The sequence below is a fragment of the Marmota monax genome, unplaced genomic scaffold (genome assembly GCF_021218885.2).
Source record: "Marmota monax isolate L192 unplaced genomic scaffold, Marmota_monax_Labrador192_F-V1.1 WCK01_AAM20220418_F8-fsc00052, whole genome shotgun sequence".
Lineage (NCBI taxonomy): Eukaryota > Metazoa > Chordata > Mammalia > Rodentia > Sciuridae > Marmota > Marmota monax.
In genome coordinates this window covers 3,413,821-3,624,385 of record NW_026693473.1, presented here as the reverse complement: position 1 = coordinate 3,624,385, position 210,565 = coordinate 3,413,821, and the positions used below count along the sequence as shown (strand labels likewise).

Below are 210,565 nucleotides of genomic sequence, written 5' to 3'. Positions count from 1 at the left end.
GTCTGTATTTACTCCTAGGCCACCCAGAAGGTACCTGGAACCCCACATTTTCTGCTTAAACAGTGCTGAGTCCACTTCCAGGTCTCTTTCTTGGGTCTCTTCCCAAGTATGGACTATGCCACAGTCTATATCAAGAGTGATCTGGGGATGTACCTCAGTGGTAGAGCACTTGCCTAGTATACACAAGGCCCTGGGTTCAATCTCCAATTAAAAAACAAAACAAAACTTCTCAATAAATAACTACAGAGATAGATGTGGATGTGGGGGCTGAGGTGTTCACATGCATGTGTATAAGGCCTGTAATGCAAAACTGAGAGGACAGATAGTCTTTGAAGAGACCATAAGAATTGCAGAAAAGAACTGACTTGAGTTGTTCAGTGTTATTGAAGGTGGCAAAAAATCTTCAAAAACAGAAAATTTTAAAAAAGAATTTCTTGAAAATAAGGGTTTCCCCAAACCCAGAAAAAGGCAACAAAGTTTAACAAAACTTTCTGAATTTCTTTACTCAAACTATAAACTTATTTGAAATCTAACTCCAATTTCACAATTTCATATTATGTTTGTGCTTAAAAACCATTTTCCCTGCAGAAAAGATGAGGACATGCAATGTGGTCCTAGTGTTTTTAAAGTGAAGGGAATTTCAGATACAGAGAGCCTACATAGTCAATTTATAGATGCAAAGAACTCAATTGACAGACTGTACACACAAAGTGGATGGATACTTTGGAGCGCTGGAAATGAACTTCTGCAAGTGAAAAAACCTTCTGTGCTAGTAAATAAAATCCTAAGTATTCTATACTCAGACACCCTTGTTGAGAGAAAATCTAGCTTAATGTCATAACTTTGTAACTGACAACAGGAATCAGTGCCATATAGGCAGAAGAGCAGAGCTTTAAGTCAAATTAATTTTGTTTGACTGTATTCAGTTTTACCACTATATTAAAGAAGGCTTCAGACAGTTCAGGGAAGTATTAATGGAAAAAGAAACAAAGTATAAAAATAATCATATCATGAGACAAAGAAACAAAATCATTTAAAAAAATTTTACTGTAGGTAATGTCTGTTTAATTAGATCTATTGTCTTCTCATCCTCCTCCTCCTTTTTTTTGTATTGAGGATTGAACCTTGTGCTTCATGAATGCTAGGAGAGTGTTCTATCACTAAGTGCATTCTCAACCCTTATTAAAAAATTTTGAGACAGGTCTCACTAAATTGCCCAGGCTGGCCTTGAACTTGTGATCCTATTGATTAAGCCTCTGGAGTAACCGGGATTACAGGTATGTACCTCCATACCTGGCTACATGCTACTTTCTTCTTTAAAAAATCCTCACATTGGGCTGGGGCTGTAGTTCATTGGCAGAGCGCTTGCCTAGCGTATGTGAGGCACTGGGTTTGATCTTTAGAATCACATAAAAATAAATAAAATAAAGGCATTCTGTCCATCTACAACTACAAAAAATTTTTTTAAAAAGTATTTGTGCAAATCATTTAAAAAATTCCTCACATTTTTTACATATCTTAAGAATATAGAGGGGCTGGGGTTGTGGCTCAGCAGTAGAGTGCTCGCCTAGCATGTGCAAGACACTGGGTTCGATCCTCAGCACCATATAAAAATAAATAAATAAAATAAAGGTATTGTGTCCAACTACAACTAAAAAAATATATATTTTTTTTTTAAAGAGAGAGAGGGAGAGAATTTTAATATTTATTTTTTAGTTTTTCGGCGGACACAACATCTTTGTTGGTATGTGGTGCTGAGGATCGAACCCGGGCCGCACGCATGCCAGGCGAGCGCGCTACCGCTTGAGCCACATCCCCAGCCCCTAAAAAAAATATTTAAAAAAAAAGAATATAGGGCTGGGGATGTGCGCTCGCCAGGCATGTGCAGGGCGCTGGGTGCAATCCTCAGCACCACATAAAAAAAATAAAATAAAGGTGTTGTGTCCACTGAAAAAACTAAAAAATAAATATTAAAAAAAAAGAATATAGAAAAATATAGCCTACAAAATTTAAATATGCAATAATGAATTAAATTGCTATACCAGAGGACAAAAACATTATAAAAAATATTGTCATATTTTCTCACACCTATTATTTACTTAATTGATATTTCTATTAATTATTACTTCTGTCCACTTTTAGTGCTATTGCTATTTTGTTTAATAGCATGTAACAGAATATATGATTTCAATTAAATACCTATTTTTCATATTTCTACGTTCAAGGATAACATCAACACAGTTTATATTATTTTTAATTTCCACCTCGATTAGGTTGGCAAACATTTTAAAAAGTCAGGCATTTCCAAATGTTAGCAAGGGTGTGTAGAGAAGAGAATCTTGTGCTGTTTGTGGAGCATAAAACTTGGTACAACCACTTCATGAAATAATCCAGTAATATTTTATTATATTAGTTTACTTTTGCTGTGTAACAAGTTGCCATAAACCTAGTGGCTTAAAACACATTTACTACCTTTTAGTTTATGTGGACCAGGAGTCCATGTGCAGCTTAGTTCCTCTGCTCAAGGTCTAACAAAGCTACAATAAAGTGTAAGTCAGGCCATCTGGAAGCTTGATTGGGGATGAATCTGTTTCTAAACTCTCTCAGGCTGTGTTGGCAGAATTAATTTCTTTGTGTTTTATTTAAGGACCCTGGCTTCTTATTGGCTCCCAGCTAAGGGCCATTACACTCAGGGCCTACAAGTTATCTGTGCTTTCCTGCTACCCTGCCCTGTGCCCTTTTCCATAAGCAGTTGACAACATGACAACTTGCCTTTTCAAGGCTAGCAGGAAGACTGCTAAGACAAATTCATATATAATGAAATGTCACCATGATAGTAAAATCCCATCATCTTTGCTGTATTCTAAGTCTCATCCTTATTCAAGAGGTAGGAATTACATAGGACAACACTATGGGACAGAGATCTTGAGGGATATCTTAGACATTAAATATGTTGTGTTTGAGAATATAGCAGGTTCCTTGTAGGTGGTAGATGTATAGGGATATTCATAAGAGCACTATGATAAAAAATACTGTTCTACACTTTTTTTGAGGGGGGAGTACTGGAGACTAAATTCAGGGGCACTCGACCACTGAGCCACATCCCCAGCCCTATTTTGTATTTTATTTAGAGACAGGATCTCACCGAGTTTCTTAGCACCTCAGCTTTGAACTCAGGATCTTCCTGCCTCAGCCTCCTGAGCTGCTGGGATTACAGGCATGTGCTCAGCATATTGTTCCACATTTAAAAAAATTTTCAAAATATAAAAAAAATCTAGCTAGACAGCCATTAGCTTATAAAGCACCACATGTGGTATGATAACATTTTCTTTTTTTAAGAGAGAGAGAGAATTTTAATATTTATTTTTTTAGTTTTTGACGGACACAACATCTTTCTTTGTATGTGGTGCTGAGGATCGAACCGGGCCACACGCATGCCAGGTGAGTGCGCGCGCTACCACTTGAGCCACATCCCCAGCCCCAAACATTTTCTATTATAGAGGAATTATGCTTTGGGCAATAGCCTTCTTGTTTTGGCCCAACACTGCCACCACTAAGAACAACTGGAGAAAATAGAAAAACATGAATGCATTTAAAGTACCCAGGAAGTAAGAATTTGGTGGTGCAAGAAAAGGGTGCCATGAAAAGTGAGCCTGTTTTCCATCACTTTTCCAAACCTGGGTTGACTGCTGATTCTAAGAACAGTGGCTAAAAAACTGAGTAGCGCCTTTGACTGCTCAGGACTGAGGAGGCTCTGCCAAAGAGGACAAGCCCTAGTAAATACCTGAGACTTTGATTGGGAACCTACCTTGGAGTAAGGGTGAACTGAGTAAAGTCCAGCTCTGAAAAATCAGTCTTAGTTCCTGATTGGAATAGGGTGTGGCAGGCATGCTTGCCTCTAGGCCTCTCTCATACAACACTTTTTTCCCCTCTTTCTCCTTTCTCAAACTCAACTCTGATTAAAAAAAAAAAAAAAAATCCATGGTGTGTTTCTTAGAATCATGGGTTGGGGAATGGTCATGCGGGGTTGGGGAGGGAGAAGGGCCCAAGGGAGGGAATGGGAGGAAAGAGGAAGTAAGGCAGGGAGGGGGAGTAAAAATGCGTTAATCTACCCCATCTCTTTCACCTTGTTTCTTGGTGTTTTAAAGTGATTCAGTAAAACTACCCCATCTGTGAGACTTTCCCATCACCTCTGCTTGGCTGGCTTTAGTTTTGCTTTTTTTGAAGCCACGATTCCATTTGCTTCTCCCAAAAAAACAATTCCATCAAATTTAATAGTAATAATTATGGAACCAAAATTTTCGTTTGTAAGCACTAATTGAGAGTAACACAAGTACATATGTTAAAAATTAATTCTTAATGATTTCTGATACTACTTAAAAAGTATCAGGCAAAGAGGATGGAAAGAATTAAAAACCCAGAGGCTTCCTGCAATCGGGCTGCACGTGAACCCTTTGGACACGAGGCACTGACGTCACTTTTTAAATAAGCCCTCAGCCTTCAATCACGCCATCCATCATTCATCTAATAAACATGAACTATTTTAGGTAATTACCACGTGAGGGAGGTGAGGGGGATCGATCAGCCTTGGAAGAGCTTAGTAAAGACAGGTTTATAGACACCACTTTCCCACCCTTGTACACGGACTGTAAACCGAAGTCGGACCCTTTCCCTGACCCCAACTCTTCACTAAACCGGCGCTAACCACTAGCAACCACTAGGGAAAGACCGTTGGAAGACTACTTTTCCCGGCAGGCTCTGCGGCGGAGGGGTGCGCGCAGGCGCGCAGGCCGGCCCCCGCACGCAGGCGCACTCCGCACGCCGGCTGAGCTGGTCTTGCTCCTCGGTGCGCGGCGGCGGAAAGCGAGGCCTGGTGAATACTGCTGAGGCGCGGGCAGGCTCTTCGAGGTTGTGCACGGGAGAGGTACCGTGGGCGAGCGAGCGAGCGCCTCACTCTAGCAGTGGCACCGGGATCGGTTGCCTCGAGCCGGTGAGTGAGGGTGCCCCCACTGCCGCGGCCCCTCCCCCGCCCGCTGGCAGATCCGGGTAGTCTCCGGCGTGAGCCTGGAGAGGCCCGCGGATGATTGCCGGCGCCGGCAGTGGCTCGAGCTTGGGTGCCTGGGCCCGGACGCTCGCAGCGCGTCCGTGCGTCACGGCCCCGGCTGTCCTAACGGCCGTACGGTCGGCGGAGGGAAGGTGGGGGCGGGGAACGCTGGTGTGATCGCCATCAGGAACGCCGGTCGAGGCGGGGCGGGGCGGGGCGGCGGGGTGGAAGCGGTGCCGGGGACTGCGGGGCGCCGAGGCAGCGGGGCGGAGAAGAGGCGAGCGCGGAGCCTACGCCGCGGCTTGACCCGGCGCGCGCGGGCGGGGTGCGGGAGTGGGCCGCGCTGAGCTAGTGCTGCTCTTAGGGAGGAAACAGCCGGGGTGGCTTGTAAAAATCCTAACCGCGCTGGAATGGACAGTCTGGGGAATTCACAAGTTAGAGCCCGGACCGGTGTTTGGACGGAGGTGTAGGGGGCGGGGTGGAGACCGTCGGCTGCAGTTTACAGATGTCATAACAACATGGGCCCAGAGCGGCTGACGGGGGTGTGGTAATTATAGGAATGACAGAACTAAGTCTGCGCCGAGCGTGTGTAAGCAGTGATGCAAAGGAAACAGCCAAGTATTAGATTAAGCTCGAAGTGGGAGGAGAAAACTGAAGGCTGACTGGAGTCAGGCAGGTCATAAGGGATGTTTTATGGTTGAATGGAAGTGTTTCTTGTTCCACTTTTAAATGAGAAGTTTCAAAATGATTGATTTTTTTTTTTCAGGCTTCAACTCAGATTCGGTAAACACTCATGAAATACTTCTGAAACTATTTAAAAACAATCACTTTTCCATCCTCCTTAAACAATTTCTTCAAAATCTCTGTTGGCATTAGATGAATAGGTAATTTTTGTCTCCTTTTGTTACTTTAAGGCTTATTCTTGACAGTTTTTCCTTAACTTGTTCTTCCTACTTTGGAAGTGATCCACAAGTTATTCTTCCCTCCGTTTTAAAGATTGAAGATATTAAAATTTATTTTTTTCAAGAAAAAGTTTATTTTTACTGAAATAATTATTCTTGGAAGGGACTGTTTTATGTACATATGATTTTAAGGGAGTGAGAGAAGGTAAGAGAATATTTATTGAGCGCCTTTTCAAATAATGTGCTAAATACTTATATAAAATACTTAATATTTATAATAACTTGGAAGTAGTTGTTAATTTTTCCTATTTGACAGAAGAAGTAATTTGTGTAAAGTCATCCAGCTCTTGTTGGAACCGACCCTAGAACCCAGAGTGTACTGTTTTAATAATTATTTCTTCTTTCTTTTGTTATTTCTTGGTTTTACTTGCTTTATTTAATTCATTCATCCAGTGAATGCTTATGGAGTGATCATTTACCTGAAACTTGGGATACAGCCATGATCCAGACGCACTGTCCATGTCCTCATGGAATTTATAATGTCACAGGGAAAACTAATAAATAATACAAATGTTGTCTGCATAATATCTTATCAGTCATTAGAATTGAGCAGAAACTGTAAAAAAGCTGTTTACAAAGAACAAAGAAAGTTCAAATGGAAACAGACAACATAAGCTTTGAGGATCTTATAATCCTAGGGGAACAAAATACATATTCATAAAAATCCAAGAGTGGGTCTGGGGCTATACCTCAGTGGTAGAGTATTTATCTAGCATGTGTGAAGCCCTGGATTTGATCCTCAGCACCACATAAAAATAAATAGAATAAAGGTATTGTGAAAAAAAATGTTTTAAAAAATAAAAATCCAGAAGGGGCTGTAGCTCAGTGGTAGAGTACTTCCATAGTATATCTGAGGCCCTGAGGCTTGATGGACCCTCACCCCCCCAGGGTGCATGGAACCTGAAGCCATGAGGACAACTAGAATAAACTAAGTGACAGAAATAAATGTATCACCTGAAAGCAGTATACTTTTATTTTATTTTTTCTAAGGTCTCATGTAAGCTTATTCATTTCCTAATATATAGTGTTAGGCATCTTATCTAGAATCGATACATACCAAAGGGGGTCCTGAAAAAAAATTTTCTTTATTGCCATCCAGAGCACTGTTTATATATATATATATATATATATATATATATATATATATATATATATATATATATATATATATTTAATTTGTCCTTCTAAAACAGAGACAAATTCTTAAGACCCTAGTGCTAGGCTTTTATTTTTATTATTTTTTTATACAAATGACTGCCTTTCATTAGGCCATTTTTTGTTTTGTATGCTGGCCCGTTTCTCTTTACACTTGGGTTGTCAGGAATCTCATTGTGTGTTCAGTTTTTGTAATTTTCCTTATTTTATACCAGATAATCTAGAATTGCTCTAATTTGTTTCTAATGACTTTGTTGCCATTGTTCTCTGTTGCTCTCAATTGTTTTGTCCTTTTTTCTTTCTCCATACATGTGAGAGTGGGATTATATCTTATTTTTTCATCCCCTGGGTGTTTGTTGAATTAATGATACAATCTTACTGATTTATAATGTCTGTGTTTTTGGAAATGTGTATGAGTACTGTATATAAAATCAATTAAGATATTTTGATTGGCCATGCAAGTAAAGATGGGTGACCTAGTGATAAGGACAGTCCTCTAATACTCTTTGTTTTAAGATATCTTTGTACTTTGTAGGGATTATGAATTTATCTGTATTAATGGAATGGTAAACAGTTCAGTTAACTGTGTTGGGCTGCCTTTTTTTTTCTTTTTTTCCTTGTTTCTGTAAGTAGGAGGTGCCCCCAGGCCAGCTGGGGGCCAGATAGGCCTACCTTAGAAATTTTTGAGGTTGTGCATTGAAAGCAAGGATGAAGACTGATGGGATGTACAGTTTGTTTTTAAATATGTTAATGACCCTACAAAGGAGACCTCAGTGAAAAAATGGTTCTGTCCTAGTGTAGACTAATTGGGACAATTTTTGAGAGCAGGCAATAATCCAGAATGTGGATAATGGGGATAATCTCTTTCATATAACAAGAATAATACTGCCCTTCATATACAAAGATAAGTCTGCTTACTCATCATGATTGATTTTCCAGCATGAAGAGGGATATGTGCTGAGTTGTCCATGTGTCTCTATCCTCTTTGACCAACAAGGCAGCTTGGGGTCAGAATGGGGGTTTGTAGCTGGGAACAGAAAGACTCACAGAAAGTACCTAAGTCTGTTAATAGGTCAAGCCCTACAGATGCTTTCACTTAATTACCTTGCAAAACCACTCTACAGGTGGTTACATAGACAGGATGATTAGGTAACTTGCCCTACTTCTGAATAAGTGGTAGAGTTGGGATTCAAACATAGGGCTGTTTGTATTATGTTCACATCAATAATTAAACTTGATTTTATTAGCAGTTCAGTTTTTCCATCAGAAAAAAACTAGAATTTAACACCATGAAATGACACTGTAAAGGTCTGATTTACTAACTGAAAGATTGTTCAAGTTCCTTGTTTTATCACCATTTTAAAAAGTGGAATTTAAAATTAGAGTACTGTATGGCAGGTGCAGAGACACATGGCTATAATTCCAGTGGCTTGGGAGGCTGAGACAGGAGGATTTTGAGTTCAAAGCCAGCCTTAGCAAAAAGTGAGGCACTAAGCAACTGAGTCAGATCCTATCTCTAAATAAAATACAAAATAGGTCTGGGGATGTGGTTCAGTGGTCCAGTGCTCCTGAATTCAATCCCCAGTACCAAAAAAAAAAAAAAAAATTAGAGTACTGTATGAAAAATGCTGCTGTCCCTTGTTGCAGCTTCTACACTTTAGATGCTATCCTTAGCTGTTTCCTCCTATGTTATTTATAACTCTCTCTCTCCTGTGCTTTCCTCCCCTTCCTCCCTCTACCTTCCTGCTAATCAGTGAACCCAGGGCCTTGGGCATGATAGGCACATTTACTTGCTCTTTCCATCACTGAGCTTTACCCTAACCCCTGTTGATATTTCTTGATACAACAATTTTAAACATTATCTGTTGATTTTCTTCTAAGCAAAGTGTATTCCTTGGTGTTTCATAATTATCTCACCCAAACACATGCCCACTGCCTCTCCCCTCTTCTCAATATAGTTATCACAGATGTTTATTAAGTCAATAATCAATGTTTACGGTATTATAACTGGGTAAATATTCACAACAATCCTTCTTGGGTACTATGATATCATTTCCTCTCATGTTTTTCCTGGGAGTTAATACTTTTTTGTTTCATTTCCTGAGACAGGTATCCTGGAACCCTTTGGCTTCTTTAATGCAGTCTGGACTGGTTACCTTTTGAGCTTGTTTCACAGTTGTTATCCTGGGATGTTTCTTTTTATCATTCTTAAAATTCTCTTTTCCTTTCTCCTGTATAAGATCTCTTGTTTCTCATGCTTCCCCACCTTGGTTTATTCATTTCCTTGGAGTAAATGTAGTAGTTTTCTGAGGCATGATATGTGGGAATAAGAACTCTTGAGTTGTTAGTTTGAACAAAAAAATCTTTATTCTGCCTTCACATTTGATCAGTAATTTGGCTGGGTATAAAATTCTAGGTTGAAAGTAATTTCTACTCAAAGTACTCATTTCTATTCAAAGTTTAGAAGTCGTTGCTTTTCTTTCATTGTTGCTGTTGAAGTCCAAAGACAGTCCGATTCTTCTTCATTTGTATGTGACCTTCGTTGTCTCCCAATCTCTATAAGCTTTTTGGATATTATTTTTTAATCCTTGAAATTCCATGATAATGTGCTTGAGTGTGAGTCTTTTTTATTTAAGGGCAGTCAGTAGACCCTTCCAAGCTGAGAATTCATGTTCTTTTACTTTGGGAAATTATTGTTTCTTTTTTTACTTGACATTGTTTAGGATCTTTCTGTTGAGGGGGGTTGTGTATGTGTATGTAGTATGTCTAATATGGAATTTCATCTGCCACATTTTACTTTTCATTCCCTAATAAATTGATGCCTGAGTTGCTTTTCTGCAGTCACATACCTTCTTACTTGTACATCTTTATGGACCTGTGGGAAAGTTTTTTGGGTTTACAGTCTCAGGAGTGTGATTCCTGCAGCATAGAATGAGACAATTAGGGGCTGGGGATGTGGCTCAAGCGGTAGCGCGCTCACCTGGCATGCGTGCCGCCCGGGTTCGATCCTCAGCACCACATACAAAGATGTTATGTCTGCTGAAAACTAAAAAAAATAAATATTAAAATTAAAAAAAAAATGAAAATTAGTTTATGTGCCTACCAGTAGAACAGGAGGGTTCTTGTTTGCTCACACCTTTGCCTCTGCTTGTCTTTTTAATCTTTTTTTAGTCTGATGGGTATAAAGTATTTCAATTTACATTCTCTTAATTACTTATAATTTTGAGCATCTTTTTGATGATTGTTTATTTTGGGTTTCTTCTGTTTTTGGTATGTTGAAGTTCCTTGTGGAACTTTGTTGATTTTAAACTTGGAAAATATTTTCTCTAAGCTTGTCATCTTTCTGTTCATTTTGTCTTTGATTAGATATTCAAAGTTTGTATTGTTTCTTTGATAATCTCTTCATTTTCAACTTTTTGTTCTGTCTTTTTGGAATGTGTATTATTTGGATATAGGACTTCTTAGGTGATTTAGATTTTCTTTTCTTTCCTCTCCATTCCTTAGTCCTTTTTATTTTTGTTTTATTTCTTATTGGTATATTATCATCCCTTAGGTCTTTCTTTTGTTTCCCAAGAGATTTCCTTCGTGTTTTTAGTCCTCTGTTGAATTTTTAATTTCTGTCCACATTTTAATTTTTTTAGAGCTCATTCTTATATTATCTATATTGTTTCATAGATGCTATAATCTTTTTTGTGAATGTTAATGATCAACTTTATTTTTTGTTTTGTTTTGTTCTATTCATTGCACTATTTCTTCTGAGTTCCTGTGATTCCATTGCTGTCTTTTTTCTGGGTAGAGGCTTTCCCTAGATGTCAGTAATCTTATGGCTGTGCCGAAAACTGAATTGTATCCTCTGTAGGTGTGGCTTGTTGAGGGTGAACAGGGTAACTGGTTGCCATTTGCAGGACACACTGATATGTCTTTTCTCTTGGACTGATCAGTTTTCCTGAGGAAGAGAGCCTTTAGTCTCTTGCCTGGAAGATACACACTTGGCGGCCATATTTTGAAAACCCTTTTAGAAAAAGTTTTTTTTTTAATTTTTTTTTTTTTTTTTTTAAGCAACAGGGATTGAACCCAGGGACGCTTTACAATTGAGCCACATCCCCAGCTCCTATTTTTATGTTTTATGAGTTGCTTAGGGCCTCGCTAAGTTGCTGAGGCTGGCTTTGAACTCGAGATCCTCCTGCCTTAGCCTCCCGAGATGCTTTAATTACAGGCATCTGTCATGATTCGGGCCAAGGAACTGGAGTTCTTAATTGTGTTCATATACTCCTGTTTTCTTTCTTTTCTTTTTTTTTTCTTTTTAGAGAGAGAGAGAGAGAGAGAATTTTAATATTTATTTTTTTTAGTTTTTGGCGGACACAACATCTTTGTTTGTATGTGGTGAGGATCGAACCCAGGCCACATGCATGCCAGGCGAGCGTGCCACCGCTTGAGCCATATCCCCAGACCCTATACTCTTGTTTTCAATGTGGTACCTCACTGAGTTTATGTTATGTATGTATTTATTAATTTTGGGGACCTGGGGATTGAACCCAGGACCTCATGCATGCTAGGCCAGCACTGTACCACTGAGTATCCTTGACCTGCTTGGAACACCATTTTAAATTCTCCTTTTCATTTTCTTTGCAGTAATTGTCTCAACATCTGGAGGGGTTAGGGAAGAGTGATTATCTGGCTATGAAGAATATGGGAGAAAATCTGAGTGTGTGATGGTTGTTTAGACTTTCAGCTGACTTCAGTTTTTAGCCCCAGTCCTCACTTTACCCTCTGAAATATCTGGGGGATCTTCTGTTTGTGAAGCAACCTGCCTGGTGGGCGGTGTAAATCATTTGTTTCTTAATGACTCTGCCTTTGCAGGTGTTTTATTTTCAGAGTTCTCCACTTTGCTAGTAAAATGTAACTTGACCAGTAGTTTTATAGCTTCTAAAATGGCTTATATATAAATCCACCATTTACTTTTTACTTTCTCCTGGCTTTAGTTTTTAATATTAAGTGCACATCTTATATTTCTACAAAATTATATATAATTTGTATAATGGAATTAAGATGGATAGCCTTTCATCCACAAATACTATTGCAGATATTAAACGTTCAGAATATTTAGGGTGTGTTTGAGATTTACTGACTATATAGGCTGACTCAGCATACTGTGAATATATAATATCTCGACTATAATAAAAATAGAAAAAATCTATAGTCAGTGTATTTGGGATATAGATTGGTGGAGGATGGAAATACCATTAAATTGAGATGAAGTGATCTTATAGGAGAAAGAAGTTCAAACTTGATCTAAGAAGTGGCAAAGATGTAGGTTCTTATACATTGAAATAATACAGTGATAAAAGTATTGAGGTTAACCTGAGAACTTTGGGGAAGATAACTGAAAAACAGAATCTGAGGTTGGGTAGAGTCATTTAAAGCTGGTACATTTATCTAAGTATAGGATGACCTAGAACAGGTTGATGGCAGTGGAAATTGATAGGAACAGATAAATATCATTTTGGATGAGATAAGCAAATTTTAATAACTGACTAAATGGACATGAGGGAGAAAGTACAAAAATCTTCTTTTGAAAAAAACAATATATTTCAGTTTTACCATCAGGAACTTTTTTTTTTTTTAATCTTGTTTTATTTATTGCTGTTTTTGGCTTTACTTCTGTAGAAAAGAAGAGGAAAATTGGACACCATGGCTTTTATTTTAAAGTCTTCTGGGTCCTCAAAGTGTTTAGAAAGTTATTTACAATAACCTAAAATGTTAATGACTTAGGTGATAATATCCTAGAAATGTATGCTTAGGATAAGTCAGATTAATTTTCACATGCTATTTGTTTTTTCTCTTGTCATAGGCTTATATAGATTTGATTTCCTTCCTTTTTCATCAAAGCTCTTGTCAGTCCAACTTCAGCCTGCACTTTCAGATATATTTTGCATTGTTATACAACAGAACAGGTTGTTTTATATTGAATTTCAAATGTTGACGTAAATGAGAATTGATGATCTTTAAAAAGAAAACCCCCATACTTTAGGGATCTAGTTGTCTGTCTTAGATCTATTAATCAGACTCTTAGAAAGGATAGTTGAGGTCTGTGTTTTTCAGAAGGTTCTCCAGTGTGACAAATATAATCTACCCCATCCACACCCCTGCCCCACGAGAATAAACTTACCAGTCTCCTTTATGGATACTGCTGAAGAAATCTTTATGGTTTTAAATGTACGTATTTTGAAGTCTATAGATATAGACACCCCCCCCCCCCATTGGATATCCTTTATTCATCTGCAATTGTTGTTAGCCATGGTCAGGGAAACACTCAAAGATTTTTATCATGACAGATTTATTTTTAAGAAGGCTTTTAGATTCATAGCAAATTAGAATGGTAATTTCATAGTCTATATCTAATCCTTCCCTCACAAATATGCAGCTTCCCTTACCATTAGGATCCTGCACCAAAGTGGTTCATTAGTTACAGTTGCTAAAACTGAATGTGTCTCCCTTGAGGTGCATGTTATTGAGAAGATGTAATCCCCGATATGATGTTTAAAGGTTTGGACTTTAGGAGGTGATTAGGTTCTGAAAGTGGAGCCCTCATGAATGGGATTAGTGCCTTTATAAAAGAGACCCTGGAGAGCTCCCTTTTGCCTTCTGCTATGTGAAGACACAGCAAGAGCACAAGAGCATGGCTGTATGTGAATCAGGACATAGGCCCTCATCAGACACTTCAGTCTACTGAAGTGCTTTGATCTTGGACTGCCCAGCCTCAGAACCGTGAGAAATAAATTTCTGTTGTTTATGAGCTATCCAGTCTCTGGTATTTTGTTAGAGCAGCCCAAACAGACTAACAAAGGTGATGAACCAACATTGATACATCCTTACCACCCAAAGCCTGTATGTAGTTTATGTTGGGGTTTATTCTTGGTGTTGTATATTCTGTGGCTTCTGCATATGTTCTGTGGGTTTCAGCAAATGTAACATCAACCATTATTGAATCTCATAATTTTCCTGTCCCCCAAATCCTCTGTGTTCCACCTATTCATTCCTTCTTCCCCCTAATCCCCTAGCAACCATTGATCTTTTTTTTTTGTTTCCATAGTTTGCCTCTTCTAGAAGTCATAAACTTAGAATCATACCCATATGTTTTTCTAGAAGCCTTCAACATGATAAATATAATACCCCTTTTTTCTCCAAAGTGAAGAAGCTATAATCAGTATTAGTTATGGATACTGGTGTAGAAATGTTTAAGAAAGCATTAGCAGATGTAATTGCAAAAGGGTGCTATACAATGACTAATTAAATAAGAAATCAAGGATCCATTATTATAAGTCAACTGTATTTAATAATTCAAAGAAGAAAAACAACTGCCCAAAAGACATTTGTTGTAACTCAAAGAAAAACAACTGCCCAAAAGACATTTGTTGTAACTCAACACATATTTCAGATTTCATTTTATTTTATATTATTTTTTTGGGGTATTGAGTATTAAATCTAGGGCCTTATGCATGCTTGCCCAAGTGTTCTACTGAAGAGCTACCTCCTCAACTGCATAGGTGTGAGTGGATGGTACTTAGGTGTGATTTCTTTCCTTTTTTTTAAAAAAATAGCTGGAGGGGGGTTGCTGGGGTTGTGGCTCAGTGGTGTAGCACCTGCCTAGCAAGTGTGAGGCCCTGGGTTTGATCCTCAGCACCACATAAAAATAAATAAAAGAAAGATATTGTGTCCATCTACAGCTAAAAATATATTTAAAAAATTAAAACCTCAAATAGTAACTGCAACACAGCAGTAGTTCTGAAACCCCAAATGTCCATTAGCCAGTGACGAGATAAATTATAGAACAATCATACAACAGAATAGTATTCATCAAGAAAAGGTACATGCAACAGCATGATGGATCTCAGATGTATTATAGTAAGTGAAGGAAGCCACACTTAAAAGGCTGTATATTATATAGTTCCATTTATTTATATTCTGGAAAATGCAAAACTATAGGGACAAAATTAGTGATTGGGTTTGGAAGAAGTAGGTTTCCTGGAAGGGGATCCGATATTTGAAGTGACAAAAAGGTAAATTGTAGTAGTATGTATGACTGTGTCAGAATTCAGAAAGCCTTTTACATAGTAAATTTTATCGTATGTAAATTTTATGTCATAAATCTGGCCTTTAGAAAAAATTCAGAATCATGCTTGGTGGCAAAGCACTAAACAAATCAGAATCAGAAATAAGACACACCAACAAGTACCTTTCTTGCTTAACATTGTTTTGGAAGTATGAGTTAATAGGGCAGTGAAATAGGAAAAAAATGTAAGAATAGAGAAGGTAAAATTTATAAATGTTTGAAATATTAAATATTAAGAGTGTCAGCTGTGAAAATTTCAAAACAGATTTCAGTAGCAGATTTAATTCAGTGGTTTGCATAATATGGTAACGAATCATTTTCTTGTGTATAAACAATAATAGAATATAATGGAAGGAAAGTTCACATTCATTATTGCATTAAAAGAGATAAAATGGAAATGCATATTTAATTCTTGACCAAGAAGACAGAATATTTTGAAAATATTGAGTTTTCTTAATCTCTGTTTTGACTGTCATTTGAAAATCAAAGGACTTTTTCTTTTTTCTTAACAAGACAAAAGATTATTTAGACCAATGGTTCTCAGATTCTTTGGTTTCAGAATTTCTTTTTATTCTTAATGAAAATTCCAAAGAACTTTTGCTTGGATTTTTTTTTTGTTGTTGTTGTTATCTCTTAACATTTATTTTGTTTGAAATTAAAACAAAATTACACAACACGGGCATACACAAGCACATTCCATTGAATGTCAGAATGATGATGTCATCATACATCATGAAGTCTTTGAAAAACTTGTAAGAGTGAAAGTGAAAAGGACATTTGACAACTTAGTAATATTAGTATGAAAATAGTTCTCATGCGAAGTGTATTTTTTTGTGTACATTGTTGAATATGTAAAAGTTGAGTTGTAAATTCTTTGTTATTGTGTGATGGGGAGAACAGGTACCTACCCTGGTACAGCATGCAGCATTTTAAAGAATAGCTTGACAGTTTCAAAACTGTAAATGCACATACATTTGGTGTCAGTGTTAGAATTTATTCATGGCTATTATGCACAAATATGCATAAATGCACAGAAAATATGTGTTATAGCATTGTTTGTCATAGAAGAAAATTGCCAGTCATGTCTAGGGTCTGTAAAAATTAGTTATGATATTAGTAACCATAGTTTAAAAATTAGTTACTATGTTAGTTGAAAGCTCTGTAGGATTGATAGACAAAGTTGTCCAGAGTTGAAGCTAAGTGCAGAACTGTACATAATTAGCATATCAGTGTGTCATAGAAAACAAAAGGAGATGCATATAGTTATAACCAATTTTTGAAAAGACATAAGGAGAACTTGATGGTGGTTATGATTGGAAATCAGTTGAGTGCTTTTACATTTATTATCTTTTGCTTCCTAAAAGGGAAGAACATTTCAAAGGCATAAGTGAACTAAATATATGGTGATAGAAATTATTGGAGGCATTTGTGAATTCAATTTAAGGAAAAAAGGAAGAAAGAGTTTCTGGCATTGTTTTAGTTTTCTTTTCTGCCTACTGGTTTTAAAGAATGACTGCTCTAAAAAACAATACGTACTGCTATTTCTCCTTCTACCTTCTCATTTCTGTGCTTTTATTTTGTACTTCTGTTTTGTGAAATTTTCTCTTTGCCTCAACTGCTGAAATCCTATCTATCCTTCAGAAAAAGAAGACCCACCATCTTTATGAAACTATTTCCAATTACCTTAGTCAGAAGAGAGATCTTTCTTTTTGAACATTTTGAGTTATTTATAGCCATTCCCTCATTTCTATATACAGGCCAGGCAGTGTAAGTATGCTTTCATGTTATTTCTCTTCACCTTATGAAGTGTTATCGCATTGTGCAGATGGGGAAAACATGCCTTGGAGAAGTCTAGTATCTTCCCTACATCATTGTACTGAGAATACATGGCTTCAAGGATGGATTTTGCCGCAGTCTGGCTGGGCACAATCAGGAGCCACTTGTCAAAAGAAACTAACTTTATTTTTAGAACCACACACGCCAAACAAAATAGCCTCTCAGGAAAAACCCTCAGAGCCTCAACTGCCACCACCGGCTTTCCACAAGCCTCTCTCTCCCACACAAGCTTCTCTCCACCTCCCACAGTCCTCCTGCTCTTGAGGCCGATTGGCTGGGTCACGTGGGCGGAGCCAAAAAAGTCCCCCAATGAGCAGCTCCGTGGTCTGAAAGGGCAGGGAAACAGCCCAATGAGCATCACCGCAGAGGAGCCAATCAGCTAGATGTTGCTGGGGCCGAGGAGCCAATCAGCTAGATGTTGCTGGGGCTGCTGTGAGCCAATCATCAGCCGGCAGCTGGAAGTTTGCTGGGGCCCCTCAGGCTGTGGCTCTCAACAGGATTTTATCTATAAACCTGCTTTTTATGACACTTTCATAAAAGAAGCCAAGAATAGTTAATTTTCATGCTAACATTTCTTTCCTTTTTAGAGTTAAAAATTGTTTTTGAAATAATTTTAAACTTACAGAAAAGTTTCCAGAAGTGTTCAAGGTTTCCTCTGTACACATTCATGTTTCTCAGTTGTTCATTTGCTTTTGTAATTATTCTTTCCACATATATTTTTTTGTTCCCAATATTGCTTTTTCTTAGTTGGCTGTCCTTCCATTTCCTCGTTGAATACAGACTTACAGTTAACTTAAGTCTAATTGGTTTTGGTTTGTTAAGCTTTATCAAGTTCTTGCCATGTCACTAAGACTTCTTTCCTTTGACCTAAAGTTTATGGTTCTTGAATTTGGATAATCATTGCAACACTGCTGTTATGTCATTTCCGAGCCAAAATGCTGCCTGCTTTAGGAAACCAGTACTTTTCTGTATATTATTTTTGAACACCTTAAAGTATGATATCATTGGAATTATTCACAAATTCTCATCTGTAGTATACTCACCTTTCAGGCTGATAAAGCTCAATCTGACAAAATACCACCGGGTGGATATATTAGTCTGCTCAGGTTGCCATAACAAATTACCACAGACTGGGTGGCTTAAACAACACAAATTCATTTTCTCAGTTCTGAAGCCTAGAAGTGAAGGTTAAGTTCCAGCAGGGTTAATGTTTGGTGAGGCTTCTGCTGACTTGCTACCTGCATTCTTTTTTATTTTAAATTTTTTTAGTTTTAGGTGGACTCAGTATCTTTATTTTTTTTTAACGTGGTGCTGAGAATCGAACCCAGTGCCTCACGCATGCTAGGCAGGCACGCTACCACTTGAGCCACATCCCTAGCCCCTACCTGCATTCTTAATGTCTCTTCATATGGACTTAGTGTCTTAGAAGTCTCTGGTGTCTCATTTTCTTTCTCTAAGGACAGTAGTCCTACAAGTTTAGGCCCCATTCTTAAGATCTTACTTACCTCTGTAAAGTTCTATATTCAAATATAGTTACATGGGGGTTAATACTTCAACATAAAAATTTTGAAGGGACATTATTCAGTCTATAACAGTAGAGCACTTGTTTGTTTCTTCTTCTCCCCCCCCCCCTTTTTTTTGGTACTGGGGATTGAACAGATGCATATAGTTATATAACCAATTTTTGAAAAGACCTAAGGAGAACAGGTTCTTGCTAAGTTGCTCAGGGCATTGATAAATTACTGAGACTGGTTTTGAACTTGCCATCTTCCTGCTTTAGGCTCCTGAGCTGCTGGGAGTATAGGTGTATGCCACCATACCTGGCAAGCACTGGGTTTATACAAGAGACCTAGGTTCATATACTAACTCTGTCTTGAATTAAGTGTGTAACCATGGCCAAATCACTTAACCTCTGAGCTTCCTGATTCTATACCTATAAAAGGTAAGGATAATAATTTTTACCTTATTGGTTTGTTAAGAGATCCAAGTAAAACAGAAATTATGACATCACATTATGAACCAATGATTCTCAGGCGTGTGCCACCGCACGCCTGTAATCCCATTGGCTCAGGAGGCTGAGACAGGAGGGTCACAAGTTCAAAGCCAGCTTCAGCAAAGCTGAGGTACTAAGCAACTCAGTGAGACCCTGTCTCTAAATAAAATACAAAATAGGGCTGGGGATGTGGCTCAGTGGTTCTCCTGAGTTCCATTCCCAGTACTGGGGGAAAAAAATGAACCAGTGATTCTCAACCCCTATCAAAATCATTTTTAAAAAGAAAATTGTTTTAGAGGCTGAGGGTGTAGCTCAGTGGTAGAGTATGTGACTATCATGTGTAAGGCTCTGGGTTTGATTTTTAGCACGCCCCCCCCCCCCCAAGTTCCTACAATTTTCAGCATAACAAATAAGGAGCTCTGTTCTGACCCTCCCCCAGTAAGTAAAACTGAGGAAAATTATAGTATAAAGCCTCTGGAAATGGTTCTGGAACATTCAGAAGTGAAAAATGAGGGGAAAAAGCAAAAATGGGCAGAAATGAAGGGGTAAATGATTCAATAATAAGTCTGAGGAGATGTTAATACCCTACTAGGTAGAATCATAACAACTAAAGTCATTAAGGAAACAACACCATAAATGAAAGATAGTAGTTTATTATCTGTGCATGGTACATTCTAATACTGTCAGTGGAAGTTTTAAACTACATATATACTAAACCCTGAATACAAGCTGCAACAGTTGTATGACAGCTGAGATAGCATCTAAGTGAATAATGGTTAGATAGCATACATAGCATTGGTAAACTGGATGAACATAGGGGTTATTTACCTTCCTGGCAAGACAGTAGAATGGTGTGAGATTACATCAGTAATTAGAATGATGTGCAGTTTAAAACATAAATTGTTTATTTCTAGAATTTTTCTGTTTAATAATTTTGGACCATGATTGGTCACAGGTTAACTGAATACTCAGAAAGCAAAACTGCTGCAGATAAGGGGTGGACTATACAAATCAGATATGAAGAAGGACACATTATATGTGACCTTATAAAAATTAGAATTATGAAGAAATTGAACCGTTTTATCCCAATAAATTAAATGGCTTTGACATTTTTTTCAAAAGAAATACTATCAAAACTGTCTCAGTAAGGAATAGACTACCTTATGAAGGCATCACAAAACTACCTACAAAGAAAAGCCTAGGCCTATCTGATTTCACTGCTGGATTCTACTAAACATTTAAAGAAGAATTATCACTAAATCTTCACAAACTCTTCCAAAAAGCAGAACAGGAAGGAACACCTCCCAACTCATTTTTTTTAATATATATTTTAAGGTGTAGATGGAGACAACATAATGCCTTTATTTTTATGTGGTGCTGGGATCGAACCCGGGTCCCGTCTGTGCTAGGCGAGCGCTCTACTGCTGAGCCACAATTCCAGCCCCCTCCAAACTCATTTTATGAAGCTTGTATTACTTTGATACTATAACCAGAGAAAGGCATTTCAAGAAAACTACAGACCAATATTACAAATATGAACATAAAAGTCCTTGTCAGAATACTAGCAAACTGAATTCAACAGCATATAAAAAGGTTTATACATCATGACTAAGTGGAATTTATCCTAGAAATATGATTGATTTTAAATCAAAAAATCAATTAATGTAATGTATTAGTAAAATTTAAAAAATGCTGTCATCTCAATAGACACTGGAAAAAACATTTGATAAAATCCATCACCTTTTTCTGATAAAAACAGTCAACTAGAAATAAAAGGGAACTTCTCAACATGACTAAAGTCCATCATTCCTATTGATGAAATACTGGTTGCTTTGCTTTTGCTTAATCTGGTATAAGACAAAGATATCTGTTCTCTCCACATCTATTTGATTTTGTACTGAGGTTTCTAGCCAGAGAAATTTAAGAAAAAGGAAGAAACAATATCAAGGTCAGAAAGGAAGAAGTAAAGTTCTCTTACACATGACATGATCTTGTATATCCACTAAAAAGTTAGCACTCATATGGCAGAATTGTAGTCTATAAGACTAATATGTAAAAATCAGTTGTGATCTATAGGCTTGCGATGTACAGTCTGAAAATGTAAAATTCCATTTATGATGGCATAAAAATAAAATATTAGGAATGAATTTAACAAAAGAAGTCTAAACTTGTAGAAAGAAATTAAAGATGATCAAAATAGAAAAGTATTCTATCTTAATGAGTTGGAATTTAACATGCCTAAAGTGCCAATATTCCCCAAATTGACAGATTCAGTGCAGTTCTATCAGAATCCCAGTTGGCTTCTTTATAGAAATGGAGAAACTGATTTCTCAAATTCATGTGGAATTTAGGAATTCATAATAGCTGAAAAATCTTGAAAAAGAATTTCAGTAGGAAGAATCACTCGATTTCAAAATTTAGTATCAGACAGTAGTAATCAAGACTGTGGAATTGACAGGATAACACTGTGTGTGTGTGTATGTGTGTGTGTGTGTGGTGCTGGGGATTGAACCCAGGGCTTTGTGCATGTGAGGCAAGCACTCTACCAACTGAGCTACATCCCCAGCCCAGGATAACACATATTAACTTATAGGTCAGTGGCATAGAATTGAGTGTTAAGAAATTAAACCATGAAAAAAAAAATATATATATATATATAATTATGGTCAACTGGTTATCAACAGGAGTGTTATTATAGTCTCTTTGAGCAGTTTTAACAAAATACCAGAGACCAGGTGACTCATAAGCAACAGAAATTTATTTCTTACAGTCTGGAGGCCAAGAAGTCCAAAATCAAGATGCTGGGAGATTCTGTATTTAGTGAGAGCGTGCTTCCTGATTCATAGATGGATGATATTTTCACATGGCAGAAGAGTCAAGCAAACACCCTGGTATCTCTTTTACAAGGGCAATAATCCCTTTCAAGAGGGTTCTATCATCATGACCAAATCATACTGGCCCCACCTTCCAACACCATTACAACAGGAGTTAGGATTTCACATACAATTGAATTTTTGAGGTATACAGATGTTCAGTCTATAGCAGTTGCCAAGACCATTCAATGAAGAAAGAACAGTTTCACCAAATACTGCTGGGAAACTGCGTATCCGCTTAAAAAAGAAGTTTGACTCTCACCATGTAGAAATCTAACTCGAAATGGATTACAGACTTATATGTAAAAAATAACATATAAAACTCTTAGAAGGCAACATAAGTAAGGTCCAGGATTCTTTTTTTTTTTTTTTTTAAAGAGAATTTTAATATTTTTTAGTTTTTGGCGGACACAACATCTTTGTTTGTATGTGGTGCTGAGGATCAAACCCGTGCCGCGTGCATGCCAGGCGAGTGTGGTACCGCTTGAGCCACATCCCCAGCCCCTAGGATTCTTAATATTATGACACTAAAAGCATGGACAAGAAAAGAAAAAGATTAATTTGGACTTCAAAATTAAAAACTTTTGTGCTTGGAATGATACCATTAGGAAAGTGGAAAGATAACCTATACAATAAAAGAACATTTACAAATTATAGTTGATAAGACAGTTATCTGAAATGGATAAAGAATTCTTACAACTCAAAAGTAAAAATAAACCAATTAAAAAAGGGACAAAAGAATTTGAATAAATTTCATTTGGAGATATTACAGTTAGCAAATAATTAGTTTGAAAAGATGCTGTATTTCATTAAGTCTTCAGGGTATTGCATACCAACACCACAATGAAATATTGCTTCATATGCACTAGAATGGTTAGGTTAAAAATCTCAATAGCAAAGTGTTAACGAGGATGTAGGGAAATTGCAACCCTCATGCTGTTGATGGGAATTTAAAATGGTAAAGCCACTTTGGAGAAACAGTTGGATAGTTCCTCAGTTGATAAACATATTACATACCTCAGCATTCCCATTCTTATGTATATAGCATGAGAAATAAAAGTTTGCATATGGGAAAACTCATCTACAAGCATTTATAGAAACATTGTTCATAATAGCCAAAAGGCAGAAATAGCTCAGATGTCCCTCAGTTGATCAATGATTAAATATAATTGGATATGTACATAGAATGCAGTATTTTTTGAGCCATAGAAAGGTCTGAAGTACTGATACATGCTACAATGTAAATGAGAATAGTTTTGCCAGATATTGTTGGGAAACTGCATAGTCACTTAAAAAAGAAGTTTGACTCTTACCTCTCATCAGTTAATTGAAGGAAGCCAGTCATAAAATATTGCATATTATATGATTGTGATCACATGATATGTCCAAAATAGGAATGTTAGTTAAATGATACAGTGTTCTTTTTAAGGTGATGAAAGTACTCTGAAATTCACTCCAGCGATGGTTGCACACAGCTGTGAATACAGTAAAACCCCCCCTCCCAAAAAAGCAAAAAAATGATGCATTATGTATTTTAATAAAACTTTTTAAAATAATCAAATCATTTTTGGTGACTCTTTGGGGTGAGTTTAGGCATGTATATGTTTAAGACTGAGCTTGTGGAATAGCAAAGCTTATGATAGTTAACAGTAAGCTCAGCTGTTCTCTCTCCACACTTGTAGAAATCATGACCACCCCAGGAAAAGAGAACTTTCGCCTGAAAAGTTACAAGAACAAATCTCTGAATCCTGATGAGATGCGCAGGAGGAGGGAGGAAGAAGGACTACAGTTACGCAAGCAGAAAAGAGAAGAGCAGGTAAGTTCTTGTTTATTTCTTATAAAGAACTTAATGCTCCATATTAAGAAGGAAATCTCACTCCCATTTTTATTTTAACGTTTAATAAAAGTTTCCCTTCCCCTTCTATAAAATCAACATATTTTGAGGATAGGGAAGAGAAGGTACTGAAAAATGGATTAAAAAAATGGGTCAATCTCTCAGTTTCCCATTTTCTCAGTATAACTACTATTTAATATGTTGGCCTATATTTTGTTTTTCATAAATTGATGCTTCCTTCTTAAGATTTTGTACATGTTGATTCTCAGATGACCAAAAAACATTGCTTCTTGTTATAAACTTTAATTTGAAAATTTATAAACATAATACAAAAATAAAGAGATAATGAAGCTTATAAACCCATACCTGCTGCTTCTTTTTTTCTTTTTTTTTGGGTGATGCTGTGATTGAATTCAGGGCCTTGTGCATGCCAGGCAAGCACTCTACCAGTAGAGCTATATCCCCCCAAAATGTGGCATTTATACACTAAAAAATAACAAGATCATGGCATTTACAGGGAAATGGATGGCATTGGAGCAGATTATGCTAAGTGAAGTTAGCCAATCCCTAAAAAACAAATGCCGAATGTCTTCTCTGATATAAGGAGGTTGACTCAAAATGGGATAGGGAGGAAGAGCATGAGAAGAAGATTACCACTAAATAGGTGGGAGGGAAAAGGAGGAAGAAGGGGAATTGCACGGAAGATGGAAGGAGACCCTCATCGTTATACAGAATACATGTATGATGTTGTAAGGAAAAAAAAAAATCTAATGTGTCCCATTAGATTGGGTAGAGAGAAGTGATGGGAGGGGAGGGGAGGGGAAGGGGGAATAGGAAGGGCAACAGAATAAAATAGACATTATTATTGCTGTATGTATATAAGTGACTGTGTGACCAATGTGATTCTACAACCTGTACAATCAGAAAAATGAGAAATTATACCCCATTTGATTCAAATGTATGAATTGTCAAGATCATTGTATTGTCATGTGTAGCTAATTAAAAAAAATATATAGAGCTATATCCCTAGCCCCACCATACCTGCTTCCTATTTGTTTACCTTTACATTCCTTTAGTTTTAAAGTAAAATTTCAGGGAATGTATCTTTTTATTCCTGAATGATTTCTGTATTATTCATAAGAACATTTATGACATTGGGTTTTTAAATTTTTTTCCTTTTTTAAAATCATTTTTAACCTGAGAACATCTTATAAGAGCATTGGGACTTAGCCTCACTGTATCTCCCTTTAAAAGTGCTTAGGACTAGGCTGGGGTTGTGGCTCAAGTGATGGAGTGCTCGCCTAGCATGTATAAGCACTGGGTTCGATCCTTAGCACCACATAAAAATAAAAAATAAAGGTATTGTGTTCACCTACAAAACACACCACACACACCACACACACATAAATGCTTAGGACAAATGGTTCATCACTTTCTTTTTATTTTAATATTTATTTTTTGTTGGACACAATATCTTTATTTTATTTATTTTTATGTGGTGCTGAGGATCAAATCCAGGGCCTCACGTTTGCTAGGCGAGCGCTCTACAGCTGAGCCATAACCCCGGCCCAGTCTGTTACTTTCAACAGACATTTAAAGGCCTAAAGCTTAGGTGACTGTTTTTTTTCTTTTGCTAAGAATAGACTTTTGAGTCTTGAAGGACCTTTTGACCCCCACATTATAAAAACTTTATAAAGGTGAAGGCATATAAATGAGTGAGAACCCTTCATACCTGAAAAATAAGATAATCTGTCATAAATATTTTGCAATTACAGTGAAATACTTATGTGGTGCTGAGGATGGAATCCAGGGCCTCGCACATGCAAGGCAGGTGTTCTGCTGCTGAGCTGCCATCTCAGCCCCAACACATACTCTTGAGAAGCACAGCTCTAGATAATTTAGGTGAAATCGAAGAGTACATTACAGTCTCAGTGTTTTATTTGTTAGGGTTGTAGATGTTTGAATCAAGCACTTTATTATTAGCATTATCATCATTATTGATAAGGGTACTTTGTAATATTATGAAAGACTTTATATTGAGTATAGTGAATAAAGTTATAAATTCTTTCTATCTTATCATCGTTCACAGTAACTATTTATTCATAAAAGGGTTTCTTTTGGATTCTTATTGCCTCTCTCCGTCTGTGGATTTATTATCCTTTTGTTTGGATTAATTTATTAGATTCTGTTTTTGTGGTAAAGTTCCTTTTCTTTGAAATCAAAAAACATATTGTTATATACTTATATTCACCTATATAAATGTGAATGTATGCATATATGCAGGTGAACACAGGCACTGATCTGAATATAATCTCACACGTAGGGATTGTCTTTAATATAAAGCCATTTTAAGTTGTGGTAGTGGTACTCTATCATTAACGTAGTGTTTTATTTTGTTTCTTCTTGGCAATTGCTAGTTCATACAATTAAACGCTTATAAAATTTACATTAAAAATAAAATTTTCATATTGCCTGAAGGTAGATGCTCAAAGTACTTAGTATATCAGGTGGCAAGTATGACCTTCATACATCTGACTAAAACAATTTTTTATTGGAAGTTTACCATATTTATTGTATGAGATCAGAAATTGCATTAGGGCTTTTATTAGTTTCTGGAGACTGCTCTATAAAATTTTAATTTTGTCATTTCACATATACAAACTTGTATGGCCAGAACTAGTAAGAGTAAACAGGCTTCCCAATACCAAAACAGTACTTACTTCACGCCTAATTTCTAAAATAGTAAACATCAGGAAAACACAAGTTCATTCAGGGACTGTTTATCTTTGCACAGTTGCTTTGTCATCTATCTGAAAAAGTAACTGGCTTACACCAACTGAGCAGTTAGATTTGAGAGTAATATAGGAGTGGATGCTGCCAAATATACAAAAGATATCTAGCTTTTAGGGCTATCCCTTCAGTATATAAGAACTTAATATTTGTTATCCAGCAGCACTATATAAATGATCTTTGTGCAATTGGCAATGACAGACCAAATTAAAGTTTATTTTTGGTAGAGCATTTTACTATTTATTAATGCCTTTCTAATTGAGCTCTTACTTTCTCTTTTTCTACAGTGCTAGGGATTGAACCACTGAACTGTTATTTCCAGCCCCTTTTCATTTTATTTTTTTTTTTAAGATTTTTATAGTTGTAGATGGACAGCATGCTTTTACTTGTTTAGCTTTTTATGTGGTGTTAAGGATTGAACCCAATGCCTCACGTATGCTAGGCAAGCGCTCTGCCACTGAGCTATAGCCTCAACCCCTCCTTTTTATTTTTTATTTTAAAATAGTGTCTTGCTAAGTTGCCCAGGCTGGTCTAAACTTGGCATTCCTCCTACCTCATTCAGCCTCCTGAGTAGCTGGGATTACAGCTACCATGCCCTGGTGGTAACTTGTAATTCTTCACATACAGAAAGAACACTTTGTGTTTACTAGTAAAAGTTTTTGACACTTGCTGGCTCAGTGTCAGTGGGTAACACAAGTGTTGTTTAAAAGTTCATAAAAAAACAATGATGAAGAATGGAGACTTTCTTGTTATTAAGAGTTACAAGAAATATCTTCTGGAATAACCAAGATGATAAACTCTGGATAGCTAGTATTTCCCATTAATTATTTGACAGATTAGGCAACCTGTAGTCTGTAAATAAGTGTATGCAAATCATGATTTTTTTTCCCAAAAAAACCATTTTTACTTGGAATACTTTGTGTACCAAGTTGAAAAAGCCCAGTAATGCTAAAATGCTTGAAAATACTTGAAATAATTTTTCTGCTTGCTTTCTCAAATAAGCCACTTTCAGCTCTCTTCAATGTTCAGTGTGGCTTCGACTGTTACATTTCTAAATAATATGTGTATATTACTGTGTAACTTTTTCAATTTGAAGTATTATCTATTGATGTTCTTTTGTGATAGTTGAAGATTTAAATTCTTATATAACTTTCCATTTTTCCATTCTCCTAGTACAGTAATATTTCATTATGTATGTGTTATCCACGCTAAGTAGTACACTGTGGTTACATTTTCTTTTTTGTACTTTCTTTTTCTTGGAATATCCTCCCCCCACTCCTTTATTAAACTAGTTTGGCTTTCTTCAGATTTTTGGACTAAATTTTTTTCAGTTCTGAGTCTTTCCACAGCTTTGTGTGGTTTATGGACTTGTTTCTCAACAGTAATCCCTCCACAGAATTTTTAGGTTTGATCTTCCATTATAGTGACTCATGGCTTTTCTAAGCCTGCCTTTTATTGTCATAGATATGGTTAGGGGTTACACATTTCTTCTGATTTCAGTAAATTAGAATAATTTATGGTTTTTGTCTTTCTTATGATTGCAGGGTGGTGTTTCTGAGGGTAGGCGGATAGAAAGGACTGTTATTTTTAATTTGTATAACTCATCCTGAAAGGCAGATTGTTTTATTTTTGTTACTAGTGGTGTGAAAATTATATTGATTTAGAAAAGAAAAGTTGTATGATCTATTTTAATTCTTCTGTTGTAAATAATAGAGCTGTATGATCTATTTAATTGTATGTGAATAATACATTGTTGTGAATAATAGAGTATACAGTTCTAGAATAGTGCACTGGATTAATTTTAGTAATTTTGAAGTATGGATGATAATAGTTAACTATAGAGTATTGTATGTATGTCAGGTAAACACTTTATGAATTAATTCTGTCAGCCAAACTTCAAGGTGAGTTATTTTTTTATGAAATTTTATGTGTAGATTGAGCTTGTGAGCCACAAATGAAAAATTTAGATTTTATTGGATGAAATTCAATCCAGGTGAATGTCTTTAGATAATCTCTGTGATCCTGGGAAATGTATAATATAATATTTTTATAAAAAATTGAAAAGCAAAGGATATACATTCATTACTGACATTCGTAGTTTTTTTTTTTTTTTTTTAATCTCCCCTTGTGGTTGCAGCAGTTCAGTGGAAATGACCTTGGTCCTAAAGAATAATACTCTTTGTCACTTGAAGGAACCTTTGAAATCATCTAGACCAGTAATGTCCAAATTGTGTTCTGTGGAACTTTTTTTTTTTTTTTAATTGTTTGTTCCTTTCCCTCCCCCTCCCCCTCCCTCCCTCCCTCCCTTCCTTCCTTCTGTAGGTGGACACAATACCTTTATTTGTTTATAATTTTTTGTGTGGTGCCAGGGATCGGACCTAGTGCCTGATGCATACTAGGCAAGTGCTGTACCACTGAGCCACAACCCCCAGCCCTTCTGTGGAACTTTTGAGATTCTGGATGTGTCTCCTCCTAGTTTTGTTTTCTCTGAGACATTTGAAAGCTAGTATGGTAGCCACTACCCACAGGTGGCTATTGAGCATTTAATATGTGGCTTATTCAGATTGAGATGTCATGTAAATATAAAATTTACACTTGAGTTTTGAAGATACAGTAGGAAGAAAGAATATGAAGTATCTTTTCTTTTTTTTTTTTTTAAAGAGAGCGAGAGAAAGAGAATTTTTTAATATTTATTTTTTGGTTTTCGGTGGACACAACATCTTTATTTGTATGTGGTGCTGAGGATCAAACCCAGCGCCGCACGAATGCCAGGCAAGCACACTACCGCTTGAGCCACATCCCCAGTTCATGAAGTATCTTTTCTAAATTGACAACATATTGAAACCATATTCTGGGCATGTGAATTAAATATTATCAAAAATTTTTAATGTGGCAACAAGAAAAATTTTAAAATTTTATTATATTTCTATTGAACAGATGTAGATCATCTGCTGGATAACAAAACTCTGGAGTTTGAGTGATTTGCCTAAGATTATATAGTAGATTAGTGGAACCAAAAGCCTCTTGCATCTGGATTAATGCTCTTTCCACAGGATTATGTAGCATTAGGTTGATCTAATGAAAGTTATTTGGTGACTCCCTGTGGCACAAATCTTGTGTTCATTTTGCAGGGCAGTATTAGAAAGAAAGCATATTTAAAATTGATGGTCAAAACAATGTTTGAAGTACTTAGCTCACTCCTTATTAGTACTGACTATTAAGTGAAATCAGTCGTACCTTTTGGAGACTAGTAATAAATCTCTGATTCTGTATAACCCCAATTCACTTACAGAATTATTTTATTAATAATGATTTTTACATTTACTCATGATGCTGGGAACTTTTCACTCGAACAGTTGCATAACTTGCATTTTCCCCCAGCATTCTATTGCTTCATGAATTGTTTTTTCAAATTGAATATGCCATACACTTCTTTCTTCTTTTGTGCTTGTTTTGTTTTGTGATGTTAGGGATTGAACCCAGGGCTTCTCAACGGTAGGCAAGCATTCTGCCAGTGAGTTACATCCCCAACCCCTTAACCTCATTCTTAACTTTCATCAAACTAGTTTTTTAAGAACTTTATGTATGTATGTATGTATGTGGTGCTGAGCCTCAAACCCAGCGCCTTGCACGTGTTAGGCGAGTGTTCTACTGCCGAGCCACAATCTCAGCCCCCATGAAAACCAGTTTTTGTTCGTGCTTCTTTTAGGTAATAGTAGTAACTGCATGTTGGTCAGCTTTTTTCATTGTTCCGCCTGCTGTTTTGAAACTGCTACTAGAGTTTCTATCACTGCATTAGTATCATTTAAGATCTTGAAAGTAATTGTGTTTTAAAAACAAAACATTTTATTGTATTTTCTGTAATAGACTTTTCCTCCAGTAGTTTTGAATGCTGTTGACTTAGCTTTGCTATTCCAAGTCAGTTATCAGATCAGCAATTGTATTTTTCATGACCAGTTGTAATATTATACTAAAGACACTGTCTAAACATTTATAATGTCAGTAGATAAAATTTTTAGTGATTAAATATGATTTTGGGATCCATGTGTTTTATTTATGTTATATATATATATATATATATATATATATATATATATATATATATATAGTAGATGGGCACAATAGCTTTGTTTTATTTTTATGTGGTACTGAGGATTGAACCCAGTGCCTCACATGTGCTAGGTGAGTGCTCTACTACTGAGCTACCATCCTACTCCTGGAATTTTGTACTTTAAATAATCGTAAACTAAATAAAAATGAGGGGAGAAATTCATATAAACAATAAAAAAGTAAGGAAACAAATTACCTTTTTTTATTTTTTGGTAGTTTAGATGGACAGAATACCTTTATTTTATTTGTTTATTTTTATGTGGTGCTGAGGATCGAACCTACTGCCTCACGCATGCTAGGCAAGCACTCTGCCACTGAGTGCATCTTTTTTTTTCTTTAATTTTAATTAGGTATATATGACAGCAGAATGCATTTTGATTAATTGTACACAATTGCAGTACAACTTTTCATTTGTCTGTACATGATGTAGCGTCTCACCATATGTGTAGTCATACATACACCTAGGGTAATAATGTTCATCTCTTTCCACCATTGTTCCTGCCCCCATGACCCTCTCCTCCCTTCCCTCTTCCTCTCTTCCCTTTGCCCAAAGTTCCTCCAATTTTCCCATGACATCCCCCTCCCCATTATAGGTCAGCATCCACTTATCAGAGAGAACATTTGGCCTTTGGTTTTTTGGGATTGGCTTACTTCGCTTAGCCTGATATTCTCCAGGTCCATCCATTTACCTGTAAATGCCATAATTTTATTCTCTTTTAACACTGAGTAATATTCCATTACACACACACACACACACACACACACATATATATATATACACATACACACATATATACATATATATCACAGTTTCTTTATTCATTCATTTATTGAATGGCATGTAGGTTGCTTCTACAGTTTAGCTATTGTAAATTGAGCTGCCTCAAACATTGATGTGGCTGCGTTACTATAGTATGCTGATTTTAAGTCCTTTGGATATAGACCGAGGAGTGAGATAGCTGGGTCAAATGGTGCTTCCATTCCAAGGTTTCTAAGGAATCTCCATACTGCTTTCTAGAGTGGTTGCACCAATTTGCAGTCCCATCAGCAATGTATGAGTGTGCCTTTCCCCCACATCCTCGCCAACACTTATTGGTATTTGTATTCTTGATGACTGCCATTCTGACTGGCATGAGATGAAATCTCAGAGTAGTTTGGTTTGCATTTCTCTAATTATTAGAGATGTTGTTAAACATTTTTTTTATATATTCATTGATTGTGTATCTTTTTCTGAGAAGTGTCATTTCAGCTCCTTAGCCCATTTATTGATTGGGTTGTTGAAGCAAATGATCTTAACTACATGTCATGCTTGTGGCAAAGCCACTTAGAGAGGTTTTTTTTTTTTGTACCATGGATTGAGCCTAGGAGTGCTAACCATTGGGCGACACCCCCAGTCCTTTTTCTTTTTCATTTTGAGACAGAGACTCATTCAGTTGTGGAAGCTGGGTTTGAACTTAGGATCCTCCTACTTCAGCCTCCCAGGTTGCCGGGATTACAGGCATGTACCACTATGTCTGGCCAGAGAAGCATTTTCAAATACGTTTTTAAACTATATGAATTTGATTTAACTATCTGTATTGATGTATATCCTAAGAACCAAAGTAATTGTAAACAAATCTTCAAAATTGCTTTTAGCCATCATAAAATTGACAATTATCATGAAACTGTATATATGTATGTATGTGTAAACTATGTTTGTGTATGTATAATTTATATGTAAATCAAAGAGGTTAACTAGATATGAATTGGTAATAACACTAGGAAGTCTTTTTTTTTTTTTTTTTTAAGAAAACACCTGCTCTGTCCTGAAAAGGCCTAGAAATAGTGAATTACATTTAGTAGTGAGCATTCCAGCCATCCTAAGACTTAGTATTCAGAAATAGATAGTATTTCCCAAAAGAACCAGACTCTTTGAAAAAAAGTAACTTATTTCTAATCAAAAATAGGGAATACTCGAGATGAACTGTAAATTTTATATAACACAAAGAAGTTATCTGAGATTACTGAAATTGTATCGAAAGAGTCAGGAGTTAACTTGAATAGGCTTCTTAGGCCAAAAAAGGGGGGGGGGCGGTATTTTGAATATCAGAAAGGATACTATAAGGACTTCTGCTTTTGGCTAAAATGGGTAAGCAGAGCTTCCATTTACCTTCTTACCTCAAGTAACAAAGAATCAACAGTTAAAATACATGAAACAACGGTTCTATAGCCTATGTATGTTGAGATAGAGTTTAGAATATGAGAAGTCCAAGGCATGGGACAGAGTGTCAGAAAAGAAGACTTGTATATAGAAGCTTGGAGATCTTCAAGGTGTTTCCTCAAGTATTCAGTAGAGTTTACTGGTCAGCATGTGTGATTGAGAAAACTACCCAAGGTTAGAGAAAATGCTGTTGGAAAGGATATAGTGCCCGATGCTTACACAGGGCTGGGAATAGTGCCTGTTTCCACCAGCCACTCTAGGAAAACTCTTTACTTCATGGAGAATTAAGTAGAGTATTTACAAAAGTCTTGATTAGGGTTAGGGTTAGGGTTAGCTCTAGACTTAGCACTACTCACACCTACATAACAAATCATAGAAACAAGGTCCAAAAGCATCAAAATGTTTTAATATAACTTAGCTGCCTGCCAGAACAGAGATCAAGAGTATTTATATGAATACACAGTATTTAACAAGGTAAAATTGGTAATGTCTAGCATCCAAAGATAGCCAAGTATACAAATAAGCAAGAAAATATACCTGTAATGAGGAGAGATCACTTGAAACTGACAGATGGTAGACTTAGCAGAGAATGACATTAAGGTTATCGTAACTGTATTTCCTATGTTGAAAGAGTTAAGTTAGAGACATGGAAATATTTTAAAAGACAATAATTAAACTTGTGGAGATGAAAACTATGAGTCTGAGATAAAAATTACAAATGGGATTGGTGACAAATTAGAAATTTCAGAATTAATTGGTGAACTTCAAGGCATAGGAATAATCTAAAATGAAAAAGAGGTAAAAAGAACAACCACTCCTTTGTACATACATGCAAGGGGGAAAAGACTGCAATTGAGTTATGGGACAATTTCAAGAAACATTATTTATGAATAATTGGGGAGTTTCCAAAGGCAAAGAGGATAGAAGAGAAAAAAAATAATTGAAGAAATAACATCTTGGGGCTGGGGTCGTGGCTCAACGGTAGAGCTCTTGCCCCTGGGTTTGATACTCAGCACCACATAAAAGTAAATAAATAAAATAAAGATATTTTGTCCAACTACAACTAAAAAATAAACATTTTTTTAAAAAAGAAATAACATCTTAAAAAACTTTTCATAACTAATGAAAACTGTAAATTCACTGATTAAAGAAATGTAAATAATCACAAGAAACATGATTAAAACCACATATAACTAAACTCAAAACCAATCCTAAAGAGTCTTAAAAACATAGCTGGGCATGGTGATACATGCCTGTAATTCCAGTGGCTCAAGAGGCTGAGGTGGGAAGATAACAATTTCAAGGCCAGCCTCAGCAATTTAGCAAGGTCCTAAGCAACTTAGTGTGGTATCCTGTCTCAGAATAAAAACGGTTGGGGATATGACTCAGTGGTAACATGCCCTGGGTTAAATCCCCAGTGGTCCCCCCCGCAAAAAAACACAAAAACACATAAAGAGCATCAAAAACATATATTAAAGAAAGGACAGTTTTTTCAACAAATGGTGCTGGGAAATCTGGATATCCAAATGTAGAAAAATGGAATTAGACTTTCTCTCATCATGTGCAAAAGTTAAAATCCGTCAAAGACCCAAATGCAAAACCCAAAATTATGAAACTACTGGAAGAAAACAGGAGAAACTCTTGGGAAAACTACTTGTTTTTATTCTCATGCAACAACAATTTGGGGCTTCTAAGATCTCATAAGTTGTAGTGATTTCTCATCACTGACAAGCATTCAGTTCTGCAACTCTATCTGGGTATCTTGGAATTCGAATTGGATTCTGACACTGTCCACCTGGAGATAGTGTAGGATCCCACAGGTTGAAGGCTCATCTCCAAGACTTGCTTGTTCCCCTCTCTACTTTAGATGCTAGTTGCAAGCCCTAAGTTGTTTAACTAGTGCTTCAACTTCCAGTTATAAATCGGGGTTTCCACACTTACTTCCTTGGGTTTAATTTATTTGCTGGAGCAGCTCAAAGATCTCAGGAAAACCTATGCTGGTTTATTATAAAGGATATTTATGAAGAAATGCTTGGGACAAATAAACCAGTATGGGAGAAAGGGTACAGAACTTTTTGTATCCTCTTCAGGCATGCCACCCTTCAGGAACCTCCGTGTATTCAACCACCTGGGAGTTCCCTAAATCCTATTCCTTTTGGGTTTCTTTGCAAATCCAATGCTGATAAAGTGAGTTGAATAACCCAGGCTTGTGTGTTTTAAATTCTCAGCCTCTCTGTGTAGCATTCTTCCGTGGTATGGGGCAGGAAGCCTCTGGAATGAGGATTCTGTGACCTACTATCAGAGAAGGGTAGTAGAGAATTTATGGACAGCTCCAAGACAGAAAAGGGAAGAAGAGATTAACCTTCCTGTAACCCTCCTTGAGGAAGAAAAAATCTGGTTTCTGTGGGCTGCCTCAGTGAGGAAGTTATGAGTCAGAAACCATAGAGTCGAACCAAAATATATATATTATACATTGGAAAATAAGTATGTAAAAGACGCTCCATATCACAAATCGTCAGGGAAATACAAATCAAAACCATGAGATATCATCTTATCCCAGTTAGAATAGCTATACTGAAAAAGACAAAAAGTAATATGTTGGGTGGGGGATATAGCTCTGAGTTGGTAGAGGGCTTGCCTCAAATGCACAAGGCCCTGGGTTCAAACACCAGCACCACACATACACAAAAAAAAAATAAAAAATAAATTACTAAAAAGTAACGTTTACAAGGATGCAGAGAAAGCAGAATTTTTGTACACTTTGTACACTGTTGGTGTGAATGTAAATTAATATAGCCATTATGGAAAATGCTATGGATGTTCAAAAAACTAAAAATATAACTACCATATGATTCATTAGTCCCACTACTAAGTATATAGCTGAAGGAAATGAAATAATTATATCAAAGAGACACTTGCACTCCCATGTTTATTAGAGGATTATTTACAGTTGCCAAGATATAGAGTCAGTTGAATTGTCCACTGACAATTGAATGGGTAACGTGGCATATGTACACAATGGAACGTTATTTAGCCATAAAAAGGAATGAAATTATATAATTTGCTGCAACATTTTATATTGAGTGAAATAAATAAGGCCCAGACAAATACTACTTTCTCTTGCTCATAGGTGAAAGCTAAAAGTTGATTTTGTAGAAGTAGAGAGTAAATTAGTGGCCATTAGAAATAAAGAGGGTAGGGAGATAAGAGATAAAGATTGGCTAATGGGTACCAAAATACAATGACATGGAAAAGAATTAAGTTCTAATGTTTTATAGCATAGTAGGGTGACTATAGTTCATGAGAATTTATTATATATTTTGTAAAAAACTGGAAGAGAGTTTCCCAACACAAAGAAATGATAAGTGTTTAAGGAGATAGAAATTCATATTGTTCTGATTTGACCAGTCAAAATTGAATATATGGGTCAAATTATCAACACTATATACAACAAATATGTATCATTATTATATTTGATGAAGAAAATACACAAAACAGGCATATTTCCGTATAAGAGGGCAAATAATAATGGTGACATCAAATTTGTTACTGAAAAACCAATAGGAGCCAGATTTTAGTGGAGAAATATCTTTAACAAAAGAAATTGTCAACTTAGAATATACCTGGCAAAAATATTTTTCAGAGATGATTGTGAAATGTAGGCGTGTTCAGAAATATAAAAATTGAAAGAATTTACAATTAGACCCACACTACAGGCAATGTCAAAGGCATCCTTTGGGCAGAAGTAGAATAATAGCCACCATTACACTGAAGCAAATCCTAGACATCATATGTATCTCTAAAGGATAAAGACTTTTTAATTTAAACCAGAATAGTGTTATACCTTAAAAATAAACAGTTCCTTAATAACAAAATGTCTAATCAACGTTCAGATTTCCTACATTGTCTCATGATCTTTTTTATAATTTTTAAGAACAGAATCTAAACAGTTTTTGTCTTGCATTTGGTGACATATTTCTTAAACTCTCCTCTAAAAAGTCTTTATTTGTGGTTAACATCCTACATAATATGAAATTTACCCTCTTACCATTTTAAATGGACAGTTTGGTAGTATTAATCATGTTGACATTGTTGTGTAACAGATATTTAGAACTTTTTCATCTTGAAGTTATTACAGGGCTAGGGCCTTCTGGAAAATTGAGGCAGTGAGAGGACAAGCCATTGAAACCCCAGTTCTTATGCTCAAGTCAAAAAGATTTCAGACGTGTTGCTTGGAGTAACAGGCATGAATTTATTAAAAGAGATGGAAAAGCAGAAAGGGGGCCACTCCCAAGGAAGAGAGTCACTTCTCAGAGAAAGACAGCATGCCTCTCCTTGACTGTAGTTTTATTGGGGTCCCAAGGAAGTTTCCAGAGTCCTACCCAGGTCCACCTCTTGACTTTTGAGTGACAGCAGAATGACATGAGACTTTCAAGTCCCCACTGCTGTGACCACTCTAGATCACTTTGGCCCACATTGACATTCTAATTAGAACCCTACAGATTCCAGTGTTCTTATGGTTGGGAGGAATTAATCCTTCTCTTCTTGAATTCTGGAATCTGGTCTCTGTAAAAAGGGTTAAAAAACCCCCCACTTCAGGATAACTTATGTTCCTCTTATCGGAATTATTTTGGGCCTCCATATTTCTCCTGCAGATAATGGTAATTTGCTGAGGAATGTAACACATTCTGTCCACTTAAGCCAGGCAGGGCTGCGGGCGCTACATTGCTTTTCAAAGGTGAAAGCAGGGTGAAGGTCAGCACAGTGGTCTCATTTTATAGAATTACTCCTTTGATCTCATATTCCCACCAATCATGTCTTCGTCCCCTATAAAAGCTATAGAACATTAAAGAACTATTCCTAATTTCTTCTTCCCCAAGACCCCTTTCTGTTTCCATGTTTTTGACTTCCCTAGAAATCTTATTTAAGTGGAACATACAATGTTTGTCTCTTTGTGACTGGTTTATTTCATTCAGCATAGTGTCCTTAAGGTTTATCCATGTTGTAGCATAAACTACAGGATTGCCTTCCCTTTAAGGATGAGTAATATTTGGTTGTACATCTCAGTGCATTTTCTTTATCCATTTATCTGAATTGGTGGACATTTGGACTGCTTCTACCAGTTGGCCATTTTGAATAATGTTGCAGTGAATATGGGTATGTAATGTCTCTCTGATATTCTGCTTTAAAATTCTTTTAAATATATACTCAGAAGTAGTACAGCAGGATTATATGACAGTTTTGTTTTTGTTTTTTTTTTCCTAGAAATTTCTTTACTGTTTTCTGTAGGAATTGCACATTTTATGTTACATCCAGCAGTGTGCGAGGTGTTCCATTTTTTTTCACATACTTGTCAACACTTGTTTTCTGTTTTTTGATAGGGGCCATTCTAATGATTTCTCACCTTTTTTTTTTTTTTGTATCGAGAAGTAATGTTGACCATTTTTTTCATATCCTTAATGTCATTTGTGTATCTTAGGAGAAATGCCTATTCAGCTCTTATTTTAAAATTGGGTGTTGAGTTGTAGGAGTTTGTTGTATATTTTGGTATTCAAATCCTTATCAGATATATGATTCACAGTCATTTTCTCCATTCTGTAGGTTGCCTTTTCACTTTATTGTCTAATGTGCAGAAGTTTTAAGGTTTAATATAGTCCTTTTTGTTTATTTTTTTCATCCTTTGTGAGTTTGATGTCATTTCTGAGAAATCATTGATATTTGGTGTTGAAAAGATTTTCTCCTCTCAGAGTTTTGTAGTTAGACTGAGGATTAAACCCAGGGCCTTACATATGGTAGGCAAATTCTTTATCAATTTTAATCTATTTTGAGGTAATGTTTGTATAAGGTTTATGGTAAGGATTCACCTTCATTCTTCTACACATAGATGTCTTGTTTTCTTGACACCATCACTAATAACTTTCGCCACCCGATTTTTCTGTTTTCTCATTTATTCCTTGGAAAGATGGTGTTAGAGAAGACATTTTCCTTGTGGAACCTATGAGTCTGAATGAGTATGCCATTTAAAGTGTTCCTTGGCTCCCATATTTCATAAGAACTCATAGTTAAATATAAAGACTTGGTTAGATACAGTTTGTTTTTTTTTTTTTTTAACAAGGAGACTTTGTAGATGACACTTTACTTCCTTGAGCATCACATTTTTAAAAATTTGTTTTAATTAGTTACACATGACAGTACAATGGAGCATCACATTTAAAATCACTCTCTTTTTGTGATGTTATTGATATTGCTAACATGATCTATCTACTATAAAGAGGCCCCACCAGCCTTTCACCACAGATTTTAGCAGCTTTCGATGATCACTGCTAAGGTCTACTACTTTAATAGTAGCTGTAGTGATAATTCCCTCTACTTTTATTAGCCTGTACTTTTTAAAAAAAATTTTTTAGTTGTAGATGGACACAGTGCCTTTATTCATTCATTCATTCATTGGGGGGTACTAGGGATTGAACTGAGGGGCACTCGACAATTGAGCCGCATCCCCAGACCTATTTTTTTGTATTTTATTTAGAGAGAGGGTCTCACTGAATTGTTTAGCACCTCGCTTTTGCTGAGGCTGCCTTTGAACTTGAGATCCTCCTGTCTTTTTGCACAAACTGCACCTGGCTTTCAGGATTCTTAAGGATATAATGAAAAGCACTTTATTAGGCTGACTTTGGAAAGAATATTTTCTTTGCCTATGCAAATTAATCAATTCTTTTTTTTTTTTCTTTTTTTTCTTTTTAATACTAGGGATTGAACTCAGGGGCACTTGACCACTGAGCCACATCCCCATCCCTTTTTTGTATTTTATTTAGAGACAGGGTCTTATTGAGCTACTTAGGGCTTCTCTAAGTTGCTGAGGCTAGCTTTGAATTCCCAAGCTTCTGGGATTATGGGCATGTGCCTGCCTCAATTCTTTTATTTTTTTTTTTTTTTATTTTTTTTTTTTAAATATTTATTTATTTATTTAGTTTTCGGCAGACACAACATCTTTGTTTGTATGTGGTGCTGAGGATCGAACCCGGGCCGCACGCATGCCAGGCGAGCGTGCTACCACTTGAGCCACATCCCCAGCCCCCCTCAATTCTTTTAAAATAGGATTCTAGTACTCTTGTCACTGATTACTGGAGAGCTTAAGAAGGTCAGAAAAACTCCAGTCTACTGTTCTTGAGAGTTAAAATGGAAATATTAGTCATTCTTACCTTGTTTATATTCTCATTTTTCCTGATGTATTGTTAAGACGATCTTGTTGCTTACTTTATGAGGGAAATGGTCAAGTTTGCCATGTTCTTTTCCTTTCCTTTTTAAAATTTTTTCCCCATATCATGTATTGTCAGGCCTCTTATATCATCAAGTATTGGTTATACATATTGTGATATAGTTATTTGTATTAGATTATAAGACTGGAGCAATCTACAATTGTTCCTCATCAGTTAAGGGTGAAAGTAGTACAAACTTCAGGATTTTTAAAATGACTCTCAAAGAGTTCCATCCCCTTTTCTTTTTAAATCAAGTGCCTAGTATTTGGATGTTCAAGTCCCTTGTGTAAGAATTACATTAGTAACCGTCTTTATTTTTTCAGTTATTCAAGCGAAGAAATGTTGCTACTGCAGAAGAAGAAACAGAAGAAGAAATTATGTCAGATGGTGGCTTTCATGAGGCCCAGATTAATAACATGGAGATGGCACCTGTAAGTAAAACAATAACAACAACTCCTTTTGGTGTTTTTGTGATAAATATAATGAGAGCTAGCGAGAGCTTACGCGTGCGAGCTTGTGGGTGCTCTCTCTGTCTCTCTCTACTAGGGATTGAACCCAGGGCCTCATGCATGCCAGGCAAGCAACTTACCACTGAGCTACATTCCCAGCCTTTATATCTCTTTTTGAGTTTAATAAAAAGGTTAAGTTAGATAGCTACAGAAATTACTTAGCATTTCATTTTGAAAGAAACTGCATATTTGTTCTTCATGGTTTATTAAATGTTTATTGTATTTTGGACCGTGTACAATTAAACAAAATTAAGTTATAAAGATTAATTTAGCTATAAACTTAGAATATAGATAATGCTGTCATCATTTCTGTGGTAGTTGCTTTTAGAGCTTTCACAAGGTTTTTCCAATTTTTAAAAAATGTGTATGAAATGAATACAGTGTTATAGACTGTATCAGCCTGGGTTCTTCAGAGAAAACCAGTGAGAGAGAAAAGATTATTTAAAGGAAGTGGCTCACTTGATTGGGAGCTGGCAATTTGAAATCTGTAGGCGGAGAAATTAAAGAAAGAGTCGATGTTGCCAGTAAATGTTGCCAGTCCAAAGGCTGGATTCCTTTTTTGGAAATTCTTTGCTCTTAAGGCATGAACTGAGAGCATGAGGCTAATCCATATTATGGGGAGCAATCTATTTCATTCAAATGTAGTGATTTAATGTTAATCACATATAAAATAATGATATCTAACATCTAGACTGGTATTTGACCAAATAATTGAGTACCAAAATTATCATATTCTATTTCTTGTCTATTTAGTATCTATATGTATCTTCCTGGCACCATATTGTGTCTCAAAGACAAACAAAAGTTGTGTCTCCACTTAAGATGATACAATTCTCTTGCATATAGCTAAAAATATACCAATCCTTTCCCCTTGGGTAATAATGGTATCCTATAACTTAGATACCATGTTGTAAAATCTGCTTGGCTTTTAAGAGGATGAGAGAAAAGAAAAAGAGAGTTGCTTACTATATATACATGTTTGAGTGTAAGACATGGTCGTAGCAGTCATTTAGGTACCTTGGTTTATTCAGAAATTGGTCTTGCATCTTTGAAAATAGTTGCTTTTCTGACTTCCCAGAAGAATGCTTTATACATTCCCTAGTGGGAGTTCTTAATGTTACATATTGTTTACCAACCATCCAACATTTACAACTCAGTTGTTGCTTTCTTAAAATAAGAATTTTGTATCATTGTGACAAATGATTTTGAGAAGAAAGTTAGTTGCTCATACTGGGCATGGATTACAACAGGAAATGGAAAAATAATAAGGCAAGAAAATAATGGGAAACTACAAAGTTTTAATAAAGCAAGAAAGTAGTTTTAATGAAGAAGCAAGGAAATAAAATTTTTATTTATTTATTTATTTTAGGGTACTGGGGATTGAAATCAGGGGCACTTGACCACTGAGCCATATCCCCAGCCCTAGTTTGAATTTGTTTTTAAGAGATAGGGTTTCATTGAGTTGGTTAGCACCTCACTTTTGCTGAGGCTGTCTTCAAACTCTCGATCTTCCTATCTCAGCCTCCTGAGCTGCTGGTATTACAGTGTGCACCATCATGTCTGCCAGGAATTTTAAATAAGTTTAAAAGTCAGCTGTAGATTTTGGCAGTGGCTAGAATCCACAGTCTATTTTTTTAGTAAAGATTTGTTGAGCATCTACTATATGTTAGCCAATAGTGATAGAATGGTAAAATGGAGAGTCCTGATTTGAACATTACACAGTTGTGTACATGTAGTGAAATATTACATGGTATCCATTGATATGTACACCGTTTTTATGTCAGTTAAAAATAAGTCAGTTGTAGAATTGATCAGTATCTGATATGTATCAGTTAATCCCCCCACCCTCCCCAAAAAAGTGTGTGTGTGTGTGTGTGTGTGTGTGTATCTTTGGATTTCAAGGAGAAGTATCAGGAAAAATGTCTAGTAATGATGAGTTGGGCATGGAATTAAAAATAGGTCGCGTGAGAGCAGCTGCTTCAAGTTTAGAGGTCTTGAAAAACTGTCTTTCAGAACTTAACCTTTTAATTGTCATAACAAAGAACAACCAGTCATGTATTAAGCAAGGAGACGAAGATTTTTGCTTTAGTATTTACTACTGACATTATTTTTTCACTATTGTGAGCTTTTAAATCAGAATGAGAATTTGGCTTCATTGCATTACTAATCTTACACATTTTTGCATGTAAATATTCATCTACTTTATGTAATTTCTTGAGAAATGTGACAAACTAGGTAACTTGGCTATAATTTATACTAGCTTTATTGTCCTGTGAATTAAGATAGTATTTTAAATTTGCTTTTTGTTTGTGATCTCAGGGTGGTGTTATTACTTCTGATATGATTGAAATGATATTTTCCAATAGCCCAGAGCAACAGCTTTCAGCAACACAGAAGTTCAGAAAACTACTTTCAAAAGGTGAGCTCTGCATATATTGAGTCTATCTTTTTTTTAAATCTTTTTGTAAAATATTCCCATAATTTATTTTCACATCACAGATAATTTGTTTTGGAGTGTGTTTTATCAATACAAAATAGAGACACACACAGACATATAATTGTGAAAAGTGCCTTTTCATTTTCTTATTTATGGGACTACCAAGATCAGGAGGCAGCATTTTTGAACTAACTTATTATACTAGTAATCAACATCTTATTTTAATTAAAACTAAAGCTCCACCTTATTTATAGAAAAACTTAAATAACATTACTTGAAAAAGTAATAATTGCCAGTTTTCTTGTTTACAGTTTTACCAGTGTACCACTGAAAATATGGGTTTAAAAGGTGGGTAAGGTTGTACCCATTTCTGGTATAATTAATGTAGATCAGAATATCATACTTGTTGTAGACATGGGCAAGTGAAAATAACAATTGTATTAAAGTGTTGATAGCAAATACTTGAATTATGGTTATTTAGAATCATTAGTGATTAAAAAAAATTGTACATCCCTTGAGATTAAATGGAATAAAAACCTACCATCATAATTTCTTTTGCCTGAACAATTTATTAAATATTTGAAGGAGAAGTACACCTTTCTACCCCTCTAAAAATGTGTTTGTCTATTTTCAGTAAGCTGAGCCTTATGATTTTCTCATGATATAACTTTTTTTAAAAAATATTTATTTTTTAGTTGTAGTTGGACACAATACCTTTATTCCACTTATTTATTTTTATGTGGTGCTGAGGATCAAACCCAGGGTCTCACACGTGCGAGGCGAGCACTCTGCAGCTGAGCTCTAGCCCCAGCCCATATGATATAACTTTTTAAGGCCTTTTGCCATTCTTCTATTTTCCTGCTTGTAATCTAGTTTGCTAGCATCACTCTTAAATGATAATTAGAATACAGTACTCCAGATGTGTTCTTATTACTATAGAATATGGTAAGAGATTACCTTCTTTTTAAAACTATCCATTCCAGGAATTAATTCAAGTTAGCATTAGTTTTCTGAGAGTCATGGCTTAGTAATATTTCATTGGATTTTCAGCAAACTAAGTTTCCTACACTTCGTTAACTGTAATTAATTTGTGTGGGAAATTATGTAGATTTTAAAAAATACAGTTCATAAACCAGATGTTGTGGCACATGCTTATAGTCCCAGTTTATTCTTGGGGAGGCTGAGGCAGGAGGATCACTTAAGCCCAGAAATTTGCTGCTAATTTGGGCAATTTAGAACCTGCCTCAAAAAAACAGAGGGCTGGGGATATAGCTCAGTTGGTAAAGCGCTTGCCCTGGATATACAAGGCCCTGGGTTCAATCCCCAGCACCAAAAACAAATAAAAAACCCACAACAGAAAAAAGTTGCTGAATTTTTGCTTTATTCCTGTTGTTTTATTGCCAATTTTTGATGTATTCTTTTTGCATATTATTTCTATAATTCAGCATATTACAAGTAGTGTATTGTTACTATCACATTTGTTTTTTATATTTATTAGAGTGGTTAATAAAAATGTTGAACCAGATAGGGTTTATCATTAGAGCCTCCTCCTCCCCAAATCAACATTGTACCATTAGTCACTTGAGAGCCTCCTGTCTTAGCCTTCTGATTATAGGCATGTGCTATCACTCTCAGCACATTAGTCACTTCTTTAATAAGGCTAAGGCTCTCCAGATAGTACTGTGATCTGCATTTTTCAGGTATTACCATATACATTGTCAAAAACTCAGATCTCTTCCTGAAATTATTAATCTGATTTGTCTGACTTTTCTTATTTAGTCACCCAATAAGTAAATAAGTTGAGTGACTCCCTTTATAAGATAACGTTTTGTCATAAATGAAAATGAGATTAATTTGATAAATCAATTGTAGTGAATTTTTATTGGCTTCTCTTTATAACTGCACTTGTTAAATCCTTTAAGCACAGAATCCTATAATTCAGCTTCTTAAGGTAATATATAATAACAGACTAAAAGCTCATGTATGAAAAAGGGGCTAGAAGACAGTATACTAAAATACTAACAGTAGTTGTCTTTGGAAATTTTTTACCCCCTATGTTCAAAGTTTCCTAAAAAGTAGAGGCAGTAATTTTGATTTTTGCAAATTTGTAGGATTTGGGGGTGAAGTTTACCTAGCATCACAAAAAACAAAACCAAAGAATTCTGTTCACTCTTTTATTTCCATATTGTGTGAAACCTTTAAAAACTACTCTTGTCCCAAAGTGTTCAAATGCAGTTTCACTTTTTTTTTGTTTTGGTGGTTTTCCAATATGAAAGAGCTGGTAAATGAAGGGAGGAGTATTATAAATTAATGTTAAATTGAAAAGTTCTTGCACTGAAGTCAAAGGATTGTTTTTCTTCTTTCCTTTCATTTTATGGGGAAACAGAACCTAATCCTCCTATTGATGAAGTTATCAGCACACCAGGAGTAGTGGCAAGGTTTGTGGAATTCCTCAAACGAAAAGAGAATTGTACACTGCAGGTGCGGACCATTTTCATTTCTTGCGTCATAACTTAGTTTTCCTTGAACTTTCATTATGTAAATGATTTTTTTTACATGCTTAACCTGTATGAAGAGATTGAGTTTGTTGATAATGAAATTTATGACAACTGCATTGCAGGCTTCTTTTCCAGTTTTGTTAACATAGTAGACCCTTATTACACTCTCTCAAACTTATGTTTCTAGTCTTTTAAAAAGTTTTATGATGATTGTAGATGATGTAATATTTGTAGATTATAGGTAATCTAATAGGGAAACCTTTGCTGTAGAGAAACCATTATAAACAGGAATCAATATGTGAGCTACCTAAAATTTGGTTTTGAGGAATTTGTAGATTATATTTGTTGGCTTTCTCAAGATGGTAAGGGCAAGGGATATAGCTCAGTTGGTAGAGTGCTTGCCTCACATGCATAAAGGCCCTGGGTTCAATCCCTAGCACCACACACACACACACACACACACACACACACACAAAGGTATTACATGGTCTGATCATATACTTGATAATCCTGAAATCTGATTCTGATGGTCCTCCTTTTACCCCAGAAGAGCTGACAAGGAGAGATAGCTTTGTCAGGAATTATACTTTCTGGTATGTCAATTTAATCTTTCGGTATTGTGCTATAAGAATTCCAAGAGGGAATTCTCCAATTTCTGGATTGAATAATTTTCACAGTGAAAGAAACCACTGTCAACTGACTAATCCTTGGAATTATCTTAAAAATTTTAAATAGTGTGTGTGTGTGTGTGTGTTTTTTTTTTCCTCCTCAATAAAGTTGGATTTTTGGTAAAGTGGTGATTGGTCATAGCTAGATTTCCTTGAAGTAGCCAGCTGAATTACTACTTGTATCATTAACTATACTTGTGATTTCTGAATTTTCACTGAAGTATCTAATCTGAAAGACCCAGACCCTTTAAAGAGACTCTGCAACTATAAAATTTGTTAGGTACCAAGTAGATCACAAATTGGAATTATTTTTCCAAGTAAATCTTTGCCAATAACAAGTTAATCATAAAGATAATCCCTTTCCACCCACCATGGACTTTTTGCCTTAAGACTGGTGCCATGTAGGGACTGGGACCTTTTTAATGCTTTGTTGATATTTTCTCTCCTATCGTCCTATCCCATCTTTCTCTTTCTGTTTACATCATTATTGCGGTGATGAGTTTCTTCCAGAGGAAAAACAAGAAATCCAGAAAAGGTAGAGTACTTTGATGTCCCATCAGTTTTTCTTCTCCAGTTTGACATATATCAATCCCTGTGTTTATTTGAATTAAGATTCTGTTTTGCTAGCTGCCTCCTGGATTGTAATTCTGGTCCCCCATATAAGGCCAGAATCACCAGACACCTAAAACATTATGTTCACCCTGAGAGCAAGGGAAGAGAGAGACTTTTCTCAGAAAAAAGGAAATCCAGAAAACCAACACTGCAGAGAACAGAGCCTGAGCCCCTAAGCAAGCTGCCAAGCAAACCAGAGGGACCAAATGAGGAGCCTTACTGCAGTTTATCATTTGAAATTCTTTTAGGAAAAGGGAGGTAGGGAAAATTATCATTTGTTCATGCTGAAAAAAAAAAAAAAGTTTCTATCCTGACTGGGGATGAGAATAGTTGAGAGATACTGGTTTTACTCCTGGATCTAGCAGTTTTTAGTAGGTGTTTGCAGAGGTTCAATTCTTCATGCATTAAAGAAAGAAAGTATAACCTAAAATGAAAAAAGAAATAAGTTGTTGCTTAACTCTACATTGTCCTATACTCTATGAAAGTCTACATGTACATCATTTTTTCATTTAATACCTTAATCCTGGAACACACCTAAAGATGAAAGCCTTCAGAAACATCTAATTTGTTTCTATCTAAATTTCTAGGTTCCACCCTCTGCTAACTAATAATTAGGTTGAAATACTGAAAAATTATTCCTCTGGAAGTGACCACCTCATGATTTTCACCTGAGCTACTCTAAAACTGAGAAAAAAAATATTAAACCTGTTTGTTACCTAAGGGTTGTCATTTCCAGGTTTCTTCTGAGCATATTTAAGCACAAAATGGTATTCTTTCTCCAGTGTAAGTAATGGGTAACCTTGACTTCCTCTGAAGCAAGAGAAGCAAGTTTATTATTTAGGGAGACATTAGAGCCAGGAGACTTCATGGTCTGCCCTGTCTTCAAATAATTAGGTGTGTTGGAAAGCTCGTACTCTTACCTGTTTTCTTGGAGAGAACTAGAGTGTACATCCTTGATACTACTGCCCGCTTACTAGAGAGATGAACAGTATATCTTTGGAATACGGTTTTTGTCATTTCTCTTCCAGAAAGAGAGTCAATACTATATGGTTCCAATAGGAAAATTAGTGGCTCAACCCATTGATAAACTCTGGAAAATCTTAATTTCTTCATTCTATATCTAAGGAGCTATAAATCGAGTGAAGGGTGTCTTCATTCCCATTCTGTCTTCCCAAATTGGTGAGACACCTTAAACAAGGCAGCTAAAAACGCCTGCTTTGGGTGTGGCTACTCAGTTACTGACCTGCCCTCAAAGTGGAGGTTAGCATGGGTGGAATCTAGGATGTTGGCAGAAAGCAATGCCATTAGCTAAGAGCATTTCTCAAGCTTAGTGACATCTAGGTCTTAGAGGCTTTGGCATGAGACTGGTCTGCTTTATGGTATGTTCTGTGGGCCCACTTTGTTTTTTTGAATCCGGGTTAGCATCTTTGTACTGTCTTTTACAGTGCTAAGATGTTCATTCCCAAACCTTATAGAAATTTATTTAAAAAGTCTAGAAATAATTAAATTACCTCTTGCTTAAAAGCACCAGACAGGTACTCCTGTAAAATTTGTAAATTTGAATTAGGTTAGCTCAGTTTCCCCTTTTCTGCCTTTCTGTCCCCCTTAATGTGAGAAACTGCAGTAAGCCTTCATCCTCCTGTGACTTTCCCCATCTTCAATGATCTCTCTACCTTTCCTGGAAGGTTGCTCAGATGACTCAGGCACTGTTCTCTGCAGAGTTTGATATCTGGGTTTATTTTTCTGATGTGAGCCTTTCTTTTCACTTGCTCTCCAGGTGAGCCTGGCATTTGCTAGGAACCAGAGTGGAACCGGCAAAGTGGCCAGCAACAGAGTCCTGATCCAAATGGAGAAAGGGAACCAGGCGTACATCAACCTGGAGTGGGAAACTTGATAGGAGGTCAGAAGTACTTCAGCTTTGGATTCTCATTTTCCTTATTTAAGGAACTGAGCGCCAGAAGGTAGAGACTTAAGAAAGGGGAGAGAGGAAGCATCAAATCTTCAGTGTGCAGCCTTCAGTTGTAGCCTTATTTAGCAAGATCCGAATAGTGAAAAATAGCAATTATCACTGCATGATAGGTGATTTTCCTTGTATGGTACCATTCTTGGAATATTAAGAATGCAGTAGTTTAAAACAAGAGGAAGTGAAGGTTACAGTTTTCTTGGTCGTCTTTTTTTTTGTTTTTTTTTTTTTTTACTTCAGGTGGCATCATTTATTAGATTTCTTTCCCTCTCTTTTCAGGTTACTGATTTTTTTTCTTGTTGTATAATTAAACTTAGTTTTCGTCTACTTTTATCATAACTATGTATTTTTATTTGCCATCAGTTCTGGGTTTTTCCATTTTGTAACTTTCAGGTTATATTCTAATCTAGCACCCAAAGCTGAAACATTAAAAAACAAAAACAAAAAACCCTGAAAATCTCATGGAAAAACAGCTTAAATTACATACAGACTGTGATGAAAGGAAAGTTATATGGTTCAGAGCACATCCAGTTTTTAAAGAATGTTCTTACATGTTAAGTATATTTGAAATTTGCTTCTTCCAACAGTAACAGGGTTTTATAGTTAGGAGTTCTTCTGACAAGAAAGAAAGAAACACACACACACACACACACACGGTTATAGAAAATTTAACACATGCAGCTTGAGAGTTTTTAGAAGGTTAAAAACACCAGTGTAATTGGCACCCTTTGTGTGTATGTTTTTTATGGCTTATTAGTGCATGAGTATGGGTGTCTTCCGTTGTCCTCTAATTATAGTTATTCATCTACTTCTGTCCTGGATAACAATAAAACTGCTTTTTGATTTCTTTTCTTGAATCTTATTTTCATTCAGAGGCTAGATCATCATTATGCACTTCTTAGTAATAATCATAACTCTTTGACACGTTCTACTAAGATACGCTTGTTTCTAATTTTTTTACCATCCATGTTCAGACTGTTTTTCACTTATTTTTCACTTCCCTAGTCACTGTCCCTATATTTAATTTCATTTCTCCATTTTATTCACTTGAATAGCTTCTGGAATTCCCTTTTATTTCCGCAGAGATCTTTGGAGCTTAACTCAGATAGCAGTTTGTACTCTGACAAACTTAGAATTATTTAGTATTTTAAGTATTTTTTTCTCACTGATAACTTTAATATAATCTTTGTTAACCGAGGTCATCAGCATTTCTTTTGCATCAAAATCTTAATGCCATCCTTTTCCTCTTCTATATGTTTATAGTTCTCATTCTCTCCAGATTGCTTTTCCTCAGTCTTCATTTCTTTTGACTTGATCTCTGTAGTATCTGATGATTATTCACTGAACTTTGAGCCTGCCTAGGTAGGACAGTCTGCTTTTATACTGATTTAGCTAATTAATTTTTCTAGTAAAAAATTAAAGTACATTTTAGGCAAAAAAAATTTTTTATATAAATAATCTGGCATACCTCTTTGAAATTTCTTGCCCTAGTTACCCAAACTAAAAGCAATTGAAATATTCTTATGCCAGTGTTACAGGTATGTTTCTGAGAGGAAAGGTAGCATACTTGATTAGGCGACTGTAATCTAGACCTTCTCTGGCTGACTGTATATATTACTCAAATCATTAGTCACATAGTTGGAACTTTTTCTGATAGCTTCTTCATTCATAACTAGAAAAACCAGACATCTTAACATCTTTGGGTTGTTAAGAGGATCACCTCAAGAGTATGTGAATAATTCTTTGAAAAATATAAAGTACTGTACAAATGTGAAGTTTAATTCAGACGGATTAAAAAGTGTTTGAGCATTGCTTTCATTAGCAATTTAACTACAGAGATGAATGTGTAAAGTGGTTGGGAGTCATCCCCATCTGCCCCCATGATTTCATCTGTGTCTCCTGAACTTTGATTATAACAAAACATTTTCAGATATAGTTTATGTTCTGTTTAACTGTGGTATTCCTAGTCTGGGCCTCCTCACTGGTATAACATTAGTGTCTAGGTTGACTATCAAGCCATTTTATCACACCTGTGTTTGTCACTTTTATAGGTTTTTTTAAACATCCCTTATTTTAATTGGCTTCTGTGAATTTGCTGTCATTCATACAGCTTTGTACTGTGCTGGTCAGATTGACTGTCCTCATCTCCTGTCTTCCTCTACCCCCATGATTGATAAGTTTTCCCTATGACTGTTGTTTTTTTAATTAATCCAAAAGCTTAGAAAAAGTCAAATGTACATTTTTGATGATGTTATTGATCTCTTATTTAAAGAGATATACTGAATTTTTTCCTGTGTATATACTTTATTAAAGGATTAAAAGAAGATAAAATGGGGGAGGGAATTAACTTAAAATCTAATTAAGAACTCTTAATTAAGTGGAAATGTAAGCTTCACTCTTGGATTTATCAATATTAAACTAAAAAATCAAGTTACTGTTATAATTAGTAATATGCTATATTTTTTGTTGGCCATGATTTTCTTCATATCTTCTGTTTTCTAAGTTTACCTTTTCTAAGTTTACCTTTTTTTCTTTTCCTATTAAGAATGTTCTTAAAAAAAAAAAAAACTCTATTTCTGTACCTTGGTTTGGGTTCTTTTATGCTTGGGAATTATTAATTGGGAATTATTATTAATTTTATGCCTGTTAACTCCTTTTGGCCTGCTTTTCATTTCATTTTGCCTATCTTACACACACACATTTATTTTTTTTTTTAATATATTGGATTATGTACACAGTAAAAGGCCAAAAGGAACATAGGAATAGGGCTTTTCGGTTAAAGTTGTTTTTCCTATCCTCGTTTCCCAGTCATCTAGGCCCTTTCATTGGATGCATTAAGTATTTATAGATCCTTGTAACTCCTTCTGGAGATATACAATAAGTATATTAATGCATATATTACTTTTTAACCGTTTTAGGTAATATACCATAATGATATATACCTAATGTCATAGTAATGTATGCGGTTTTACATTTCATTGTTGTTATTTTTATTTAAATATTGGGAGATCATTGCATATCAGCATATGAAAAACTCCCTCATTTTTATGGTCTCATGTTAATCTTGATCTGACATTTTAAGACATTCTGAACATTTTTCTAGACTGAAGAATTTCTTCTGGAAATTCTTTTGAAATTAAAATGGAATTTAATTGATAGCTGATACATGAAAAATGATCTCAGGCTTATTTTATTCATGTACAGAAAACTTTATTGTTAAAAGTAAAAAAGAAGTTTTAAAATTCTAATAAGATAATGAAAATTATTTTTATCTTTATAGTTTGAATCAGCTTGGGTACTGACAAATATTGCTTCAGGAAATTCTCTTCAGACCCGGATCGTGATTCAGGCAGGGGCAGTGCCTATCTTCATAGAGTTGCTCAGCTCAGAGTTTGAAGATGTCCAAGAACAGGTAAAAAAAAAAAAAAAGGAAGCATATGAAAGAATAAGTTTGCATTTTCTTGGCCTAAGTTTGATTACTTGGCCATAATAATTACAGCAAATGTTCTAGAAATCCAGCCTTCAACAAAATAGAATTTTTTTTAAGTTTCTATAGGCACAATTTCTTCTAGACACATAAAACTCTTTCCCCTTTCCACCCTGACATTCTTTAAGCCCTATAGTTTATAAATTTAGATAATGTAAGCAGTTACTGATATAAGAGCTTCTCCTTATAGGAATTGTAGTGTTAGCATCAGAATAGCAGTATCTTTGCCACTTTGGAAGTAAAAGACATAGAAAATATGTTGTTTTAGTACTGTCAACCATATAAAATTTGTAAAGATAAATCACTACTAAATGATTTTCTTTTAGAGTTTGAGGTATAAATTGACATGTTATAAACTGAATATATTTAAAGTGTACAGTATGATACCCGTGGAAACATCATTGCAGTTAAGATAAATATAGTCAGCTGGGTGATGGCATGCACCTATAATCCCTTTGACTCAGGAGGCTAAGGCAGGAGGATTGCAAGTTTGAGACCTGCCTCAGCAGTTTAGCAAGGCCCGAAGCATCTTAGACCCTGTTGCAAAATAAAACTAAGAGTTGGGGATATAGCTCAGTGGTAAAGCACCTGGGTTCAATGCACAGGTGGGGGAAATAATACAACCTCTGAAAATTAATAAAGTTACTTGCATTTTGATTGCTCTTCAGTTTCTGTTTACTCTTTTGTGTTCTAAGATTAAAGTACATTTTTAAGTCAGCTGAGAAAGCCATTTGAATCTCTGTTCTGTACTAAGGGCTGTGTGGAATGTTACAGAGGAATGGAGGATGGGGTCCTCTAAGAAAAGAATTGATTTTTCTCTTTAATAAGCTTTAATTTATTTAATAAATGCCTAGATGCCTATATTTCCTTTTGTTTATTGTACATTTTAGAATATTTTCTTCTTCCCCCAATGCCACAATTGTTTCATGTTGACTTCCTGATGTGTGAATTTTAAAATATCTGTAGTTAGTCCATGTGTAATATGTTGATTGCTTTATAATTTTATAAGGGGTTAATGTGATCTGCTGGCATCTTTTTTGAAAGAATTTTGTGGGAATTAAAGTATACAATAGTCATTAACAAATACTTCTTTCACAGGCAGTCTGGGCTCTTGGCAACATTGCTGGAGATAGTACCATGTGCAGGGACTATGTTTTAGACTGCAATATCCTTCCCCCTCTTTTGCAGTAAGTCTCTATTTCTTTTTTTGAGTAACAAAACATGGGAAGTCCCTTAGAAAGCATTACATATTTGAAAGTCATTTTTTAATTTCCACATATATTCTTGTTAACTCATTTACGTCATTTCTTCAGGCTCCAGATTTTAACGCCAGTTCCAAACTTCTAAATTAGTTGCCCTAGAATTTATGAAGTTTTATTTTGGAGAAAAGCCATTTGAATATATTTATTTTATCAGTACCAGTTCAGTATTTATCTTATGCTACCAGAGAATTAATATCTGCTATATAATTAGCTGTTGTGTCATACTTGTAGGTTATTTTCAAAGCAAAACCGCCTGACAATGACCCGGAATGCAGTATGGGCTTTGTCTAATCTGTGTAGAGGAAAAAGCCCACCTCCAGAATTTGCAAAGGTAAGGACTGTGCTTGTAGAAAATTGGCAGAAAAATGCAGTTAAAAAATGTATCAACCAATATTAATGAACACAAAATGATACTTTTTGATCAAATTTAGCATGTTAGAATTTTATTGGTTTCTAGAGAAACAGTTTTTGGTGGTTTTTATTTTTTTTGGGATCCCTCTCACTGTCTGTAGAAAGCTTCAAATTCATCTTGGCATGCGCGGGGCGCTGGGTTCATTCCTCAGCACCACATAAAAATAAAATAAAGATGTTTTGTCCACCGAAATCTAAAAAATAAATATTAAAAAATTCTCTCTGTCTCTCTTTTAAAAAAAAACAAAAACAAAAACCTTAGCTTATTTTGTTCATAACAAGTTATCTAAAATATGGAATTTCCCAGCTTTGGCATTTTTGAAAGCTTCTTTATGTCTTTAGTCTTCAGAGTATAGGTTTTGACAGAGACTCTCAATCTTCAGAAGTGGTATATGTAAAACTTTTCTTCCCGAAATAATTTTTCTTAGATTCTGCCTACCATCAGCAAAGTAAAAATTGTAGGACCATTGATAGCATTCCCAAAGATGGAAAAGCCACCCAGCCCTTTGCTAGTCAAACTCTAGAAATGTAAATCTTAACCCAAGTCATCAAGTGTTTGCTTGTTAGCCTTCTTGGTTATCTCACCTTACTTCTAACTTCCATTCTTTTGAATTTCATTATCATATTATCTTCCTTTTACAGGTTTCCCCCTGTCTGAATGTGCTTTCCTGGTTGCTCTTTGTCAGTGACACTGATGTACTGGCTGATGCCTGCTGGGCCCTCTCGTATTTATCAGATGGACCCAATGATAAAATTCAAGCGGTCATTGATGCAGGAGTATGTAGGAGACTGGTGGAGCTGCTAATGTGAGATATTTTTAAGAAAGTGCTTTTTCCCCCTTGTAATAGTTTCCTAGTTATTAATACTTATATATTAATCAGTTGTTTGTTTTACCGATTTATTGTGCTTTGGACTGCTGTCTTTTGTTTATTTTTGGGGGGTCGGGTGTTTCTGTTTTTTTCTTATGAGATTTATGGAGAACCTCATATTCTTTTGTTATAGTTACCCTTTAGCAGAAACTTTGGAAAACTGATCTGTATAATTCTAGCCCACAGTGGATGACCTATTGTGCCACTAAAAATAGTCATTCTTTATCGTCTATCCAATTTAGAGTTTAATCTAGACTGGGATCAGAGTTTTGAATCTTTATTTCACTCCCTTTGTAATGCTTTTGATGATGGGGTGAAAGATTTGCTTGTGATATAATGATTTGAAATTAATTAAATTTCTAGTTAAGACTATAGAAAAGGGACTGGGGTTGTGGCTCAGTGGTAAAGCACTTGCCTAGCATGTGTGAAGCACTGGATTCCATCCTCAGCACCATATTAAAAAAGCAAAGGTCTTGTGTCCGTCTACAACTTAAAAAAAAAAAAAAACTTTAGAAGAAAAAAGTAGAGTGAAAAGACAACAAAGAAATTGTATAGTTATAAGTAACAAGAAATGTAATGGAAATTCAAATAGATATAAAGAGACGTTTTCCCAGACATGAGATGTGGAATGGATTAGACAAGTATAATGTATAGAAGACAAAACTATGGGATTATAGCCACAGATTGGTTGTAGATTAGTAAAGTAGTACTATTGTGAGTTAAAAGCAATATGATGTTGTAGGAATTACAAAACATTCAAAATCTGGGAATTAATCTTTGCATCCTTTAGATATTAGATTATTATACATTTTAATCATTTATTTTGAGCCACCCATCTTAAATGTGAAGGAACTGACAGTTTAAGAAAAGTTGACTGGTATCATTAAAGAAGAAAGAAAATTTTCTTATCTTTAAGATAAAGGGTATTGACTTATTTATCCTAAAATCCAGACTACATATTTATATTTTCTATTTTTATGTTTATCTTCTATTTTAGACATATAAATCTGTCTTCAAATATGTAAAACAGGCTTTATGAAGGGTTTCTTTTGACCAGTAAGGCAGCTTTTAGTAGGTTTAATAAAGTTTAGTATTTGAAAATTTTTAAATTTAGTCAACTATTGACAGGTCAGTTTTGCCTCCTTTTAAAATTAATTTATTGAGACAGGTGGATTGCACATTCAGAGCCAGACTCAGCAACTTAGGACCTAAGCAACTTAGCAAGACTTTTTCTCAAAATGAAAAACAAAAAGGGTTGGGGAAAGGGGTTATAGCCCAGTGGAAAAGTACCTCTGGGTTAAATCTCCAGACGCAAAAAAAAAATTATGTTAACTCTTGGTCCCCATTTATCTCAGCAATCATAGAAGATAAAGTAAAGAGGAAGTAAGCCTATAGTAAAGAATGAGAGGGAGTGCTTGGACTCCATGTAATGAAAGTCTGGAAAAGATTGCTAGGAATGTAGTGTAATTTTTTCCAAAAATTCTGAATACTGGGGAAGACAGCTATTCTAAGGGGACATAAAACATTCTGTCATCATGGTAGGGTTCCTTTAATAATAACATTGGTACCTTTCTGTTCTGAAATCTTATTGCAAATTATTTCTTTTGGACTTCAGCCCTAAAGAAAAAAGATTATGGATAGAACTACTGGCTAGGCTGTAACATTTCTTTCTTTCTTTTTAATTTTTGCAGGCATAATGATTATAAAGTGGTTTCTCCTGCTTTGCGGGCTGTAGGAAACATTGTCACAGGGGATGATATTCAGACACAGGTATGAATAAATGGTAATATTTTTTTCAAAAACAAATTCTTCAAAAACAATACATTGAACTATGTGATTGTGTTTCATTATAATATTTAATACCATATTTTTTTTGGGGGGACTGATACTTTGTTTTGCTAATGTTTGTTTAAAATGTTGGCTTTAGGCATCTACTTGCAAAATTTTTTAGTATTTGTGTTGACCTCTTACAGCAATTTTGGGTTCCCCTCTAATTAAGATTTATTTGGTTGGGCAGATTTGTTTCCTTCTACTTGTAATTGAAATGGTTTTGGGGAACACCAGAAGCCTGTAGTAGCCAGCCTCTTTTTCTCTTTCTTTAATCTTAACATCATCTTTTCTGATAGTTGCCTCCTTTGGTACATGATAAGTCTTCTATGTAAGGAAGGTTCTTTCTCCTGGCTCCTAGTATCCATTTACTTTGACATCAAGACACATTCTCAGTGGATTGTTCTGGCCGGTTTTTCTTTCAGATGTCTCAGATGCATTGATAACAATGTCTTAAAATTGTCTTTTAGGCTTCTGAGTGTTGAAATTTTGCTTCTTTGCTTTATCAGCCATCTGTTCCTCCCTTTATCAAATTCTTTTTCCTGTTTTCGTTTGTTTGTATGCATTCATAAACCTTATTTATAATTTCAGTGATCACTTTTATGTGCATGGATTGAGAATTGGGAATTACGTTTTATCCTTAGTTTGCTCTTAACTGGCTCCACCTTTTAGCAAAGCATTTAATGTTTTTACTTTTCTCATTTCTAAAATTAAGTTTAGATTTGTTTTCTGAAATGTGTTTCGCTTGTAATATCTATTTCCAATTTATTCTGCCCACGAAGGAACTAATTTCCTACTGCATACTGAATCTCTGCTTCTGTTTCCTGTCTTGGTAAGTGGCACAAACAGTTGTCCATGCCAGAAGCCTGGGCAGCAACTTGATTCTTCCTCTCTTCCACCTGCCAGTTTCTAAGTCCTATTTATTACTCCATTTTTGTTTACCCCTTGCAGTGTTTAGTTTAGATATTTTAGACAAAAGAAGAAGAAAAGAATATATGATTCAATAAAATTTCTCTGGAAGGAAATAGGAAACTCACATTGGTTGTCTCTGAGGAGAAGTTGATGTTTTGGATTCAGGAATAGAAAGGTGTCTTTTAACTATTTAGTCCTTTATACTTCCTGAAGTTTGAACCATATCAGTGTATTTTCTTTTCAAAAATAAATGTTTCTTGGTCTGAGGATGTGGCTCAGTGATTTCTTCTCATGTGTGAGGCCCTAGGTTTATTCACTGTGAGCACTCCCCCCACTCCCAAAAAAGTTTCTACATCTCCCACTCCTACCACATACTCTTATGTTCTAGTCATGTTTGTTCTTGAACTCATATCTCTGAGTTTTGATACATACTTTCTTCTCTGTGCATAGAACACCTGCCTCCATCACCCACCCATGCCAGGAATGCCACTTCACACATACCCACACTTTGCTTGTAAAGTTTTCTTATTTCTCACTTTTTTTGTGTGGTGGTGGGGTGGGATACCGGGCATAGAACTCAGTGGCACTCAACCATAGCCACATCCCAGTCCTATTTTCTATTTTATTTAGAGACAGGATCTCACTGAGTTGCTTAGCGCCTTGCCATTGCTGAGGCTGGCTTTGAACTGTGATTCTCCTGTCTTAGCCTCCTGAGCCACTGGGATTACAGGCATGCGCCACCATGCCCAGCTCATTTCTCACATCTTAATAAAAGTTATTTTCTCTGGGAAGCTTTGATCCCACACTTTTCAGTTAGGTCCTTCTTGTTTTATAAGAGCACTAATCACACTGTATTGTAACTGTCAAAAGTTTTGGATTTTAAGATGTTGGAGGTAGACTGTCAGTCATGTTCATTTGTAGAAAATATTTATTGAATGGAATGAAATTCTGAATCTATAAATCTAGTTCTGACCTCTTTCAAGTTCCTGTCTCATGTCTCCAGGTCCTGTTAGATATTTTTTGCATGTCTCACGTTTCCCAGTGTATTCTCTTTCCCCTCCAAAGCAAGTTCCAAGTCCTGATTTTTTTTTTTAACATTTTTAGTTGTAGTTGGACACAACATGTTTATTTATATATTATTTTTATGTGTTGCTGAGGATTGAACCCAGCGCCTCACAGGTGCTGGGTGAGCAAGCACTCTACCACTGAGCCACAATCCCAGCCCCAATTTTTTCTATTTTGATTAATTCTAAACTTTGTGGTCATTTTTAGTGTCTTCTCTCTGTTTACTTTGTATAGCAAATTACCAAGTCTTGTTGATTCTTACTGTTGTTGCTAGATTCACTTATGATTACCATATTTTGATCCTTGTCCTCACAAAGGTTCTCTCCCCCTTTTTTCACACAAAGGTTTTTGACATGCCCATCTGATTTATCTTCCTACTATCCCAAGTTACTCTATTTATTCCCCCTAATAATAGCTTCATCTTTCCTAAAATAGTCTCCTTGACATCATTTATTTTACTGTTGGAAACAATGAGCTTCTTTAATGGCTATGAGGTGAAGGACCTTCTCATTCTTTCTAGTTGGCATTTAGAACTAGTAGTATTCCTACTAGTAGTCTGTTCTTTTGTTCTCTTTTTTGGGCCTTTGATGGGGGTACTAGGATTTAATTCAGGAGCAATTTACCACTGAGCTACATCCCCAGCCTTTTTGTTTTTTATTTTGAGACAGGATGTCACTAAGTTACTTAGAGCCTCACTAGGTTGCTGAGGCTGGCCTTGCACTTTTTTTTTTTTTCAATTCTGATTTGTTTTTCAGACCACTTCTGATTTGTTATATATGACAGTAGAATGCAATTCAATTCATATTACACAAATAGAGCACAATTTTTGATGTCTCTGGTTGTACATAAAATAGTCACACCATTTGTGTTTTCATACATGTTCTTAGGGTAATGATGTCTGTTTCATTCCACCATTTTTCCTACCCCATACCCCCTCTTCTCCCTCCCCTTTGGCCTATCTAAAGTTCATCTATTCCTCCTAAACTGCACCCCTGCCCCCATCCCCATTATGAATTGGCTTCCTTATATCAGAGAAAACATTTGGCATTTGGTTTTTTGGGATTGGCTTACTTAGCATTATATTCTCCAACTTTATCCATTTACTGCAAATGCCATAATTTTATTCTCTTTTAAAGCTGAATAATATTCCATTGTGTGTGTGTGTGTATACACCACGTTTTCTTTATCTGTTCATCTACTGAATGGCATCTGGGTTGGCTCCACAATTTATCTATGGTGAATTGTGCTGCTATAAACATTGATGTGGCTGTGTCACTATAGTATGCTGTTTTTAACTCCTTTGGATAAACCCAGGAGTGGGATAGCTGCGTCAAATGATGGTTCCATTCGAAGTTTACTGAGGAATCTCCATACTGTTTCCAGAGTGGTTGCACCAGTTTGCAGTCCCATCAGTAATGTATGAGTGTGCCTTTTTCCCCCCACATCCTCGCCAACAGTTATTGTTTGTATTCTTGATAGCTGCCATTCTGAATGGAGTGAGATGGAATCTTAGAATGTTTTGGAGTTGCATTTTTCTAATTGCTAGAGATTGTTGAACATTTTTTCATGTGTTTGTTGATTGATTATATATCATCTTCTGAGAAGTGTCTGTTCAGTTCCTTTGGCCTTGAACTTTTGATCTTCCTGTCTCAACCTCCTGAGCCACTGGGATTATAGGTGTGCACCATCATGCCTCTGTTTTTTGTTGTCTTTTTTTGTTGTTGTTGTTCTTAACTGTAGTTTGTAATATAGGCTTTTCTATTTCTAGCTTTTAGGCCCAGCATCCTCCCTCTTCTTTGCTTCAGAAATCTTGTGTGCATTCCAAGGCTCCTTCCATGAAGTTTTTTTCTTGACTATTCTTCTTCAAGTATTCTTTTAAATTTCTGACATGTTTGTTTTCCAGACCATTTCTTTGGCGTTTTTTAAATTGCTTGTGACATCTCTTATACTTTTTTTCAAGGTTTGTTTTGATTCAGTGTAAAATATATTTTTTCATTATAGAAAAATTATCAAATGAAAGTCACCCGTAACTCTACTATCTGGTATTTTTATTGTATGCAATCATATGTACTGCTGTACATTTTAATATACTGCTCTTTTCCTGGTGTTCACTTAACATTCTGTTACAAATCTGTAATTTCCTCTGAGTAGATACGTGGGTTATTTGTTTTACCTCCCTTGCCTTTGTGAGCTATTTGATACCTGGTTCCATGTTTTTTATCCTCATATTCTTTAAGTATGTATTAATTCATTAAGTATGTATTAGTTCATTGACTGCAAGATAGAAAGTTAGCAGAGGATTTCAAAATCTGAGACTACTGTTCTTATCACTTAATATGTTTACCCATCCAGAAGAGATACCTGTAGAGACAGGAGCTGAATGAGTAATCCTAATTACTAATAATTACTAATTCTAACATTGTGTTTTATTAAGTATGACTTTTAGTAGTTGTGAAAGTATACAATGAAGCTAGTTTAATAAGTCTTAGAAATTAATTTTTACTAATGTGTGTATATTACTTATTTTTTAGATTTCAAGGGGAGGTGTTATTTCTGTATCTATATTTTTCCTAAAGTAGCTCTGTGAATTAAAATTTTACTTTCATTTGGAACAATACAGTAAGTTAAAAGTTTTTAAACTTTTCCTTTTAGGTAATTTTGAATTGTTCTGCTCTTCAGAGTTTATTGCATTTGCTGAGTAGCCCAAAGGAATCTATCAAAAAGGAAGCATGTTGGACAATATCTAATATCACAGCTGGAAATAGGGCACAGATCCAGGTAATCTCATAGCACCTTTATTTCTTACACTGTTAGTGATTGGTAAGTTTTTTGCTTTTTAAAATTCAATCTTTAAAATACATAGTTTTTATTATTGCTTTGAAAATCACTATCTTCTGTTGCTATTTCATAGTCTGCTTCTTATTTTCTTCTTTCTAGCTTACAAATGCTTATTCTTTTGAAACTTTTACTTAGGCCTTGATTTACCCCTTTGTCGTTAATATTTGATGACTTACCCAACATCCAGAAAAAAGTATATTGAATTTTTGAAGTATTTTAATGGACTTTATGTTATACAGATTGGCTTTACTCTTGCCAACTAAACAGTTATTTAAATGGTTTTTTAAATGGTTATCTACCCTTTACTTTTGCTTTTCTGTTACTGGGAGAGTAACCTAAGAGGAAGACAAGCAGTGGGCTAATGTTCAACATGAGCTGTGATCAAGGCTGCCATAATGGTTTAGAATACAGATTTAGAGGCTTATGTATCAATACAAATAAAAGTAAAAAAAAAAAAAAAAAAAAAAGATGAAGCTGAGGCTCAGAGAACTATAATAGTATGCTCAGGTACATCTCCAGTAAATGAAAGGACTAGAATTGGGTGTCTTTCCACTAACGTTTGCTGACTTCCTTCACTGGTATAATAGAAGATGTTCTTGACCAAGAAAGCATTGTTAGTCATCCCCAGAAAATTGAATTAGGCACTGAGATTCATAGCTGTAGCAATTTATAGTGTGCCTCTGAAATTTCAGCTGTAGTTGATGGCCTGTTATCACCAGGCTCGCATATACCAGTTCTCAATTTCTTGATTAGGAGAAATTATGGAAACATACTTCAGGTTTTTTAAGCCAATATGGAACATGACAAAAGCAATTTGGGGCAAACTACTTCAGTGTTAATATGTTGAGTGGGGTTGAATAAAAGTACTCTGTCCTGATAATAGGTCCTTAAATACAAATAAGGGAATTGTGGTAATTTTATTGGGAGTAGTAGCTTGGGATATGATGGTGACAATGATCATAAAGGAAAAAGAAAAAATAGTCTTGGAATGTTTCAAAGTGAGAATGATAAGGAAACTTGGTAACTGACTGAATTTAGAATGAATACAGAAATAAATAGCCTTTGTGAACTAGAAACATTTAAATGGGGACCTGATAGGAAAGATGATGTGTTTGAGATGAATATCAGACCTACAGTAAGTTGATGGCTACCCTGGGCTATAGCTTCAGTGACAAGTGAAGGACTGGAAAATTAACAGCACACCAGCAGGAATGTATGCAGTGAACAGAATGAGAGTATCAGAGGAACAGAGAATCGAACTTTTATAAATTGTTACATGGAATAGAACAACAGAGGATAATAAAAAAGAAAAGAACTAAGGGAGATTTTAAGATTTTTAGACTCCGTAGAGGTTGTCATCTATGGTACTAGGGAGTAGCTTAACAGGAATAATGAGGATTGTACTCCTTCATATCTATAATTATTGTGTGTATATGTGTCTGTGTGTGTATACACATACAAACGTGTGTGTGGGGGGGTATGTATATGTATATGTTTATTCATTTATTTATTTTGCAGTCCTGGGGGTGGAACCCTGGAGGACTTTAATCCTGAGCTACATCCCCAGGCTGTGTGTGTGTGTGTGTGAGCGCGCGCGTGCCAGTATGATGCTGGAAATTGAACGCAGGGTTTCATGTGTGCTGGGTAGTAGCCACTTTACCACTTCCAGCCCCCTTCCAATTTATTTTTAACAGGGGAAGGGTGTCATTAGTGAAGTAAACTTAAAAGTTATAATTAGTATTAGGAATATTTTTACAAATCTTATTTCCTTTTCCAATTTTAATTTTTTCTTAATTTCAGACTGTGATAGATGCCAACATCTTTCCAGCTCTTATTAGTATATTGCAAACTGCTGAGTTTCGGACAAGGAAAGAAGCTGCTTGGGCCATCACAAATGCAACTTCTGGAGGATCAGCTGAACAGATCAAGTAAGTACTAGCCAGCGTCTTGTAAATTAAGGAAAAATCATTGCTGTTTTTACATATGTAGAATGAAAAAATTGACTACATTTGAGGAATAAGGTGAAAGATGATTGTATTAAATAAGAATGCTTAATTCTGGCCTTTTGAATTATTGTTCATTTTGTCTAATTAGACTCAAATGTGTATTTAATTTCGTACACCTATTTTATTCTTTTTTGCTGAAAATAATTCTGGGATAAGAGAAATAAGGCACAGTCAAGGTTTGATGAAATAGAAATACTTACAGGTGAGCTTCAGCTTGCTGTGAAGCTACTTGGTCAGAACATCTTAGATAGTGTGGGTTATTACTTGTAGAACTCAGAGCCCAAATATAATCGTTCACCAGTTCTTGATATTTCTACTTCAGATGTCTTAATGGTAGAATTAGATCATACTTGAAATAGAGATATGTCCTAGAATGAAGTACCATATTCTTAGAGGCAAGTATCTTCTGAAGTACTTTGGTGTTCAGTAAGAAGAAAAATTTGTTGTAGCTTGAGACTTAAATGATTTCCTTGTTAGTGATTTATAATCATGGTCTCTAGAGAATGCATAAATAAAATGGGAATCAGTTTTTCAAGGGAGCATTATGCAATTAAACATTAAATTCTGGACATCCAATGAAAGAAAGTGGACAGTGGTGTAGAGAAAAATGGAACCTTTCTTTGCCCCACCCACTCCCTCCCTTTCTTCCTTATGGAACCCGGGGCCTGGAACACACTGGGCAAGGGTTCTATCACTGAGCTATATCCCCAACCCTTTTAATATACTTTTTGAGTCAGAGTCTCCTTAAATTGCCCATGCTGGTCTTGATCTTGCTCTCTTCCTGTCTTAGCCTCCCAGGTATCTGGATTACTGACTGGTGTGTGCCACCACACTCAGTTGCCTTAGCTTTCTCAGTGGGGAGTTCAGATGAAGGGATTATGGCTCCAAAGAGTGCTTCCTTATAAATGATACCAGACAAACATAACTACTTTTATATTGTTGCCATGTGGACTATAGGCACTCAACACATGCCTAAAATCTCTGTTTGAAATTATAAAATAAAAATTACTCTTAACAAATTGCAGAAATTGTTTAGGTCGAGAAGATAAGAAATATGTGTCTGAAATAATAGAACTATAAAGAGATAGCTATTTTGATAAAGTTCATCATAAGACAGTCTTCAGAAGCATAATTGTCTTTTTAAGGTCTTTTTCAAACCCTGGCTCAGGGTACTGTGATTTTAAGTGAGCCACACAAATGAGAATAACCTGAAGTAATTTAAATTATTATTTTCATTGCCCCTATGCCTGATGCACTTTCTTAATGAAAATAATTAAACATGTGCTTCTAAAATATTGCTAATACCATTCTATCTTTCATTATAAATTACTTTGGGAGCATTTTGCTCTTACAGAAGAGTAGAGTTGCTACAGTTGGTTTTTAAAATTTGGCATATTTATAATAATGAAGTTAATTATTAATCTAATAGCAGTTTCTTTGTACCCAGATGAAGTGTTATCTTAAACTATTGTAAAAATATTAGTCCAGGGGCTGGGGATGTGGCTCAAGTGGTAGTGCGCTCACCTGGCATGCATGAGACAATAGATTTGATCATAAAATAAAAAAATAAAGATTAAAAATAATTTTTAAAAAATATTAGTCCAAATTACAGAAACCAAACTGACTTTATCACCGATAAAAGAAATTTATTAAGAAATTGCCAGGTTATCTTCCATATTGGGTATCTCATCTTGAATTCTGACCAGCAGTAAGTTAATTGAGTTTCTTATTTTTCTTCTTGAGAGTTCTTTGAATATTTGTGATACCAGTCTTTTTATTAAATATGTGTTTTGCAATTATTTTCTTTCAGTCTGTGGCTTATCTTTTAATTCTTACAATAGAATATTTTATAGAGCAGGAAATTTTAATTTTAATAAAGTCTAGATTAATTAATTTTTTTCTTTCCATGGATTAAGCTTTTGGTGTTGCCAAACCCAAGGTTGCCAAGGTTTTTTCCTATGTGATTGTCTTTTTCTTTTTACCTTTTGGGGCATGCTGCGAATTGTCAGTTCTCCAACTTTGTTAATCAGTGTTGTGTTAGCTATTCTGGTCTTTAGCCTTTCCATATAAACTTTAGAGTCGGTTGGTATTTATAAAATATCTTACTGGAATTTTAATTGGAATTATCACATTGAATCTATAGATCAAGTTGGGAAGAAGCGACATCTTAACAATATCGAGTCTTCCTGTCCATGATCATTATTATGATCATGGAGCATTTCTTTGTTTATTTAGATCTTAAGATTTTGACGTTTTCCTCATATAGATCCTGTACATATTTTTGTCAGATGTGTACTTCTTTAATGCTACTATAAATGATATTGTTTTAAATTTCACATTATAGTTGTTCATTACTAGTATATAGGATAGCAGTCGAATTTTATTAACATTGTACTATGCAACCTTACCCTAACTGCTTGTTAGTATGGGAGGTTTTGGTCAGTTCTTTGGGCTTTTCTGCATAGATACTGATGATATCTGGAAACAAAGATCATTTCTTCCTTCCCAGTCTTGTTAACTTTCTCTTCTTTTTTTCCCTCATGTCTCCCCTGCACACTTTTAAAATAAGTGTATTAGCTAGGATTTTAGTGCAATGTTGAGTAGCAGTGGTGAGGGAGTACATCCTTGCCATGTTCTCAGTCTTTCCCATCATTAAGTATAGTGTTACCTGTATAGCTTTTGTTGAGGTTCTTTATGAAGTTAACAAATTTTCCTCTATTCCTATTTTGCTGCATTTTATATTTTAATTGTGAATGAGTATTAGATTGTGTTATATTTTTTATCTATTGAAATGATCATATGTTGATGTGATTGATTACTTTTTTTTTTTTTTAATGTTGAGTCAGCCTTGCATACCTGGAAAAAATCCCACTTAATGTATAATTCTTTTTACATATTGCTGGATTTTATCTGGTAATATTTTGTTGAGAATTTTTGCATCTATGGCCTTAATAGAGATTAACTTGTAATTTTCCTTGTAATGTCTGTTTAGTTTATTAGCAGAGTGAGTTAAGTGTTCCTCTGCTTCTAATTTATGGAAGACATCATAGAATACTAGTATCACTTTGTCCTTAAATGTTTGGTAGAATTCACCATGAAATCATCTCATTGTAGTGCTTTCTATTTCGGAGGATTAATTATCGATTAATACATTTTAGTCTATTCTTATTACTTATTTCTCCTTGTGTGAGTTTTGGTAGTCTCTTTCTTTCAAGAAATTGGTCCATTTCATCATCTAAGTTATCATATTTGTGGGCATAGTTATTTGTATTATTTCTTTATTATCCTATTAATGTCCATGGCATCAGTAATATTTCTCTGTTTTACAATATTAGTAATTTTGTTATCATCGTTGTCTTCCTCCTTTCTCTGTTTTTGGTTTGTCTGGATAGAGATTGATTTTTATATATTTTTGAAATTGAAAAAGCAAAGTAATCTGAGAGAGAAAGTAGAAAGTAATATAGTACACTAGCAGTAAGTTCCAAAATGACATTCTTCACATCCACAGAATGCATCTGGATTCATTATCTCTCCCTTTCTATACATAACTCGGAAACCAGAATGATACAAAAATGACATCAATATATGCCGTGACTGTGATTTTTTTGTGTGTCATAGGAGTAATTATTACGATTAATCCTGATTACCTGTTAAATTCTCCCTGAATTGGGGCTGGGGATGTGGCTCAAGCGGTAGCACGCTCGCCTGGCATGCGTGTGGCCCGGGTTCGATCCTTAGCACCACATACAAACAAAGATGTTGTGTCCGCCGATAACTAAAAAATAAATATTAAAATTCTCTCTCTCTCTCTCTCTCAAAAAAAAAAAAATTCTCCCTGAATTAAAGGAACTATCAATTCTAGCTCAAGAGTTCTCCCTACATTTGTTTTATTCTCTTCCTAGTCTTCTCACAACTTAGTAAAATTCGAATCACATTTGAATTATTTGGCCTCCTGGGTTTGTGCTGGCTTTTAGAACCAAATGTTCATGTTTGGGAAGTGTGGTTTCCTATAGAAACAAAAAGACAGTCTATTAGAACTATGCTATTTTAATTAATTAGTTGCTTATATTCAAGGTAGGAAAGAATTTTTATTTCTTACAGTCCAAAAATTGTGAAGAGAAAAATTGGAGAACTAGTTTTGGTTAATTTTTTAATAGCTTTTTTTTTTTTTTTTTTTGTGATGAAGTGTATAATTGACTGGGTACCTATTTTTATTTCTACAGTGAGTTTGAGGATGACTCACCAGTTTCATAACAGTTTTACAAATTTAAAAATTTTGTTTTGACTAAATTGTTTTTTGTATTAATTTAGGTACCTAGTAGAACTGGGTTGTATCAAGCCGCTCTGTGATCTCCTCACTGTCATGGACTCTAAGATTGTACAGGTTGCCCTTAATGGCTTGGAAAATATCTTGAGGCTTGGAGAACAAGAAGCAAAAAGGAATGGCACTGGCATTAACCCTTACTGTGCTTTGATTGAAGAAGCTTATGGTAAGATGCTTTGAGTGAAGAAGGTTGTGGCCAAGAATTAATTAGGTCATAGATGCAGTCCAATAATAACATTAATATTACTAGGTAGTGGAGGATGTGGTGACTGTTAAGGAAATTGCTATTTCTACAGACTCTATTGCTTACATACATATATTTAAGAAGTCAGTTTATAATATTAGCTTTTAGATATAATTTAGCAATATTTCAGTACTATTATAAAACATAAGAAAATCTTCATTTATATCAAGAAGACATGGTAAAATATAGTTTATTGGAAATTCCAATAAAGATTTTTCTTTATTCTTTGTTCTAGGTTTGGATAAAATTGAGTTCTTACAGAGTCATGAAAACCAGGAGATCTACCAGAAGGCCTTTGATCTTATTGAGCATTACTTTGGGACCGAAGATGAGGACAGCAGCATTGCTCCCCAGGTTGACCTTAGCCAGCAGCAGTACATCTTCCAGCAGTGTGAGGCTCCTATGGAAGGTTTCCAGCTTTGAAGCAATACTGCTTTCATGTTCCTGTGTCAGACCAGGCTACCCAGTCGAGTCCTCTTGTGGAGCCCACAGTCCTCATGGAGCTAACTTTTCAAATGTTTTCCATAATACTGTTTGCGCTCATTTGCTTGCCTTGCGCACCTGCTCTCTTACACACATCTGGAAAACCTCTGGCTCTCTGTGGTGGAATACCCTTATAATAATAGGGTAACCAGAATGGCCCACTTTAATGGAAAAATCCCTAGGCTTTGGAGATCCGCAATTATATTAGAGTCATGGGAATATATATATATATATATATATATATATATATATATATATATATATATATTAATGTGGCTCCCTTTTTTGTGGGGGAGAAAAAAGGACTCTTCCTCATTCCCTTTAAAGTGGGAAACAAATACTGACATTAAAAGATAAAACTAAACCTTTATCTTGAATTTCACACAACTACTTGTGACAAGGGAGATGTTTAGACTTGTTGTGTACACTTCAGAGTACTTTTCATGAGTTCTTCCACAGTGAACCCTTGGATTATCTGGTGGCTTTTTCTAGCCAAATTTGCATTAATTCTTACTAAGATTGGATGGTTTTCTTTCCTCTATTGGCGCCATTCTTCAGATATTAAAATTAAACCATCCACTCCCTTACCTTCAGCCTTCAGTGAATGCTTTCTAGTTGTCAGGAATGCTGAAGAATTAACACTTTGACTCTTAAATGTGATACTGGTTTGCAGATTCCCTTAAAGCAGAAAAAAGAGGAGCACGTATTAATTTGTATGGCTTTTGCTTCTCTTTGGTCTTGTGTGACTTAGGATTTGGAAGTGGTTCAGTTCTAATGCTGGTATGAAGATTTAGAGTTCTTAGTAATCAAAAAACATATCCTATAATTCAGTTACAAAATAAGGAGGAAAAATAAAAGGACTTGAACCTTCCAATTTTCTCAGACTTAACCCAGATGACTAGAGGCTGTGTTTCTGCATTACAACAAATATTTCAGGCTTTGTGGTCCTGATCAAGGTCCTCAGTAAATTGGAGTTAACCCTAGGTGCTTTCCCCCTCTGTGACTGGCAGATAACACATTATTTTAAAGAATACTTAAGAATTTTTTTTTCTTAGTCAAGTGCAGCTTGATTCTGATATACTCCGGCTGCATATATGATCCCTGTAATGTAGCATTCTTAAGAAAAACAACCATTTTTCTCAACATGACATGCTTAATTCAAATAAGGGCAGTGATCTTTTTTTTTAATAACCTCATTGTTCCCTAATAATTTTATTTCATCTACTAGTACCAACTCCCACCCTCACCCCCAATAAAAATGGTGTCCACCTTCTGACTCATTTAATTATGACTGCAGTCTACACCTGCAAATGGCGCTTCCAGTACTGTGTTCACTGATCCACATTTTGTGCTTGGACTGGAATGAAAATATAAGCTTAATTGCCAAGATAACTGCAACTGAGTTCAATACGACTTCTCGGTGCTAGTTGGCCATCTTGACTCAATGTTGGGATACACTATCAGAGAAGATTTTTTTGATGATGATTCTGTTCAAAATGAATTCTGAAGGAAAAGTTGCTGACTTCTGTTTCAGAGCATACCCTTTTAAACCTCTTTAGACTTATCCTCTTCTAGAATTCATAACCCCAAAGTGTAAAATCTATCTGGAAGTTGCCCCTGACAAGCTATTATACATCTCTGATAAATCCTGCTGAATGTAGGAGATTTTCAGAGCTTTCATACCTCATCATGATGTTATTTAAACAGCCAACTTATGTGACCTGATTTAAACTTTTAAAAAGCCCACTTCATTCAAACTAGAAAGATTCAAAGACAAAGGACATTTATCAGCCAAGAGTGACGCATTCTTCGCCTCTAGTCTGTAGTTGTGTCTGTGCTCGGGGATGGATACGTCTGATGTCTGTTGTTATTGATGGAGCAGCCACAGCAAAACTAGTCAACTCTCATCTATACTGTTACTTTTTCTAGTGCTGCTTTGTGCTGAGGAACTTTTTAGTTTACTGCACTTGACTTGTAAAAGACTTTGATTCTTTGTAATTTTAGGGATAAATTAGGTGGTTAATTTAAAGAAGAACTTTCAATGTTGCCTTTACATCACATTAAAATATGACTTCTTTCAGAAGGATAATAGAAGCACTGATTCATAGTAAAAATCTCATTTTTAGCTTTGAATTTTTTTTTTTGTGGCTGAGTTTTTTTAAATTGTAAATTACTGGTAACATCATTTCTATAGAATGTTTTGAATTATGTATCTTCTATTGGATAGTTAATTTTTTTTTCATTTTATAAACCAATTTGAATGGAAAATATAAAGCACACCAAGTGTATTGCCACATTAGTAAGAGTAGTGTATGGTGGGAATTTTTGCTAACAATAGCAGGTGTCTCAATGAATGAATTAAAACAAAAAAAGTCCATTTAACTGATGTGATCTGTTTTGTTTAAAACAGAAAAATTTACCTTGCTGTGGTCCTAAAAGTTCACGAACCTTAAGATCTGAACTAAGCTTTTATTTTTTTAAGTATAAAAATTGAAATTGACTCAAGTTATATCACAGCATAATTCACATGTGCTTGTACTTATTGATAAATCAGCCTTTTTGATACTAGAAATGGCATTTTAAGGGGTAATTGTAAATCCTATTTTATTTCTCTGGAAGATTCTATTTAGTTTGACTTATATTTTTATCACAAAAGTGTGTTACTCATTATAGAAGTATATTGATTTCAACAAAAGAAAAATTTTAGTTTTATATGCTGATGAGGAAAAGTGGCTGTTTTTCCTCCCCTGACCCCTTCCTTCAAACTTTGAAAGTATATTCTTTCCAATGAGAACTTTGGTGGGGAGAGAAAAGTGTTCAGAGAATTTGGGGTGTAAAAGCACCTGATATCTGAAGGACCAGCAGATAGATAATGGTTGATTGGAAAAATACCAGGGAATGTAAAGATGGTGGACATAAAGAAAAGATTGAGGAGACAGAATTCTCAGTAGAACACTATGTTGTCACTTATCAAAATCCTTTTTAGTTATTGCCTATGTCAGTAGTACTGCTTTTGAAGACTGTTGTCCTAGGATTGTTTCTTCATATACCTGATAAAACTGATTTGACTCTGGGATGTTTTCAGCCTTATTGTTACAGAGGAAAAATTAGCAGTTTTCCCTTAATAAATCTGAATTATTCCAGGTTGCTGCTGATTTTTGCCTAAGAAAAAAGTATGTAAGTATATTTCATCAACCAGATATGGCAACTAAATCTTCTTGTCAATGACTACCTGCAGGCAACTTTAAATTATTTCTGTAGTTCAAAATAAACATTTTGGCTGTTGGATCCCCCATCTTGGGGCATTATTATAAAAATATTTTCTTCAGGTCAAAGGATTTATTTCTATTTATTACTTGAGTGAAAATTGTCTTTTATCAATGGCAAGTCATTATAGTTGCTTTAGGGATTGAAGCTTTTTATGTAAATTGGAAATTGTGATGTATTAGGATGCTGTTCACTAAAGAAGGGGCTCACTTTTAGAAAGAGGCATTGTTTGCTTTCAACTTACATTATATGCTACCTCCTACATTCCAGATTTGCTCATTTGTAGAGATATGTGTGCCTATATGTGAAAGTCTCAAATTTAAGTATTTTGACATACTAAATTAATAGGACCATTTCCTTCTATTAAGTGAACAGATTAAGTAAATATCTGCCCATTTGGGAAATGTTTTAGATTATCTTTTCCTATCAAAAAAGTTAATTTTTAAAAAAGTAATTGAAAGCCAGATCAGACAAGTACAGTAAGTAGGCTGTAATGTGAAAAATATAACATGCTTTATTGTCCCAAAGAGGACAGGTTTTAAGAATGGATACCTGAGCATCAGAATAATGTTTGGTAAAGTAAGGTATTTATATATGAATTAAAATTATCAAATTATGTTGGGTATAAAATACATCTGAAAGCTTGAGGTAAGCAAAGGTAAACTTCTAGATGAAGTTCCATTCTGTTTTTATTAAGTGTAGGTAAAGAAGTCTGTTTTTCTGAAGGTGTCAAGGCAAAGGCACTTTGTCTTTATGTGAGCATCTGTTATGTTATGGCTAAGGACTTTCCCATTTTCTTAATCCTCCAACTGCTTTTTGAGGTGGATAGTTATCACTGTATTATAGATGACAAAATAAGACACATAAGAAATTACTTTGCTCCATGGTCACAATCCTTAAATACTGACTGTCCAAGGGAGGAGAGAAGACTTGCCAAGTTCTGTCTTAAAGAAAGCAGTGGTTGTGCTGTTCTGTGCCCAGGAACTCCACAACTAGACTTTCAGGAGCCACAGGTGGGCAAACCCATTTTGTAGGACCATTCTTCCTGACTTCCTCATCATTTTGGCTCCCTTAGAACAACTCCATCTGGTGTAAGTTGCTTTTAGTTTATACAGTCTGGTGTTGTAGGCCCACTCAGCCCAAATATCTTTCCCCTCGTTTGGTGCTAAAACTCTGTACATCAAGACAAGTACAACAGAGGTTTATTTAAAAAAAATAAAATGGCAGCCAGATGTGGTGGCATACACCTGTAGCCCCAGCACTCAGGAGGCTGAGGTTGGAGGATTGCAAATTTAAAACCAGCCTCAGCAATTTAGCTAGGCCCCAACAAATTAGTGAACCCTTAACTCAAAATAAGGGCTGGGGATGTGGCCCAGTGATTATGTGCCCTTGGGTTCAATCCCTACAAAAAAAGGAAATGATTGAGTTTGAATTTACTAACATAATTGGGAGATTTTCCATTCAAATGCAAATACAGGGAGGTGTTGACAGAAAAGGAAAACCTTTGAAATGAAGAAGAATTACTCCCTGAAGCAGTGCCATGGATGTGAACTTAATACAGTGTCCTTCCTAAAAGAGTATCATCCCTTTGAGGTATCATTTTACTGTATTTTTGCTTAGTATTTTTGTTTACCTTATTTTGGCCACTCCATGACCTTTTTCAGAGTGTTCTAACACTGATTTTGGAAGGGCTGTAATGATTCTTTTTACTTGAATGCAGTCTGTCAGGCCATGGGTGAGTGCCTTGCACATAGTAGACATCAATAAATAAATGAAGGAACATGCATTTTTGTGATGTTAGTAAAGGGTACTCGATTACAAAAGAAAATTCAAAGGAACTCTTTTATGCGATTGTTTGAAACTAGGATAAAAACTTAAAGCAAGTGTCTCAACATATGTTTTATATGTAGTTGCTTTTCAGAAAACATAATATGACCTGAAGTTTACAAAAGCAAATTCGCTAAAGCCAGCTTGGGTGATTGTTGCCCTCTTTCACTTGAATTTTGGAAAAGTAATTGTCTCTAATTTCCAATCAGTATATGTGGCCATTTTTGTGATCATTAATGTTTTTGCAAAAAATAAAATTATTCTTGACTTTTTTTAATCAAGATCCACTTAACCTGAGGAAACCAGCAGAGTGTCCATAGTAAGAATCACAATACCTTATCTACCATTTGGGTTTAGGATTATTAAAATAAAGTGATGGGTACAGAGAAAATGAAAACTCAAAAGATCACAGTGGGAAGAGAATAGCACAGGATTTGAGAGAAGCCTGGGCAGGCCTGGGTGTAAATTACCATATAAAAAGTGGAATTTTCCAAAATTAAGTTAATGATTTATGAGAAGAGACTGCTGAAGTCAGCAGTGACTGTACTGGTTTATTAGGGACAGTTCCAGTTTAAATCAGTGGGTCATTTTAATATGTTAAATATTTAAGTGTCCCCTGTTCATGGCAACATTTCTGTTTAGAATATTTGCAATTTGGTAAGGGGCAAGAGGAATAAACCTTTTAATTGTAGATTTGAGACTTTAAGTTGTAAAACTTTTATGTGAAACTTTTTTTCCACGGGCAGGAAAATTTAAAATCACCTGTCTGATGAGAATTAAGGGAAAATGTTAAAAAAAAAAGGGGGGGGGGCGGTTAACAATGTGAGAATCTGTTCTTAGCTCACATAAAGTATGATTTCTGGCACTTTGGATTTACTTGTGTCAGTATTCCTTACTCCTCCACACTCTAGCCATCAATTTCCTCATTCAAAGGAATTCAAACTGAAATTCTTAGTTTTAATTCATAAGACTACATACAACATTAGGACTAGTTGTTAATATTAGAAAATGATTAATGAATAAGTTAACCAAAATCATAGTTGTATTCTTTATCATCTTTACACAGCTTCCTGATGTTGTTTGTAAAAAATCAAAATTCCAGATCTCAAAAGTGGATTTAGTTTTATCAAATTTTGGAGAAAATTCTTTTTGTGGTTGATTGGTTGATTTTGTGTCAGGCATTTAACCCAGGAGCAGATTACCACTGAGCTACATCCCCAGGTAGGGGTGTGTGTGTGTGTGTGTGTGTGTGTTTTGAGACCAGACTTGAACTTGCAATCCTGTTGCTGGGATTACAGGCCTGTGACACTCTCCCAGCTGATTGGCTTCATACTCTTAACACATTCTTAATTTTGTCCCTCTCCCTCATGCTTGTGGTTTCTGTAGCGGATTAAATATATTCTAGCACCAATACTCAATTCAGCTTTTGTCAAATTTAGTTTTTCTGTTTTAGTAGTTTCCCTAGTACATAAACAGTGATTATGTACTAGGGAAATACAGATTTTTTCTTAACATTCTTTGAAACAAAAGCTTAATTTTTTTTTTTTAAATCTCAGCTGCTTTTAAATTGGCCTTTTAATGAGCTAACAAAAATGGAAATAGATGCTGAGTTTGGCACACACCTGCAAACTAGACTTAAGGAAGCTAAGCAGGAAGAGCACAAGTTGGAGGCCAGTTTCAGCAACTTAACTGAGAGATGAATAATAATGTTTTAATGATGTTTTTACTATAGTTAATGAATTACAAGTTAGCCAGGTATGCCTTTTGTGCTTTATAAAGGCAAAACTTTCACATGTCTAATAAAGTACGCAATAGGAGACCGTTTGTTTCCAAATGAGTTTTAATTTTCCACAGAGAAATGTATTTGCCCCCTGACTTTAGCTTGGTTACCAGGAAAACCCTTTACACAGAACAACACCTACCTCAATCTCTGGTAGGCACCCCTTGGGACTGAGGATCGAACCCAGGGGCTCTGGGCTACTGAACTACAGCTTTGACCCTTTTTATTTTTGAGACGGGCTGTCGCTAAATTGCTCGGGCTAGCGTCCAAATTATGATCCTCCTGTTTCAACCTCTGGAGGAGCTGGGCATAAGAAACTATGTTCAGTTCCTTTCTAATTGAACAATCACAAGGATGGAGAAACTAGTCCGTTTACAGTTTCTTTGTAAACTTTATTGAACTCGGGCACACAACCACTGAGCCACATCCCCAGTCCTATTTTGTATTTTAGACAGGGTCTCACTGAATTGCTTAGTGCCTCGGTTTTGCTGAGGCTGGCTTTGAACTAGCAATCCTCTTACCTCAGCCTACTGAGCAGCTGGGTTTACAAGCCTGCGCCACCACACCTGGCTAAGAGGGTATCTTAACTAGTTTACATACTTTCATGGTCATGATAATTTCTTAAAACTATGGGAAACTCTCAACAGCATATTTAAGAATAATCTTACCCATTTCTTACCCCATTGCAACAACCTCTGTCCTTCTCTGAATCCCCTTTGAAGAAATAGGAACTCTTAGACCAAAAGTGCTCACCCAACGTTTGCTGGGTTTTCCCAGTATACCATTGACTTATAGACCTCTAACAAGACTTATTCTTTATCCTTTTTCTAAAGATTTAGAGGGGAAACTTTTTGAACCAGAAATCTTAAAAAATCTGGGCATTAATTCTGCTCCACTCAATATGGCATAATGGTCAAATAGGCCCTAATGCCACCAGGCAGGAGCAAAACCAAAGCAATCTGCAGCGAAGGCGCTTGCACAGAGTCACCGGCGAAGGGTAGGTCAAAGCTTCACGCATTTCAGAAATGTGTCTAGTTTGGGTAATTTATGAGCCAAGGGTGGGCCTAAGCCTTTGACTAAGGGGCATCAACAAACTCATTTTTTCAAAAAGAAATGCATATTCTTTTTTTGGGGAAAAAAAAGATCCACTGAATCCCAAACTGTCAAATTAGGTCTGGGAAACATTCTGTTAAGATTTCCCACCCTTCCAGGAAAGGATTTGAATTTGCGGGGCGCGAGTGAAAAGGGCCGGAAACTAACATTGCGGCGCAGGCGCAGGCGGACATCTCCTATTGGCCACGTCGGTTCGGGCGTGATTGGGGGAGGGACGGTTCCCTTTTAGCCCTTGCGCCCAGCTTCCTCTCCCACTCTTGTTTGACGCGGCGTTGAGGTGCTGGCTGTTGGTATTTCGGAAGGAACCTTGGCATCCCCAGCCTCTAGTTCCGGTGGCTACGTAGGTTTTTAACTTACGAAAGCTTGTGTTTGAAGTGGTGGTCCGTTCATCCTCCAGTACTTAGTCCCTCAAGACTGGAAGGGTGGCTCTGTGTTCTCCAACCTTCGGAGCTGGGTGGGGGAGGGGCGCTTGATAAGACGTTTTGTGCAACCCCTCCCACCGCCTCCGCTTGGGACCGCCCTATACCTTAACCGAACACGCAACTTTAGTACCGGGCTTGCCGGCAGCGCCAGAATCCTTTTGATTATATTCCCGAGTATTTGACAGGGGCGACTTAAGTATTAGAAGCCGTGCTGGTGATTCTGAAATCGTATTAATTAAAACCGTGTACTTTTTAAATTGCGATTTATTTATTTATTTTTACTGCATGGGTTAGGGCCGGACGTCAACCTACTCTATTGGGGCTTCCGAGCCATGGCGACGAGGGAACCAGGAGATGCCTTGGCACAGTCCACCCTTCCCTCTTCTGCCAGTCACAGCAAGGAAGCGCCTGAAAAACCTAACTATGCTCTCAAACTTACTCTTGTGGGACATACGGCAGCAGTATCATCAGTTAAGTTCAGTCCTAATGGAAAATGGCTAGCAAGTTCTTCTGCTGATAAACTGATTATAATTTGGGGAGCATATGATGGAAAATATGAGAAAACACTATATGGTCACAATCTGGAAATATCAGATGTTGCCTGGTCATCAGATTCTGGTCTTCTTGTTTCTGCCTCAGATGATAAAACTTTGAAGATATGGGATGTGAGGTCTGGAAAATGTTTGAAAACACTGAGGGGACACAGTAATTACGTCTTTTGCTGTAATTTCAATCCGCCATCCAATCTCATCATTTCAGGATCTTTTGATGAGTGTGTGAAAATATGGGAGGTGAAAACAGGAAAGTGCCTCAAGACTTTATCTGCTCACTCTGACCCGATTTCTGCTGTTCAGTTTAATTGTAATGGGTCCTTGATTGTGTCGGGTAGTTATGATGGTCTCTGTAGAATCTGGGATGCTGCTTCAGGTCAGTGTTTAAAAACACTTGTTGATGATGATAACCCTCCTGTCTCTTTTGTAAAATTTTCTCCAAATGGTAAATATATTCTCACTGCAACTTTGAACAATACTCTTAAACTGTGGGATTACAGCAGAGGCAGATGCCTGAAGACTTACACTGGTCATAAGAATGAGAAATACTGCATATTTGCCAGTTTTTCAGTTACTGGTGGAAAGTGGATTGTGTCTGGCTCAGAGGATAACCTGGTTTACATTTGGAACCTTCAAACTAAAGAGATTGTGCAGAAATTACAGGGTCATACAGATGTTGTGATCTCAGCTGCTTGTCATCCTACAGAAAACATCATTGCATCGGCAGCATTAGAAAATGACAAAACAATTAAACTGTGGATGAATAACTACTAAAGCCAAGTTAGCAAAAAACTTATTTGAAAGATGGTTTTCTAACTGGTATGGTTTTTATTTCTTTTAAAAAATTACCTTCAATTATAAGACTTACAGATTTATAATTCAAGAATACAAGACAAGACAGTTGCGAAGACAAGTCTAGAATCTACCTGGGGCTTTTGACTCCTAATCTTGATGCCTGTTAGGAATCTCAGATATATTTGTCCCTGTACAGGTTTCTATTCTGTTCCTCTTAGTAACTTTTGTAGAGGCTTGGTTTACTTGGGAAATAGTTCAATTAGACAGCATGACTGATTGAGGTGGGCAAGAAATTTTGCAGTTTCTGATTTGGGAGGTCAAATGAACAAGAGCATGAGGCTAGGGTGGGTAATAAGAAGACTGTAGATACATGTCACGTGCCTCCAGCACTTTTAGTGATATGTGATGGAACATGAAACAGTATATAGAATTACGTCAGTAAGTTGGGGAAAGTAAGTCCTGATTTTTTAATTAAAGGACCTCTGCCTCATTAGATAGTGCCATCTTGTGATGGCAATGTATGCTACATTGAGTGGTGAGGCTGCGCTCCTTCAGGATGTTACCTATTAACTCACATACTTCAGACTCATTGTACAGAAGTTACTTCTTGTGCCATCACTGCCTGTCTCCCTCCAACCTCAGTGGACAGATGAATTAGATGTTCTTGCTTTTTCTATAATTCCTAAAACTCAAAATACATTATTTACCAATGTGTCATAATGTTTTCATGGGCCATGTTTCCAGCAGATAATGAGCTCTGTGGGATCAGGAAGTTTTGATCCCACAGAGCTGATTATTCACCTTTGTATTCTGTTTGATGAATGACAATGAATGTGATGCCACAGCTTCCTTTATTCCTGGCCTCCTTTCAATAGGTTTTAGTAATAAATTCCCAATAATATCATTATTGATTAAAAAGTGTCTAACCCTAGCCACACATATTAACTTTATTCACCAAAGCTTGCAGGAAATGTAAGGTAAAAAATATAAAGTAGAAAATGGTTTCTACCATGCAGACATGAAACAAATACAAAAAAAAAAAATCTAGACATTAAGCGAAAATTAGTACAACAGTAATTTTAACTGAAAGCAATAAAGGCATAACTGTCTTGCTTCTTTTATATTTTATAGCACCTCATCAATTGCTCATTAAATTGTATTTGACAAATTCTGAGGAATATATTATAGTGACTAGTAGAGTGCTGAGAGCTTTCTGAAGAATAAGTTACTAGTCAGGTATTAGTGTTAAGAGGTTGATATATCGGGCTGGGGATGTGGCTCAAGCAGTAGCGCACTCGCCTGGCATGCATGCAGCCCGGGTTCGATCCTCAGCACCACATACAAACAAAGATGTTGTGTCTGCCAAAAACTGAAAAATAAATATTGAAATTCTCTCTCTCTCTCTCTTAAAAAAAAAAAAAGAGGTTGATATATGAGAACATTGGGAAGAGTATAGTGTTAGTGTTAGAGGCAGGTCTGAAATTGTGGCTAAGAAATTTACATTTAACCCATAAAGAACAGTCATAGTGAGCTGGGGTTGTGGCTCAGTGGTAGAGCACTCGCCTAGCACTTGAGAGGCCCTGGGTTCGATCCTCAGTACCACATAAAAATAAAACAAAGGTATTATGTTCAACTACTTCTAAAAAATAATCCTAGTATGTTATTAAATAGAGAATAACAATGAGAAATGATTGTGTGAATGGTAACAATTATGAGCCATTAGTTTAATGAGACATTTTTAATTTTTATTAAAATAAACCTACAGGAATCACATTTAAATGTTCTTCAACAGTTAAAAATGGTTTCTATGAAGAAAGGTTAATACTTTTAAAAGAAGTACTACATTAAAATCTACCCAAATTTAAAACACTGGTTTAGGAGTCCCAAAATAATCAAGAAAAATGAATCTTCTAAAATGTATGAGAAACAATAATGCTTTTATTTTGGCAGCAGGGATTGAACTCAGGGACACTAGACCACTGAGCCACATCCCCAGTCCTATTTTGATTTTTAAGAGACAGGGTCTCACTGAGTTGCTTAGGGGCTTGATTTTGCTGAGGCTGGCCTTGAACTCTCCAGCCTCAGCCTCCCAAGCCTCCCAAGCCCCACACCTAGAACAACAATGCTTTTTGATAACTTTGCAAGTGATATCTAAAAGGAAGCTAAAGTCAGACTTCTCTAGAATAAAGTATATAAACAGATAACATCAGATTAAGAAGCTATAATGTGTTAGATTATACCTAGCATTTTATTAAACGAAGCTCCCAAACAGCAGCATATATTACTTTTTAATTTCTATTATAACTGAGGAGAACTAGCACATTGGGATGACTATACTGACTTGACATCCATTAATACTAATGAGGCATATTGAGAATAATGAAGTGGTTATCATAGAAACCATCATCCATATGTAAGTGAGACAACTTGGCATCCCAAAGTCAAAACTAAATGAGATGTAGGCTCATCTTTCACACTAATAAGAACATGAGATTTTCATAAGGAATTTAGTTTCTCAGGCAGCAGGAAAGGAATCAATTGGGAACCATTATCCATGGAGCTAGGAAGTGACTGCTGTGGCCCCCAGCAAATCCATGATGCTATAATTTCTAAGTCCCCCAAACTCCTGGCCAGACCATTCTCATCACCTTGCCAGAACATTTTCAAATAATGTTCTCCAAAGAAACTTCATCTTTGAGATCCCAAAGATACAGTGAGGTCTGGCTGCTTCTCAGGGCTTTCTCAGGAGCCAGCCTCCCCAAAGCACCATAACATTGTAATCACCTGGGCAATGTCATCTGATCCTCCTTACCCTTTAGAAATAAGTACCAGAGGGAGAAATACAGAATGAGAAGCCATTCTGGCTGCTGGAGAGAAGTCACTTTAGTAATGGGAACAAAACTAATAAATCAGATACCAGATTCTAACAGTTAATATTAAGGCTGAAGTAAGTTGTCTCATTTTTAAATTTTTTCCAAAAAGCTGGGAGACTGCATTTTACTTGGATTAAAGCCACAAAACATAAAACAAGTCTTTAAGAAAATTTATTTGTATATCTATAGCAGAAAATAGGGAAAGAGTCTGTGCAAAACATATAGTGATGAAGTGGAGCCTCACCATATCCTTTTAAATACAGGCTTGCTGCAACATTATTCCTGGATTTTCAAAATCCAGCCAGGACGGATGCTTCTCTGCTACTCTGTTTTAGCCTTCATGGCTGCTTCCTCTCTGAGACGAGCTTTCTTTTCTAAGTTCAAGCTTGTTAAAGACTCATTTCTTTTGGCAGCCTAAAATGAAGTAAATTTGAACAGGCGATTATGTCAAGTTGAAGAGAATGTCATTATCTTACAGTGAGGACAGCAGGGTCCTCCACACGTGTTCTATATCCTGTGATGCTCCAGACTACAGTAGCCTATCTAAGCACAAGATTAGTGTATACCTCTCCCTTTCTGGCCTCTTTCTATAGATTTGCAGCTTCTTTTCCTTACATTTTTCATTCCCTTGTTTTTCCCTTTTTCTTCCCTTCCTCTCCACTTCTCGTTGATATTAAGTACCTTCTCAATTTCCATTTTTTCTCCTTTTACTTTTCTTTGTTGCTACACTTCTCCTTCCCAACTCTTCTAGCTCCTTACTGGAGCTTACTTACATAAACAGATTAGTATGGTATAGAACATGAGAGGAACTCATGCACATATGGCTTGGATGGTGCGAAAAGAAATCCCAAATATTTGCTTCTGCAGTAAACAAACTCAGCAAGTTTAAACAAATATACAAAAGCAGTGCACTTTTCTGAGAATTCTGAAAACCCACATGTCCTCTTCAGAAGCTTCTGAAGGTTTCAATCTGAGAACTATGCATGAGAGGTCAAAGATGGAGACAGGGAAAACTGAAGTGGTACAGCATCAGTGTTTTCAAGAGAACTTGGCCTAGGTCAGCAATCTTGCCCCTTTGTGCACCTGTGAGGTCAGCTTAAAATGGGCAGTGTTTTCATTTAACTGCAAGACTCTAAAGAGAGCCAGAAGTTCATTTCCTTTTACTCTGAAGTCACTGAGGATAAGGAAATAGTTAACAATGGGTGTGTAGAAGAATCTTTTTAGTATCTGTTAATAGTTATAAGACATCTCTTCCAACATGGAAGCTGTAACACATAGTACCAGACATTAAAAGATAGTTTTGACCAGCACTACTGAATATAAAAATAACTAATAAGATAAAATACTAGGAGGTTTGGTAACATGCAAATCTGGATCTAAATTTTTGCTTTGATACTTTGAGTTTGGGAAAATTATTGAGCATCTCTAAGTTTCAATTTCTTCCTTTATTAAAAAACAGTAATAAGAAAACTATATCTCAGGTTCTGAGGATTATTATGGTGAGTAAATGAGCTTAAAAGTTTACCCTTCTACATGGTAAGCACTCAATAAATGGGAAAAATTTTACTCTACTTCCATTAGGCAGCTCTGTTATAAGGGAGTTGTGTAGCCTTAGGTAAGTTACTTAAGCTTTCCAGGCTAGTTTCCTCATCTATAAATGAGTACCTATCTTACAGTGCTGCTGTGAGGTTCAAATGAGACAATAATAGCCAAGTATCTGGAACGCAGTAAGAATTCAATTAGCAATAGCTGTTAATTATAATCTATTGAAAAAAAGATTTCTAGATTTTCATTCCTATGTGCTATTTAGAAGCAGTGGTCCTTAAACATGGCTACATTTGGCTGAGCCTCAAATAAAGAATCATGATAAGATGTTCATCATGATTAAGGCAGTTATAGTAAGGATAAATAAGTCCAAGTACTGACAGTGCTTTATAAATATGCAAAGTGCTTTAAAATACCACTGTCCTATTTCTTGTTTCATGTTATTTATGTTATTTATGACAACTATGATAACACTTTTTTACACAAAACTAATATTTCTTCATCATGCCAAAATTAGGCCTTGCTATTTATCCTGACACAATAGCTCATGTTTGTCCCACTTTGTCTTTTGTTTCCTATCATTTCTTGTGTAGAAAATAGCCTCTTCTTGGTCAGTAAACACAAGGGTCAATCCCTGCTTTCCTCCTGGTTCTTTGTGAAGAGAATTCAGACACAGGGGAACCCAGTCTCACCTTCTTGCCCTCGATAATCATCAGGATGCATCCTACCACTGTCAAGGCGATCATTATATAGCTAACCTTTACCCGAATCTTGTTCTTTGCAGCATCAAGCATCTCAAACCTAATAATACAATGTGATCAAGAGACAATGTTAGTAACTTTTCTATTTCTGAAGTTGCAGCAAAATATCAAGTTCTGTGTACCATAGTTCAGAAGTAAAGTGTCTATAAACGTTTAAAAAAGGAGGTAGGAACTGGAGATCTCATAGATTCTTTGGGAGGATGGGCCATTTTCATAACTCATTTATGTGTTTAACAGCAAGATAACAAAAATTTAATTCAAAATAAGTAAGAAGACAATAATAAAGAAAGAGCCAGGAACAAAGCAAACAAAAATAAAAAATAAAAAAAAACCCAACCCCCCAAACCAGCAAGGCACATTAAACTACTTTTGCTATGGTGAGCCCCAATTTTGGCTCTCAGGTTTCCAGCAGCCAACACTAAAAATGAAACCATTAGCTGATTCTCCTTTGGGTTCTTAAGAAAATATGTGATATAGTGATTGAAGAATGCCTTGGTAATAGATACTGCTATGAGCTTCCAACACAAAGTACAATTCGGAAAGAAAAACCAATATGAGAAAGTCAAACAATGTGCTCTATATAATCTGTCTTTTTGCTCTGTCTTGAACTAGGAATAGATTTGAGAATATCTGAGCCTGTAGAAAGATCCTTTAAGTGACAGTCCCTTAATGTTTATCTTTTAACTAATGATTTGCTAAAACTGAGTGAAAGTTTGCTTTGGCAAGTGCCTGGAGTATAGTAGCTCTTCTAATCTGTCCTCTTGAGTGTACACACATGTGCCCCAATAGAAAGTTGGGGGTTGGATCATCATCTTGGATGAAAGCCAAGGGGCATAACATGGAAGAGTCTAAAGAGAAAGCCACTCTATCTTGGTTATTTTGTAGGTAGACAGTGGTTCTATTGCCTGGATGCCTGTAGAATCTCAAGGCACACAGCATGTGGAGTCATAAGTGGGCCCGAGATAAAGAATTTCTGGTCTCCTCCAAAGTATACACAGGGAAGTAATCATCTTTAGATGATGGAATTGGAGTGCTTTTTAGCTTTTCCTCCCCCACATCTTTAACACAAATTATTTTGAAAAATCAGATGGGGAAATGGTTTTTAAAAAATGCTCGGAAGGAGGCACAGGGCTTGGAATGTTGCAGGTGGATAGGAGGAGGACCCTTAAATATGATATGAGCTGGGAACTACAAGGCAGCAATGTGGAAGGAGTTCGCTAGGTACCAAAACTGGGCCTGCAGTGGTAGAAACCAAGAACAACTTCTAAAGACAGTGAATTACTCAAGAGCATCTGAGATCACACTACTACCCATTTTGGCTGTATTTTATGTTAATTGGTATGTCCCGCTGAAGTGCTGTGATCCTCATGTACAGTGATATATTTTACATGTAAAGGAACATTTAAAAAAAAGTAAAATACATTTAAATAAGGCCATGATATTGTTATTCATCCCATAGGAAGCAATAAGGTTAGGCAGTACCTGTTCAGAACTACCAGCTCAAGGATAAATGGTTGCCTGAGTTCAGGAAAAAGTCTTTTGGGGTGACTCACAGACAATATTTCAGACCTGAGGTGATCCTGGAACCAACTAAAGGGCAGGCTGGGGAAGGTATTCCATAGCAAAGCCTATACACCATCAGTTAGAAAAATGTGTAGCAGCTAGAATATTCAGAAAGAAATCAGAGCACAGACAAGAACTTGATGATGTCACTGTTATTTCTAGGGTGCTCTTATTTTCCAGGAGAGTACACTATCACTTAAACTAACACAGACAAGGGTTTTTCTGCTGAAACAACCCTAGTGAAAATAACGTGCTAATCTGACTGACAGAGCAGAAGGGCTCTACTGCTAGGTGCAGGGAACACAAGCCTATAGTCCCAGCTACTTGGGAGGCTGAGATGGGAAGATCACCTGAGCCCAGGTGTTCAAGACCAGTCTGGACAATACAGTGAGACTGTATTGTAAGTAAAAATTTAAAAATTGTAAGTAAAAAATTTAAAAAATTTAAAATTCTTTTGTAAGAGAAAATAAATACTATCTTTCTGGAAAATAGTTCCTCAATGAACCCAGTTCTTTTTCAATCACGAAAACAAGAAGGCCTCAGAAGAGTTTACTACTTGAAAGAACTTGCAGGAACTTTGTGTGAAGTCTATCTCTGAGTAGGATGGTGCCCAGAGAGGAGCACGCACGTACTTCTCAGAACCCCTTCTGGCTAAGATGCCTACCAGTCAGGGTATTTGGGAACACTGTTGCCAAGTGGTATTGATTCTGACACCCAAGGGATATTTGGCAATATCTAGAGATTTTTTTTTCACCGCTAAGGGAGTGATGCTGGCTTCTAAAGGGTAAAAGCCAGGGGTGCTGTTAAATATCCTCCAACACACAAGTCAGGCCCTATAGTGGAATATTCCATCCTAAAATGTTAACAGTGCTAAGTTTGAGAAACCCTGGGTTGGAGGACCCTGTGCTCCATTATCTACGAAGTGAAAAAGTCCAGGATTATAGCCAAATCTATGTTTAAGGAAGTTAGTGACAGCGGGGACTCTTTTTTCCTCTCGGAAAAAGAATGTATTACACTGAAACTCTTCTATGCCTAACTCTTGAGTGGATTTTGTAGAATATATAGTTACTGTCACTGATATCAACATGATTTACCAAGATTAAATATAAAAACTTAAAAAAGTAAACATTATTGTTTAGTCACATTCCTGTAACTAGAAGATGAAGCTAAATATCAGCTTACTTTGGAATATCTGACAGACATAAGTTTTCTAGCACTTTTTTTTTTTTTTTGGTACTAGGGATTGAACTCAGGAGAACTTGAACACTGAGCCACATCTTTTAAATTTTATTTAGAGACAGGGTCTATTTTTGTATTTTATTTAGAGACAGGGTCTCACTGAGTTGCTTAATGCCTCATTTTTGCTGAGGCTGGCTTCAAACTTGAGACCCTCCTGCCTCAGCAGGCGTGTGTCACTGCACCAGGTTTCCAGCACTGTTTTTGTTCTAGATATTTTCCAAAAACCAATTAGCAAAGTGAAAATATTTCTGAATTTGGTTGAAAGATTTTAAACAGTCGGGACTCAGAAGTTTTCCCTGAAAACAGATCAGTGAGAAACACAAGCTGATTACAACACTGAGTTCAGCACTCACGAGATAGTCTCTGGGATTTCCTCTTCCTTTTTGAAGCGACCTGACCATATCAGGATCTTCCTCTCCCAATCTGTTGGTTTGTGTAATGGCACTCTGTGGCTGGAAGTGTCTGTGAGAAAAACAAGACAAGAAATTTTACTTCAGATTATAACTCCCAAATTTAGCAAGAGAAAAAATGCTATTTGTGCTTTTTTGCTATTCACTAAATAGAAACACTGAGAAATTTCAAGCTAATTAGAGCTTTGTTAGAATGAAATTTCTTAGAAAGCTTTGTTTTTCTTTAACTCTTTTTTTTTTTTTTTTTTTTGTGGTACTGGGGATTGAACCCAGAGGCCTTCTACCACTAACCCCAACACTTCATTTTTGACCCAGGAGCTAAGTCACTCAGCATGGCCTTGAATTTGTGATCCTCCTACCTCAACCTTCTGAGTCCATGTGATTATAGGTGTGCACCACATGCCCAGCTAAGGATGCTTTGTTTTTCAAATGAGATTCCAAAATGCCCTGAGGATTGAGGTAAAATAAAAGCAGTATTTCTCCATACAAACACTAACTACTGAAAAGGAAAAGAACACCATGAACAAAAATATGAAGGTAAGGATGAACTAAGAAGGGAACAGTAAGGAACTTTTCTGAATCCAGCAGAATGAATCTATAAGGTAAGATCAGGTTATAAAACACCTTGACCATCAAACTAAGGAATTTACACCTAGTTTGGGAACTATGTTTTGTTTGAGATGGGGTCTCACTATGTTGACCAGGCTGGTACTGAACTCCTAGGGTCCAGAGATCCTCCTGAAAAACTGGCACTATAAGTGGTGCCACCACTCCTGGCTTGGAAACTATATTTTGAAGCAAGGAAAAGATTAATATTTTAATCTACATAATGGATGGAAGAAAGAAAGGGGGTAAAAAGTCAAAACAGGATCTGTAATATAAGGATGAGGTTATAATGTTCTGTCAGTGTTGTAACCATGGGAAGAAAGGTCAGTCTAAGGATGACTGAAATTATCTGGAGACTGATTAAGACAAAGAAGGAATCCCAAAAACCCTCAAATTTGGAGGACTAAGAAAATAGTAGTATTGTTAGTCAAAAGACTAAGAAAGAAACAACAGGAAATGAAAAAACACAATTACTGTTTTTTAAAAAATTTTGTATTTGTTCTACTTAGTTGAACATGACATCAGAATACATTTCAATTCATCATACACAAATGGAGTGCAACATTTCAATTCTCTGGTTGTACATGCTGTAGGGATGCACCATTCGTGTAATCATACATGTACCTAGGGTAACGATGTCCATTTCATTCCACCCTCTTTCCTCTCCTCGTAACTCCTCTCTGCCCTCCCCTTTGCCCAGTCCAGAGTTCCTCCATTCTTCCCATGTCCCCCACCATCATAGATCAGTATCCACTATCAAAGGAAACATTCCACCTTGGTTTTTTGGGGTTGGCTTACTTTGCTTAGCATAATGTTCTCCAACTCCGTCTATTTACCTGTGAATACCATAATTTTATTCTCTTTTAATGCTCAGTATTCCATTGTGTATTTGTACCACAGTTTCTTTATCCATTCATCTATTGATGGGCATCTAGGTGGGTTCCACAGTTTAGCTATTGTGGAACTATATTCAGCTGCTATAAACATTGGTGCAGCTACGTCACTATAGTATGCTGATTTTAAGTCCGTCCTTTGAGTATAGAACAATTACTGTTTTTTATCTTATTTTATTTTTATGGTGCTGGGGATTAAATCCAGGGCCTCCACATAGGCTAGGCCAGGGTTCTACCTCTGAGCTCTATCTCAAGCCCCATAAAAACTATTTAGATTTGCTACGTATGAAGGAAATTTATGCCATCTGAGTATGTTTCATTAATAAGACAGGAGTAGAGAAAAACATTTGTGCAAAGGGTGGCCAGTGAAGGTGGTAAAGAGCAGAGGACCAAGGACTCAGCCTTAGACCATGACCCAAGAAAAGGGACAGAGGAAAAAGGAAGCAGAGGGAAGTGCCAAAGAGGCAGATGAACAGAAAAAGTACCAAACTAAAGACTATGAGGGAAGCACAGATATGCTGGAGATTAGAGTCTCATCCCATCTTTCATCTACTACTTACATTGCTCTTGCAGGTCCATCCCCTTGATGGCTACACCTCATGCCTATCACCATACTTTCGTTTATGCTGCACCTTTCACCTACCTAATCAGAAGTCCACAATAAAAGGAATAGAAAAGTTACCAGGAAAAAAGTACAGAAAGAACCAAAGGCAAGAAAAGAGGTCTGGAAGTACAGAAATAGTGCTGCTGTAGTATTATCTTTTATTTTTTCCAGCACTTGACACAATTTTCTTTATAATTCTTAAATTTTGGAAGTGATATATACCCGATAGACAATTCAGAAAGTATATATGTTTAAAAAGAAAAATTTAAATCTCCTAATTTTATTATCATTTTATAGCTATTTTATTTATTTGACATTTAGATTTACTTCTAATTTTCCATGTGTATATATATATATACGGTAATGTCTTTATACTCCAAGCTTTTCCCACAATATAGTGATTATTCCTTAGGACAGATCCTGGAAGTAACAAGGTCAAAGGATAAAAACATTTTTAAGTACTTAACAAATATTCTTTAGGGATGGTTCATTTCCATGCAGTAAGTTCTGGACTTCCATGAAGCAGCAGTAGATAAATATCAGTTTTTATATTATATAGTAGTGACAGTGACAAGGATTTGAGTTAGGGATGTGGAATGTATGTGGCTACAGTTAATACCCAAACCTTAGTCTTGATTCTGCTATATCCAAAATGTAATTTCTTGATTTGGCTTTATTTTTGGGATTCCTTAAAAGATAATTTCTAAACTATTATTTACTTTGATACATCTGTACTACTAAAGCTCCAGTTCCAGCCCTTGAAGCAAGAAAGAAGAAAATGGCAAATGTAGAAATTATTGTGCCTGTGAACATATACAATACGGGAAGCTTAAACTACAAGTTTGGGCATGATGTAGGACCCTCTAAGACTACATCTCTTTTAGGTTCTTTTGAAGAGTTGTCCAACACTTTGAGAGATACCTATTGATTAACTACAAAACCAATACAAACTTACAGGATGGCGCTTTGGGAGTTTCCTGTGGTTTAGTGCAAAATCCATTTACTCGCTTCAAATCAAAGTTTCTGGTAAACCTTAGAGATGAGGCAGCATCTTTTTCATATAACCTAAAAAAATTCCCTAGAAAAGAGAAAAATATTTTCAGAGAGAAAATTTGACGTTTTCTCAAGATTAGAAATGCTTCTAAGTTGTATGTTTAAAAATAGTAGCTCATTTAGAAAATTAATATACTATATGTAAGATACATAACTATTTAAGGTGCTATGCTTGGTGTTGTTTAAAACTATAAATGCTTTGCTGATTAGGAAATTAAGAATCTCCAACATAAATGTTTCATCAACTATAAATTTTTATTTAAGTAATTCTCACATGTGTATTGTTATGATGACTCTGGTGGCAACACATGTATTATGGCATTCAGCTTGTTTAGGTAAAAGAATAGCAACCTCCTAGAAGTGGTAAATGAAGTCATCAAGTATAGTCATATATAAATACAGTTTTACACATAAATATGTAGTTTTATATTAACTTATAAAATATATGTAGTTTTTTGAAAAATTTAAATTCAAAGCACATATAAAAATTATTACCAACTTCTACATGTTCATCACCCAGTTTCAACAATTATCAATACCTGCCAATAAATATTTTTCACCTAAATGTAATCATTCTCTACCCCCTATTGGATTACATAAAGCAAATTCCAAACATTATATTATTTATTCAATAAACACTTGAGTAAGCATCTTAAAACCACTTTCTAAAATCACATCCAGAATACCATTACTATAACTAAAAAATATTTCCTTAATACCAATATATTATGATCAAATGATACTAAGATTCAATTTCTCAAACGGGCTCATGGGTGTTATCATTATTGTGGTGGTGCTGGGGATAGAACCCAGTGCCTCACTCATGCTAGGCAAGCGCTCTAGCACTGAGCTACATCACCAGGACCCCCCCTTTTTAATAGTTGGTTTGTTCTAACTAAATGCACACATTGAATATGACTGATGCTTCCTGAGTTTTTAAAATCTACAGGTTTGTTCTCTCTTTATAACTTTCTTTTGGGGGGGACGGGTAGGAGTCATGTATTTGTTGGAAAAACTAGAGTCATCAATCCTACAGAGCTTCCCTCATTTTATATTTTGCTGAATGCATCACCACCATGTTGTGGCTACCATTTTCTTCTAACTCCTTTATTTCTTGAAGACAGATTTTTGAAGGAGATAAGATTCAAGAGGATATTTTTGCTAGATGATGTCATAGATAGTACTATGTACTTTCTATGAAATCACATGAAGAAATGTATACTGGCCGGGGTGGTGGCGCATGCCTGTAATCCCAGGCTGAGACAGGATGATCTCGAGTTTAAAGCCAGGCTCAGCAAAAAATGAGGCACTAAGTAACTCAGTGAGACCCTGTCTATAAATAAAGCACAAAATAGAGGTGGGGATGTGGTTCAGTGGGTGAGTGCCTGGAGTTCAATCCCTAGTATCCAACCCCTGCAAAAAAAGTGTACACTGGCCTGGCATGGTGGCACACCTGTAATCCCAGCAGCTCAGCAGCCTGAGGCAGGAGGTTTGAAAGTTCAAAGCCAGCCTCAGCAACTTAGTGAGGCCCTAAGCAACTCAGCGAGACCCTGTTTCTAAATAAAAATAGGGCTGGGGACGTGGCTCAGTGGTTGAGGACCCCTGGGTTTAATCCCTAGTACCAAAAAATAAAGAAGTATATACTGCCCAGCATGGTGGTGCACACCTGTAAATCCAGTGACTCAGGAGGGTGAGGCAGAAGGATCACAATTTCAAGGCCAGCCTCAGGAACTTAGCAAAATGTCACAAAATAAAAAATAAAAAGAGGGGATGTAACTCAGTGGTAGAGTACCCCTGGGTTCAATCTCCAGTACCAAAAAACAAAACCCAAAACACCCCAAAATATGTACATCAACTTTGTCTCTTTGTGATATTAAAATTGATCGGTAAAGAATTGGGAGGCTGAGTGAGATAGGAGATTACAAATTCAAGGCCAGCCTCAGTAAGTTAGAGAGGCCCTCAGCAACTTAGGGAGGCTCTGTCCCAAAATAGAAAATAAAAACAGCTGGGGATTTGGCTCAGTGGTTAAGTGCCCCTGGGTTCAATTCTTGGTACAAAAAAGAAAAAATAATAAATTGATGGGTAGATGCTACCAGTCTGATTCACCCTTTATAAAGTTCCTCATCAACCTTTCATCTAGTGTTTTTTTTTGGCCAGGAAAGGTGACTGTTTCATTAGGGAGTTACAAAATGGTAGTATTATTTTTTCACATTAATATTTGATTATCCTAAGGTATAAGTCACCAATAAAATGTTAAGATTAATGCTTCATTTTTTTTTTTTTTTGGTACTGGGGATTGAACTCAGGGGCACTTGAACACTGAGCCACATCCCCAGCCCTATTTTGTGTTTTATTTAGAGACAGGGTCTCAATTAGTTGTTTAGTGCCTCACTTTTGCTGAGGCTGGCTTGAACTCCTGATCCTCCTGTCTCAGCCTCCCAAGCTGCTGGGATTACAGGCGTGAACCACCATGCCCGGCTAATGCTTGATTCCTTTCCTTTATTTTCCAGTTTTCTAATTAGTGAATTGGGTTTCCTTGCAAACTTTTGTTTGAAATTAAAGAATATGCATTTTAACACATGTGATATACTCCAATCTGTTTCAGTTATTATTATATTAATGCTCAAATGTTCTAATCTTTAGTCATTGGGAACCCTATGAGAATGGCTCAAGTCCTTTTGAACATTGCTCAGTGATCACTGATAGCTTCCTCATCTCTGACAAGATGTTCTGGGCTCATTTTGAACATCCCTTGCCCCTGACCTGGAATCACACATTCCTCCAAGGGGTTCTGTTTCCTTTAAAGAAGAAATGGTACAAATTGGTTTTTAGAGACCCCCATAGGGAGTCTCATGGTTTGTCACCATTTCTAAGCCTTTATAATGAACAAATCAAGGAAACATTCTTCTCAAAATAATACTTTTAAGAAATTAGCTTTCAGTGTGAATCACTGAATCAATCAATAATAATCAGAATTTACTGGGTGCAGTGGCGCACACCTGTAATCCCAGCGGCTCAGGAGGCTGAGGCAGGAGGATCCCAATTTCAAAGCCAGCCTCAACAATGGCAAGGCACTAATCAAATCAGTGAGACCTGTCTCTAAATAAAATACAAAATAGGTCTGAGGATGTGGCTCAGCAATTCAGAGCCCCTGAGTTCAATCCCCAGTACCAAATAATACTAATCACCACCATCATCATAATTAAAAACAGAGAAAACCAGAAAGTTTTATGTTTTAATTTGTTCCAATTAGTTATACAGTTGAATGCATTTTGGCACATTGTACACAAATGGAGCACAATTTTTCCTTCCTCTGGCTGAACATGGTGCAGTGTCACTCCGGTAGTGTAATCATACATATATATATATAGGGTAATAATGTCAATCTTATTCCATCATCCATCCCATCCCCATACCCTCTCTACTCCCCGTCCTCCCCTCTGCACAATCCTAAACTCCTTCATTCTTCCTCCCACCCCCATTTGGATCAGTATCCACTTATCAGAGAAAACATTTGGCCTTTGTTTTTTGGGTTTGGCTTATTTCACTAAGCATGATATTCTCCAGTTCATCAATTTACTGACAAATGCCATAATTTCATTCGTCTTTGAGGCTAAGTAATATTTCGTTGTGTGCATGTACCACATTTTCTGTATCCATTCATCTGTTGAAGGGCATCTAGGTTGGTTCCAATTCACAATAGTTTAGCTATTGTGAATTGAACTGCTATAAACATTGATGTGGCTGCATCACTGTAGTGTCGGGAGCCACTCTGGACAGGAGCTATGTACACACCTTTTTTTGACGAGTTTGTGGAAGATTAATTCTAATTTTCCTTTAAATGATTGGTAAAATTCACCACTGAAGTGATCTGGGCTTGGGCCTTTTGTTGTTGTTGTTACTGTCTGCTTTTGCAGGAAGTTTTAAAACTATTCAATCTCTTTATTCCGTATAGAGTTCTATTTCTTTTTTCAGTAATTTATGTCTTTTTAGACATGTGTCCATTTATCTATGTAATTTTTGGCATATAATTGTTCATAGTATTCCCTTGCATGCTGTGTATTTGGCCACAGAAATGCTTGTTGAGCTTAGTGGTCAGCTAATTAGAGACTTTAAAATGTCTCCTACAAAAATAAATAAATAAATAAAATGCCTCCTACAAATAAGTTTGTTAGCCTTTGCTGAAGGACTCTTGAAGGTGCATTGAAGCAAGTCTTTTAACCATAGGAAGGCAGCTTACAATAATAACTTAGTCTTTAATTCCTGCTTGCATAGAGTCTAGATATGAGTCAGAGGTGAAGGTTTATGGATTTCTCAGGTCTTTCCTAGAGCACATTCACAATCTTACACATATTCCATCCCTGAAATATGTCAGATCTTTTCAATGTCAAAATGGAAATCTATTCCCCAGATTTTGCTTTCAAATTTTTCAACTGCTTCCTTTCTGACCCAGTGGTTATTGCCTTCCTATGTTATACTAAGTAAATGCTGCCATTTTCAATAAAAGCCTCAGGAGAAGCTGTTTGCAAACAGGAAGATCTAAGTCAAGTGAAAAAGAAAAGTCCTTTAAGTGGAGGTTCTTAGGGAGTCATCATGGAGATCAGACACTAAGCGTTTTCTGGAGCTGGAGCTTTGAGGAGCTCCAAACCCATTTTACCTTCTTCAGTGTCTGCCAGACTGCTGATATTTGTAACTATTGGGATTTGTAAAGCTGAGAGGAGACAGGGATAAGGCAAGATAAAACTTCACAAGAGCCTGGCACGGTGGCACGTGCCTGTAATCCTAGGGGCTCAGGAGGCAGAAGCAGAAGGATTTCGACTTCAAAGCCAGCCTCAGCAATTTAGCAAGATACTAAGCAACTCAGTGAGACCCTATCTCAAAATAAAATACAAAATAGGGCTGGGGATGTGGCTAAGTGGTTGTGTGCCCCTGAGTTCAATCCAGGGTACTCACCTCCCACACCCCTGCAAAAAAAACCCCAAAACCAAAAAACTTCATAAGACTTGTTCTTACCATGATTCAGTCACTTTTTTTAAAAATAAATGCTCCTCAGATTGTCAAGCCCCTGGTTATTTTTCAGAGTTATGAGACAGCTTATTTTTTAATAATTTCTGGCAGTGTTTTCCTTGCTTTTTTGTAGGAATGGAATTTTCAGAGGTCCTTACCCTGACACACTGGAAATTAGAATCTCGGTGTAAAAACTAGAAGTTAAACCATAGTCTGATTTCTTCCATAAAAGACCTTATTCATTTCCATTTTTTTAGTTATAAATTGACAATATCTTTTTTATTTATGTGATACTGAAGCTTGAACTCAGTGCCTCATGTGTGCTAGGCGAGCACACTACCACTGCGCCACAACTCTAGCCCCTCATTTCCATTTTCTAGGTCTGGATCCCTGAGAGCTCTGCCTGGGTCCAGGTAACCACAACATCAGTGCCATGTAGGGGAAGCAAGTGACACCATAAGGAAAGTAGATAAATTATAATTGCTCTCAGCTTGCTTCCTTATTTTAAATGTAGCAATACTTACTGCACCAGGGCTGAGTGGAAGGTTTAATGGAAAAACATACATGGGATTATCTGCCAAATGCTTGAAACACATCAAGAACTCTATGGTTAAGTTCATTTTTCAAAATTACTAGTTTTTGTATATAAAATATACCCCAAAGTCTCAGATGTTGAAGGCTTGGTCCTCTTAATGCCTCAATGTTCAAATGTATGGCATTTGAGAAGTGATTGGATCAGGCACTAATTTCATGAACAGATTAATCCATTGTTAAGTTCATAGCTGAACAGGCCATTAGGAGGTGGGGTCTAGTTTGGTGGAAGCAGGCCAAAGGGGGAGGGTCTTAAAGAGGTATATCTTGTTCCCACCCAGCCTGTTCTTCCCTTTCCCCCTGCTTCCACTTCCCAGTTGCTATGAGGTGAGCAGCTCTGCTCTACCATACCTTTTTGGCCATGATGTTCTCCCTCACCACAGGCCTATAACACGGAGTCAGCCAACCATGGGCTGAAACCTCTAAATCTGTGGGCCCAGATATATCTTTCCTCCAAGATATTTTTCCGCAGGTATGTTATTACAATGATGGAAAGCTCACTAACACATTACTTAAAATAGTAATCTTCAGAATTTACAGGGCAGTTTTTAAACTTTATCTCTAAGGTGGTCAGAATTTCTGACAATGATAATTATGCAGTTGTGAGGACATGAGAAACAAAATCCATGAAATTCTTCAACAGTTCTTCATATCTCTCAGGATTAAGACAAAATTATTGAATGCTGTAATTCTCAAACTAGTGCATATCAGTCACTTGCAATTTCTCAATCAACAGTTCTTGTGGTGGAGGTAGGAAAGTTGCATTTCTTTCTTTTTTTTCTTTAGATACTGGGGTTTGAACCCAGGGGGCGCTCTACCACTGAACTGCACACCCAGCCCCTTTTGCTTTTTTGAGAAAGGGTATCACTAAATTGCAAAGGCGGTCTTCAGACTTGGAATCTTCCTGCTTCAGTCTCTCAAGTTGTAATTTCAGCTGTTCACCACTGTACTGGCTGGGAATTTACATTTTTAACAAGTTCTTAGGGGATGCTGCTACTATTAGTTTTAGACTACACTTTAAGAACTCCTAAATTGTGGTAAAATATACATAACAAAAAATGTATCATTTAAACTACCTTTCAGTGTCTATTCAGTGGTGTTATATACATTTACATTGTTTAAACACTTCTAACATCCATCTCCAATACTTTTTCATCTTCATCAGAAAACCACCGTTTTAATGTGACCTACAAGGCACCGTCTCACACTGTGCTATCCCATTCCTTCTCTGTGGCAGGCACTTAGAAAGGAGCAAGGTTAACCTGCAGCATGCTAGAAGGACTCTGCTTTCCAAATACAAAACAGAGAAAGAATCAACAATTATTTCCTTAGATAGTTACCCTTTTCCATCCCTCTTAATTAGAACAGAGGCAGTTTAGGGGAATCGAATGGAACAGAGGCTGTTAAGAAGAGAAGACAAACTGCCACTGAGTGCAGTTTGGGTAATAATAATAAAGTAAAAAATAAAATCACAAAACAAAACCATATAAACACGTACACTTACTATCAATTATATTGAAGATATGCATACTGGAGATATTAATTCAAAAATTAATAATTGAATACCTACTATATGCCAGGCACTGCTTTAAGCAAAATACAAAAAGAATAAAAATCACTGGGCACAGTAGCACATGCCTATAATCTCAGCAACTTGGTAGATGGAGGCAGGAGCATCACAAATTCAAGGCCAGCCTCAGCAACTTAGCAAGGCTCTAAGCAACTTAGCAAGAGACCCTGTCTCAAAATAAAAAATAAAAAGGAGTGGGGATGGAGCAGTGGTAAAATTCCCCTGGATTCAATCCTCAGTACCCCTCCCTAAATAAATAAATAAGCAAATAAGTAAATAAAAACAAGCAATAAAAACCTGAGCCAGTAGGACTTAGATTCTACTGGGGAAAAAATTACATTATGTCAGATTCTGAGTGCTGGGGGTGGGGAAGAAGGTGGGTTTGAAGTGTCTGTATGTCTAGAAAGGGGATGGACACATGTGAAATTTTAGTTAGGGGAGCCAGGGAAGTTCTCTTTGAGAGTGTCACTTTTGAAGGAAGTGAGGGAGCTAGTTATGCAACTATTTGGTGGAAGAATATTTTAAGCAGAAAGAACAGTAAGTGCAAAGGCCCTAAAGTGATTTTAGGGACCACAAAGAGGAGAGTGGAAAAGAGCAAATAATAGGAAGAGAATTAGAATCTGAGGTCAGAAGTATGTGGGTAAAAGTGGCAAGCAGAAACTTGAAGACATGAGAGGTTTACCTAGATCAGAAGATATCTCCCAACTTTCTCTTACTGCATGCCAATAACTTTTACCTCCCTAAAATAAAAATGTGATTAAAATATATGCAAATACGATCTAATTATAATCAGACATATGACCAATTTAAGAATAATGTTAAAAATTTATCATTAAAAACAGTCATGAAGTACTTGTGATCTTGGTTTTTATTTTATAACAAAATGAAAGTATAAACAAGCTCTAGTATCATCAAGACCTTTTCTATCTCTTTGAGATAGAACATATTGCCCCAAACATCCAAGACAGAATTTTCCATCCTCTGGTAGATCACAATTAAAAACATAGGAACCCAAAGAAAAATAGTCCTTTAACCTTCTGGCTGTTCTTGCAGCTTGTCTCTGACTGACCAGTTCTGTGTCCCCAGGGACCTAGCAGGAAGTCAAGTTAAAGATTCATAGCTCTCTAAGGCTATGATTAGCAATGGCTGGCTAATCTTAAGGGTAGAGGTTCTCAAACCTTAGTATAAGAATCATCTGGAGAACTTGTAATAAAGATTACTGGACTGGGCTGGGGTTGTGGTTCAGTGGTAGAATGCTTGCCTAGTTGTGAAAGGCACTGGGTTCAATCCTCAGCACCACATAAAAATAAACAAACAACAACAAAAAGATTACTGGACCACTCTGCCAGTTTCTGATTTAATAGGTATGGACGGAAGAGGTATGGTTCTTACACTGTCCCAGGTGATGCTGATTTTGCTTGTGTGGGGACTTACAATTAGAAAACCAGTGCCTTACAAATATTATTGCTAGCTCCTGGCTGTATATGGCTAACTGGGATGAGGCTGGCTCAAGTATTGCCTTCTTTCCTGGTAGTTCCCTTCTTTCTACAAAAATCCATTCCAGCCTCAGAATGGGCAGTGGACAGGAGTGAGAATGCTCCCCACCCAGACTATTTTAAGATACTCCTGGAGAACAATAATGCAACATGGGACATGACAAATCTTTTGAGAATCAGTGAGGATAAATGAAGGTTCAGTAAATGCTGGAGAAAAAAAGGGAACTTTGGAAGATTATCAGATTTAGTTTTGCTTAACCTACTGTCAAGATTAGCTGCAAGTAACATGTTGCTATGAAGTTCGGCAGTATTTATTTTTAAAAAAATTTGTCAAAACTATACATTACAAAGATCCTTAACATATAAAAATTTAAAACAACAACCAGGATGCTGGGGAATACATATTTCCTAGCTCTAGTGACTGGAAGGGCCTGGAATCCGTAACACTTTAATAGCAATGCTACTGTCCAGTCAGCAGAACTTAGTTTCTAAATACCTACTTCCTAGCAAATTGAATCAGGGCTCCTTAGAGAGAAATGGCTGATCTACACCAGGACAGAGAAAATATAAGAGCCTACAGCATCTTTTAGTACCAGAACGTAAGGAAGTATTCAAAAAACAAAAGGATAGAAGCATGTGAAGGGACACAGAAACTGATCTAAAAGAACCTAAACTAGAATAATTTGAGAAAATAATGTTATAAGAGACTATAAACCCACATAAAAAGTATGAGTCCATAGTAATATAAGTAACAAGATGAATAAATGGGGAGAGGGGATAAATTTTCTTACATAACAACTATCTGCAATATAGTATCTTGGATTGGATCCTGAAAGGATATATGGACATCACTGATGTAACTGATGAGATCTGAATAAAGTTAGTACTTTAGTTAATAGTAATGAACTAATGTTTACTTTCTTAATTTTGACAAATGTACCATGGTTATATACAATTTAACATCGCAGAAATTGGATAGGGGTTTACAGAACTCTGTACTATCTCTGCAGCTTTTCTGGAAATTGAAATCATAGGTACTTGGTTATTAATGATATCTCTTTTTAACATATATTTTAAAAATTTAGAATTTGATGTTATCTCTACAAAAAATATTATTCTCACTTGCACTCCCATATACTCCTGAAATGGGAGAGGAAAATAATGGGGTGGGGCACAGTAGGAAAAGGGAACAACTCCAGGTAGACCAAGAGTGTACAGGTGAGGGTCATCTGACTAGTGTACCTTGGTGAAATAAGGTGGGAAAATGATGGCATACATTTTGTCACATTCTAAGGCCCCTTGATATCCTCACGTGTAGCTGGCATCACCTGGCAGCTTGTTGGAAATGCAGACCCTCACTTCCTACCCAGACCTATACAATCTGTATCTTCATTTTTTTATGAGCTAGCCAGGTGACTCATGAATATTAAATTTTGGTATGGAAATGGACACCCTTATTCATTCAACAGTTGTTGAGTACTTACTATGTGCCAGACCAATGCCACATATTCTAGAATAGTGCTACTCAGCCTTAGCTAGGAGCTTCACAGAAATGCAGATTCTCTGGCTCACGCCAAACCTTCATACTTTCTGAGACTGGGGAGTAGAAATCTGTTTTCATAAGCTCTCCAGATCCTAAAGTTTGAAAAGCACTGCTCTTGAAAAGTAAAGTTCAAACTTTGCATATTGGAATCTCCAGAGTATCTTAAAAAATAAAATAAAGCTCAGTGCACAGGCACAACATAGACCAATTAAATTCAACTTCTGGGAGCACATTTAAATTCCACCTTGGGCATAATTTCAAGATTCCCCAATAATTCTAATGTGCTGCCATGTTTGAAAAAAGCTCCTCTATAATACAACCATTTGTAGTCCCTGCTGAACACAGGCTATATTAATGACCAGAGTACATCTGCAAAGCTTGATACCTTTGTCTCTGGATGGATTCAAAAATCCCTCTTTTTAATAGTTAATTTATGGAAGAAAAAGCAGCTCTACCTGAATTCTAACTTCTACACATCCATATGTAATCCATTATTCTGGAAGTTTGGAGTTCCTGTGGAATGCATTAAAATATGCCCAGTTTTCAGATTTTACAGAGCATGCACTCTCTAACACACTACCCAGTACTTGGTGACAAGCAGTGAACTGTCCTACAGTTGTCTTACCTTCTCATCCCCTTTGGAAAAAAGAGATTCTGTTCATGTCCCTCATCTACAGCCTGCCTGCCCTCATGGGTGAACATGTGTCTGATTATCCCACAAAGAATGACCATAGCCCCCACAGCAGATCCTATCACAGAGATATGAGACTGTTCAGCCACTTCACTCCCTTTTTATAATGTTCCACACTACCATGACCTTGGCTGGAAGAAATTATTTCTGGGGCAACAATTCCATTCCCATGTCCCATGCAAAGAGTTTTTAATCAATGTAAAAACTTAGGAATTTCTCCAATTAGCCCACAAATGCCTATTTAATCCTTTAAAAACTGAAATAGAATATGACCAGTATGTTTGCTGTCATAGGAAAGGGCAAATGTGAGGAAGAAACTTGGAAAATGTGTTTTGTGAATCACAGTCAATTTTAACTCTCAGAAGAAAAAAGCCAAATGTATTCTTACTCCGGGGACATCCAAGTTCCCATGCATACACTAATCAATACTGTAACTTTGTAATTATGATAAAACTGCTTAATAGACCTACTAGAAGAAATGATTAATGTAGTTTATGGAAGGTGAAGCTTTCATGCCCACCAGAACTCACGTAGAATAAAAAAACACTGATTTGGTCCCACATAAAGCAAACTAAAAAGGTTGACCACAAAAACAAAAACCAAACCCAAACCCAACCCAACCCAACCCACCAACAACAAAAACAAAAAAGGAGCTGGGGGGGTGCTGGGGATGTGGCTCAAGCGATAGCGCGCTCGCCTGGCGTGCGTGAGGCCCAGGTTCGATCCTCAGCACCACATACAAAGAAAGATGTTGTGTCTGCCGAAAACTAAAAAATAAATATTAAAAAAAAATTATCTCTCACAAAAAAGGAGCTGGGGCTGTAGCTCAGTGGTAGAGCACTTGCCTGGTACATGTGAGGCACTGGGTTTGATCCTCAGCACCACACAAAAAATAAATATATATTGTGTCCATCTACAACTAAACATACATATATTTGTATAGATACATTTTATATGTGTGTGTGTACCCAAGATGAAAAAAAAAACCCTCAAACATTAACTTGGTCTGAGTTTTTTTTTTTTGATCAGACCTGAATGGATTGAAATCTCATGTCTGCAAATCTGAGAATGGATGGACACTTTTCTGGTTTCAAACACTGACTGCGGTGTTCTGCTGTGTGACACTGACTTCTGGATCTGTCTGCCAGGCTACCCAGTTGTGTGACACATACACTCTACCTCCATCTTTTTTCTCAACCTTCCCTGCAATAAGTTTCATGCTGATGTTCTGGGACTCCAAATCTACTGAGATGACACTGGCCCTACTTATTCTGGCTGTGGATGTTGTGACCATCCATGCTTTCCCACAGTAAGAGTCCTTTTATCTGTCACACACACCTCAAAGAGTTTTGCCAAATAGGCAGTGCAGTTTGAACTGAGAAATGAGGGGAAAATGTGGTATTAGTTTTTTTGTCTGGGGTAACAGGGATTGAACCCAGGGCACTTAACCACTAAGCCACATCCCCAGTCCTTTATGTTTTATTTAGAGACAGGGTCTTGCTGAGCTGCCGAGGCTGGCTTTGAACTCATGATCTTCCTGCCTCAGTCTCCAGAGCTGCTGGAATTATAAAAAGTGGTGTTTTAGGAAGACAAATCTTGGCACAGAACATAGGGCAGGCCTGGGGGGAGGGAAGAATTGGTTAAAGGGAGCAGAAGAGGATAATGTGGATATGGAAACTAGGTGGTGTCACAATCCTGTAGTTTGACTGGGTAATATAAAGGAGACAGGATAGCTGTAAGAGAGAAAATGAGAAAAATAATAGGAGGAAAACAGAGTGACTCAGTTTTTGTGGGGGGTGATTGGAACTCCCTTATTACCATTTGTAACATTGTTTCTATAAGGAAAAAAAGAAAACCACAGGATTTAAAAACAAAGATTTATAAATAAACCTTTGTTACCTAGATAGTTTTCAAGCTTGGGGGAACTTAACAATTCTACTGTGGTAGTTACTGGTCAAGGACCTATTCCTTGATGATCTTTTCTCCTCTCATCAATATTCTAGCCCTTTTGAAAATGGCTATTTGAAACTCTCCAGGCATAGTTGTTGATCCCAGCTGTGAGACATATACACTCTACCTCTATCTGATTTCTCATCTTTCCCTGTAAACTGGGAAAAACACCAATCTTCCTTCATTGTGAATGAGCGAGCCCTTCTATCTGTGATGGCTCTCCTGAGTGACCCTGCACCAAACCATCACAACCTCTAGTTCCTTACTATACTCTGCCTTTTACTTGCCAAAGGTCATCACCCCATCTTAAATAAAAACAAAATAAAACAAAAACCAGCAACAAAAACCCTCATAAAATATTTGCTAATTATGGAAAATTTGGAAGCTAAAAAGAGGTACAAAAAAAGTTCTGAAAGCACTTATAATCACATTACCCAGAAATAATAACTTGGTGTATTTATTTCCAGACTTTTTTTCCTATTATCACACATAATGTACATTTTTCATCAGAAAATACTATATCTTACTTGAGTCACAAATACTATTCCCATATATTAAAACAAACTTCTGAGAGCTGTGTAATATCCAACACACAGATATAACCTGAATTTAATTTGCCCTACAGCTAGAATTGTTCTCAATTTTCACGAACGTTTCAATGGCTAGTTCTCTCTTTTTTTTTTTTTTGGTACCAGGGGTTGAACTCAGGGGCACTCAACCACTGAGCCACATCCCTAGCCCAATTTTGTACTTTACTTAAAGACAGGGTCTCACTGAGTTGCTTAGTACCTCGCCATTGCTGAGGCTGGCTTTGAACTTGCAATCAAAGTTCTCCCTTTAATTGCCTCAGCCTCCCAAACTTCAGGGATTATAGGTGTGTGCCACTGTACCCGGCTTCAATGACCAGTTTTCTAAATTTTGCTTTGTTTTTGAGATGGGGGTCTTGCTCCATTATCCAGACTGATCTCCAACTCCTGGGTTCAAGTGATCCTCCTGCCTCAGTCTCCCAAGGAGTTGAGACTGCAGCCTGCTACTATACCTGGCTCTTCTACATTAATCTTTGATGACATTCCTAACTATCTGTTTTCTTAGAATAAAATCTTGCCAGGGTTAAAGATTAGGCTATATAAAAAACAAACTGCTTTCCAGAAAGGTGAAACCAAGTTATACTTCTACCAGTAGATATCAGGTATTTCTGTTGCATGTCATAATAACACTGAGGTTCCACTATCTTGGACAAAACATTCACCTGTTGTCAACATCTTATAAATAAAATACTAAAATTCCTTTCATAGCTCAAGTGATTTAATCAACAATAGGTATTTTTTACCTTCACTTTACCACCCACGCTTCATTTCATTACAAGGTTTCTCCCCATCAATAGCTTCACGAAAATTGCTCAAACACTAGCGATCCTGTTCTCACCACATGACTATGTGTTTTAGACTCACAGGGAGCCCATTTTACTATACTCTTCCCATCTTCATGGCCATTTGACTGTACTGATCTCATTCTTCTATGAGGATTCAACCCTTTCTTATGTTACACATCACCTTCTTTTACTTCATATCCTATTTCTATGGTCTATCTTCTTTAATGATTTCTTTGTCACTTTCTATTAAACTATGACAGGTCTCCAAGATTCAGTCCTTACCACGATTGCGTGCTACTGTAGAGGGACTCCTCCATTCTATTTGTATTTTAAATATTTTTTTTAGTTGTAGATGTAGTTGGACACAATATCTTTATTTTATTTATTTATTTTTATGTGGTGCTGAGGATTGAACCCAGCGCCTCACATGTGCTAGGCGAGCACTCTACTGCTGAGCCCCAGCCCCAGGCCCAGCCTCTCTTCCATTCTATTTTAATAATCAGCTCTACACCAATGGTTCCCATATTTTTCTGTCCTATCTCCTCCGGTCTTTGACAAAGGGATCCCATCATCACCTACAATTCAAAGCCACCTACACCAAAACAACACATCTTCTCTGCCAAATAAACATAAATCTTTTAAGTTATTCTTGATTACTTCCCCAACTTCCTTATTTCTGACAGTGGGGTAACACTTCTATACTCAAATGCTTGTCTTTTAAGTTCTACCTTACATTATTCAAAGCCTCCAAACTTTTGTTTCTTCAAGACGTTTTCTACATACAATCCCTTTTTAGCATTTCCACCATCACTTCATACATGGATTACAGTTATACTGTTCCAGGTCACAACAATTTATCTTGTATGCAGGTGTCTTGATAATTTTTCAAAGATGTTTCTTTGATGACTTCAGCTTGAAGACTTTTTTTAATTCAAATCAAACAAATTCAAACTCCTCATAAAGACCTATTACCTCCTGATCAAAATCCAAGGTAATTCTTTCTCCTTACTTTCTTCCTAAGAACCTGTCCAGATTCATTATTGCCTCTATCTTTGCTCATGTTACTCCCACCTCCTCCAATGACAAATGTCAAATGAAGGAAGCCTTCAATTTACAAACCTACCCTTACAAATCTTTTCTTTTCTCTGTATTCCTGAAGCCAGTTGTATACTGGCTCTTGGGAAAGGCTGGTGAGAAATCCTGTTCTATAATGTTGCCAGTAACCTTCACCATAGCAGATTTCAAGCTACCAATGTAACACTTCAATTCTAAAATTAAAAAATGGGAAAAGATATGCACAACGTTGGCAGGAACTGGCCCCAAGACACCACAGCAGCACTTTCCAGAAGTTAGTATATATTATTTTGTATAGGTTGTCTGTGTGCATTGTGTAGATTGGTTTGCTCATGGCAATAAGCTAGCCCTAGGAAAAGGAGCAGTCTATTCATGTCAAGTACTTTCACAATATAACAGGGCACACAGTGTGTGCTCAATAAAAACCTATTGGTAAGACCTGAGGGATGTGATAAGCAAAGCCAAACATGGGAGTGGCTACAATAGGCATATTCTCATTTAGGGTTGGTTAGCAAGAACAAACAAAAAAAGCAATGAAGGAGCTGAATACAGTGGAAATAAAATCAGAATGGGAGCTAGGAAACACTGGTTATGTCACAGCTTTGTGCCTGTGTGTGACTCTTAGCAAGTGAATTCCTTTCTTGGGTCTTTAATTACCAAATGTGTAAAAATTAGGGAACTGGACTACATAAGATATCTTTTGACTATAAATGCTCTGAGACGTGGGTTCAACTCACAAGAACACAACCCACAATCCACTGCATTGGGAGTAAAAATGATCGTAATAAATTCATTTTAAAGTCTGACAAGTCAATGGAGTTTGAGGTAACAAAATTTTCTGAATGTGTGAAGGAACATTCTGGTAAGGCCATTCCAATATTCTGATCTAATAATCACCCTACAGAAGAGATAATATCCTTAAAGCTGTATCTACTTCATTCTACTCTCAAGGGAAAAGAAGTATGAAACTCACTTTATATCTACTTATTCCAAAATATTTCCTAGTGTTTCTCATCAAAATATTATGTATGGCCAGTACTATGAATTTTTCACTAATATGACCTGAGGATTTAGGAAGAACAGAATAGACCCAGTTAACCTCAAGGAATCCACAGCAGTGTGGGTCAGGTGCCATTAATTCCTATTCATTCACACTCATAGTTTTCATGAGTAATCAATGCAAGCTTTGGACCCTTTTTCTCAAAAACAGGCATATAATCATAAAACTTGAATAAAATTTCAGATGTTCACAAGACCTCTCATCTTCATAGGTGTCCAGAGTACGGCAAGTTAACCTGACCTATCTCTACATATACAAAACAATTAACAAATTCAAACTCATAAAAGTCTGTATTGTTTGCTAAAGGAGACCAGCAAAAATTTCTAATGGAAATAATTAATGTAAAGGTCCGTGGTTTCAATGATTGTTTTTGCTATTTGAAATTTTATTCACCTAGAGGACCTTATTCCTGACAAAATCTGGTGTTCAGGGTACTATGGTCATAGACAAGAGTAGCTTATTCCAGATAGTATTGTGGATAAGTCAAGTGTGCTTCAATTATGTTTCTATTTGATCTGCTACTCCTTTGGTTATGGTTGCTTATCATCAATCTTCTTTCTTGAAGAGCCATTTGCACATGAATGTGTATTTCCATTTCACAAATAAATCTGCATTATATGACTCTTCCATTTCACATTAATGAGACCCAATTGGCCATGGCAAAGAGCACAAATTTCAGAAGAGAGGGCACTGCCTTCAGCACTGTAGTTTTTTTTTTTTGCAAAGTGATCATGGACAAGTCACTTAACCCTCTGAACTGTTTCATTTACAAAAAGGTGAGGGGCTAATAAGACTTACCAGAGAGGGCTGCTGCACGAAATTAACCAAATAAAATAATGTATGTTAAGCATTTAGCTATAAAATAGGCAAAATAAAGCAGATCTCATGATAATGCTCACAAAAATATCATATATACACAGACCATTTATAAAGAACTGCTCACATAACCCCTCCTAGGTGTTATTCAAGTTTTTCTATCTGAAGTAAAATAAATAATTCTTTGATGGCTGAAGGAACTGTCTTAGTTAAGTTCCCAATAGTAAAGTTCTAAAGCATCATATGCCTGAAGAGAGGCTTTGGAAGTTCCATGATGCTCTAGTATAATAATCTCAAGACACGAAGTAAAATCAATCTGAATTCCAACTAATCAAAAACACTTTCACACAGGCTGCTTTATTTATTTATTTTTAACAAAGCATTGATTCTTTCCCTTGTCCTGCTAAAAAGCTTCACAATATTTAATAGAATATACACAAAAGATTTTAGGTGAATTAAATCAAACTAACAAAATCAAATGAAATCAATACCAGTATTTGGACTTTTCTTTTTTAGCAAAGGGAGTGTTTGCATTATAGGAAGTGATAATCTCCAGGTGCAACATATTTTCCATTCTATTCTTCATTGAAACACAAGATAAGCCATGTAAAGCATTACCTTTTTGATTATTATACTAGAGCATCATGGAGATGCAGGCTACATATTAAGCTTGGGAAACTTACACATTCAGTATTGGTTGGATGTGCTGGAGATACAAGGCCTCTCAACCCAGAACAATTTCTTTTCTTTCTTTTTTTTGGTCACTGTTTCATTTACATAACAATGTATATTTGCATTCTTTCATTAGCCAACTTTGGGGTTATTCTTCCTTTAAAAATTGAACAACTTTTAGTCGTGGGTGTGACCATCGGCTCTGGAGACTGAAGCAGGAGGATTGCGATTTCAAAGCCAGCCTCTGCAATTTAGCGAGGTGCTGAGCAACTCAGTGAGACTCTGTCTCTAATAAAATACAAAAAGGCCTAGGGATGTGGCTCAGTGGTCTAGTGTCCCTGAGTTCAATCCCTGGTACCCCTCCCCCCCCCAAAAATGAACAACTTTTAAATAATCTTGTACCATGGAACAAAAGCAAACGTTCATTATATCTCATCAAAGTTCATAAAGGTGAGCAAGAAAACTGTCCTGGCACCTACAGGAGTGAAGATGCCAACACCGATTTCTCAGCCCTACAGTAATGCCAAGGCTCTGCTGGTTTCCCCAAGAAGAGGAATTAAGTTCTCAGTTCCTAACTTCAAAATACCCACCACACAAATGTCTACCGAGAAAACGAACTGCAAGTTCTACATTTACATAAAACTTTTATCCAAGAAATTCAAAGCACTTAGTTGTAAGACTGCTTAAAAGTCATGTACTCCTCCTCCTTTTTTTTGGGGGGGGGTGCTGGGAATTGAATCCAAGGCCTTGTGCATGAGGCAAGCACCCTACCAACTGAGCTGTATCTCCAGCCCCGCGCCTCCCTTTTAAGAAAACATTTACTGGGCCTGGGGTTGTGGCTAAGAGGAAAAGCACTCGCCTGGCATGTAAGGGGGGTGGGGGGTGGGTTTGATCCTCAGCACCACTTAAAAAAAAATAAAATAAAGGTATTGTGTCCACCTACAACTAAAAAAATAAATGTTAAAAAAAAAGAAAACATTTACTATTATTCTGTGGGATCTTAAACCCCTTTTCCATTCAGACACTTAAACCGTGGGAAACTCCAGGCTCAGGTGGTCTGATAGCAAGAATAAACTCTTCTGATGATGGGGAGAGAGGCGGAGAGGAAAGATCAATTAGAATAACGGATAGGGAAGGTTAAGGTGGAAAGCAACAAGTTATAGGAATACCAAATACATTAAGGTGCTCAGAAGAGAAGGGAAAGGAGGGAGCAAGAACCCCTTATGTTGGTGGAAGCTGGATAAATAGAGGGCCAGGTGCCAGTGTACTGGGTTAGTCTCCAGCGTCTGCTTAGCAGCAGCTTGCTCAACCTTAGCTCTGTCCCATTACTGACACTAATAAGATGGAATTCCAAGCCATCGTGCATCAAGAAACCCAGCAATTCCCCGGCCTGAGCCGCAGGATTCCCTCTTCCCCAGCCCATTCTGAGTCTCACCAGCTGCCAGGCGCAGGCCGCGGAGGCTCCCCATGGCCGCCTACTCCGCCAACCACAGGACACCTACCGCGGCAGCGGTGGCGCTGGTGCGCTCAAAGTCACCCCTCGCCGGCGTGGGAGGGACGCGGGTGGAGCAGACTGGAGGGCCGATGGGCGGGGCGAGGGGCGGAACCAGCAGGGCGTGCGTGACGCGCGAGGCATGTGGGACGTGCGCGACGTGACGCACTGGAGACGCAGGAGATTCACCTCGTCCCGCCCCAGGGCTCCGCGTCGTGCCCCGAGTATTAGGCGGTGCCTATGAAGTGTGGGGTCAACTGAGATGTTTGCCTTATTAATACAGAAAAGTTAAAGGAAAAAATGTACAACGTTTGCAAACTGTACGCTTCGGAAATACACTAAGTAAATCAGCATTTCAATATGCCGTTCTTCCGATGTTTTCAATGAATATATGCTGTTATCAAAAACACAGTTTGGACTCAGTGCCTACTAGAGGCCCCACGTCTTGTTGGCTTTCCGGGAATTTCAGAGGCCAGTCTGAAAAGTCAACATGGTGCTAACATTTTGTTTTCTATTTACCAATTAAAAAATATATTTTAATCATTTCCATCACTTACCCACCCACACTACCAGAAAAGTCCTTGTTTCTTGACCCCTTTAAATGGTCCCAAATTATTAATGAACATGGGCTCTTTTGCTCTAGGAGAAGTAGACGCTACAAGGGAAGGATGAAAATTTGACTTTCCTCCACATTCTCTAGGAACGGCCTCATTGGTGTGGCCAGAATAACTGTTCTCTTTTGTAAGAACGAGATCGGAGTAAACAATCTTTTCAAGCTCTGAGAAGGGGAACATTTTGAAGGGAGGCGGTTAGAAGGAAAAGTAGGGCAGCAGGGTGACAAAGTTCGACGTGGATCACGAAAACTAGCCTTAAACTCAGCTTTCTGCTCCAATTATTTTTCGTCAGGCGGCGCCGCGGACACCTCTGCTTCACCGTGATTGGCCTGTGTCGGGGTCCTCGCGTTCGTCCAATATGGCGGCGCCCAGTGGCGGTGTGAACTGTGAGGAGTTCGCCGAGTTCCAGGTGATGGGGTTTTCCTCATGTAGCCAAGCGTGCTCCTCCATTTGTCCCCAGACTCTGATCCCTGCTCTAGCCTGGGAGGTCGTATGGATCCGCTGTGGATAAAGCGGGTGGTTGAAGGCTTTTTTCCTAGCCATTGGAGGTCATGGGGGGCGCGGGGTTTGGCCTTGGGAACGAAGCTGCTCAATGTGGGGTTGGGGGTGGGGGGGGTCATAGTTCTCCCTCTGCCGAGCAGTTTTGACCAGGAAGCGTCGGGCTAGTCCGCGGTGGTGAAATAGAGCTTGAGCTCTGTAAGTAGGCATTATAACAATTCTGCCGCAGTTCCCTGAACTCAGTTCCCAGCCTCTGCTATTTCTCTCCTTTTAAGTTAAGCCTTTGTGGGAGAGAAGAAAGTGGAAGACCGCTTGTTTACTTGATAAACACTTGGCTCAGTTTCCTTTTTTGGTGAGACAGAAAGCTTGAACGCCTGGAGGGAAGATTAATTCTGATTCATACCCGTTCTGGTGCTGTTGCTTTCCTAACCATTCGAGAGATGTAACATTTTAAGCAAAAAGGCTGTATCTGTATATTAGAACACTGAAGGCCCAGGATTATTTATTAACGCTTGAATTAAAGAACAAGTATCTCTAGATTTTGATCAAGTTGCTGTGAAAATTATCCGTTCCAATGCAGGCATAAATAGCTGCAGAGTTGATTTTAAAAATCGTTACCTTAAAATATTTTAAACTAAAGATATTGAGAAATCGCTTCATGTGCCATTGATCTATCTGTAGTAAGCTTTGTTCTTAGAAAGATTTCTATGTAGGTAGTCCTGAAGACATCCTCAACAGATGAAGTTGTTGACAGCATTTGGTCAAAGAAATTTGTATGGGATCTTTCCACTATTATCTGCACCATTATTCATTTCATGTACTCCTCAGACTAGATCAGCCCAATCACAGCAGCCAACCTCAAATGAGATCAGAGTGCCCAATAAGCATAAATACTTGTCAACATTTTTAATAGGATGGACAAAGACTGTTGAATTCCAAAGTATAATACATATTTGAGGTTAACTGGTTTAGTTGTGACCTTGGTCTTATCACTTTAGTACTATGATGTAACTCGTGTAATTGAGCAGTGGTAGCCTTAAGATTTATAAGAAAGAACATTGATTTTGTAGTTAGATGTTCTGGGTTCTAAAATGCCACCCCTGCCCTCCCCCCAGCATTCAATTCCCAGTCAGTACATATCCACCACCCCACTCTACCCCTGCCAAAGAAAGTATTGGAGTCTGGGGGGTATAACTGAGTGGTAGAGTGGTTGCCTTGCATGCATAAGGCCCTGAGTTCAATCCCCAGCGGGGGAGTTATTTATTCCACTTTTGAGACAGGGTCTCTATATGTTGCCTAGGCTGTTATCAAACTTTTGAACTCCAGTGATTCCCCTGCTTTAGCCTCCCCATATGCTGGGACTCTAGGCAAGCACCTCCATGCCAGGCTAAGAAAGTTATTTGTTATTGAACTGTGGAAAATAAGGTCCTGAGACTTGAAATAATTTATCTCAATCCATAAGAGGTAGAACTCAGAATAAATGCCTAAAATGACAGTTTTGCTTACTGAGGTGGTATACACCTGTGAACCCAGTGATTGGGCAGGCTGAGGCAGGGGATGACAAGTTTGAGGTTGATAAGTTTGATCCTGTCTCAAAAAATTAAAAGGGCTGAAGATATAGCTCAATGGTAAAGCAAAAAAAAAAAAAAAAGAAAGAAGTTGTGTTTTTTTCATTCTAGGCCATCTTCGTAAGCCTGTTACTCACTGTAGTTCATAGGGACAGGAAGTCCTAGAAAAGACATTTATTGAGTTTGTTGTCTTAGGCAAGGCTACTGCAAAGGGAATTTGTCATACTTTTAAGACATCCAAAGGATAGCCAGGACTCTTTGCAGTTCAATTCAACAATCTTATTTAAATTAACATTTTTCTTTTGCAATGCTGGGAATTGAACTCTGGGCCTAGGATATGGTAGGCAAGTACTCTACCACTGAGCTATACCCCTAATCTACTAATAAAAGCATTTTAAAATCTATACATTAAAAATAAATAAATAAATAAAATGTCCCCTGTTTGCAAAATGATCCCCTGCTGAGGGCTACTGCTTTAGAGAAGGAGTTAATTTAGGAAAATTTGGGGTAGAAATTCCCAGCTCAGAGGACTTAGGTGTTGGCTGCTTAGCTGTGGTCTTGTCAGCCATTCATCCCCTTGAAGTTTCATCTTTCCTGAACACCCTGTGTTCTATAGCTGCTGCTTTTTGGCTTTTCTTAACTCACACCTCCCATCCTATAGTGTGAGGGTGATCTTCTGTTATTGCATGCCTCTCAAGTACCACCCTGCTCCTTCTCTCCCTATTTCATCCTGAGGGAGAGGGCTTCCCTGGTGCCTCTGTTTAAAGAACACTTTGATTTCCTTTTGGCTGGCCAGATAAGATTTCAATGAGGCAAAAGTTAACATATCTTTCCCAACCATTCCATTTTCAGTGTGTGTGTGTGTGTGTGTGTGTATATATATCACAAAATTGGTCTCAATTTTGAGGAAGGTTTTTAGATAGTTTCTCTAGAAGTTTTCCAAATGTGTAGTTTATAATACCTTAAGAATATCCTACGTTATAATTCAGATGATATGGCTTACCAGAGCTAACTTTGGCATATCATTTAACCTCCTTGAAAATGGATATTAACATTTGCCCCACTGCCTCAGAGACAGACAATGTAAACAAGAGCATAAGTGAAGGTGCCCCCCCCCAAAAAAAAAGTGTAAAATTTAAGTGTAATATTTAGGTTTAGTTGAGTTTGGTAAAATTTTTTAAACATGATTGACTTATATTTGCACAAATTGTTAATTAAAGTTCATATTTTTAAGACTATTAAATCACTGTATTTTGCATGTAAGTATCTTAAGAATGGAAAGCACTACACTGAATACTGTGGAAGAAAAATAGAAAGTCATGTTTTGTTGTTGTTTTATAATATAAGGGATTGAACCCAGGGTTGCTCTGCCAATGACTTACATCCCCAGCCTTTTAAAAAAATTTTTAGAGACTACGAAGTTGCTGAGGCTGGTCTAGAACTTAGGATCCTGCTTCAGCCATCTGAGTTGCTGAGATTATGGGCATTTGCTGTCATACCTAGCCTCGTGTATTTTTTTATTTAAAAGATTAGTTTGGGGGACTGGGGTTGTGGCTCAGTGGTAGAGCGCTCGCCTCTCACGTGTGAGACCCTGGGTTCGATCCTCAGCACCACATAAAAATAAATAAACAAAGATATTGTGTCCATGTATAACTAAAAAAAATATTAATAAAAAAAGATTAGCTGGGGCTGGGGTTGTGGCTCAGTGGCAGAACACTTGTCTCGCACATGTGAGGAACTGGGTTTGATCCTCAGCACCATGTAAAAATAAATAAACAAAATAGAGATATTGTGTACATCTTTAACTAAAAAAAGAAATTAAAAGATTAGGTGAATTTTTTTTCAAAATTATGAAAATGTTCAAATGCTACAGAGAAGTTAAAAGAATTGTAGAATGAATGCTCATGTATCCACCATCTGTATTGTACAGTTATCAGCTTTATTTGCTTTTACCATATATCCATTTATCCATCCCTCAATCTATCATTCTACCTTATTTTTTTAGTGTATTTCAAAGTAAGTTGCAAATATCAGTATACTTTACTCCTAAACATGTCAGCTTGCATTTTATTAACTAGAGTTCAATATTTGTTTGCTAATTCGGAGGGGTAAATTTTGCATACAGTGAGGTACACAAATCTTAAAGAGTTCTGATCAAAGAGTTTGACGTTGACCTACACCTGCTGCACACCTTCATCAAATGCTGTTACCTCCAGAAGTTCCCTCTTGCCCATTCTTGGGTAGTTCACTACCACCCCTGCAGCTGTTTTTTTTTTTTTTTTTTCATATTTAAATATTTTAAAGTTTAGGAGGTTTTTAAAGGATTTTAAATTTTTGTAATTATTTTTCCCCCATTGTGAAAATTAAGAATTAGCAAACCCCTGGAAAATATCTGTTTCTAAAGTGAAATAAAATTTTTAAAGAATGTTTAAAATTGAGTGCCCACAGTCCCATTTTAATATTCGTTCAACATTTGTGTGTACTATATTTGTCTGATAGGGCTGCCAAAACAAAATATTCACAGACTGGGTGGTTTAGGCAACACCCCCCACACACACAGTTCTGAAGGCTAGAAGTTCAAGATCAGGGTGTTATGGTTGGTTTCCTTGAGGCTTCTCTTCCTGACCCGCACATAGTCACTTTCTCACCCTTATTTATATCTGTGCACAGATGGAGAAGAAGGATCCCTGATGGCTCTTCCTCATCATATAAAGACGCCAGTTTGATTGAATTAGGGCCTCCACTATTATGACCTCCAGTTTATTTATTTTTTAAAGAGGTAGGGTCTTGATATGTTGTGCAAGCTGGTCCGGAATTTCTGGGCTCAAGCAGTTCTCCTACCTCAACCTTCTGAGTAGCTGGAACTCCATATGTGTTCCACCAAGCCTGGCTATGAACTCCATTTCATCTTCATTACCTCCTTAAAGGCCTATCTCCAGGGGATTAGAGTTTCAACCTTGAGGGTTGGGAGTGGGGTGGGACACAATTTAGTCCATACCAGATACTTACCAGCTACCAGGCACTTGGAGAAATGCTAGTGGACAGAGTATCAAGCAAGGAATATAGAACATGTAAAAGAGACCAAAAATGTGAATAAAATGGTAGGAGAGTTTAGAGAGAAATAAATCAAGAGGTGATAACTGAGTTGGATCTTAGTTTGATAACACCAGTAGAATTCTAGGCCATGGTAGTAGTATGTTGGCTAAAAATTTTATGTACAGTCATGAGTCACTTAATGAGGGGGTATATTCTGAGAAATGTATTGTTAGGTGATTTCATTATTGTGCAAACATAATAGACTGTACTTAGACAAACTTAGATGGTATAGGTCAATCACTTATGGCATCTTGATGCAATCAAGAGATGCAGTAAAAGTACATATATGGGCTGTTGTAGGTAGGAGAAATATACCCTAATATAACAATAAAAAATATAGATGTATGTATATATGTATTTTTTCTTCCCTGAGGTACGAGGGGTTGAATCTAGAGACTACCACTGAGCTGCATCCCCAGCCCTTTTTTTCTTTTTCTTTTATTTATTTTATAATAATTATTATTATTATTAGGTACTGGGGATTGAACTCAGGGGCACTCAATCACTGAGCCACATCCCCAGCCCAATTTTGTATTTTATTTAGACACAGGGTCTCACTGAGTTGCTTAGCACCTGACTGTTGCTGAGGCTGGCTTTGAACTCACGATCCTCCGCCTCAGCCTCCAAAGCCATTGGGATTACAGGCATGCGCTGCCACGCTTGGCCTTTATTTTTTATTTTGAGACAAGAGCTCACTAAGTTGCAAAGGTTGGTTTCAAACTTGTGATCCTTCTGCCTCAGTTTCGTGAATTGTGGGATTTCAGGTTTGTGTCATCATGCCCAGCAACATATTATTGTTAGATATTATGTACTGTACCTAATTCTGTGTATTGTACTTATATATAACTGGGAGCACAGTGGGCTTGTTCACAGCAGTATCACCACACACCCGAATAATTGTGTTATGACATTACAATGACTACAGCATCACTAAGTGATAGGAATTTTTCAGCTCCATTATGATTCTATGGAACCACCATATATTGTGATCTTGACTAAAACGTTGTGTAGCACAGGACCATGTTGGGGGGAATAGCAAATCACTTGCTAGAATATAGGACTTGCACAGAGCCACATTGTGATTATACAAAGGTTAGAATCAGAATGTGGGAGACCTTAAATGCCAAATGTGAGAATGGGGGAATCATTTTTGAGCAGAGTGGGTGAGATAAACAAAGAGGCACTTTAGGAAGATTCATTCTCTTAGAATGCTTAAAACTGAGGCCTATAATCCCTTTTTAAAATTCATTCAACATTTATTGTATACTGTGTTAGTCTGCTAGGACTGTCATAACAAAATACCACAGACTGGGTGGCTTAAGCAACAGAAATTTACTTTCCCACAGTTCTGGAGGCTTGAAGTCCAAGAACAGGGTATTATCATGGTTGGTTTCTCCAACCTAATTTCCATAATATAGTGGCTTTATACTATTATCTTCTGAAATTTAGAATCTAAACCTTTGTCCAATTTTTTGGGTTTAGATAGCAAGATTCAAAGGACTAAACATGATAAGACATTTCAAAATCCAGTCCCAAAGTTCCTCACTGGACAAATCTCTTACCACCACCCATATTCACATCTGGTTGTCTTCCTATCCCATCTCCATGTGTAATAGGCATTTAAGCCCTACTGTCTAGCCACATAGACTGAACTTGCTTTTTCATGAACACATCATGCTTTTTGTCATTTCTGTGCTTTTTGTTGTAGTTACCACTCTGAAATCCCTTCTACTTGACCCTATTGGAGACCCAGTTCCTGTATCACCTAGACAAAATCAACTAAGTATTCCTTCCTAGAATATTTAAGTCTTGGTGTTTATATTAGGAATATTTGCTCATTTGCATATGATGGGTTTGATAATTAGATAAATACTGAATAGATTCTTTTCTAACATTTACACAGTGGTGCTCTGTTCCTGTCTGTAGGGTCTGACTGTCAGAGACTACTATAGTTGCAGGCAGTCTGTGTTTCAGAATTGGGGTGTAGGGAAGGACACAGTGTGAGATTGCTCTAAAAGCAGGGTTTCAAGAACAAAGTTTGCCTGGGAAAAGCATCTTGTGAATGGGATCTACTTCAGGTACTTAGGCAAAGGGGGCGGAGAGAATGTTACGTGAGTTCTAGTATACTTGGTAGTTTCCCTTTCTCACTCCTTATATGCCCTAAAAACTGCCCCAAGTAATAAAAGGAATTTATCTAAAGATTAATCTTAGGAATAGACTATAGTATAATTGTATGGGCAGTAGAAAATTTTCACTAGTCCTCCCCACTAAATATGGGCACACCTTCAGTGTGTAAATTGCCTTCTAACAGGATGAGATTTTTCACCCCACAGAAATAAGAAAAAAATGCAGTTCAGAAGGCACCTGAATAATTTTTAAAGGATCAACCTAAAATGAGAGAATTCGTGATATATCAGATCTCTTCATGTTTTAGGAAAGATCCGAGGAGAATCTGGGAGCTGGGGGTAAAGGCTGAATGATAGAGTACTTGCTTAGCATCAATGCAAGTGGCCCTGGGTTAGATGCCAGCACTCCCACCCCCCCACCTCCTCCCCTCCCCACCCCCGCCAAAAAAAGGAGAAGTTGGGGATACTACAAAATTTGAAGTTACTTTTGCTATTGTTTGACTTACTGCACAGAACCACTGAACTATATTTAGGTATTACCTCTGTGGACATGCAGTTTATTTGTGTATGATGTCTATTCAGGGATGTCTTCTATATGTTTTCTGTAAGGGGGGGCAGGGGGAAAATGCTCTGGGGGTTAGGCATCGTAGTCGGTAATTCCCTATGAATGATAGAAATGATTTTAAAGACAACATTTTTGTGCCTACATTCACATTCATTTGCTCTCAGTCTGTAAGGGCCACCTAGCCTTTTCCTTAGACCCTCCTGGAGTTGCTTTAAGAGCTCTGGTATTTTTCCCACTGAAGGAAACATAAGCCTGCTGAAGTGGTTTATAGTTCTTTCCTTCCCTTCTTTTTAGCCTTACATCTTTCTCTGAAATCTATTTACAGCTTATAATTCTCAGCAACCTCTGAACAAGTCCTTTACCAGTTTAGAGATTGTTGTTTTATTTTATATATTTCAGTACTATCCGGTAGAATCTTCTGTGATGATGGAATTACTCCACATTTATGCTATCAACATAGTGACATCTCGCTCTTCAGCATTTAAAATGTGCTAGTGCAACTGAGGAATTAATTTTAAATTGTTTTATTTTAATGACCATATGTGACTAGTATCTGCCATATTAAAAGACAAGCTCTAGATCATACACTGGTAATTCAGTAGTACACAGAGAAAAATTGATATATTTGATAGTCCACATTTGTAAGTTTTATTTGTAAGACTGCAAAATTGATTCATTACCTAGTTAATGCAGGAAAACTCTCATTGTTAAGTATGGACTTTAGTAGTATGTCCATATTGTTTTATTGAAGGGGAATTTGTTTGTAGTGATTAAGGTATAGCCAGTGTTGAAATTCATAACTGGTTGAAGTTCAGAGTCAATAAAAATTGAGAAATGTTAAGCTATGTATCTTTCACCTGGATTACTGTTATCAGTTTCCTAACTGATCTCTTCTACTCTTGTTTCTGCAATTCATTTTCCATTCTTAACACCTACAGACATTTCAGGACCCAAATATGATCATGTAACTCCACTATACTTAGAACACTTATGATTTTCTGGGGTTCTCAAGAAATACTAACAACCTATAATAGTGGACCCCATCTTGCAACATGTTTTCTCTCACTCTCTGCACCTAGGCCAAATCAAAATTTCAGTCATTTAACATTCTGTTAAATAGCTCTCATCAAGGTCAGACCATGTAATTCTTTTTTTGAGCAGGGGGTACCAGGTATTGAACCCAGTAGTGCTTAAACACTGAACCACATCCCCAGCCCATTTTTTATTTTTTATTTTGAGACAGGGTCTTGCTAAGTTGCTCAGGGCCTCACTGAGTTGCTGAGGCTGCTTTGAACTTGCAGTCCTCCTGCCTCAGCCTCCCAAGTTGATTATAGTCGTGTACCACTGTGCCTGGCCAGTCCATGTGATTCTTGACTTCATAATAAAATTAAGTGGAATTTATTCTCGACTTCTTTGATATCACAGACTTTCCCCTCTACTTTTAGGCACTAGTTTCTTCTTCTTCTTTTTTTTTTTTTTTTATATTTACTTTTTAGTTTTCGTTAGATACTATATCTTTTTTTTTATTTTTATGTGGTGATGAGGATTGAACCCAGTGCCTCATGCATATGAGGAAAGTATTGTACCACTGAGTTGCAACCCCAGCCCACTAGTTTCTTCTTGATCATTGGTCCACTTCATTCCCTACAATCTCCCCCAGTGACCTTTTTAAAGGTCATGACTTTTCTTTTCTCTCTCTGGTTTTTTTTTTTTTTTTTTTTTTGGTGCTGGGATTGAACTCAGGGCCTTGTGCATTGCATGCACTCTACTGACTGAGCTCTATCTCTAGCTCCTCAAGTGTCATGACTTTAAATAACATAAATTTGTTCATGTAATTCTAGTCTGAGCAGTGTCAGACTATGTTTAACTTTCTCAGATACTTTAACAGATAACTCAAACTGAACAAGTCAAAAACAGAACTTTTTTTTTTTTTTTACAGTTTTTTTGTTTGTTTGTTTGAACTCAGGGGCACTCCACCACTGAACCACAACCCCAGCCTGTTTTTGTATTTTATTTAGAGACAAGAGTTTCACTGAGTTGCTTAGTGCATCACTTTTGTTGAGGCTAGCTTTGAACTTGCAATCCTCCTGCCTCAGCCTCCCAAGCCAACTGGGATTACAGGCATGTGCCACTGCAACCAGCCTTAAAGTATTTTTTTGACAAAATTTTAAACATGCTAAGGGCTGGGGATGTGGCTCAGCGGTAGCGTGCTCGCCTGGCATGCTTGCGGCCCGGGTTCGATCCTCAGCACCACATACAAATAAAGAGGTTGTGTCTGCCAAAAACTAAAAAATAAATAAATAAACAAATAAATTTTTTTTTAAAAAAAAATTTAAACATGCTAAAGAAGAAATAGTACTTTGAAAACCCCTGTGTATACAACTCCCAACTCTAACAATCAATTCATGGCCATTTTTTTTTTTCAATCTATTCAGTATACTACTACCACTTGCCTCCTCTTGCCATATTATTTTGAAGCACATTCCAGGCATCATATCTTTTTTTTTCCTATAAATATTTTCAGTAAAAGATTATAATTTGTGTGTGTGTGTGTGTGTGTGTGTGTGTGTGGTGCTGGGGATTAAATCCAAGGCCTTGTGCATTCAAAACAAAACTCTACCAACTGAGCTAAATCCCCAGCCCAAAAGATCATAATTTTTAAACACAATACCAGGTAACCTCCAATTAACTGTATATATCCTGTGAGTTAAAACAGAACTCTCGATTTTTTTCAGTCCTTCCAAATCTCTTCCTTCCCCAGGCTCTCCCATCAATTAGCAACATTTCTATATATTCAATTGCTCAGATCTCAAACCTAAAGTCATCCTATTTTCTTTTCTCATCTATCACTACCAATTCATCAGCAAATACTATTATTTTTATCTTCAAAATAAATCTTGAATCCAACTACCTCTCCTAATTCTACATCTACCACTTTATCAAACCATCTTTATTTCTTTACTAAACCACCAAATACATAGTCTCCTAAATGATCACCCTATTTACATTCTTCTCTTCTACAATTCATTCTTCACACAGCAGCCACAGTTATATTTTTACATCATTCACTTATCTAAAACCCTGTGGCCTAATTTAGAACAGAATTGTATTTGTTGCCAGAGTCTATATTGTCCTTCATATTTGGTCTTCATATACCCCAAAGTTTGTTCTTGCCTCATGATTTTTTACTTATTCCCTTAGATCTAGTTGGTTCATTTCACATTATTCAGGTTTCAACTTAAATGTTAACATCTTCAGAGAGGCTTTTCTTGATCTGTCCACCTAAAGCAATCCCCAGCTCCAGCTGGTCTCTCTTTATCCCATGGCCTTCACTTATGTAATTTCTCACCATACTTTTCAGTATGTAAGATTGTTCATGGGGAGTATTTGTTTATTGTCTGTCTCCTCCTCCAGGAATTTGCTCAATAGGAGCAAATAAGCTGTTTTTCTGTTTTATTCACCACTGTACCAGGTGTTTAGAATGGTGCCTGACATATAGTAGATATTAGTAAATATTTTTTGAGTGAAGATATTAATAAATGAATGAACTCTATTGTGCTGTAACTACTCCATTATTTAAAGAAGGAAGCTCACTGAGGGTTTAATAGCCAAAGGAAACTATCCAAAAAGATCAGTTCATTTTAATAGATGTTTATTGTATGTGTGGCACTGGAAGTCAAACACAGGGCCTTGTATATGCTAGGCAAAGCATTTTTAGTAACAAAGGCAAAATGCTCATGGTATAATGTCATAAAGCAAGACTTGATTATATAGTAACCCAATTTTTAAAATATATTCACAGATGTAGAAAAAAGACTAAAGAGACATTAAAATTGATAATGGGGGCTGGGAATATAGCTTATTGGTAGAGCCTTGCCTAGCGCATGTGAGGTTCTGAGTTGAATCCCAGCAATGCAAAAAAAAAAAAAGTATATATTCATAATGATTGACTTTGGATGATTTTTGTTTTAAAATTTTTAATGATATTTCTAAAATGAAGGTAGTACTTTAATAATAAACGTTTTTGTTTTAACAAATGGTTGAGGAAAAAATGAAGGAGGGGTTTTAGTCATGGATGTAAGTTTGAGAAAAGAAATAGGATTGTATGTTAAAGGAGACACTGAAGCAAAACTGCTTTCAGTACGTGCTTACCTTGAATGTTAACTTAGGTATTTTCAACATAGTATTACATAATTCTCCTTTCTTGATTCATGGTGATCTTGGTTTGTGTTGTTGGTTTTTGCTGTTGTTTTTCTGTAAATTTAAAACAATAAAACAGAGAAGTGTTGAGAGCCACAGCCGAAGGGGCCCCAGCAAACTTCCAGCTGCCAGCAAACTTCCAGCTGCCGGCTGATGATTGGCTCACAGCGGCCCCAGCAACATCTAGCTGATTGGCTCCTCGGCCCCAGCAACATCTAGCTGATTGGCTCCTCTGCGGTGATGCTCATTGGGCTGTTTCCCTGCCCTTTCAGACCATGGAGCTGCTCATTGGGGGACTTTTTTGGCTCCGCCCACGTGACCCAGCCAATCGTCCTCAAGAGCAGGAGGATTGTGGGAGGTGGAGAGAAGCTTGTGTGGGAGAGAGAGGCTTGTGGAAAGCCGATGGTGGCAGTTGAGGCTCTGAGGGTTTTTCCTGAGAGGCTGTTTTGTTTGGCGTGTGTGGTTCTAAAAATAAAGTTAGTTTCTTTTGACAAGTGGCTCCTGATTGTGCCCAGCCAGACTGCGGCATTTGGTGGCCCGTACGGGGAATATATACCCCTTCCCAGAGAAGGGTATACTGCTAGAAACTTATCCCAGAGTTTACGACATATGAAGACAGAATGTAGCTGATGCCCATCCTTTCTTTAGTAACAAGTGAAAAGAAGAGTGGGAAGGGACTGTGTTGTACAGGCAATACTCAGCAGCCTTCTAAGTTCCTTGCCCTTTTGTTATTATTTTTCTTTGGTTTGCATTTTGAAAATTGGATGCTTTTTGAGGGGCAGGGGAAACTTCAGAAATGGGAGTCGGGGTTACTAAGAACAAGAAAACTAATTCCTACTTGTTCGTGAAGAAGAATCCCATGACAAGATTTGATCTCTAGTAGCATGTTTTGTTTTACTTATTTGTATCACAAAAATAATACACGATCGTAGTCAAATACTAAGAAGCTAAGAGGTAGAGATTAATTTATTTGAATTAATTACTACATTTTTCTAGAAGTTTTCTTCCTAGAAACCTGTGTTGCAGTAATCACTGAGAGGACATAGAGCAAACAGTTACAGTGGTGATATTGGAGAATGTGTGGGAATCAGGATCAGTAGAACCTTGTTTGGCTGTGTTCTGGAGATTGGGAAGGACACACATTGTTTGCTGAGTACCATGCCTGCAAATCGGATTTAAATTTGAGCAAAACAGTCTTACTCCTTAAGATGACAGTCTGTAGTGGAGGCAAGAAGACAGGTTTGGTGCCCGCTTTTAGAATTACTATTATATAACTTGACTGTCAGCCTTGTAACAAAGATTTTCTTAGGTTGTACTATATTTGACTGGATTTTCACATTCCTAAGTTAAAAAGCTATTAAATGTTTAAGACTTTTGTTTTTTGCTTAAATACTTAATTTTTATCACTTACTCCATTCAGGTTATATTCTTTTATTTTAAATACATATAGGAATTACTCAAGGTGATGAGGACAATTGATGACAGAATAGTACATGAATTAAACACTACGGTTCCAACAGCTTCCTTTGCAGGGAAAATCGATGCCAGCCAAACCTGTAAACAACTTTATGAGTCTGTAAGTCTATCTTTTGAGTCTCTGTTTTGTGCTTCTTCTATGACTTTCTTTCAGGCAAAATAAGAAATCCATATCTAAACTGTGAATAAACAAATGATATCTTCATGTTTCTTTGCCCATACCTGAGGGTGTACAAGGATTTTGATCTGGTTTTTATAAATTGAATTTGTGATCTTATATGCAAATCTGTGAAGAGATGGTTCTAAAGAATAAGAGCAGTCACTATTTTGACCTCTTCGTCTGCAGTTTTTCACTTCCGGAGACCTGATGCACAAACGGGTGAAGGGGAAAGTACAATAGTAAAGTAAGACAGTAGCAAGAGCAAGGACGAGAATGAATCAATCCAAAAGCCAAACAGATGATGTACAGAATAATTAAAGCCCTTCACACAGTTTATATCTTCTTTCCCTCACTCATGAAGAAGTGAAGTAGAAGCCTATGGCAGATGGGAGAGAAGGAAACCACAGATAAATTGTCTTTTCTTGTGGCTCTGGTTCTCAATTATTTATTTTTTCATTACCTCCTTTATTTCTCTTTAATTTCCAAAGGCAGAATGAGATACTGATATAGCTAAATTTTGTTTTATAATTTAATATATCCTTTCTTTAATTTGGAAACTCTTCAAATGTCACTTGCTATTTTAAGGTCTGCTACCACTAGGTTACTATGTTCATAGTTATATAAAGAAGGTATTACTTAAAACCTAAAATGCATTTCTCGTATATGAAGAATGTCAGTTCTGGACAAGCTTATTGTTACCTGTTAAATTCATAGCATTAATTTCTAATACTTTTGTTCTCCTGTTATATTAAAGTATGTCATTTTATTGAGTGATCAGGTAAGTCTTATGGTTTTGGAAAATTGCAAGATGTGGACTTTAAGAGTAGAATCCAATAATTTGGTGGGTCCAAATTCTATTTTACCATAAGGTTGTTTGATAGTTCACTTAGTTTCTTTGGGTATTTCTGACTAAAAAACTAGAAATTTATGATCACTTTGTGATACTCTCCCCATATCTCTCTACTATTTAGTCATTTCCATTTAAAATCTTCTGTTAACATAAGATTTATAATGTCAAGATTGACAACATGGATTCAGATCTAGATTAAACTCTCCTCTGCTACTTTCTAAGCTGGGTAACCTTGATCATGTTATATGACCTCTCAGCCTCAGTTTCCTTATTTGTAAAATAGTGTGGTGGTAGAACCTAATTTATAGGATTGTTAAGGGATTAAGTGAGTTTAACATAAAGTTCTTATTGCACTGTGTTTTGCAAAAAATTGTTGGTTATTATTATTATTATTATTATTATTATTATTATTCCATGTACCTTGTGTCAGGGATCAGGCCTGTAGAGTGCCCAGCTCATAAGTATCTCAAAGTTCCCTTAAGTATTGTTTCAGTGGGGAAGGAGAAGTCTGTGAAATGTCCAAGTTGCTCATACTCTCCCTGACTCACTGTAGGCCCTAACTCAGTTTACTCTATAGTTGATGAAAAGGTACTTACATTCTCTAAGGGCAACACTTCCAAATGGGAGATGATATGTAAAGTTATAATGAAGCACAAGTTTTAGAAATTCCAAATCTTAAAAGTGTATTCATATTTAACCATTTCAATGCAATCCTTGTTATTAGAGAATATTCCCTTTAATCTTAGCTTTACATTCTTTGTTTTCAAGGTAAATATAAAAATCATTACTGAACGATAAAGTTCATGCACTTAACAGTACTTTACAAATGCATACATTTGGGGGTTTAATTAAAATTCAGTTGTGATCATAGGAATGTGCTTCAAACTTGACCATTACCTTGCTAATCAAATTGGAAAATAGTTATATAAAGAAGGTATTACTTAAAACCTAAAATGCATTTCTCATATATGAAGAATGTCAGTTATTATTAGATTTGGTACACGAAGATGACTTTTTTAAAAAATATTTTTTTAATTGTTGATAGACCTTTATTTTATTCATTTGTTTTTATGTGGTGCTGAGAGTCGAACCCAACGCCTCACACATGTCAGGCAAGCACTCTACCACTGAGCCACAATCCCAACTCAAGATGATGGTTATTAAAGAGTGCTGTCAGATATTGTTACTTTTGATCAAAACACACAATTGATGCAATTATTAACCTGTGCTTTGTATATAAGTTTTCTTCATCAATATTTAACACTTTAACTTATAAAAGGCTCTAATAGGCAAATTTCCTTATAGTAACAAAGACCTCTATATCACTTAATTTGTAATTTATTTTCCTTGTTGAAAATATGAAACTGAAAAAAAAATGAAGAGACAAAAAGAGAGGAAAAATAACAATAAGTGGTCCAAAGGGTGGATGTAGGGTAGGGGAACCAGTTGATGGAACTGTGGGGAGAGACAGGGACACGGAAGTAAAGGAGACTGAGATGAAAAGCCCAACAGGGGAAATGCAGGAAATACTGGGGGCATATTGAGGAAAAAGAGCCCAGGCTGCATAACTTCCACCCTCTAAGGTTCTCTCTTATCTGTTTTTATGTGATATAGATGATGAAACACAGTCTTCTATGGATTCAATTTTTATACCTTGGTTTAGAAAATACGAAATTTCTGAAGTCCCAAAATAAGCATTTTTTTAACATTGAAATATAACAAATTGATATGATTGTTTTTTCCCTTTTTATTCCTTTGTTCTTTTAGTTGATGGCAGCTCATGCTAGTAGGGAAAAAGTTATAAAAAATTGTATAGCCCAGACCTCAGAAGTAGTAAAAAACCTTCGTGAAGAGAGAGAAAAGAATTTGGATGATTTAACGTTATTAAAGCAACTTAGAAAAGAACAGACAAAGGTAAGTTGAACACAATGTACATTTCTCAGGCAGAGTTTTTCCAAATATAACCTTCAAAATAAAGGCAGTTTTTAAAATGCACAATTCAGAGTGAGAGATGATTACTTAAAAAAAAATGGCCAGATTAATGCTTCATTTTTTAGTGGACTTTGTTTTATTATATTTAGGTATTAATTGGTAAATTAATGTTCATTTCATAAATGGATTCAGTATAGCAGCTGTAGGCAAAATAAGCACATAATCATGTTTTATTCCCATTCCTTAATTTGTTCCTCAATGCTAAAGACGGAGGCTCAATATAGACCAATACCAAACTTACAGAAGAGTTGCAAAAATGGTGTAAAAAAACTCAGTGTATCCTTTGTCTGTTCCCCTTTTATTTACATTTTGCCCCACCAGCTTTACAATTCATTCTCTTTACCTTCCCTTCTTCCCTTCATTTTCCCCTGCCTCCTTCCTCCCTCCCTCTCATACATCTGAACACACAGCATATTCTTTCCCTGAACGATTTTGAAAGCAGGTTAGACATATTGTACCACTTTATCCACCACTCCTTTTATTTTTGTACCAGGAATTGAACCCAGAGGTGCTTAACCACTGAGCCACATCCTCAGCCCTTTTTATTTTTCATTTTGAGACAGGTTATCACTTAGTTGCTTAGGGTCTCTCTGAGTTTCTGAGGCTGTCCTTGAATTTGCGGTTCTCCACAGGGAATTTTTCTCACATGACCATTGTCTAGTTATCAAAATCTTGTTTGTATATTAAGATGGCACAGTAGGTAATTTTCAGATCCTTATGTGTCAGGAGATAGAAGATCCAGTGTGAAATAGAATCAGTGTTATCATACTAAGCAGTTGTGAAATTTGTCCTTTGTTGAGTAGATGTAGCCCAACTTCAAAAAGGGGACCTTGTCATCTCTCAAGCTGTTAATAGAAGGAAAAGCCCTTTTCTTGTGGTGCACACAGGGGAGTAGGCCAGGCTGCGGCCCTTTCATGGTTCAATGTGTCTCCCTGGATACTGGTCTCAGCCAATGTTTTTGTTGCTCTTTTTATGACTACTGCTTCAGGTCTGAGTTCCATAACTGCTCATTAATCAGGCCATGGTGGATTCCTCAGGCAGTGAACTTAAGCTATAATGTTCATCTTTCCCCACCCTTGATGTTCATGTAGCCTTATAGATTATTTATGTAAAACTGGTCAAAGTCTAGGGAGCTTTGGATATCGTATTTCATGAAGATGCTAACAAAAGGAAAGTACACAGCAGGATTTTTCAATCAGAAACTGAAAAACCACTCTTTGCATATTAAGTCAAAGAACAGAATGACTCTTGTTCGTGAAGAGCAAAGTGCAAAACTGAACTACTGTGTACTTGGGAGAGATTGTGTCACACAGTTTGCTCAACCCTCATATCTGGTTGTTTTTTTTTTTTTTTTTTGGTACCAGGGATTGAACCCAGGGGTGCTTAACCACTAAGCCATATCCCCAGCCCTTTTTGTATTTTATTTAGAGATAGGGTCTCACTAGTTGCTCAGGGCCTTGCTAAATTGCTGAGCTGGCTTTGAACTCGGGATCCTCTTGCCTCAGATTCCTGAACTGCTGGGATTAGAGATGTGCACCACTGTGCTCAGCTTCAGAGCTGGTCTTTATGGCTTTAGGGCTGTGAAAGTCAGCAGGATGATGGCTGCAGGGAAGAGTTTAGAAAGCAAACCATGAGGTCTGTAAGGTTTACTTTTTAGCCGGAGAACAGAGTGCTAGAGAGCAACCATGAGTAGTACATAAGCAATAAAGATGTGAATTTTTAAAATTTTTTATTTTCAAGTTGCTGTGAAGATTATGAAATCAAAAAGAGAGCTTTCAGGGATGCTCCACCTCTTCATTTTCTATATGAGGAAACCAAGATTCAGGGATAGTGACATCTCCAAAACTCACAAGCTTCGTAAGTGGTAGAGCTGGGACTTTAATCCATCTCTTCCAACTCTGTATTCAGTCAATTTCTTTATGTGAAGTTATGACTAATAGCCAAATTCTGATTACTTTAGTGAGTCTGTTTTTTTTTTTTTTTTTTCAGTTGTAGATAGGCACAGTACTTTTATTTATTTTTATGTGGTACTGAGGTTTGAACCCAGTGTCTCACAATGTGCTAGGCAAGTGCTCTACCACTGAGCCATAACCCCAGCTTAAGCCTCTTTTATTTATATACAGAAATGCCAGTGTAAGGGGCTGGGGCAGTGGCTCAGTGGTGGAGTGCTCGCCTGGCACGTGTGAGGCACTGGATTTGATCCTCAGCACCACATAAAAATAAAAAAAAACGGTATTGTGTCCACATACTATATATATATATATATATATATGTTGTGTGTATATATGTGTGTGTGTGTGTGTGTGTATATGTTTCTTTATTATATATATATATATAAAATAAAGAAAGAAAAGAAATGCTAGTGTAAAACTTCCCTGCCCTCTATCTGAATCCTTAGCTTAGAAAAAACACCTTCGTTGCCGGTGAAGAGCCAAATTCACTGAGTATTTGGGAGTGATTGTGTCACACAGTTTGCTCAGCCCTCACATCTGGTCGTTATGCCTTTAGGGCTGGAAAAGTCAGGATGATGCCTGCAAGGAAGAGTCTGAAAGCAAACTGTGAGGTCTGTAAGGTTTACTTTCTAGCCTGAGAGCATAGAGGCCTAGAGGGCAACCATGAGTAGTATGTAAGCAATGAGGTAACTTCTGTCACCTATTAGTAGTGGCCTTTAAAAAGGAAGTGTACCTGTTTAAGACCCAGAGCCTCAAAACCATCTCAAGCAACAGTTTGTTGGTGGCACTGATTATAATTATAGTACAAGGTAATGAATATCTGCAATGTTATAAATGACGGGGTGGGGGGGCATAGACTGTCAGGCTTTAAGGGAAAAATTCCCATCTACCTTGTAAATTAATTGCTCTTTACAACATTGTAAATTAATTGCTCTGAAACGTCTTGATTTTCAGTCTGTAAATGGGGATTCATACTTCATAATTTTCGTTTTGTTTTTTTTAGATGAGATTTCACTATTTTGCCCAGACTGATCTTAAATGATTCTTTCACCTCAACCTTTCCATTTTCTTAGACCAGCATGGGCCACTGTGCCCAGCTACTTAATAACTTCTTAAGCTTTCATTTTTTGGTGAGGACTGCCTTATATAATGTACATAAAAGCTAGCATATTGGTTGGTAGACAGTAACAGTTCCTTTCCTTTCCTTTTCTAGTTTTTGGGACTGTTGCATTACTCCTCTTTCAATATCCTATCAATCAATGGTTTCTACCATTTGTTTTGCCACTACTTCAAGACATAGGGGAAAACAGATGACTGCATCTTCTGTGTCAGCGCTTTCTTCTATTTGGAGAGTTCTAATTGTTGAAAGATTTTCTTATATATTGCAAACTGTGTCCTCTTGTAATGTGTAAATACTGCTTCTTAATCTTCCTTCTGGAGCTATACAGCCTAAAACCCTTTTTTTTTTTTTTAATTTTTTATTGTTGTCTGTTCAAAATATTACATAGTTCTTGATATATCATATTTCACAATTTGATTCAAGTGGGTTATGAGCTCCCATTTTTACCCCATATACAGGTTGCAGAATCACATCAGTTACACATCCATTGATTTACATATTGCCATACTAGTGTCTGTTGTATTCTGCTGCCTTTCCTATCCTCTACTATCCCCCCTCCCCTCCCCTCCCCTCCCCTCCCCTCCCCTCCCCTCTTCTCTCTCTGCCCCCTCTACTGACATTCGTTTGTCCCCCTTATATTATTTTTCCCTTTCCCCTCACTTCCTCTTGTATGTACTTTTGTATAACTCTGAGGGTCTCCTTCCATTTCCATGCACTTTCCCTTCTCTCTCCCTTTCCCTCCCACCTCTCATCCCTGTTTAATGTTAATCTTCTTCTCATGCTCTTCGACCCTACTCTGTTCTTAGTTACTCTCCTTATATCAAAGAAGACATTTGGCATTTGTTTTTTAGGGATTGGCTAGCTTCACTTAGCATAATCTGCTCTAATGCCATCCATTTCCCTCTAAATTCTATGATTTTGTCATTTTTTAATGCAGAGTAATACTCCATTGTGTATAAATGCCACATTTTTTTTTATCCATTCATCCATTGAAGGGCATCTAGGTTGGTTCCACAGTCTAGCTATTGTGAATTGTGCTGCTATGAACATCGATGTAGCAGTGTCCCTGTAGCATGCTCTTTTTAGGTCTTTAGGGAATAGACCGAGAAGGGGAATAGCTGGGTCAAATGGTGGCTCCATTCCCAGCTTTCCAAGAAATCTCCATACTGCTTTCCAAATTGGCTGCACCAATTTGCAGTCCCACCAGCAATGTACAAGTGTACCCTTTTCCCCACATCCTCTCCAGCACTTGTTGTTGTTTGACTTCATAATGGCTGCCAATCTAACTGGAGTGAGATGGTATCTTAGGGTGGTTTTGATTTGCATTTCTCTGACTGCTAGAGATGGTGAGCATTTTTTCATGTACTTGTTGATTGATTATATGTCCTCCTCTGAGAAGTGTCTGTTCAGGTCCTTGGCCCATTTGTTGATTGGGTTGTTTGTTCTCTTATTGTCTAATTTTTTGAGTTCTTTGTATACTCTGGATATTAGGGCTCTATCTGAAGTGTGAGGAGTAAAGATTTGTTCCCAGGATGTAGGCTCTCTATTTACCTCTCTTATTGTATCTTTTGCTGAGAAAAAACTTTTTAGTTTGAGTAAGTCCCATTTGTTGATTCTAGTTTTTAACTTTTGTGCTATGGGTGTCCTATTGAGGAATTTGGAGCCCGACCCCACAGTATGTAGATCGTAGCCAACTTTTTCTTCTATCAGACGGCGTGTCTCTGATTTGATATCAAGCTCCTTGATCCATTTTGAATTAACTTTTGTGCATGGCGAGAGAAAGGGATTCAGTTTCATTTTGTTGCATATGGATTTCCAGTTTTCCCAGCACCATTTGTTGAAGATGCTATCCTTCCTCCATTGCATGCTTTTAGCCCCTTTATCAAATATAAGGTAGTTATAGTTTTGTGGATTGGTTTCTGTGTCCTCTATTCTGTACCATTGGTCCACCCACCTGTTTTGGTACCAGTACCATGCTGTTTTTGTTACTATTGCTCTGTACTAAAACCCTTTTTATACAACATCCCTTTAAACATTTAAGAAGTTAGGAAGACCACCTTGACGACATATTTTCACATTCTTCAACTGAATCCCTCCCCTTTTCTTTTTTCTTCCTCCTCTTCTCCTTTTCCTCCTCCTCCTCCTTTTTTTTTAAGTTGCTTTTTTTTTTTTTTTAATCACAGTGAGCAGCTATTTATTATGATTATCCCAAAGGAGAGAATATGGGCAGAGAGGACACCTACGTTTATTTTTCAATGGTCAATTTCATTAGCACTAACCTTTTTTTGTTGTTGTTCTAATCAGTTATATACGACAGCAGAATGCTCTTCAATTCAGTGTATACAAATGGAGCACAATTTTCATTTTTCTGTTTGTACACAAAGTAGGGTCACACCATTCCTGCAATCAGACATGCACCTAGGGTAATGATGTCCATCTCATTTCATCATTAAGGTTGCTATTTTTTCCAGGCCCAGTAGTGCACACTGTAATCCCAGCAACCAGGGAAGCTAAGGCAGAAGGATCATAAGTTCAAGGCCAGCCTCAGCAATTTAGTGAGGCCTTAAGCAACTTAGTGAGACCTTATCTCAAAAAACAAAAGGGCTGGGTATGTGGCTTAGTGATTAAGCACTCCTCTGTTCATTCCCCGGCATAAATGAATGAATGAGATCAAGAGCAAGAGTGGAGCGAGGGGGGGGAGAGGGGGAGGGAGAGGGAAAGACTGGATGGTTCATTAAAATCTGAAACTGAGGTTGCTTAGGAGCTTCTTCAGGTGTAATACTGCTCCATAGTACAGGTCCAGTGTCAGAAATGCAGTCCTTCCCATCATGCCATAGTTCTAGCCATATGGGCCTGTGAACATTTTGACATTAGTTCTTGAGTCTAGGAAAAGAGTTTATAGGAGCCACTGATCAGAATCAAGTTCCTCATTAGTGTTGCATGCAAATTCCTCAAGCCTCCTGCCTAAAGTGTTTTCCTAATTGGTCTGTGTTTGGCTTGGGTCTCAGACTCATGGTTGCCCAGATCTTATCTCACTGTCTGGCATTTTGCTCTTGACTCTTGTCTGAGTTGGTTCTCAGCTTTAGTCTGAGAAAGTCATTCTGGTTCTAAATTCCAGCAGCTTCAACCTGTAGCCTATAGTTGGTGCTTTTTTCTCTTCTTCCTTCCCTGCTCCCTCACCTGGTACTACGGGTTGAATCCAGGGGTTTTATGGCACTGAACTACATCCCCCACCCTTTTTATTTTTTATTTTGAGACAGGATCTCACTAATTTGCTGAGGCTAGCCTTGAGCTTGCAATCTTGCCTCAATCTCCTGAGTTGCTAGTGTGTGCCACTGCACTCAGCTTTTCCCCCATTTATTTATTTATTTATTTATTCATTCATTCATTCATTCATTTATATGTGGTGCTGAGACTCGAACCCAGTGCTTTACACATGCTAGGCAAGCACTCTGCCACTCACCCCCATCCCCAACCCCTGCATTCAGCTTTTCTCCTAATTTTTGATTATTTTCAAACCCTCTTCCTGAAACTAACTAGCTGCTAATCCCTCTGATCAGATTCACTAGGAGTATTATGGGTCCTGTCATCTGAGCCTGAAACTGAATGAGAAAGTTAGACTTAGTATTTTAGTCTTAGACCTGCTGCTTTGTGATCAAAGTGTGGAGATTCATACCTTTCTAAATCACTTGGACATAATGTTTTCTCTTTTTCTCTCCTTGTTTTCCTTCTGGATTCTTTTTTCTTAGTTCTCTATCCAAATCAGCTGGCCACTCTCTTTTTTCACTCTATTGTTCAAATCCATAGTTGTATAATCAATTTCTAGAACTTGAATTGTTGGATTCAAGGACATGTGAATGTACATTTTGATAAGTCCTGCCAATTTGCCCTCCATAGACATTGGAATAATTATACCACTACTGAAATATATGTGTACGAGTGTGTCTTTTCCCACTTGCTCACTGGTATTAGGTTTTATCAAACTTTTTCATATTATTGTTTGTGTATTTCTTTGTAGCTGAGTAAGATTGAACTTTAAAAATATATATATTTTGGTGTGGGGATGTACTTCGGTGGTAGAGCACTTGCCTAGCATGTATGAGGCCCTGAGTTTGATTCCCAGCCCTGCAAAAAGAAAATAATAATATTTATTGGCCTTTTTTATATCTTCTTTGAACTGTTTGGGCTTTGGTTTTTTTTTTTTTTTTTTTGGTTTTGGTACCAAGGATTTAACCCAGGGTGCTTAACCACTGAGCCATATCCCCATCCCTTTTTATATTTTATTTAGAAAAAATGTCTCCCTGAATTGCTTAGGGCCTTGCTAAGTTGATAAGGCTGGTTTTAAACTTTTGATCCTCCTGCCTCAGCCTCGAGAGCTGCTGGGATTACAGGCATATGCTACATCGCTGGGCTTTGGGATTTTTTTTTTTTTTTAATATCAACAGCTTTTATTTCTTTCTCTTGCCTTGTATTTCTTTTATTTTTATTTATATGACAGCGGAATGCATTACAATTCTTATTACACATATAGACACAATTTTTCATATATCTGATTGTATACAAAGTATATTCACACCAATTCGTGTCTTCATACATGTACTTTGGATAATAAGGACCATCACATTCCATCATCATTTCTAACCCCATGCCCCTTCCCTTCCCCTCCAATCCCTCTGCCCTATCTAGAGTTTGTCTATTTCTCCCATGCTCCCTCTCCCACTATGAATCAGCCTCCTTATATCAGAGGGCTTTGGGAATCTTTAAAAGCTCTCACGGTGATTGATTTTAATATGCAGCAAAGTTTGAAAACAATTTTTCTTTTAAGAATTTTTTTTCACAGTTTTTATTGGTGCATTATGGTTGTACATAATGATGGGCTTTTTGGTTACATATTCATACATGCACACAATATAATGATGTAATTTGGCCATACCATTCCCAGTATTTCCCCTTTCCTTCCCTTCCTTCCTTTTCCTGGTTCCTTTCCTTTATTCTACTGATCTCTCTTTGATTTTTCTGAGACCACCTCCCTTTCTCTTCCTTTTTCCTCTCTAGCTTTCACATATGAGTGAAAACATGACCCTTGACCTTGTGAATTTGGCCTGTTTCACTTAAAATAATGTTCTCAAGTTTCATCCATTTCCTGCAAATGATATACTTTTTCTTTATGGCTGAATTAAACTTCATTGTGTATATATGCCAATTTTATTTATCCAATCTTCAGTTGGAGACACGTAGGCTGATAGTTCAATAGTTTGTATAGTGTGATTGTGCAAGCAGCAGCTAATTTTGTTGGGAAAACATAATAAAGTTTGGTTTTAACTCTGTATGTTGCATAACTTCATTTTTTTTTTTCTTTCCTGCAGTTGAAATGGATGCAGTCAGAACTGAATGTTGAAGAAGTGGTAAATGACAGGAGCTGGAAGGTATAAAATAGTGTCAATTATTGCAGAGAAATAGGAGGGAAACTGAGCTTGCAAAGGACAGTCAGGGTGAAATGAGTGCCAGGAGGCTGTAAGAAGAATAGAGAACATGCACTAATGAGCAGTTGAGGACTTTAACTGTTTTTGGTGGTGGTGGGTGGAGTGCTATTGTCCTGTACATAGAATCATCTTATAAAAGCTTTATAGGCAGATGGTAAAATTCTGTGATCTGTCATGGTAATAGAATTGGAGATATTACATGTCTTCTAATACTAATTATGGGTATATTTAATATTTAAAATTTTATTCCAGTAAACTGAAAACCTTCAAAGAGATTATTTTTAAAATTAGCCATTTGTACATAATTCATTTCCATAAAGTTTCATATCATTAGCTACCCTGTTAGTTTCTTGCCCTCTAATATATTTGATAATTACTTTTTAATTTTACTTTACTATTATCTGGTAATTGCTTTTTACTGCTTGTAGTTCACATGTTCTTTTGTACCACCCCTGTGGTTCTGATTAGGAACTAGATTGGGGAACCACATCTCAGGAATTTACGTATAGTCAAAAACCACGAGTTCTGACTTTATTTGTAAACTTCTAATATGAAAGATTTCCAAAGGGCAAAACCTATTAAATCTAAAAGAATGAACTGAAAATTCTGTTTTATCTTTTGAAATTAACTAATGGAATAGGTTATAACCCTTATAAGAGAGAGGCTAACTGAACCAGAATCCAGAATTCAAAGCCATGGTTATTACTTGGATCATTTTGCTATAGTGCTAGTTAATATTCATGGAGTCCCATTAGATATAATTACATAGAGCATATGAAGCATGGAAGAAACATTTGTATGAATAGCATACCAGCAGGAAAAGAAAAGAACTGTGTTCTTGGCTTAACTGTTGTCTCCCTGGCTAGGTCTACCTTGGGTTTCAGACCTTGGCTTCTGGTCATTTGGCTTGGCCTCTTGGATTCCTAACTCTTGCCATTTAGTAAATGTTTTTCCCTCTTCATTTCCTTTTCTTTGATTGACTGTTTCAGAAATAGTCATGCTTTTAAAGATACACAAAAGCAAAAGGAAGAATATTTAATCACTAAACATATTTTATCACAAGAGAAGTCATCTTCTACCTACTATTTGTAACTAACATATATAGCATGTTATTTTTCCTTTGTCATTTAATAATTACATCAATCTTGAGGGGAAAAGTAGACTGACAACATGCTGAGTCATGAATAAATTGCAAAATACAAAATAACTTTTTTTGCTTTATCTCATTTCTTCATCCTGTCCTCTTGACCAAAATTTACTACATTTGTCCTTTCCATTAACATAATAAGGTTAGGCTACTTGAAAGATTTTGTCACCATTTGTCTGGAAATATTCTCTGGTAAAGTAATATTTATTCTTGGAATAGGATTGAGAGGGGCACAGTGAATATCTATCTTGTAAAACCCAGTGCAGAGGATTATGATATATATATAAAATGTAGTAGGAAGGGTGAAACATGTTTTGATTTGATATCACAGATGCTCTTGACTTATGAGGGGTTACATCCTGATAAACCCATCATAAATTGAAAGTATCCTTAGTTGCAAATGACACTTGACCTACCAGACATCATAGTATAGCCTATCCTAAATTAAGTGTTCTCAGGATACTTACATTAAAACTACAATTAGTTGGGCATTGAGAGAATTGTTCTACATATTGCTAGCCTGGGAAAAGATCAAGATTTGAAGTTATGGTTTCTTCCAAATATATATTGCTTTCACACCATCATAGAATTGAAAAATATCGCTAGACCATTTGTAGTTGTAAAGAAAATAGGTTCTACTTTTTCACAAAAAGTGATGGCTTTACTTGTTTCAAAAAAGAAAATGTAGCTCTGGTACAGTAGCCAGCAAAAGTGATTAGGAAATCATATAGGAGGATTTGGAGAGGCTCAGCCAGTTGTTTATATCATCCCAATCAGTGTGTCAGGGGCACTAGTTTGAAGCCTTTTCTGGTCTGAGCTTTGGAAGTGTCAGGGCTGGGAATAGGAGTGAAATGAATTTTAAGATGAAACAGTCAGAAAGTCATAAACTTTTTACATGTTTTCTTTTAACTAAGATATGCATGCTGAAAACATGTACAGTTCAGAGAATGTTAATCAAATGAGCATTCGTTTACCTACCATTCAGGTTTAGAAGTTGAATAATACCATGTAGTACCTTAGAAGCTCTCTGTGTAGATTTTTTTTATTTTTATCACAATCAACAGCAGCTAACAGAAGTAATTTTTTTTTAACCTGAAAATTTGTTTCTTAGCATACGTGGGGTATAGAAGTAAAATCTGAGAAGAAATTCTTTTAGGTTTTAGCAGTTTCTTTTTAATTGGACACTTAAAATTTTCAGACATGTGTTCAAAATTTTTAGTTTTTTCTTAAAATTGTTACATATTAAACCATATGCAGTAAAAATTCTGCCTTTACTCCCTCTCCCCTAAGCTATCTTCTCCTGTCTGAAAGCATAGTACATGCTTTGATATATTTGTACCTTGTTTAATTTTATATGTATATATTTCCCCCTTTGCTACACAACTGAAATATACTGTTCACACTTAAGTTTTTCCCCCTTAATGTATCTTGGAAATCTTTTCAAATCAGATCATAAAAATCTTCCTGTTAAGCTTTTTTTAGGTACCGGGAATTGAACCCTGGGTACTTAACCAATGAGCCACATCCCCAGCCCTTTTTTGTGTTTTATTTAGAGACAGGGTCTCACTGAGTTGCTTAGGGTCTTTCTAAGTTGCAGAAGCTGGCTTTGAACTCGTGATCCTCCTGCTTCAACCTCCTTAGCCACTGGGATTACAGGCATGCACACTGCACCTGGCCCTTTTAAGCATTTTTAAGATTATTTCATTGAATAGCTGTACCAAAACATATTTAATAGTCCCATATTGACACTTAGTCATAGAGCATACTTTTAGCATTTATGATATGCTACTTGTTTTGCATTTTAGGAAGTAAGATAAACAAATCAATTATATAAATCCATAGAGTACAGCCATGTTTGCCTGGCAAGTATACCTTCTTATACGAAGGATGGAAAAGTACAACAAATATCTCAGTAACAAAACCTATTTAGAAAAAAAGCTTTATTTTATTTTAAACTTAAGTCCAAACTATGTCTGGAATATGGAACTGAAATGTTTGTGAATTTCTAAATTAGTAGATTCTTAATTTTTCTTAATGTAATTAATTATGTAATTTAATATAAAAATATTAAAATTACCTCTTGCATGTGTATCAAGGCCTTTTGTACACTTATTACCTAGAAAGTCAGTTTGGCCTAGTGAGGCAACACCTCTGTTTGCTAACTCTGTTGGCTTGGAACAAAAATGATAACATCCTCCTAATCAAATTTAATTCCAGATCTGCTTTATGCAGAAATGACTTTCATTTCTTTTTAAATATCTTAGGTGTTTAATGAACGCTGCCGAATTCACTTCAAGCCTCCAAAGAATGAATAAAGAAAGATCCTTTTTTTAAAAGAAGAACCGGGTCATCTCATGAGAGCTAAGCACGACAGACATCAACAGGGTGGGCTGCTTAGGATGATTTCTGAGCCAACAGTCCAAGACCTTTTGTTGATTTCAGCCCCACTTAGCCAAGACCTCAAGTCTAAATAATTCTGATAATTATAAAATAATCAATTGCTATTTTATACTGATTCTGTAAAAAAAATGTTTTATAACTATTAAAATAATTTTCTGACTCAGTGTACATATTTATTTGTTGGTTTTCCAAGTTGAGACAGTCCTCAGAAGAGAATTTGCACATAATTTCAACATCTGAGTAGTTATATCTTTGGGGTTTTTATCAATTTGGCATAAATATGGAGCTCTTTGGCCACTGATGAGTTTATTCTTACATTTATCATTTATTTTTAAAAGGGAGTTTTATAAGCTGAATGCTATCCAGTGAAGCTTTCTCTTAGTATCTTAATTTATCTTGTTTTTAGATACAAAAACTAACACTGGGTGGAATTTTTGACACTAAAAAAAGAAAGCACATTGAGAAAAGGCAAGGGATAGGGAAGGGTTTGTGTGATATTCAATGAATTAGTAAAATTATTCTGTAATTTTGGAATTTGATTATTGAAGAAAAACACTGGCTCTGGGTTGGTATAGTTCAGTAGTAGGTAGAGCAGTGGCCCAGCATGTGGAAGCCCTGGAATCAATCCCCAATGCCTCAACAAAAAGAAAAACACTTTGTAGTACAGGATGATTAATTAGCTTTGTATTGCTAGTTAGTCTTAACTGGTTAATATCACACCTATTTGGTGTCTCACAGTTCTACAGGTCAGAAGTCCAGACAGGCTTGGCTAGACTAGCTAGGTTCTTTGCTTAAGGTCTCACAAAGCTGAAATCCAGCTAAGAGCTACGTTGAATCTTGGGTTGGAGTCTGGAAGAGATTTTACTTCCAATTTCATTGAGTTTGTAGGCAGAATTCAGATCCTTGAGTTGTAGACCTGAAGTTCCCATTTCCTTGCTGGCTGGCAGGTACCAACCACTCAGCTCCTTGAAACCACCTACATTTCTCCAAACAACCTCTATTTCAGTCTGGCAGTATTATGTTAAATCTCCTTTTTGGCTACAAACCAGGTAAATAGTTTTTAAAGACTGTATGTGATTAGGCTGACGTGATCCTCAATTTATTATAATCAATTATATCTGCAAATCACTTTTGCCTTGTAACAGTCACAAATGTGTCTCACAGCGTGAGGGATTAGGGTGGGACATTTTAGGCAGCCAGTTTAGGATTCTGCCCATTACAATGATCTGAACGCAAGCCACTTGGCTCTGGTCTGTTAGATTGACCATCTGGATCTCTGATAGGCCTGTGTCTTTATTATATTGAACATCAGATTATGCACTTGGAAATGAACAAAGTGCTCACTGTTCAGCAAAATTCCAAACATGGACTTATGGGTCAGACGATGTACTGGGGAGTCTAGACTATGTTTGTGGAGACTATGGTATTCCAACGAGATAAATTCCCTAAGGTCAGCAGTGAAAAAGATTTTCTATCAAGTTCATGTGTTATCAATTTTTTTAATATATCTTTATTTTATTTATTTATATGTGGTGCTGAGGATTGAACCCAGGGCCTCGCATGTGCTAGGTGAACACTCTACCACTGAGCCACAACCCCAGCACCCCCTTTGTTTTTTTGGTATTGAACTCAGGATCGCTTAACTACTGAGCCACATCCCCAGCCCTTTTTGTATTTTATTTAGAGACAGGGTCTTACTGAGTTGTTTAGGGCCTGGCTAAATTGCTGAGGCTGGCTTTTAACTTGCAATCCTCCTGCCTCACCCTCCTGAGCCCCTGGGATCACAGGATGTGCCACCCCTGGCCAGATTACCAGTGTTGATGATGGATGCAAGAGTGAAAATAAAGATCTAGCTAGTTGTGGTGGTGCATGCCTGTAATCCCAGCAGTTTGGGAGGCTGAGGCAGGAGGACCAGGAGTTCAGAGCCAGCCTTGGCAATTTAGTGATGCCCCAAGCAACTTAATGAGACCCTGTCTCTAAATAAAACTCAAAAAAGGTCTGGAGATGTTGTTCAGTGGTTAAGCACCCTTGGGTTCAATCCCTGGTGCCAAAAAATTTCTCATGCTGCTCAGGAGAATTCAGATCCTTGGGAGGAACTCTAAATGACCTTTCTGGAATTACAGGTCTCTCTTTTTTTTTTTTTTCCCCTAAAATACCCCTTAGGTAATCCAATTACATTGGTAGGATGCCTGAGTCATCCCATGTAATAGACTATTATGACAAATGTGCAATTAGGCAGTGTGGAGCACAATAATACAAATGAATAGGTTTAGTTTCCCAAGAATGTCATTTAAAGCCTCAAACATGAAGAAAGAAAATGGCACATTGCTCTCCAAGGTTTGCTTGCTGAAACAAAATGTCTTGTGTAATTACTGCCTTACAATGAGTTGATTCGCTTTTGTTGCTCAAAAGATAGGATTTAGATACACTCAGAAGAATCAAAATGTGCGAAAGTTCAGGAATAAATTTGGCTTTTCCTTGGCAAAGCAGAAGATAGCCATATGAAGAAACAAATGCATTGCAAATTTTTAAAAATATCTGAATGCCTAGCATATTTCAGATATTAGCCATTTTTATGACATTGAACAAGATGTCAAAATAACCTGCTCTGAAAGAGCTTACACTTGGCTAAGGGAGAGAATAGTAAAGATTTAAGTTATATAGTGTGATAAGATGCAATAAAGTTTCATGCAAAAAATAGATAGCTCTGAGCCAGGCATGGTGGTGCATGTATATAATCCCAGCAATCAGGGAGGCTGAGACAGGAGGATTGGAAGTTCAAGTCCAGTCTGGGCAATTTAATGTTGTGAGACCTTTTCTCTAAAAGGGCTAGAAATGTAACTCAATGGTGAAGGCCTTGCCCGGGAAGTGTGAAACCCTGGGTTCAACTCCCAACACCTAAAGAAAAGAAATAGATTTGGAAGTCAGGGATACAGGTGAGGGGTGGGTTGCAAATGATTGTTTTCAGCTGACTGGAGAACATAATGCCCTTGTCTTTGAAAAGACAATTTAAAGATTGAAATATGCCAAATAAGTGTAGTAATTAAAAAGGGAATTTTTCTAATAAGTCATTCTTTATATGTTGTGCTGCAAAGGTATCAATTCTCAAATGGAGTGATAAGGTACTAATGTTACTGTAGTAGTATAATGCCTTACATGTTCAGAAATAACTTGTAAACAGTAGATGAATCAACAGTGTAGTCCCATTTTAAATTAAAAAAAAATGAATTTTCTATCCAGAGTTAGGTGATCTAATCAAACATGGTAGAGATTACTAAGGTTACTTGTTATTTCTATGTGTAGTCTTGTAGAATACCCTTGATTAATTTGATTGATCCTTAAAAAATTCCTTTTATTGAGCTTAGACATGGAAAAATAAGGAAAATGCAGTGATCACTTAAGCATTTCCAGAGCAAACCTTATTTTATCCCACAGAATTATGTTGAGGAAGAAGTCCTCAATGTAACAAAAGGTTTAAGCAAAGATAGCTATCAGATTCTTAATGAAGTGGCCAGCTGAGGGCACCCCTGTGAAAGAGGAGAGTACTTGGCCTAGGTGAATTTGCAATTCCTGGTGCATTAAAGAGGTATAAGCTAATCCACTGGTGCTTGAAAATAATTGCTATAGGTTGAATGATTTTTCCCACTTCAGTGTAAAATCAGCACTGTTAAAATGCTGGTTTATCTCTTTCTTCTTTTGTCTAGAGCTGGCACTATGGTTCTCGGCACAGTTCTTGGAATAGATAAAATACTGTAAATTTCCTACTTTTTCTATATTTCCTCCCCCTTACCAATAGAATCCTGATTTTGTTTAGAGTAGTACTGTGCCCAGCTTCCCTTGCAGCCCCAGGTAGTGATGAGACCATTCTGACCAATGCAGAATACTTCTGGGGTATTCTAAGAAACTTTTAGAGTGCTAAAGTCATTGTCCTCTCCTCATTGCCTCCACCTTCTTTATAGAAACAAAGTATCCATAAAACAATGGGAAAGCAATTAACAAAATAGCAGTAGTTAATCAGTACCTATTAATAATTACCTTGAATGTGGCTGGATTATATTATCCAGTAAAAAGAGTGAATAAATAGATTAAAAACGAAGACCAACTATAATCTTCCTACAAGAGACTTGCTTCACTTTTAAGGACACACACAGACTGAAAGTGAAAGAGTAGAAAATGTATTCCAAGCAAATGGAAATCAAAGGAAAGCAGTGGTAGCAATACTTACATCAGACAAAATAGACTTCATGTTAAAAACTGGTAAAAAGAGACAAAGGAGGACATATAATGATAAAGGGGTAAATCGATAAAGAAGATTTAACAATTATACATGCATTCAATAATGAAATGTTTAACTATATAAAGCAAATATTAAAGGATCTGAAGGAAGAAGGAGATTGAAATACAATAATAGGAAGGGACTGCACCACTTTATTGGACAAATCATTCAGACAGAAAATCAATAAGGAAATATTGGGCTTAATGCTCTAGGACAAATGAACTTAACACATATCCAGAACACCCCATCCAACAGCACCAGAGCATGCCCTTGTCTGCAGCACACGTAGGGCTTTCTTCAGAATGCATCATACATCTGACCACAAAACATGTCTCAGCAAATTTAAGAAGATCAGTAACCTATTAAGTATCTTTTTGAACCAGAACAGTATGAAACTAGAAATCAATAATAGGAGGAATTTCAGAAAATCCACAAATGGCAGTTAAGCAATGTGTTTCTGAACAACCAATGGGTCAATGAAGAAATTAAAAGGGAAGTAAGAAAATATCTTGAGACATTCAAAAGGGGAAAAAACAATATACCAAAACTTGTGGGATGCAGCAAAAGCTTTTTTTTTTTCCCCCTTTTTCTTTTGGGTGATGGAGATCAAATCCAGGGTCTTATTCATGCCAAGCAGGAGTCCTTCTACTGAGTTACACCCCTATCTTCCAGCAAAAGCAGTTGGGGTGTGTGTGTGTGTGTGTGTGTGTGTGTGTACTAGGGATTGAAACTACAGGTACTCTACCACTGAGCTATCTATATCCCAGACTTTTTTTATTTCAAGACAGGGTCTCACTAAGTTGCAGAGGTTGGCTTTGAACTTGTGATCCTCCTGCCTCAGCCTCCCAAGTTGCTGGGATTGTAGGCATGAGCCACTGTGCCAGGCTAAAGCTAGTTTTTGAGAAGATTAAAAATTAACAGATCTTTAGCTAGACTGCCCGAGGGGGAAAAAGAGACTCAAAATTCACAAATGAAAATAAGAACATTATAACTAATGCCACAGAAATAAAAAGTATTGTAAAAGACTACCCTGAATAATTACATGCAAAAAAAAATTGGGTGTCCTAGAAGAAATGGTTAAATTCTTAGGTTTATACACATAACCTACCAAGACTGAATCATGAAGAAATAGAAAATCTATTAATAGAATTAACAGTCTAATAATAGAAAATTGAGGATACTGACCCAGTAATAAATTCTCCCATGAGAGAAAAACTCCAGACTTGGTTGAATCTAATAACAACTGTCCACAAACTTTTCAAAAAAAATTGAAGTAGAAAACTGCAGACTTTTTTTTTTTTTTTTTTTTAATGAGACCATCCACTGGTACCAAAGTCAGACAAACTCATTACAAAAAAAGAACACTATAGGTTGGGCGTAGGCCAGCTAGTGTGAGCTGGGAGCTGAGAGGACCCTGCTGTGGTGCGGGTGGTGTGGGGCAGCCAGAGCATCTGCAACCAGGACATGCACCTGCACCATTTTCTGTAGCTGTTAAAGGAATAGCAGCACTTCAGTAGCTGGGGAGCTGAGGGAAGCCTGATGAGAAATACTTGTCCACTGTTGGAGAAAATGCAAATGAATTCAGCCATTATGGAAACTGTATGAGCATTCCTCGAAAAAACAAAACAAAAAATAAAACTACTATTTGATTGAGTAATTCTACTCCTGGCCTTGCCCATATTCACTGCAGCACTATCCCCACTAATAGATTATGGAATCAACCTAAGTGTCCATCAATGAATGAATGGCAAAAGAAAATATGATATGTATACACAATGGAATACTATTCACCAGGGACAGCAGGGGTGCAATCAGAGGACATTGTGCTAAGTCAAATAAGCCAAACACAGAAACGAAAGTATCTCATGCTTTTCATGTATATGTAGAATCCGGAACAACTGGATTCCTAGAAGCAGAGAGTAGAATAGTGGCTACCTGAAGCTGGGGGTTGGCAGGAAATAGGGAAAGGATAACCAAAGGGTCTGAAATCTCAGTTTTACAAGAGAATTAAGTTTGATTTGGGTGTTTAAAAAAACAAATCTAATCACAGCATGATGAATATAGCAAATAATTGAGTACTGCATGTTTTAATATCACCAAAAGAATAGATCTCAAATGTTATCACAAAACACATTAAATGTTTGAGGGAATGGATGAGTTAATTGGTTGGATTTAATCATTCCACACTGTATTCAGAAGTCACAACACTTTGTACAGCATATGTATGCAACTAGAGTTTTCAATATATAATGAAAATGTGCTATATGCTAATATGTTTACAGAATAAATTTTGCATTATTCCATTAAATAGAAAGCGGGATACAATATTGAAATATGCTAAAACATGTATGAATCTTGAAAACATCATGCTAAATGAAAGATGCTAATTACTAGTTACAAAAGACCCTATATGATGTGATTCTGCATGAAGTGTCCAGAATAGGTAAATCTAGACAGAAGGGAAAATTAGTGGCTGCTTAGGGATGATGAAGCAGGAAGTAGAGCAGATAGGGAGGTGATAGCTAGAGGGTACGGGTTTCTTTTTGAGATAATAAATATATTCTAAAACTGACCTGGTGACGTTTGTACACACTTGTGAGCATTCTAAAAAACCACTGAATTGTACACTTAAATGGATGAATTGTATGGTATGTAAATTATCTCAAAATGTTATTTAAAAAAGAAGTGCCAATTAAATAGAACATATGGTTTTGGACTGGTTCTTTTTGTAATAAAGGACATTATTGGGACAACTGGGGAAATTTGAATGGTGTCAGCAGAGCATCAGTGTTTTTTTTTTAAATTTAATTTAATTTAATTTTTTTTAACTCATGTAAAATTTCTTTTTTTTATTGGTTGTTCAAAACATTACAAAGCTCTTGACATATCATATTTCATACATTAGATTCAAGTGGGTTATGAACTCCCATTTTTACCAGAGCATCAGTGTTAATTTCCTGATTTGATGGTTGTATTTCACAAATGTAGGAGAATAACCTTTTTTTTTCTTTTTTTATTGATTTTTTAAAAAATAAACGACAGCGGAATGCATTACAATTCTTATTACACATATAGAGCACAATGTTTCATATCTCTGGTTGTATATAAAGTGTGTTCACATCAATTCGTGTCTTTATACATATACTTTGGATAATGATGTCCATCACATTCCACCATCATTGCTAATCCCTGCCCCCTCCCTTCCCCTCCCACCTCTCTGCCCTATCTAGAATTCATCTAATCCTCCATGCTCCCCCTCCCTACCCCACTATGAGTCAGCTTCCTTATATCAGAGAAAACATTCGTCATTTGTTTTTTGGGGGGATTGGCTAACTTTACTTAGCATTATCTTCTCTAATGCCATCCATTTACCTGCAAATGCCATGATTTTATTCTCTTTTATTGCTGAGTAATATTCCATTGTGTATACATGCCACATTTTTTAATCCATTTATCTACTGAAGGGCATCTAGGTTGGCTACACAGTTTAGCTATTGTGAATTTTGCTGCTATAAACATTGATGTGGCTGTGTCCCTGTAACATGCTGTTTTTAAGTCCTTTGGGTATAGACCGAGGAGAGGGGATAGCTGGATCAAATGGTGGTTCCATTCCCAGTTTTCCAAGGAATCTCCATACTGCTTTCCAGATTGGCTGCACCAATTTGAAGTCCCTTCAGCAATGTATGACTGTGCCTTTTTCCCCACATCCTCGTCAACACTTATTGTTGTTTGTCTTTATAATGCTGCCCTTCTGACTGGAGTGAGATGATATCCTAGAGTAGTTTTGATTTGCATTTCTCTAATTTCTAGAGATGATGAGCATTTTTTCATATACTTGTTGATTGATTGTAGGAGAATAACCTTTTTGTGGAACATGCACATCATTATTTGTACTAGTGAGCACTAGTATTTATGACAGAGAATCACCATAGATAACTGACTCTCTAACATCTGGGGGGAAAAAGGTTTATTTCAGCTTTTCTGTACATTTAAGATTGTTTTAAAATAAAAATATGTTTTGTGAAATACCTGATTTAATTTTAAAGTATGAGAGTGGAGATGGAAACAACCAACAATAAAAAAATTAAAAAAAAAAAAAGAGAGTGGAGATGGAATGTTGGGCTCTCAGTAACCACAAAGAATAAGGAGGCTGAGTATCTGATAGCCCAGCATCTTAAGGGAGTAGGGACAGCATCATTCTTTAGCCAATTGTGTTAGGCCTGACTTTTTTACCCCTATGTTTATTAACTTTATTTATTATTTTTTTTAAATATTTATTTTTAGTTGTAGTTACACACAATACCTTTATTTTATTTATTTTTATGTGGTGCTGAGGATCGAACCCAGGGCCTCAAATGTGCTAGGCAAGCACTCTACCTCTGAGCCACAACCCCAGCCCATAACTTTTTTTTTTTAAAGAAAAAATGTAAAAAAAAAAAAAAATCAAGAAGAAAATAAAAGGCTACCACATTACTTTGGAATATAATAGTTAAGACTAATTTCTTACAGAAGCATATTTCTATAATAAACATTATTTTAAGAAAAAACCATGTAGAAGTTAAAAAAAAAGTTATATCATATAAACACTAAATAGCAACCAAAACAAACTGTGGTACCTGCATTAGTATCAGACTTCAGAATAAGGTCTACAACTAGAGAAAGAAAGGAATATTTCATAATTATAATGAGGACGTTCACTGGGAGAACATAATAGTGCCTTAGTAATAGTGCCTTAGTAATCCTTAGCGTGGAGGTAGTACAAAGGCCTGGCTATTTTTTATGAGGTTTCTAACTGATGTCAATTTACACGGAATTTCTACCCTAAAGTAATAACACTGATTTTGAGAAAGAAAAGGTCACTTATATTTAATACAATAAATGAGTAAAAATTGAAGAAATGATGTATTTGAAAAGGAATATTTCTTTATTGATGGTTTATCAGTATCATTAATCAGTAGCCAGAAGAAGGAATCAGATCCCTTTTGGAATGTCCTGCTAAAAGCCAGTCAGTTCGTCATCCTTGCTTTTGTTAGTCTGGTAACCAGTAAGTACCAACTTCTCATTTTGTCCAGGAAGACCTTTGAATACTTTCAAGTGCATATAAGTATCATCACCTACTCGCACCTGAAAGGCATAAGACAAAAAAGGAAAAGGAAATTTATCATATGTATCTATACAATGGAAAAGAGTAATGGATCTAGGAAGACCTCACTGCACTATGCCTTTCTGGAACAGTGCTTCTAGACTTGGGCCAGTGTTCCTACACTCAGCTTCCATCGTATTTTATGAGAAAGGGCACGCTAATGGCATTACAAGAAGCTTAAGTCCTAGTTTTATTTTATTATATGTTTTTTTATTATAATCTGGGTACAAATAACAACTCAGAGTAGCATTTTTCCCCCAAAGATGCACAGAGCAGAAACAAGGGGCAGCCTATATTTTTGGTGATCCTTTTTTTTTAACTTATAAATTAAGATACTTTGTTTGCCACATTACTTGATAAGAAAGAAGACAATCAGAATTGCTGAAAAACATTAGAAAATCAGAAATGCTGAAAAATTTTGGGTTGTATGTTTTCCATCCCTCTACTGTATTAGAACCTACTTTTATAAACACCCACTGAATGTTTTAGGACTGATCGGGAGCAGGGTGGCCAGCCTCCCTTGTAAAGTTGAAGCCATCTTAAAGTCATTGATATCAAGGTTGAGATGGTAGTTTGGGCATGAATCCAGGACCTGGAAAACCACAGCAAGGATTTCCACTTTGTTTCTTGGTTAGGACAATAAAAGTTTTGTCTTATATGGTATCTATTGTGCTCTTCTATCCCTTTCTACTTTAATTTTAACAAATGCCATTTATCAAAATTTATTATGATACTATAAGATGGTGAGGAGCATTTTATACACCTGATTATATTTACTTGTTATTAAAGACCTGCATTTGGAACAATATCCATTTTACAGATGCAGAAGCATATAAAGAGATGATTATTTTCTATAAATCTCTCAGTGAGCAAATGGTAGAACTCAAATTCAAACCCAGATCTGTTAGATTCCAACATCTTTTCACTCTACAGTGTAGTTTTGTTAAAGCACTTATTTTATGTTTAGAACAGGGCATCAGCCTTTGCAAGCAATATTAGGGGTAGCACAGCCAGTGCTCTGGGTCCCAATCCTGGCTCTGCTCTTACAGTTCTATGACCTTGGTTAGTTACTTTACTTAACCAGGGTTCAATCTTTTCATCAGTGGTACAATAGAAGCAGATGATACTTTCCCATAGATTGTGGAGAGCAGTGACAGTGATTGGGAGACCAGTGTCTGAGATTGGGGTATATGATGACTTCATAGTTGTGGTATGCTTGGTGCCTGGGAAAGTTTCTGTGCAAAGGTGCAGGATGCCTGGTTGCTATGGTAATGTCCTTCATGGGGAGGCTGTGTGCTAGAGTCCTACAGCCTCTACTTTACACAGCTCCTGGGAATACAGGAATCCTCTTGCTAAAACAATCATAATCTTGATAGCTCTGCCCGCATAATAGTAACTTTAAACAATGGACTTTTCCTGGGAGCTACACAATGCTCCTAACATTTCACATTGCAACTGTAGAATGTAACTGAGAAATAAGCTGAATAATGTTGCCAACTCTGTAACTTTCATGAATACAAAGGATAATGCTTGCATAGTCCTAAATCTGATTAATGAGACATATATAATAAAGATTGCTGGTGTAATTCTTTAGACTTTCTTCTCTATCTGAGAGCAGTGCTCCACCCAATCCCAGCTGTTTATCTTCAAGATCTGAGTACGTGAGTCTTTATTCTTCCAATCTCCCATCACCCGTTGCTGGAACCTGCTAGTTTTATCATGCTGGTCGCCACAGTAGATTGAGAATATTAAATGAAATGGACACGCCCTGCTCTTGGAACAGTGCTTGGCAGAGTGTAAGCAGTCAGAGATTATTATCCACACTGTTCAGGTTAGGGATTAAGGTTCAGAGGACAGCCTTTAATCACAGGCTTTGACTAGTAGAACGAGTGGAATAATGGTTCAAACCCAGGATGGTCTGAAACCAAAAGCTGTGATCCTTCCATTCTATTACCCTGCCTCTTGATAGGAAGGCAAGACACTAAGGGATGGTGAGGTCACTGGCAAGATCTTAAATCTAGAGAGTAGCTCAACTCAAAGGAATCAACAGCCATACTACAGGAAGTAAGCAGGGAACTTTGGATAGGACAGGGTAGCAGAGTCAAGGGAAGAGACTTTCAAGGTCATTTTTGATGAGCTTTTAAAGGAATGTATAAGGGAGTAAATATGTGATATTTATGCGTTTGTATTAATCCTAACTTATTAAAATGATCTTAGTTTTGATGGAAAGATTCCTATCTTTGAAAAAAAAGCATTTTTAACTGGAAAACTTTCTTTTCCAGCTGTGAAGAAAGGTTGAGAAAGGACAAAATGATGGCATTGTTTTTGAGGATACAAAAGGGTTTCCCTCACATATGTCTCACCTGGGTCCGGTATTTGCCAGGAGACCAGATATGGTAGGACTGAATTGATTCGCATATATAACCCAGTATCATAACCTCCTTCCTTCCTTCCTTCCTTCATTCCTCCCTCCCTTCCTTCCTTCCTCCTTCCCTCCCTCCCTCCTTTCCTTCCTTTACTTCTTTCCTTTTGTACCAGGAATGGAACCCAGGGGCACTTAACCACTGAGCCACATTCCAGCCCTATTTTTATTTTTTATGTTGATACAGGGTCTCACTAAATTGTTTAGGGCCTTGCTTAATTACAGAGGCTGGCTTTGAACTTGCTATCCTCCTTCCTCAACCTCCCAATTGCTGGGATTATAGGTGTGCACCATTGTACCGGGCTCATAGTTTTCTATTTCGGGGGGAGTGGGTACTGGGGATTGAATGCCACATCCCCGGCCCTGTTTGGTATTATTTTAGAGACAGGGTCTCACTGAGTTGTTTAGCATCTCAATTTTGGTGAGGCTGGCTCTGAACTCAAAATCTTCCTGCCTCAGCCTCCCAAGCAGCTTGGATTACAGGCATGTGCCACTGCACCTGACTGGCCCATAACTTTCTTATGCTGAACTGACTAGTTCCACCTATTGCATTTCATTTACTGTAAATATTAATTTTTTATATATATTTTAAGTAGTTTTTTTTGTTGTTAAAGAAAAATAAACCATACTGTGTCCTGGTTAAATGGCTAAGTAAAGAATAAGTAAATACACTTGAATGTCTGCTATTGTTGCTGTTCCAGTGCTGGAGATTGAACTCAGCCTCATTCATACTAGACAAGTGATCTGTCACTGAGCTATACCAGCAGTGTAATTCTTCTTTAAATCAGAATTGTCACCTTTTTAATATGTAAGAACAAGAGTGGCTCCCACATATATCCTTGGTTGGCTTATTGAATTGGTTCCCCTCTGGTAACATTGAAAGGATTTTTAGCCAGGTGTGATGGTGTACACAGGTGGTCCCAGTGGCTCAGGAGGCTGAGGCAGGAGGATGGCGAGTTCAAAGCCAGCCTCAGCAATTTAGTGAGGCCTTAAGCAACTTAATGAGACCCTGTCTCTAATATAAAGGGCTGGGGGTGTGGCTCAGTTGGTAGAGTGTTTGCCTAGTATGTGTGAGGCTCTGGGTTCTATTCCCAGCAGCACATATCAGTAAATAAATAAAGGTCAATCAACAACTAAAAAAAAAAAATTAGAAGAAAAGTCTTCCATTAGAACTGGGTCAATGCATCACTTAACTTTTTGATATAGCTATAAAACCAATATTTTAAATATGCCACTGCTTATTTAAGTAGTTTGATCTAGTTGAGTTGTAAAAATAATTATTTAAGTTATATTAATCAAAATACTTAGTTAAGGGCAAAAGTGGTGTGTATTTTTTTCCTAGCTAATGATTCAAGCCATTTTAAAGATCCATTTTATTTGGACATACAGAATCATAAAGCTCTGAGGAACATACCCTTTAAGACACCATCCGGTTTGGCCCCAGGCCTTTGGGCCCTCCCACCATAAACCTGAAGCAACCAGGGCCATAAAATAAATGTGTTCTGAACATCTAGGAACTGTTTTCCTATACAAGTTCTAGAAATTAAGTTAAGAATCAACATACGCAAGCTAAATTCACAAGGGAAAAAGTAGTTTAAATACAACACCATTTGCCAGATTTCAGAGTCTACCACTTGTAAGGCATCGTGGTAGGCATCTTCACTTAGGACAGCCAGAAGCAATAAAGTGTATGTGAAATTATTATGTGAAACAAGAAACACCACAGCAAAGAAGAAATATGATATCTTTGAGTGCTAAAGTGAATATTGAACTCTAACCTTAATGTAGTAATTTATTCCAGCCACTACTTGAGTTTTGTACTCTACAGCTTCGAATTGTTCATAAGTCTCATTTGTTTTTTCTTCAAGCTGTGGTTTAACCTTAAAAAGAGAAAAGAGGAAACAAATTACTAAAACTACATTGGCTTGATTTATGTGATTTAAAATTCTGGGAAACTCATGCTCCTAATAGTCCTCAAAGATGACAATGAGATCTGTGAGCTGTTTCCCATATTTCAACAGAAAACATTTATCTTTAAGATTACATGAATTAAACTGGGTGTGGTGGTGCATGCCTGCAATCCTGGTGACTTGGGAGGCTGAGGCTGGAAGATCACAAGTTCAAGGCCAGCCTGGGCAACTTAGCTAGGCTTTGTCTTAAAATAAAAAATAAAAAGGGCTACAGGACTAGGGATGTGGCTCAGTGGTTAAGTGTCTCTGATTTCAATTCCCAGTGCCAAAAAAACAAAAAACATTACACGGATTAAAATGTCAAACTTTGTTGCTTTAGGCTGAATGAACATCAAATCTATGTGGTAATTCAATATAGGAACATTTTGACTGGTAAAGCTCCAACAGTTATATATGCCTTTGATTAGTTAAACAAAGAAAGAGCAATAATTATTACCTCTTTTTTAAAATTGTTTTGAAATAATTTCACACTTAGAGTTGTGAAAATAATATACTGAATTCCTTTATAGTATTTATAGTTTCTCCTAATGTTACCATCTTACATATCTATAACATAATCATCAAGACCAGAAACCAACATGGTATAATACTACTAAGAAGTCTATAAACCTTATTAGAATTTTGCCAGTTGTCCCCCAAATGTCCTTTTTCTGCTTCAGGATTCGACACTGCATTTAGTTAGCACACCTCCCTGGTCTCTTCCATTCTTTGGTCTTTGTTGTTGATTGTGGGAGACCAACATCACATGTGACTGAGTCACACTCCCCAGAAATGTGGCTGAGCTTTCCCCACCCTTCTTGGGTTCGAGGGACAGTGTCTCGTGCATGGGTGTGTCTTGCTATAGCCCCATGGGTGAAGCTATGCTCACCTGTTCCTTTGTGATATAAACTCTTTTCCTGTTTAGGATAGAATCTTCCATGGAAGTGCCTTGTGTGTGTCCCCTTCTCTTACTGTGCCCTTGGATGTGGCCTACCCAGATGTCAGTCAACCTGCTGACAGTGGACATCATGAAGATAGACTCAGCCCCCTGAAACCTGACCTCTTGCCTCATTTGAATAGCTTCTCCTCAATAAAAGGGGTCAGCAAGTGCTCTCTCTCTTCCTGCGGACTCTTAAGGTCAGAGGAGCCATCACAGCGACCCCAAAGAAAAAGGTATTTGTGTCCCTTGTGTGGTTATTTAGTGCAGCCCAGTTAGCCCAGTTTAACTGGAGTGACCGCTGAGCCTTTTAGTCGCAAGAACAGAAACCTGGCAATTGATCTTGACACTTTTGAAGAATACTGAACTGTTTGCCGAACGTCCCTCAGTTTGGGTTTGTCTGATCCTCTCTCTGTTAGTGATCCACATCTGTCGAAGGATGGTGCAAACTAATGTGCTCCTGCTGCATCCCCGCAAGAACTGCATGTTTCCTTAATGCTGATGGTAATGTGGATCACTTAGGATGTCTGCCAGTTTCTGCCACAGTAAAGTTACTATTTTCCCTCCTTTGTAATTAATATAAATTTAGCGAGGAGACATGTTCAACTATCCTATTTTTCACCAGATTTTCATCCACCAATTTTATCATTTGATGTTTCTCACCGATAGCAATTTTTCCTGCGGTGTATATCTGTTAACTGGAATTCTACTGGAAGGAAGACCTGTCCCCTTTTTCCTATTCATTTATTCAATGATTATTTCTATTAATATGACTGTGGGTATTTCTTTTACTTTAAAAGTTATTCTTTGTTATCATGTTGTTGTTGTTGCTTCTCGACATGGCTCCATCATTTTGTGAGCACTTCCTTACTTTCTGACTTGAGATGCTTTCCTCACGAAAGCATTTAATGTGCAGCCAGCTTCAATCAAGCCCCCTGGGTATCTGGGGTTCTGCTGAGGCCATCCTGTCCTTCCCAGCAGTGGGCAGACGTTTTGAGTCCTTTGCTATTGGTGTCTCTTCACCCAGCAGAACTGTTTTTAAAGACGTAGACATTTGCAGACTCTGTGTTCTCAGACCACTTTTGAAGAGCCACTCTATAAACTACCACCCTTTTCTCCTGTGCCCTTCAGAGTCAGTGGGATAAAGGTGATTGCATTGTTGAGTTGGAAAACAAAGCTCCAAAGTGGAGAAAGGGGAGAAGACACGCAGAGAAAATACCGAAATGACAAGAGAGAAGCTGACCCGGTGGGGCAGGGGGTTTGATAGTTTAGGTTCCCCTGGTTCTGACCCTTTTGAGCTGACAAAGGCAGAGTGACCAATGCTGGGTACCCACTGAGTTAGGAGCTGAGTTGGAAAGGGTTTGTCTCTATACTGACTCCCAACAGGATTGATTTAACATCATTTTACAAATAAGGAATTTGTGAGGAGAGCTTGATTGCTTAAGGTTGAAAAATTTCACAGTCCTAGTTATTAAAGTTTTTGCCTAAAACTAAAGTATCTGATCTGTAGTCCTGGTTTTCAGTCTTCTGCTCACTTTTTTTTTCCCAGCTTGCATCATAATTTTTTAATTTCTATCTGTTCTATGAACAGATCCAAATTTGTGACCTTTCCATGGTATGTGCAGATCATAAGTCCAGAGTTTTCCATGACAGAGCTCATGCTAAGTGCTCTGGTTTATTTCCTTGGTGCCGTGGCACCTGTCACATGGTGTGCTCCAGTTTTCTGGTTCACTGGATGTGTAATCTTCAGCCTCCTTCTTTCTCACTTTCCAGTAGAAAAGATTTGCATTGTTCAGTGTTAGATGCTGTGGACCTGGGTGATGAGATTTGAGCAGGGGAGTAGGAAAAGGCGCAAACGGGGGAGCTTGTCAGTGAAACCTTGAAATTCAGAAGGATGGACACTGGGAGGATGAAAGCCAGCTGTGAGTGATGGTCAGGAAGCTGGTATGGACAGATCTTGTGCTGAACCTAAATTGGAGTTTCCCTTGCTCAGCCTGCCATGTGCATTGGTAGCCGAAACACTGGAGGGCACAGTGTGGGTTTGGCACTTTGCCCCCAGTCAAAAGAAGGAAGCCATGATGGAGGAGCACCTGGTAAAATAGATTTACTCCAGAGTTGTTCAAGCTTTCCTTAGTGCTGCAAAGCATAATCCTGCTGTGTTGTCTGTTTTCTAGGATCTGAAGATTGGATCACGTGACACCCATCATTCAGGCAAATTTCCCTAATCTGTAAACATCTTCAGAAACACATGAACTATGCAGAGAATGGATACAGATGATGGTGGTATCATGGATGGGCCATATGTTGGAAATTTTTACCAATTAAGAAAGGAGAGTGTGGGTAGTTGTGTGAAAACATGGTGGGACTTGTAGGGCATGTCTTGTGGACATTTGTCATCTGATACATTTTGAAGAAAGGAGGGACTATGAGACCAGGCACCCAGGATGAAGAACTGAAGTCAGCTGGCTCAGAATGGAGGGACTGGCTGAAGAAAGGAGGACAGAGTCTAAGACTGGAGGGAGGGGTGAGATCCAACTGGGAAAAGGTAAATTGGGGCACCAGATGCTTGCAGTTTTCCAAGAAGGGAAGGAACTGAGACATCCTGTTGGAGGGACCATGGGAGGACAGGAGGGGTTGAGAAACTGAGGAGACCAGAAGGTACGGGTTTCTCAAAAATGAAGAACAAATTGGTCTGAAGGAATGTGCTAGTCCCAGGGTGTGAATTCGGAGTTGTGATGGGTGAGTTTTCTGTGGTTCTCATCTTCTTTGAGCAGAGATCTCTGATCTTGGAGAAGAACCTGAGGAGGAGGTGGCGGCCATGGGAGTGATCTCTAATTGAGGCCTGGAATGCCAGGAGCTCACAAGGTCATGGAAATCAGGGGTGGAGGAGTGTATGAAACCACCTGTCATGGAAGCGTGACCAAGTGGGCCCCAGCTTGTTCTGATGGAGATGGGAGGGTAAGTGCCTGGAGGATTCTGGTGTGGCTGAATGGCAGGTTCTCCGGGTGTGGGGCAGTGGAAGAGGTGACTGATGAGGAGGAGGCTGAGGTAGGAGAGGGGAATGTAAATCTGTGGCTGGGGTTAGTGAGAACCAGGATATGTGAATTCCAGGGTGTGTCCAGGATGGCATGCAGATATGTGTGTGTGGCGTACTGGCATACAAAAATCATGTTTTGTGTGTTTGCCAGGAATGGTGTTCAGTAGGCTAGTGACTTAAAGGTATGTGGTGGGGTGTGGTATGCATGCATATTTGTATGTGTAATAATAGTCCTTATTTCCAAAAATAATTATTAAAATAAGATTTCTTTCCTTCACATAAACATACTCAGACTGAATTCTAATCCAGTGTTATTTATATATGATTCAAGATAATGGATCTGGAGGTTTCTGCTCTTGGGACCATCCATTGGTCCTTTATTACATATATCATAGCTTTTCATGGTTAGGTTCATGTATGGCTCTTTATTTCATCATGTGTCTCTCTTACCTCTATTCTGTTTCATAAATTTTCCTGGGGCCAGGGACCATTTATTGTCCTGCCTGCCAGAGCAGTTCACACAGTGTTGTCTACATAATCAGCACCTTCTGAATGAGATGACCACTGTTGTTTTCCTTTATGACAACTTGTCTCCCCAAATAGAAAAGACTGAAAGAGCAATGACTGATTATCAACTAACAGAGAGTCTTGGAAGAGAGGTCTTCCAAGAATACTCAGACTCAAGTTCTTCCAGAGTCTCTCAGTACATAATCCATTCCATCTCTATTGTCTTGTCTTCTGCCTTCAAAAATAAATCCTCTCAGTTCTCAGCCCTTGGATTGATTTTCTTTCTGAACTCATCCAACATTTCTCTTTCACTTAGCTGTCAGCTCCTGGCATCTGCAGTTGCTACTTGTCTGTGCCACTTTGCTCTCTCCTGTGATGACCTTTCCCTTCTTCTTTCCCTCCCACTCCAGTGGGCTTCTCCCTTTACTTGGTATTCCATTAAGAAGCTTCCAGATAAGGAGAGAGGAACCTCAGAATCATCAATTCTTTTAAAAGCTGAAAAATGCTTGCATTTTAACAGGTGATTTTAAAAATAGAAATGCACTTAAAAGTTGAAGGAACAGAACTACAAAGTAAGCTGAGCACAGTGGTGTAATTCCAATGACTCGGGAGGCTGAGGCAGTAGGATCATGAGTTCAAAGCCAGGCTCAGCAAAAGCAAAGTGCTAAACAACTCAGTGAGACCCTATCTCTAAATAAAATACAAAAGAATAGGGCTGGGGATGTGGCTCGGTGGTTGAGTGTCCCAGAGTTCAATTGCCAGTACCAAAAAGAAAAAAAAGAAAAGAAAAAAACCTACAAAGTAAACAACAGGCAGTGGAGGTCTTCCCTGGAACCCCGTCACATCACAGTAGGTGTTTGATGACCAACACCTACCCACTAGCCTAGCCCTGCCTGGGAATGCAACCGGTTCTATCATCTTGGAGGAGTTGATTGAATGTCCTCACTCATCAGGTGCTTTCAATAACATCTGCCTCTTGGGGTTGTTTGTAGGGCAATAATTGATATAATGGATGCGAAAGTGCTTCCTAAACTGTATAGTTTACTGACTTCTTATACCTTCCAACACTAATCTGGACATTGTCCCTTAAGGCTATCTCCTACCACAGAGGGCAGATGAGAGACAAAGGAGAGTTTAGCAGCTGAGGAGCTGCACCCGGACAGTAAGTGTTCACCTGAAGGTAATAAGGTCAGGAGGATTGACAAGCAATCTCTAACATCCTTGCTGGTCCAAAATCTAGGATCATGAAAAGAACTTAATTGGCTAATGTTCTAGATATCTGGGCTTCCCCCATTGCCCTTTAGCTCCTTGAGGTCAGGGGCCATGTCTTATAACCTTAATGTAGCATCTATGATATTTAGCACAATGCTAGACACCTAGGAGACACTCAAGAAATACACCTACCAAATGCTTCATCCATGTGTGTTTCTCATAATGATTTCAATGTGAGGCTGGAGCCTGCAGTGAGAAGGCCAGTCTGCCCTGCTATTCCTCCCCTGTGTGTTTCTTGCACCCCTGAAGCTTCTCCACATGCTAATGCTGTGTGGAGGAAGGGGCCTGTAGTAAAAAATTCTGGATGGAGCCTAATTTCTTAATCAGGTGACTCTTAGCTACTTTGATGGTTTCATCATCTAAAAATTGGACATAATGCCCTCTCTACCTCCTGGGTTATAAAGATCAAATGTGAGATCGAATGGAGGTCAAGGCTTTTAAAACTTCAAAGCACCTTTATGGGCTGAGGTAGCAGTGTTAACAACTATTTCCCATGATACCTCTGACAAAGTTGGAGCCTGAGGTACACAACAAGAAACACACTGTCGAATTAATTTTGTAATTTAAGACAGGGCTCATGGATGGTGTTGTTAACAATGCAAGGCGTTCCAGTAGCTTCTTATTTTTTAAAAGATTATTCTCTCGGGGTTCAGTGGCACATACTTGTAGTGCCAGCTACTCGAAAAGCAGGGGCAGGAGGATCGCTGGAGTCTGCAAGTCTAAGACTAGCCTGAGCAACACAGTGAGACCCCATGTGTCTCTTTCTGTCTCTCTGTATCACACACACACACTTAAATTAAAAATGGTAATGAGTCTAACTAAGATGATAGGCTTTTAAACATCATTGGAATGTTCTATATCTTCTTTATTTGCAATGTCTATTGCTCCCTATCTCCTTACAGCTCTGCTTCCTACAGAGTCTCAGGGGATTTTGGGGATTCAGGGATGATTTCACACAAAAATTTGAATAAACAATTATGGTGTCTTACCTAGGCATATTTCTTTTTTTTTAAATTTTGAGTCATGTTTACACACATTCTTATTTTGGTTTAGTCATAACAGCTCTGAGATTAGTGGGGCAGGAGACTTTTCCAAATGAAATTGAGAACTTTGATTTTGGTACCCTATTTTAAAAGCCTCATCTCCCAGGGCCCTGGAGGATAACATATACCTCTGGTCTTGTAGGAAGGCTAGGTTGGATAGCAGCAGCAGCAGCAGCACCTGCAATCCTGGTAGGAATGCAGAATCTCAGGTCCAACTCAGACCTCCTGAGTCAGAATCTGCAATTTATCAAGACCCACAGGGACTTTCGGGCACATTCAAGTTTGGGAACACTGATATGATATAGGGATTCGAATAAAAGTATTAATGACTTAGTATATTCTCCAAAAATAAAAAGGTCTAATGTTAAATAAACAAACTTCTGAAAAAGAAATATTTATTCCTAAAGAATGAGTGGTAGAATTTCAGGCATCTGGACTCTTCTAGAGCTCTCAGTGCCCTAAAAAATAAACGATCCTATCTCTACCACTCACAAAGATAGCCGATCGAGTTTGCCAGATAATGTCATCGAATGATGATTCAGAGGAAAAAAACAAAACAAAAACAAGAAGGATTAGAAAATGAGGCAATAAATTACAAACTTAGGTGAGAGCTAATCAAACACCACTTGAACTATATCAGTTTGCTAAAAACATTTAGAGTCCTATTCTTACCATAATCAATTTGGTGGTCTATAAGATCCTGGAATCACCATATACTATATTATTTCTTCCTAATTGAATCATCCTCTAACTATTAAAGGACTGCAACACTGTCTATTCAGGCAGATATGAAGGAAGTCTGTAATTGACTGCCTTTACAATATTGTTCTTCATTCATTCCATTTAAAAATCATCTCCCTGAAGTGCATTTAAAGTCCAGTATATCAAATTGTCAACAGCCTTAGACTTCCACTACCTGTTGTTTTCACTGAGCAAGATTGGAAAAATTTCATAAATAACTGAATTAGTAATCTTAGAGTCATACATTTAAGTAAAAGCCTTAGAGACCTAATCCAAAACAAATTGTTATTTAACAAATGGGGAAACTGAGACTCTGACAAGCAACAGTGACTTGGTGGAGGTCTCTCTGGCAAGTGTTGGGATTATTCCAGGTTTTGTCTGAAAGCTCAGTGTTCCATTTTTAGCTGCATGAAAGCTGGATAAAGCCACATTTCTCACCAACACCCTGGTTTTCATGTTCACCCACACCTTTAACACAGGACCAAACGATGAACTGAGATTTATATCCAACTTTTTCCTGAAACGGCACCAACTCACCTCATTAGCAATCTCCTGGATTTCTTCAGTGGCAGGTTTGGCCTCAGTCAAGCCTCCAGGTATCATTTTGGCTAGTGTCTGCCAGGCAGGGTGCTGGAAGCCAAGTGCTCAGGTAAGTGTGGAGACAAGTTTTAACAGCAACTCAGCAAACAAGCTCCGCCTATAGAATGTGCTCACTTCCACAAAGAGTAAAGAGGCGAGGGAAAAGGAGTTTGCCCGAAGCGAGTTTTCTTGCTTTCTTGAGAGGATCTGTTGAGTGGAACTGGGAAGGATGCGGGTGGGGAGACCAGCGTGGGCGAGCTCGGGAGTCACCCCGCAGCGAGCCTCAGACTTGCCTCCCTGTGTTCTCGGTACCCATCCTGATTCCATCCGGTTGCGCCCTCTGCAATCCGACATGCGAAACCACAGTCTCCAGATCTTTAAAAACCTCCAGTGTAAAATTTTATGTATTTTTTAAAAAGAATAGTTTCAAATAACATCAAGGCTGGTTGTTCACAATTTACTTGAATTTGTGAAGACAATAAAAGGATCTGTAGGGAGGACTTCATCTGGATATGTGTACTTCACTTTTAATTTCTAGAAACATTTCAATTACAGAAAAGCAATAGCAAAGTATATTTCTATTACTCAGAAATAAAGATTTTAAACATTTTGTCTTATTTAATTCACATCATTATTTTTCTTTTTGTAGTTGTTTTGAAGAAGTGAAATATTATACCCACCCCAACCTTGCCCTCTATAGAGGTAAGTTATTGTGAGTTTGGTACTTTTCTAGCCCATTTTTATGCTTTTACTTGGTGTTTTAAAATAATAATAATAATAATTTAATAATAAAATTATTATTATTATTATTATTATTATTATTATTATTATTATTATTTTGTACCAGAGATTGAACCCAGGGGCACTTAACCACTGAGCCACATCCCTAGCCCTCTTTAAAATATTTTATTCAGAAACAAGTTCTAAGTTACATAGGCTCTTGCTAAGTTTCTGAGGTTGGCTTTGAATTTGTAATCCTCCTGCTTCAGCCTCCACAGCTGCTGGGATTACACAGCTGCTGTGCCACCATGCCTGGCATATTTTAAAAGTTCAACTTAAGTTGTATGCTTACCATCTTTTTTGTTTTGCTCTTTTCTTACTCTACATGTTTTGCAAAGTCTCCAGTTCCTTTCATGACTGTCTGCTGCTGTCTGCTAGATCTATTGTTCTGACTGCTATATGGCATGTGCTCATTCTCCTATTATTAAGATTTTGGCTGTTTCTATGGCTTCACCCTTATAAAGAAAGTTGCATTATCTTCCTTTGTACCTGTGTAGGAATTTCTCCAGACAACGTCTAGGAGCGAAGTTGCCAGGGACCATGTAATAAATAGGAACCAAAGAGTTTACAGTATAAGGAATTCTTTATATACTCTCCATCAGATGCCTTCACCCAGCAGATTGATGATGACATGATGCTCCTTCATGAAGCCACAAGCCATCTGAAGACTTTGGCTCAGCTTTCCTAGGCCCCTGGCTCACAGACCACCCTGAACAGCCTCCACATACATGCAGGTTCTATTCATCTTCCTGTGGCCTTCCCAAGTCAAGTCCTCTCAGGGGCAGGCCCCTGTTTTCAAGGCCTCAGCCCATTTCTACCTCCTTGCTTACCTTGTCTAGGCCTTCTTTAGGGACCCTCCCTGGTGGGAGGGGACAGGGTAACCTGCAGGTCTGTTCCTTTCCAGGCTTGATGCTCTGTGTTTTCAGCTCTTCCCTCTTGATTCTCTATAATTTCTTTTAGAATTAAAAACTTCCCCCAAGCAAATATTCTTTTGTCTTTGCATTTCTACTATAATAGTTCTGATTCTTCTCTGGTTGTGTGGATGCTTCCAACAAACAAGAGAAGAGTCACACATGAGGAGGTGCAGAAAATAAAAGCACAACAATTAAATTAAACATTCAATGGGTTAAATGTACACCTTTAAAAAGTTTTCATACCTTTATTTTATTTATTTAATTTTATATGATGCTGAGGTTCAAACCCAGTGCCTCACCTCATATGTGCTAGGCAAGCACTCTACCACTGAGCCACAAACCCAGCCCTAAACATTTATTTCTAAAGTACCTCTAAGATTACTCTTTGGGTTTTTCTTTTTTGGCATGTCTTTATGGAGACTGTCTGTATGGAGCTAGACATCCTCATGTTTCTGTAATTCTGGTCTGTGGGCTCATCTTCAGTGGAAGTTATATTTTATGGGAGTTTTGTCCTTTGTGGGCTGAGTCACGGGATTTCCCTTTAAGGTAACTGCCTGTGTGAAGCCCTAGGAGGTAAAAGGCCTCCAACCAGCTCATATGTTACTATTGACTTCGGACTCTGAACCATGAAGATACTGAGAATCTGGGCTCTTCTCCAGCTTGTGGGATAGGCACGGGGCCCTGGACTTCCCCAGCCAACTGTGCTCTCCCGTTGTCAGGGATAGATGGGTGGATGCATTCATGCCCAGCCCATCATTCCCACCCCTGGTAATGTATCCAAGAGAATGAAGACGTGTCCTCAGGAAGACATGTGTACAAAAGTTCATAGCTGTGTTATTCCTCATGGCTCCAAACTGAAAATGACTGGTGAATGGCAAAAATCAATTAAGTGTGGCATATTCATAGCATAAAATACTGTTCAACAACAAACAGTGACACAATAATAACACGTTCAATAATATATGTGAACTCCAAAAAACCAATGTGAAGTGGAAATCAAACTCAAGAGACTAAGGGGTTGAGCTATATTATTCCATTTATGTGAAACTCTAGAAGATGCAAAATCATAGTGACAAAAAGATCACAGGTTGCTTGAGGTTGAGGGAGAGGGAAGGAAAGGATGACAGAGGGACATAAGGAAATGTTTCAGGAAGATGAAACTGCTCCATATCTGGACTGCAGCGGGGTTACACAGCAGGATATGTTTACCAGAATTCATCAGTTGTGCCCTTAAAATGGGTAGACTTTACAGTATGTAGGTTACACCACCCAAAACTGGAATAAAATGGTGCTACCATTTGAACACTTTTATGTGTGTCTTGGCCTTACTTTATGCTGTTTTCTTTAATGTGTTCCATTAGAATCTTAACTACTGCTGAATGCCCATATGCTGAATGACATACAACCTTAAAAACAGTTATAAAAGCCCCATTTGAAGTGTGTGCTCAAGTAGAGGACATAGTTTCTCCTCCTGGCACTCCATGTGGTGAAGAAGGAAATCAGGAGGTAAGGTTGGTTGAAGGTTGGTCACGAAGAATAGGTGAAAGATTTTTTACACATTAGTTGTTTGGTAATAGAGGCCACTAAAGGTTTGAGCTGTACAGAAACTATTTATGATTTAGGAAGACATAACTGGATGCAATGTGTAGGCTGGTGTGTTAATGAAAAATACAGTCTCTTTTCTCCTATCTTACTCAACACTCAGCACATCCTGGCCATCAAACTGTGTGGGACACACAAACAATTTCCAATAGACTCTGATGGGTATCCTATAATTCAATTCAATTCTGACATTAACCAGTGTTCGTGTCTGATTCCACAGGTGAAGGGCACAATCTCTTGAGGTTGTCCCTCACTTCAGATACCAAACACACAATCCAGGTTGTGACCAATACTTTGAGCCTACCAGCTATAAATCAAAGTTTCCATGACCCCTGACTCAGGTTTAACCATTTGCTAGGACTCAGAGAAACACACTGGCCAGCTTCTTATTTAATAAAGGAAAGGATAAAGGATACAGATAAGCAGCCACATGAGAGTGAATCCTTTAGAGTTCCTGAGTGTGGGAGCTTCTTTTCCCATGGAATTGGGGTACATCACCTTCTCAGCACATGGATGCTCCCCAATCCAGAAGCTCTTTAAACTCCATAGTTCAGGGTTTTTTTTTTTTTTTTTTTTAATGGAGGCTTCAGCACATAGACATGAATGATTGCTGACTCAACCCTCAGCTCCTTTCCCCTCCCATATGATAGATAGGGTGTGGGGTGGAGCTGAAAGTTCCAAACTTCCTCTCCTGGCCTCTTCCTGGTGCCAGCCCTCCTCCAGGAGCCCACACCTTGCCTCACTAAAACAGAAGTCACTCCTTCCACCCAGGAAATTCTAAGGGATTAGGAGCTCTGTGTCAGGAACCGGGGTCAAAGACCAACTATTAGAACAACAGATTCCCCTAGCACCCCCAGCTCAAGATATGACAAAGATTTTAGGAGTTCTGTGTCAGAAATTGGAGAGAAATATATATATTTCTATAAATCACAATATCATGGCCAGATTGGAGAAGATCTTGGAGACAGATCAGTTAGGAAGTTAATCACAATGGAACAATGAAAGGTTAATGAGAGCCGGATCCAAGGCTGGCATGTGGACTGAGGAGCAAGGGATCCATACCACAATTTATGTAAATAATATTAGGAGGGAGGAAGGACAAGGGAAGGGGAGTCGGGAAGCTGACAGGTGTTTTGTTTGGGTGGTCAGGACGATGATTTTACTATTAACAGTATTTAGGACTGCAGGGGGAAAAGCAGGCTTAAGCAAGGAAGTCAATACTGAAAATGTAAAAATACAATTGGGAAAAGAAAACTACCTTTCTCCTTCCAGGTCAATGATGGGGGAGAGTGAAGATCTTTGCAAAAGAATTTAATCCAAGACTTAAGAAGGTAATGTGGAAATCAGAAATCACAGGCCTTGATATTTCATTGGCCTTGTAGAAATTTAATTGTTAATAATATTTTATAAAAAGTCTTATAAAGTAAAAAACGCTGCACTGGCATTACCATATCAGTAAAGATGAGGAAGCTGAGAAAGTTGGAGAACATTAATGTACCAATAATCCTTGGGGCACAAAGAACAAAAGGCAATGCTATGTATATGAAGATCTTGTTTAATTTGAATCTGTTCCATTTTAGTATGTTGACAAAAGTAATTTAAGTTTCTGTCTTGTTACTTTGCTAAGTAATGCAAGAGGCCAGGTGTGATGGCACACCTGTAGTCCCAGTGATTTGGGAGACTGATGCAGGAGGATTGCAAGTTCAAGACCGTTATGGACAACTTAGCGAGACCCTGTCTGAGAAATTAAAAAAAAACAAAAAAAAGGTGGTGGGTGGGCTAACATGTAACTCAGTGATAGAGCACCCCTGAGTTTAATCCTTAGTACTGAGAGAGAGAGAGAGAGAGAGAGAGAGAGAGAGAAAGAGAGAAAAGAAAATCTTGTCCCATAATAGTTTAATGGATGTTAATGACTATAAAATATACTTTTTTTCAATTATGGTCTAGGGCAGAAACTTTTTGAATTACGTATTTAATAATTTTTTTTCTGAGAAGAAATCTTTTTTTTTTTTTTGATAGAGAGAGAGAGAGAGAGAATTTTTTGATATTTATTTTTTACTTTTCGGCGGACACAATATCTTTGTTTGTATGTGTTGCTGAGGATCGAACCCGGGCTACACGCATGCCAGGCGAGTGCACTACCGCTTGAGCCACATCCCCAGCCCCAGAAATCTGCTTTCTTGATAAAATACTTTGCTCGATAAACACTTTAGTGGGATTAAGACTTGAGCCTAGTTATTTTCTCACAAAATCACTTTTTTCCTACAAAAATCTTGATTAATTTGAATTTCCTAAATCTCCCTACAACAGTTATGGATGCATCAAATTATTATTGCTTTTGTGAAATAATTTATTATTGCAAAAATGCAAAATTATATATTCAATTAAATGGAATTATAATAGCAGGCTTAGTTCTTATAAATTTCTTTGTTAATGTTGGGGCTTAGGAAATGATGTCTCAGGGCTGGGGATGTAGCTCAGTGTTACAGTGCTTGCCTGGCATACTTGAGGCCCTGAGTTCGATTTTCCCAGGTCTGCAAAAAAGAGAAAATAATAGCCCAAAGTACAGTGCTTTAGCATGCTGAGGACTTTGAATGAAAGGCATTGGAAGTGTCTCAGAAACAAAGTCTTTTTCTGACCTTCTCTTGCCCTTCTTTCTCCTGCTCTTCCCCCAAAGCAGGCCATGAAAAATGAAAAATTCCTCTTCCCCAATGTGGGTCCTGGACACTTGAAGCCCTTTTTCCTAAAGACATTCACAAGGCCTGGAAACATTGTTCTAACCTTCCCTGCCTTTCTGCATAAGAGCTGGCCTTAAATAAACTCTCTGATCTACCTTATTTGATAGTAAATCCCAAGACTCTCATTCCAGAAGAGGTCCTGCCTGAGACCAGGGAGGAAGGAATGCTGTACAGACAGACTAAGAAGAATCTGAACAGCGGCCTGGCTGGGTTTCCTCCTTCTGTCTGTTAACCTTTAGATGACACCCTTTCTGTCCAATCCCATTTCTGCACAACTGTCCATTTTTTTCATTGAATCTAAGCCTAAAAATGGACCACTTTCCCTGGATCTCTGAGCCTTCATTTCAAAGGCTCCTGGGTCATGTAAAGTTTGATTTAATAAATCGGTTATGCTTTTCTCTTGCTACCCTATCTTTTGTTATAGGAACATAATCCTAACTAAAAGGGAAAAAGGTCTGATCCCCATCTGCCCCTATACTCTAAATTGTTAAGGTTTACAAATTGTAAAAGATTTGTTGGAATTTATAAATTGTTAGTTTATACTGGGCAAAAATTTTAACTGTATCTTCAACAAACTTTTAACACCAACATTTGTTTATCTATAGTTTGCTGCACAAAGAAGAGAATAAGTGGAGTAAGATCCAAGACACAGTTCTACCTGAGGTTGGCAGAGGGAGGAGAGGTGGATGACGTATTAATGAAATATTAAAGATGAAAACCAATGTGGAGGACTATGGTGGGGAGAGGCAGGAGACCACGCTACTGCAGTGCGTTGAGGTCATCAGGATCTGGATGGGAAGCAGTGACTTTGGCTCTGAACCATTTCTGTACTTGGTCATCGCTGTAGGTTGACATCATTCTGCATCACGATTAACACTCCTTCCCAGTCTCCTGCTTTCCAGTAACGGGCACTGCCAGGCACGCAGTTGCTCAATCCAAAAGTCATGCTTTTTTCTTATTTCCAAATCCAATCCATAAGACAATTCCACCCTTGTTGAAAAGTACTATGTGTCATTTGTTCTTCCCAAAGCAAGATCTTGTAGCATAAATTAGATGGTGCGCTACCGTTGGATAAATTCCATTTAATATAGTCTCACCATTTTAAGAAAAAAACAAAACAAAACATCTAAACCTCTTATCACGTGCTACAAGACCCTGAATTTTCAATCTTTGCCTAATTCCTCAAACTCGTCCCATGACACTTTCCCCCTGAAAACAATCTCTGTGCACTGCCCTCATCTGGATTCAAGGAGGCAGGCCAAACTCTTCCCCACCTCAGACTCTGGGCCCTGTATATTCTTTGAGTCAGGAGTGATCCTTCCCAGATTCTTTCTTTCTTTTTTCTTTTTCTTTTTTTTTTTTTGTACTGGGGATTGAACTCAGAGGCATTCAACCACAGAACCACATCCCCAGCCTTATTTTGTATTTTATTTAGAGTCAGAGTCTCACTGAGTTGCTTAGTGCTTGCTTTGCTGAGGCTGGCTTTGAACTCATAATCCTCCTGTCTCAGTCTCCCGAACAGCTGGGATTACAGGTGTAATTTTTTTTTCAGGATATTTATTAAGGTTAATATACAATTTTTCATTTGTCTTGGAAGTTCTTTATTGTAAAGACAATTCTTTTGTCTGATGACAAACAGCAGCCACAAAGACTATTCTGGACCTCCAGGTTGGATAAATTCCATTTCTTCTTGAGATACAGGTTTCCTTCTATATTTCAGAGATAATTTTTTAAAAATATTTTTTTTAGTTGTCAATGGGTTTTATTTTCTTTATTTATATGCAGTGCTGAGAATTGAACCCACTGCCTCACACATGCTGGGCAAGCACTCTACCACTGAGCCACAACCCCAACCCCTGACGTAATGTTTTTATTATTTCTGCAGTGTCTGGTGGACCCTGACGCATCAACAAATCTGGTGATTTACTCCCCTTAGAATGCTGTGACATTACAGGTAGGTGAGATGGAAGCCCTGTTGAAAGCTTCTGTTACACTGGGTTTAGGATGGTCTCTTCGGTCAGGGAATCTTATTAATGGTGTATGTGGCTTGACTACCTGAACCACCCTGCTGGCAGACGCCATTTTGCTGCCCATCATGACCCCTGAGAAGGGGCAGCTTCCAGGCCCTAGATTGTTCTTATCCATCATATCTCAGCAGAAATATTACATGCTACCAGGACTTCTTCCACTGTCCACCTCTTTATTGGGTCATCTTTTTGTTACTGACACTATTCACAAACTGTGCTTTTATTTTGGTTATTTTTTTACCCTTTGTTGCCTGGAATAACTGCTATATTCCCAGAGCCCAGAGCCTTGAGCCTTGAGCCTAGAACAACACTTGGCAGATTTCAAACAATCAATAAATATCTAGGGAATGAATAAATAACTGCCTATTTACTTTCCTTCTACATTAAGCTTTAAGTGTGTGTGGGGGGGGGGGAGGGAGAGGAGTCCAGCGCCCCCCACCCTCCGCCATTCTTACCCTGGTGCCTGACACAATGTCTAGTACTTTGGTAATGATCAATAGGTATTGATTAAATGAAGGCACACACTCAAACTCTCCATCTGGAATGGATTATGGGTTTATCCAACAGAACCCTTATCTAATGTGGAAAGTGAGAGTTAGATGTCTCAAGGGTCCCCTGGGAAAAGATCATGATAGAGCAGAAGACACAGAGAAATAAGGCTCTAGCTCCTGACCCCTGCTTTAACTGGAGCGGCTCTTATTTTTATTTTTATTTTTTGATAAACTGTGGTTCTATATAAAAAATAAGTTAAGGGTTAGTAGTTCCTCCATTTTTAAAAAAGTAAACCAATTGATTAAGACTAACCCCTACCCCAACTTTTATTTTTTTCCCCAGATGAGGATTCTGAAGCCAAGAGAGGAACAAAGAGTTTTGCTCAAGTTCACATTTAGTCAGTGGCAAGGCTGGGCAGAAGTCCAGGTCAACTGAATTCATCTTATGTGGTACTCTCAGGCCTGTCCAGAGGACCACGGGTGATGACCAGCAACGTAGGATGTGGCTGAGAGAAAAGTCTGGTTCCGCGTATGTACTGTGGGGCAGAAGGGCAACTGTCCTCCTGGATTGATTTTTGAGCATAAAATAGACTCCCATGGGACTCAAACAACCGCTTGGTCAATCATCCAGCACTAGACGTTGGGCACCTCCTGAGCAGAGCCCTGAGCTGCTGCTCCCACGAGCAGATTCACGTGAACCTGATGGGAAGTTCCAAAGCATAAGCACATTTGAGAATTAACAGACCAGTAAGTGCTGATCATTGTCTCATAGGTAGGATCCTCCTGGGAAATTCTGAGTTAGGAGAATGATTTCAGCTCTACTGACTATGACGTTCAAAAGGAACAACGAATATATTAAAGGCAATTTGTTTTTAACTGGTGAGTCAAGTTTGCTTATAGGTCAGTTGTACAGAGTTGACATTTCTGAAATGCCACCCAAGTGGGGACTTCTAGGCCAGCTCCTGCATGCCCACTTAACCCAGAAGGTGTCTGTCTTATGCAGGAAACATCATCATTGAGTAAACACATTGTTGATGTTTTCTTTCCTCTCCTTGTTCAGAAGGATCTCACAGTTCACAGAGGAAGAGGAACACATGAACAGTGCCTACAGTTATGAGAAATAGCATGAGTTGAGAGAGCAGGTGGCAGAGCTAGGCTTGAAGAATGATTGATTGTTTTTCAGTTCTGAGTTTCTCTTTTAAATATTTTTGAAAAATTTAACAGCTTTTTTGAGGTATAACTGACACAAAAAATTGTACCTATTTAAAATGTTTAATTTAAAAAATGTTTACTCTGGTAACTTTTGATATGTTTATATGTATGTGTGTATATACACATTTGTAATACCACAATCCTTACTAAAAATTCCTCCATGTGCTTTTATAATTCCTCTCCAATACCTCTCCACACTCCCCATCCCTGAGCACACTAATCTACTTTCTGTCACTATGTCCATTTCATATAAATAGAATCATACTATTTGTACTTTTTTTAGAGAGAGAGAGAGAGAGAGAGAGAGAGAGAGAGAGAGAAAGAGAGAGAGAATTTTTTAATATTTAGTTTTTAGTTTTCAGTGAACACAACATCTTTATTTTATTTTTATGTGGTGCTGAGGATTGAAACCACCGCTGCGCGCATGCCAGGAGAGCGCACTACCGCATGAGCCACATCCCCAGCCCTGTTTGTACTTTTTTATGGCTACTTTTAATGGACATAATAATTTTCAGATTCATCCATGTTGTGTGTATTCATAATTCATATCTTTATTGTGTTGAGTAGTATTTTGTTGAATGGATATACCATAGTCTGTTCATAAGACAAGGCTTTATATGGTTTTATTTCTTGGATAAATACCTAAGAGTGGAATGGCTGGGTTATGGTAGGTGTATGTTTGCATTTTAGAGAAATTTCCCCCCCTCCCCTTCCTTCCTTTCTTCCTTTCTTCTACTGGGGATAGAACCCAGGACTTCTGCATGCTAATCAAGCACTCTCCCACTGAGCTATATCCCCAGACTTTTTGTTGTTGTTGTTGTTATAGCTCTCTTCTCTGCAAAAGCTCAGTGCAGTGGTTTTCAATTGCCCTCAGGGACTGTAAAGAGCTCCCCTGGGGCTGGAGGAAAAGGGTAAGAGGAAATGGGGAAAGGAAAAACAGTAATTAGCCAAAGGGGCTCTGCTTCAAAACTGGAGCCAAGTGGCTTGCCGGTTTCCACTGCTGGGTAGATACCAAAGAGAAATGACTTCATAGCAGGTTTTTTCAAAATAGCCGAAAAATGTCCCAGAATTCCCACAGGGGGAGCTCTCTATTCTTACAAATTAATTTTCTTATTAGCTTTTCAGGGTGGAAACTGAAACCCTGTGACTCTGTTAGGCTCACTTCTCACCTTGAACAAAGTGTTTTTGTTCTGCATTCAGAGAAAGGAGAGATGGTGCAGCTAGGTGGGTGTCAGGAGGGCCACTGGACACTCTGGGAGACCCTTCCTTGTGACTCCATACTTGCAGGGAGTTGAGTGAACATGCTGACTGCTTCGGAGTTTGTTGTTGTTGTTTTTGAGTGGGGTGAAGGTTGGCACTGAGGTTCATGTCTGAAATGACACGGAGCAAACCAGAGAGAAGACAAGGGAACTGAGAGAGAGAGCCCTCAGAGCTCAGCCCAACTCTGTAGTGGGCCAGGCATACTGGGAGAAGGTAGCCTACCTAGATCTCTGTGCCAGGTAGTTCCTAGTTCTTGTCTGCGTTATACAGGATTTGGGATTCTGCATGAGAATTTTTGTTCCTTTTTTCAATTTTGAAGCATGGTTTCTGTGTGTTAAAATGCACAGAGTATAAGTGCACAGGTCAGTGGTATGTGCCTAAGTTCTGGCAGTTGTTTGTACCCATGTAATAAATTGTAGTGCATATCCTACATCCCAGGAAGACCCTTTAGGACCCTTCCCAGTCAATATGATCCGCCCATCTGCCCAACCACTAGTTTTCATCTGCTGTAAAATGTTGCATAAGTGGAATCATACTCTCATATGTTCAGCATATCCTTTTCAATTTGTTCTTGTTGGGATTTATCAACAATTTTTTTTTTTACCCACTATGAAGTATTTTAGTGTGGGAACATGATATTTTTAGTCAATATCCTACTGATGGGCATTTGGGTTATTTCCATTTTTCGGCTATTTTGAATAAACCTGCTATGAAGTCATTTCTCTTTGGTATCTACCCAGCAGTGGAAACCCAGGGATATAGAAAAGGTGCTTATTTGACTTTATTAGAAACTGTCGACCCAGTGTGACCGTACCATTTTAACTCCATTTACAATACTGAGGGTTCTTGTTGTCTCATCCTCCTCAACGCTTGGTATTGTCAGTCTTTTTGATTTTAGCCATTCTTGTGAGTATATGGTGTCTCACTGTGGTTTTAATTTGCATTTTCCTGGTGAGTAATAAGTTTTGGCACCTTTCATGTGTTTATTGACTGTTTGGATCTTTTCTTTTACAGAGTAACTATCGAGTCTTTGGCCCACTTCCCCCTTTTTCTATGCAGTCGTCTCCCCATATCCGCAGGTTTCACTTCCATGGATTCAACCAACCACAGATGGAAAATATTCAAGAAAAAATGCTTTTATACTAAACTTTTGGGGGTTCTTATTCCATAAACAATACAGTATGAGAACTATTTACATAATATTTGTATCATATTAGGTATTATCAAGAATCCAGAGATGATTTAAATGTGTGGACGGATGTGCTGAGGTTGCTGAAGTCACCTGCGAATACTACACCATAAGCATCAACAGATTTTGGCTCCTCAGGGTTCCTGGAACCAATTGCCTGATGATACCAAGGGGTGACCATACTACGGGAAAGTTCTGTATATATTCTAGTATGAGATCTTGTCAGGTTTTGTGAGTATGTGTGGGTGTTATAGTTTAGATCTTGAATGTTCCCCTGAAGGCACATGTGTTGAAGACTTGGTCTCCACCCCACAGTGTTACTTGGTGGCAGTGGGACCATTAGGAGGTAGGGTCTAGTGGAAGGAAGTCAGGTTATTATGGGAATGCTCTTGAAGGGGATATTGGAACCCTGGCACCTCCTCTTCTCTTTGTTTCCTAGCTTCCATGAGGTGAATATGCCTCTTCCATCATGTGTTTCCACTATGATGCACTGTGCAGCCAATGGCCCAAAGCAACAAGGCCAAAGGACCACAGATTAAAACCTCAGAAACCATGAGCCAAAATAAACCTTTCCTCCTTTTAAGTTGATTATTTCAGGTGTTTTATCACAGTGATAGAAAACTGACTAACACAGTTTGTATATATAATGTTTTCTTTCAGGCTGTGGTTTGCCTTTTCACTTTCATAATGGGTATTTTTTAATACATTTTTTTTAGTTGTAGGTGGACATGATACCTTTATTTTATTTATCTTTATGTGGTGCTGAGGCTTGAACCCAGGGCCTCACATATGCGAGACGAGTGCTCTACTGCTGAGCCACAACCCCAGCCCCATAATGAGTATTTTTTGATGAGTGAAAATATCTAATTTTGATGAAATGCATTTTTTTTTCTTACAGTTAGTGCCTATGACATATTTTTAAAGATATCTACCAGTTTGGGGATTAGCTCAGTGGTAGAGTGCTTACCTAGCATGTTTGAGACCCTGGAATCAATCCCCAGCACCACACATACACGTGCATACACATACACACACACAAAATTGCCTTCCCTTTACATTTAAATACATGACCCATCTTGAATTTATTTCTGTATGTTGTGTAGGTTGGAATGTGGGACTAGCGAAGTCAAGTTTTTTTTTTCTTTCTTTTCCTTACAGATAGCTACTTGCTCCAACATTACTGAAAAATACAAAACAAAACAAAACAAAATCTTTTCTTTCATATTGAATTTTTTGGGGGGATACCAGGGATTAAGCTCAGGAGCAGTTGACCACTGAGCCACATCCCCAGCCCTATTTTGTATTTTATTTACAGACAGGGTCTCACTGAATTGCTTATCACCTCACTGTTGCTGAGGCTGGCTTTGAACTCGCCATCCTCCTACCTCAGCCTCCCAAGCCACTGGGATTACAGACAGGTCCACTGTGCCTGGCTTGTATTGAATTTTATCAATGCCTTTGTTAAAAATAAATTAACTATATAAGTGTAGCTCTACTTACTTAGTACTATTAAGTATCTTTCCTCTCCCCTGTCAGGGCCTGATAAGCCAAGAGAAAAAGGGGAAAGAAGGCAAATTTCAAGGCTCTTGCCAAGGAAACCTAGACCGAGAGTAAGGCATGTGGAAGGAAATAGCATATAGTTCCTACATTTGTCCTTCATGGACACCTGAGAACACATTGCCATTGCGGATATAGTTCTTCTATGGGTGAAGGCATTACATTCTAGGCTTGTAACCAGGTATAGATTTGGGGACTGTTGAAGACAAAGTTGGAAGGCTGTCAGATTTCTATCTTCCCCAGTTCCCTTAGGTGTCACCAAGCTCATCAATTAACATTGATGCTTAGGAAAGAATCTGCAAATCTTTCACAACATGACACAAATGAAAAATCCCATGGATATTTATATTTTGCCTGAAGTAAATGCTTTGCCATGAAGAAATACGATGGTGAAATTTTATGCATGAGGTAAGTAAATATGATTTGAGAAGTTCATTTGTTTGTATGAATTGCCCTGGGTAGGTGATCACTTCACCATTTTTCATGTGCGGTAGGTGTTTCCTTGATTCAAAAACTTGTTCTGACTTTGTTAAACCACAGGCATCTAATTCTACTTCCACGTACTCCAAGGAGGTGCTTCATTTCCACATTCTAAAGTTGGCCAATCTGACAATTTAGAAGTTGTTGAACAAGGGAGGAGATAGTTTTATAATGTGGGAAAACAATGTTGGGTTAAGGAGTTCCATAGAAGAGTTGAGAGCTTAACAAAAAATATATCTAGTCATTCCCAGATATTTACATTTACTTAAAATTTTTTCTTGATTACCCTATTCAAACACACAATTTAGAGATTGGTCTGTACATTAAATCTTGTTGAATGATTCTCCTTCATTGAACTGGTAGTTATTTTTCTTAAAATATAATATACACATGAACTTATGTCTCTCAGCCAATCACATCTTGATAATTGAGCTCATGGCATTTAGCCACTTGGAATTTCCTGGACAGTTTTGACTTTTTTTGATCATGGGAAATTCTTGAAACTGCAAGACAAACCTTCCTATTGTAGAAAATAACAAAGATTGTAGTCAAGGCAAGAAAAAGAAAGAATTTTTCTGACTGCAGAGGGCTCTGGTTTTCACTGGGGTTGCCAATAATGGGCAGGCAGTGAGACTCCAAGAAACTCTCCCCAAGCGAGTTATGAGCCTCTGTCAGTTAGAGGTTAGAACCTTGCAGTGAGTTTGGGGTGGAGAACACTAAGGGGAGGAAGGCTGGGATTAGGATGTCAAGAGGTCATTTAACTCACAACTGCTTTTATGGTCCCAGATTTGGCTAAATTCAACGAGGCTTGTGCAGATGTGCTGAGACTGAGAACAGGAGTAACACAGCTAAAGCAAAGAAGTCTTGGGGCTGTGCCTCGGACAATGAATGAGTCCCAGAAGACGAAGGTATGGGAACGTAGTTGGGAAATCTGTAGAAGTAAGGTATCAAACACATCTTTCAAGAGTAAAAATGTCAACAACCCATAGCTTTTCTTCCTTCAAAGTGTGAAAGCTGTCAGAATCAAAATGGAGTCACTTCTGTCAAACCCTAAACAAAGAAATAAACAAAGCTGGGAGGCTACAAAGGGTGGGATCTCATGCTTATGCCTGATAAAGTATAATTATTCCCAGAAGACTTTGCCAGAACCACAACCTTGCACAAAGGCCACTGCAGCCTCACCCAGAAAATACTTCTGCAGGGAGGTCTACCCAACAACTGCCTGTCTAACCCTGACTAACACCACTCTTGTTATTGATCCTTATAGCCAAGGATTATTGTTTCAAAATAACTTATGTAATTCTTTCCATTTTGCCTTTAAAAACACCCTCTTGCCCAAACCTCCTTGAATATGCATGAAGTATACTATGGCATTCCCACAGCAAAACTACTACCTTATTAATCTTTGGAGAATCTTTCTGTTTGTTATTTAGGTTGGCATGAGTGTAGCAGCAATTATTTCCCTTCTTCTTCTCCACAGGACAAAGGAATCTGTAGTATCAATAATGCCACTGGTCGGGGGGAACTCTGAAAATAAGGCAGAGATACTTCTGGGCACTCAGGGGCCATTCAAACCTTGGCTCAGTAGTGTGGTCTGTGAACTGAGTTGTGTTTTTGCTCTTTGAGGGCAGAACAAGGAATCCACTCACCCGGGATACTCATCAAGCAACCTGACAATACTGAAGCTGGCACAGTCAATTTTCATGACTAATAAAAAATGCCAGGGTGGAGTAATAATTATGCAAGCTACGTTGTTGCTCCTGTTCCTAAGAAGAAAATTCTCTCTTCCAGACATTCACAGTGTGTCATAGGCACCTCCCAGCATGGTTCTGTGTCAGCTTAAGCTCTAGGAAGAACAGGCCAAACACTTACGTGTGAACATTGGGCAAATCCTCTCAAGTCTTCTTGATAAATGTTCATTTATGAGTTTGGCTTTGACGTGAATCAATTATGTTGCTGGATGAACTTAAAAGTGCTCTGGTAATGTGGTCTGGGGACCATCTACACCAGAATTACTTGGGATGCCAGTTCAATGCAGATTCCTGAACCCTATCCCAGGTTTATTAAAGTAGAAGTACTGTTAAGAGCAGGCCCTAGAATCTGCATTTCAAAAAATCAGAAAGCTCTCTCTTGGTGATTTTTGTGTGCATTAAATTTGGAAGCCCAGTAGCTTCAAATGTTCGTGTCCCAAGCTTATAGAGGCAGCCGGGAGGTGAGAAAGTAGAAATCTGGAAGACCAGTCTATTGTTAGTGGAAGCCATTTCTACAAAGAGAAAATACATGAAAGAAATCCATGGCAAATGCTGAGGCAGGTGTTGGCAATATGATCTATTCAAATTGAGATAGACACAGGTTGATTCTGGATTTTTGTTGTGGTATATCCAGCATATACTACAATGGGACCATTAATGTGCCAGTCATTAAACTGTTTGTCCTAGCCCAATGCCCTGCTCCCAATCCTAACTGTACCAAGGATTCTGTACCAAGGTAGATGAAGCTATTTAATCAACAGGGGACAGATGGTGGCAACAGGACCATCATTTTGTCAATCAAAAGCAAGGTATCCCCAGAAATATGTACAATTATTATATGTCAATTAAAATAAAATAAACACATTTTTAAAGGTGCAAGCTGATATTTCTCCACAGCTTGTAGAATGTGTGTGCCATTTCCATTTTAACCTTTCTGATATTCCTTTTGCCCTGCACTGACCCAACCACCTGAGGAAAAATAAAGACAGAATTAAATTTTATAACTTCTCTCATTTTGTATCCAGTGTTCTCTGGAAACATTGCATTTTTTAGACAAGGCCTTCTAAAGACTGACATGGAGTATTAACAACCCAAACCTTACATTGAAAGAATAAAGGAAGTCTTGGCATAATATTTCTGAGATGCTGAAGCCTCCAACTTGAAATTAATTGCACAGAAACCCAGGGGCAATCTTGCCAGGAATTGCTCAAACATGTTAAGAGTTGAGATTTCACAAGGCCTTTTGATTCGCCCTTCCTTGCTGGTTTCACAGGTACCGTCCCATCCATCTTTCACACCATGACTTGCTTATTGCTCATGCCTCCTAGCTGGGCCCCATCTTTCTAGTTCCTCCTGAAAGCCAAACTCATTCTCATACACTTAAAAAAAAAAAGATGTTGCCTCAGATTCACTTTTGCTTCCATCCCCTTGTACGTACAATACCTACCGCTCGATAAGAATGTCACACTTCTTTCTCTCCATCAATCTACATCTAGTCCTGCTTTCAAAAAGCAGAGCCTTTTCTGGTCCCCCTCAGCTCTGGGTTTGCACTACCTATTCCTATTACTCATGTTGCATGTATGCTTTCTGTTCATTTTCTCAGGGTCTGATTGTAGTCTCCTCCTTGGCAGAGGCTGTTGTCTTACCTGTGAGCTATCATATCTGCTGCTTATCAAGCACATCGTATTGTATTTCCTAAATTATAAAACACAACAGCTGCCCAGAAAATATGTGAGCAAATTCATAGACCTCACAACTTCCTTCCGGGAGAAAGTGACAGCTACCCCATTTGGACTTCTGGAGTCCTTGAAGGTCACTGGATGAGCATGTCAAGGTCAAGTTTTCTGTTTCACAGTTGAAGAAACAGAATCAGCTAAGGTTCACAGTGCTTGTTAATTGAAAGACGGAAAATAAGACTTAGCTACGAGTTTAAATGGTCTTCTCTTAAAACTACAAAATAAAGGAAACACTGGGAAGCTAGGAGATCAAGGTTATTATGTTCCCTGATGATCATCTGGGCTCCGGTTTCTCTGCATGCTGGCCAAGGGCTGGTGCAAATGCTTTGGCAGTTTGATTTAGTTGTCCTTATAGTGAGGTATTTGTAACCAGTCTACTATTGTGAATTTAAGCCTACAGCCTGGTATTTGATCCAAACCAGCACAGTTATAGGGCTGCTAGGTTGCACGACTCCAGAGCATTATTCACATTGTATTAAAAATGGATCTCAAGCTTGTTGGATGTTTTTCCTAAGGAAACTTAGTTGTTTTTGAGTAAAAGAGATATGAAAAAGGCAAGAAGAACCCATGTTTAGCATTCATGAGGCCCTGGCTTTAATCCTCAGTATATGCACACAGAGAAAGAAAATTTTTATGGGATAGGTTTAAATTCATTTCTGGTCCTAAGAAAGGGCTTGCTGCAGGTATATAGCACTGTAGTTAATAGCATGGGCTTTGTAGTTGGAGATGGCTGAGTTCAAGGTGCTATGTGGCCATGTAACCCTGGGCAAGTTATTTCACCTTTCACAGCACTGGTTTTCTGGTCTGTAAAATGGAAATAAAAATATCCACAGAGTTGTGAAAATTACATGGAAAATGAATGTATTGATTCAGAAAAGGTATGGATTGTGGTGTGTGTGTGTGTATGTGTGTGTGTAGCATATATATATATATATATATATATATATATATATATATATATATATATATTTGCAAAAATCAAAACTAGTCATATTTTCATTTGTAGATATCTTGAAACTACAGCAGTTATCCTCACATTTTGCATCCTCAGTTGCGTCTTGAAGGATCTAAAAATGCAAAGAAGGAATGGAATAAGACAGGACAGAAGAATGTATTTGAAGTTTTGAATTAATTTGAAATTGATGAGATAAAATGTCTCCTTATAACCAAACCAGGCTAAAAAATATCTAAGTACTTTTTCCTTCTTTCCTTCCTTAATATAAAATGTGATCTTAAGAGGCAATGTTGGGTGCTCTCTCTGTTGCAGGGTCTTCTACTGAAAGACTCCTCATCTTTTTCCACACTTCTTCTTGGCCTCCTTCCATGTTGTGTGTCTTGTTCCACCCACTTCCTAAGTCACATGGAAGAGTGGTCTCCACTCTTCCTTTCCTGGTCCAGTAACCACCACCTCTTGTTAGTTACATCAGCTCTTCCTCCTCCCTTCCCCTCCCTCCTGCTTCCCCCTCCCCTCCCCATTCTCCTCTTCCTCCTCCTCCCCCTCCTCCTCCTCTTCTTCTTCTTCCCAGTATTTATATTTTATTTAATTCTTCATGATAACTTTGATCCTAAGTTATAATGCCACTTTATTTTCAGAAAATGAGGAAATCAAGGTAGAGAAGGTTTAAGAAATGTTTCTGGATAAGCCAGAAATTTGGGCCACATTCATGTACCCAAACCAATGGTATTTTAAAAAAATAAATAAGCAGAAGCTACAGAAGATAAATAAATATTTATGAAATGATTTTATATTTTTTGCAAATACCAGGTTAACTTCATTTGACATGTGTGGCGTGTAATAGGAAGCAGAACAATTTACAATTATTATATAATCTAAAAAAGTTAAGCCCTTCCTCCCCAAACGTGTCATGTTTGGGACAGTTGGGAACAACCTGCAATTGAACACAAGTCATCATTGGGAAGGAAATTCTGGAAACTGGTAAAGCCTTTCCATTTTCTTTCGTTCCAGATATTGAAGAAAGTAGTTCCATGCCCTTCTCTCAGTCTGTCCTGCATGTCCTAGGTTCAGGCCAGGGTTCTCTCTCCCTTGAATAAAAGCAAGAGCTTCCCTTGGCCTTCCCTTCGGCCTTTCCCCTCTTCAATTCATTCTTCACACAACAATCCCAAATATTCCTTCTCAAAAGCAAATCTGATCATATCGTTTTCTAAATTAAAATGCTTAGGACACAGTTCTCACTCTTTAATGCAGCAACAAACCCTTTCTGATTTGGCTCCTGTCAAGTTCTTCTGGGGCTCTCTCCCCTTGCCTCTAGCTCATAGTGGAACACTTCCCTGAGCTTCCATTTGCTTGGCGGGTGCTTTTTTTTTCTCCTTTAGGCCTATTATGGCTGAATTGTGTCCCCCAAAGCCCTTGCCCCCTCAGAGTGGGGCTGTATTTGGAGGTGGGGGTCTTAAAAGAGGTGATTAAATTAAAATGAGACCGTTAGGGTGGACCTTAATACAATATGACTGATGTCCACCCAAGAAGAGGAAATCAGATCCTTGGGTTCATACGCGTGATGATTGGGTGTTCACACTATTGTGTGAGATGTGCCTCCCTCTAAACCTTGTTACGACATGGGCACATTACCCGTCTGACGTGGAAAAAAAAAAGAAGAGGAAATCAGGGCACCAATACACCAGGGGAAGACCATGTGAGGACACAGGGAGCAGAGGGGTGATAAGGCAAGGACAGAGGCTGCAGAAGAAACCAACCCTGCAACACCTCGATCTCTGCCTGCCAACCTCCAGAGTTGTCAGAAAATAAGTTTCTGTTGTTTAATAAAATAGGTTTCTGTTTAAGTCACCCAGTCTTTGGTACTTTGTTGTGACAGTTTTAGCAGACTAGTACCTAGTCTAAGCCAAGGTATCATTTCCCCTGGGGCACATCCCGCATGTCCCAACATCTGTGTGCTTCTGTGGGATATGCCCGTGGCACTTTGTAATCCTAATGGCTTATTACAGCTCTTACCACAGTGGGTCGGAATTGTTACTTTGCTTTTTAAAATTTTTGATTGTTTATTTTTCAAGTTTTTTCCTTATCTCTATTGAAAACACAGATCCAATTATTGTCACAGAAGATACTATGTCTGTTTTGTTCAACATGTCATCCACAGTGTATAGTGTAGGGTCTTACATATCCCAGGAAATTCATAGAGATGAATGAATGAATGGATAAATTGGGGTGGTCAAAATCCTGAAGGTTAAATTAAGGTTAACCAAAAGTCTGTTAAACTTAGGGACACAGGGTGTCGTCTCAAGTTTTGGTTAAAAAAAAATCAGCCAGGTGACAATTACAAATTGCAGAAGTACCTCCCTTTGCTATTCTGGTTACATGGCATCCCCCACACCAACAGACGACAGCACCACTGGATTGATACAAACCGTTTTGTAACTCCAAATGGAGCTAAAGAGAACTGAGTACAACATCTCAAGGGTATGTGGTTCTAAGTAAAATCAAGCCCCAATGCAGCAATAACAGGAGAGTTCTTAAGCTTCACATTTCTAATTCTTCACCAGTTATGCTTGGGACCAGGACCGTTTATTATTCTGAGAACATGACTCTACTTTATCTGACCTGAAACCTTTGCAAGAAAGTGGAGCTGTTTGGTTTCCCAAGGAAAAAAAAAAATGGAAGGTGAGCCAGGAGACAGAGGGTTGAGTTGGGCACTGTGAAGTCTAAGACAAATAGTCAAACCGGATTTTTATCCAACAGGTTATTGATGACTCATAAAAACAATAACCAGGACACACACCTGAATGACAAATTTAGGTTAATTGCTTGGAGGGGACAGTATGATTGTTGAACAGTGTCTTTTTAGGATCCAAAGTGAATATACATGTGATTTGCAAGATGCTGTGTTAAGCACATTTGCCACAAGACAACCAAGAAATTTAATTAGCACAAAAGAATTATTTGGTGAACAAAGAAGCCCAACCAAAGTGTGAGATGATCGCCAAAGATGTTTATTTCTTAATTGTCCTTGATGTTGAAGATTCTTCCTCTTGTTTCTTAAAATTCTTTTTATTGAGGTACAGTATATACATAGTGCAACAATCATAACCTCAATAAATGCTTTTAGCTTTTAAAATAACATTTTTTTCTGACTATAAAGTAATAAATACATTGTAGAAATATTTAAAAATATGGAAAGAAAATAAAAATTATTAATAATCCCATTAGTAGAAGAGACATTTATCCCAAGTGATACATAAAACCCAACACAGGAATACAAGGTAACACAATGCCTCCTAAGGCTCATAATTTACCAGCAACTGACCCCAAAGATATTGATGTAGATGAAAAATCAGATAAAGAATTCAAAAGTGATTATAAAATGATCAATGAATTCCAAGAGAACACAGTAAAACAACTTAATGAATTAAGGAAATTAACACAGAATATGAATGATAAATTCAATAAAGAGATATAAATATTGGAAAAGAACCAAACACAACTCTTAGAAATGAAAGACACAATAAATCAAATAAATTTTCAGTTGAAAGTCTAGCTAAAGATGAAAAAGGAAAAGAAAGAGGGGTGGGGAATCTCACAAAAATTGAAATGTAGCTGGGGGTGGTGGTACATACCTGTAATCCCAGCAACTAGGGAGGCTGAGGTAGGAGGAGTTCAAGTTTAAGGCCAATATCAGCAACTTAGCCCCTAAGCAACTTAGCAAGACCCTGTCTCAAAACAGGGGCAGAGGTAAGGTGCCCCTGGGTTCAATCCCCAGTTAAAAAAAATAGAAAATATATCAGTCTAATAGAGCAAAGGAACCAAGAGGAGGGAGAAGGGCAGGAAAAGAGAAAATACTGGGGAATGATACTGGCTAAATTATGTTGTTATGTCATGTATGAATATATAAAAACAAATCTCTTGGGGCTGGGGATGTGGCTCAAGCGGTACCGCGCTCACCTGGCATGTGTGCGGCTCGGGTTCGATCCTCAGCACCACATACAAACAAAGATGTTGTGTCCACCAAAAACTAAACAATAAATATTAAAAAATTAAAAAAAAATAAAAACAAATCTCACCATTATGTACAACTGAAATACACCAATAAAAATACATAAAAAACATGTATAGAGGAAGATGCATGTAAGTTATATGCATATAACTTTGCAATCTTATATGAGGGGATTGAGCATTTGAAGATTTTGGTGTCCTCAGGGTTCTTGGCACCAATTCCCCCATGGATACTGAAGGACCGCCACATGAATTTTATAAAATTGGGATGTGTAGTTCATATTGCCTTCATTATTTTTATTGTCAACATAATCATTTATTTTTCTACACCTTGACATTAAGCAGCTGCATAAGATTTTATCATGTGATCTTACTCTACATGGGAACAGCCACAATAGAACAGAATTAGTAGGAATGAATCTTCTAATTTGTTTTTGTAGATGAGTCGAGGATGGGTACAATTGGGTGAGCAAGGCATCTAGAACCTATGGAAATACTAAAAAATGATTGTGCAGCCAGATGATATTTCACATATTTACCTTTATCTTTTTCTTCCAATACCTCTCCCCAACCATTCAAGTTCCTGGTCAGTCTGTGTCCACATTGTTTGAAGAGAGGGATGCTGTGTTAGAAAGCAGAAGACAAGTTGGGGCTGTAGCTCAGTGGTGGAGCACTTGCCTAGCATGTTTGAGACACTGGGTTCAGTCCTCAGCACCACATAAAAAGAAACAAATAAAGGCATTCTGTCCATTTACAACAAACAAACAAACAAACAAATAAATAGAAAGCAGAAGACAGTAAGACTTTCTGACTTTTGTTTTATGAGATTAAATTCTAGAATGGGGAAAGACTAGACAAGGTGTCTATCTGAGATCAAGATGAGACTTGAAAATGTTGTCCCAACTAAGGGTAAGGGAAATGATCAATATACAGAACTCTCTAAGGCCTGGAATGAAGGAGGGAGGTAGCCAAACCCAGAGGGGAAGTGCAAGGGGCTGTGTCTAGGCATTCTTCATCTGTCACAAAGTGTTAATCATCTCCCCTGATTTCACACACTGGACAGGCTCACGGGAGAGGAGATGTGACCTAATGCTGGATGGCCCCTGGCTCACTGTGGGCCCTCAGTGGTCATGTCCCCAAGGCTTCCTCCTCTTCCAATGAGGCTCCTTAACAGTGAAAGCCTTCTTTATGGAAATGGGACATTTTACCATCCCTGTCTTCTAGGAGTAGTGCTAAGGTTGCTGCTGGTCACTGCTAGCTTCTTTCTCTCCTCGATTTAGAGAGACATTTTGTGCAGACCAACTGTAAGTGAAGATTCCTAACATTCTATTCTTGCAGCTGTTCTAAACATGGTCATGGAACAGACCAGATCTTGGTTGAAAGGTGGATGTCTCACAATTTTAGGTAATCAGAGGAAGCAGGGCAAATGCATGGATTCTTGTTCTCTCTCATACTCTGGATTCTACGTGGAAGAAAGAAAGAACTGAGGGGGAAGTCAAGCTTTACCGGGAACTCACTATTCCATGAAGTCATGTAAGTTAGCCATCCTTACTTACAGCAGTGTCAATGGAAGACTGGCATTATTTTACAGCAGAAACAAGAAGGAGGTTTTTTAGGGGCTTTCACACTGGGAATTTTTAAGCCTAAACAAATGAAGACAGTAATTCTCAGATGTATGAGGACAATTCTGGGAATCTCTTTGAAGTGGAAATATATATATGGAAGAATAAATATAACTAACTCATTTTAAAGTCATATGAGCTATATGAATGATGTGAAGACCTTGTAATTCTTATCTAATGGGAATGTAAGGGGATAAGGCTTGAGAAACTACTTTAAGCTGTAGAAGAAGATGCAAGATGGTGTAGGAGAAACATAGCCTTCGTATTAGTTAAATAGGGAAATCCATAGCAGTTTAATCTTGGAGACACAGACCTGGAAGGGAATTCAGAGAACTACCGGCCCAGAGGTTGTCAAACTACAGTCCCGTGAACCAGATCTAGCCCAGCTGCCTGTTTTTTCTTATTATATATCCTTTGGGCTGAAAGTGGTTTTAACATTTTTAAATGGTTTAGAAAATCAAAAGAAGATTAATAGTTTATGGATTATGAAAACTATGCAAAATTCAAATTTTAGTTTTATTGAAACAAGTTTTGTTGGACTATATCCATGCTCTTTTGCTTATGTGTTGTCAGTTGCTGCTTCTGTAGTACAGTGACAGAGTCAAGTGGCTGCAGAAAACAAAGCATGGGGCTGGGGATGTGGCTCAAGCGGTAGCGCACTCGCCTGGCATGCGTGCGGCCCGTGTTTGATCCTCGGCACCACATGCAAAGAAAGATGTTGTGTCCACTGAAAACTAAAAAAGAAAAAAATAAATATTAAAAAATTTTCTCTCTCTCTCTCTCTTTAAAAAAAAGAAAACAAAACAAAACATGGCCTACAAAGCTTAAAATATTTATTATCTGCCACTCTACTGAAAGAATTGGCTGGGATTACAGGTGTGTACTACCATACTCAGCACCCCTTTGTTCTCTTTGTTCTCAGTTTCTTTGCCTGAACCTGATCTCGCTCAAGGTTCAGGCAAAGAAACTGAATTCCTGAAAGTATAACTTATTCTTTCAAGTTCAGCTGGCTCAACAGTAGTAGGTTCTTAATATTATTAAGGAAATTTCCTTTTCAGTCTACGGATTTTTAGTTGCTGTTACTATGTCAGCAGTTCTTGCCTCCCTTTGGACCTCTTCTAACTTTAAAGTTCTTTCCTGATAGAATTTTCTAGAATATATCCACAACTATTTTTGAAAAGGAAAGTGTATGTTTTGTTTTGCTTCTAGTGTCCTTTTAAAAGATATTTGGCCTTTTGCTGGTTTGTCCAACTAAGGTATCTTGTGGTGTGCCTGAAATGCCTCTATAAATCAGTTTTCCAGATATAATTGCAGGGTGTAATCACTGAAGGACATCAGACACAGGATGTATGGTATTGCTGCCAAGTGCCAACTGAGCTACCAAGGACTTATAATAGTATCCCAGGATGCCATGGTTGGAAGAGAACTTAAATCAAACACTTCATCATTGCTTAAAGCGATCATAACCCTGGCTAGTCAAGTGTTAGAAATAAAAAGAGCGGTTTCTTAATAGACAAGTTTATATGCTTACTTGTCACTTACAAAATCAGATATAAAGAAATGGAAACTCATGATGAAATATGGGGCTCTCCTCAAGGCTTTTTGTGTTATTAATCATTGATAAAACTAACCATGTTGTTAGACTATATCACAGCATTCTACCTCTTTCTGTGGTTTTCAATTAAGTACTCTGCAGAAGCATTTTAAAACAACTTGGTATTAAAAGCCCTTGCAGCTTGCTGTTACGTTTTTTTTTTTTTTTTTTTTTTTTTTTTATTAAGAGCAAAGGGATGCTGAGTATGGTAGTGCACACCTGTAATCCCAGTGACTTGGGAGGCTGAGGCAGGAGGATTGAAAGTTTGGGGCCAGCCTCAGCAATTTAGCAAAATCTTGTCTCAAAATAAAAATAAGAAAAAGGGGAAAAAAAAAAGATCTGGGGATGTAACTCAGTGGTAAAGCGCTCAGGGGTTCAACCCTGAGTACAAAAACCAAATAACCCCCAAACAAACAAGTAAGCAAAGGGGTGATATAACTCTGCTTATGACCTGTCTGGATGGGAGACCATTTACCTTTACAGCCTTTTTCTTCTCTTGTAAAATGGTAAATTGTGTGTTTCTATCTTGTCTATTTTTGGGGGTTTTGAACTTTTTTTTTCTTTTTTTGGTGCCAAAGATTTAACCCAGGGGCACTTAACCACTGAGAAACAACCCCCCCCCCCCATTTTAAAAATATTTTACCTAAAGACAAGGTCTCACTGAGTTGCTTACTGAGGCTGGCTTTGAACTTGCCATCCTCCTGCCTCAGCCTCCTGAGTCGCTGGGATTACAGGCAAGCACTACCGCGCCTGGCTGGTTTTTGATCTTTGTTTCCTAAAAATAATTTATCAGTTAGGGAAAGCTCTATTATCTGTGATTTACACTGCAAATATTTTTCTTTCAGTGATTTGTTAGTTGACTTTAATTTTGATGTTTTTTTTTTATGATGTGACAATTTAAGAAACATTTAAATAGTCAAATTTATCAGTTTTTGTTTTTAACTGAATCTGGGTTTAGAGACATAGTTAGAAAACCTATCCTCACTCTCAGTTTAATCATTGATAAAACTCTCAAGAATTCAGCACTGATTTATTCTGGTATTTATATGGTTTTGCTTAATTTTTTTTACATTAGGTATCTTATGCATTGGGAGTCTATTCTTAGAACCTGAGACATGGATCCAATTTTATCTGTTTTAAAAAATGGTTATCAAGTTGTCCTTACGCCATATATTAAAGAACCATATTTGTCCCAGTGATTTTTCTAGATGCCATATGTTTTTTTTTTGTATTGTATTCTAAATTTCCATATACACTTAGGCTTAATTCTAGACTTTGTGTTCTATTACACAGCTCTGTCTGTTCATGTGCTAATACCCAACCTTCATTATGGAGATTTAAATATATATTTTAATATCTAATGGTGCTACTCTTCTTTTATGGCTCTCTTTTGTTTATTAAAAAGCTATTCTTGCACATTTTTTATTATAAAGTTTACTATCAACTTATCTAGTTTCAAAACAAGCTTACCGGCATCTTTATGGAAAAATTTATTTAATTTGTAACCTCAGTTGGGCAGAGCAGACTTTTTTTAAACGTGGGTGATCTTATCCAGGAACATGCAAGGTCTTTCCAATTGTTCAAGTCTGTTTTGTTAGCTCAGGAGTGTTTTAAGTTTTTCCTCATACTGTTTTGCATATTTCTCATTAACTGTATTCCTTGGATCTTATCTCTTTTGTTACTATGATACACAAGGATTTCTCCTCTATTATATTTTCTAACTGGTTACAGTTAGTGACTCCAAAGGCTATTGGTTCCTGTGTATTATTTTTGTGTTCTGCTAACATTAGAATTTATTTTTTATTTAATTTGTGTGTGTGTGTGTGTGTGTGTGTGTGTGTGTTGGGGGGGAGGCAGGATCTTTCTGTGCTGCCCAGGCTGGCCTAGAATTCCTGGGCTCAACCACTCCTCCTTCTTAGCCTCCCCAAGTAGCTGTGATATAGGTGTTTGCTGCTGCATCTGGTTTGAATGTTTTGAAACATCAGAAATACATGTGGGGTTTTGTCCAGTTTATTTTTTCAGAATTCGCCGAGATTATGTTTTTTCTACAGCTATCTATTAAAACAGTGAATTATAGTAATTCTAATAATGAAACACTCTTGTATTCCCGGAATAAATCTCATTGGACATGTTTGGATCCTGTTTACTTATATTTTATTTTAGTATTTTTATACAATGTACACAAGTAATATTGTTCTGTCATTTTCTTTGGATCAACTTAGTCATGTTTAGGAATCAGTGTTAGAAATCTGGACATCACACATTATCAACAATTAAGGGACTGTCTGCTCTTGGAACAGGAAATGGTAGAAATTTCCTTTGAAATTGAGCTTAGTGCTTTTTTGTGGGCTGTTTTTTGATAATGTTTCTATTTCTTATATGGACATTGGTCTGCTCATACTTTTTATCTTTATTGAAGTCAATTTTGTTAAGCTGTATTTTAGTAGAAAACTACCCATTTAATCTAATTTTTCAAATAAATTTGCATAGTGACGTACAAAATAGTTGCTTATGATTTAAAAAATATTGTATATGGGCTGGGGATGTGGCTCAAGCGGTAGCGCCTGGCATGCGCCTGGCATGCCTGCAGCTGGGGTTCGATCCTCAGCACCACAAACAAACAAAGATGTTGTGTCCGCCGAAAACTAAAAAATAAATATTAAAATTCTCTCTCTCTCACTCTTTCTAAAAAAAATATTGTATATGCTTCAGTGGTTACTTTCTTTTGGTCATTTATTGTTTTGTTTGATTTGTATATTTGTTAGTTTTTTAGAGAATGAATATTTTGGTATATTAATTAGTTTTTTTATCCTCTCTCTTGTTAATTTTGGCTTTTAGATTTATTATTTCCTTCCTTTCCTCTTGGCTACTTTGTTTCTATTTTTCTATCTTTTTGAGTTATACATTTAATCCATTTTCATTCTGCAGTTTTTCATTGCTATAAGTGTTTAAGATCATGATTTTTTTCTTAAATCACTTTTAAATGAATCCCATTGATACTAATAAATAGTATTTCAGTCTTATTATTTTTGCAAATTCAATAACCTTGGGAAAAGTAACTTACATTTTCTCTTTCATTCAAAAGTTGTTTAAAAGAAGGCTTCTTACATTGAAGGTACAACAGCCTAGTTATTTAGTATTTGTTTATTTTTGAAGTACTGGGATTGAATCTAGGTCCTCATGCATGTTAGGCAAAGTGCTCTACCATTGAGCTACACCCCCAGCCCAGCCTTTTTATTTTTAGTTTTTCAACTAATGTCTATTTTTATTATACTGTGATTATCTTAAATCTCTTTTATCATAGTATCTGTACCACCGTTCCCACCCTTCTACTTTCCCCCACTGATTTATTGGAGAAATCTGATCATTTATTTCATGTGATTTTCCATATCCTGAATTTGGTTGCTTGCTTCCTCATGATGTCATTTAAGCTGTTTCTTCATGCTTCATGTTTCTATATTTTGCTCTTAGAGACTTGATAAGATTCAAGTTTAATGTTTTAGGCAATAATACATTGAGAAGATGCCCATTGCAATTATCATTAAGCATGTAATGTCTTGTTCCACTTGAGTGATGTGGATACTTTTCAGTGGGTTAGATGAGTCAGCCTGATCTTTCCTAATAAAGCTCACCATTAATCTTTTAGACAATTGTTTTAGCATTAATGTTGTAGCCTTTACCTATTATTTCATTAGGTCTAGCAAAATGCTGATGCTTCTAATCCTGACATTCCTTTTGCTATTTGTAATGGTGGGTGTTTTTAGTTTATTTATTTATTTTTAAACAGTTGTATTGTGGTGTAAATGATGTATAATAAAACACACATACTTAAAGTATACAGTTTAGATGTATTTCTATGCCTATATCTACATTATTATATAATATGGTACAAAATATTATCTATTAAAAACTGAAGAAGAAATTTCCATCAGTATTTGATTATTCTGAAATGTAGTTCACATAAAGATAGACTAAATACTAGCTTCTTTCTCTTAATTTGTTATGCCAAAGAGCTGTAGTAATAAATACTATACAAAACTCAAATTGAAAGGGATCAAAAACTTAGGAATTACACCAGAAAACTTACAACTGTTAGAAGAAAACAGGGTTCACACTCCATCATATAGGTATTGGGACCAACTTATTAACAAGACACCCAAAGCATAAGAAATAAATCAAGAATCAATAAGTGGGATGCTATTGAACTAAAAAGCTTCTGCACAGGGCTGGGGTTGTGGCTCAGTGGCAGAGCACTTGCCTTGCAAGTGTGAGGCACTGGGTTCAATTCTCAGCACCGTGTATAAATAAATGAATAAAATAAAGGTCCATAAAATATTAAAAAAGAGAAAGCTTCTGCACAGCAAAGGAAACAATTAAGAGCAAGAAGAGAGAGCCTACAGAATGGAAGAAAATATTGGCCAGCTTCCCCTCTGATAGAGAATTAACATCCAGAATACACAAAGAACTCAAAAAACTTAACACCAAAAAAAAATAATAATAATCCAAGCAGTAAATAGATAAAAGAACTGAACAGAAACTTCTCAATAGGAGAGACACAAAAGGCCAATAAATATATGAAAAAATGTTCAACATCCCTAGCAATCAGGAAACTGCTGTCAAAACTACACCAAGATTTCATCTCACTTGAGTCAGAATGGCAATGATGAAGAATACAAACAACAATAAATGCTGGCAAGTTGGTGGGGACAAGGTACTCTTGTACATTGTTGATGGGATGTTACAGACTATACAACCACTCTGGAAAGCAGCATGGAGATTCCTCAGAAAAGTAGGGATGGAACCTCCATATGATCCAGCTATTCCACTCCTGGGTATTTCCCCAAAAGGTCTAAAATCAGCATACTACAGTGACACAGACACATTAATGTTTATAGAAGCATAATTCACAATAGCTAAGTTATGGAATCAACCAAGATGCCCATTAATAGATGAATGGATTAAGAAATTGTGGTATATCTATACAATGGAGGGCTACTCAGCCATTAAAAAGAATGAAATTATGGTATTTGCTGGTAAATAGTTGGAAATGGAGAATATCATGCTAAGTGAAATTAGCCAAATTTGGAAACTCAAAAGGTTGAAGGTTTTCTGTCATATGTGAAGCTAGAGTACAATAGAGGAAAGGGTGAGGGAAGGATAAGATTACATACAAAACCAGTCAGTAGACAAGTGAAGGAAATCTAGTAGAGTAGGAGAAGGGGAAAGGGAGGGAGAATGAGAGGTAAAAGGGAGAGGTAAAAGTGGAAGATCATGAACCAAAATTGATTTCTATGCATGTAAGAGTTTGTCAGGATGAACCCAACTACTCCCTTAATAATAAAGATAAATAAATAAATTATGACTCCCAAAGTTAATTAAAAAGAACAGATAATGAGTTGGTACCTTGAAATTTTGAATAATATCAATTAAGACTTTTAAAAAAAATTTTTTGGGGAGGTGTGGGAGAGGTTTGGGAGGATAGCTACGAACTTGTTGATATTTATATATTTGAAATGCTTCATCTACACTTCCCGTTCTTTTATTGATGCTCATATTATCTCATCTTAGGCTTATGAGAGTCCATTCAAGGTGGGTTTATTTTCTTTTATTTTAGTTGTAGATGGACATAATATCTTTATTTATTTATTTATTTTTATGTGGTGCTGAGGATTGAACCCAGGGTCTCACACCTGCAAAGCACGTGCTCTACCACTGAGCTACAGCCCCCAGCCCTGAAGCTGGTTTTTATGTCTTTTTCTTTTTCTGTGGCAGGGCTTGAACCCAGGGCTTTGCACATACTAGACAAGTGCTCTGCCATTAAGCTATACTGCAGCCAGCTCTTATGCCTTTTCAATATAATTATAGTAGTCTTTGACTCTTTGATAGTGTCTTTGCTCTTTGAAACCTGATGTCCTAGATTTAACTGTATCTATCTTACCACAGCCCTGAAACCGACCATTTCTCTAAGGAATATTGGTTACTTTTAGTGGAAAATGGCATATAAAACTATGGGCTATTTTAATGTTTTAAAAAAAACTCTATAGTCCATAGTGGTCTGGGGCTGTGGCTCAGCGGTAGTACACTTACTCGCCTGATATGTGTGAAGCACTGGGTTCGATTCTCAACACCACATATAAATAAATAAATAAAAATAAAGGTCTATCAACAACTTAAAAAAACATTAAAATAGCCCATAGTTTGGTTTAGTTACTAATAATATATATAATATATAATATATATATATAATATACTTGTATATATACTAGTATATATACATACTATATTAATAATAGTATATATATATATATATATATATATATATATATATATACTAATAATATATATCAATGACACACATTATTAGGGCAATGTTTTTTAATATCAATTATCCAAGACAATGTTTGTCTTTTTTAATATTAGAGCTACACAATAATTTGTGGTTATTTAAAATAACATTATTCTAATTTGCCTATCATGTTTACTTGTGGGATCTATACTTACTTACCACAGAAACTATTAAGAAAGGGCCCTAGAGCCAACAAATCAAGACAAGTGGGGACTTGATTGAGTCCTGTAGGTGGTGTGAACTGGCATGGACCACCAGGTATTATGTTTCCACTTCTTGTCTATAGAGTCAGAGGTAAAGGCAATGGCCTGATTTGTAGACAGGGACAGTTGTATATGCTACTCTGTAAATATCACCCACTCATTTGGAATCCACAGCCATTTGTCTTAGCCAGAGAAACAAAGGCAGCTCAGAGAGGATTGGAAGAGGGGCCAGATAAATTAAAGATGTATTCATTTCCATCTTGCAGACCCAGAAGAAGGAGGGGAGTCTGAGTGAAAGAATAGATTATAGTTATTTCTCATTCTAGATCTCTCAAGCCAAAGTTTGTAATAGGGGAAAAAGAGGGCATAAACATTAAGTTGGATTTTGAAATTTAAGTTTTAAACTAGACTGAATTTTTAATAAGTGAAAATGACTAGAAAGACATAGAGCCTACTCAGAATGTTGTGAAGGGATGGGAAAGAGATAAACCAAACCTAATCAAAGGTAGTAGTGGGAGAAAAGCAAAACTACTTGGGTTTGTATCCTAGAATGTTCTGAATGTCTAATATATATATTTGGTTACCATAATGGGAGAGTCAAAATATTATACATCATGATAAGAAATAGAGCTTAAGGAAGGAAAAGTTAGAAGGAATTTCTCCACTTTCCTAGAGGTGGCGATAATCTTCCACACCATCTCACCTCAGGCTTTCCCTGCAATTAAGTTGTGTTCCACTGGGTGGTAGCAGATATCCTGGTTATGCCATTCACCATAAGATTAAACCACAAAATATTTGAACCCAGAGTGCTTAACTACTGAGCCACATCCCAGCTCTCCCCCCCCCAACTTTTTTAAAATTATTTTTTATTTTTTAAATTTTTTTAGTTGTTGATAGAACTTTATTTTTATTTATTTATATTTGGTACTGAGAATCCAACCCAGTGCCTCACATATGCTAGGCAAGCGCTCCACCACTGAGCTACAACCCCAGCCCAAATTATTTTTTATTTTGAGACAGAGTCTCACTGTGTGGTTTAGGGTCTCACTAATCAAATCACAATTCTCATACATAAATTCAATTGTAGGCTTTTTTTCTATTGTAGGTTTTAACTGTGTACTTTTTAAATGAAAATTAAAAACACTACATGAGTAATTTCATAAGAACTTTAAATTATTAAGAACTGTTTTAATACAAATACAAATCAGTATTGGCTGATGATATATGTTTTTAAACATCTAAAAAACAGTTACATAAAAGTACCTTTTATTCCATCTCCATCTAACTCTATTTTTATCTGTGGACTAAGATGCCACTCCTTGATTCTCTCTTATATCCTCTTATGTGATATGCAAATAGGAAATGATATAGTTCTGGGACTTCAGTCAAATTTGATAATGTGAATTTCTTAAGTTTCCTTCTACTACTAGCTATAGAGTATGGAGGTTTAGGGAATAACTTCTGTGTTTGCTTCTTTTAGTTGTCCATAAGTTTCCATTTTTATTTTTGGGGTTTCACTTTTGTCTCTTCTATTGGCAAAATCAAGAAATGAAAATCTCTGACCTGCTGAGATAAAAAATTCCCCTTCCACCAAGTTAGGCTTTATTTGGAGGGCAATAATTTTCCACTGATTCATAGAATGATATCACCTTTTTCCCTTGAGCTTTCTAACTGGAAACTTATTTCAACTATTTTACATGTGCTGGTACTTATCTTAACACAAATTTAAATTGCTTCAATTAGTTTTATTTATTTTATCTTACTTTTTTGCAGTGCTGTGTTTATAATTAATTTTAAAAAGAAAGTTCTATTTATGAGAACATTTGCAAGGCAAATTATTGAGTTTCTGAGCAAGAGTTTAATAAGCATTTATAAATGGGTTTATTTTAAAACGAATTCCCTCAAGTTTTTAATGACAAAATTTCTAAACATTCACAAAAAATAATGTGGCAAACATTCCTAGATCACCACTCAGATTAAACAATTATTAATGTTTTGCCACATATTTTAATATATATAAAAATATCTATACTTTTGTGAAACACTCAAAAGTAAGATGATGTGACCATTTACTCCTAAACTGTGTAGCATGGCATTTCCTGAAGCAGGAGGATTGCAAGTTTGAGGTCAGCCTGGGCAACTTTGCAAGATCCTGTCTCAAAAAATGAAAAGGGCTGGGGATGTAGCGAAGTGGGTTTGATCCCCAGTACTGCAAATAATAATTATTAATAATAATAACAATAAAATAATAATAGTTACAAAATTACTATAAACGTAGTGGCTTAAGACAAAACAAATATATTATTTTACAGTTCTGGGTCTCCTAGGGTTAAAATCAAGGTGTTCGCAGGGTTGTATTCCTTTGTGGAGACTGGGGAAAAATCGGTTCTTTGCTCTTTTTAGCTTCTAGAGGCCTCCTGTGATCCTTGGCTTATGGTTACTTCCTTCATCTTCAAAGCCAGAGAAACAGCAACCTCAGATCTCTGTTTGACTCTGACCTTGACTCTTCTACCTCTAGGGAGCCTTGTGATTCCATTGGACCCACCTGAATATTCCAGAATACTTTTCCTATCTCAAGGTCATCTGATTAGCAATCTTAATTCTATATGTAACCCAGTTTCCCCCTGGAACATATTTACAGGTCCTGCAGGTCAGGATGTGGGCATCTTTGGGGGCCATTATTCTGCCCACTGTAGTTAGTGACCTGACAATTTTAAGTTATTCACAAGAGTCCTTTAATACACTATGAACTTATATGTTTGCTTGTTTTGCTTTGGAATCCAGTAATAAAAGGCGATATGAACCGGGGAAGAAGTATTAAAAGGATTGAATGATAAAGTTTCATTCTAATAGATGGGTGGTTGCACAATTTGGTACTGAAGGATAGGGCTAATCCTTGCATATGTATGACACATCTGAAATCATGTGTTTGACTTGCTAGTTTTGTTTCAAACACTTTGTGAGGAAGTTGGCTGTTTCTTTGACCTTAGAGAATCCAAATGAGTTTAATCTTATAATTTGCCTCAACTTAATATTTTAAATTTTAGTCATCTTCTGTCATTTTGAGGAGAGTCACATATACCTCCCTGTGGTTTATCTGCACAAACCAGATCTGAGGAGGACCATGCTATTGTTGTCCAGACTTGGGTGGTGTCAAGGTTTAGCACTTTACTAAAAGACTGTACTAAAAGGTGGGTCTCTGCCCCATTCATCATCCACAGGCCTTTGAGTACTGACCTCTTTTCATGATATATATATATATATATATATATATACATACATACATACATTGGTCTTCTTGAAGGAAGGTCTGGAAGGGGTTTGGGGGGTGAGGCTTGTGCTATGGATCAAGGAAAGTGTGAAGGCAGGGTCTTGCGTAATAACAGTTGTTAAAAAAAATCAGCCAAGTATCTGTGAAAGATGGAAAAGCAGACTCTGTATCCACGTGATTAGAGAAACATTCTAGTCCTAAATTTAATTTCAAAAGGCAGAGGATGTAAGGGAGGCACAATGGGGGAGATTAATTAATTAACAAGCTACAGGTGGAAAAGAATGAAAGACCATTTCACATTCTTTTGTTGTTGTTTGTTTTTCTTTTTAGATATACATGACAGTAGAGTGTATTTTGATATATCATACATACATGGAGTATCACTTCCCATTCTTGTGGTTGTGCACAACGCAGAGTTACACTGGTGGTATATTCATATATGAACCTAGGAAAGTTCTGTCAGATTCATTCCACTGTCTTTCCCATTCCCATCCTCCCTCTCTTCTCTTCATTTCCCTTTGTCTAATCCACTCACCTTCTATTCTTCCCTCCACCCCTTATTTTGTGTTAGCAACCACATGACATTCTTGAATGTATGTTCACACCTTAACTGAAACCTGCTCACAGTCCCCTTGGTGCCACAGTCTCTGATTTACAATCCTGACTGACCTTTGAGGACTGCCCTCCAAACCTAAAAATGTTTGTGCAAAAAGAAAGTCTGCACAAGTGCCTGGTGTCGGTATGCAAGACACGATTTGTCGGGGAAAGAGTATAAGAGATTAGCGACAGCTCCAAGAAGAGTTCAGTGGCCACAGGCTGAACAGACAGCACCTCAGGCCCTCATAGTGCTTTGCCAAGCGGTGCCTCCTCTTCTTGGCGTGTGGTCCAGTGGTCGCTGGCTAGATGAATAGCACATATTCTTTCCACAGTGCTTCTGCTCCATGCCATTGCCACTGAGCAGTGACATCATCAGCATTAGCTTGCTTAGCTTTCTTATATGACCTGCATCCCAAGGAGCAATTGTCCTGCTGAAGCCAGATCTTAAATGCAAGAAAATATCTCTCTACAGATGATCCTAACTGGCCCTACTTCCCAGTGTGCATGAGAAAGAGAGAGTCAGGATCCTTCAAGATAATATGTATCTGGACATTCTGACCCAGGCTTGCTCTTATTGATCCTTCCTAAGTTGGTGAGGTTTTGGGGAACAGTAAGGGGCATTCAGTGTTATACTGTACCTCTCTTCTTTAAGGATGATAGGATCCATATAAACAACTTAAGCTTTCTTTTCCCAAAATTTCATTCTAAAATATTTTCCTAGTTGCTACCTAATCCTTTCTGGTTAGCATCTATAATGGCTCAATAAAACCCTTTTACTTCTGAGATCTCTTCATCTTAAAAGTTTTGGTGATAGGTATGGGGGCCACTGCAAAGGGATCTTGCCATTCAGACTCAACCCCAACAAAAACAAGTGGATTTTTTTTTTTAAAATCAAGGATCTGGGTGGGCGCCAGTGGGTGGAAAATGACAAGAGGACACATCAGTTGGGAAAACTGACCTGCTGGGACCACTGCTGCAGGCTACGGTGATAAGATATTAAAGGTGGCTAGATGCCAGGGTGGGGAATTTTCTCTAAACTGACCTGGTAAGGTTCTTGCTCAAACTGGATGCAACAAGGCTGGAGGTTGAGACAGGGGTCAAGCAGAGGACTTAGAGGAACCTGACAAAATTGGATCAAAGGAGAGTCTTTGTTATAGTAATCACCCAAACCTGAGAACTCAGGAAGCTCTTGGGCATGTCAGCTGGGTTGAATCCCCAGCTAAGCGGTTGTATCAGGGGAGGTGAACTGAGTGTATTTGTGAATCCACATTGTGTCATTTAGTCTACCTAGTAGCCATTGCTGTCTGGGAAAGACAGAGCCCTCCAACAATGGGAATTTATTCTTTTGGGTGCTCTTAGATCCTGTTTAAGAGACTTTCTAGAGGCAAACAGAAACTTAGATATATAGCAGGATACTTAGGAATGTTAAATAAACATTACAGAAGGCCATTATTTTGGACTAAGCAATAGGTCCAAGCAGATCAGAGTAGAAATCAGAATGGATACATCCATGCTTGAGTTCGTTTTTACCACCCAAACTAAGTTATCTGACTTCCCCAGAAAGAGAGAGAGAGAGAGAGAGAGAGAGAGAGAGAGAGAGAGAGAGAGAGAACAGTTAAATTTCCAAATAGGGCAGTTTGAACTAGTATGGTAATGAAGTTTCCCTGCCTTAATCTTTAAACAAAAATGGTAACCTCGAGTAACCTGATGTTAACCAAGCAAGTTATTTTTCTATTGTTCATCTCCCCGTCCTTTATTTACTTTTTTTTTTAGTACCAAATATTAAACCCAGGTATGCTCTATCACTGTGCTACATCCCCCATCCCTTTTATGTGTGTGTGTGTGTGTGTGTGTACACACACATACATATATATATTTTTTTCTTTTTTTAAATTTTGAGACAGGGTCTCACGGTAACAGTGGTTCACTTGATGCTCTGACTATATCCCTTGTTGCTTTCAAACTTACATTTTTTTCTCCCAACCTTCTTCTCCCTGAACTTCTCTTTCCTGATCTCTCCTCCCTAATCTCATTTTCTCTGAATCACCTCTTTTAAAAAAAACCCTGCTCCCCATTATGGGCAGAATCACAGCCTTGGGGACAGAAATCCCCTGCGTTTCTCCTTTGCTAGCAAAGCAATAAACCTTCTTTTTCCTTTTTCTCAAAACTGTGTCCTCATTATTGGATTGGTGTGGGGACAAGGACTGAGCTTTCAGCAACAAATTGCTTTTGGTAACATCACTAATTTGCCCAGGCTGGTCTCAAATTTGTTATCCTCCTGCCTTAATCTCCTGAGTTGCTAGAATTATAGGCCTGTGCCACCATGCTGGGCAAGGAAAGTAACTTTTAAAATTACTATTATTATTATTTTGGCAGTGCTGGGCCCTGGTCCAGGGCCTCCTGTATACTAGGCAAGTGGTCTACCAAGGAAAGTAATTTTAAAAGGTTCAATCTGCTTGTCTTTGTGTTTTGCTTTTTTTTTTTTTTAATTTAAGCTGTTGGGTTGAACACTAACCAGTGCCTAGGAAAGCTTGCAGTGAGATAAGAAGGTCTCTAAAAGAATGTGGTAAGAAGGGAAATGGAGAGGGGAGCTGGCCACCACCCTCCTTATCTTCAGTCCTTGGGAGAGGATCTGAAGAGAGTGACCCTGGTTGTAAAGTAAAGGAATGTTCTCATAAAACATCGAAGGAAACTGACCTATGGGGTGGGCATGCACCCTGTCCTTTATATTCCCCCTGCTTTTAGGCATAGGCAGTCCTCCATGGTATCCCCTTCCGCTGCTGAGTCCAACAACTCTCTGTGAAGTCCTTCTTTCTTTTGGGATGGGTGAACAGTATGAAGGAGCGTTTGCAGCCCCCCAGGTTGAACAGTCTTTCCCTCTCTACAAAATCCACCTCTTTGGCTGGGCCCACTGGATCACTTATTATTTATCCTAAAATATTTTTAGTTTTAGTTGTAGATGGACAAGATATATATATTTATTTATTTTTTTATGTGGTGCTGAGAATCAAACCCAGTGCCTCATTCATGTTCGGCAAGTGCTCTACCACTGAACCACAACCCCAGCCTCTTGACCACTTCTTCTATTCTGTGGAATGAAGCATTGCCTGAGTCTTGAGCTATGAAATCAAGCCAATTAAAATCTTTGAATTAAGCTGCTGTAATTTTGTCCTTTGACCAGGGTATTGTGAGGAGGGCCTGTCACTTCTCCACTGAACTCAATGGGCTCCCCCTTGGTGGGTGCAAAGCTGATAAGCACAGCCAGGAGAGTGAAGGAAGGTTTGCCACTTGCAGCAAATGAGGGGTGCATAGGAATAATTCTTGAAGTAGTGTCTCCCCAAACAGCAACAGCAAGGGGATTTTATTTCCTTTTTGCTGTGCTGAGCATTGAATCCAGGCCCTCCTGCATGCTAGGCAAGCGCTCTACCTCTGAGCTACATCCCCAGTGGCACGTATTCATATGGGAAAGACTTGTCACCGCATGTAGAGATGAGCACATTCCTGAACACTCTCAGGTAGAGGTAATACATTGCATGTTCAAAAAAAAAAAAGGTAGCTAGGATACCCGAGGGCAGAGAATTATTACAATAAGCCAAGTTTACTCTAGGTCACTTAAACGAGTAAGTCAGAGTGACTCAGTGATTTTGGCTGGTTCCGCCATAACTTTAACTTTCTCTGGAGGGCTTTATCTAAAAAAAGAGGCCCCCCCCCAAAAAAAAAAATCTTTGAAGGAATGTGAATAGTTATTTAAAGGGGCAACAGCCCTCCTGACAAAGCAGAGTTGATTGTCCCTAAAAGTTCCTAGCAGCCAACAGTTCCATTAAGGCAGGAGAGAGGTCCCCAGTGATGGAGGAGTCTCCTCCACAAGAGAGTCCCACACTGCAAATTGGTGCCACCCATCTTAAAAGCAGTATGGAGATTCCTTAGAAAACTTGGAACGGAACCACCATCTGACCCAGCTATCCCCCTCCTCCATCAATACCCAAAGGACTTAAAATCAGCATACTATAGTAACATAGCCTCATCAATGTTCATAGCAGCTCAATTCACAGTAGCTGAATTGTGGAAGCAACCTAGATGCTCTACAATAGATGACTGGATAAAGAAACTGTGGTATATATACACAATGGAATATTACTCAGCGTTAAAAGAGAATAAAATTATGGCATTTGCAGGTAAATAAATGGATGGAGTTGGAGAATATCATGCTAAGTGAAGTAAGCCAGTCCCCCCAAACCAAAGGCAGAGTGGATGCTGATCCATAATGGGGGGGGGGACATGGGAGAAATGGAAGAACTTTGATTGGGCAAAGGGGAGGGAGGGGTGAGGAGGAGGGTGCATGGGGGCAGGAAAGATGGTGGAATGAGATGGACTTCATTACCCTAGGTACATGTATGACTGCACATATGGTGCGATGCTACATTATGTACAATAGAGAAGTGAAAATTTTGCTCTAATTGTGTACAGTGAATCAAATGCATTCTGCTGTCATATATACCTAATTAAAATAAATAAATAAATAAATAAATAATTTTAAAAAAGACTCCCACAGCAAGAGCATTCACTATAATTCATGGTGGGCACTAGTCAATATAAAACTTTTCTGCCTAACATAGTTTTCTTCCTCTCTGCTCCCCAACCTTGGAGAGATGAACCATATGTGTAGGGAGGAACGGGCATAGAGAAAATATCTTCAATAGGGAAATAGTTCCCTGACTACACAGACTTGACCCTCTGCCTAAATTAAACCAAGTTAGAGTTCTGGTCATTAAACCCAAGGCCCCACACATGCTAAACACAAGCTCTACCACTGACTCCCACCTTCAGCCCGGACCTGATACCGGTCTGTTGGAGATCAGAAAGGGTCCTTGTTCCCCAGTGTTGAAGATTCAACACCAGAGAAATGCTGAGGCAAATGTGGAAAGCAAGTTTTATTAAAGAAAAAGACAAAGACAGACTTCTATGAAGAGGAGGGGTCCTAGAGGTGGGTGTTCATGGGAGGGGGTGCATCTTGCTCTTTTGTAGACCCCAGAACCCCTCTTTTAATTATTTTCTCTCTTTGTTCCCTGCATACGTGACCAAGAGCAGGGACAGGGAAGTTAATTGTTAGCAACTCTGAGTGCCCAGGAGCACAATCGTGAATGTTAACAATCCATTGTTCTCTCTTTGATAACCAGTCCTCATTTTCTCTTGACCCCCATCATTCATTACCTACACGGATTGCCTGACCTTTGCCCCTGCCTCAGTTTGCTGAGGAATGTGACATAACCTGTCCACTTAGGCCAGGAAGGGCTGCAGGCAGATTGCTTTTTTGGCAAAGAAAGCACATGGAGGGTGGTCAGCCCAGTGGGCCCATTTTATAGAATTATTCTCTTAACCTCATGCTCCCACCTTTCTCATCTATCTGTCCCTTCAAAGACCTTTCAATTGTTGATTAGGAGCTTGTGTCACCTAAAAGTTATGAGAAAGGTCTGATACTCAAGGTTTTCTCTTAATGGCAGGAGACCCATCTTCACTAAAATTTAGACAGAGAGTAGAAGACAAATATGAAGCCACTTTAGGATGATATCCCATGGAACTTTTTGCTCAGTATGATGGTTACTGTTGTGACGGTCCAGGATGGAGATGTCTGGTGCCTTCATGGATGGTGGGAGAGGGAGGTTAATGAGATGGTTTTACTTCTGGTAGACTTGTTTTATTTTTATTTACAGCATCTTCATAACAGTAATTTTTAAAGTTATTCTTTGAATATTTTACCTTAATCACAATCACAAATACCAAATACTTGGTATTTGGCAGGGTTGTGGGGAAATGGAGCAGCATTCTCCATTACCTATCTGATCCAGAATTTTTCTGGATTTAGCTCTAGAACCAGCCCACAAGTGACTTCTCATCTCCTGTTCACTGTAACTTGCCTTTATTAGTCCTTAAACAGCAGTGAAAATATGTCAGCTAGGCTTGTTTTTTTTTTTTTTTAATTCTCCCTCCCACCTTTGCTCTCTTGTTTCCTTCTTTTGTTTGATAAGTTATATTTCTTGACAAAAGAAAGAAACCAATGCACGGCCAGCTCTACTTCCTCCCTCATATTCCTCCTCTTTTGTTTTTTTTAATACAGGTTCATTTTCTGTGGACATCATTTTCTGTGTCCTGTCTTCCTCTTTAATGTTATCTCTAAAACTTGATGACATGTTTTGACATAATCCATATATTTGCAGGTCTTGTGTCTGTGGTTCTTCCACAGTGGGATTATAACTTAATTTCCTTAGCTGTTGCCTGGGTATTGACGTCTGGCTTGTTTCTGGTTTTCTTCCCAGGATCTCAGCGGTTGTCAGTGCTGCCCCAGGCAGGCCTCCCCATAGCAAGGACCAGACAGGCCCTCTTGTATGTGTGTATTGTATGTATCAATCATCTACCCTTACGTACAGGGGGTCTTAAACTAAAGGGCTCTTTACCACTGAGCTATATCCCCAGCCCTTTTTTTAAATTTAGAGACAGGTCTCACTAAGTTGCCCAGGCTAGCCTCAAACTTGTGATTCTCCTGCCTCAGTCTCCTGGGTCACTGGGATTAGAGGCATGCTATTATGCTGGGTTTATGGCAGGTCCTCTTTTAGCCTGATGTTGGAACTAATTATTTTTGCTCTCTGCTGTGTTATTTTCTTGGGAAAGTATACACAACGGAGAAATTACTGCTACCAAAGCTAGTAAGAATCTGTTAAGGACTGACTATTTTGCCAGAGGACAATCTAAACAAATCAAACCAGGCAACAGTTGGTTCATCTAAGGATAAGATCAAAATCAGATCAAACATCATAACTGGATTTATCCAAATCCAGAAAGGCCATACAGATATGTTTTAAAGAATCACTTTTTAAATTTGGTAGTAAAGGTTTTAATTTAATCAATGTTTATTGATGCTGGAGATTGAACCCAGGGCCTTGGCACATACGAAGCATATAGTCGACCACTGAGCTATACACGCAGCCAATTTGATTTTAAGTTTTTTTTTTTTCCCCAACTAAAATTTTAGCTGCTTGACAGGCTTTCAGATTCTTTTTCCTATGACCATTTGACTGACTGATTTCTCTCATAATAGAACCAAATTGAGGAAATTCTTTTATGTGACTTTTGGACTGGTGAATTTTTTTTAAGCCTTTGACTGCTTTTTAATATTGAATTTTTATTACACACACACATACACACACACACACATCATACCTCCACAAAAGTAGAAGGAATAGAAAAGTGAAGTCTTACCTGGGTGCAATGGCACATGCCTGTAATCCCAGTGACTAGGGAAGCTGAGGCAGGAGGATAGAAAGTTCAAGGCCCTAAGCAACTTAGGGAGACATTGTCTCAAAATAAAAAAATAAAAAGGGCAGGGGATGTGGCTTAGTGGTTATTATTGGGTCAAGTCCCCAATACCAAAAAAAAAAAAAAAAAGAGAAAAAGAAAAAGAAAAAAAGAAAAAGAATGTGACGTGTGAAGCTTCCTGCACCCATTCCAGATTCCCCAGCTTCAACAGACGCAGCTTCCCACTCCTCCTGTCTTCCTCTGCACACTTATTTCCCCCTCACTCTTGTATTTTAAAACAAATCACAGGCATCTGTGATCTCACCCATAAATACTTGAGTGAGCATCGTGTTGTGTTAAATCCCTGCAGCACAAATGTCAAGGCAAATGGGATAAAATGTCAACTAGTAAGTGAATCTGGGTGGAGGGGGACAGGTGCTCTATTTGTACTACTTTTACTTGGCAAATTTTTTTTTTATAAATTTGAAATTATTTCTAAATAAAAACTATAACACAAAGAATGAATGAAAAAAATGGCCATAATATCATCACAGAGAAGAGATTTTTTTTTTCGTTTTACTGTAAATCACGATTGTGGAAATTATCTTAGTATTTTTTTTGTTTTATTAATTAATTTTTTAAAATTTTTGTTTTTCTTTGGCAGAAAGAAATTAATGGGAAAAAAAACCCAGAAAAATATTAAAGAGAAAATAAAAGAATCATGCAAAATTCTAACACCCAGATATAATCATTATTGAAGGATCATGTATTATTCTCCTAGTTATTAAATAGACACACACACACACACACACACACCCCACTAGAAAGCCAGATAGTATGAATGGGCTTATTACACAACACTGGTCTCCAGCTCCCCTCCTGGCCTTGCTGCGTGCTCTGTGTTATCTGCTGGCAGATTCTTATGGTGAAATGCCAATGCAGCTATCTTTCTTTTAGAATCTATCCCTGCTGTTAAGATGAAAGGGAATCCTTTCAGTTGTTTTTTCCCTCTGGAGAGTGTGCTTTTCCTTTAGTGTATGATCTTGAAAATATTTGGTTCTGGGTAGTGGATGACAGATTGGCCCATTCATCACCGACTCTGACCTTCTATGTGTCCTCCATGAGAGAGGCTGCAAAGCAAGAGCTACATTTCCAGACTTGCTGGTGGCTGACGTCTGCATGTGACTAGCGTGGGACTCAGAAAGTGGATGTGAGTGGGGCCCGAGCACATGGCAGATGGGTGTGGTTCCTCTGGCTGCACTTCTAGGGTGTGTCTCTGGGTCTCAGATGTGGCATGGAAGGCAGGAGACGCAGCAAGATTTTTGCCCAAACAGGGCCATGGTGATTGTAGGTATGAATTGTTCCCAGTTGTGTGGCATCCAAACTTGGATCACTGGGCCTAAAATTGTAAAAGCTTCCTAATATCTTAGAACGAATCCTTTTATGCTTATGCTGATTGGAGTGGATTCTATTGTCACCAATGAAGAAACCTAATAGAAAAAAAATCATTGAATCCATGGTATTTCCTGAGTATTCAAAAGCAAACCCTCTAAACTTTGGTCATCTGTAGTTTTAATGATTACCCATATTTTGCCAATATTGTTGAAGGTTTTACATCAATTCGTTTTTTTCCCACAAGCCACCATAGCTTATATTTATAGTAGGAAATATTCTATCTATGTAATATAGGAAACTGAGACAAAGAATGATTAAGTGTCTCACTCATACATTGCTGGTGGGACTGCAAATTGGTACAATTTGGAATAGAAACACCATTTGACCCAGCTATCTCACTCCTCAGTTTATACCCAAAGGACTTAAAATTGCACACTACAGTGATGCAGCCACCTCAATGTTTATAGCAGCTCAATTCACAATAGCTAAACTATAGAACCAACCTAGGTGTCCTTCAATAGATGAATGGATAAAGAAAATGTGGTATATATATTCAATGGAGTATTACTCAGCTTTAAAGAAGAATGAAATTATGGTATTTGCCAGTAAATGGGGATGGAGTTGGAGAATATCATGCTAAGCAAAATAAGTCAATCCCAAAAAACCAAAGGCCAAATGTTTTCTCTAATATGCGGATACTAATTCACAACAAGGCGTGGGGCACTAGAGAAGAATAGTATTACCTAAGATTAGGTAGAGGGAAGTGAAGGGAGGGGAGTGGAGGGGATGTGGGGATAGGAAAGATAGTAGAATGTAACAGGCACAATTATTGAGGGTCAGACAAGATGGCTTTCAGTCTTAGGGGAGAATCAGTGTTTTTGCTTTTTCCAGTTTCTAGAAGTCATCTGCATATCTTGGTTTCTGTTCCCTTTCACATACAAAATCAACAGTGGTCGATGGAATCATTTCCACATCCTATCACCCCGACACTCATTCTTCTGCAAGCCTCTTCCACACTTAAGAATTCCTATGATTACATGGGGTCCACCTGGAAAATTCAGGCGAATGTTCCTATCTCAAAGCTGCTAGCAATCTTAATTCAATTAGCAACTTGAATTTATCCATTCTTTAGGATAATTCTAGGTTCTGGAATTTAGAATATGGGTATCTCCCCCCCCCCCGCCCCCAGTACTGGGGATTGAACCCAGGGAACTTACCACTGAGCTACAAACCCAGCCCTTCGAATTTTTTTTTTTCTTCACTTGGAAACAGAGTCTCTCTAAGTTGCCCGGACTGGCTCCTGTCTCAGCTTCCTGGGTAGCTGACTGATATCACAAGCTTGTGCCACCCTGCCTATCTGGAATGCAGTCATCTTTGGGCGATCATTATTCTGCCTGCCACAAAAATGTACATAGGTTTGGAGATACATAGCCTGCTTCTCATCTGGTGCCCTGGAGGCTTAGCACACAAGAATTCTTCACATCATCATGGGCAGTGAGAGCTCTCTGTGGTTCCCCAGCCCCAGGATGGATGTGGGTATAGCTGAGAGAACTAGCAGGCCTGGGAAAGGCCTACCAGTTGAGAAACTATTTTTATTTTTAATGACTGGGAATCAACTCTGTGATTGGGGACTATATGGGGATTTGTGTGTCCCTAAGGGGTTCAGGTGTCCCAAGGGGTTCAAGTGCTGGGAGCTTGGTTCCTAACGTGGCAGTTCTGAGTGTTGTTGTGGAAGTTTTAAGAGGTGGAGCTTAGTGGAGCTTTTAGAAGGGATTAGGGTAGCTCTCATGGGACTCTGAGCTTTCAAGAGAGTGAGTTGGTTGAAGAGTGAGCTCTTAGTGTTAAGTCATTTACTTGTTGACTTTTTCTTCTTTTAAGGAATGAACTCCATGCAATGAACCTTCCTAGACGAACTCTAGATAGGACAGAGGGGTTGGAGAGGAAGGGAGGGGGCAAGCGGTTATTAATGATGGTGGAATGTGATGATCATTACTATCCAAAGTACATGTATGAAGACATGAATTGGTGTGAATACACTATGTACACAACCAGAGATATGAAAAATTGTGCTCTATATATGTAATAAGAATTGTGATGCATTCTGCTGTCATATATGAATTTAAAAATTACATAAAAAAGAGTAAACTCTTTGGCTTCCTGTTTTGAGATGTGATCTTCCTCCCACATATACTCCTGCTGTGACACCACCTGCCATTAGGTTCTTTCCAGAGGCCAAGCCAATGGAACCTACCTGATCTTGGAACTTGGAACTAGGAGCTAAAAAAACCTGTTTTTTTCTATAAAGTGAAACTGCCTTGGGTATTCTATTATAGTAAGAGAAAATGGATGAATACACACATCTCAGAGGAAGCCAGCATGGAGGCATAATTACTGAGGGCCAGACAAGATGGCTGTCAGCCATGTCAACAGGAGTTGCTGGTGATGGAAGAACATTAACCCTTCACATGACAAACTCCTGCCTCAAAGGCAGAAGAAAACCTCTGAATTTACTCCCAAATATTTAAAGTGATTTAGAAAACTCTGAAGTTATTGAGAAAACCCCCCCCCCCCAATATGACTAAGATCAAATTTCTGTCACCAGGCTGAATGAGAATCTGAGATAGAAATTAGTTTGTTATAGAAAAATCATGAAGATTCATATATCATACTTCCGATTTGGTGCTCCATATATACTGGGACAATGATGCTGTGTTGACCTTTCTGAAGAATATTGGACAGATTACTTTATTTGCAAGCACTTGGCCAACTGAAGGCTTAACGGAGCTGTTATGTGTTCTCCTGGCTGAGCTTCAGTCACCTTTTTTTTTTTCTTAATTTATTTTTTAGTTTTAGGTGGACACGATATCTTTTTATTTTATTTTTATGTGGTGCTGAGGACAGAACCCAGTGCCTTGAGCATGCCAGGTGAGTGCGCTATCACTTGAGCCCCAGCCCCAGCCCAGCTTCAGCCACCTTTGCAGGAGGAAGAAGAGGAGGAGGAGGGAGAGGAGGAGGAGGAGGAGGAGGAGGAGGGGGAGGAGGAGGAGGAGGAGGAGGAGGAGTAGCAGCAACAATAGTAGTAGTAGTAGTGGTAGTTGTTGTTGTTTTTGTTTTTACCTAGGTGAGGAGAACAATGAAATCAAATCCAGGAAGGATGAGATGTGACATTCTGTTGAGATTGTTTCCACATAGTTGTTGTGATACATTTTTAAAAAGTCATTAAGCTTTTAGTTTAGTTTTTTTTTAATTTAACTTTTTTTTTAGATGTTGCCCACGCTGCTCTCTAACTTCTGAACTCAAGTAATCCTCTCTTTTCTGCTGCCCAGATTCTGAGATAATAGGCATATGCCACTGTACTTCTTTTATTTTCTATTTTTTTAAAGACCAGGTAAAATGTTAAATATAAATCCTCACTCAGTTCTGTTCCTTGCTCAGAGGCTGACCAGAAGTGGGGTAGCAGCTGGGCAGCGGAGACAGGGCTGATTCTCTTTCTGGGTGGAACCCGTTGGGATGTGGCCACCTTCAGTGTCTCAGTTCTGCTTTCTATGGTGTCCTCTCTGGTTTTTCATTGTAAGCATAATGACCATGATGTCAAAAGTTACCTTAAAAATCACTGACAGGAATCCCTTTGGAAAAAAGCAGTCAGAGAAAGAAGTCATGAAGAACTGTAAAGTTAGAGGTTGCAGACAGATTTAATTGCTTTATGGTTTGGTCTTGTAATAATGAAGCATTCAGAAGGATCTGAGAGACTGACAGTTGGTGAGAGCCTTTATTTGATGCTGGAGGTGTCGGCTCTGGCACCACGGAGCATTGGGCCTTCTGACTGGCTATCTGGCTTCCTCAACGTGAGCCAAATTAGTAGGCCTGTCCCATTGGCCTGGCCCCAGAATTTATTATGGACTTTATTATGGAGAAAATTATTGTGGTCAGTGGGTTAGTCATTAAAATATGAATGGTTAATAAAAATTTTGCTTTGTATTTTGTGTCAGTCAACTTTCTGTCCCTGTACCAAAATGCCTGAGATAATGAACTTATAAAGAAAAAAGATTTCTTTTATTCCAGGCCATGTTCAGACAGACTCATCATTTTTAGGCCTCTGGTAGGGTTGACAGATGGCAATGGTGGGGAGTGTGTGGCAGAACAAACTGCTGGTCTGATCGCCAGGAAGCAAGAGCCAAAGAAGAAGGGGACAATCCCCTTCAAGAGATTGTCACCCCTGATGAAATCTCACTAGGCCCCACCTCCTAAAGGTTCCATAACCTTCCATAGTGCCACCTTGGGGATCAAGTCTTTAACATGTAGACCTCTGGAGGATATCCATGATCTACAGCACAGTCTAAGCATATGAAAGAATAGTAGTCGTGACATTAGTATTTGTATTAATAATATTTATCGTGTACTTACGATGTGTCAGGTACCATGCTTAACTTACATAGTAAGGTAAGCGTTCTGAGAGAAAAGGATGATTATTACCTGCATTTTGGAGTCAAAGAAGCTAGAGCTCAGAGAGGTTGTGGTTCCCTGCCTAAGGTCACCCAGCTTATCAGTGACCAAGCCTGGGCTTCCACCTCATCTCTCTGGCACTGTAGTCTGAGTTCTCAGGGCTGTGGGGAGCCTCAAATGAATTATGGATTTCTCCAAACCATCCCTAGGCAGAACTCCTGGTGGAAATACACCAATGGAGACTGCTCAGTCGCTGGTAGCACATGGTTAAAGAGGCTTCTGTGCCTCACAACACTTATTGGTTCAATAGCCTTGGGTTCAAATGCCAGCTGCCCGGAGGTAGAAGAGATATGGGCGCAAGCTGATAAGCTTTTAATAGGGTGGTTCCTGCTTGCAACCTTGTTTTTGTTTATCTTGAAGAAGCTTTCTCACAATACATCCTTTTGATGTTTACACCTGTAATAAACAGGTGGAGCCTGCTCTGGTGTCAGTCAGGCCTCATCAGGGCTGGCTTTCCCACTGGGTCCTGCTTTCTCTATATTTGTGTGTTCCTTTGTCCCTATTTCCAATCCCCTCATCACCCCAAGTTTGGGGGAAACTGAATAAATACTTTGATAGGGCCATCTATTTCCTTTCACTCCACTGCTGGAGGGAACTCAGTCTTGGCCTTGGGGTGATGCGTCTATTATCCCGTCTTCCTCAAGGGAAAGGAGTGTGGGGTGGGGCTCACC

General features: G+C 37.5%; 5 protein-coding genes, 2 long non-coding RNA genes, 1 other non-coding gene and 1 pseudogene across 11 annotated transcripts; 6 read left to right on the top strand and 3 right to left on the bottom strand.

The window, feature by feature from the left end:
- The first annotated feature begins 4,808 nt into the window (after positions 1-4,808).
- Kpna1 (karyopherin subunit alpha 1) lies at positions 4,809-69,869 on the top strand. The gene is made up of 14 exons (XM_046457910.2): positions 4,809-4,990; positions 23,659-23,792; positions 40,493-40,600; positions 42,998-43,097; positions 45,502-45,596; positions 52,137-52,268; positions 53,442-53,530; positions 53,837-53,936; positions 54,659-54,822; positions 56,577-56,655; positions 61,342-61,467; positions 63,328-63,455; positions 67,845-68,023; positions 68,337-69,869. The coding sequence occupies exons 2-14, from the start codon at positions 23,664-23,666 to the stop codon at positions 68,522-68,524; spliced, it is 1,617 nt and encodes a 538-aa protein (XP_046313866.1). The 5' UTR covers positions 4,809-4,990; positions 23,659-23,663; the 3' UTR covers positions 68,525-69,869.
- A 2,192-nt stretch (positions 69,870-72,061) lies between these two features.
- Wdr5b (WD repeat domain 5B) lies at positions 72,062-79,733 on the top strand. Its single transcript, XM_046457911.2, has 2 exons — positions 72,062-76,911; positions 77,288-79,733. Exon 2 carries the CDS (start codon positions 77,326-77,328, stop codon positions 78,316-78,318), a length of 993 nt encoding a protein of 330 aa, XP_046313867.1. The 5' UTR covers positions 72,062-76,911; positions 77,288-77,325; the 3' UTR covers positions 78,319-79,733.
- A 1,634-nt stretch (positions 79,734-81,367) lies between these two features.
- Fam162a (family with sequence similarity 162 member A) lies at positions 81,368-109,313 on the bottom strand. The gene is made up of 5 exons (XM_046457912.2): positions 109,164-109,313; positions 89,789-89,911; positions 86,674-86,782; positions 83,450-83,558; positions 81,368-81,626 (listed from the first exon to the last, which is right to left on the bottom strand). The coding sequence occupies exons 1-5, from the start codon at positions 109,195-109,197 to the stop codon at positions 81,534-81,536; spliced, it is 468 nt and encodes a 155-aa protein (XP_046313868.1). The 5' UTR covers positions 109,198-109,313; the 3' UTR covers positions 81,368-81,533.
- Positions 109,314-110,126: 813 nt separating this feature from the next.
- Mix23 (mitochondrial matrix import factor 23) lies at positions 110,127-138,626 on the top strand. 2 transcript variants are annotated; one of them, XM_046458068.1, is made up of 5 exons: positions 110,127-110,243; positions 123,338-123,463; positions 126,141-126,287; positions 134,804-134,863; positions 138,332-138,626. In XM_046458068.1, exons 1-5 carry the CDS (start codon positions 110,193-110,195, stop codon positions 138,380-138,382), a joined length of 435 nt encoding a protein of 144 aa, XP_046314024.1. In that variant the 5' UTR covers positions 110,127-110,192; the 3' UTR covers positions 138,383-138,626. The 2 variants fall into 2 exon arrangements, with proteins under 2 accessions (XP_046314024.1, XP_046314025.1); XM_046458069.1 differs by lacking the exon at positions 110,127-110,243 and adding an exon at positions 110,456-110,530.
- An 8,678-nt stretch (positions 138,627-147,304) lies between these two features.
- On the bottom strand, positions 147,305-160,586 carry Csta (cystatin A). Its single transcript, XM_046458118.2, has 3 exons — positions 160,332-160,586; positions 152,087-152,188; positions 147,305-147,867 (listed from the first exon to the last, which is right to left on the bottom strand). The coding sequence occupies exons 1-3, from the start codon at positions 160,395-160,397 to the stop codon at positions 147,739-147,741; spliced, it is 297 nt and encodes a 98-aa protein (XP_046314074.1). The 5' UTR covers positions 160,398-160,586; the 3' UTR covers positions 147,305-147,738.
- Positions 150,146-162,137, top strand: LOC124101883 (uncharacterized). 3 transcript variants are annotated; one of them, XR_009228058.1, is made up of 6 exons: positions 150,146-150,282; positions 153,183-153,430; positions 155,369-155,739; positions 155,969-156,152; positions 160,274-161,075; positions 161,651-162,137. It is a non-coding gene; the product is annotated as an uncharacterized LOC124101883 (long non-coding RNA). The 3 variants fall into 3 exon arrangements; XR_006854730.2 differs by lacking the exons at positions 150,146-150,282; positions 153,183-153,430 and adding an exon at positions 154,951-155,116; XR_006854727.2 differs by lacking the exons at positions 150,146-150,282; positions 153,183-153,430 and adding an exon at positions 154,951-155,287.
- A 5,853-nt stretch (positions 162,138-167,990) lies between these two features.
- Positions 167,991-168,504, bottom strand: LOC131424667 (alpha-ketoglutarate dehydrogenase component 4-like; annotated as a pseudogene).
- A 4,052-nt stretch (positions 168,505-172,556) lies between these two features.
- Positions 172,557-177,428, top strand: LOC124101865 (uncharacterized). The gene is made up of 3 exons (XR_006854719.2): positions 172,557-174,551; positions 175,410-175,531; positions 176,104-177,428. It is a non-coding gene; the product is annotated as an uncharacterized LOC124101865 (long non-coding RNA).
- A 3,177-nt stretch (positions 177,429-180,605) lies between these two features.
- Positions 180,606-180,707, top strand: LOC124101898 (small nucleolar RNA U13). The gene has a single exon (XR_006854738.1). It is a non-coding gene; the product is annotated as a small nucleolar RNA U13 (small nucleolar RNA).
- Positions 180,708-210,565: the final 29,858 nt, after the last annotated feature.

What these genes read in the sequence shown, in the direction of transcription:
- Kpna1 (XM_046457910.2), top strand. Translation starts at nt 23,664, where the DNA reads ATGACCACCCCAGGAAAAGAGAACTTTCGCCTGAAAAGTTACAAGAAC. An exon ending in ATAACATGGAGATGGCACCT is followed by an intron (nt 40,601 to 42,997) that starts GTAAGTAAAACA and finishes TTGTGATCTCAG; the next exon opens with GGTGGTGTTATTACTTCTGA. An exon ending in AAGAGAATTGTACACTGCAG is followed by an intron (nt 45,597 to 52,136) that starts GTGCGGACCATT and finishes TTATCTTTATAG; the next exon opens with TTTGAATCAGCTTGGGTACT.
- Wdr5b (XM_046457911.2), top strand. Translation starts at nt 77,326, where the DNA reads ATGGCGACGAGGGAACCAGGAGATGCCTTGGCACAGTCCACCCTTCCC.
- Fam162a (XM_046457912.2), bottom strand. Translation starts at nt 109,197, where the DNA reads ATGGGGAGCCTCCGCGGCCTGCGCCTGGCAGCTG. An exon ending in CGGCCTGCGCCTGGCAGCTG is followed by an intron (nt 89,912 to 109,163) that starts GTGAGACTCAGA and finishes TCTCTTTTCTAG; the next exon opens with GGAATTTTTTTAGGTTATAT. An exon ending in AACTCCCAAAGCGCCATCCT is followed by an intron (nt 86,783 to 89,788) that starts GTAAGTTTGTAT and finishes TTTTTCTCACAG; the next exon opens with ACACTTCCAGCCACAGAGTG.
- Mix23 (XM_046458068.1), top strand. Translation starts at nt 110,193, where the DNA reads ATGGCGGCGCCCAGTGGCGGTGTGAACTGTGAGGAGTTCGCCGAGTTC. An exon ending in AGGAGTTCGCCGAGTTCCAG is followed by an intron (nt 110,244 to 123,337) that starts GTGATGGGGTTT and finishes AAATACATATAG; the next exon opens with GAATTACTCAAGGTGATGAG. An exon ending in TAAATGACAGGAGCTGGAAG is followed by an intron (nt 134,864 to 138,331) that starts GTATAAAATAGT and finishes TAAATATCTTAG; the next exon opens with GTGTTTAATGAACGCTGCCG.
- Csta (XM_046458118.2), bottom strand. Translation starts at nt 160,397, where the DNA reads ATGATACCTGGAGGCTTGACTGAGGCCAAACCTGCCACTGAAGAAATC. An exon ending in TCCAGGAGATTGCTAATGAG is followed by an intron (nt 152,189 to 160,331) that starts GTGAGTTGGTGC and finishes TCTCTTTTTAAG; the next exon opens with GTTAAACCACAGCTTGAAGA. An exon ending in GAATAAATTACTACATTAAG is followed by an intron (nt 147,868 to 152,086) that starts GTTAGAGTTCAA and finishes TATGCCTTTCAG; the next exon opens with GTGCGAGTAGGTGATGATAC.